At 42.0% G+C, this 202,924-nt stretch overlaps 12 protein-coding genes across 18 annotated transcripts; 6 read left to right on the top strand and 6 right to left on the bottom strand.

The window, feature by feature from the left end:
* Window positions 1–409: 409 nt before the first annotated feature.
* Window positions 410–121,171, top strand: LOC108157220 (putative uncharacterized protein DDB_G0277255). Its single transcript, XM_017289181.2, has 7 exons — window positions 410–1,160; window positions 8,937–9,134; window positions 69,291–69,342; window positions 94,627–94,688; window positions 104,971–105,683; window positions 105,964–107,925; window positions 121,083–121,171. Exons 5-6 carry the CDS (start codon window positions 105,114–105,116, stop codon window positions 107,872–107,874), a joined length of 2,481 nt encoding a protein of 826 aa, XP_017144670.1. The 5' UTR covers window positions 410–1,160; window positions 8,937–9,134; window positions 69,291–69,342; window positions 94,627–94,688; window positions 104,971–105,113; the 3' UTR covers window positions 107,875–107,925; window positions 121,083–121,171.
* Window positions 121,172–125,181: 4,010 nt separating this feature from the next.
* LOC108151737 lies at window positions 125,182–126,058 on the top strand. 2 transcript variants are annotated; one of them, XM_033394833.1, is made up of 3 exons: window positions 125,182–125,443; window positions 125,552–125,680; window positions 125,758–126,058. In XM_033394833.1, the coding sequence occupies exons 1-3, from the start codon at window positions 125,243–125,245 to the stop codon at window positions 126,022–126,024; spliced, it is 597 nt and encodes a 198-aa protein (XP_033250724.1). In that variant the 5' UTR covers window positions 125,182–125,242; the 3' UTR covers window positions 126,025–126,058. The 2 variants fall into 2 exon arrangements, with proteins under 2 accessions (XP_033250724.1, XP_017136033.1); XM_017280544.2 differs by having other exon boundaries at window positions 125,187–125,443; window positions 125,507–125,680.
* A 5,449-nt stretch (window positions 126,059–131,507) lies between these two features.
* Window positions 131,508–133,393, bottom strand: LOC108165065. The gene is made up of 4 exons (XM_017301113.2): window positions 133,292–133,393; window positions 133,143–133,231; window positions 132,437–133,073; window positions 131,508–132,368 (listed from the first exon to the last, which is right to left on the bottom strand). The coding sequence occupies exons 2-4, from the start codon at window positions 133,196–133,198 to the stop codon at window positions 131,718–131,720; spliced, it is 1,344 nt and encodes a 447-aa protein (XP_017156602.1). The 5' UTR covers window positions 133,199–133,231; window positions 133,292–133,393; the 3' UTR covers window positions 131,508–131,717.
* Window positions 133,394–138,419: 5,026 nt separating this feature from the next.
* LOC108151496 lies at window positions 138,420–139,432 on the top strand. Of its 2 annotated transcripts, none has more exons than XM_017280148.2 (3): window positions 138,420–138,537; window positions 138,603–138,886; window positions 138,946–139,432. In XM_017280148.2, exons 2-3 carry the CDS (start codon window positions 138,604–138,606, stop codon window positions 139,362–139,364), a joined length of 702 nt encoding a protein of 233 aa, XP_017135637.1. In that variant the 5' UTR covers window positions 138,420–138,537; window position 138,603; the 3' UTR covers window positions 139,365–139,432. The 2 variants fall into 2 exon arrangements, with proteins under 2 accessions (XP_017135637.1, XP_017135628.1); XM_017280139.2 differs by having other exon boundaries at window positions 138,600–138,886.
* A 20,748-nt stretch (window positions 139,433–160,180) lies between these two features.
* Window positions 160,181–161,191, bottom strand: LOC108155699. Its single transcript, XM_017286720.2, has 2 exons — window positions 160,601–161,191; window positions 160,181–160,541 (listed from the first exon to the last, which is right to left on the bottom strand). The coding sequence occupies exons 1-2, from the start codon at window positions 161,177–161,179 to the stop codon at window positions 160,266–160,268; spliced, it is 855 nt and encodes a 284-aa protein (XP_017142209.2). The 5' UTR covers window positions 161,180–161,191; the 3' UTR covers window positions 160,181–160,265.
* Window positions 161,191–162,497, bottom strand: LOC117194190. Of its 2 annotated transcripts, XM_033398850.1 has the most exons (3): window positions 162,407–162,497; window positions 162,022–162,353; window positions 161,191–161,954 (listed from the first exon to the last, which is right to left on the bottom strand). In XM_033398850.1, the coding sequence occupies exons 2-3, from the start codon at window positions 162,235–162,237 to the stop codon at window positions 161,202–161,204; spliced, it is 969 nt and encodes a 322-aa protein (XP_033254741.1). In that variant the 5' UTR covers window positions 162,238–162,353; window positions 162,407–162,497; the 3' UTR covers window positions 161,191–161,201. The 2 variants fall into 2 exon arrangements, with proteins under 2 accessions (XP_033254741.1, XP_033254738.1); XM_033398847.1 differs by having other exon boundaries at window positions 162,022–162,423.
* Window positions 162,498–163,969: 1,472 nt separating this feature from the next.
* LOC108165013 lies at window positions 163,970–170,549 on the top strand. 3 transcript variants are annotated; one of them, XM_033395198.1, is made up of 5 exons: window positions 163,970–164,248; window positions 164,457–164,604; window positions 165,865–166,036; window positions 168,233–168,767; window positions 168,836–170,549. In XM_033395198.1, the coding sequence occupies exons 4-5, from the start codon at window positions 168,269–168,271 to the stop codon at window positions 170,386–170,388; spliced, it is 2,052 nt and encodes a 683-aa protein (XP_033251089.1). In that variant the 5' UTR covers window positions 163,970–164,248; window positions 164,457–164,604; window positions 165,865–166,036; window positions 168,233–168,268; the 3' UTR covers window positions 170,389–170,549. The 3 variants fall into 3 exon arrangements, with proteins under 3 accessions (XP_033251089.1, XP_017156538.1, XP_017156539.1); XM_017301049.2 differs by having other exon boundaries at window positions 165,856–166,036; XM_017301050.2 differs by lacking the exon at window positions 165,865–166,036.
* Window positions 170,519–171,074, bottom strand: LOC108165014. The gene has a single exon (XM_017301052.2). It carries the CDS (start codon window positions 170,980–170,982, stop codon window positions 170,839–170,841), a length of 144 nt encoding a protein of 47 aa, XP_017156541.1. The 5' UTR covers window positions 170,983–171,074; the 3' UTR covers window positions 170,519–170,838.
* A 7,298-nt stretch (window positions 171,075–178,372) lies between these two features.
* LOC108165532 (myotrophin) lies at window positions 178,373–179,046 on the bottom strand. Its single transcript, XM_017301607.2, has 2 exons — window positions 178,567–179,046; window positions 178,373–178,498 (listed from the first exon to the last, which is right to left on the bottom strand). The coding sequence occupies exons 1-2, from the start codon at window positions 178,942–178,944 to the stop codon at window positions 178,493–178,495; spliced, it is 384 nt and encodes a 127-aa protein (XP_017157096.1). The 5' UTR covers window positions 178,945–179,046; the 3' UTR covers window positions 178,373–178,492.
* A 97-nt stretch (window positions 179,047–179,143) lies between these two features.
* On the top strand, window positions 179,144–180,111 carry LOC108165523. Of its 2 annotated transcripts, none has more exons than XM_017301585.2 (4): window positions 179,144–179,282; window positions 179,352–179,493; window positions 179,556–179,738; window positions 179,799–180,111. In XM_017301585.2, exons 2-4 carry the CDS (start codon window positions 179,375–179,377, stop codon window positions 180,013–180,015), a joined length of 519 nt encoding a protein of 172 aa, XP_017157074.1. In that variant the 5' UTR covers window positions 179,144–179,282; window positions 179,352–179,374; the 3' UTR covers window positions 180,016–180,111. The 2 variants fall into 2 exon arrangements, with proteins under 2 accessions (XP_017157074.1, XP_017157084.1); XM_017301595.2 differs by having other exon boundaries at window positions 179,147–179,282; window positions 179,352–179,481.
* A 12,021-nt stretch (window positions 180,112–192,132) lies between these two features.
* Window positions 192,133–193,056, bottom strand: LOC108151832 (cAMP-regulated phosphoprotein 19-A-like). Its single transcript, XM_017280707.2, has 2 exons — window positions 192,497–193,056; window positions 192,133–192,439 (listed from the first exon to the last, which is right to left on the bottom strand). The coding sequence occupies exon 1, from the start codon at window positions 193,002–193,004 to the stop codon at window positions 192,684–192,686; it is 321 nt and encodes a 106-aa protein (XP_017136196.1). The 5' UTR covers window positions 193,005–193,056; the 3' UTR covers window positions 192,133–192,439; window positions 192,497–192,683.
* A 6,311-nt stretch (window positions 193,057–199,367) lies between these two features.
* On the top strand, window positions 199,368–200,405 carry LOC108151263 (nuclear pore complex protein Nup50-like). The gene is made up of 2 exons (XM_017279787.2): window positions 199,368–199,500; window positions 199,566–200,405. Coding segments are annotated over exons 1-2 (690 nt in total). The 5' UTR covers window positions 199,368–199,498; the 3' UTR covers window positions 200,254–200,405.
* Window positions 200,406–202,924: the final 2,519 nt, after the last annotated feature.

The raw sequence follows: 202,924 nt of genomic DNA, 5'->3' as shown, positions 1-202,924 counted from the left end.
GGGCCCAAAGTTACACATAAATAGCATTGCTATTCTCACATTAATTATGGCAAAAATAGATCGTTCAGGGAAAATTTTTATCAAATTTGGGTTTTAATGCCATTTCTTCCGAAGCAGCTTGGAAAAAATAATTTCCACTTTAGCCATAAAACATAGGGTATGCAAAACCTCATACTTAACACTTATACTCATACTTAATACGCAAGTGTGAGCCTCGACTCGAACTTCTGTGCCTTGGAAAGGTACGGAACGCAGGGTAAAACATGCCCAGCAACATTACACAGGCCCACAAGCCCCACCTCCACGTGTTTGATCAACAATATGCTCTGACTGTTTACAAGCCCTGTAAACAAACACGCTATGTCGACAAATAGGGTGCGAACACCCTAGCAGGCGTTGGTATTTTCTTGTCCGCTTCGCCGCTAGCCATACCCATCTTCTCCCCGGCAACACACGTTTCGTGCCGAGCAACATGTGTCCGAGCGCCAGCAACATCTGAGGGCGGGCGTATTTGAATTGCCGCCCCAATGTGTCTCACAATCTCACAAAAATTTTTCGGCCGCGGATAAGGTAACAACGTAGTGTCGAAATTTTTTCTGAATTCAGAAAACTCGTCGTCGGATGAATTTCTCGTGCTGTTGCTGCCTCTTAGCCGTGTACGTGTACGTGTGCGTGTGCGCGCGTGTGTGTGGTGTGTGTAAAGGAGAAATTATCCAAAAACCGGTTCAGCCGCGACTTCCTTTGAAAATTGTCTGTATTTTTTTGTCGAAAACCCAAATAAAATAAATAATAATTCGAAACGATTGTGCGTTTTTGTCGGGAAGGAAGATAGACCCCTCTCTCAGTCACTCCACTTTCCCATTCGATTCGATCGCTCCGAAATCCGAAACGCCGCGAAAACAACAACAAAATCTAGCATATATTTTTTTCTTGTGCTCCTGCGAAAAAAATCTCCAACAAAAAAAAGTGTTAAAGTGTCCCAAAGAGAAATCTGAGAATAAAGAGAGCAAAAATCCAAAGCCAAGATCAAAGCAAAAAGGAAAAATATTCAAAGTGCAAGAAAGAGTAGAAGCGAAAGAGTAGAAAAAGTGTGCAAGAAATACGAGAAACAAAACAAAAAAGTTGCAAAATTTACCGAAATTTCGAGGAAGGAAGAAAAGGTAGGAGAATACAAAACATGTGAAGAAGTACACATAGAAGGAGAACGAAACAGTAACCGTAATATTGCTTTTGTGTTGTGCTGTGCTGTTTGTGTGTGTGCTTGTGTGTTGTGCCATTCACTTGCATTTTGCGCTAGAGTGCGAGCGAGCGAGAGAGAAACAGATGCAGATCTGCCTGGCCGCTGCGGCTGCTGCTACCTGCTCTATGCCTGTGTGTGTGTGTGTGTTTATGTGCGCATTTGTGTTGTGCAGATCAAGCCGCTGCGGCTGGCTCTCCCTCTCTTTGCACTCCGTTAGGGTACGGTAGCCTTTTGTTTCGTAGGCGAAGGGCACTACGATTTTGATCAGCACAAAATAATGTATTTCGAATGTTTATATTCTTTGGAGTGTAGTCCGTACATTTTCTCATAGGCCTCTGCCGTCATGTGTATTCAAATTGAAATTGCTGTGTTTTTCATAGGGTATCCCGCAAGCCTCTGTTCCTGTTTGTCAGTGTTCTCTCTCTCTCCGTCTCTCCCTCTCTGTCTCGCTTTGGCTGTGAGGCAAATGATTTTAGTTTTAGTTTTAGTTTCTAGCGCGCCAAGTGCCTGACATTTAAATGATGGCGGTGGGGGGGAGGAAGGGGTAGAGGCAGGGGCATGTGGCAGGTTAAGTGCCAGTCAATGTGTTGCATAAGAGAGCCAGCCAGAGGGGGCAACGAGTAGAGGATAATGAGCCACAAACGCCAATTCGAATGCCAATTAAGCGGAAATCTAAAAAATATACATTTATTTTTGTGCCAAAGAAGGACGAAATTTCGCCGTAAAGAAAAGGGCGAATTCCCTTTAGGAAAAAAGGGAACCAGGGGATTCATATCTCTCTCTCTTTCTCTCTCTTTAAGAGCCATTGTTGCAATAATTTATAAAACGCATAAATTTTAGTTGAAAAAAAAGATACTAAACATCCACATTAACCGTAATTATGAAGATGTCGTTCACTCTCCCTCTCCCTCCCTCTCTCCCTCACTCGGTAGGAAACGGAACGGGGAAAAAGGTTCCCAAAGAATGCCGTAAAAACAATAAAAACAAAAACAAAGGAGATATAAACGGAATAAACAAAACGGTAGAACCACAAAAAAAAGAAGAGAAGAGCAGAGCAGAAGCTGTGGGAATTGTAGAGCAAGAGGAGAAGAGCAGAGGGATCTGTGGGAAGAAGAATGTGGATTGTGGATTCCCGGAAGAAATTGGAAATCAGTTTGAGAAAGAGAGGCAGAGATAGAGAGGAAATCTTAGAGATGGAAAGATATGGCATGAAATGATGCGAAGCAGAAGAAGGAAGAGATAGAGAGAGAGAGAGATGTTTCCTCAAGGAGAAATAAATATAAAAAATAAACAAATAAACGCGTACGAATAGTAGGAAACAGTTAAAAATTAGATAAATAAAAGACACTGCTGATAATAAAATTGTAGAAATTTTTTAAATATATTCGAAAGAAAACTTGAGACCATTTAATGCTTAGAGAATCAAGATAAAAACGAGGAAATGGCGATAAAGTGGGAGAAATTTGATAGAAGAAATGCAAAGAATATAGTGCATAAAGATGTGGAAATTCGGAGATGGATATGGAAAGAGTTCTGAAAGGTTAGAAGGAATAAACATGATGGATAGATTGCAGAAAACTTCGAATTTCCATTCGCCAGAGGAAAAAAAGAGGCCTCTGGAAAGCTTTTTTTTGGCCCCTTAGAGAATTCTTCCCCCGAAATATTCTCACGCCGTCGAAAAGAGAAGAGCAGCGAAGTCTCACTCTCAGGCCTGTCTCTCAAAAATGGAAAATTATTTCATCCAGAAAGCTGATTTCCCTGTGACATTTGTGGCTCTGTTTTTCCAGCGTAATTTTCTTCAGTTTTTTGTTTTCAGAGAAAAAGTTGATGACAAGTCTTACGCCCCCTCCCTCTCTGACGGGAAGGGGGGGGGGTGTGTGTGTGGGAGGTCAAGTGGTTTTGACCGTGAATGTGCATAAAACAAAAAAGAGAAAGAAGGGAAGGGAGAGACGACAATTGTCATGTGAGAAAAAAAAACAGAGCCATGACAAAACGATTTTCGAGAATTAATTTGTGGAGAAAAAATGAGTGCCTGGAAAGGAGTGGCAAGGGGGGAAGCCAGCCATTTAGCCAGAATTTTCCTGTATTCGTATTGTATTTTTTTAGTATTTTTTAAACGCTTATCAAACGCCTTGAATCGAGAAATACGAGTTCTCTGCCTCTGCCTCCGCCTCACGTATTTCGATTGAAAAATCATTTCGGAAATATAATATCTCCAAAGTTCTCGCTTTCTTGACGTGTTCTTTTTTCACTCAATTAAAAAGGTAGACATCGAGAGGAAAAATACACGAAATAAATGGGGATAAAAGGGGGATCAAGAGAGAAAAAAGGCCGACAAGAGGAGGCAACAAAATGGAGGAGTAAAGAGTGTGAATAAGTGCGAATAAAAAGAGATTACGGGGATAATTGAGGGGAAAAAAAACCAACAAAAAAATCTGTTCGATCCCATAATATTCGTACTCTCAATTGATGAATCCCTGTCATAATTTTCCCTCATAATTAGCAATAATTCCCCTGACTGATTTCCCTCCCACAATAACATATCCCCCCGCCCGCCCCTCCCAATTGGCAGATGAACAGAAAATACTTGCTTTTTGGATCCCCAAAAAAAATAACTAAAAATGATTTCCTCTGAATGGAAAAATCTCAGCACATATAGAAATAGTTAAACAATTAATAATAATAAAATAATACAAAATTAATAATAATAAAATAATAATAATAAAATAGTTATGATAAACAAATAAAAAATTAATAATAATATATATGTATATATGTATTATTCTAAAAAAATTAGAATAAAATAAAAAACTAATTATAATCAAAAAATAACAATAAAAAACGTAATTATAATAAAATAATATCAATAAAAAATAATAATAAAATAAGATTAAAAAAAAAGAATAATTAAATAATAATAATAAAATAATTATGATAAAAAAATAAAAAATTATAACAATGAAATAATAAAATAATAATAGTAAAATATTAATAATAAAATAATAATAATAATAAAAAAATAAAAATAAATAAGCATCGAATAAGTGAGAAAGCTCTCTAAAAGAATATTCAAAAGATGCGGAAATTCATTGCGATAATAAATACAAAAAATAATAGACAAATGTGCAAAGAAAATGGAGCTTTTTTTGGGAAAGAATGTGTATGGCTTTGAGGTCCTAATTTTATTCCATTTATATTCTTTGTTTAATTGGAAAGATGAAAAACAAGGAAATTAGTGGGAGAAAATATACAACGAAAATAAAGCGTAGGAAAGGAGAAAGAGAGGAAATAAATTAGACATACATATATTTAAATAGAATTGTTGGAATATATTTTGTTGCCTTAATAAATTGCCTCCTAACTGGAAGCTTAACTGTTGGTTAGGCGTGAAATGTATCTTTGAATTCCGGATTCAATTTATTTCTGCCTCAATTTTCCCTTTCTGCCTCGCACTGCATTTTCTCTGAGGAAAAACCCCTCAGGTTCTATTCTCTTCTCTCCTCTTCTCTCCTTTTTTGCTTTATTGTTATTTTAATTTGTATTCTTTATTAGTTTTTATTGCTTTTCTTTTTGCGGTGTCTTGGGGTGAGGGGGTTTCTATTTATGCAACGTTTTGTGGCAGGCGACAAGTGCGAAAACAAAGCGAAATAGTTGTGGGAAAAATCCAAGGAAATTAAATGGTGGAAAACTTCCGTTCTTCCACGTCTCGGGGTCTTACCTTTTGGAATATTTTTGAATGCTGATGAGAGACTTTCCTTCGCAATTTTCCCTAAGTAATACTATTTTTTTTTAAGCAAATGGGGGAAAATTATAAAAATTCAGGAATAAAGTTTTAAGAATTTTCAAAAAAGTCAAAAGCATTTATTAAAAATACAATCTTCTAGTGGAAAAGCCTTGCCTTTTCCTTTTCTTTTTCGAATTGCATTCAAAAAAAAGTTTAAATTAAAAAAAAAACTTTAAACTAAATTTTATTTTTTTTTCGCTCTAGAAACCACAAAAAGTTAAAAAAAAAATTGAATTAAACTAAATTCCAAAATTTTTTAGATATTTCTTCAAAAAACAAAAAAACAAATTTTTAATTCTAGACACCAAAAAAGCATTCAAAAAAAGTTTTAAAAAATTGCCTTCAAACTAAATTCCAAAATTTGTATATATTCAAAAAATAAAAATCCTTCATTCTAGGAATTTAAAAAAGCATTAAAAAAAGTTTAAAAAAACTGAGTCTCCAAACTAATTCTAGGATTATTAAATATTTCTTAAAAAACAAAAACAAAATCTTTCATTGTACGAACCAAAAAAAGCATTCAAAAAAAGTTTAAAAATAAAAAAAAATTGCCTTCAAATTAAAATCCCAAATTTTTAAATATTTCTTCAAAATACAATAAAACAAATTCTTAATCCTAGACACAAAAAAAAGCATTCAAAAAATGTTAAAAAATAAAAAAAAGTCTTAAAACTTAATTCCACATTTTTTAAATAGTTCGTCAAAAAAACAAACAAAAAATCCTTCATTCTAGGCACCAAAAAAAGGCATAAAAAAAGATTTAAAATTAAAAAAAATTGTCTTCAAACTAAATTCCAATAATTTTAAATATTTCTTTAAAAAAACAAAGAAAAAAATCTTTCATTCTAGGCACCAAAAAGTCAATCAAATAAATAATAAAAATCATAAAAAGTTCTCTCATCTTTTCTTTTCTCTTCCCCTTCTTATTCACCTCTGCCCTGCCCCTTAAAAATGAATCAAATCAAAATCACAAATCGATGGCTAAAATGTTTGAATATTTATTGGGTGGTGGGGGGTGGAGAGGAGTCGTCGCTGCCTCTGCGTGACATTTGGCGGCCCAGTTTGCCCCGCCTCCCCCACCACCATGACAGGGCGTAATGTCATTCCATACGAAATCTGAAATCTCAGCGGAAAAAAACAGAACCGAAACAGACAGCAGCAAAAACAAGAGAAGAAGCGACAGAGAATAAAAAAAAAAACAGCAGCAAAAACTTGGCCCTGAGACCAAAAACAAAAAAAAGAAGAAAAATAAGAGACTTGGCAGAAATTTGTGGTAATTCTTGGCGTTTAATCATTTAAAAAGCATCTTTGGTGGAAAAAGGGAGTGGGAAGAGGGGAAAAAAATGATGTTGTTGCGGATAAAACAGTCAAAAGTTGAGGGAAGAGCAGGGAATACTGTATTGGTAATCCTTGAAGAAGGTAAAGGACGTAGAAAGGGGGGGTATATGTGGGATCTACTTGAGGGGGGAAAGGAGCTCTCGCTGGGGGGGTGTAACGCACTTGATGGTGTGGATCATATAAGGCGAATTATTGCGATTTCTGGAGGCAGAAACAAAAAAGAAAGAAATACTTTCTGGTGTCGATGATTTGAAACTCTGTAAAGAAAGACCCTCCTCAGCCATTCCTTTCCTTCACTTCATGGATCCTTTCCTGCAGTCTTTTTCTTTCACCTTTCTGCACCATCTACTTCTCTTTTCCCCACAATCCCCATTTGGTCACGCATTAAACCAAATATTGAGGTCTTATCCCGTCTTATCGACTAAAAAATACCGAATAAAATGATGCGAAAATTCAAGAAAAAAAAGTGTAAATGGGTAATAGGGAAATGGCGAAATGGGGGGTAATCTAAGGCTCAAGATCAAATGATATACCCTGGCAATGCAAGAGAAATGTATCCCATCTTTACGGCCTCTTTATTGCCCTTCTTTACCTCCCTCTCTCCCTCCCTCTCTTTCGCCAGCCTCTGATGCCCTCCTCCTCCTCCTGCGGGGCGTCGGGGCGGCCGAAAAGTTGCAATAACTTTTGCCACAGTTTAAGTTGAAGTTGGCCGCCGTTTTCGTATCTGCATCTTTCGGGCGACGGAGTATCTTTTGCCTTTTGCCTTCTTATATTTTTTGTTTGTTTGCTTTTTGCTTGGGCAAAAGGAGGAGCCGAAGGAGGGGACGGAGGTGTCAGTGTCATTGCTACTCGAATGCATTTTAATTCGATTGAGTATCTTTTGCGCAGTTTTTCTTTGTTTACAGGGTAGCACTTACAGCGAGTGAGGATATAGGCGACTAAATTAGGGCTTTGAAGACATGAAAAATGAGGAAAATGAAGGAAATTTCGAAAAAACATAAGGAAGGAAAATAATGAAATATATTTAAAGTAATTTTGGAGTGACAAAAAGTTAAAAACTTGGAAAAAATAAAAATATCGAAATTTTGTAAAATTTTATATTGGAATAAATTTTAAAAAATTGAAGAAAATTTCCCCAAATAAAGGCGCTTTGAAGGGGCTGGGGTATCAACTGGTGCCATCAATTCTTTGTTGTTATTTCCCCCTATTTTTGTGGAAATTGTAGAATTCAGAATGAACTATTCTAACCCAAAAACAAAAGATAGTTCTCCTTTTTTCCCCCCTAAAACATACTTGAGGCATGGATATTTTTTGGGAATAAAAAAACCCGCTCAAAAGGGAGAAATAAATCTATAAATCTTTGTCCAAGGGTCTGAAATGGAAATGAAAAGGAGATTCGAATGAAGAATGAATGGAGAAATGAGGAGCGAGGACTGAGGACTGGTTTGGCAATCGAAAGAGTGTTTATTTCCAAAGGTTCTATGATGGATATTCATTTGCGGTGGCTGAATCATAGAGTGAATCAGTAAAAAGAGAGCTTCAAAGAGGAGCCAAGAATTGGGTTTCACCACGCCACCACGAGGTCTGGGGAGGTGTTAACCAGCAATGGAGTAAATCGGGTTGAAGATATTTGTACATATATGTATGTATATATATATATGTATATGAGAACTGAGATCTGAGAGGAATTATATGTGAAGTTTATGGTTTTTTTAGGTTTCTGGGGGGAGTAAATTTTTTTTCTGTAAAAAAAGAAGACTGTTAATTTTTAACAAATGTAAGACTGTTTTTGAGGCACTAGCCAGCAAAGAATCTCTTTTTAAAAGATATACAAATATAATATTATTTAAAAAATATTTATATAATAATATTATTATATGGTAACATATAATGCTGAATCCATACACAGATCTAATGCATGAATATATGCACAGATGAAAGCAATACACATGAAAATTGTTTTTCTTCTGTTTCTTTTTTTTTTATTCAGAAATCTCCCTTTGAAAGTTTTTTTTTTCATTTTTAAATTCAAGAAAAATGATTAAACGACAAAAAAGGAAAAACCTCAAAGGAAAGCTCTTGCTTTTTGTTTAATCGAATTTTTACAACAAATTTTCTTGAATTTTTTAATTGTTTTTAAATGAAAGTAATTGGCTTGTATTTTTGGTGGTATTTATTGTATATTACTTTTATTTAATTTTGTTTTATTTTTATTTATTTTTGCTTTGTTTTTATTTATTTTTGTTTTATTTTTCTTTATTTTTGCTTTGTTCTTATTTATTTTTGTATTATTTTTATTTATTTTTGTATTATTTTTATTTATTTTTGTATTCTTTTTATTTATTTTTTTTATATATTAACTATTTTTTTTATATTTATAATTTTTTTTTATTTATTATTTTTATTTATTAATTTGTTTATGTACTTATTTTTTTTATTATTTTTTTTTATTATAATTTATTTTGTATTATTAATATTTATTTATTTGTATTTAATTTTTTGTATATATATGTATATATTTTTTTATTTTGTATAAAAAATTTACTAAAATCCGCGCGGCGTTTCTTTTTTCAGGCAGAACTTTCGAGGTGCAGATACGAAAATATCCATTTGAAAGGATGCGCATCTGTTGGATGCAGCCAGGTCTCTAAAGAAGATTGAAGCGTGAGCAAAGGAGAAGCGAAAGGAAGATAAGCAGATCAGAAACAAAAGGTGCACCGAAAGAGGAGCCGCAGCGAGGAAGCGAAAGGCACAAGAAAAACAGATTTCAAGGTAAGTGGAAGGCCGGGCCCACCTGTTGCCTGCAGAGGAATCTGACGACAACTGCCACCCACCCCCGCCCCGATACAGCACCCTTAAATATTTCTCTCTCTCTCTTTGAAAAGTATCTGTATCTTGGGGGGCAGAAGCCGCTGCTGCTGTCAAAAGTGAGCGCCAAAGTTTACGCTTTCGACTTGTAGATACTTTTGGAATCCCACCCACTGCCACCCCACAGTTACCGATACATCCGAAGCCTATCCACCGTCTGTCTTTTCCTTCCCCCCTCTCTCCCTGCCCTTTCTGTTTTCCCTTTGCTGTTGTTTGGCTTTTCTGTATCTTTAAGATACTTTCTCTCTCTCCCCCTCTCCACTATTTTCTATTGTTCTTTGGGTTTTTTGGGGGGGTTTCCCTTTAGTTTTTCGGGAGTTTTCTTCAGTTTTTGGATGGTTTTTGCTCTGGGTTTTCTTTAGTTTTCTGCAAGGATTCACCTTTCTTGCAATTTTCCAGTTGGAAAAACTTGTGCTTTGGAAAACTCTACCACGTCCACTGTTTCGGTTTTCCTTTCTTTATGTTTTTCCTGTTTTGTGTTTTTGTTGTTGTTTGAATTTCGTACCTTTTTATCTAGAAATTTCCCCCGTTGCTTTTCCTTTAATTAGCATTTACCTGTGGAAAAATACATAGATGTTTGTTTTTCCTCTTGTTATGGGGAAAACCCTTTAGCGTGAAACCAGGGAAAATGCCGAAAGGCTGAAAGTTGAAAAATATTTAATCTATAATTTTTCAAAAAATTTCCATTGATTAAAAACCCAAATTGCATTAAAAAAGAATGTGGAACCTATGTGGAACATATATGGAACGTATACCTTCAATGGCATCCACAGAACGAGCATATTGCTGTGCAATTGTATGCCTATGTTCCACATTCCAAAGTGGAAGCTGCGCTGCGCTGTCCCTCGACGCCCGACGATTGGCAGCGGGAGATCGAGCCGACCGCATCGAACCGAACCGAACCGAACCGGCCCCGACCCTCGGCTACGATCTGCTTATCGCGCGGTGGTTTTTGTTTTCTCGCACGCACGCACTCCGCCCTCTCCAACCTTTTTTCCCCCCTCTCAGCCACACAGTCCGACGGCAAATAGTCATCTCTTCTGCCTCCCATCCCTTTCTTGCTCTCGCTCTCGCTCTTCACCTGCACACACGGCCGACGATTGCCTTTTCTCCTTCCACTTGCCCAGAGAGTCGCCTCTGCCGCCCAACGCTCTACCTAGAATGGCTCTCCCCTCCTTCCCCCCCCACTCGATGGCATCGAAGAACCATTGAAATTTAAATCAATTTGATTCTGATTAGCCACACACGGAGTTTGTTTGTTGTTGTTGTTTTTTTCCACCGCCTCGTTTATTGTTGTTCTTTGAAACCTTTTTTTCTTCTTTTTTTTTCGTTTTGTTTGTTGTACTTCTTCCTACTTCTTCTCCTTTGCCTCCCTCCTACGAAGCACCTCTGCCTGCCCCTCATTAGCAGCACCCCCTCTCCCCGCTCCATAGCAAAAATTCTCACTAGTTTTTTTTTTGCTGCTTGTTGTTGTATTTTGTCGCCATGGATTTTGGAGTATTTTTTTGTGCCCACAAAAAAAAAAAAAAAAAAAACTAGTAAATAAATTAGTATTTTATTATTGAAGAAGAGGCCCAGAAAGCAGAACAGGTTTGCTTTGCCACTTTAAACAGAGACAGAAAGAGAGAGAGAGAGAGAGAAAAACGCGATTCTAAAAAGAGAATTCTTTCGCCCAAAGAAACCTGTTTCGAACTGTGGGAGAGAGAGGGAGAGAGAGGATCGGCATCCCATGCCCCTTCCCAATCCCTGGGTGTCCCTTGTCCGTGTCCCTCTTTTTCTTTTTGTTTTTTTAACACTTTCGTGATTTGAATTTTGTCCGTTTTTTGAGGGGCTACCCTTTAGACCAAAGGGTATGTTGTTTACAGGGCAAAGAAAAAACTGGAAATAAATAAAAATCGTAACGAGGTATTACCCCCGTCTAAACACGCTGTTTTTTGGCTTTAAAATCAATTAAATTGGAGGGTAAATGCCTAATAGACACCTTTTACAACCACCTTGGGCGCTACTCCTACTCCTCCTCCTCCTCTTCTCTCCAGGAACAAATTATGAACAAACAGAAAGGCACCAGAGAAGGAGGAGGAGGAGGAGGAGGAGGAGTACAAGTGCATGAGTGCTGTGCCCCCCATGCCAATGAATATCCAATTTATGAATATGTGTGTGTGTGTCTTCCACTCGTAAAACTACTACGAGAAGCGCCTCAAGTGGGGAGCAGGAGTGGGAGCAGGAGTGGGAGGACTAGAAATAGGAGTAGCAGTTAAGGAATAGGAGAAGGAAAAGGAGTAGTAAGAGGAGTGCTAAGAGGAGTAGGAAGAATACTAAAAGGAGTAGGCAGAGAAGTAGGAAGGAGAGTGCTGAAAGGAGTAGGAAGAGGAGTACTAAAAGGAGTAGGAAGGAGACTACTAAGAGGAGTACTAAAAGGAGTAGGAAGAGGAGTGCTAAGAGGAGTCGGAGTAGAAGAAGTTATACCCCAAAAAAAAACACAAAAATCTCAAGGATCGAATTTGAGTATTATTATTATTCCATGCCATTCCATTCCATTCCATTCCATTCCATTCCATTCCATTCCATTCCACTGCAATGCCATCATCGGATGCGTTGCGCTCTGTTTGCCATACACTTTAATTCTTCTCCCCCTTCCCCCCTCCTCCCCCTTACGCTCCCCCTCCCTCTTTTATTGTTGTGTTTTCTGGCGCTGTTTATGCGCCGTGTCTAATGACAGTTTTTGTGGTCATTATTTGGGAAATGAATATATGTATACTACAAATATCTGCGGGGGCGGTTGCCGGCTTTGGGGAGTGGCACTTTTTTGGCCATCAATTAAATGTGGCACACAGAAAAACAAACAAAATCAAAATAATCAAATAGATTGGCCCATAGGAAAAAAGGAAGCTATTCAAAAAGTGATTCACTGATTCGTGAACCGATTCAAAGTATCCAAACACAAATTACACTCATGAAAGTGGTCGAAATTCTTGAATATTTTTGCCTTTTTCTTACACTTTTGTGGGCAAGAATCTTTGGATTTTTTAGCTCTAGGTAAAACTTAAATTTGGTAGATTTTTTTTGCACTTCTTATATCTTTATTTTTTTAGTTTATTTTTATTTTAATACTTTAATTTTTGTACATTTTTTTTACCATTTATACACGAAGTTTTTTAAATTGTTACTTGTTATACCTTAATTTTTGTATTTTTTTTTTATTATAATACCTTAATTTTTGTAAATTTTTTTATATTTTTTATAACCAAATTTTGTTTTGATTTTTTAAATTTGTTTAACTTCAACTTTTGTAGATTATTTTTTATACCTTAAGTTTTGTATTTTTTGTTTATTTTAATGCCTTAATTTTTGTAATTTTTTTATACTTTTTGTACCCTAATTATTGTAGATTTTTTAATTTTTTATAAATTAATTTCTGTGGATTTTTTTTAAAAATTAATTTGTGTAGATTTTGTATCTTTTTATACCTTAACTTTAGTAGATTTTTTTGTAACTTTTTATAACCTAATTTTTAATATTTTTCGATTTTTCTAGTTTAGTTTTTGTGGATTTTTTACAATTTTTTTTTACCTTTATTCTTGTAGATTTTTAAAAAAACTTGTTAACCTTAATTTCTGTAAATTTTTTTAAAACTTTTTGTACCTTTATTTTAGTAGATGTCTTACTCTTTGGACCTTAATTTTTTTTGATTTGTATTTTATTTTTTATACACTAATTTTTAAGACTTTTCATTTAATTTTGTATACCTCAATTTTTGTATTGCCTTTTTTTTGTAGTTTCCTTTTGACATACCTTAATTTTTTCTGGATTTTTTTTTTTACTTTTTGTACTTTATTATTATTATTATTATTTTTTTTTTGTACTTCTTATAACATAATTTTTAAGATTTTTCGCCTTTTCTACCTTCATTTCTGTAATTTTTTTAAAACATTTTACGCTCGAATTTTTATGGACTTTTGCACTTTTTTTACATCCTGAATTTATAAGATTTTTTCGCGCATATTTTCCTATGAATTTTCCACCTTTGTCCCCCTTTTTCTCCACGGATTTGTTCAACATTTCTCTTCTTGGGTTTCATCTTGGTTCAACTTTTTCGTTGATTCATTTGATTCACGTTTAAGCCCAGAATGGACTTTGTTTTTCCTTTTGGTCCAAAATGTTTATTTTTGTGCTTGCAATTTTCTTGGGAAAAGATTTTTGCGCGCCACTTGATCCATGAGAATCTGAGAATCCGAGAATCCCCAAAGACGAATGTCTAGACGGTCGAACCCCCACCCCTACCCGCCCCCACCCGCATTAATTTCTATGAGTGTCAGTGGTCAGTGAGTGTATCCATGGGTGCCGCATGTAAATCAATGAATTATTTTCCCACGTCCAAAAAAAAAACAACAAAAAAAACTCATTTATCAGCGACTTAGGCGGCGGCGGCAGCATTTCAACAACAAAACAACGCCGGCCCACACACCATTCGTATCCGTATCCGTATCGTATCGATAAGGCGGAGAATGAGAGAGAGATGGAGGGAGAGAGAGAGAGAGAACCAGAAATGAGCAGCATCATCATTTATGCGAACAGGCGACGACGAAAGCCAAAGTCTGGACAAAACAATCGATGGATGGCTGATGGATGATTATGCGAGGGGGGTGGGAGGGGCAGGGGGAGGGGTGCTGCCTGTGCAGGGAGGGGGGGCGGTGGGGTGCCCATTGGAGGCCGCATGGATGCCCAAAGGATGCCCAAAGGATGCCCAATGGATGGCCAGAGGATGCCCCATGGATGCCCCTTGGATTCCCTATGGATGCCCCATGGATGCCCATTGGATGCTCAATGGATGCCCCATGGAAGCCCCTTGGATGCCCCTTGGATGCCCAATGGATGCCCAATGGATGCCCAATGGATGCGCCATGGATGCCCCATGGATGCCCCATGGATGCCCAATGGATACCCTGTAGAGCACATTCCACTCCTACGACTACTCCTCTGGGATCCTATTGCTGGTATTCTCCCAACTCCTTGTGGCTCCTCCTTCTTCCCACCTCCTTCTCCCTCGCTTTGCCCCGAAAAGCCAATGTCTGCTGCCTCCGAGTGTCCTAGTCCGAATCTTCTCCATTGTCCAAACGAATGAATGATACGTTAACCGGCCACGTGGCCATGTGGCAGTGTTCCCTTCCCCCCGCCCTGCCCTAATTCGATATAGATTTCACCTTCTAAACCCCGCCGCCGCCACAGAGAACCCCCCTTTGGACTCCCCTTTGGCCCCTTCTTGGCACTCTTTTTAGCTCCCCTTTATAAAGAATATTTTGTGCTACGTTTTTGGCCACATTTTTGCTTCATTTATCACAAATTCATTTATCATTTGTCCCCCCTCCCCCACACCCACAAATGCACCACAAAAATCCCCCACACCATTGCTTCCTGTTTTCCATGGGCGATTTTTGGTCTGTTTTTCTTTTTGGCGCCCAAAACGAAATTTTTATCGGAGGAGACGACGACGACGACTGTTCCTGGCTCCTGGCTCCCGGGTTTGGGGCGCGCGTCTGTTGCTTTATCATTTTTCTTCGTCTGCTTTCAGTCCTCCCCCCCTCACCATCCCCTCACCCCTTCCTGGAACCTATTTTCTCCAATTTCTAGGTGTATTTTTTTGGTGGAAAAAAGCTTGGGTTCTTGGAGTTCCTTCCGCGATGTCTGTCTGCCAGCTGGAAGCATTTAATACCCTCGAATTTTCATGGAAAGCCATCCATCCTGCCCCTCAGCCGCCGCCCATTGCCTCCTTGCCGCCTCCCATTGCCCCCACTGCAGCCTCGCACCCTTCTGTCGCCACAACAAAAGTCAGACTCCTGGCAGAAGGCAGGGATTTCCGCTTTAGATAAAAGGTCACAGGCAGAAAATACTGCCAAAAATATTCCAAGAAAAAGCATTTGAAAACGAAGTGAAAATCAAATTTCCCACCTAATGATGGAAAATTTCCGGTTTCCATAAGAAAGAAAAACAGCAAACAAAGAGGAGCAGAAGAAAGGGAAGAAGGAGTAGCAGAAGACCACGGATAAACGAAAGAAATCGCCGAAGAAAGAGGATTAGAAGGCGGTGCGAGAAAAACCGCTCAAAAGACGCTGCAAAAAACGCTGGCAAAAAATAAAGAAATTTAGGAAAAAATTAAAAAAAATACGAAAGAGTTAAAAAAAAGCGGAAAAAACAGAGGAGGAGGCAAAACGGAAAAAGCGACAAAAACCGCGCAAAAGACGCTGCAAAAGACGCTGCAAAAGACGCTGGCAAAACGCTTGCAAGCCATAAAGAGATTTTCGAAGTATCAAAAAAAGATACAAAAGAGTTCAAAATAATGCGAAAAAAGCAGAGGAAAAACGGAAGAAAGCGACAAAAACAGCGCAAAAAAACCAAACTCTTGGTGCAGGAAAAACCGCTTGCAAAACGCGCGGAAAACGCTTCGATGGAATTTCGCTTTATTTTTGATGGGAAAAGGATGGAATAAACAAAAGAAGAAAGAGTAGTAGTAAGAGAGACAGAGAGAGCAAGTGAATGAGTGTGGGGCTTCCTGCAGCAGTCAAAAATCAAATTTGATTTTAATGACACATTTCGTAAGACTCGTATCGTGTCTGTCGAGTGACTAACACTCACAACATTCAGAATACACCCACACACACGCCCCCGCCCCCGGTCACACATGCAAGTGCCACACCCACTGACAGACCGCAAGACTCGTTTAACAGTTAATTACCCTCCAGGAGCACACATTTCAAAGGCAACGAAGACTGTGATACCCTGCAAAAGGGCAGCCTTTGCTGCCTGATGGAAAATCCTTCCTTTTTGATGGGGAATTTCAATAAAGTCCATCTACAGGGTAGCAGCAGCCCCACAACATTGCGATTCCGCGATCGATCCCTCAAACAAAAGCAGAACGGAACGGCCGGTGGGGGCGTGGGGGGGGGCAGCCTTTTGTTGCCCATGCGTTAAGCGTTTGCCGGCGTCCAACGGTCGTTAGAGAGGGGGGAAGGGGGGAGAGGATTGTGGAATTTTAAGTGCTTTTTTTTCTCAGGTGTTTTTGGGGCCAAAAACGAAACGAACTTTGGGCCCAACAATTTTAATGGGACGTTAAAGAAGGCGAGAGGGACCCACCCCGCTCCCCCCCTCCCCCTTCCTGCCCTTCATTCGCTTTTTAGCGAAATTAATTTTCGTGGAACTGTCCGGAAGGATCGTATTTCATGGACTGAAACGGACTGGAAATGAGTGCAGGAATTCGTGGAATATCGAGCAGGACATAAATCACATTTTTAAGAAATATTTTTAATGTTTTTCTAATACAGACAAACGACACCGAAAGCCTTTGAATGCCCCCAATGAATGCCGCTAGCTTAGTACCAAGTATTCATAGTTATTCACTTGTATTCACACTTGTTTTTGTCCCTTAATCTAATGCTCCTCACGTTTTCCGCTTTTATTCTTTTGGTATTTAGTTGGTTTTCGGATTTATTCATTCATTATTCGCAATTATTCATTCATTATTCACTTGAATTCTTATTCGTTGAACAACCGTTTCATGAATAAAATAATGAAATAATAATGAAAATAAATAATTAATACCAAATAAATAAAATATTTAATAAACAAGTATTAAATAAAATAATAAAAAAAAAAAATAATAATAATAATAATAATATTAAAAAAATAAATAATAATAATACAAAAAATAAATAATAATAATAATAATAAAAATAACACTAATAAAAAATAAGGAAAATACATATATTTCGTAAGAAAATCGAAAAAAATACCAAAAGTGCTCGAAAAAAAATGCAAAAAATAGGAGGAAGGAAGGGGCGTAGCGTCTACTTAATCCAGGCGCTCCAGAGGGAGCCAGAGACTGGTGGAGGGGGGGCCTCCTTCATGGCAAAGGGAAAGGGGACAAGGAGTACATCGTATGGCGAGGGTCATTCATTTTAATATGCTTTGAGGGGTGCTGGGTGGGCTGAGGGGTTGCTGTCGGGGAGCTACTGCAATTGGCCACCCCTTCAGCCCCCACCATCCCCAATCCCAACCCTAAGCGGCGGCGTCTCTGATTATTTGCATAAATTAATTACATCCAATGTGCGTATCAACCCGAAAAGGGGAAGTAGCGGGGTAAAGGGGGGTGGGGGTGGGCCGGCGTTGCATGGGGCACACGCACATGAGATTTTCCGTAGGTAAAGTTTTTTAATTATGAAAATTAAGTGCAGCGACGACAACGCAAGGGGAGTGGGGAGAAGGGGGGGGGGGGGGTGGTGGCTGCAGAGCACAAAAATGGTGAAAGGAAGTGGGAGGGGGGAATCTTTAAGGGGCGGGGTAACGGGACAAAAGCGCACTAATTGGATCACACAGATTCTTTTTTCGGTGGCAAAAAATTTAATCTTTAAGAAAATACAAAAAATTTTACAAAAAAAAATTAAAAGTAAATTAAACAAAAAAAAAAGATAAGTAAATTAAACAAAAAAATTAATTAACAACAATAAAAATAAAATTAAAAACAATAAAAATAAAATTAAAAAAAAAGAAATTAAAAACATAAAAAAAAAATAAATTAAAAAATGAAAAAATATCAAAAAAAGTTACAAAATTAAAAATAAAACGAATGAAGTGAATCATTCATTAATTGCCAGCAGATGATTCATTAACAGCAACAGACGAATGCGGGTGAATCGAATTTTGGCCATAAATTGATTGATTTGTCCATGGATTACCTTTTGGGGCAGCAAGGGCGATGGCGGGACCCAAAAGACACCTGTTGCCCCACTGTGCCCGTAAAAGTGTGCCCCTAAGTGAAAGGATACATCCATTGAGGAAAATGCTGCCAACAAAAAATTCCACCACGCCCCGCTAGGCCCCCCCCTTTTGGTGTTTTTCGGTCAGGCAAAGATACAATGACTTTTGGTTTTTGCACAGCTCGAAGGACCCCAGCGCGGAAAATGTCAAACAAAAGGCAGTAGCCCCCAGCTCCAGGCAGGGGGCAGGGGGCAGGGGGCAGGGGGCATGGCCTAATGACTTGAGCCGCAGTCACACTGCGAGTCACAGTTTTTCCCCCCATTTGGCGGTGCTGTGCTGCACTCTCCTCTCAATCAAAGCCAGGCCGGGAAAAAACTACCAAAAAAAAATGAAACACTGGGGGAAAACTGCCAGTGAAAAGGGGAGAGAGTGTGCCAGAGAGTTTCGTAGAGAGTTACGACAAAACTGAGCTGAAAGGGGGGGGCAACGAGAGGGAGAGCACCCCACTGCGGTTGTTGGCCCTAGCTAGGGCGGCCCCGCCCCGCCCCCTTTTTAAGCGCGTGAGGGATGGCAGCGACTGCTTTACGACTTTTTCAACCGGCGGCTGGGGAGCAGTTTTCGGCGGCGTTACTTTCAACGGCTGCCCAGGGTTCTCTCTCCCTCTCTCTCTCTCTCTCTCTCTCTCTTTCTCTTTTTGTTTTTTGTTTTGTTTACAGTTCATAGCCGATTCATCATCGAGATGGATATGGAAAAGCTTGCAGAATTTCATTATTTCCAACAGCCCCAAACGACTGTCACTTAGTCGTTTTATAGCCGAGATTCACGACGGTTTCAGGGCCGTTTATTAACTGATTCCATCTCTACTTCAAAGCCTTTTCAAAGGTGATCGAAATAAATGTAAAGGGAGTCATAATTTTAGTATTTTAAACGTTTAAACTCCAGTTCTTAGCCGATTCTTAGCTGATTCAGGCTGAAGCGTTTCGATGGGAATTTATAAACGGTTTGTTATTAATTAAGATATTCAAAGATCTTTAAGATCTTTCCAGGCCGTTTCCAGCCCGTTTCCAGCCCGTTTCCAGCCCGTTTTAAGCCCGTTCCAAGCCCGTTCCAAGCCCGTTTCCATCCACGTTTCCAGCCCGTTTCCAGTCCGTTTCCAGCCCGTTTCAAAACCCACAAAAGAGCATTCGATCTTCAATAAAAACAAAATTTTCCCATCACCCTCGTGCCTCATGACTTTCCTCTGGAGCTGCTCGAGGAGTACCGTGTGGGGGAGGTGGGGGGCGGTGTTGGTGCTACATTTTTGCGCGGTTTTCCCCCTCAGAGCCGAAAAAAAGGGGTTATTGCCCGACACGGAGCTACCCTACAAAACAAATAACAAAAAAAAAAAAAAAACAAAAAACAGCAAGAGGGAAAGCGGGAAAGAGGGAAAGGGGGAAAGGGAGAAAAATAGGGAAAAAGGGGAACAACAGCAGAAGGAAGGAAACTCCAGGCCATGCCGCCTTTTGTGGCATGGCACTGACTCACTTCTCGAGTACTCGAAAGTGTGTTGCACCCGCAAAAAAATACAAAAAAAATACAACAAAAAATTAGAGTATATAAAAAAAAAAGAAGAAGACGGAGGGAAAATCAAGGATGGGGATTAAGTATTAAAGGGAGCAACTAGGGGAGCTGCAGATGCAGCGATACAGTGACTGGAGATACAAAGATACAGTGACTGGCAGATGCAGACCAGAGGTTCAGCCCGTGTTGTTTTTTTTCTGTGCGTCGGGGGGCACTTGGCGTTTCATTTCCGCCTTGGGGCGGAGGCTCAAGAGACAAGACAAAACAGAAAGAGAGAGAGAGCGAGAGAGTATCTCATTCTGCTGCGACAAATGTAATGTATCTTTTGGTCACTTTATTAATGAAAAGATGCAGCTTTTTGGTTCTCGCTTACCAAAAGATGTATCTTTTCATTGGTTCTTAACAAAAGATGTATCTTTTAGCCTTTATCTTACCAAAAGATGTATCTTTTACGCTTTATCCTAGAGAAAGATGTATCTTATGGCCTTTATCCTGACAAAAGATGTATCTTTTACGCTTTATCCTAGCCAAAGATGTAACTTATGGCCTTTATCCTGCCAAAATATGTATATTTTGCTATTTTTCCTCCCAAAATTGGTATCTTTTTCACTTTATCCTCCCCAAAGATGTATCTTTTTGACTCTATTCTCCCCAAAGATGTATCTTTTCAACTCTGTCCTTCCCAAAGATGTATCTTATGGACTTCAATCCAATAAAAATATGTATCTTTTTGACTGATTCGAAACAAAGATGTATTTTTTGTGCGCCTACAAAATATGTATGTATCTTTTGCACTGCATCCTCCCAAAATTGGTATCTTTTTCACTCTATCCTCTTCAAAGATGTATCTTTTGCACTTCATCCTCCCAAAAAATGTATCTTTTTCACTCTACTACCAAAATATGCATCTTTTGCACATCATCCTCCCCAAAAATGTATCTTTTGTGCTGCATCCTCCTCAAAGATGTAGGTTTTGCATTTCATCCCCCCCAAAGTAGTATCTTTTGGACTTCCTCTTCCGAACATAAGTATCTTTTGCACTTTATCCTTCCAAAATTGGTATCTTTTGTACTTCATTCTTTAAAAAAATGTATCCTTTATGCATCCTCCCAAAATATGTATCTTTTTTACCGTACTACCAAAATACGCATCTTTTGCACATCATCCTCCCCAAAAATGTATCTTTTGTGCTGCATCCTCCCAAAATATGTATCTTTTGCACTGCATCCACCCAAAAAATGTATCTTTTGCACTTCATCCTCCAAAAAATTTTGTACTGCATCCTCCTAAAATATGTATCTTTTGCACTGCATACTCTCAAAATATGTATCTTTTGCACTGCATCCTCTCAAACAATGTATCTTTTTCACTCTACTACCAAAATATGAATCTTTTGCACTGCGTCCTCCCCGAAGATGTATCTTTTGCACTGCATCCTCCTCAAAGATGTATTTTTTGCATTTCATCCCCCCCAAAGTAGTATGTTTTGGACTTCCTCTTCCGAAAATAAGTATCTTTTGCACTTTATCCTCCCAAAATTGGTATCTTTTGTATTCCATTCTCCCAAAAAATGTATCTTTTATGCTGCATCCTCCCGAAAAATGTATCTTTCACTTTATCCTCCCGAAATTGGACTCTTTTGCACTCCATTCTCCCAAAAAATGTGTCTTCTATGCTGCATCCTCCCAAAATATCTATCTTTTTTACTCTACTACCAAAATATGCATCTTTTGCACATCATCGTCCCCAAAAATGTACCTTTTGTGCTGCATCCTCTCAAAAAATGTATCTTTTTTACTGCATCCTCCCAAAAAATGTATCTTTTGCACTGCATCCTCCCAAAAAATTTATCTCTTGCACTTCATCTTCGGAAAATAAGTATCTTTTGCACTTCATCTTCCCAAAATTGGTATCTTTTTGACTGATTCGAGACAAAATGTGTATATTCTTCCACTCCCCCCCCGAAAGATGTATACATTTTCTCACATTTTACCCAAAATTGGTATCCTTTATCAGCTTCACATCATCCACTCCTTCCTTGGTGCATCCTTGTGGCATGGCCAAGGCTTCATTAACAATTTGTACATCTAATTTTTCCATGCGGCTGTTTTGGTTTTTCTTGCTTCCTCTGACGAGGGATCGGGACTCTCGGGCGACTACCTGAAACCCCGTTTTAGGCAAAAATATCGAATGACAGTAACCGCTCTAGCGCCCCGCACCGCGCCGCTCTACCACTCAACCGCTTAAGTGGCTCGATGCCTCGATTGAAATTTGAGGCAGAAACCGCGCGCATTACCTCCCGTGGGGCACAAGAAAACAAAAAAAAACATCAAATGTCAACCAGCCGCCAAAAGAAGAAGGAAGGAAAGGAAAGAAAAGAAGAGAAAGGCAAAGGCGACGGGGAAGAGAAGGTAGAACAAAAAAAACACGACACAAAGGGCTCCCTGTAATCAAATATCAATGAAAAGGAGTTGAAATCCTGAGAGCAAGAACGGACTCCTTTCACCTTTCGCGCATTTCATGGGCAAATTCCCTTTCCGGGCTAATTAAGCTTCCTCGGATGGTGGGGAGGGGGAGGGGAAACTAGTGTCGAAAAGCCAAAGACCCCAAAGGGAGTATTGTCTCCAGAAGAGAAGGAGGGGGATGGGGGGCGTCAGGAAACGGATGCTGGCCAATGATTCAATCATTTCGGATTGCCCTTAGTTGGAGGCAGGAACAGAATACGCGCCACAAGAGCCGGATGTGCTCTTCTTTCCTTGTAGAAACGTTCCCATAAGTGAAAGGACACTAGACAAGACTAGAAGGTGTTCCAAATGCCATATGTGTCCAAGAAATGGGGATATTTCTGGAGCTGTTATTCCCAAAAGAGTGAGATTTAGTTTTCAAAAGAAGGGGTTTCAAATTTCATTTCACATTACCCTTTCATAACCGATTCATCACTTCTTTCGGTGCTCAATAAAAGTTTATTTCAAAGGGAAAATATGGAATTTTACATAAACCGTTTCAAAAAGTCTTATAAGCAGTTCAAAACCGTCTTATAACCGTTTAAAACCCGTCTTATAAGCGGTTCAAAACCGTTTCACCACTCCTATATTTATAAATATCTTCAATAAAAGTAAATATTGTACATAACCGGTTCTTGAATTGATAAACACACCATTTTCATATGGAAAAACGCCACAGCTCTAATCTCTCGTTAAGGAACATTCCACATTCCACAATCGTACCCCGTCCCTCCTCTTTTCTCCTTTATGGAGTGTTTATTTTATTGATAACTTCTTCAGGTTCTCGAGCTGCCAGAAGGACACGAAAAAGAACTCCCGCATGTTCTTAGATTATAAAAATAAAAATATACCATATAACCCGAACAAACGCTTTAAATTTTACAAAAACTTTTGCCCCGTCAACAAAAAAAAAAAAATAAAAACGAAAGAAAACGACGGTGGCGCTGTCGAAGAAGCGTCAAGAAAAAATTCCATGAAAATTGTCGTAAAGTTTAATTGTGGCCCAACACAGTGCCGTGACCCGCCCATGCCGCCCATTGGATGGATACCCTCCCCCTCCCCCTCCACCCACACCAGCTGTGGCAACAGAAATATTCACCGCATGTACATAACGTTTCGAAATTATAAGAGAATATGCCATATTTTTAAAGAAAATGTTTCATTTGTTTTATTTTTTAGAGCATATATTTTCAGAATTTTTTTTATATATAAAAAATTGTCTTCCAAAAAAAAAATGTAATTCAATATTTATTCATTGAATTAAATTTTTTTTTAATTTTTAAACAATTTTTTTTTTAGTTTTTAAACAATTTTTTTGTTTATTTTTTTTTTAAATAAGGTTTGTTTATTTTATTTTTTTTAAATTTTGTTTGTTTTTGTTTTATTTTTTATTAAATTTTTTTATTTATTTCTATTGGTTTTTTATTCCTTCATTCATTCAATTTTCATTAATTGAATTACAATTTTTTTAAGACAATTTTTTTTAAATTAAAAAATTTCTTCTAAAAATATATGCTCTAAAACATAAAGCAAAATGAATATTTTCTTTTCTAATACTCAATATGGAATGCAAATTATTATGAAATTATTTTATACAAAAAAAAACCTCATTGATTGATTCAATCCTTTCGAAGTGATGCAAAGGAGAATCCCTCAACATTTTGGTTATCTCTTGGTGTTTTCTATCGATTGCTGGCCATCGCCAATGGTTTTCGATAAGTTTCGTTTGGTAAAATGTGGAAAAATATCATCTCTTAAAAAAAAGTAATTTTTCCCCTTGAGATTCCTCCTTTAAGTGGATTGCAGTCTCATTTTCAGTATCTTTTCCTTAAGATCTTAAACGATAAAAAACCTTAAAATTGTCTCTTAATAGTCGACTATTCGCAAGTGGTTGGTTTTGAAGTCTAAAGTTGGGAAACGCACTGTACAGGCGCTTTTATAAAGAGTAGAAAGAACTGCATCAAATTTACAGCATACAAAAAGTGTTAAAATTTGTGACCCAACTGCATGCAAATTTACACTGAAGGCAGGCACTGAAGAGTGTTGCAAGGTGGCATGGCAGCGGCAGAAGTGCTGCAGCAAATAAACAAGAAGCAGCCTTGCCACCTGGAAGCAGCAGCAAGAAGCAAAGCTGAAACTTCTTCAGAAATCCAATAAAAAACCGTCCAAATAAATATTTTTCAATACCTTTTTTTTTTTTGAGAAAAAACCAAAGGAAGTATGGAAATGCGAGAAGGAAAAAAGAAAAGATGGAAAAACTGAAAAATCCATAAGGAAAATGAATCTTAAATAAGAAATTTGAGATACACTCGAAGATTCATTTTCCAACAACTTGTAGGACAAAATAAAAAATTAAGTTTAATAAAAAAAAATTTTTAAGAAAAAAATTTTACAAATTAAAAAACCTCCCCCCACAAAAAAAAAATTTTAATACAAAAAAAAAACTAAGAAAAAATCATACAAATTAAAAAATAAAACACAAAAAAAAACAAATATAATAAAAATAAAAAATATATAAATTTAAAAATATATAAATTTAAAAATATATAAATTTAAAAATATATAAATTTAAAAATATATAAATTTAAAAATATATATAAAAAAAAATTAAAAATAAAATATAAATTAAAAATAAAATAAAACCATACAAAAATATAATAAAAATCAATTTTAAAAATGAATTAAAAAAATTAAAGACAAATTTGTATTAAAAATATTTATTACAAAATTTAAATAAAATAAAAAAATACCTGTAAAAATTGTAGTTTAATAAATAGTAAAATAAATAGAAAAAATATATGTCTACACTATAATTAAAGCTGCGAATCGGTTGTACATTATAGAAGTAAAAGATTGCCTTAAAAAGCATGGTGCCTTTCGCTTAGGGGAACATTTGTGGTGGGTGTGCTGAAACGGGAATACCCTTCGCCGTAATAGAGTAAAAGTCAGACAAAAAAGTGTCGAACAAGTCAACGATGATGAAATGCCAAAAGAAAAAAGCAGGCGTAGAGGGAAACAGGGGAGGAGGCGTGGCAAGAGGACAGTGGAGGCAGAAGGAGGAAGGGAGAAAGAAGAGTCAAGCATGAAATTGTAGAAGAGAAAGTGCATTCGGGGAGCAAAAAATAAATAAAAAAAAGAGAGACTGCTGGACAGTGCCCCCCACTCTATAGGGGGGGTGTGGAGGAAAGCGGCAGAATTTCCCAGTGACATCAAAATTTACATTTTCCACTGGAGAGAGAGAGAGAGAGTGTGAGAGAGGAGTGCAAAAAAAGAGAGAAAAAAAGAAAGGAAAAGGAAGTTTCACTGGAGGGAAAAGTGAGGATTAGACAGGGGCGGGAGGGGGCGGTGTGGTGTGCAACAGAGTTGGCAATAAAAATGCAACCGAAACGAAGAGCGAAACAGACTTCTTGATAAACGGAGGAGAGAGAGAGGGAGAGAGGGGGCCGGGGAGAGGCAGAAACTAAATCATAAATGTATGATAGTCCTCCCACACGCCAAAAAGGACACCAAAGCGAGAGTCCAAGGCAAAGGCCTGCCGAGGAGTGCCGCAAAAGGAGGGGCAGGCGGGGCACCAGCGGAGTAGACCCACAAAGAGGGGGCGGGGAGAGTCGAAGGGCGGGCAGTACAAAGGGACACTGTGCCAGAAGTAGCATAGGAAATGAGTTTTTCCCCAGTGGACTCTAGCCCCCCCGCAACCCCCTCTCCAGGAGCAGTACAGGACTTCTGTTTAATGGCAAAGCACCGGACAACGCACAGAGATTTCATTTTGAAACTTTTTATTTGTGGTTTAAACACCAACACACACACATCTTTAAAGACATACAGTATATCTAAACGATATACATATTTAAATTTGTTTACAAAATAAAGCACTAATGTATTTAAATAGGATTTTTGAAAGCATTTAATATTCTTTTGTTTTTGGGCTTTTATTTTTATTTATTGTGATTTATTATCTCATTCGAAAGAAATAGATCTTTGTATAGTGTTTTTTAGATCTAGATCTTAACGATAAAATCAAAAAAGATCAGAAAGATACAAAGATAGCTGTGATAATTCGATTTAATAATAAATATCTAACTAATCAAAAATTAATTAATTAATTTAAATTCCATTATTAATAACAAATATATATAGTTTACAATTTTATTATTATTTTATTTTACTCCATTAATGACAAATATATACATATAGTCTACAATTTGTATGTATTTTTATTTAAATACATTTTTTATTTATTTTGATATAAATATATTTTTATAGGAATTTCGTAATTCAAATATTTTATTATGTAATAAATTTTTTATTAAATTTAAATAAATTATTTAGTTATTTTAAAATATTTTATATGAATTTCATAATTGAATAATTTGATTATGTAATAAATTATTAATTAAATATAAATAAATTATCATTTATATACTTAATTAAATTATTTATATATCTAAGTAAATAATTTATTTATCTTAAAATATTTTATATGAATTTCATAATTCAATTATTTTAGAATGCAATAAATAATTTATTTAAATAAATAAATACATTTTTTATTTATTTTAAAATATTTGATACGATTTTCGTAATTCAATTATTTGATTATGTAATACATTTTTTATATATTTAAATAAATATTTATTTAAATAAATTATTTATATATTTAAATAAATTATTTATTTGTTTTAATAAATTATTTATTATTTATTTATTTTAATATATTTTTAAATATATGTATATATTTAATATTTTTTTTTTGTTATAGATTTTTAAATATATGTATATATTTAATATTTTTTTTTTTGTTATAGATTTTATTTAAGTTTTGTTAATACATGTTTTAAGCTTGATTTATTTTTGAAATGTCTTTAAAATATTAAACTGAAATTTTTTCTCTTTGATCTCGCTCTGACTTTACTCTTTGCCCTTTCCCCTCTCCATCTCTCCGTTTCTCCTGCTTCTTCCACTCCCCCTCCCCACCGCCTTTCTCTTCTCTCCGTCTGTCTTGTGTTTCATTTTAATTTCCATTTGCCACTTGCCCCCAATTGAGTCACTTGCCATTCACCCAAAAATAAAAAGACTGGAAAAGACATCGAAAAAAAAAACAAAAAAAAAAACTGTCATGTGTTTTGTGCCTCTGAAGTTGCTGGCTGTCTCTTTGTATCTTTGTATCTGTGTCTGTCTTTTTGTGTATCTGTGCATCTGTGTATCTTTGTATCTGTGTTTTCTTGTGTAGTGTTTGATTTGCGCTTGATTTATGCGCTTTTTAAATGGCAAAGATTAGACATTTGTTTAGCAATTAATTTCGGGATGACACTTGCGGTCCACAAAAATGAGGGTGCCATCAAGAGTGCGTGTGTGTGGGGCAGGGAGGGGGGGAAAGTGATGGAACGAATGGTGGAGCCATGTGGATCATTAAGGCAGCCTCTCGCCTACACGACCTACACGAATGACTCTCGTGGATTGCCTACCCCCATCTCCTCTGCTCCGCTCCGCTCTTTTGCTTCTTCTCCGCCTGTGTCTGCGTTTCTATTTCTTGGCCTCCTCCTGCTACTCCTCCTCCTTCCCCAAAAAACGTAACGAAGCGGCCAGGTGCTAATTAATTATAAACGCTAATCAGAGGGTAGCTGCAGGGCAATATTCGACACGATGGAACGGCTACAAATATTTTCGAAAAAAACCCCTAAAGAAAACGTTGAGCAAATTAATGAAATTCCTTTTGAATTGAAGATTGATTGTAGGACAAAAGTGCTCCCAAGGAGAGTGTTTTTTGGTGGTGAAAAATATGGAAATGGCAAGGGCAATGAAAACCCCCCAAAAAACGGATTTTCTTTCTTTACCGTATATCTTTTTATCATTTTTTTTCCTGCTAAATTCTTTATAGTTATTTTTCATATTTATTAAATATATTTTATAGTTTTTTTGGTAATTTTTAGGGGCTCTGAAATTCGAGTTTGTCTCAGCTGAAATATTCTTTGGGTAAAAATGAATGGAAGGTGAAAGGTGTCTTGGCGGAAGAACAGAAGGAGGCATAGCGAGAGAGAGAGTCGACGTGGTAGTAAGAAAGAGAGAGCTAAAGAGAGACAGGGGAGTGCTGCGACACCCATGGTGGAGGCGTCTCGTCGCGTCTCGTCGCATCGCTTCAAGTGCCGCACCTCATCAATTTTCGGTGTGCGGAAGTTGACTTAATTTTTTTCACTTTTCGACTTTTGGTTTCCATGATGGAATATGCCTCGTGGCAAGTGGCAAGTGTGTGGCAGGTGTGTGGTAGGAGTGGCAGGGGCAGGCGTTGGATGGATTAGTGAAGAGTGGAGAGGGGTGGGGGGCCTTACTTAATTACAGGCGAGTCTGTTGTCTTTGATAAATGAGCCCAAATATGTGCTGGGGATAATTGGCACAGAATTAATGATGATTTCATCGCAATCGAGATTTATCGATTAATCGATATTCGCTTGGAGTTATCGTTATCAATATAAATATCGATTTCTAAATTATAAAGTTAAAAATAAAAAAAAATTAAATTTTAAAATAAAAAATAAACTATAGTTAAAAATAAAAAATAAAATATAGTTAAAAATAAAAAATAAAATAAAGTTAAAAAAAAATAAATAAAAAATAAAATATATAATTGATGAATTCTTCATAATCGATAAATTCTCAAAAGCCGATAAACTCTTGATAATCGATTGATTCTCGGTATTCGGTAAATTCTCGATAAAAGATAAATTCTCGATAATCGATCAGTTCTCGATTGCCGATAAATTCTCAATAATCGACAAATTCTCGATAGCCGATAAGTTCTAGATAAGTGGTAAATTCTCTATAAAAGATACATTCTCGAAAATCGATGAATTCTCGATATTCGGTAATCTAACGATACATTCTCGATAGACCATGCCGAAGCTCTTACTGAAAAGTCTTTTATGGTCACACAATTATATAAAATTTAATCGATATTCCTATCCTACTATCGATGCAAGTGCAGAGCCATCGTTCAACCATCGCTATAGATTTTATTTGTATTTTCCTTGGAATTCTTTTCCCATTTTTGTTCCCTTCCGTCGTCCCAAGAATCTTCCAATTTGTTATTTCAATTTCCCGCAGTTCTTCTTTGTCCCCGCCAATTATATTATCTTTAAGGGTATTTTTGGTCTTTGTGCTTTTGGTTTTTCCAGCCATAAATAATTCATTTCATAAAATAAATTATTTAATTGAAGTTTTTGTGTGACTTTTTAAACAATAAAAATCCAACAGAAAAACGCAACAATTGTTGAAAGTTGTGTTTTTGTTTGTCTTTTTGTTGTGGCAGAGCGGGGGGCAGGGTGGCAAGGGGCGTGGAGGGAGAGTGCACGAAAAGGGAAAATGCTGCGAGGGAAAGGCTTAATAAAAACTTTTGCTATGGAATTTGTAGAGCTCTTAAGCTAATTAGCCAAAAATGGAAGCATTTTAAAATGTTTTTCTTGCTAAAAAAAAGAGCGAAAAAATATAAAATATACATACAAAATACAGTGCGTTTCGTGCGCGTATAAACAGCAGAAAAATATAGATTTTTATCGCAATAGTTTGATTATATTTCCAAAAGAAATACAACTTTATAAATCATCGATAATTATCGATTTATCGTTGTCGATAACTATTGCGATCGATACTTATTGTGTATCGATATTAAAGGATAATTATTAATGATACTTTTTCAAAGAAATGTGTGGACTTTATAAATTATCGATAATTAATGATTTATCGTTATCGATAACTATTGCTATTGCATCTTACTAAGCATCGATGTTATGGGATAAATTTAAAAGATTCTTTTCGGCGTTTATCGATTTTTTGATGTCAATAATTACCGACTATCGGCGGTTATCGATGGTTGATGGAAATACTAAGGGTTCTACGGGTAAGAACAAAATGAGCAGAGTTCTTCTCATTTTTCCTGCACTCCCTTTCCCAGAAGTGTATCTGTGTGTTTCCTTCCTCCTTTCTGGCCCTTGCCCCGCACGCCACACCAAGCCGTACGGCCTTCTGCCGCCCTCCTCATCATTTGTGGATATTTATTTTTAAAGATTTCTGCATTTGCCAAATTGTTGAATTGAGTTGAGATTTTCGTTCATTTTCTTTTGCGGAAAATGGAGTTGTGCCCACCCTTCGCCCTTCTCTTGCTGCCCCTGCCTCTTCCTGTTACTCTGTCTTCTGCCTGCTGCCCCTGCCGCCTCTTTCCCTGGCCTGCCGCTTTGCCGCTTTCTGCCATTTGGGTGTGTGGCCTGTACAATAGTTTATTTATTTCATAGTTTTAGTGCTGCATCATCTTCATTTCCGGCTAAATAGAAAGAAAAGGGAGAACGAGCCAGAGACTTCCTAAACAGCAACAGAAAGAGGGTGAGAGGAAGAGAGAGAGACAGAGAGAGAGAGAGAGAGAGGTAGAGAGAGGTAGAGAGAGGTAGAGAGGTAGAGTGGGAGAAAGACGACCCCCCGCAAAACATTTTGTTTTTATGCGGCACTTGCGTGTGGCAGTTGCATTAAGGAGGCGGTGGCAGAGCCCCCCCTCCACCAAAAAAGAGAAGTCCGGAGAGAGAGGAAGGAGGGGCGGATAGTAAAAGAGAGAGGTACGGGTGACAAACTAGCTGTGAGTATGCCAAAAAAAGAGAGAAAAAATACTAGAAAATGCGAGACCCCTCCCTAGCGGACGCCTACTTAGAGCCTATCCCTACCCCCAGCCCCGCGCTGCTACTACCCCCCCGTGGCCCACTCTATAATCATCATCATCATCATGAGACGTTTAATTGAAATGGCCAAACGCACGCCATGACCATAAAAACCATTTCAAGGTGCCGCATTAGTCGTCAGCCACAACGCCCCATTTGGGGGAAAAAACACGAGAAATTAATGTTTAACCAAAGCCAAAACGAAGTTAACGATACCCTGTTTGGGGCCTCCAAAATGTGTAAGAACACGAAGGAAACAAGAAGGAGTTTATGGGAAAATCTTCTTATGCTAAAACCTTAACAAACCTCTCCATAAATACCATAGGAATATGGGGATCCAATCCGCCGACAATATACCGACTTGTAGAACGTTTGAGCTGTACACAGGCGCTACCCTAAGTGAAAGGACACACACATTCGCTTCAAATGGCATGACCAGTAGACCGGGTCATTCGGAACTTATACGATCAAATAATACAGAATTAAAAATATTACACAAAAAAACTTGAAAAATACTTCAGAAGAGAAAATACTAAAAAAATACTTCAGACAATAAAATAAAAAAACTTCAGACGATAAAATACTAAAAAAAATACTTCAGACAATTAAATACTAAAAAATACTGCAGACAATAAAATACTTAAAAAATACTTCAGACGATAAAATACTAAAAAAAAATACTTCAGACGATAAAATACTACACAACTATTGCAGACAATAAAATACTAAAGAAATTTTTTAGACGATAAAATACTAACAAAATACCTCAGAAGATAAAATACTAACAAAATGCTTCATAAGATAAAATACCACAAAAAATCTTTAAAATATTGGAAAATATTAAAAATACAAAAAAAATATTACTGAATATTTGCAAAAATACTAAATAAATACTAAAAATGCTTAAGTAAAAAGAACAGAAAATGACTAGAAAAATACTAAAGATTTGTAAAATAAATACTTCAAATACTAAAGAAAAACCTTCACAAAATTTCTAGAAAAAAACTGAATAAATACTAGAAACTATAAAAATACCAATACTAAATACTAAAAACTGTTTAAATAAATACTAACTAAATAAACAACAATAATAAATTAAAAAAAAATAAAAAAATAAAATAAAGACTAGAAAATACCAAAAATAAAAGCCATTCATGTTTAAGGATCAATTCTTCCTATCTGGTCAATGGCCAACATATCTTGGAAATCATTATACCCCCATTTAAGGGGTACCCATCCCCAAGCCAATTATGATGATGGGAGAGGAGTGGAGTGATCAAAATGAAGAGCAGCAGAGGAAACAGAAACAAGAGCAGTGGAATCTCCACAAATGATGACAATTATAAACAAATATATACATATTTTTTTTAAATTTGATTAAAACCTTGTAGAGGGGGAAGCCACGTACTATATCATCATAAAAAACAGACATTGAAGGCAGTTTTCAAGGATTTTTTTTTCGTCTGCGTTTAATGACTGAAAATTACGAAAATTATGGAAATTATTACAGGAAAAGTTGCCAAAAAAACAGGAAAATTATAAAAATGAAGTGTAGTGGAGAAAATGGATGATACAATAAGATGCAGAAGGAAATCGTGAAGAAAATTGAAGATTTAATGACTGTATGTGTTTCGAAGGAGGGATATAATAATTCTTATATATGTATTTAAATTTCTTGCCACAGAAATTTCTATGCCCCATAGAAATCCTCTGATTTTGTGGCACATTTATTAACGTTTCAATGATGAAAATCAAGAATGAAATGATCCCATTTCGAAAGTATTGAAAGAAGGTCTCGTCGCCTTTCCACTTCGTTGCTCGGTTCTGTGGCTCCTCTAGTCTCCCCCCTCCTTCAATGATGTTGCAATAAAATGCTGTTGACGCTGCGATGACGATTATGTGGCGCATTCCTTGTGGCTTTCGCATAAAACTTTTCTCGGGTCTGGGGGTCTGGGGGTCTGGGGGTCTGGGATAGTTTGCGGGGATGGAGCACATGCAAAAGTTCGCTTTCAGCATATTTTCCTTTCTTTTTATTTTGTATTCTTTTCGGTTATGCGTGGGTGGAAGGCGAAGGAAAATTCAATTAAACGGCACCAAACGATGACAGAGGGCGGGGGGAGGAGGAGAAGCCAAGGCGTGGAAAGCGCGTCATGCATCAATCAATGGCAATCATCAATCATAAGTCGCCCAAACAATGTACATATACGAAAAATATGATATGGGGTGCCAGATACAGGAGGGGAATGGCAACGAGCTCCACGGATATCTTCTATATGTTTTTGTTGTATATTCATATGGGCCATGGCTGTGGCTATGGCTATGGCAATTGTTGTTCTTCTGGCGAGTCATCGTCATTCCCCTTTCCCCTTTCCCTTTCCCCTTTCCATTCTCGGCTCTGAAGTTCAAAGCAAATTGATTACGAGAACCGCAGACACGGGCCAGGGGCTTGGTTGTTTGCCAGGGAGGAGTTACGGTTGAGGGGTGAGAAATTTCACCACCCATCGTTTCAATATTTCTTGATATTTATTGCATATTTTTGTTGAAACTTTGATAAGAGGCGCTAAGAGGGGTCTAGGGAGAGGTGTTGTGGGGTTAAGAGGTGTCCGTGCAGGGCTTAGAGGGGTTAAAGTAGTCACCAGAGAGTGTATTTAGGGGTTAAGGAGGGGTTAACAGGGAGACAGGCCTTTGTTAGATTAAATGGAATTAATTTTGTAATATTAAATATTTTTCAGACTTTAATTAAATGCACATTTGATGGATTAAAGAGTGGTTTCTAGGGTTAAGAGCTCAGAATATGGCATTGGGAAGGTATCTGCAGCTTGATTTCATCGGTAGATCACAGCCATTATGCGACAGACAATGTGGAAAGGTCATGCCACAAATAGAAGGCTATCTACTGGGGCGTACAAAGGTCATTTCCGCCAGATCAAGGAGGCCTAGTCTACCGCCTGACTCAATGAATAGTTCAATAGTGCATTCCAGAGCCTAAAAAACCTCAAGCACCAACGTTTTTGTCGAGGCACACTTGAAATATATTTATTTTCGGATCTAAATGAAGTAAAAACCAGCCCAAAGATGCATTGCAGCCACAAAAGTCCTTCCCGCCGTCTCTTGTCCACCTTTCCCTGCCCAGAGTATACCCCATTGTGCTGCAGTTTTACAGGGTATTAAAAGAAATCAAATTAATGGCAAAATGTCGTGTGTGCGGTGGGTGGTCAGGGGGTCAAATTAAATTATGCAAATAAAAAAAATTAAAAAAAAAAAAAATGTAAATTTACCCTTTTATTTAATATTTTCATTTCGTATTTCGATTTTCATCAGAGAATGTCACACGGAATGTGGAACAAAGAGCCCACCAGGAGTATTCGGTAGTGCTACAAAAAGTAGAGCCTCTGGTGGATGGGAGAGCTGATGCGCTCAATCTTCAAAGAAAATCCATTTTGAAAATGAATTTTGTAATTTGTATGTGCTTTCCCAAAAGGTTCTCTCATTCTTCGCTACGGCCCGGAAAGAGCATTGTTGGGTTAACCTCAATTATGTACTGATTTTTTTAAGCCCCGCAATCCATCCATCCATCCATCCGTGGGGTTTGGTTTTCTCATTAATGATAATTCATTGATGTGTGTGGATTGGCAAACAAAATTGTTAATTTCTGATGATGATGTGGCCCCTTTTAACGAGAAATTCGTTAATATTACGTGTTGGAAATTTACAATTTGTTTATGCGGCGGTTTTCCCCTACCCTAAAGGGGGGTGGGGGGCGAATGGGGCGGATGGTTAATGAGGCGTAACACACACGGGGCAAACATATAGTTAACATCAACTATAGATTCGGGATGTCTGAATTAATTGTGGAGCTCCACCGCCACCATTCGGTCGGGTCTCTCCACTCGATTTTAATTGCTTTTTCGTAACGAAAATTGACGATTAGCAGCGCCACTGAAACGGAAGCAGTTTTGATAGGAACTCCCCACCCACCGCCACCCCCCACCACTCTTTATGCCCTTCTGTATATATTGGACTATATTTTTATTTGATTTATTAATATTTTATTCTCTTTTTTGGCTCTCTTTTCAGGTAAGAAAAAGCGTCAATGTAAGGTAGGAAATTTGAAATTTTCATATTAAAAATATGCAGAAAATAGGAAATGAAGCGATCTATCAATTAGTTGAGCAAAAGTCCTTTGAAAAGTCACGTTTGAGGTCAGGATTTGTGTTTCATAAATACCAGTGAATGGCGCTCTGTTTTTGAAAGAGTAACAAATTCCAAAAAGTTTTACATTTAAAAATGGTTTTTTGTTTTTTTTTTGTTTTTCCTACAAAAATAAAATATATTGTATTTTGATTAATTTTTAGGAAATTTTCAAAATATTACGCATTTAATTAGTCATAAATTTTGTTTTTATATTCAAAATTTTAGCATTAAATAATGCAAATCTCTTTGTGGCGAGTCCTTTTGCTTAGGGGAACATACGCACAAGACATATGATTGTGTCCTTTCGGTTAGGGGCACATTTTGACAGGCAACAGAGCCGTCCCCTTCAATGGCATCCACTCAATTGTTGTGGAGTCTTAAGTTCCACCTTTAAAGTGGAAGCTAATCAAATGCCGTCCCCCCCTCCATCTCTGGAAATTAGCTTCCACCTAATCGCAGTCTCCGTTACACTATCCTTTCCATGGTGCCTGCACTTTTTCTTTTTCGCACTTCAGCGTTTACTTTTTTTTTTCTTTGTTTTTGTTTGTTGAGTGCCAAAAGCAGCAGCCAGCAGCGGCAGCGGCAGAGGCAGAGGCAGAGCAGGGACTGGCTGCTATCATCAGTGTCCAAACGAGAAAGAAGAACGAGAGAATGAAGGAGAATGAAAAAGACAGCAGCGGCGGCAACGGCAGCGGCAGCAGAAACGCATCTTTGTCGCTGCTTTACACCCATGCACACACGTCTGTGCATGGCTGTGCATGTCTGTGCGTGTCGCTGGGGCCGGGCCAGGTCTACCTCTCCCTGCCCCTCTGCCCCTCTGGCTGGCTTCCTTCTCACATCGTTTAGCTTTTGTTTGTTGGTTTGTTGCCCAGAAACCTCGCGGTTTTAATGTGTTTTTAATGTTATTTCCATGACATGCCGCCAACATTTAAGCCTGGCCCCAAAAGGAAGGGAGGGGGCCCCGGCGAAGAGCGAGTGGGGGGAGCCGCGGTACTAAAGTTGGAGCGAGACAAATGCATAGTTTTGTTGCACGTTTTTCGCATAGCTTTTGACTCCCAAGAAATCGCTCTTTTCATACGGAAATACACTTTCCACAGACCGACGTTGAATTCTTTGTTGAATTCTTTGTACAAATTTGGCATAAACGAAAGGATATACAATCGAAAGGACTGCAAATATTTTTTAATTTTAATGTATTTTTAAATGCATTTCTATAATATCTGAAGAAAAATAAAAAACTAATAAAATCATAAATAATAGATTCTATTATCATATCACATAACTAAAATTGAATATCGGATATAGCCTATAACCCAAGAAATTCTTAGAATTATTTTTGTTTCACAATATCCCCGAAAATTGTATATTTTCATAGATTTTAACTCTTTTATTTATCACAATAAATGATATTTAAGAAGAAATTAAGGAAATGTTTTTGTTCTGTATAAAACTATTATTATGATATATAGTTTCATTGTTTGTATTTTATTTATTTTTTTTATTTTATTTTTTTTTATTTCTTTATTTTTATTTATTTTTTTATTTTTTATTTGATTTTATTTATTTTAATAATTTTTTAATTACTAATTTTTTTTATGTCCCTTTAAATATATTATTTTTGTTTAAATTTGTATTTTTTACTATTTTTAAATTTATTTTTATTTATTATTTATTTTATTTTTTAAAATTTATTACTAATTTTTTTTACTTATTTTCTTACTTTTCTTATTTTTTTTCTTTATTTTTATGCAAATTGCCACAATTGGCGCCATTGGGAGTGTACACCTTTTATTTGTTTTAATCATATATTAATATTATGTGAAATTTGATAGAAAACATTTGTTTATTTTACCATAACTCTTTTGTTTCTCAAGATAAACAAATGCCACTTTATAGCCCAAAAGATATAATGTTTCTCCAGCTATTTGACCATTTTCATAAAAATCTAAGGATTTTTCTTCGATTCTTCTATTTTTTTTTTTTTTTTAGTGTAACTTTTGCTTCGTTTTCCTTGGCCTTAGATTTTCTTTTCTTGGATTTGTGTCGTTTTTTGTGCTGTTCTTGCTGGTCTTTTTTTTTTGTAATGTTCGTAGCCGCTTCCTGGGCTATCTCTCGCCCACATTTTGGCCCCAGCGACGGCGACGACGACGACGATGACGACGTCTGAGTGACGTTGGCTCCAATCCCAGTCCCAGTTCCAGTCCCAGTCCACACCCAGTGCTCTTTCTCTCTCTCTACCTCTCTCTGATGCATTAATGTGATACTAGGAAATATTTTGCATATTTACTTTGAAAAATCTGTGGAAGAAGTAAGTTTTTCGTTTATGCAAAAGCCCTCCCCTCCCCTGCCGTGCCCTCCCCTGCCCACTCTGTCGGCAACAATTTCAATCGAGAAAACCAGAACTGGAAATAGTTACAGATTCGAATTTATTTTCTCTTCGATTTGCTGCCCATTTCCGGTGGAAGATTGTCAAATATTTCCCCATTTTCTCATCGGTGCGTTCTGTGTGGTCGGGCTCCACACATCAAAGGCTCCAAACAGCAAGCAGCAAACAGTAGATGTTTCCATTTTTCATTTTCCATTTTTCATTTTCCAATTTTGTATTTTTGAATTTTCATTTCTCTCTCTCTCTCTCTCTCTGTGTGTGGAAAAATCTGTTTAGCGCTTGCCAATTTTCCAAGGAGAATATAAGGCCCTGGTTTGATTTTCTTTCATTTTCTGAAAGGTGAAAAGTTGTTGCAACAAGCACTTCATTATGGCTTTGTGCCTGAAGGAGGCAGGTGGCAGGTGGCTAGCAGGAGTCGTCTCTGTGTTGCATCATTTTTGAGTAGAAATTAATAAAGATTTTTTGAAAGTATTTTTGTAATCCAATATTCAAATTTCTTTATGGGATTTTGTGGCATTGTATATTTTAGCTCGCCTTATTTTGGGATTTGCAAAAGGACCTTTAAAGGGTCTACATTTTAAGGGATATTTTTGTAGAAAATTTTCCACATTTCCTATACAAAATAATGCATAATGCCGTTTTAATTGGATTGAAGCGCCCGATTGAATGTTGTTCAAGGATATCCTTGTACAAAGTCCCTCAAATCTGGCTTAAAATACATGCAATTATGTTTCAAAATATTTTCACTTGAATTTCGTGTGAGAAACGTCTAAAGGAAGCACCTTTTTCCACGATCCTCTTGTGGCATACTTGAAAAATCGAAAGAGAGAGGCGTGGAGGGCGTTGCCTTTGTTGTGGTTGAAGGAAGGGACAGGAGAGAGAGAGGGAGAGGGAGAGACCAGAGAAGTCCCGTTCCGATCGTTTGATGGATCGAGTGTTTCGCATTTTGCGCAAGTTTCCCTTTTTCCTGTTCCTTTTCCTGTTCATTTTCAAGTGCCTCCTGCCACACATTTGGCTGTTGCGATTTGCCACGCCCCTGCAGGAGGCATCACCCATCATCCTTTTTGCTACTTATTTTTCCCATGATATCTGGCCGCCGTCTCCTATTCCTCTCTGTTCGGACTATCTTTTGGATATGGTGAGCATCCTGTGCGTGCCGCCCTGCCCCGCCCCGCCTCTGGTGCCCGCCTGCTGTTACACCTCCCCACCCCAGACTCCTTGTGTGTTTTGTGTTTTTCGTTTTACGATTTTTATTCTATGTAGTTTTTACCCCCCGATGATGCCGCAACGCACACATGTTGCATGGGGCAGGGGCAGGGGCAGCATCTTGAGGTTCAATTACTTGTAATTTAAGCCGCAACAAAAACAGAGCCACAAGGAAAGGAAAATATCCTTTTGATGCCCTTTTTTTTTAGGGTATATGGGGCATTTTTTTTGGGAAATCTTTTAAATTTTTTTAGGAGTGAAATTTAAAATTTATTTAATTTAATTCCTTAAATCTATTAAAAAAAAATATATATATATTATATAAATAAAATAAAATGAAAGTCTCTGAATCCAATGATTTTCCATAAAGATATATCTCTAACTTTTATGGAACATCTTCAAGGAATCTTTATATGGAAATTGTATAATATTTTATTCTTAATTTTGCTGATATTCGATTGGTCTTTATCCCAAAATTCGCTGGGAATATCTTTGGAAATATAGAGTATATCGATGCTCCACGAGGAACTGCTTTCTTGTATCTTCTTCCGCCCTTTCAGGGGTATCTATAATGAGTATGCAGGACGGTCTCCCATGTGTAAATGATGCTGCCACTCGACGGAGGCAAAAGACAACAAAAAGAACACACAAGAAAGCAATAATAAGTACATATTTCCGCAAAGGTGAAGGTCCGTACAGAAAACAGAAGGGAAAATAAGAAGAAAACAAAAGAAAATAAGAAAACAGAGGGGGAGGAGGAGGGGGAAGGAAAACACACACACACACAAAATATTGAAATTAAATAAAACTGAAACGAAATAAAAACAAAAACAGATTAAGTCAAGAAATGGGGCAAAAAGAGAACAGTCGGGAAAACAGGAAAAAGGATCAACGGAGAAAATAGGAAAACAAGGACGAGCAGGGGCCCAGGGAAAAGGAAAACCCGAGAAACAAAGCTATGCGAAAAAAAACACAAGGAAATGGTTGAGGGGATGCCCGCTCAAAGGTTTTCCCAGTTTTCCATTTCCCTGCAATCTGTATCTTTTTCGTTCACTTTTATAGCGCCTCGAAAACTGTGGAACAAATGTTTCCCTAAGCGAAAGGATACCTCAATTTTGAATGATACAAGTCGAAGACCAATCGTCACCAGAATATTTAAAATAATACCACAAAATATCAAAATAAAACTCGTAAAGTATCGGAATAATAATAGAAAAGCACCTACAAAAATTCTTAAATAATACTAAAACATTACTTTTAAAATATTCGAAAATTAGTCAAATAATACTCAAAAATACTTGAAATAATAATAACAGAAAAATACTTAAATAATACTAGAAAAATACTGAAATAATACCAGAAAGGTACTAAAAATAGTACAAGAAAAATACTAAAGTACCAATAGAAAAATACTAAAATAATCCTAGAAAAATACTAAAAGAGTACCAACATATTCCCAGAAAAATACTAAAATAACTCTAGAAAAATATTTAAATAATACTAGACAAATACTTAAATAATACTAGAAAAATACTACAATAATACTAGAAAAAGATTAGAAAATATTAGCATAATAAAATTCTTGAAAAGTAATCGAAAAATAATGAAATAATACTAGAAAAATTACCAAATAATACAAGAAAAAAAAAACTAAAATAAAAGCAGAAACAAGAGGTTTTCTGTTAAGAGGGAAAAATGGTTTTATACCGAAGATTTTTAAAGATATTCCCAACAGGACTCGAAAAATTTCATATAATTTCGTGATTTTTCTTCTATTAATTTTGAAGAAAGGCAAGAAAACAAAAAATGCAAGTGTGAAGGGTATTCCAACGATAGTCCTTTCTTTTTCATTTTCTTGTTTTTGGTAGAACATCCCTTTTTCCGTATCGTTTTTTTTCCTTTCGTTTTGTATTTTTACGCTCAAATTGTTGTAATTGAAGTGTAAATTTTAACATCTGTTTAATATGCATTAAAGCCAAAGAGGGAACAACAATATAAGCCAGGAATCGATAAAATGATTAACACGGCGGAGGCAGAAGCCAGAGACGTCGACGGTGGCAGAAGGAGAAGCCAGAGGCGGAGGCGGCGACGGAGGCAAAAGAAAACGCGTCTGGGATGTGGAAAAATATGTTGGAATCACACACACTGACTGACTGCCTGCCTGCCTGCCTGCCTGCGTTTTCCTGCGTTTCCCTGCTTTTCCTTCCTTTCATAGGCTGTTTTCATCGTTTAATTTCGTCTCATTATCAAAGCCACCTCTTGGACACCCGCTCTTCTCTCTCCCTCTTTCTCTCTCTCTTTTGTTTTTCTTTTTCTGTTGATTTTTCCGCTGTTTTTCCAGCTGTCGCACACTTGCTCATCCAACACGCAGCAAAATCTACGGCTATATATACGAAAAATGTTTAATTTTGAACTTCTTTCAAAAGTTTGCGAATTTCGAAATATAAAGGTTTTTTAGGGTACATTTATTTTTCTTTTCTTTATGGGAATTTTGGATTTTTTTGTTAGAGTTTTCATGAAAGAAACTGTGATTTCTATTGGATTTAAACTCCTCAAAATCTTTGATAATGGCTTTTATTTCTCAATTATTTCTCCACTGAACAGAAATATATTTTATTTATGGCGACTTTCCATACAAATTTCTGAAAAAATACTGCAAATTTCCATCAAAAGTCGTGAATTTCCTTAAAAAAGTCTCCAATTTCTAGAGGTTTGAAAATCCCCTGAAGACATTTGTTAAGGATTACCCTTAAAAATATATAACCTTCAACATTTTCGAACCAAGAGAAGGTTTCCATTAAATTTGAACTCAATGAAATATTCTTAAAACATCTCCTTGTCAAAGATCTCTTGACTTGGAATCGATGTTGTTTCTTCCAGTGTACAGGGGAGGCCTTGTCCGTGTTCATGTTCATGTGTTTCCCGTCTTTCCTGTCTTCAAGGGGGAGGGGGGGAGGGTGGGGGAATGTCTGTTATTTTGCATTCATCTTGGAAGCAAGTCACGTAACATAAACGATGTATGATGATGGCCCGATGGCCGGTTGGGCAAAGCAAAGGAGGGCTAAGAAGGTGAGAAAACAGGGAATCAGACAAAGAAGAGGAACCAGAAGAAGGAGGAGGCGGAGAGGGAGAGGGAGAAGTACAAACCAAAAAAAAGTAACAACAATCAAAAGAGAGAGGGAGAGAGATATATTGTGCATAAAACTTTTCTAATAATAACGATCGCATGGCACTAGAAGGCGAGGAGTGGGGGTGGGGGCAGGTCTTAAGGGTTCAAGGAGCGGCTGGGGGAGGTCCAAGACAATGCCTAGACCTTATCGAGGGGGGGGGGGGGTGGGTACGGGGGGGTCAGTGTTCAAGGCTATTGTTTCACTCAACAAAACAGGGGGGAAAAAAAAAACTTTGCGTGCAGAAATTAATTGCGTGACCAACAAAACAAAACAAAATACAATGCAAAAAGGAGAGGAGCAAAAGAAACAAAAACAACAAAAAACTGAGGAGAAAAATATACAAATTACAACAAAAAGAGAGAAAAGAATGCAGAGAAAAATAATAATCAAAATCACAGCAAAAAAGAAAAAAAAAAACAAAGAAAAAAAAGTGGAAAAAATATACCAACGAAAATCATAGCGAAAAAATTCCGAAAAATATACAAAAAAAAACCTGAAAAAATATAACAAAAAAAAAGGAATTTAAAAAGGAAGTACTCAAAATCATTACAACAAAAAATACGTAGAAAAAATGCAACAATAACATAAATAAAAATCGCTAGAGCATATTTCAAGAAAAAAAAGAAGGAATACAATTACAAAATCACAACAAACATAAAAACCGCTTAAAAATCACAAGAAAAAAGGAAAGCAATTAATACAATTTTTTCTTAAGTGGTGAAGTGTTGGAGGGGTGGGGGGTCTAGGAAAGGGATAGAAAAGAAGGGGGCAAATGGCAATAATTAACCGTTTAGTTGTAAAACTGTTCATACAAAAATTTTAAGCATAAAGCAGAATAGAATACAAATGGCATAAATATAATACAATTATAAATATTTATTTTTGTATATATTTGTATTAATATTTTTTTTTTTTTTTTTGTAATATTTTGTGTTATATATTTGTTGCATACATTATTTTTATCGATTTTTGTATTGATATTTTTTACATTTTATTTTATTTTTTTATATATTTTTTATTTTTTTATATATTTTTTATTTTTTTATATATTTTTTATTTTTTTATATATTTTTAATTTTTTTATATATTTTTTATTATTTTTATATATTTTTTATTTTTTTATATATTTTTTATTTATTTTTTTAATATATTTTGTAGATATTTTGGGTACATATTTTATATATTTTGTATATATTTTTTTATTATTATTATATTTTATATATTTATAGTACATTTTTTTATATTTTACTTATATGTACATATATAGTTAGTTTATGTATTTCTATTTTTTTTTTTATGTTTTATTCTAGTTTTCCATTGTACCGAAACCATTTTTGTTATTTTCACTAGAGAAAGAATGTAAAAAATATTGAAATCTTTCAAAAAGAAAAAGAAAATTTATAGAACATTTTACTCAAATGTTTGTTTCCTTTGAAGATATAAATTTGTTGTCCAGAATATCCCCATAGAATCTTCCTGAATGCTCCTCAAAATTGTCAAAGCAAAAACATTTAATTCTTCTGTTGTCCTTCTGTCTGTCGGCTGTCTCCTTTCGGAGTAATCCTCTCTCTCAGACAGGCCTTAAATGTTAGATTTTCATTAAGTGCCAGGAGATCCCAGGAAAATTCATTTGTAAAAGAGAATTTTTGGTATTTTTTGTTTGAATTTTTGGTGTTGATTTATAAATTATTTATGACAAAAACAAAGACACAAATTTGAAGAGATTCGGCATTGACAGAGAGTGGCACAAAGATAGAGAGAGAGAGAAAGAGAGGGACAGAGAGAGACATTGTTTTGCAGGCAACACCTTGGATGTGGCTGTGGGTGGGGGGTGGGTGGCACCACCTGTCCTGTAGCCTGTCTCCTGTCTCCACTTCCGATTCCGGTCCTGGGAAATATTTTACGCTCAATTAAATTTTTGACCAGATTTTTCCCTCTTTTATGCATATATTTTTTTTTTCTGCTACCGAGTTTGGGGATAAAATATTTGCGGCCGAATGCTGCGCTGCTGCTGCTGACCCCAATCCCTGGGCTGACCCCCGACCCCCGAACCTCTCTCCCCCCAATCCCAATCCCATCTCTGTGCTCTTTGTGGCAGGGTCCCAGTTGGGGAATTTAATTCACATTGATTGCATTTCGAGCGCCGCATTGCGTTGCATTTTAAATAATGCCAGCGGCTTCTGATTTTCCCTTTTTTTTTGTTTTTGTTTTGCACTCAGAGGCAGCAACCGAATGGCCGCAAGGGACCATGGATCACGAGGGGGCGTGGGGAGCGGGGGGGTCAGGAGAGAGGTCATCACTTTAATTAAACAAATGCCAGGCGAAGGCGTCAGTTTTGTGTATACGCAACTGGAAGGAAAAAAGAAATACCGAAAGGAGGGGAGGAGGGGAGGCTCTGGCACCAATGAGAGGTGCCTCTGTTGGGGAAGGGGGAAGGCCGGGGCGGGCTGGGGGGTGTAATTATGAACTGATGTTCTTTATATAAACCCCCTCTGATACATGCATATATGGCATTGGATCGGCAACAGATGGTGTCGTTTAAACCAAAAGAGTGCCAGACGCAGAGGCAGGGGCAGGGGCAAATGGCAGGTGGCGCTAATAAACCCAAGCGAGCCCAAAATGGGAGCAAATAAAGCCTTAAGAGAGACAGAAGGAGTGTGGGAAATTCTAGGGGAAATTATGTAAAGATGAGCTATGGAGAGAGAGAGAGGGAGACACGCGTCTTGCAACAGATTTTATCGTTTGCAGAGCCATGAATACAAAATACAGAAGGAAAGGAAGGCGGTAGATCCTTGAGATTTTAAAGAACACAATGACAAAAAATACCATAGCAAATGCCAGAGGGTATAGGATTTATGGGAAAACATAGAAAATAACCAAAAATATCGAATTTTGTATAAAATCCAAGCCCAATCGAGTGTTTCCCCGCTCTGTCTATCTTGTCTATTATTATTATTTATTTATTATTATTTATTTAATTATTGTTATTTATTTATTATTATTTATTTATTTATAACTATTATTTATTTATTTAATTATTATTTATTTATTTAATTTTTACTATTTATTTATTTATTATTATTTATTTATTTATTTTTCGCTTAAAGGATTTTTAAGAACTTTCACCATTTACGAGTGAATAATCTTTAATATTTGTTCAATGCAATTCCAAAAAAATGTTTGATTTCCTCTCCCATTCTTTGGTTAATAGAAAATTTACATTTTTTCTATGTGGTCTTTTTTTTTTTCCTTTGAGAGACCAATTAGCAGAGGCATACACAAAAAAAAACACACACACATATGCATAAAACATGATTTTTCATTTCGATAATAAACCACAATTATCTGTAAAATATTTAAGCAAAAAACTAGCCAGCAAATACGTAATAATACCATAATTTTTTTGCCAAACAAAAACAACAAAAAAAAACCCAGCAAAAATCTTATTCGTGAATGTGGGAAAAATATGAACTCTTCTTCTTTTTTGTTTTGTTTTTGTTTTGCATAATTTTTGCACAGTTTCGCATACACTCGACGCTTAACAATCTGGCGTGTATTTCCCTATACTTTCCCTGCACTTTTCCAGCACTTTAGACACCACTTTTGCAGTGTGTTTTATTTTTGTATTTTTATTTATATTTTGTGTTTGCATCAGCCATAAGTTAATAGACTTTTAATCTCGCCAAATGATTATAATGGAAAAAAGTTAAATATTAAAAAAATAAAATATAAAAATTACGGGGGGGCTAAAGTTTCAGGTTGCAAATGGAATTTCAGTGGGGATGGATCGGATTGGCGCATTTGGAGGTCGGAGATTGGAGGTCGGAGGTCGGAAATCGGAAATCGGACGTCGCTTATGGTTCAGATGCAGGCAGGCAGCCATCAGGGCATCCTACCATTCGCTGGGTTTTTAATTATGAACATAATTATTTAATATATACGAGTATGTGTGAATACATTATGTCCACGTCCTCCGCGTCTCTGTGTGAATGAGTGGGCGAGTGTGTGTGTGTGTGTGGGTGTGGGCGAGTGGGCGAGTGGGCGTGTAATTATATGTCCAGACTTCTGGCATTGTAAGCCATCGGTGGTGGAGCGAGGGAGGGGAGCGGTGGGGATTTGGGAAACAAAATCAATTTAATTTCGGTTGGGGAAAATTACAAAAAAAAGAAGGAAAATAAAAATAAAGGCATACTGGCAATAAAATTCATCTTCAGGCAGCACTAATTTTTTATCTTTTCGGGACACTCTTGAAAGGATTCAGATCTGCCGAAATACCTGGTTGGATGGAGGTAGCAATGGTACTCATAAATAGTGTGTGCCAGAAATCAATGGCACTTGAAGAAGTATTTTCACAGTTTTCCCAATTGTAGTGGCTCTTGCAAAGGACTTTATTTGATGTATAAAATGTGTAATAAAATATATAATAAATATTTATTTGGACTCAAAAAACTGTTGTGGTTTCTACACGATTTCAAAAATATATCTTAATATTTTGCTATATATTGCGATAATGATATAGGTGGAAAGAATAACACGTGTGGATTGTAAGAAGGTTGCCACCTAACAGAATGGATTATTCATTTTATGGTAAAGATCTTCATAACATACGGTGTTCATGAGAACTGTATATGTGGTATTTTTGTGTCAGGGGTATTCCTTATTTAGTTATTAGATGTATTATCACATCCAACAATTCTTTTATTGTTATTACTATTATTTTTTCTTTTCTTTTCATTCTCATTTTAAAGGTATTATTTAAAATTTATTTTAGTATTCCTTCAAGGATTATTTGAGATATTTTTCTAGTATGATTTTTTTTTTTAGATTTTTTCTAATATTTTTTTTAAAGATTTTTTCTAGTTTTTTTTATAGATTTTTTTTAGTATTTTTTTTATATGTTCTATTAGTTTTCTTATACTTTCTAGTATTTTTTTATATTTAAAAAATTTTTTTTAACTTTTTATTTAAGTATAGTTCTAGTTCTATTTTGGTATAATTTTAGTATATTTTTTCCACCTCGTAGTTCCATGGTATTTTTGTATTATTTTAAACTTTTTCTGGTATTTTCTAGTATTTTTCCTGAAATTATTTCTAGTATATCTCTAGATTCAAGCACTCTGCTGCACCAATTTGGTCCGTTTTCGCAGAAAAAATTTTGACAACAAAGTACTCTTATTTTATAGGTAAAATCGAACTCTTTTTCAGTCAAATATATGTACATACGTATAGAGCAGATAAACCCTTCTGTTGTCAAGCAAAACACCGCATCCATTGACCGGAATATTGGTATTAAAATTAAACTTTTGGGGATTAAAATACACACACACGAAATATATGAAAATGATGAAAAAGTTTGACCGAAAAAAAAAAATGAAACGCGATTCTATGAATGAATTTCGCATACATTTGCTTGATTGTTCGCTTGTTGCGGAAATTGTTTGATAAGCATTTTGACCATAAACAAAAGCTAAAAACGGCCAAAACCGGCCAGAGAAAATTTATGGCCAAACAAGAGCATTTTGTGTGTGTGTGTGTGTTTTTGCTACACACAAAAATTTATGACCAACATACGAGTATGTATATCAGATATTGCACTTATTGTTTTTATTTATACCAAAAACGGCAGATAAACAATGAAAATTTATGAAAAAAAAAAACATTTTCGGAATTGTCTTGATCGAAACGCACATATTTTCCGCAGATATTTCGTGGTGTTTCCGCGAAATATCGCGGCGCTTCTTCCGTCGAACGATAACAGTGGAATATATAAAGCTAAATATTAAATGAAATTAAATAAAACAAGAAAAAAAGAACCCCTCATCGGGGCCCTCTCGTTGATGTCTGCCTGGATGCTAAATATGTGTAAACACTAATTATGTTAATTATACTCTTTTTTTTTGTTGTTTTGTTTTTTGCGTTTGCTTTTGCTTTTGCCTTCGCCTGGGCCAGCAATTATGCTAATTGTATTTTCAATTATTATATGCTTATTTATTATTATTATTTCTGGGCGAGCGGACGCCCACGCCCACGCCCAGGCCCAGGCCCAGGCCCAGGCCTAGGTCCAGGCTCTCCCACTGTCATTTGCTGTTTCGGGTGATTAAAATTATACAAACGAGGCCTCGATTTATTAAAAATATTGTATGCGTAGCGACCAAAGGGATAACCCAATTCATGCGTTGAGTGATGAGTGAAAGAGTCGTTAGGAATGACGCCACGAGAGTCCGGGTACATCAAATATTTACCAAAATTATCAAAATAGTACTAGAAAAATGCTGAAAAATACTTATATAATATTATAAACAAAACTGTTACTAAAATGCTGATAATAATACTAGAAAATACCAAATGACTACGAGAGAAATATTTAATACGGCCATAAAAAATACCATATACAAAAAACTATAAAAAGTATACCAAAAAATTCTAAAATAATACCATAGAAAAACTAAACAGTTACTATAAAATAAACAAAATCATAATTAGAAATAAAATGATATTGAAAAAAATACTAAAATAATTTTGGAATAATACAAAAATAATTTTGGAATAATAAAAAAATAATATTGAATTAATACTAAAATAATATTTAAAAAATACTACAAAAAGTATTTAAAAATGCTAAAATAATATTGCATAAATACTAAAGTATTATTGGAAAAATACTGACAAATTATTGCAAAAATACTTAAATAATATTGAAAAAATGCTAAAATACTATCGACAAAATAGTAAAATAATATTGAAAAATTACTAAAATGTAGAGTGATGTAAAGTAGCATAATAGTAAAAAAAATACTAGATAAATTAAAAAAAGTACTAAAATAATCACTAGAAAAAAATAACAATAAATTATTACGAAAATGGCTAACGCCCCAACATTCCACCCACTTCTGTGCTGCAACTCTCCTCTAATTGCTTTAAGTATCTCTAAGGGTATTTTAGGGTGTGTTTTTTTTGGTATATTTCCCTTGGAAATCCTCTCTAGGTGGCCTGTGGATTGTGTGATGACAGATTGAACGCATACCGATTGAAATGTTATATCGTTTCTGATTGCATTTCTGTATTGATATGACATTTATCATATTTCGAATATTATTGGTACATAATTTTTGGGTTAATTTGTTTCCTTAAGCATTGCTCAGAGGGAGAGAGAATCCTGTTTTTTATGCCTGGGCATTCCTGGGCATTCGTTTGATGGATGGAATGTTTTGTGACCAAAATTGGGATGCACTTGCCCCCTCCGGCCGCCAGAAAATTCCACAAGAACAGGAGACGCGTCGCGTACGTGAGGAATGAAGCCAAATGAAATGAAACAAAAATGAAATGAAATCAGGCAAATAAAATAAATAAATAAGGAAACGAAACGAAACGAAACGAAGAATAAGAAGTGCAAAAACCAAGAAACTTTTGAATAACAAATGAAGGCTCCGACTGCGATGGAGACTGCGAAGGAGACTGCGGCACAGACAACAGACAAAACCTGAGCGGACTTTTTAAGCAGATTCCAGTAGCAAAGAGTAGCAGCAGATGAAGTTTTTTTCTTTCCTTTTTTTGTTGCTGCATCAGCATCAGGAGATGGGAGGGGAGGAGAGGAGTCGTCACGGCGGCATCAGGAATCAGCTTCCAGCATCCAGCATCAGGCATCAGCATTCTGCCACAGAAGCCGCAGCCAAAAGTCAAAAAGTTAAGCGCCCTTGGTGCCCCTTTTCGCCTTGCCTCTGCCTCTGCCTCAGAGCGAGACGCCGCGGCGTATACGTAATCTGCGGCTGTCTGATCACTCACACGGGGACTATCCCCTGCCCGTCTCTGCCACTGCCTCTGCCTCTGGCTCTGGCTCTCCCATCTGTTTGTTTGTCTGTCTGTCTGTCTGTCTCTGTCTGTCTGTTGGTTTTGTTTGGTGGCATGCCTCAACTGCTGCTGCTTCAGCTTCTGCTGCTGCTACTGCTGCCTTTAGCTTGATACGCCACTGAGTAGCAGATTAGTAGCGCTTATGCTTGCACCTACTACGTGAAACCACCACGGGCCAAGCGGCAAGCGGCAAGCGGCAGACATGTGTGTGTGCGACTAGGAGCAAGCTAAAATGCCAGAGCATGCCCCATGCCCCATGTCCCACACACACACACACACACGCATCGGAGGAGTGGAAAACCCGCGTTACTTGTTCCAGCTCGGGATGCCGCCACTGCTGCTGTCGTGCCCCGTGGGCATATCCATCAGCTTTGCCATAGACTTTGCGAAGGGCAAAGATTTTCCACCGTTTGAAGCTGCCTATCTGGGAAATCAATGAGCGTACGAGAAAGGTGGTCTTTTTTCGAAGGCCTTTTGTGGGTCGCTTTATCGGTTAATGGCACAAAAATACTAGAGTATTACTGTTCAAAATACTAAACAAGAAAGCAGTAAAAATAACACAAAAGCTGGCATAGTGCAGTAAAAGAATCTGAGTTATACCAAAAAAATACTAGAAAATTCTATTAAAAATACCAGATAAATGAGTTGACAACAAAACAGTGTAGAAAAACAGAATAATACTTAAAAATATTAGAAATCATAAAAAAATACTAGAAAATATAGAAAATTACTAGAAAATACAGGAAAAAATTACTTGAAAATATAGAAAAAATCTTAAAAAATTTAGAACAAATTGTAGAAAATATAGAGCAAGTACTAGAAAATATAGAAAGCAAATTACTAGAAAATATAAAGAAATATATATATAAAATACTGGACAAATAACTGTAGCTATTATAAGTCAAAAAAAATACTATAAATATACTGGCAGAATACTATACAAAAATACTAGAACAGTCGTAGAAAAATTATAAAAAAAAATATACAGTAACTCTTTAAAAATACTAGAAAATACCGAAAAAGACTTAAATAATACCGAAAAATACTGAAATAATCGTAAAACTAACAATAGTATAATTATACCAGATGAATATTTCCAGAATAGTTTTTCAAAGAACAAAACCTACTAGAAATACTAGAAATAAACCCAGAAAAATACTAGGTTTTATAGAGCCATGGCATTATATGTTCTCTACAGGGTATTACCACCATTCTATGCCATTATTTCAACATGAAAACAAATATCTTATTAGGGCAAATGCTCTGAAATCTGTTTCATGTAAACAATTTTGATCAATTCCCACAAAATTCCCTTGGCTTTAATCAAAGATAATGTTCTCCAAAATGTGCTCCAAAATGTGTCTTGTTCAATCATTTTTTGCAAGCATTAAAATAATGAATTGCCTGTTTTTGTTTTCTTTTTTTGGATGGAAAAGGGTATTCCCTCAACGTTTTTTAGTGCGTGCCGTTCCACCTTTCGCTGTTGCATTTGCCTTTTCGTTGGGGTTACGGTTTGGGTTTCTTTTTTGTCTGCTGCCTCCTCTCGTCTTGGGCTGGCTGTCATCCGATCTGTGGCGTGGCTAAGTGGCTGCCGCTCCTCTGGCTCTCTCCTGGCTCTTCCTTCTGTCTTTACTGTGGCTCTTTCTCTCGTGTGTCCATCAGTCGGTCGTGGTATCCATCCACCCGCCATGACATGGCCATCGCTTTTGGCCGTTCCGAGCCGGTACGGGCCAGGGCCGTCTCTCCACTTCACTTCACTTCACTTCATGGTTGTCTGCGTGTATGCGTTTGGAATTTTTGATTTTTACCACATTGCAGCAGCCGGCAACAGTCGGGCAGTCCATCGGCAGTCCTTCCGGCTGTCCGTCCGGCTGTCAATATGCAGTCGTATGTACCTTCTTCTCTCCTCCATCTCCAGAGTTTTGTTGGTTTTTCTTCTTCTTCTTCTTTTTTTTTTATTCGCCAAGCAGATTGAATTTTGATTTGGCGGGTAATTGAACTTTTACTACAGGCAGCAGCAGTGGCCAGTGCCTTTCCTCTTCTTCTTCGTTTTATCTGCCACATGCCTCCTTCCCGTCGCTCTGTCTCTGTCTCGCTGGCTGCCTTTTGGCCATGATTAATGGCCAGCAATGCGCAACGCACGATCTACGTTTTTGGCCTCATCATAAATTATTAAACAAGTCCACTTGACACATGCACACATACAGCAGCAGCGGCAGCGGCAGCGGCAGGAGTGGGGATTCCACAATATAAATGACCAGAACAAAACTCTACAAAATGCTCTCCGGGCTCTGGCGGGGGGGCTACAGGGGGCCACAGGGTCTCTCCTCCATCTCCATCTCCATTTCCACAACATTTTTGGCATTCCCCAAGCGACACACCGAAAACGGTAAAAACGAGACATGTTCTCCGTCTCCTCCGATCTTCGATCTTCGTTGCAATGCTTTAAATGATGATATATGTAGTATTTTACTTATAAAGTGATCACTGATCACTGATCCGATCCAATGCGTTTGCTCTTCTTTTTGAAGCAATTCGAAAAAGAAGAAAAGACGAGACCAAAGGCAGAGAAGGATACCCTTGAGTGAAGGTTTATTGAGAGCTTTTGGGAATTTATTTTATGAGGGATTGAGTGAGGATTTTTTGATCATCTTAGATGCTATTCAGATCGAGGTAAATCATAGATGATAGACATATTTGAGAGCTGAGATTATGAGCTATTCAAAGAGGGGAAAAAATGTGAAAAGTGAATACAAATCGAAGGGAGAATAAATCATGTCTCAATCTCTCTTCTGTCTTGAACCTTTTGGCAGCGCCCTTGATAATGCAATTGATAGGTCGGATGCACTCCTTTCGAAGGTGGAAGCATTTATGTAGCAAACACAACAAAACACAACACAACACCACCGATAAGGAACCGAGAAGCAGGGACGAAGGAGCGGAGGAACGATGGAGGTGAGGTGCTAAAGTTGATAGTAAACAACGAAACGAAACGCCTAAAAGGCAGAGTCAGGAGCAGACAGACAGAAAGACAGACAGCGGAACAGGCAACAAAACGCAACCGAAGCGTTGCACAAGTTGCAACGTTTTATTTACACCCCTTGGAAGCCGATGCAACGATGGCGATGGTGCGAACCATCCGATAAGAAGGAGAAGAGAGGAACAGACCTAACCTCAGCCAAGGAGAAGGAAGGGGAAGGGGCAGAGGCAAAGGAAGAGGGACTCCAGAAAGTGCTCTGACGATCTGATGGTCTGATGATCGTCTGATGATGATTTTAGCGACATAAAGATGATATCTGGAAACCAGTTTTCCGCTAAAAGAGTAACTAGCAAATATACTTGCAAAATAATAGTTAAAATACTAGAAGCATGCCAGAAAACTTGTTACACTAAATGAGTGAAAAAGACTAGAAAAATAGCAGATTAATACTAGAAAAATACTAGATTAATACTACATTACTACTAGTAGAATATTAGTTTAATACCAGAAAAATACTAGATTAATACCAGAGAAATACAAGATTAATACTAGAAAAATACTAGGTTAATACTATAAAGGTACTAGAAAATTACTATTTTAATATTAGAAAAATACTTGATTAATACTAGATTAATACCAGAAAAATACTTCAGTTTTCTTAAAACTGACTGGATTGATACTAGGACAAGGACTGTAATTATACCAAAAAAATACTAGAAAAAACCACAACCAAAATACTTGAATAATACTAGGAAATTAGTGAAAAAATATTAGAATAATATCAGAAAAAGGCCCACTACCTACCATTAAAAAAATGTCTAGAATAAAATTTAAAAAAATCAATCATGATAGAATTTTGCTTTTAAACACTACAACAATACCATAATAATACTGAACAATATTCCAAAAATACTAGAATAATACTGAAAAGAAAAGAAGGTTCAAAACCCTTGGGCGAAACGTTTCTCGTTTTAAACAACAAAAGGGTTTATTATTGTGTTTATTCCCTGATGGAATTGCTCCTGCCACCTCCTGCTTTCAACTGATGAAAACAACTTGACATTTTCGAAACCAATTGATAAAATAACAATTACGGCCACGGAACTTCTTCGTTTCTTCGATTTAGTGGATTATTAATTCAGTTGCTTTCGTTTCCGATTGCCGATTGCCTGGCATTTAAGCGATAATTGAACACTTTGCGGAGGAAGATATTATCAACTCTCTGATTGGTAAAAGTTTCTCCTCCACCGACCACCGACCATCCACCTACCACCTACCACCTACCACCTGTCCTCCACTGTCCATCTTGGGCTCTTGCCTCGTACCCGTATTCATACACATATATTGTCATGTGGAATGCCAATTTAAATTGTATACCCAAAGGACATTGCACAGCGCCCAGTGCACATTGCACACACGTCGGGAGACAGGTTCATGAGGCACCGTTTCGTTTCGTTTGTTAGCGCGGGGATACCCTTACTTCGCGAGAGGAGGGAGTATCAATCATTCGACAAAGGAATTATAATAGAGTTTATACTAGAGCCCTAAGTGATATAATTGGGGTAGATATTCGTCTGAAAGATCCGGCAAAGAAGGGTTCTTAAATCAATATGTTCTTGGGTCTATAAGTTATAGATTTCTATAGATATTTCAATGAAACTTTGGATTCCCATAGATGATATGCTTCGCCAATTATTTACCCATTTTCATCGAAATCGAAAAGCATCCAAGTCTCTACAGGGTATTTGTTGTTGCGGTGATTCGAAGCACCAGTTTGTTGTTGTTGTCCTGCCAAGAGATTTGCCATAGTCACCGTCTTTTTAGTTGTTATTTCCTTGGTTCGTTAGTTGTCTAGGTCTTGACAGGAGGCAGCCAAAGCACAGCCAAAGAACCCCCCCACCCCGAACCCACCAACCGAGAATCGAGAACCCAGTGGCAGTGCCAGTGCCAGTGGCAGTGCCAGTGGCAGTGGCAGACCACCTGTCCTCCTCTCTCCTCAACGTAGAACCGTCCGCAGACCTCATGCCCGCCGCCTCTCGCGTCTGTCATTCGCTGTCGTCGTCATTTACCTGGTCGACTCCTGTCGCCTCGGCAGAAGGAGAGGAGTCCAGAGACCCGAGACCAGAGTCGATAGTCCAGAGGTACGGAACGATATAGCGCAAGAGGTAGAAATTTATGGGAAAATAACTTGCTGGGAATTTATGAAAACTACGACGCCATAATAACAATAATCAGACTAAGTAGTGACCGCTGCCAGACATAAACTCTGACCAGAGATAAACGTTACGTTCCTTTACTCTTCGACCTCCCCTTCAGAGTCTCCTCGGTGCCTCTCTCTCCCTCTCTCTCCCTCTCTCTCTCTCTGTCTATATAAAAATGCTAATGTCTGAGAGACATTTTTAATGGTTCAGAAGGAGCTACATGCATACCCCCATCCAAGTCCACAGCTTAATTAGCAAAAATGTCTCTCTCTCTCTCTGTCTCTCGAGCAGGCGCGACTCTCGAGCGAAACGAACGACGGGCCAGCGACGACGACGACGACGACGACGACACATTAAGATAAGAGGTTCGCCTTAAGCTGATTGCCTGGTTTAGTGTTATCTGGACTATTTATAGGGCCACTGGCGACATTCAGACTGCCAAATGGTTGCGCCTCCATCGCGACTCATCGTCCCTTCGCTACGTTCTGATGCCGGCAGGCCCCAAGAGTCCCAAACAGAGATTCATCTCTTGGGAGGCACAAAAAAAAACACTTTTTTTCTCTCTCTCTCTATTTATGATTACATCTGTCATTGCCATGCCCCCCCCAAACGCCCTAAATGCCCCAAAAGCCCCACACTTCAAACCCAAAATATCGTAATTTGTGTTTAAATTTTAGTGGACATTTTTTACACCATTTTCTAGAGTTAATTTCTTTTTAAATTTTGTGTTTTTTGTTCCTAATTTATTTTATTTTTTTAACAATTTTTTTTTAATATACTTTATTTTACTTTTATGTTTCATTTATTTTTTTTTTAACTTTTATTATTTTTAAAAGTACTTTTATTATGTAAAAATTTGCTTAAATTTTTTTTTTGAGCATTTGTTTCTAAATTATTTAATAAGCTTTTGTATTATTACTATTTTATTTTTTTTGTTGAATTTATTTTACTGTTAAGTTTTAGTTTTTTTTATTTAATTTTTTAATTTTTTTATTATATTTTCAAAAGTACTTTTAGTATTTTAATTTTTGTTTGTATATATTATTTGATTAGCTTTTGTACTATTTTTTTCTGTAATTTATTCTACTTTAAAATTTTAATTTTTTTTGAAAATATTTTAAATTTTATTTCTAAAGAACTTCTTTAAACGTTTAACATTTTTGTTATATATTTTTTATGCATTTATTTCTAAATTATTTTATTAGCTTTTGTACTATTATTACTACTTTTTTTTTAAGAAGGTTATTTTACTTTAATGTTTTTTTTTAATCTTTTATTATTTTTAAAAGTACTTAAAGTATTTAAATTTGGTTATACAGAGGTGGTCAAAAGTATTTACACAAAGAGTTTTTTTTCGCAAGTTCAAGTTTAGGAGCTGTTTTTGTTGTTGTTGAAATCAAAATACAAAAAAAAGCTTTACGGGCAAAAAGCTTGATCTACTAGGAATTGGTTGAAAGAAGAATTAGAAAAATAACTGTTAATGGGCTAAAAATAGAAGCATGTGAACTGTTGTCAAAAGTATTTACACAAACTTGCATTGCTTCAGAAGTATTTACACAATGCAAATTAGAGCTTATTCTTAGACTTGGTTTGACTAAGTGCAGTCGTTTTTTCGTTTATTGCAGTTGCAATAAGTAAATTTAATTTAAAATTTAAAATTAACTTAGTAAAATGGTGAAGACAAAGGAGTTGTCTGTTGAAACTCGATCCGAGATCGTTACAAAATTTAAAAGCGGGGTTTCAGCGTCGGAACTGGCCAAAACTTACAAAATTTGTAGAAAAACCGTTTATAATCTGGAAAAGAAAAAGGACACGAATGGAAACTTACAGAATTTAAAAAGAAGTGGAAGGAAACAAGCGATGGATGAACGGGAATGTAGACGTTTAATTGGCATAGTCGATAAAAATCCGTCGATAAGCCCAGTTAAATTGTCTGCAGATTCGCAACAATTGATTGGCAAAAAAGTCTGTGATGCTACAATACGTCGGAGATTGAAGGAGATCGACATACGAACGTATACAGTGCGAAAAATAATAGAAATTTCCGAGGCAAATAAAGCAAAACGCCTCTCATTCGCATTGGAATACGTTAAAAAACCAAAGGAGTTTTGGTACAATGTTTTATGGACAGATGAAGTAGCTTTCCAGTTCCAAGGCTCATTTTGTAAAAGATTTATGCATCTACGACAAGCAAAAAAACAAAGTGCAGTGCAACCATTAAACAGATTTGGTGGAGGCACAGTGATGTTCTGGGGGTGCATGTCTTACTACGGATTTGGAGACTTTGTTCCAATAGAAGGCACTCTGAATCAGACCCGGTATCTCGTTATACTGAATGACCATGCTTTTGTGTCTGGTGACAGGCTATTTCCCATCTCCGACTGGATTTTACAGCAAGACAATGCTCCATGCCACAAGGGATCGGCACCTACAAAATTTTTACGAGATCTCAATGTGGCTCTTCTTCCCTGGCCTGCGCAGAGCCCTGATCTCAATATCATAGAAAATGTTTGGTCGCTTATTAAAGTACAAAGAACAATTGATAAAAACCGAAAACGCGACGCTACCATCGAGGAAGTAAAGGAAATTTGGTCGAAATTGGAACTTGGATATGCTCGCCACTTAGTGGAATCAGTACCAGCCAGGTTGCAAGCAGTTATTGATGCCAAAGGTGGAATTACAAAATATTAATCATTATTATTATTATTCATCCAACAAATTTAAAAAAAAATCATTAAATCATAATAAAAAATTAGCTTAAAGTTTTGTGTAAATACTTCTGCAGCATTAAAAATGTGTGTAAATAATTTTGACAACTGATAAGCATCACTTAATTTGCTTCTCCTTATTCGTACAAACAGTTATCTTTTCCAATTATTCTCTCATTCAATTGCTAGTAGATCAATCTTTTTGGCCTAAAAGTTTTTTTTTTTATTTAGCTTTCAACAACCACAGGAAAAGGTCCTGAAATTTAACATGCAAAAAAAAACTCGTTGTGTAAATACTTTTGACCACCCCTGTATATTTTTTGAGTATTTATTTTTAAAAAATATTTTAATAGCGTTTGTATTTTTTTGTAAATTAATTTTTTTATCACTTCTTAAGCAATTTATCAAGTATTGTTTTTTTTAATGGTTTTTTAGACGACATTTCCTGTCGCTTATGAGAAATTTGTACAGAAAAATAGATATGATAGAAATATGTATCAGACCTTTTTCGGACGTCTTTTTTCCCCCTCCGTATGAAGCAGGTGCATTCACCCCTGCACCCTGCACCATGGCACCCCTATTGCTGCCACTGCCACTGCCATATGCATTTTTCCCTCTTGTTCGCTTCAGTGACTTCCCTAAGCCTTTTGCAGCCATCATCGGGGGCCGGGCCCCTCATGTGCCTCATGTGTCTGATGTGTCTCATGTGTGTAATGACCAAACAGCAAAACAGCAGCGAAAAAAAGACATCAGGGGCAGAGTTGATCCATGGATACGGGGATGCGGGGATACAGGGCTCTGAAAGGGACGAAGGGAACACTTGAAGGAGGGCAAAGGGGAACGAAAACCTAGAGGGACTGAGGTGCAGACTTAGACTGACAAAAATTTGTACTTTTACATAGACTCCTCCTCCCCCCCCCTCCTCCTCCAAAAATATGCAAAAATGGCGACAGGTCGCTGGCCTTCTTCCATAGTTTTTCCTTCCTTCGTTTTTATTTCAACTGCATTTAAGCGCAAATTTTCACTCGTTCTTGACATTCATTTTCCCCAAAAACAGAAACAACAAAAAAATAGCACCAAAAGGGTGGAAGAAGGGGGGGGTGGCGGCTAAGGGTCTAGAGGCGGGGGGCAGCCAAAAGAGTGACTGGCACTTGACATGCAGGCAAACGTGTTGACTTGGTCTAGGGAATTGGTTAGCAGAGAGAATGCGACAGTGGCAGCGACAGTGGCAGTGGCAGAAGCGGAAGGGAGCGGCTGCACAGAGAGAAAAAGTCACAGAGATTTCCCACAGAGAAAAAAAACCAGGGAACGACAAAGATTCTACTGAAAAGACTCTAAAATGGCCCAGCACTTATTACCAATCAAATATATCCTATGAATTTTGCTTTATTTCTCAATTTTAATCTTTCTTTCTCTCTCTTTCATTTTAGGTAAGAATTTGGCATCAACAAAATGCACTTTTCAAGAATTTCGATCGGTAAGAATTGCAATTCTAACGGAACATAAATTCATTTTTTTAGTATTTGAATTGTATAATGGAATTACAATTGAAATTTTTTTTAAATTTAATTATTTATATTAATACTTACACACATCTTAGTTTTTTTTTGTGTATTTTTTTTATTTGTTTCTATTTGTTCGGTATTAAATATTATATATTTTAATTATTTTAATAGTATATATTTTTAATATTAATTTTTTTTAGATTTTTTAGTGTATTTTTTGCATTTTTTTTAAGTTTTTTTTTCGGTATTAAATATTATTTATAGTATATAATAGAATATATTTTTAATATTAATTTCTTTTGATTTTTTGAGTGTATTATTTGCATTTGTTTTTGGTATTAAATTTTATTTATAGTATTTAGTAGTAGTTTTATGATATTTTTTTTTACTATTTTCGTTTCTCTTTTTGTTTAGGACATACATATATTATTTTCATAATTTTTGTTATTTTGCTGTTTACAGATATAATTTGTTGCTATATTTTTTGTATTTTTGGTATGTTAATGTATTTTTTGTAGTGTTTTTGTTTTTATTAATTTTTTAAATTTGTTTTTTTATTCTTAGAGGAAATATGTTTAGACATTTTTTTTACAACTATCTTATTGATTAATAATTTTCGGTATTTTGTGGTTTTTTTTTTTGTATTAAAAGTTTTTTATTTTGTATTATTATTTTCTTTTATTATATATTTTTTACTAATTTGTTTTTTTTTTGTATTATTTTGTTTGTTATGCATCATCCTCTGTCCGTGTCCGTTTGCTTAGGGGAACATTTGCACATTCTGCGTTGCCGCTCCGCCCCTCTTTCTCTCAGTGTATGCATTTGTATGTGTCGCAACTTTTTTAATGAGCGCACAGGCAAATGAAGTAGCAGCAACGGAAGAAGTCAGCGGCAGCGGCAACCGGCGGTGGCAGTGGCAACCACCGGAGGAGGAGGAGGATGATGAGGGAGGAGCAGAAGGTTGCAGGCCCAGGGGCAGGGACAACCGCCAACGTGTCAGGGCCACCATAAAAGTTTTGTGACACTTTTTGTCTGTGTCTGTGTGTGTGCAACTCCTTCCTTCTTTTGCCCCCAAAGTCAAATTCCGCAAGAGAAGAAAGCGGGGAAAAAAACGAAGAATTTTAATAGGAATAAAAAAAAGAAAAGAAAAAAAAAATGAGAAAAGTGCAACTTTTCTGCAGCGTTTCCTCGCCTGCCATGTACGAGTGTGTGTGTGTGTGTGTGTGTGTGGCATGCCACTTGATGTGGCTTCTATTTACCACGCCTTTGCCTTTGCCTTCTTCATTCGCACTCGCAGTCGCAGTTGCCGCCGTCTCTTTATACATTTGTGCCCCCGTCGTCAACACACTCGCAAAATGACAAATTAATGCGACGCCCCCTGCCCCCTGCCCACGGTCTCTGCCCCACCCCTAGCTCTAGCTGCCTCCTTCTGCCTGTCTGGTGTCGCCACTTGGGTGGGCGTTGCGTAAGCGAAAAAATTGTTTACGACATGCCGCTCTGCACTCCCCGCTCCCCGCTCCCGTCCTCCGCCCTCCATAAGTTCTCCCAGCTATAAATACTTTTTAAGATGTTTTGCGGCTGATTCTAGTATATATTTTAGTTACTTTTAGCCCCCCCCCACCCCCCTCCCCACCAAAGGATGCAATATGGAGAATGGAAAATGTATCTTTTATCGATGCTATTATGAGATTTTTTCTCTGGCATTTTGCATTGCATTTGATGTGTTTCGATTGATAATGCCATCATCTTTGGCTCCTCCAAAGTGCCTTCAAGTGTGCCAGCTTTCGTTGCGATCCATAAATCCTAGCCTCATTATGCCGCATGATCCACTTAGGTGCAAGCATTCTGTGGCTGCCATTCATAAGCCATCGAAAGTGAAGCTTAAGCGTCTTTCAAGTGCCACTTTCCGGGGCACTGAGGGACACTTTCAACACCCCACACCACTCCACTGGGAATCAATTTGCTTGGCGGTCGCTCCCCAAAAAAAAAAATATAAGACCGGGCTCAAGCACCCATATATCATAATGATGAGGAGGATCGCTATGTATTCTGATTAAAGCAAATGAAAAATGAATCTCTGTACATGGAATTCTTTCTGTTTCTTTTGGGTCTTTGTTTGGGGTGTCGTCTCGTCTGGATTCCCCATAAAATGTATCCCTCGCTTCGTTCCGTTTCGTTCCGTTCCTCTCTAATTGATTAAGCGTGAAATAATTTCTTTTGATTGACTTCAATTGAAATGAATTATTCTTTAATTGGAGGCGCGCTGTCGAAAGACGAAAAAAAATGTAAAAACTTCTAAGCGCTATGCGTCGGCGCAACTCCCTGCCCCATGCCCCATGCCCCATAGTAGGGGGGCAATGGGAATTTCTGTCTATGCGGCAAATACAACATTCAACAGAAACAGCAGCAGCAACCACTTTGATTTTGATTTGGATTTCGATTTCGATTCCTGCCTCGCATTCCCCCTCTAGAAAATTTGCAAAATTTGCACAAAAAAACAAAACAAAAATATAAATAAATATATACGGGAAATGGAATTTTGTTTGGGGCATAAATTTTTGTGGGCTAAACAAAAATCAAATAAATGATACCCTCTCTTGCCTTTCGGGGGAAATGGATTGGGTCGGGAGGGGTATGACGCTACGGCTGGACATTAAATACTAAAAAAGAACTCAAGAGACCGTACAAAAAATAACAAAAACCAAAAGAACTAAAAAAAACAACAAATATATACTAGAAAAATACTATTAATATAAAAAATACTGAAAAATACTAAAAAACTATTAATGCAAAAAACTTTAAACAAAATTTAAAAATTCCAAATATTACTTAAGAAAAAATGATACAAAAAATACTAAAAAATATTTAAATAATTCTATAAAAAATAATTAATGCCACAAAATAAATTCCAATTGAAAATTTCAAAATATTACTAAAGAAAAAATGCTAAAAAAAATACTAAAAACCATTAAAACTCTTAAAAATAATTCATGTTAAAAAAATACAGTTTCCTGCGTAAAAATACTCAAAATATTGAGTTTAATGAGATTCTTGGAGTTTTCCCGAAAAGCAATGAAATACCATAAAAAAAAAAAAATTAAAAATATACTGGATAAATATACTATTCCAATATAAAAATTCTGAAAATATACTAAAAAAAGTGTAATTTATATAAATACTAAAAATCCTAAAAAACTTTTACTGCAAAAAACTCTAAAAAACAACTAAACTCCAAAAAATATTACTAAAGAAAAAATGCTACAAATAATACATTAAATAAATTCTCTAAAAAAAAAATAATACAATTTCCTATTGATGTTGTGTAAAAATGCTCAAAATATTGAGTGTAATGACATTCTTGGAGCTGTCCCATAGAGCATTTCCATTTGACTAATACACCCCCTCCATGGGGGGCATATCCTGGACATGTTCCATGTCCTTCTGCTTGTCCCCTGCTCGGTTTCGTTCTGTTTCTGTTTCTGTTCCCACTCTGTTGTCGTTGTCAAGAACAAAAATAATAATAAAATTTGCTGTCGCTGCGAATATAAACAGGCAATTTTTGGTATCCTCCCCCCATCCACCCCCCCTGCCCCGCCTACTGCAATATATCCCCTCTTAAGCACATGCCCCACAAAAAAAAAACAAAAAACTGCCTCAACAGCAAAAGCAACAACAAGGAACTCGAGTGTGGGATAGCAACTGTTTTAATACCCTAGAATATGCTTAGAGGGTATACGATTTGGTGTGGGAATATATAGTGTATATATCTTCAGATATAGGGAGAATTTTATGGGATCTTCGAAGGGATTTCCTGGAGAGAGGGGCATCCAGAAGTGGGAAAGTTTTGAACGATTTTCTTGTGTAAACAATACGATTGTTGAACGTTCCATAAAAGCAAGGTTTTGGGCAAAGTTTCAATCAGAAAACTCAGGAAATTCCCATGTAATTCTTTCCCGTGTTACAATTCCATCAGACCCCAGACAAGGGTATCCTTCGAGAGTGTGGCTCTCGAATGTAGACGCGGATGGCAGCTGTTTTTAATGTCTGCACAGCCGCCTAATGGCGCTTAACGGTTGACTGTGAATGAGGACCAGGACCAGGAGCAGCAGCAGTAGCACGAGGAGAGTTTCAGGACTACCGTGGCATGCCCCAAAGTTAGAGCCTGGCGTAGAGAGGGAGACTGGGAAAAAGTTTTGGCCTTGTCTGTGGGCCTCTCTGCCTCTTTCCTGTCCTCCTTTCTGACGCTTCCCTGTGGCCCGCTCTCTCCCCCTTCCCTGTCCTCCTCTGTCTGTCTGAATTTGTGGCAAAAATTGAAAATCATATGCTCATCGTCATTGCGCCCCTGCCCCAGCCCCATCCAGGCCCTTATTGGCGTTTTATGTGCCCGTTAAGTGGCAAACATTTACCCAAAAAAAAAAAAAGAAAAAAGAAAAGAAAAACGTGGCTTTAATTGAGAGGAGGCCACAGCCACTCCCTCTTCCTCTCTAAGCTAGGGCAAAAGGCTTTCCAGAGCAGAGATACATCCTTGGAGGGAAACCTTGAGGGCAGAAATCTTAAACAAAATATTTACTCAAAATTCGATTCGAACAAAATTCAACTTGATTTGACCCAAGCTCAAATTTAGTTCCCCTGCAGCACCAGCACCACCCATCCACAGTCGTTTCCTGTTTTTCTAAAAAAAAAACAACACATAATTTCCTTGGAAAAATTCCAACAAAGGAAGGAAATTTGTTGTTATGTGGAAGCCAGCAAAAAGTTGCACAAAATTGCTAAAGTTTCTCCTCTCTGTCCCTGTGTTTGCTTATGCATTTGCAACACCCACGCACCGCCCCTGCCCCTGCCCCACACCCCACTATCCACCTCTGCTCCCTAATTCGGGGAAGGACACAAAATTATGTCAGCAGGACGATGATTTGGGTGGAGGGGGGGGATGTGGTGGGGTGTGTGTAAATTATTTATGTGCCAACTGTCCTTCCCCCACACTCCTCCCGCTCCTTCTCCTCCTGCCGTTGGCTTGTGGCACGCATAGCCCCTCCCCCCACCCCACTTTGCGGCAGTTTATAAATAAAAATCATTATTAATACCTCCCTACCCCCACCTCACCCCGGCACACGCGTGGTCTGGAGGTTCTCCAGCCTCAAAGCCCAGCGAATGTCAGATCTTTCCCCTTTTGTTTTCCTCCATCGATTGCCTCTCCTTTTTTTTTGATATTTTATTTCGTGGGATCTTTGCCTCGATCATTATTCAATGATAAATAAGATACATTTTCTTAAAATCGATTCGGGTGAAGTTACAATGGATTGAAACCATAATCGCACTTATTATGACTTGAAAATAATTATGATATCTGTAGGCCTGGACCTGCCTATAACTGTTTATTTGAATTTTGAATTTTATTGGAATTCAAAATTTATTTTATTATTTAATTTTTTAGTATTCTCGTTTTATTTAGATTGTATTTTTGCAGGCCTTTTTGTAATCTTGAATTATTTAAAAAAATTTATATTATTTGTTTTTAAACTATTTTTATTTTTATTTAATTTTGTTATTTTTAATTTGAATTTATTTTTTAATTCATCTTTTTTTTAATTGAATATATTTTATTAAACAATTTTTTTTAGTTTAACTTATGTTTTTTTAAAATTATATTATTAATTTTGTTTAATTTATTTTGATTTTTTAATCTATTTTATTTAAAAAAATGTATTTTGTTCTTTATTTTTTATATATGTATGTATGTTTGTATTTTTCAGTAATTAAGTTGCTTATTGCTTTTGGCAAATGGTTTCCTTTTCCATTTAGTTCTAAACCCATGTGTCCATTCGCTTAGGGAAACAAAAGCATCATTCGACGGAGAGTGCACCCAGTGGCAGTGGGATATAGCCCGAAGAAACCTTCCAAAATGTTGCTCTTTCGATTAGGATTTACATCTGTTTCGACTTCTTCGCCTAGAGGGCATCTAAGATTCGTTTCGATCTCTCCTTCATTTCGATTAAATAAATATTGTTTTTTTGGTTTCTCTGAAATTTGTTCCCCCATTCCTGCCTTCACTTTTTTGGTGGTGAAGTTTTCGTTTGAAATTAGTACGCATTGTCCTTAATTGTTGGGGCGTTTTTGTGGATGGAGAAAAGTGGAAGCCCCTCACATTTTATGGGTTCTTTTTAGGGGTTTGTCGAGGAGGGGAGGGGGACGTGTGGGGGTTTATATTTTTTTCGGTGCTTGGCTCTTGGCGCTTTTCTGGTCTCTGGGTTTCAGGCTTTTCTGGCTTTTGGTGGCTTTTGGTGGCTCCCTGCTGCGTGTTTATTTATTTGACTTGTGCATGTCGCTTTTGGGTGTTAACTTAAATAATTAACGGCATTAATTGCCGCATATGTCACATGTTTGCTTTTGTGCCCCACATACGCGTACAGCGACGAGTCGAGTATATCGTATCCTACCCCCTCTGGAGCCGCGGCACAGCCTGCATTTTGTGTCTGCCACGCTCTCGTTTTTATGGTCTCATGCTCTCATATTTAAACGCTTATGTCATTGGATTTTCCCTGCTGCTCTAAACAGTTTTCCTATGCTTTTCCCCTCTAGTTTCCTTGGCCTCGCTGGTCCTCCATGGCTGTTCAATTGCATCATTAATAAAGCGTGATGTTAAACGTGGAAGTTGTGCATTTTGTAGGCCTTTAATTGTCTGTTTGTAAGGCCCTGTTTTAAGGGCGTATTCGTATTGGTATTTCCATGAAAACTCTAAGGAAAAATCTATGTTACGGTCTCCATAGTTCGCCTCCAAAAATGAGAGACGGAATTGAGTTTCTCACAAGATTTATGCGAAAATAGTCGAATTCCAAACACACTTTGTACATTTTATTGTCCAATACACAAGGTTTCAAGCAAATTTCCCATAAGTGAAAGGAAACATTAATTTTCAAAGACCTCTCTCAAAAGAAAAGCCTTGGAAACTTCTGTACTAAAGAATTGTGTGGCAAATTCCCATAAACGAAAGGATACATTACCTCACAATCCCCTGGAACTGTGGAGTGGTTTTCGACCACCCACCGGCAGAAAAACCTTTTCTTTCGATGCTTTTCTTTTTCTGCATTCCATTAATGGAGTTGGAGGTTCATTAGAGAACCGGTAATCCCCCCCATGGCGTCTTGAAAAATGTTTTGTTTATCATTTGAATACGGTTTTGGATTTGATATTTCTTTCTTCTTTTTTTTTGTTTGTGTCTCTCTAATGAGAACTAATGAATGCGTTGGAGGCTTTGGCTTTGGGTTTGGGCTTTGCCACCGGTTTCCCACACACACATGAGCGGAGGAGGTCTCGAAACTGGTCTTTCGATCTGCTCTGATTCGTTTTTTGAATGACAAATGCATTCGAGATTTAGGGTTCCGAGATCTGAGAGATCTTATCGGTCATCTAACTAATGGGCTCTTAAATGTGATGACAATAAATTGATTCCACGATTAGGGGAATGGAATTTTTGTCTTTATAATGCAATTAGAAGTCATTTAGATCGTGAGATACCAAAAAGATGCCAGAAAATTGAGATATTTTAATGAGAGATCAAGATGTTTGTTGTTGGGGGTTCGCTGTTCGGCTGTTCGATGGAATAAGGTGTGATATGGTACAACATTTAGATGGTAAATGGGGAGTTTTCGATATGTTTTATGTGCCAGATGAAGATGTTTAGGAGGAAAATGAATTGAGTCAATTTTTATCTCGTGAAATTGAGGTTTAATAAGATTTATTTTTTTTAATGGAATTAGGGAATATGTGTATAAATATGTAGAAAGGGAGGGTGTCTAAAAGGGTTTTAATTATAGGGTATAATTTTTTTATGTTTATTTCGACTACTTTTTATTATGTTTATATTACAAGTATTTGTTTAATATTTTTTATTTAGTCTATTTTAATGTTTTAGTATTTTTAATAATTTTTGGTATTTATTTAGTAGTTTTAAAGTATTTTTTGGTATTTTTTAGTCTTTTTTAATATTTTGTTTTTATGTTTTTTTTTTTAAATGATGCAGTAATTTTGTTATATAATTTTTTCCAGTAATTTTAAAATTTGTAGTAAAGATTTGTTTAGTATTAATTTAATATTTTTTTGAGTACGTAGTATTGAGTATGTAGTATTTTTTGAATGTTATACAGTATATATTTAGTATTGTTAACTTTTTTTTTTAATAATTGCAATATTTTAGGTATGTATAGTATTTTTGAAAGAATTTTCCAGAATTTTTTTAATATTTAGTAGTTTTGTATACAATTTGTTTTGTATTAATTTAATATTTTGTTGCGTATATATTTAGGAATTTTTTTTAAATTGCATATAGTTTATATAAAGTATTATATAAGGTGTCTTTCAGTATCTTCTGGTATTTTGCCCCCACATTCTCTGGAGCTGGAGCCTGCCTTTTCCTTTAGTCCTCTTTTGAATTTTCCCATTTGTCGCTGGGAAAACTTGCCCGTTTGCTTTTTCTTGTTCTGTTGGCTATTTTTTTCATTCCACATTTTGTGGCTTCTGTAAAGTATTTTCCACCCACAAAGAGAGAGACAGAGAGAGAGAGAGAGAGCGACAGAGAGCGGGAAAACGCTTAAGGCGCTTATGGAAAAGTTCAAAAATCTCATTAAATACAACAATATACTAAATATTTATGTGCCTTGTGTTGTACCCAACAAAAAAAAGTTCATTTTTTTTTTAGTCTGTTGTTTTCGCTTCGTTTCGATTCGATCCATGGCCAGGGCTCTCCTCTCTCCTCTCCCCTCTCCTCCTTCTGCTCATTGCCCTGTTCCATTCTTTGGCTTTTTCCATATAAAAATTGTGTAAAATAATAAAAATAATTTCCAACGACAACACAGGACACACGCATGCAGCAACACATTGTCGCCCCAGACGCCATTTTGCCTTTTGTTGTTGCGTGTAATGGATGTCGCCGTTATGTTCAGAAAAGGTGGGGGACGTGGACGGCGGCGAGGGGCCATAAATGGAAATCTGTATTGGCAGGAGGATTGAGGATTGGCAAGGGGGAGGGCGTGAAACCGTGTTTGGGGGATTCCTCTCCGCTTTTTGCATTACTTCGACTTGAATGCGCTTTGTGTTGCAATGTCCCCGCTCTGTCCCCCCTCTCGGTCTCTGTCTCTCCCATGTGGAATAAATATAATTATTTTGTTATAAAAATGCATTCCAAACCCATAAAAACACAAAGGAGAAAACTATGCGACACTTGTCCTCAAGCATTTCTCGCATTTCTCGCATTTCTCGCATGAGGGAAGCACTAGGCGAAATGTTTATTAACCCAGACACAACCCTTGGTCTGTGGTCCGCCCCTCCCCATGAGGGGCTCTCATAAATATTAGTTGGCTCTGGCCATTGGAATGCATGGCATCGCCTTTTGGATGGAATAAACAAGCGTGAGATCTTCTTTGGAGGGTTTTCTAGAAGTAGATTCCCTAGAACTTGGCTTAAATGAGTCCTAAAAACCTTTAACCAACGTTTTTCCATTTCGTTCCCGTTTCATGAGCGTTTTGGCCCCGTTTCATAGCCGTTTCGTTCCCGTTTCATTAATGTTTCGTAGCCGTTTCACACCTCATTCGTTGCCGTTTTTTATGAGCATTTCGTTGCCGTCTTATGACCATTTCGTTCCCATTTCATGACCGTTTCGTTCTTGTTTCTTGACCGTTTCGTTGAAGTTTTATGAACATATCGTTCCCGTTTCGTGATCGTTTCATAACCGTTTCATTATCGATTCATGACCGATTCGTTGCCGTTTCATAACCGTTTCGTTCCTGTTTCATTATCGTTTTGTCACTGTTTCATAACCGTTTCGTTCCCGTTTCATTAATGTTTCGTTACCGATTCATGATCGTTTCGTTCACGTTTCATGACCATTTCGTTCCCATTTCATTAACTTTTCTTTCCCGTTTAATTAACGTTTCGTTGCGGTTTCAAAACCGTTTCGTTCCAATTCCATAACCGTTTGGTTGCCGTTTCATAACCCTTTTTCTTGCCGTTTCATGACCACATCGTTCCCGATGCATAACCGTTCCATTGCCACTCTGAAAAAGTGTCTTTAAGATTTAATTTTGGATTTCTGTTCTGTGGAACATTCGATTGTTCAACCGTCTCAGTCTTTGTGGCCTCATAAGCGATTCAAAGACTGATTGACCGAGTCACCAGTCGCCAATCGACTTACCCCTTACCCAATAGTCCTGCCTATCCCCCCTCCCCGCAGCCGTAGCCCATAATTGTGGGTCTTGCGGGAATTACTTGAATACCCCTAAGCAGGCAATCTATTCATAACCAATTGAGTACTTTGATTATTCCACCTTATTGATTACGCTCCACCCCGTTCTCGTTGCAGGTTTTTTTAAAGTTTTTTGAGCCAGTCGGTGCCGATTCCTGCTGAATGAAAGGTAAGTTCTATCCCACCCGCTTGTGCTTCCCACCCAAAGGTCTGTTCGGACAGCTGTCATTGGCATTTAGATACGAGGCTCTCCCTCCACCCACTGCCGGGGCGCAGTGGGGGCCAGAAGGACTCCCTGGTGCGGGTCGGGCCTCCCGTTCACGTTTCCAGTCAACTGATTATAATAACACGATTTATCAAATGCACGTAAATTACAATAAATTAAACACGAAATTAATATTAATGACAAAGACAGGCGCATACGCACAAAGAGAAAGGGAGAGAGGAGAGAGGAAGAGAGAGAGAGAGACTTCGGTGGATGTAAGAAACAACTCCTCCCTTTCCATGACCTCTCTCTCTCTGTCTCTGTCGGTCTCTCTCCTTCCGTGTGACCTGCAAATAGACAATTGCCAAATTAAGTGCATGGCCAATTCTGTAGTGCCCCCCACAGCCCCACCCCCTGGCCATCCACTGAGCCTCTCAACCAATTGCCATCTTAAATATGAAAATCGTTCTTTTGATTACACATTCGCTTATTTGCATTGCATTTTCGGAGACCCGCAGTTAATAAGCTTCGGACATAATAGTCTCCACAAACACAGGCGCACAGGCACACCTGCAAACACACACACAGATACAGATACAGATGCAGATGTAGATACAGATACAGATACTTGCAGCCAACAAATGACCAAGCGATTGATCAGGGCAGGCAGGCAGGAAGGCAGGTGCATGGCGGGGCACGGCGAGGGGAGTCACAGCAAACGGTTTATGGCCCTCAAGCGATGACCAGAGATGTCCACACACACATACACACACACACACACACACACTGTCTGTGAATTTCTGTAGTAATTTCGTGAAGGAACAATGGAATGCCAGGCAAAAATTGTGCAGAAAATATTTCATGACTTCGTGGAAAGTGATGGATAACCGTTTCACAAACGATTTCATACAATTTTAAGGGGTGATTTATAACTGGTTCGTTACTGGTTTATAACCGATTCAAAGCTTGTTCATAACCGATTCATTACCGCTTCATAACTGGTTCATAGCTGGTTCGTAGCTGGTTCATAACTGATTCATAACTGGACCACAACTGGGTCAGAACTGAATCATAACCGATTCATAAACGGTTCATATCTGGTTCCTTACCGGTTCATAACTAATTCTTTACCGGTTCATAACTAATTCTTTACCGGTTCATAACTGGTTCCTTACCGGTTCACTACTAGTTCCTTACCGGCTCGTAACTGGTTCAAAACTAGTTCCTTACCGGTTCATAACTGGTTCATAACCGATTCAAAGCTTGTTCATAGCCGATTCATTACCGCTTCATAACTGGTTCGTAGCTGGTTCATAAATAGTTCATAACTGGTCCATAACTGATTCATAATCGATTCATAAACGGTTCATAACTAATTCCTTTCCGGTTCATAACTGGTTCCTTACCGGCTCGTAACTGGTTCATAACTGGTTCATTACCGGTTCATAACTGGTTCATAACCGTTTAGCATCGGTTTCATGTGCTCAACACATAAAGTAAATAAAATTTTAAATTTTTCAAAAAAACTTTCCCACTTTTCAGAAGTTTTTCGATAGTTTTTCAAGAGTTCTTCGAGTTTTTAAAAGTTTCTGTAATCCTTCTATCATTCAACATTTTTTTTAAACATTTATCCGATTTGTATCTTGTATCTTTTGTTTTCCATTCATTTCGAGGCCCAGCATGCCCGCCTCGTGGGCCAGTCACTGTTTTCCTTCGCCAGTCACTGTTTTCATTAGCAGTGTTGTGCCTCCGACAATTGTGGCGCCTCATCCCTAATTGTGATTGTTGCAAGGACTTGCAGAATTTTGCATATTTGATGAGCCTTACCGGCAGGCGGCAGGCGGCAGGCGGCAGGCCTCTCTATGTGTTTGTGTTTGTCCAGGGTCTCAGGGTCCTGGTATCCTGGACTCTCCTCGTCGTCGTACCTGGCTTGTTGAGTTGCAATTTGGCTAACAAATTATGCAAGAGGCAACAGACAGGGACAGAGAGAGAGAGAGAGAGGGAGAGAGAGACAGAGCTGTGCACTACTGACCCAACGAGGCGCCACACCCCCCCTTCCCCCCCGAGATAGGACCGGGAAGCGTTGACTTTACGGCCCTGTTAAATAATTGTAATTTATGGCATTTTACACAAATAAATATATGGAAATCAATAAATTTTCCACACACACACACACACGCACACGCACACACACACGCACACGGGGGAAATCTGCTGCTGCTGCTGCGAGGCTTTTGGTTTTCGGTTTTTGGACTTTTGGTGCATTGCAAATTGCTTTGACTCTGACTCTTGACAACACCCCTTCCCCCTTGCCCATCCACCCCTGCCTGTCCCCTGTCCCCTTTTTCTGTATTGATTTTTATTGCCATTTTTGGACTTTAACAATTATTTTATGCTGTCACAATTTAAAAGGCGATACACTCTTTTTGGTGGGGTGGTAGAGGACCTTTCATTTTCAGACTGAATTCAAAATTAATTTCCATACGCTTTACATTTTGTCCATCATTGGATTTTGACTTTTCCCCCCTCAAAATATTTATATTTATTCGCATGTTTTTTTCAGAGGAGCAGAGGTCTCCATATTTTGCATTTCAATTGCGGTTTTTTCGCTGGCTAACAGACAGGACACACACACACACACACACAGTGTCATGTAGAAAATACTATAATAATTCTGTAAATTGTGAGAGATTTCACGTGTCACGGATTGCAGGATGGATCTCTCTCTCTCTCTCTCTCTCTCTCTCTCTCGTTGCCCCAAGGGTATTCGAATGGGGGTTTCGATTGTGCAATTCTTACGAAAATCCAGCAACAAACGCTTGGGTTTCCTCCACAGAGAAGAGTTTAGGATATTATCGTCTTAAGAGTCGAGTTTTTTTAAGGCGAATCGTTCCTTTCATTTCAAACGATACATAATATATCGAATTACATCGCAAAATATTGGAATATTTCCGATCTAAAGTCTTTTTAAAAACCAAACATATCTTTGCATTATTTTAAACCTATTTGAAATAGTTTTTTAAAAGGATAAATCATTTATGAAGACTCAGTAAAATGACTTTTATTCAACGGACATCAAATGGCTATAAAAGAGCTGATAAAACGGTTAAAAAACTGCTGATGGAAGGGCTTAAAATCAGCTGATGAAACGGTTAAAAAACAGCTGATAAAAGGGTTAAAAAACAGCTGATGAAAGGGTTAAAAAACTGCTTATGAAAGGGTTAAAAAACAGCTGATGAAAGGGTTAATAAACAGCTGATGAAAGGGTTAAAAAACAGCTGATGAAAGGGTTAAAAAACAGCTGATGAAAGGGTTAAAAAACAGCTGATAAAACGGTTAAAAAACTGCTGATGAAAGGGTTTAAAATCAGCTGATGAAACGGTTAAAAAACAGCTGATGAAAGGGTTAAAAAACAGCTGATGAAAGGGTTAAAAAACAGCTGATGAAAGGGTTAAAAAACAGCTGATGAAAGGGTTAAAAAACAGCTGATGAAAGGGTTAAAAAACAGCTGATGAAAGGGTTAAAAAACAGCTGATGAAAGGGTTAAAAAACAGCTGATGAAAGGGTTAAAAAACAGCTGATAAAACGGTTAAAAAACTGCTGATGAAAGGGTTTAAAATCAGCTGATGAAACGGTTAAAAAACAGCTGATGAAAGGGTTAAAAAACTGCTTATGAAAGGGTTAAAAAACAGCTAATGAAAGGGTTAAAAAACGAAACGATCATTTAAGCGGCTATAATTGGCTTATAAAATGGGTTTGAAATGGTAACTAAACGCTTATTAATCGGTTATGAAAAGAGTCAAAAAAACCCCGTCTTGAAAATGTATTCGAACGTCAACCAAGCGGCTCTGAAGCAGTAGTGAATCGGTAATGAAATATTTATGATATGGTGGTGAAATATTTTTACTGAAACGTTTAGGAATCAGAAAATTGTTCTAGAGCAGAAGTGGATGATTCAGGAAGGTTACAGATCAAAACGAGATTGAGTATGTATGGTGCAAAATTCCCCATCAATGAACAACAGAGCAAAGTCTGGATTGAACTGAAAATCCCAAAGAATTATTCTGAAAAGTTGAAATTCGAACCGATTCGATACGAGGGGAAATCAAAACTAATTTTCGATTTGATGGGTTTTGTGAAAAGCTTTCAATTTGTTCGATTCGGAATCATGATGGCAGAATCAATGCTATCCCTTTGCCCCGTCCCCTCCCCCACGCCCTTCCGCTGCTGTTTGCATTTCCCCAAAAACTAATTTTGTAAATTGCCCTCTCGTTGAATTTTAATTCAATTTTGCATATGGAAAATACGGAAAAAGATATATGTATATATATAGATATATCTAGTATATAGAACTTTTGCCCTTTGAAATGTAAACATTTTTTATGTTGTTTTATGTTTTGGCTTTCGTTTATTTGTCGAAAAATCGAAATTAATTAAATTGTGTCAAAGTTATTAAATTTTATTGTCATTTTGTGCCATAAATAAAACGAATGAATGTCGTGCGACATACGGCATGCGGCATGCAACACGACTGGCTGTCTCCTGCTCTAAGCCCATAAGCAGACATCAAAAAGCACAAACACACACGCACACACACACACACACACACGCACACACACACAACAACAACTCTTTCTTTCAATTAGAATTTATAGAAATTTATTGAAATTTATGATTGTTTATTTGTAATACTTGGCGTTTTTTTTTCCCCCACTCTGTTCTGCCGACTGTTGTTTGTCGTGTATAAATATGGGCTTGTTTCCCCCCCTCCCCCCATTCCATTCCATCGGTTTATTTTTTTCTCATCGTTAGTCATTCGTTGGGGTTCGGGTTCGGGTTCACGTTTGCCGCCTGGTGTGAAAAGTAATTATGGAACGCTTTATGACAGGCCGGTCAACTTCATTCAATGTCCATTAATTTGGCCACACTTAACAGGGGGTTTTTTTTTCGTGTACCTCCGCCGCATGCCACAAGCCAGAGGTTGCCGCTGGTGTGGGTACTTTTTTTTTTGATTCGTTTTTCTAGAAATCTGTGTACCCTCTCACGCAGTGGCTTAACCATTCAACCGAGTCCCCCAGCATATTTCAGATTTCCATACCCAAAAAATAAAGGAGTATCCAACCAGAAGGAAAGGACACCATATACATACATAGATACATCGGGACAAAGGCTGGCCATCTGCTAGACCGGAATACACAAAAAACCCCAATATCGTATACTCTCAATGTATTTACACGAATGTCGTGCCTATTGCCCCTTGAATATCGTGACAATATCGTTTTCTTTTAAAACTTGAGCTCCAATATCGTTTTATTTGAATGTCGTATTCTTGAATGTCGTTGATTTGCTTTAAACACGACACCCATATCGGAATATTTGTGATTCGTTGGCTTGAATCTCGTAAAATTGTAATTAGTGGACTCTAGTATCCAATATCGTCGTGCATTCGAATAACGTACATATATGTGCGTATGTGAATATCGTATTTCCTTTAGTTGTTTACTTGAATATTCCAAGAATATCGTAAATGTACTTTTGGTATAATCTAATACTTCGGCATATCGTAATCGGGAATATCGTAAATGCGAATATAGTAAAAGGGAATATCGCGAATGTGAATTACGTAAATGGGAATATCATAAATGGGAATATCGTAAAAAGGAATATCATAAATGGGAATATCGTAAAAGGGAATATCGCGAATGTGAATTTCGTAAATGGGAATACCGTAAATTTGAATATCGTAAATTTGAATATCGTAAATTGGAATATCGTAGCTCGATTCAAACCAGTGGTGGGCATGCTTTTTGAGCCTGGAAGTACTTCAGCAGCAACGGCAGAAAAAAAACGACACACGACATGAATGTTGTTTTTGAATTCTCGCGCCTCCTCACTGGCAACTCTTCTTCTTGCAACTTCTGGTATTAATGGGGCATGGTCTTCAATTGTCTCTCCTTCTCACCCTCCCTCTCTCTTTCTCTCCCCTTCTCTCTCTCTCCCCCTCTCTCTCTCCCTCTCTCCCTCCCGCTTCATCCTGATCTTTTGTTTGCAATTCCCTTGAGAAATGTTGTGTTTCTCTCTCTTGCTGCACTTTGTATCTCTCTCTCTCTCCCTTCCTCTCCCTCTCTTTCTCCACAGCGCTGTTTATTTTCGGTTTTATGTGTTGTCTCAGCTGGACATCAGCGTTATTATTATTGTTTTTTCTTGTGGCCAAAGCCACAAAGAGAAAAGGGGAACACCAAAAATTTTTTGGGGCCGGGGAACGGTGCGGCGCGGCGTGGAGCCAGGGCGCGTCCCGTCGTCGGATGCCGGCATTCCAATGCCGACCGTCCGTCCGGTCACGTATGATGACCCAAAAATGTGTGCCAGACCCAGACCCAGACCCACCGGGGATCCCTCAGCCCTCCGCCCCTCCTCCCCTCTCTCGTTGGCCGCCCTCTCGCCTTTGACTACCTTGAGACTGTCTGTCTGTCTGTCTTCTCCTTCGCGTTTATGCGTTTTGTTTTGTGTATGTTTTTAATAAAATTTATTACACTCTCACATGACAAACATTCTCCATCTTCTGCGGGCTCTATCTCTATCTCTCTCTTTCTCCTTCACCTCTCTCTCCCCCATATTTGTCTAATAGAAAAATTATGGCCCAAAAGCAAACAAACAGAGTCGAAAGGTACAGAGCAGGGCGTTAATTTTTATTAGGCATCGTCTTTCTCTCTCTCTCTCTCTCTCTTCCTCTCTCAGAGAGGCAAAACTCTCTTTCGTTGGCCTATAATTAGAACATAAAAAGTTTTTATTGAAATTTCCGAGGCATTTTCATTACGTTTTTCCTTCCATACCGAAAAAGGGCCAGGGGTCAAGAGTGGCCGCCGCCGGCGAACCGCAATAAAAGTAATAAACATTTATTTTATTAATTTATCATTGCACAAACACAAACACACATACACACACACACACACACCGAAGAGGGGGCATATAAACGAGGCTCCGGATTGAGGTGATGTCATTAAAAATGCATACGGCAATCAGGCTAATTTAATTTACGGTAAATTTTATTACTAAAAACGCCCACACCTCGGCACGAACACAGACACTAAACTACAATTTGACACCGGAATATTTCCAACTAGAAAAATAAAAACAATAGCAACAAAAAACAAAACTAAAACTAAAAAAAAAAACCAAAATTAAAACTAAAAAAAAGCAACGAATATCATGGGGAAATGCTGTGGCTTTTGCGGCTCGAAACTGTTGATACCCTGTGAAATAATGTGCCCATAAGTGAACGGCACGCATTCCCGGCTTGATCCTGCCCCTGCCCCTCCCCCATCTCCCGTACGGGGTATCCAACAAACAATAATTTCACTGTCAAATGGGGAAACGAAAAATGTGAATAAAAATGATTATTTTCATACATTTTTCATTTGGCTCATTTCTTGTTTTTCCGCTTTTCAAACTAATTAAACAGAACACACACAGCACAAAGGAAAATCATGAAAATCGTGGAAATCATAAACCCAAAGCGAAAGCCAAACAAAATACAGGAATATCGATTTAAACACACACAAAAGGAGGTCATCCAATTATTGAATATCCATTTCTTTTGTGGCTAGACGAGTGTTTTTTTTTTAGTGTGTTTCTTACGACACAAAATTATGGAAATTGAAGGATTTGTGCAAGGATTCGGCATTTGTTCTTTAAGAACTTTAATGAATCAAAGGAAAATATTTTTGAGGGAAATAAATGTGGAAAATAATCAAAAATACAACATATATTTTCAAGTAGGGTTCAAAGGAAGGTTTTATTGTAAATAAGTAAATAGAAGAAGTTAAAGCAACAAATAAAACAATTTTTTTAATTTTTTTAAGAAGAACTTTTGGTAAATGTTTCCTTTTTATTTTTCATAAAATAAAAAGTAAAGAAAATAAATATCCTTGGGGTGTTTTTTTTTAATCTTAAATGGAATAAAAAGGCAACAAATAAAATTGCCATAAGTGAGCGGCCCAATTAATTTTATTTTTTTCCTAATATAAATGGCCATAAATAAAAAATAAATACGATAGATACAAAACAAATTGCCCATAAATAAAAGGCTTTATTTGGTGAATTGAAAGAATCACCTTTCACCTCTGCCATAAACAGAATGTTTTCTTAAGTTTCCGTATCTTGTGTCACATTTTTTAGGTGTAAAAATAACTTTAAATTTAATAAACACCTTAGCTGTGATTTAAACACGCAATTAATCAATTAATCAGGCTGTTAGCTGACTGTTCAACTGGTGAATAAATAATAAAATAAATAAAAAACAAATATAAAATAAATAATAAAAAAAATAAAAAAATAAAAATAAATATACAACAAATAATAATAAAATAAATAGAAAAACCAATAATAAATATAGAAAAAAATTATAGATAAATAAAAAAATAATAATAATAATAAATAAATAAAAAAAAGTATATATTAAAAATGAAACAAATAATAAATAAATAAAAGAAAATCAAATAATAAATAAATAAAAAAACATATAATAAATAAATAAAAAACAAATAATAAAAAATAAATATATAAATATAAGACAAGTAATAAATAAATAAAAAACAAATAATAAATATGAAACAAATCATAAATATAAAACAAATAATAAATAAATAAAAAACAAATAATAAATATAAAACAAATAATAAATAAATAAAATAAAAACAAAAAATAAATATAATACAACTAATAAATAAATAAAAATATACATTGTATATGTACGCGTAAATGTGGAATATTTCATGCATTTTTGTATCAGCATTTAATCCTTGAAATTTCCACTTAATTTCGTTATTCCTTGCCTCCTTTGCTGCTGTGATGGCGGGATGGTTGATTGCCAATTGCCATTGGAAATCGCCTTGAAGGGTATTTAGGATCGCATTAGTTGTGCCACTTTAGCCATCCTGTGTTTACGCCACTCTGCCACACTCAGTCTCCCCCTCCCCCCCCCTCTCTCTCCCTCTCTCTCTGGCTAAAATGCATCTTGTGTTGGTCCATCAAATGGCTGCCACGCCAAAGGGGCATTAGCCAATGGGCTCCACTTTATGCCAAAGAGCTCCGCTCCGCTCCACTCCGCTCCACTCCGCTCCACTCGCGTCGTGCTGTCAGAGCCGTTAAGTTTTTTAATGAAATATCGCCAGGGCGTTATTTGTTTAATGCCCTGGCCTGGCTGCATCATCAAAAACCCAGAGAGTGGAAGCGTGTGGCAGCAGTCTGGCAAATGGCTTTTCCTCTCTCTATCTCTCTTCTTTTCTTTGCTTTTGCTTTTTGCCCTCGCCCGTGGCAGGTGCCACACAACAGTGCTTTCAATCGCATTGAAATAAAACGCTGAAAGCGAAACCGCCAACCCGGCGGGGAGGGCAGACGGGAGGGGAGGGGCAGAAACTGTTAATAAATTACCAAACAGAGCAGAGATTATTATTATTATTATGTATTTATGCGTGTGTATGTGTATCCATCCCATCGAGAGCCCCCCAGCGCCCCATCTCTCCCTCTCCCTCTGCCTCTGCCTCTCCCTCTTTCTGGGCTGGTGTCAAGTTCTCTCAGGTTATATTTACATTGTGGGAACTCGCTTCGGCTTCAGTTTCGAACCACTCTCCTTCATGACTCTTTTTTTTCTGACGAGGAAACAATAATTAAAAATCTCACTTTTCATAGCCGCCACAAGCCGCCGCCAAATGTCAGTCGATCGCTGGACATTTACGATTCAAATGGTGCGTGTGCGATGCACTGAGCAAAAAAATAGAGCAACTACGGCAACTACGGCAGTATTTCAATCAAAAGAACATTTTTTAGGCTTTCAAAGTAAATATTTGAGGAGATTTGGTGGAAGGGATCCCTCCATAAAGAGATTTGTGCATCGACAAAAACGTTACAACAAATGACATTGTTATCTGTCAGTCTTAATGCTAACAAAAAACAAAAAAAGTTCTTCGAATGGTGATAGATCTTTGGAGGCTCTAAAAAGGTGCTCCATATATCGCTGTATTATCTTTGAGATGCATTTATGGGGAGTTCTTGATAAAAAAGACTGAGCGAATGCCATTTTAAAATGGAAACCAGTGCATGCCAGGCATACCAGATATACAATATGCCTCGTAAATAATGTTCAAAATTATTAAAAAAAATCATAAAAATAAAAATGTTTAAAAAATTGTAAATGTTAAAAACATTGAAAAAAAAGTTTTAAGATTTAAAAAAATATTTTATAACTGTAGAAATCAGTTTAAAAATATAAAAAATATAAGAAAAACTTAAAAAAAATATAAAAAAATTTAAAAAATGTAGCAAAAACTTAACAAAAATGGAAAAATTTTAAAGAATATCTAAAAACACTTTTAAACTTTTAAAAATATTAAAAAAAGGTTACAAAATCATTACAAAAAAGTTTTAAAATGTTGAAGAATATTTTAAAGTTTAAAAAAAAGTTTAAAAATATAAAAAAGTTTAACAATTAAAAATGAAAAATTTTAAACATATAAAAAATTTAAAAAAATTAACAAGAATGGAGAAATTTAAAACAAATATTTAACAATGTTAAAAATTAAAAAAAAAAAGTTTAAAAATATTAAAAAATGTCAAAAAAATAAAAAAAAAAATGTTTAAAAATATTTAAAAAAGTCCAAAGTTATAAAAAAAGTTTAAAAATATTAAAAAGTATACAACAAATATTTAACAATTTGTATAAATGGTAATATTGGCTCTTGATTAAAAATAAAAATATATTAAATCTAATTAAATATACCATTGAAACCTCCAAAGTACATCATTTGAATACCTTTAAAGAGCATCTGTATATCCTCGATTTCTTATATTGATTGACATCTTTTCTTTATGCGGTGATGGAAGATTATTTGATTTTTCGCTCAGTGTCGATCACAAAATGCAGCTGTGGGCCTCTGACAGCTTCGAAGCCGCTTAAAGTCCGTCCGTCATTTCATTGAATTGAATGTTGAAATGAAATTACAAGACAACGTGCGGCACCAGGAGACATGGGGCATGCCACCACCAGGAACACTTGACAGGGCTCTCGCTGCACCGCTCCACCGCTCTGCCGCCCTTTCGCTCTCTTTGCGAACGCATTTTTCATCTTTAACTGATTTTCCCTCCACCTCTACCCTGTGCCTGGTGCCTTTTCTGTCTGAAGTGATTTCGAAATGATTATTTTTTGACACATGGGGCAACACCTGCGCTGTGTTGCAGCTGCCCGCCCCATAAGCATAATGCATTGCATTTCCCTGGGATACGATCCCTCTTTTCGTGCTCCCCCCTGCCCCCGTTCCGTCTGCCCCACCGTCTTGTGCCTCTCGTTGCTGTTTGTGTATAATTATATAATTTGACTGCTGCAATTATGTTGTTCTCCGTTAATTGAAATGTAAACGTCATCATTATGATAAGACGACGGCGAAGTGGGGGTCAAAGAATGAAGGAAAGAAACGAAACGAAACGAAGTCGGGCAGGCAGGCATTATGGGGGCATGGGGCATGTGGCATGCTCTTGTTGTTGTCGCATTGCGTTCATCTGGCAGTAGAAAAGAGGCATACAGCAGTGTGGCAGGCAGCAGGCAACACAGAACGTGTCAATTCTATTTTTGATGGCTTCACACGCTCCACCAAACGTCGCTGCCGCCGCCGCCCCCACCCCAGACACGACGACTATTAGCGCCCGATTCTTGGGCTTAAGCCCCAAGACTCCTCCTTCTCCTTCCCCTTTCGTTTGGTATTTATGGCAGCATTCCTCATTAAATATTGCCAAGAAGTTGATGCCAAAGATGCAGATGGAAGGATGGGAATAGCTGCTCGGCTACTCCGTGAAAGGGAAGCTGCTCGGCTTGGTGGACAAAAGGGTGATGGATGGATTCGGCAGAGAGTTGTCCTTCGGGCATGTGAGGTGAATGTGTGCCTTTAGGGTTGCCAGCTTCACCTAAGAGTGGAATTTGTAGAGTTGCCAGCTTTTCTTAAGAGTACAGTTTAAAGGGTTGCCAGCTTCGCTTAAGAATCGAGTTTGTAGGATTGCCAGATTCGCTGAAGCTAGCTTTTCAGAAGATTGGAATTTTTATGGTTGCCAGCTTCGCTTAAGAATCGAGTTTGTAGGGTTGCCAGCTTCGCTTAAGAGTCGAGTTTGTAGGGCTGCCAGCTTCGCCTAAGAGTGGAATTTGTAGAGCTGCCAGCTTCGCTTAAGAGTAAAGTTTATAGGATTGCCAGCTTCGCTGAAGAGTGGAATTTGTAGAGTTGCCAGCTTCGCCTAAGAGTGTCACTTATAGAGTTGCCAGCTCTTTCTAAAAATGCTACAGATGCCTCTTCCTTTGGTTTTTTAGGGTTGCCACCTTCACCCAAATAGCTGTAGGGTTGCTTTCTTTGCTTAGTGATGGATTTTCAGAGTTTCCACCTTTAACCTTTCAACTGCGTTGCAAAGTTGTAGAGTTGTCACCTTCGTTGATGAGCTGTAGGGTTTCCACACTCGCTGAAGAGTTTGAAAGTAACTGTAGAGTTGCCACCTTGGCTTAAAAGTTAATCTGTAGAGTTGCTTTTGTCTCTTCTGAGCTGTTTTGTAGAGTTGCCGCCTTCGTTTAAGAGTTGTAGAGTTGCCGCCTTCGTTTAAGAGTTGTAGAGTTGTCGCCTTCCTTTAAGAGCTGTAGAGCTGCCACCTTTGCTAAGAAGTGGACTCTGCCTAGATTCTTATTTAACCTCCTTGCATTTCCATTGCATTTCATTCAAAAATGCCTCATTGCTCTTCGGTTCGTTTTGGTCCAAGTAAAGGTGACCTTTCACTTATGGAAACCCACATCATACAGATGTGTCCTCCCAAGTGGAACAGTGGCTTTTTTGTGGGAATTCCTTCACGGGGTTTTTGCCTTGATTCTATGCCATTTCCGATGCGATTTCTTTAGGCCTCCTCCACTCCCTCTCTTGTTATTTCCTGTGTCTGTGCAACGTGCTGGGGCAAGATGTAAATGTGAGAAAATAACTTAAATATCGATAATACCCCCACAGACGCACACCTTCTTCCGCACATTAAGGCCAACAGAGTTGCAATCTAATTCTATTGAAACGAAAGAGAGGAAGAGATGACAACCCTGGCAGGAAGGGTGCTGTGTGCGAGTGTGCCGTCCGGCTGTCCAGTTTGTTGCATTTGCCTTCGGTATTAAGTTGGCAATTGCATTCATGTGACAGCCACACATATGAGCAAAAGAAGTGGGGAATGCCTCTTGCCTTGCCTTGCCCTGCATCCTTCCTGGCCGTCGCCGTCGCCGCAGCCGCCGCCTGGTGTCTGCGTACGTGACATTTGGCGGCGCCACCGAGAAGCACGTAAAATGAAAATACTCTGTAAATCTGTACGCCATTTCGCCTGGCTTTCTTTGCCTTTGCCATTTTCTTTGCCTTTCCTTTAGTTTTTCCTGCTGCTTCTGCTTCCTTCTTTCCTTTTCCTTTTTGGCGTCTTTGGTCTGGCCGTCTGCTGCTTCCTTTGGGGCTGCCACGGATGCCACGGCTGGCTCTACGGTGATTTTCTTCGTTGTATTTGCTCGTTGTTTACAACTGCGACGCCGACCAAGCGAAAAAGAGTTTGCTGCCCCCAAAAAAAACAAAAAACGAAGAAGGAGGAGCAAGTCCTGCCATAAATTTTGCTTATCTAAACGGAAAAATACAATTTGTAATTGAAAATATTTGTGCACACACTCGCACGGAAAGTTGCTTTTAAGTTCTAGCTACCCCCGCTCCCCTCCCTCCACTGCCCCCCTGCCAAGTAGTTTTTCTCCTTCTTTGTCTGATGGCCACTTGTTGTTGGACATTTCTAATGGCCTGGCACAAAGTTTCGCATTGTTTGCTCGTTTGGCGGTAGGGGTGGGGGTCTCCTCCTTCAAGGACGCACACGAGGCAATCTGCCAGATAGCCAGTTTGCCAGTTTTTTTCCGTTGGAAGCCAGCAGCACCTTCGAATGACATTGAAAGGCTTTGGAAATGTTCCCCTAAGCGAAAGGACACATGCACTTGGAGAGTCATGAGAGATTGAGGGTTATTTTTGATCAAAGTCTAGAAAAGCGGTATTTCTAGGGAAACCTAGGGCATGCCCTATCGAAGGGTGTGGAAATTCGATCCGTGTGCCCCTCAATTTGTTGCAGCTCGAAGGATCTTTCGGGTTGAAATCATCCCATCTCCCTGGATCTCATGGCTCCTGTGCACTCGCCTCTTAATTGCACTTCTCCTATCGCCTGTCTCCTACACATCGTACAAATATATCGCATATACTAGTTGGGAATCATCTTTCGCTTCCCCCCAGGAAATTCCATGCCATATTTTTTGGTCGTGGCCTTTGAGTTTGACTTTCTTTAAATGTGAATGTTTTTCGGTGAAAAGATCTATCAGTTAATCAGCTTAGAGTTCGCTCTGCTATCCGTCACGGGGGGGGTGTGGGGTGGAGGTCACGCAACCGAATTCAATGTTTTGTTAATTGTCTTTCATAATGGCGCTCTCTTCTCTCGCTCTGGCATAATCCTCCCCTCGAACGGAGAGCGCCATATGGCAGCCGCTTATGCCGCTTAATCTGTGCCCCCATTGGGGCTTGGAGCGGGGGGTGTAAGGGACGCGCCCCCCTCTTCCTTTGCTTTGGTTTTGCTTTGATTTGCTTTGCTTCCTGTGTTACGTTGCACACAAATCGTTTTAATGCGTTCTTAATTAGCTCCACGTTGCTGCTGGCGTTTTGTGTGTACATGTGTCCATGTGTGTGTGTGTGTGTGGCACTTGTTCGACATTTTCAATTGGCCACATTACTTAAAGTGCAACGAGAAAGGCAGCCTCCAGAAGCAGCTTCTTCTCCTTGGCAACAGCCAACCGCTTGCCATCTGCCCCTGCCTCCTACCCTGCCTCCTACCCTTCCCTGCCACCTACCCTACCCTTCACCGATGCTGACTCTACGGGGTCTTTGGGGGTCCTTGGGTCCTCTTTCATGCGTTGAGTAACCCTTGAAACCGCAAGTGGAAGTGAGCTCTTGCCACTTGCCAGCAGAGAGTTGCATTTAGTTGCAACATCCACACACGCACGCATGTGTGTGTACCCGTATATATATACTTCCTATAATTCAGATATTCTTGTGGTTTAAATTTCGACAGAAGTTTATTTATGGCTTGCGGTTTTGGGCGTACAGCAAACGTCGGTGTTCTGAAAAGTGGAAACTCCTTCAAAGGGAAACACATTCCACTTCCACGGGCCAATATTTCAAGCCAATGTGCTCCCATGGTTCCACTGGTTCCAGCTTGGTTCCATTTGTTCCAGTTCCAGTAAGTGTTCCATTCCTTGGTTCCAAAAACAAATCAGAAAACTCACGTTTTCACCATTTTGTGGAACTGATTGTGGGCCTAGGTGAGAATTTGGAACATTTCCAATGGTTTTCCCAAGGGATTTTCTCGGGCAACTGAAGCCAGAAGAAAATGCAGCTCTAAATACCAGTACCATACCATTCCACACGTTCCAAGCGTTGAAATCCACTCAAGTGTTCCACATTGCAAGTTCTCAAAATCGGAACCATCGAAATGGCATTCCGAGAACATCCTGCTGGCACGCACACACATCCTCATTGGAGGATTTTAATTGTTTGCTACTTTTGGTGGCAGGAAAGCAGTGGCAGTGGCAGTGCCACCAGTGGCAGGAAGTTGCCACAGCAAATGCGGCAAGTGCAAGTGCAAAAGTCGCTGCTTATGCCACCTGAAGAGCAACAAGTTTTGTTCCACCCACAAGGACTTTTCCTTTTGCTGTTCCCCCTCCTCCCCCAGCTGCTCTTCCCCCTGCTGCTGTGTGTGGCACTAGGATTACTCATATTCATATCCATATCCTTTCTGGCATGGAGCCGCTGCAGCTGCCGCAAATTGCGGCACGACTTGTGGCATGCTCCACTTTTATTAACTTTTTAATGCAGCAATGCCAGTGCCTTGCTGCCTTACCCCCCGCTCTCCCTGTGGCCCACCGCTCTCCCTGTGTCCTCCCTGTGTCCCCCCCTCCCGTCTCTGGGTTTTCGGAGGAGTTTCGCCAGCTTCTATAAGTTTTATGTCGAGCAGCTGTTGGCCTTTCTCTTGTTTGCCCTGCTTCTGGCCCGGGACGGGCCTTCTTTTCTTACCCGATTTTTTGGCTCATGCAAATCCTGGCATCCCCATCCCCATCCCCGTCCCCATCCTCCTGCTGCATCTCCGTCTTCGACTTTTGGTTTATTGGCTTTTGGCTTTTGTGAAGGGAAAAGTTTTTGGCAAATTAATTACATTTTATTGGGCTCGACTCTCGAGTTGCTCGACCCAAGAATCAACTCCCGAGGCACCCATCTTCCATGCCCCGCATAACTCAAGGGTTTAAAAGTTCACAGAGGGAGGGAGAGAGAGGGAGAGGCGATAGAGAGGGGAGTATTAATAATACTATAATACATTAATGCCACGACTCTAATGTCTTGTCTCTGGGATCCGTTCAAGCTGTTGTTGAAATGCATTTTATGACTCGTAAAAATCCCCATAAAACACATCAAAAAAAGGGAGTGGGGGGCGAGAATCTGAGGCTCTTTTTTTATGGCTAATCAAACCTTTGCCGTCGTGGATGCAACATCCCAGTGGAAAGTATATTTTTGTGGCAGATAATCCATATTTCTGTTCTTTCGGTTGATAATAATTTCCCTATTTTGAGTTTTCCAGCAATCAAAACAATTTCAAATCAAACGCTTTGTTTTTTTTAGTTTTTTTTTATGATGATTGAAATTTTTATGGGATTTACGAAGTGATAAGCCCTGAAAATGATATATAAAGAAGACTTAGGTTTCTTAAGAAGAGAGCCAACGATTTGACCCATGATATAAGACGATTCTAAGACGATTAACCCGAAAAAATACACAGATTGCACATCCCTTTAGATGGGATGGGATTTCCACCTGGAAGATCTATGGAATTGAGTGGCCTGCGGTTGGAATTTCCTAGGTCTTCGATGAGGGTCTGGCATAGGGTTTGCCAAGGGACCACAATCCACAGTCTCTCGTCGGGGAATGCTCTTCTGTTGTGGCCTTTCGCTTAGGGGAACAGCGTCTACACCATTTCAATGTCATTGGCAGTCTTCTGGTTGAATCAATTCTTAAAAAAAACTCAAAAATTCCCACTTGAATGGATTTCCCTGAACGGACAAGACGATGGTCGATGTGCCCCCCCACCTGTTGATTAAAGATCGGTGGAGGCATATGGTGCTCTCATTCGTGCCACCGCTGCCACATGTGCTTCTTCTCTTTCTTTAAAGTCCTCCTCGAACCACACACAAAAAAAAGAGAATATGATGATGCCCCCGTCGGCCCCTTATCTGTGTGTGTGTGTGCCCCCTGTCCGTGGCAGAGTGGCAGCTGTGTTTATGATGCGTTTACGACACATGAAGCAGGACACGCACATCACGTGGATAGACATCAGGAGAGGAGGATCGTTAACGGTAGCACCCAGTCCCCCAACCCCACCCCCACCCCCGACCAGCCAGTGTGTGGGGCATCATAAAACTGACACCCCACTCTGCCCCCTCCGCCCCCCTCTGCACCTCTCCTGCATATTTGAAATAGTGTCGGAAACACGCAAAACAAACGGAAAAAATAAACAAAAAATTTGAAATTTTTTGTTGTAAAAAAAAAACCACTCGTTTTTCTATGTGGGGCTCTTGATTTTTGTTGTTGTTGATTTTTTTCGGGCGCCAAACAAAAAAATAAAAAAATAACGAAACAAACGGGAGAAATTTATTTTTATTCTTTCGCTGCTCGTAAAAATCAATGAAAACATTTGTCAGGACAAGCAGTGCCCCACCTTATCGAGGGGGTGGGGGGGGGGGAACTCCTTGGGGGTACGGTGTGGGGTGGGGGGGCGGTACGGTGGAAGTTATTCCAATGAAATGCCTGTGAAAAGTTTTCAGAGAGCCGAGAAGTTTCGCATGAAATTTGTAGCCGAGAAGAGAGCGAGAGAGAGAGCGAGAGAGAGAGAGAGCGAGGCGGAGATGTTTGGGAGAGGGGATAAACGGGGCTTTATAGAGTGAGGATATAAGGTATAAGTTATATGAAGGAGCCAAAAGGATATATGCTGTGGGAGCGGCAGTGGGGGGCGGGGGCGGGGGCGGGGAACTATAAAACTTGAAGTTTGAGTCGAGTTTTCTTTGAAACTGTTTTCATTTCTTTATTCACGAAGCCCCACCGCCACTGCCACATCCTCGACATCCTACGTTTTCCTTCCTTTTGCTGTTGCAAAGGAATGTGTTTGATGCAGGCCAAGTTAATTGGATTAACACTGAGGAGAGGAGGACACGGGGACACGCGGACACCCGGACAGACTCTGTTGCGAAATTCGATTTATGGTCAAAATGATTTAATTGCCAAACATGCCCCCATCCCCCCTGAAACCCACCAGAAAGAGAGAGCAAGAGCGAAAGTGTATTTTTATTTTCTTCTTTTTTGTTGGTTGACTTTTTCGTAGTTTTTCTTGTTGTTTTCATTGGCTAAATGGAATTGGTAATGGAACCACCAAGCTTGACAGAGAGACATAGAGCGAGAGAGAGAGACAAAGAGAGAGAGAATGAGTTCAAAGGGCGCGAAGAAGTGCGAAATGGCTCTGAAGTTTTCGCACAAAAAAAAAAACAAAAAAACTCATTTCAAGTGCGAATCAGACCAGAAGATGGTCTACTAAATGGATTTGTTTTCGACAGCTCTGCAAAATGGAACTAGTTCGCAGTTTTGTAGTTCACCCACACACACACACACACACACACACACACACACACACATACGGTGTATCGGCTGGTTGGATGTACGAGTATCGTTTGCCTTGAGGCAGAGGAAAGATGGGAGCACATCTCGACGCCTCTGTATCTTTTCTTTTTTTTTCCATTGTACTTTTTTTGTGTAGAATTTTGCATTCTTTTTTGTTTATTATTTAGCTCTGACTTGTTTAGTATTTTAATTATTCTGTTTCGTATTTTCAGTACTTTTTTTCAGCATATTGTTTGGTATTTTCCAGTTTTGCATTTTTAGTGTATATTGGCTGGTATTTTTAGTATATTGGTTAGTATATTTTTATTTTATTTTTCAGAATGTTGCTTAGTATTTTGCAGTGTATTGTTTTGTATTTTTCATTATATTTTGTGATATTATCCAGTATATTGTCTGGTCTTTTCCAGCATGGTGTTTGGTATTTTACAGTATATCGTTTAGTATATTTCAGTATATCGTTTGGTATTCTTCAGTATATCGCTTGGTATATTTTTTAGTATATTCTTGTGTGTGTTTTCAGTGTATTGTTTGGTATTTTTCAGTATATCGTTTGGTATATTTCAGTATATAGTTTGGTATTCTTGAGTTTATCGTTTAGTATATTTTTTAGTATATTCTTGTGTGTGTTTTCAGTGTATTATTTTGCATTTTTCAGTATTTTCCCAATACTTTTCTTCTTGTATTTCTTCACTACTTTGTTTAGTATTTAAAAATATTTTTTTACTATTTTTAAAGGATTTAAGATGTTATTTGGTCAAGAGAGGACCAATTGTATATCCTGGACGCATTTCGATTTTCGACCCAAAAAGTGTCTCCAGAAATGGTTGGAAAATATCCAAAATTAGCGCAAACAAAATTCAAAAGTTCTCAACTGTTGGATTATATTTCCGTTCAGTTCCGTTCATTTCCTGTCTCTCTCTTCACTCCTTTTTCTTTTTGGCATCAATTTCAATGGTTTTTTTTGTTGCCCTTTGTGTCTAAAATTTCTCACCGTGTAATTTGGCCTATGGCCGACAGCCCTTTGACCTTCCTACAGCACCCGTACCGCACCCGCACCCGCACCCGCACTGGGCACCGCAAGAAGAAAAGAACTCATTTCATGTAATTAATTAAAGTGACCCCCCCAGGAAAAGGGCAGCACAACAAAAGGCGCCCCAGAGCCGCAGTCCACTACCCCAAATCGAGGGGACAATACTTCGAGTTGGCCATGGACTTGCCCGCTTGCTCCTGGACTCCGTCTCTACTTCTGGACACCTCCTTGACTGCTGGACTTGACTGCTTCTTTGACTACTCTCCCAACACGACAGAACAGGACAGTTGGACAGACGGAGGGGGCGGGGGGAGGGGAGCACGGCTCAAGTGCATCAAAGCGGTAGAACCGTACCGTATTCGGGGGGGGGTCTGGTAATTTGATCAACCATCAGGCAGCCCAGCTCCGAAACGTCGTTTGCCCTTTTGTTTTTAAGGACATAACACATTTTTCCACATTGCTGAGCATTAGCCCCGAAGCCCCAAGAGGAGTGCGGGGAAGCTAATAATTTAGTTAAGTTAGTTAAGGACGACTCCTTCAAAGCGAGAGAGAGAGAGAGAGGAAGGTGTAGCAGTTGTCGGTGGAGTGGGAGGAACGTCAGGTAGGGCTTCCATATGGAAATCGGAATCCCATCAAATGTAACCGTGGGCTCAAGTTGCCCTGCCCCTGTCCTGCCCTGTGGCCTTCTTCTCTCCTCCTCCTCTTTTTTTTTTTTTGAAATTAGCTCAATGAGCATTTGTGCAATCAAGTGATTTTTAAACAACCAAAAAGGTGCACAACCCCTGGAAAAAAAAGAAACCATCAGGAAAAGGGTTGCACACACACACACATACGCGATACGGATACGGGTAGCAGCACTCCTCTTCCCTTGGGGCGAGTTGTGTGGCAAATAAATTTCACACATATTTGCACACTCCTTGCCACACAGGCACATTCAATAATTTGTACGTACAAGGTCGCCCCGCCTCGCCTCGGTTGATTGTACTGGAAAGACGCTGCTTCTTGAGGCATGCCTCATATATATTGTAATCGCAGGCATATGAAAAAATTCCCCCCCATATCCTCGTCGAGTGTGTGCCGTGGTGTGGCATGGGTTTATCTGTATGCAAACACAAGGCCATGTCTCATGACTCATGGCAGAGCAGAACAGGAAAAGTGTAAGAAAAGGGGTTGCAACGGCGTTCCGATGGGAACCCCAGCTGCGGGTCTTCCCGGGGACACTCGAATCAACCCAACGAAGTGGGTCTTCTGTGCCCAAAGGCGAGCGCGGTTCCTTTGACGATTAATTCTGTATTCAGATCATTGATTAACAATTGACTATTGATTGGTAGTACAGCCGGATTAGGGGCCAGTATCTCAGGCATCCCAGCAGAACAAACTTTAACGCAGAACTGCAATACCCCCACGAGTTCTTAGCGGCAAAACGGCAAAAAGGGAAAGTAAGAAAGTAAGTTTGTTGTTCGCTCAAGTTTTTTGTTGCAAAAAATACACATGTTTGGGCAAGGGATTTTATGTGTGAATCTTGCGTATTCCAAAGTTCCATTTCACTGTTCGAGGGGTATTTTGTAGCCAGTGTTCCACATCTGAAAGGCATTTTTTGGCTTTCGATTTATTTTTTTTTTTTTTAGTTTTTTGTTAAGTATCTATTCATTAGCTTGTTTAGTATTTTTTCAGTATTTTTATGGTATTTTTCAGTATTTTTTAGTATCTATGTGTTTATCATTTCATCGTAAACAATCCCGAGTAACGAAAAATAGCATAGTATATTCAGTATTTTTCATAGTATTATTTTTTAACTTTTTTTATTGTTTCTTTTTTGTAGGATTTTTAAGGTACTTCTCAGTATTTATTTATTCTCAAAATATTATTTATAATATTTTTTTTTGCATTTTTCATTATTTTCTGAAAGTATTTTTTAGTATTTAGTATAGATTTAGTATAGAATTTTTGGTATTTTTCATAGTTTTATTTTTAAATTTTTAATAGTATTTTTTAGGCACTTCTCAGTATTTGTATTTTAATTGTTAGGTATTTTTCAAAACTTATTTTTTACATTATTAATAGTATTTTTTTGGTATTTTCCATTATTTTCTTTAATTATTTTTTAGTACTTAGTATAGAATTTTCGGTTTTTTTCATTGTATTTGTTTTAAATTGTTTATAGTATATTTTAGTATCTTTTTCTTAGATACTTCTCGGTATTTGTATATTAATTGTTAAGTATTTTTCAAAACTTATTTTGTATATTATTTATAGTGTTTTGTTTTGGTATTTTTTAGTATTATATGGCTTAAAGTCCCGAATACCGCATTAAAATTGGTCTCCTGTTCGTTGGATTCGAATCAACATACGCTTCATTCGTCGAATGTGCCTGGGGGAAAGGGGTGTTACGTTAAAGTCATATATTCCTTTGCCAGAAAATTCGCCTTAAAGACCCACATAGTATGGTATGTACCTCCATCAACCGTAAACTTTTTACCGACTGGAAAAAAAAGGAGAAAAAATTCAATTTCTGTAGAAATATCAGCACATTCCCCCATGGGATGCCCAGACGAAACGAACTTGAAGCTGACTTTAAAAATGTCAAGAAATTCAGAAACTGGTGGCACAACCCCCTCCCCCCCTCACCACCCTTTGCCCCATTGCTAGGGCGAGGACTATGCCGATGATGATGATGATGATCATTATTGTTATTTCGCACAGGTTACATTCTGTTGCCACTTTCCTTGGCTTTCTTTTTTACATATTATTATTATATATATATTTTTTTTTTTGTCAATTTCGCCGCGAGAACTCGAGTCATTTGCGAGTCGCGCTTGGAGATGGTTGAGAAGGTGTGTGTCACATTTGCCACGACACGATTTCCTTTGACTTTGCCATGCCCCCCCTGCCCCTGCTCCTGCCCCGGTGCCGTCTCCTGCTCAGCAGCCATCCTTCCTTCCTTCCTTCCTGCTCTAACCCCAAACACATCCTTATTTATTTCTATTTTTATGTGTCGCACACGGCAACAACAACCCAAAAATAAAATGAAACGAAACAGCAATAGAAATGGAAATGGAGAAACCAAAGCTTTGGGATACCCTTTTCCATCTCCTAAAAGTGTTAGATTTTTTCAGACGATGAGAGACCATCTATAGCCGATTGTTGGAGCATCGAGTGGCAGAAGGTACAAAATCTATAGAGCGGGGAATGCCTCCTCCCATCCCAGATATATCATCTATGGAGCTGAAAATATCTCTTTATTCCTTCTCAAGTGGGGCGTACCTACCTTTTATATAAAGTGTATCAAAAGCAACAGCAGATGCCAACAAGAATTTATTTTCACTGCGCATTTTCACTCCTTTACTAGACGGGGGGAGGAGCGGTACGGTATCCACAGCCCCACCCACACGACAATCCACTCTTTCGACTCCTCTGCTCTTCAGCCACCAATTGGACTTCCTCTTTTGACATTCATTCGCATTCGCATTCACATTCCTCCCAATTGTGTTATAAATTCAAAAATGAATAACGCACGTTTTCTTGTGGTTTAAAATTCTATTTTATTTGTATTGCCCAGCCCCCAGCCAGCCCCCTCCAGCCCCGTTCCACCAGCATCCCCTTTCGGGGGGGAGGTCCTTTTTTTTTGTCTACTTTCTTTTTCCTGATTTTGGGTTTTTTCCTTTTCTCCTTACTTATGTTTCAAAAACTCCTCCATTAGTCAGGATGGATGGATGCCCCATCCTTGGCGCTCAATTAAAACATTTTTGCAATGACATTTGTGGGGCTTTGTCAGTGGAAAGCCATAGACGACCGCACACTGGACTTTTCCTTGGGCTTTCCCGCTCTTAAGGCTTCAATCCATATTCGGGTTTCTCTCAATTCTTTCTCCCTTTTGGGCAGCTTAAAGAATTGCTTTCCTCCTCTTTTTTTCGCTCTTTTTCCATTGTTCTCATTGTGGTTTTCGTAGTTGGAAAAATTCACGATTACGATTAGGATTCCGCGGAGTTTCTCTGCAGCGAAAAAGTGCTGCGGCTTCTGGTTGATTGACGTCTAAGAGACGAAGGAGAGGCCTAAGCTCTCGCAGAATAAAAGCAAAAAACTACTCTGGGAATAATTTGTGGGTCTAACAATGGGTCAAAATTGAAAACAATTAATTCTTACCTTTTCTTAGAGCTGATTTATTTGAAAAGAAAGTGATCCTTTATTGAAGTTGCCAGAAAAAGTATTTTTATACTTTTTTTTTTCGAAAAATAAGTCTTCAGGAATTTTTTTTTAAGCTGAAAATTTGTTATTTTGCTAATTAATGCTCTAATTAATTTTTAAATAAATAAATAATATGATATCTTAATAAAAAAAAATTACTAAAAATACTATTTTAAAACATACCAAGTACATACTGATAAATAATACCGAATATAAAATCTTTAAAACTAAAGAAAATACCACAAAATACCAAACTATAACATAACAAAAACAGTATAAAAAAGACCTATTAAAATATTAAAAAAATAAATACAAAAAAAAGTATAAATAATTTTTTTGGTATGTTTTTAGTATTTATGAAAAAAAAAAATTGGTAGATTTTACCCAGAACCATCTTCATCTTCCTCAAATGCTAAGCCACACTGGGAGAGAGAGTTAGGGCTCGTGGCTTTTGCTTGATTTGAAGCTTTCTTCTGGCTTTTTATGAATAAAAATCCATTCCACTTGAGTTCGAAAACCAAAACGAACCATCTGGCCATTCATTCATTCAGCAATCAAAGAACAGATCAATCAGGGACCTCGAATCGAACAATTAACCCAAGCAATCACAAGAATTTCAATCAGAGAACCAGAGGATCCGACAAAATACCATCGAGAGGCGAACCGAAAGGCGAACGAACGACGGAAAACCATAGACAAATGGCATCAGAATTTAATTCAATTGTAAATCCCATATCATCCTCCGAGAAAAACACACACAGAAAGTGGAACCGAACGATGAACGATGTTCTAGGAGAAGGATGAACAAAAAAAAAACATTCAATTATGAATTCCGAGAAAAAGCTTTGAACAGAATAAAAAAAAAAAACAAAAAAAACAAAAGCACAAAAGTAAGAGAAAAACTACATACAGGGGACAAAAGAAGTTTTATTTATCCAGCATTTGACTTTGAAATGATGAGAATGCTAAAGCAAAATGTTACAAACAGCAGATGGATGGATGGGAGGTGGGAGTGGGGGGGGAGGGGGCTCCCATTCAGAGAGATACAATTTCATTTTGTCTGACATTCATAAGTCACATGCCCCCGAAACACTGCCGCAGAGGAGACCATTTCTCCGAGTATATTTTTGTACATTTTTTTTTTGCCCTTTTGTTGGGTTGGTTACACAGTTTGTTGCAAAAGTATACGCCTGCTAATTAAATTGTGACTCTGTTCTAATATTTTGTACCATTTCGTTCTCATTGCAGCAACAGCAACAGCATCTGGCAGCCTCAGAGGAACGAAAGTGGAAATATTCTCCAAGAATTTGGTAAGTGCAAACGACGGGGTTTACTCCGAAGAGAGGAAGAGGGATAGAATGTCATATACACATGGAAAGATGGATAGAGGCTAGCAGTCGGAAAGCTTTCTTTCTGGAAATCTTTTTCGAAGAAAATATGAGCTTCCGCCTGGGTAACGCCTGACCCTGGACTCGCTGCAGCTTCTATCTGGGGCGTGAAATATCCAGAAATATTTCACAATACTTCTGATATGCTGTGTACACCAGAGGTTGGGTCTTCTACGGCTGATCCCTGTTCCGCTTGAACTCTGCTTGAAAGATGCGTTTTTGTGCCCTGTAAAATTTTTCCACTAAGCGAACGGATACAGTCGTATTTTTCATGAAGCATTCGTTGGGGGAAAAAATCCACATTAATAAAAGAAATACTAAAAATACTATTTTAAAACATACTAAATACATACTGATATATATACCATAAAATACTGATAAAATACCAAATTTAAAAGCCTTAAAACTAAAGAAAATACCACAAAATTCCAAACAATAACATTGAAAATACTCAAAAATAATTTTAAAAAATACTACTAAGATACTAAAAAAATAAATAAAAATATAAAAAATACAAGAAAAAAAAATTTTAAAAAAAACTTTAAAAATACTTAAAAGATCTTAAAAATTTGAAAAAAACCTTAAAAAAATACTTAAAAGATCTTAAAAAATTGGAAAAAACCTTAAAAAGTACTTAAAATATCCCCAAAAATATTACTCGGTATTTTTTTTTGCAATGAAATATTAAAAAAATAGCAAAAAAAAAATACACCGGGAGAGGGCAAGGAAATCTATTTGTCATCCTGAACCCCTGAATCTCTTATTTTCCTTCGAAAATTCCTTAAAATTCCACAAATACAAATATTGAGCGAGAAGTTATGCAGGAATGCACGAGGCATCCCTTCAAACACATAAGTTGAACTATTAAAGAGACCCTGAAGGTGGGTGGGTAGGTGTACTCGCCCAAGTCCAGTGCGGTTAGGTGAGGTCAGAGGGAACTTTCCACCTGATAATCGTCTCGATATTTCATACGCCCCGTGAACCCAGGAACTCGTCGAATATTTGATTTCCGTGCTCCTTCATCAACGTCTAATCCCCAGTGCCCACTTTAATGCTACTCCACTTGCCCCGCGCACTTGAACCCGAAGCCCAGGGACTCGATTCGCCACCCTCGCCATCGCATCTTGTGCCGCTCCCACCCCCTGTCGACGCTCCTCTGGCAAATCTAACCAAATGCCAACACAAATTTTGTTTGCTTTTTGTATTAGGTTGACAAAAATCAACACCCAGCCAGTCAGGCCAGGCCAGGGATTCCTCTCGCAGGAGATTTATGGGCTAGAGGTGAAGGTGGAGGAGGAGGTGGAGGCCTTCGTCTCTCTTGCTTTTTGAGATGTTTGTCTTTTGCAAATGTTGGGCAATATTTTGCGGTAAAAGGTGAATTTATTAGCACTACTCCTGCTCCTGCTCCTCCTCCTGCTCCTCCTCCTGCTCTTCCTCCTGCTCCTCCTCCTGCTCTTCCTTCTGTCCTACTGGAAAAACTTCTTATCGCCAGCACACATTTTTCATGGACTTAAGATCTTGACAAATCATAAACAAAATGCACACCAAAATGAGTGAGAAATGGATGGAAAGAAGGGGCAGGGGCATCTCTTTCCTTTAATCAAATCCCAAACAAAATGTCAATAAAAAGCCACACAGAACCCATAGACAGACCCGAATAGATGGAGATGCATATCAAAGGTATCGAAAAAGAGGATGGGGCGAGAGACAGTTAGGCACACAAATCTCCACATTCAAAGGCCATTCCACCATTCCAGCATTCGCCCATTCCCATTCCATGGTCCACTTTATGAAATAGAAAATGAAAATCTTCATGGCTTAAGCCTCCACTAACATGGAGATGATAACCGATGGGGGCGGGGGGGACTTTTGGGGGCACCGCAAGATACGCATCTCTTGAGGATTGTGTTGCCTCTTAAAAATTCCGTTTCTTTTCTTCATTCGGTTTTCGGGTTTCCCTTCTGTTAAGCCGATTTCTGGTTGACTTTTTTTGTGTGTCTGTCTTTCTGTCTTTCTGTGTGTCTCTCTGTCTGTCGTGTGTGTTGCGACATAAAACACAATAAAAGTGAAATAAAAAGCACACACAAAATCTTGGCCCTCTTCTGCTTTTAGGCTGCGATGACAGTCAGAGAGAGAGAGGGAGAAGGGGAATGGATGTCAACGCTATCATTTTCGAAATTCCAATAAGTTTCCATTTGCGCGATACATTCGGAAAAAAGGTTCTGTTTGATGAACAGATTGGGAACAGTACAGCTCTCTGCACTCTGGAAAAAGGCAGTTGTTTTTGAGTTCGATTAAAGGATCTATGGATAGACCCTGAAGATGGTCTTGATGCCACACTTCCATTGGCAGCCCATTCACATGAGGCTAATGACGTTGAATGTTCTTTCAAAATGTTCTATTAGCGAATGTGCTTCACATTCCAATTCGCGTGGGATTGTAGTGCCATCCCTCATGGTGATACACGTGTGACTTTCGTTTTTGAAGTATTAAAATACTCGTATCCGAAAATTGCATATTCATATAAATATCTAGTATTTTATTTAGTTTTTCCTTTTTTTTTTTGTATTTAGTTTGTATTATTATTAGTTATTTTGTATGGCATTTTTATAATATTTTATGCAAAAATTGAATTTGGTTTTTTTTAGTAGCTATGTAGTTTTTTGGTACTTTTTTGTAGTATATTAAGTGTTTTTTTCTTCAGAGAAAATGTAGTATTTTTTCAGAATTGATTTAGTATTTTTCAAAGCTAATTTAATATATTTTCAGAATTAATTTAATATTTTTTCTGAAATTATTTAGAATTTTTTCCAAATTTATCTAGTATATTTTCAGAGTAATTTAGTATGTTTTCCAGAATTAATTTAGTATATTTTACCGAATCAATTTAGTTTGTTTCAGAGCTAATTTAGAATTTTTTCAGAATTAATTTAATTGTTTTCTGAAATAATTTAGTATTTTTCAGAGTTAATTTAGTATTTTTCAGAATTAATTTAGTATTAATATCATATACATTTTGGTATTTTTTCAGTATTAATTTAGTTGTTTTGCCATTTCAATTTTTAATTTAATGAAGCGTATTTTCAGTTTAGGCTTAAATGATTTTTGTTAGTATTTATGTAGCAATTTTCAGTATATTTCCTGTATATTCTTCTAGTAATTGTCAGTATTTGTTTGGAATTTTCGCTGTATATTTCTATAGACTCTTTTCAGTACTAAGTATTTATTTAGTATTTCATAGATTTATGGGATTTTTACAGCGAAGCATTATTGCCCCAGAAACAGTTGCCTTTGTGTCATCCCTATATAAGGCTTACCTTCCCTCAAATATCATTGCCAAACGGCTGAAACCATGAATCAAATGAGGGATTCGTTTACTGTGAATGATGACAGGGTTCCATTGTTCCATAAAGCACTGCTTAGACCAGATATTTCCTACATTCAATACACATATTACTAAGCCAAACTCTTCCATTAATCCATTCTTCAGAAGCAATATCTCGCCCCGGAACCTGAACCTTTTCCCCTACGTAATCCCATTCGTCACCCCATCTGCAGGGTATCCACAAGCTTAGGCTCTTATTCTCATCTATTCGTACGCTCCACGTGACCCAATAATTGTCTCCCCTTTCTTTGTGGGCGCATCCTCCCTCCTCTCGCATATTTTCCTTAGTTTTCCAATGAAATTTTCTCATTCATTTGATCAAATATTTGAATACCGAAGAAGTTGAAAGAAAAACAGCTGGCAGAATGCATTTCCCTTTCATTAAGCTTCCAATTGTTGTTGTTGTTTTTAGACACTGCCACTGCGCGGTGTTTTTGTTGCTGTTGTTGTTGTTGTTGCAGCTGCAACATTCGCCACCAAGTTGTGGCCCACATTTTGTGTGTTCGGTTCATTTCGGTTTCTGTTTTTGTTTCTGTAGCGGCAGCCCCCCTTTCTGGCCAAAAAAAAAAGCTTCCACTTGAGCGCTTGTGGCACGAGCTGCTGGCTGCCCGTCGCCCCCACTGCCAAAAGTTTCGTGTATGTATGTTAATTAAAGTCATTACGTGGAGGACGCCACCAACGCCAGGAGTCCCAAAGTCCAAGGGAAACAAAAGGCAAATGTAGTTGCTCGTTCCACTCGCCAGTCCGCCATTCTGCCAATCCGCCACTCTGTGGCTCTGCGGCTCTGCTCCTTTCCGAGATGAGGGGAGCACACGCTCTCTCGGGACCCTGTGCCTCATCCTGTTGCTGGATTCTAGGAGCAGCAGCAGCAGCAACAAAGTGAAGCCAAACGCTTCGCCAAATTGGCCAATTTTCATATGCATGGCAAGCAGGAAAACCAGGAGAAGGACGGACCATCAGCAGCAGCAGCAGTTCAAGGCACAGACCCCTCCTGACGATGGAGGTTGCCTGGGAAAATCTCCTCTTTGGCATTGACATCAATGAATAATTTTGGTTAGGGCGATGGGCGATGGGTGCTGAGAGCGAAGCATGAGGTGTGCGTCGTGGCAAGGGCTCTGAATGGGTGTAGCTAAAGGATCAGGAGGAGGAGGAGAAGGAGGACTGGGTGTAGTGGGAGGAGAGGCGTACAGCGGTGTGGTGGCCTGACTGCAGACGCCACGTGTCAGAAGCATTGTTCAAATAATGAAACATGTGAAATGACTGCACTGATAGAAATCGGATTGGAGTTATGTATGTTTTGATATTTTGAAGTGGGAACAGTTTTGGGTGGGAAGAGTTTTGGGAGGGAAGAGTTTATGACACAAGTTTGTGAGAACAGCAAGTGGCAAAAATTCGAGTGGGAACCAGTTGAAAAATGGATCATTGAGTGGGAACAGCTAATGAGAACAGTTGGAACATTGAGCTAAGTGAATGTTAACAATCATTGGGAACATCTTGTAGTAGCAGTAGGCAGGCGACATGAGTGGGAACAGTTTTATGTATTTACATATATTGATTTTGTAAGTGAGAACAGTTACTCCATAAGTAATACAGTATGGTGCGGAAATTATTAGGATTTATAAAGGTGGGAACAGATTTTGTAAGTAAGAACAGTATATGGGAACAGTTAATCCATTCATCAAAAGCAAAATTAATAGAGTATGGTGGGAAATTATTAGGATTTTTAAAGGTGGGAATAGTATTGCAGAGTGTGAACAGCTAGTAAGAGAGAGAGAGAGAGTGAGTGCGAAGAGAACAGTCAGTGACAACAGTACATGAGAACAGCAAGTAGGAACAGTAAGTGAGAACAGTAAGTAGGAACAGCAAGTAGGAACAGTAAGAGAGAACACTAAGTAGGAACAGTAAGTGAGAACAGTCAGTGAGAAAAGTAAGGGAGAACAGTATATGAGAACCGTAAGTGAGAACAGTAAGTGAGAACACTAAGGGAGAACAGTAAGTGAGAACAGTACATGAGAACCGTAAGTAGGAACAGTAAGGGAGAACAGTAAGGAGGAGCAGAACAGTGACTGAGATCAGTTGCTCCGCAATTACAGAGCGATCTTTGGTACCCAAAAGAGCGACCCTTTAAGGAGGATTTCCCTCCATTAAGAGACTCAATGATGTCGGAGACTGGGGAACAGTTAGCCAGCGGTAGGAACAGTCGTTTAGGGAACAGTCAATGGAAAGGAAACAAATCGACTCGTCTCCTTATAATCGATTCATCGATTTACCCCGGACTTCCACTGGCAAGCCAGACCCCAAAAAAAACCCCGCCCTCATTTCTGGCAGTGTATGAGGGCCATCCTTTTCCTTTCATGTGCCTCCTCTAATGATGCACAACATGCACAAAATGTGTTAATGACAAACCAACTGGCGACGGGACGGGATGGGACAGGACAGCACCATGGTGGGGGCTCATGAGCTCTCCTTTTTTGTGTGCCGAGAGCGCACTCGATGACTGCCTAATGAGTCCATGAGCCCCCGAACCTGTTGCCCTTTTGCCAAGTGCTGCGTGGCGGAGGAGGCGGAGGGGGTGGGGCGAGGCGAGGCGAGGCGAGGCAGGAGTGTAGCAGAAAGAACCTCTTGCCTTGAGATACTTTTGCTTTTCAAATCGAAAACTGTGCTGCCTGCTGCTGTCGGGGCCAAAGTGAAGCAAATTAAATTGCAGCATGAAATCGAATTGCCAGCAGGCAGCTGAGGCATTCAAATACAGAACGTGGATTGGGGCTGCTGGGGATGTATCCATAAGATACATTCAATGCTTTGCTGCTCGGAACTCCTCTCATTCTTGCAGCTGCTGCTGCTGCTGCCCCCCGAGGACGATGGAGGGAAGAGGATGAACCCAAGATTCAGAAGACTTTAAATTGCTTTTGCCAAACGGTGCAGCATCTCGTGCAGCATCGTCCCCACCTGAAGAGCGCAAGGGGGGGGTGGCACACACACACACAGAACGAGTTGGAGAGGGGCGACAGGGAGGCAAAGAGCGACTAAAGGAAAAATAATATAAGAAGAAAAAAAAAAAAAGTAAAGAGAGTTCTCTACAAAGTGTTCGATTAAAATAGATATTTTTATGGCTTTTGCATTCGAGAATTGCATTAGGCGAGTGGTTTTTGGCCAAGGCAAAGCCAGGGGGAAGGTTCGAACATCGATCGGTATTTTATATGGCACTCATGGAGAGGGAGTCGAGAGTAGAAGAGAGTCATGGATACTATCCACATAAATATGTATTTGATATATTTAATCTTCAACGGGAAATTGAGCTTCCAAGGGCTCAAGGACTTAAGGCCTGGCATCAAATGTCTATCCAAAAAAATGAACATAAAATTGAACGAATTATAGTCATATGGAATATGCTCAGGAATATTTACGAAATATTAAAAAAAAAAAATAAAGTGAAATAAAAAATAAAACAATACCAATATTTCTTTTTTTTTACATCATCATAATTTTTCCTGTGACTTCCTGTTGCTCCAAAACAGCAAAACAAAAATTGTATTATTAAAAAAAAATACCAATATCTAACTAAATATTCAGTAAATTTTTATAGAAATTAGCTGAAAATATAAAATAAATATAATAAAAAAATATATAAATTAAATAAAAAATATAAATATATATAATATTTATAAATAAATAAACATAAATATATAAAATAAATACTGTAAAAATAATTTCAAAATGTCATTCCATAAATTTGTAATCAAATTGTTGAAAAAAACTGACAACATGCAAAATAAGTAGTGGAAAATACTAAAAAAAATACTAAACATATATATTGTGTAAGCTTTAAGATTCCCTTTGCTTTTAATTGCAATTTCAATTGCATTTCCCAGCAAAAAAAATACCCACAAAATACCAGCAATCATTTGAAAGTGGCAGTGCCAGAGCAGAGATTCACGGACAAATGTTTTATGAGAATCCCTGCCCAGAAATCTTAATTGAAAAATGCATATCAATTGCGATATTGGTCTGGTGTTTGCGGAGTTTTGCCTTTGGTTTTTAGGCAGAAACGACAAAAGCAACTCAATCAGTGCGAATACTCGTATCAAAATGTTGCACAAATGCAGCAAATAAACGGCATATTGTTGCCATTGTTGTTCTCTGTTATCAGTGTTGTTTCTGCCATTTCTGCTGTTTCTGTTGGCCATTTTTTATTGTTGGCAACGCCTCGACAAGACCACAAACAACTCGTTAGAATTTGCATGCCAAATGCAATTGCCCAAAAACAAAAAAATACGTAACAAAAACTAACAACAAAAAATACTAGAAAAATCCCAGAGAAAAACAGCGAGAGAGAAAGAGAGAAAACAGAACAGAACGGAACAGAAAACAGAAAACAGAAATCCAAACAAAAAGTAGAAGCACAAAAAAAAGGAAAAGCAAATACGCAGAGGCACAAACATTTCCGAGTTTTGTTAAGAGTTTGAACAGAGATGGCGATAGACCAGATAGAGGGCGTCGGAGGGTGATAGAGAGAGGTAGCACGTGGCAGAAGTATCTGCGGGGCAATGGAAATTGGGTATTGCAACAGCAGCAGCAATAGGAGGAGGTGGCGGTGGAGGTGGCGGTGGAGGAACAACCCATCTAAACATTTGACTATATGGCAGCCGGCGGATGGCTATCAATTTGATATATCAATCAGGGGAAAAGCGAGACTAGAGACTGACCAGAGTGATGGAGAGGGGTGGGGCGGGGGGTAAAGTAAAGGAAGCAGAAATTCATTTGGATATTTGAATACCCTGTAGGATGGTACGTGGGGTAATGGCCGTGATGGAAGCAGTCGAATGTGAAGGCTGTAATACTAGGCGCATATCAGATGCGGCTTTCCCATTATATATCGCACTAGATTTTGGTTTAGTATATTCAGTATTTTTTCGGTATTTTCTTGTACTGCTTTTCTTATTGTATCTGTATCTGTTTAGTATTTTTTGTATATATCTAGTATATAGTATTTTTCAGTATATTTTTGGTATTTTTTAAATATTTGTACTTAGTTTTTTTTAGATATTTATTCAAAAATTTCTTGAACATATATGTATATAACATAGTATTTCAGTATTTTTGTAGTAATTTTTTTTTTAAATATGTTTTTAGTATTTTTAAGTATTTATTCAGAAATTTCTTGAACATATGTATATTTCAGTCAACTTATTGTTTCAGTATTTTTTTAGGTAGTTTTTTTTTAAATATATGTATTTAGTATTTTTAGGTATTTATTCAGAAATTTCTTGACCATATGTATATTACAGTCAACATAGTATTTCAGTATTTTTTTTAGGTAGTTTTTTTAAATATATGTATTTAGAATTTTTAGGTATTTATTCAGAAATTTCTTGAACATACATATACATATTTCAGTCAACATAGGATTTCAGTATTTTTTAGGTAGTATTTTTTAAATATACATACATCAGAACGTTCTTGTACGTATATTTCAATCAACATATATTCAGTATTTTCTTACATTATTATTTGTTTTTAGTTTTTTAAAAGTACATATTATTAAAATTCTTCTCTTCTAGAATTTTTTTTTATATAGATATTTGTGTATTATTTATTCAGTATTTATGTAATATTTCATTGCATTTAAAGAGCTCTGAATCCCTCGTTGGAAACGAATGTGGCCGTTCGATTATGGGTAACCAGCTATCAAACACTTTCTCTGAACCCCCTCTGAACATACAAGGGCCATCAGCACTGAGCTCCACTGTATTTCTGGCCAATTACTGCTTTCATGCCCATTCGCGCTAACGTTTCTCTGAGGCAAGCCTTGATGAATCATTGAGATTCGCTGAAGAGATCTTTTACGGCCCCTAAGCCCTCGAAATGTTCCGAGTTCATCATAAAAAAAAATACCATTTCAGGGAGGCTTATATTTTCTTTAATTTCTGTGTTTCCCTTGAAGGCGTTCTAATAACCGATAATAGCCGCCAGAGAGAGAGAGAGAGAGAGAGAGAGAGAGAGAGGAAGACTCGGTTTTTTTTGGTCTTTCGGTGGCTCTGTACTTGCGGCAAGCCACATGTAGCATGTAGCATGTAGCATGTACAGGTTTTTGCCAGTCTGTCGTTCTGTCTTTCTGTCTGCCTTCTAGGATTATCTTGGACACACGCTGGGGGCCAGGGCCAAGGAGAGGGCCCGGGGAGAGGGCGACTCATAAAGGGATCTGACTCTCCCACTGATTGATTTATGTTTCCCCCTGTGGCAGCGGCAGTGGCAGTGGCACTGGCAGGCACCAAGGGGCAGCAGGCACTCGTCACTAAACATTTTTGTTGTTGCTTCTTGGTCCTCCTCCCACGCTTGGGCTTCCTTCTGGCTTTGCCGCCGCCTCTCCTTTGACTGTTAATAGCTTTAATGCTGTTTTATGGCATTTCGTGGAGAGAGCAACAACTGATGGGGCATGTGGCATAGACCGGCATTTGGGAACTGGAACTCTGGTGGCATGCCAGCGCCAAATGTTTTACATGCGTGCTGTTGCTGCTGTTGCTGTTGTGGGTCCGTCCCGGCTTCCTCTTCCTCTTCCTCTGCCACTTATTGTGGCAACAATGTTTTCGCATAAATAAATTGGAATTGACTGTGGGGTGGGGGGGCAGGGGGCCGGGATAGGGGTGTGGGATAGCTCTGGTAAAGCTCATAATTCCAGCTTTTATTTGTGGGATTTTGGCATGGCATGTCAGTCATGCACCGCACCGCTGCCCCATGCCCCATGCCCGCATGCGCATTCGGATGCTTCCATTTGCAACTCTGATTAATGGCCATGTTTTCACTCTACCTCTTCCACAGATGATGCCCCACTACTAGAAGGAAAACCTAAACCCAAATACAGAGAGCAATCTCCCCAGCGAAAGGGAGAGGACACAGAGAGCGACAGAAGGACAGAGAGAGAGAGAGCGATTCCAGATCGAAGATCCCAGTGAAGATTCATCATGTATCCGGCCAGTGCCAGCAGCAGTGCCGCATCTGCAGCATCCAAATTCCAGAATCGCTGCGCATCGCCACAGTTTGCCAGCTTTGCGCCGCCGCCACCGGGCGACTATCCGCATCCGCATCCGCATGCACACTCGCATCAGCATCAGACGACAGCCGCGGCCGTACACAATGCCCCTGGTGGCGGCGGCGGCGGCGGTGGCATTGGCGGCTCGATGCGGCATCCAAGCCAGCGCTCCACCTCGGCCACGGCGGCGCATCAGATGACCCTCAATCATGGCGGCCACGGCGGCCACAATCACGGCCATGGCGGCGGCCTGAGCATGGGCCATGGCACGGCCGCCACACTGGGCCACCATCATCATGTGGGCTCTCATCTGATGTTTCCCGACGACATGGACAGCATCGAGTTCTGCATGCCAGCGGCGCCGTCGTCCTCGTCATCGTCCTCACAGCAGAATGGCGGGGAACAGCTGCTGTTGGGCAGCAGCCATGGGGAGGCCTTTACGGAGCGTCGACGACGCGGACACAGTCGCCGGAGCAACCACAAAATGGACGTAGAACAGCAGGTGAGGATACGTGGCGAGAGCCTTTCACTTGGGGGAACAATACGGCAAGAAAACATGGGGAATTGCTTGGAATATGTTCCCCTAAGTGAGAGGCTGCCTTCCACTTAGGGGACTTTCCATTGAGTTCCATTGTTCCCCTAAGCGAAAGGTATCCTTTCGTATAGAGAGCCTTTCACTTATGGGAATTGAGCTGGAAAATGTGACAAATGTTCCCCCAAGTGAAAGGACACAGTCCTATATCTTTCTATATACTCAACCGATCTCCTCTCTCTCTCTTTAGGTGAAATGGTCCCGCAAGAACATTGCCGCCACAATGGAACGCTTTGAGCCCACAACCAACACACAGTCCTCGTCGTCCACCTCATCGCTGGACTATGGCTTTGCCGCCGGCGTTATGACGCCCAGCAGCAGCAGTGCCACGCCTTCGCATGGCGGTGGCGCCTCTGGTGGCGGCATGTCCTCCACCCCCTCGCTGCATGTGGCCTTCAACGGGGGCGGTGGCGGTGGCGGCGGGTCTGGTGGTGCTGCGGCTGGGGCCAGTGGTGGCGCCGTTGGAGCAGCTGCTGCGGCGGCACCGTTTAATCATGTCTACTCGTACGCCTATTACGAACCAGGGGCGGCCAAGTGCCACACGAATGTACCCGCCCAGGGATCCGCACAGGCCCAGGCCCAGGCTCTGGCCCATGCCCATGCCCAGGCCCAGGCCCAGGGACAGATGCAGATGCAGATGCAGGCGCCGTCGAAGAGTCCGCCGAGGAACTCCATACGCGCTCTGTTGGCCAAGAGCTTCCGCTCGAAATCATCGTCACACAACGGGGGGGGACAGTCCACGTCGTCGTCGCCGAGCGCCGAGGATCGGGACAGGCACACGTACACCACCCGCTACGGCACCACCGAGAATCTGTACGAGGAGGTGAGCGAGCAGAAGATCCGCAAGGTCCTGTCCGACAACCGCATCGCCTCGTCCAGCGTGGGGAACGTCAAGGAGGAGCAGCGCCGCGTCCAGCACAATCATTTCCGTGTGCTCGACGAGCTAAATCTCTCCCTGGAGGCCCTCATCATGCCCCCAACGCCCCCAGATATTAGTCCCAGCCATGCGATAGCCGTCAACGTCGATGAGATGGGAATGGGAATGGGCATGGGGATTGGGATGGGAATGGGGCCCATGAGCTCCGCTGCATCCTCCGGCAGCAGTGGCTTGGGACAGGCACAGGCCTGCTCCTCCTCCTCCTCTGCGGCGGCGGCGGCGGCGGCGGGGGCGGGGGCAGCGGCGGCGCCCCCATCCTCTCTGGTGGCCAGCAGCAGCAGCCAATCGAAGACCGCCCAGAGGCCACGCCGTGGGGGATTGCTGGGCGGTTCGGCGGCCAGCGCCAGCGCCAGCGCCAGTTCGGCCTCGCATGCCAGCCTCGAGAATCTATCGAGCACTCTGAACAGCATGGAGCTGAAGGATCATCACCATCATCACCAGCAGCATCACCAGCAGCAGCACCAGCAGCATCACCAGCAGCATCACCAGCATGGACACACGAGCAGCAGCTGCATCAATCCGGAGTTCGATGAGGGGGATCTGGACAGCGGATTCAGTGGCAGTGGCAGCAGCAGCGGCGCCAGCTACAATGAGAGTCTGCGCTACTACAAGTCAGCCACGCCCACTGGCCACAATCTCAATCTGAACTTGAATCTGAATCTGAATCCCACGCTCCACCACCAGCAACAGCAGCAGCAACAGCAGCATCCCCTGAACAACAACAACAGCAACAGCAACAACAACAACAACACATTGCCCCACAATATTCGCAGCTGCCGCTCATCGACGGCCTCCGGGACATCTACCTCGAAGAGCAGCATGGCCAGCTGTGGCGAGGATCAAGGCATCGCCGGCATGGGAATGATGGTGGGCTCAGGAACTGCTGCCGCTATGGCTGGACCCACTGTGGCTGCTGCTGCCGGAGTGCAGGAGACCAGCCTGGGCTCCCTGTCGCCCTTCCATTATCCACGACGCTGTTCGGCCGATCAACAGCGTGCCTCCGGCCGATCGATTGCCTCCGGATCCGGCATGGTAATGGGTGGCGGAGTGTCCACAGCGGTGGCCATGTCCGGGGCAGGCAGCTACAGCCTCAGCAGCAGCAGCAATGTGGCACTGTCCACCGGAGCGAAACCCAAGAAGAATTTCTGGACCATGAAACCGTGATGCTACAAAAAGGCGCTGCGTCACATATGCAAGAAATGGACTATTGTCATGGTGAGTCACATCTCGATCTATGCATCGTATAGAACCTATTCCCAAGTCTAGATATAGGTTTACCTGTTACGGTATCTTTCCTGAAGAGAGTCGGTGTGGCTCTCCTCCGGCAGACGGCGCTAACATTGAACGACGAAGAGTGCAGAACGTGTCGTCGGGCGTTATCACAGACGTCTCGTTGTCTTTATTCCAGCTCTTATAGTCTCTGAGCTCTAGGCGGACAGACAGACATGGCTCAAACGATTCGGCTATGGATGCTGATCAAGAATATATATACTTCATGGGGTCGGAAAAGCTTCCTTCTGGATGTTACCCACAAATCTAAAATACCCCTTTACTCCTTTTGAGTATCGGATATAAAAAGTGTGCTTGATGGGTCGTAAATATATATTTTTTTGTGTGGCGCAGAATCACAGAATTTCGGTAGGAGTCCTGCTGCTGGAATGATACTTTTTTGAGGGCCTAAAATATTGTTGAATCAAACTTACTTTCTGGGAAGTAAAGCCATAATTTGTACCAAAAAAGTAAACGATTTTCATTCACAGAATGCGTAAAATATTTCGATATCTATATCATAGGAATTGGCACTGAAAACTGGAATAACATTGGGGGTAATAGATATCTTTATAGGCTTCTATACTAATGACTTGTATAACATCATCAGAACTGTATTTCCGAATAATATTTAACAGCCAAAACTGCATAAAAAAAAGCAATGAAAATCTTTTTTCTTACAATGGAAAATAGTACAATATTCATTAGAAATCTCTTTCCCTATGGAATCATAGAATATATACGTGTCTTTTGAGGTTTTTCCCGTAAAAACTTGATATCCTCTGCAGAATAGAGAACTCAGATATGTTACATGATCCCACTGCCCCATCATCCTTTTGTGCTGTGAATCCTTTCTCTGTGTGTGAAATATTCAATGGTTTGTATGGGGACACCGTTTTGTCATTTAAGATCATATTCCATGATTATCTACCCATCAGCCATCAGCCATCATCATCAAACGTGGAATATTCCCACACCCAGCCCCATCCTCGGGCGAGGGGGCTCGGCAATCTATATAGAGCACTGGTTTTTCCGGGCGGCATCAATTTCAACTTTTCAACTTTAATCATAATAAATTTGCGGCCTGTTTTTCGAGAACGTAAGAGAGTCGAGTCGTCCGGGAGTCAGGGCCATTGCCAGGGCTCCGTTTCAAAAGCAATGAGGCACTTCCGTTGGACTCATTCAGGAAGTGGCACAGAGAGAGAGAGAGAGGAAGTTCCAGATAGAAAGAGATGGGCAGCAGCGGCAGCGGCAGCAAATCCACATTCCCAAGATAATAAATTTATTAACTTGCAACGAGAGAGAGCGAGGCCCAACAGCAATCCACACACAGCCCAAAAAAACATCATCATTATGTGGAGGATTTCACCCTCTCTTATAATGCCATCTACCATCTCTATCCGCTCAATCCTCCCTCTCCATCCACTCCAAAAATGAATCAATTAAAACTGATTGAACTCCATAGATTCCCAGCAGCAGAAGCAGCGGCAGCGGCAGCCCCTGAGCCTCAGACTTCGGGCTTTGGGTTTCAGGCTTCATCTTCCATTTCGTAGCCGAAAAATAAGGAAAAATTAATTTATAACCCAAAGAACTGGGGTAATCCGGAGATCGCTCATCAGACACTCGGCTACATATGCCCCCATTTTTATAGCAATGGTCACGGGGATTACCAAAGCAGTGGATGGAATGAGGGCACAAGATGCAGCAGCAGCATCAGCAGAACAGACGACGACCATTAAGGCGCCTGTCGAAAGGCGAGACAAAACCCAAGATACTCCCTCGAACCTCCCCCTACCCATTCACGGGGTGTGTGAATAATATCGTTATTCATTGCATTTTGTTATAAATCTGTCAATTTGCACAATTGTGCGTGCGGAGAGAGAGAGGAGAGAAGGAAACCTGGAATGGCATGGGATTCTCGATGCAATTCGACAGGCAACCGTCTACAAGGGGGTGGGAACACACACACCACAGGAGGAGGGTGGAGGGCGGAGGTTGGAGGGTGGAGGGCAACCACACTTCAGCCCCTGCACAGCATCGCTGCGCGTGTGTGCATGTCCGCAGGGTGCGCTGAGCGCAAGTTTCGGGAACCATAAAAAATCTGTTGCGAAAAATACTCGAAAATGCCACGGCCTGGCCGGAATACACAACAATGTTGTTGTTCCTACTCCCGCATTAATATACGCTATAATGCGCGAGAGGGTATCACGAGTATTGGAAGAGGTATGCTGTCTGATGTTTGAAATTACGAAAAGATACCAGATAGCACCTGAAACGAGTACCCCTGAATCGGATCTCCATATCATATTATTTGCTGGCAAGCAGTGGGAATATCCTTTGGTATTTTTTGTGGAGTTTGTAAAAATTGGTATAAGAAATCTTTGGAAAATCATGGACAGTTAATTGCTGTTGTGTTGGGAGTTCAGTATTTATTTGGTAGTATTGTTCAGTATTTATTTAGAATTTTTTAGTATTTTATTTTGTATTTTTTTAGTATTTAATTTTGTATTTTGTTAGTATTTTTCGGTATTTTTAGTATTTTTTGTAGTATTCATTTATTAATTTTTCCCTATTTTTGTTTAGTATTTTACATTATTTTTGTCAGTATTTTATTGGTATATTTATTATTTATTTAGTATTTTCTATTAAGTTTTTATTTGGTATTTTTTCTAGTATTTTTGAATATTATTTTCAAGTATTTTCAGTAACTCTTCTGTATTTTTTGTGATATTCTTCAGTATTTAACTGGTATTTCATCCCGCCATGTCTCAAATCGCCCTCCTGTTCTTGTCACTCCTGTCCTTTCGCTTAGGGGAACATTTTTCCACCGATTCAAAGGGGAAAAATACGTGTCAGGGTATTAACAGTCTCGTTGCTCCATAGCGACAGCCTCCGTTCTGTGCTGCGTTTGTTGTCCGATGCGTTGATTTATATTCGAAGCTGCGCTGAGGCGCAGCTAATTTGCCTCGGGTGTTAAGTAGCATGTGAAGTAAACGGTGGCAGGGCAGGGCAGGGCGGGGCAGAGCCCAGTGCCGAAAGAGAGAGAGAGTCCCTGGAGAAAGGGATCCGGGCGGGCGATGATATTCATGAGAGCTCTGAAAGGGGAAAACTCAACCGTCCATTCAATGCGCCCCGTTTTGAATGCGCGAATGTGCATGTGTGAATGGTCCATTGAGTGACCAAGTGGCCCGGGGAACACCACTCTCCACACTCGAGGGGGCTGGGCGGCTTGTGGGGGGGAATTCTTAAGTTATTTATGGGATTGGTTTAGTTTTCAGATTCATTCATGCTCATAAATTCATTCAGTTTTGTGTACCATTCAAAGGCAGCACTCACCTTGAATTCATTTAAAGATTTCCCACTAACTTTGGGCCTCTTTAGGGCTTCTGGGGACTATTAACAGAAATCCAAACGAAAATGCCATGGAAAATCTCGGAAAATCTCTTTAAGCCAACATTTTTGTTGATTTTCCTTTATGGACGATACAGAACTAAACGTTTTTCCAAAACGTCTAAATTGTTGGCAACTTTTGTGAGCATTGCCTTTCGGCCTGGGTTATATTTACGTATATATTATTTGCATTTCGCCTCCCAGCCAGAGGGACATTCCTGCTGCATTCACCTTGAACTTACTCACTCGCGCCCAACCCCTGCCGACCCCGACCAATCATTCCTATTCATTCCTGTTCGTTCGTATTCAGTCCCTTCATCGATGCCATTCAATTTCGTCCATTCACAGAGAGGAGTGCACATTTTTGGAGTACTTGCGCTCCTGCCAGACATCACATCGTCATCGTCATCATCATCATCTGGGGAATCGGCATTGGAATAGGATTCCCCCTTTCTCTCATATGTGTTGGTTGGGTGACCGAAACTCTATCTTGAAACGATTTGTGCACACTCGATTTGACAGTCAGTCAGTCAGTGCCCCATGTCCCACTTCCTGGAGGAGTTCGTCCCTTTGAATCGTTTAAATGTAGCCAACAATAATAAAACATTTTAAACTTGCGGCAGCGGCTAATAAAAGGAAGAGAGAGAGAAAAAGTAGAATGGTTCGGGCAAAGCGGAAGGGAAATGGAGAAGGACAGACCCAAGCGAAAGGAAGAGGAAAAGGAACTCCGAAATGAAATCAGAGCCACATCAAAATGGGGAAACGTCTGCTGCTGCTTTTGGCCAAATATGAAAATGTATGTGGGATATGGGAATGTGAATGCGAATGCGAATTCGCCCCAGGACCACGAACAGAACGATGCCGGGCGATTTAGGGATTCCAGAGCTGGACAATGCCGCATATAAGTAATGAAGATAAGGCCAACAAGAAAAAAGAAGAAGGGTGTGGACCCAGAGAGAGGGAGAGAGCCCCCCCCCACATACGAGTATGCAGGGAAATCGGGCATAAACATTCACTTAGCCATAATAAAAGAAGAGCAACGGCAACAGAAGCCAAAATACTCCGCTCGTCGACGTTCTCAAATGAACAACATTTCTATTTAAACAGCCCCCGGAGGCCCCCCCAAAGAAAGGGGAAAGAAGAGAAGAAGAAGGCAGGAAGGAATCAGCCCTTCGCCCAGAGGTGGGGTCACAGCGGATCCTCGGGGGCAAAGCGAAATTTGTCTGAAGTTTCGCTCTTTTGAATGGAGAAGGTCCCCCCCCGTCATTCCAGGGCTCTGATTTTTTTTTTTTCTTTTCTCCATTCCTAGAGCCAGATTTCCTTCGACTGATTAAAAATTGAATGATGTAGGCGGCCCACTATCGCCCGTTGCCGCTTTCCTCCCACAACAAGAAGGAAGGATTTCCAACATAGAAATTTTTATAGGACTGTTGGGTGGAGGGGGGGGGGGGGCTCCAGAAACTACACCGAAAGAGAAAGTTCCAGTTGGAGTTTAAAGACTAGAAGCCCACCATTTCATAGTTTTATTGATGTTCGGCGATTCTGTTCTTATGATTTTCTCCCTTGTTTTCGGTATCTTCTTTTTTGCCAGTTTCTCAACGATGATTTTTCACAGAAATCTTTTGATTTATAACATATTTTCATCACTGCATTTTTAATGATTTTTCGTCTGGTCCATTTGTATTTTTTTTGGTTTGGTATTTTTTTCCCTTAGTATTCTTCGAATTTGTGTGTGCCTTTTTTTTTTTTTTTGTATTTGTTGTATCCTTACTTTATAGATTTTTTTATTGCATTTTTGTATTTTTCAGTATTTCAGTAGTATTTTTGGTATTCTTTGTATCTTAGTCTATTATCTAGTATTTATTTGCTTATTGGTTTCTCCTTGATTTCAGTAATTTTTTGTATTTTTAGTATTTAATCTAGTATTTTCATGGTATTTAGTGATATCAGTAGGACTTTCCAAAATGTGTCTTCCACATGTATTTTTCTGCTATTTGAATGGGTTACATCATGTTTTTCTGTAGTATTTTTAGTATATTTTTCGGTATTATATCCATGAGGCTATTTATTGGCCTTTTTTAAGAACTGTTTAATCCACCGAATAGTAAGAAAATGGCTTACACCCACCCAACCCATCCGTCCAACGTCCACCCATCCCCCGATACTCAGCTACAATGCAAAGGGTTTCGGCCGCATATATTTTTGCGAGTGTATCAAAGTGGAAGAAAAGCGAAAACCTTAACCCGCTGGCGCCAAAGTCTCAGTCGCAGTCGCAGTCGCGTGGGTAACACAATAAATTTGCAAGGACAAGGCCTGGTATCGTACGAGTGCGAGTCTGGGCCTGGGCATGCGGCATGCGGCAGGGGGCATGGGGCATGGGGTCTGGCGGCAAGGCTGGCAAGGCGCCAGGCCGTAGTCCAAGGGAATGGATAAGGCAAGCGACTGGGTGGACGGATGGACACACGAACGGAATGGCGTAACGTAACGTAGCCGAAAGGAGGAGAGACGGAGAGCCGGAGGACCGGAGGACAATGGCAAGCGTTAAGCAATAACACAGCTCTGAGGGTGGCTCAACGGTAGCTGGTGGTGACATTGTCTGGATTCCCTTTTGTACACACACACAGGAGTCAGGAGTGCGAGTATATGTATGTGTGTGTATCCCCCCCGCCCCCGCCCTTCCTGTTACTTTTTTGGGGGTTGTCTAAACCAAAATCACCCACCATTCCGGGCTCTGGCGTTGGCTCTGGCTGTGGCTGTGACTCCCCTTGTTCGGCCAAAGTCCTCGTCGTCTAAGAAGAAAACTGTAGTAAATAATTCTTTAAAGATTTAGAGACACTCCAGCCAGCACAAGTAGAAGCGAAAGGCAGTGGCTGGCACACCCGCACAATTGCAAATTTTTATGAGATATTCACGGGGGAGAATTACTCATTGAGAATGGGGCAAGAGAGGCGAGGGGATTGGGTATGGAGGAATGGGAGTCTGGGGTGTGGCGCGTGCTTGTCGCGGCTTTTTAGCTATTTTCGTCATCGCTCCCAGTCGCAGTCGCAGTCGGAGTCGCAGTCTCGCGTTCATCGTCTCGACATAAGCCGGCCACATATCAAGATTAATTTTTTCCAAGATAATAAATTCAATGCAGATTAAATGGCAGAGACCATTAAATTATCGACTTGAGGTTCGGTTCGGTTGAGTCTTCTCCGCAGCACGCAGCACGCAGCTGGTGCGTGGGATGATGCCCTCGGTATGGATAGAGGGGTTGAGTTTGTGGGATTGGGTTCTGGGTTCTGGGCTCTGGGCTCTGGATTTTGGGACCCTGATGACTGCATTAACTGCCAAACGTGCGTGAAGAGCAATTGATAATAGTACGACCCCTGAGATATGCTTTCCAAATGGTTTTGCGCGAAAGCAAACGAATCACAGCCTCATTGTGTCACTCATTTGAATAATTGGAAAGTGGAGAAAGTGGAAAGGAATCCTCAGGAATCATCTTTAATTTGACATTGAAAACGCGAATGTGTTGAGAGTCGCATAATTTGAGAGTCTTTTGTTCTTTAATTTTGGAAATAACTAGACGATTGACTTTTGATTGATTTTTATTGGATATTTGTCGTAGGTCTTTCAAGATTTTTCGTATGCAGATAAAGGTAGTTGGAATATGTAGATTTGTGGGTGCATTTCCTATTTTGTGGTATTTCTTTGGTATTTTGAGTATTTATTTAATATTTTATGGTATATAGTTGATCTTATCAGTATTTATTTGGTAGTTTTTAGCATTTGTTTATATTCTAGTATTTTTCGGATCAAATATTTACTTATTATTTTGTGCTATATAAAGTATTTATTTGATATATTCTTTTTGATATATGATCAGTATTTATTTGCTAGTTTTGCTAGTGTTTGTATATATTCTATGGTACTTTGTAGTATTTTTCGGATTTAATATTTACTTAGTATTTTGTGGTATTTGTTGTTTGGCATTGCAAGCATTTATTTGATATATTTAAGTATTTAGTGGATCTTATCAGTATTTATTTGGTAGCTTTTAGCATTTGTATATATTCCAGCGTATTTATTATATTTTGTAGTATTTTTCGGTTCCAATATTTATTTATTATTTTGTGGTATTTAAAGTATTTATTTGATGTATTCTAGTATATATTTGATCAGTATTTATTTGCTAGTTTTTAGTATTTTTATATATTCGATGGTATTTTGTATACTTTTTTGTATTTTTCGGATACAATATTTATTTAGTGATTTGTGGTATTTCAATCATTTATTTGGTATATTCTAGTATTTAGTTAATCTGATCAGTATTTATTTGATAGTTTTTAGTATTTTTATATATCTGATGGTATTTTTGATATTTTCTAGTATTTTTTGGTATGCTATAGAAGTTTCTAGTAATTTTTTGACATTTACCACTACTTTTTATATATTCAAGTATTTTATTGGTGCTCCCTTGTATGTTGTTTGGGGTATTCCTATATTAACCCATAAAACTATTTTGAAATTGAACACAAGGCCAAAATACGAGTATAAATATAAGAAGGCCTTTAGATATTCAACTCGTATCTCCATGGAAATCATGGTTTAACTTTCATATTTAAAGTCCATGATAAGATTCCACAATTCTTTTTACGAATCTCAAAAGTCAGCTAAAACACTTGCTGAATCTCTTTCTTAAACTATTTTTCACATTTTCAGCCAAAAAAAAAAAACGTAGAGCAAACGTGAAACATTCTCATAGTTTTTCCGGAACAATATTTGGCGCCTTCAGCGGGAAAAATACTTTTGTTTTGGGTTTATCTTCTCTGGGATCTTCTTTCGCTTGTCCGAAAACCACTATCCTTGGCGCTGGGTCCTTTTGCCAAAGAGAAAGTTATAATAGAGATGTGCAGCTCTTGGACCAATCTCCCATGCTGTCGCTCTCTTCTCTTGTGGAATGAGAAATGGGAAAAAATGGCAGCTGGGCAAGGGGGCGGGGGCAAAACGCAACGCAGACACATCAATTACGAGAGAGAAAAAAACTGAGAGGAGAGAGAAAGAGAGAAAGAGATGTGGAGCAGCTTCAATTGAACGCGATTTCGTTGTCCTTTCTGCCGCTGGCGCTGGCGCTGGAAGAGGAGGAGGAGGGATATCAACTGTTAAATGCAAACGACAGCCCCCTACCCCCCACCAGCCCCCTCCACCTTATCTAAGCCCATCAATCAGGGCACAAAACGAACTAAAAAACAAAACAGCAAACACATACGAGAGGGAGAGGGAGGGAGAGGGAGATCGGGAGAAGAAATAGAATCTCAAAGTCAATTTTTGTTCTTTTTTGGCAAACAAACAAACCGATTGACGTAGGCCTTCCTTCCACTGCCCCTCCCCGCTCCCCCTCTTTCTCTTTTCCCTTTGCTTAATCAATGTGTGGCAAGCAGTGCTGCAGGGGGCATGGGGCAAGAGTGAGCGAAATGTCAAATGCGTTGATTGGAAAGCCGCCAGCGCCAGCGCGACTAAAAACGCCAGCAAAATCGCGGCCTGGCCTGGCCTCGCTTGCTCGTAATGCGAATGAGATTTGTAGAAAATCGCAAGAGGGCAGAGCCCCGAATGAGGAGTGGGCGCCCTGCCAGACCGCACAATCAGTTTCCGTTTCCGGTTGCTGGCCGCACAATTAAGCGCGTCGGCGGCGGCCATTTTGTTGCTGCTGCGAGGACCCCATGGACGTGGCTAATAAACAAACGAGCCAAGAGGTGTGTGCCCTGTGCGGTTGTTTTTTTGATACCCCTTTTCGCGCGGGTTGGGGTATGATGCCCTTCTATACGAACGAGAAAGGGTACTCTCGCCTTCGAAACCTTCGGAAAACCCCTCCTTGAACCCCTCCTTTCTTGTTTTCGCATTGCCGTTGTTTTATCATACTTTGGTTTCGGCCATTCGCTTGTCGTTTGGTCCTTGGGTCGCTTCATTAACTGTACAAAAAATATCTACATATACGCCTCGTATACGGTGTGTGAAAGAAGGAGGCGGCAGCGTGTTGTCGCTCTGTTGGTGCTTCACACCTTTATTTGTGCAAGCGATTTTATTTTAGTGGGGTGGGGGGGAGGGGGCTTGGGGGGAATGCGTTTTCGTTACGGTTTCGGGTTTTGGGCTTTCTGTTTTGGTTTTTCCGTTGTTGAAGAGCCAGCCGACAGCCACAACAACGGGAGTCCCTCCATGGTCATCGGAATATACATATACAGAGGGGGGTATGCATGCATGTACAAACGCTGGAATGTTGTTTGACTTGGGCTCGGGCTTGGGCTCGGGCTTGGGCCCACCAGCAGAGCAACGGATTGCATTCCACCGAAGGTGGGTGGTTTTTTGGAAGGCAGCCCCGCCCGGCGCGGCGCCGGCCCACCCATTGTGCCAATTTATGACCTGTCAGAAATTTCACTGCACAACAACCAGCCCCCGTCCCCAAAACGCCTTGGAACAAAACACACACAACCTTTAAGTGCAGTCGAACGAGGGCCGCCCCAAAAAGCAGGCAATACTTTTGCCACAGCACCGGGCGCTGGAAAGTAGGCAACGATTTCTTGTTGCAAGGCATTTATGACGGCAGGAGGTAGGTGCGGGCTGACCTAATGCCCTACGACCTTAACTAATCTCTGATAAAGTACGGGTATGCGTGTACTTTGGTCGAACTTTGGCCCTTGGCTTGGCTTTAATTTTGCTTAATTTCTAGAGTGTGACCTTTGAACCAAGTGAACTAATTTCTTAAGCTTTTGCGACCCATTCGGAGTCCCAACCAAGCAGGGCTTTACCATTGCCTGCCCCAAACCTCACGAAAGTCTACCTTATAATTATGATAAAACACTGCCCAAGCCACTTGATTAGGCCCTATCTTTAGTCGCTAAATCTAACGTTTTGCCTTCATCCTTTTAGCCCTAAAACTTCTGTTTCCTCTCTCGCTCAAAATGATCCATTATATCCATAGCAGATGTTGTGCCACCAGGAGCCACTCCACTCCAGCTCCCCCCTGGATCAGCCTTCCGCTGACATCCATCCTACATCCAACAGGGACATAATCAGTATTAACTCTGGCCTTCCTGCCTGGGTGGAGGGCGGGGACTGCCGCCTGAATGCTTCTGCTGCTTACGACCCAATTCATGTTTATTGCAGTTTATATAAAAATTGAAACACGCCCATTATACCCCGGAACCAGTGCCGCCCCCCCCCACCCCCTGCCCTGCTCCACAACCCACAGGTGTTGGATATTTTCGAAATATTTTTACTTCCTCGAGTTTTTCTTTCCGTTTTTTTTTTTTTTCGTGAAGCGCAGATTTAATATTTCCGCACTATTGTCGGGGGGTAGGTGTTGCCATGACATTGTCAGAGAGGTGTGGGTGGGGGGGGGGGGGGGGTGGAGGTGCACACATGTCACATGTCCATGCCACGCCTTGCTGCCAAAAAAAAAACGCCCAATATGGAGAGACAGACAGAAAGGCGAGCAAAGAACGCTTTTTATATGAAAGGTGCCAACCCCTGCCCCCTGCCCCCTGCCCCGCGCCCCCGCTCCCCGCTGGTTCAATAACGCTTTTTGACGGCTTTTGACTTTTTGGCATTGTTGTTGTGTGGCTGTGTTGATGGTTTTTATATTTATATTGAAGGTTTTTACACAAAGAGACAGACCCCCTGCATATGCATTTGTCTCTTTCTCTCTCTCTGTCTCTCTCTCTCTGTTGATCTCTGTCTCTTTCTTTTTATGTGGATTTTGATGTCTGTGCAAACGCAACGAGGCACACAATGACCGAAAAGCAACTGACAGCCGCAGCAGCAGCAGCAGACTGTGCCCCTTACACACCTCACCAGCCCCCCCCCCCCGTGCCCCCTTGCCCGCTGCTCTTTGTCCCCTTCATTCTTTCATTCATTCATTCAGTCAATCATGCAGCCATTCAATTTATCGTTGACTTAACTTTTTGATGGTTTGCAAAATGAAATTTATGTGCCCTCAAAAAAGAACCAACTCTCACCTTTGCTCGCTCTCTGTCGCCCTCTTTCTCTCTCTCTCTCCTTTTGGGGAGGGGGGGGGGGACCCTGGACCTTTGGCTGGTCAGAGTCCGAGCCAGAAAGCCATCGAGTGTTATCTTTGCGGTCGCATCTATAATGGGTTTTGTCACGTTGCAGACGAGACTGGCCCCTGCCTCCACATCGTCCCCATGCCCGGCCTCCCCTGCTGTCTGCCGAGGCATGAAAAACTCACGTCGACATCAATAAACTTGCAACAACAACAAAAAATACATAAACGAAGTATATGAAAATGGGAAAAGGCAAAAAAGGGTACAACTGTTGCGTGGCGGGGGTGGCGGGGTAGGTGGATATTAGTGCTCTCTGAATGTTTCACGGGCTATTCCAAAATACATTTGGGCCGTGCCTTTAAGCCGCTTTTAAAACTCCTCGTGTCTGCCTTTTAGCTGAGGCTTAAAATTCCAGCCATCCCCCATTTGTTTTTGCCACCAAATTTGTGTCCTGCCCCTCCCCACTTTTGGGGGGCGACAAGTGCATCAAATTGTCAGCCATTTTCCGGTGTTGACTTTGACCGAACCCCAAAAAACATAATTGTTAAAGTCCAGGCAGTGGAAGAGGCAGAGGCCGAGGGTAGGGCTTCCCAGCAGCAATATTGCGGTCAACAGTTGGGCAGGGTGCCCAAGAGATGGGCACCCAATAAAAGTACATGCATGCAACAATAAATAAATTAGACCAAGGTGCGGTACGACAGCACCCACCCACCCAGCCACCCAGCCCCACTCCGCCACCCAAAAAACCCATCATCCGCCAACACTGAGCAAATAGATGTATGATAACAGGAAGGAAAGTGATGGCGAATGGCCTTCAATCCGCAAGGAACCACAGATACAGATACTTTTGTTTTTAGATTCAAACGGTTACTTTTGTGGATCTTGGGGGACAGAAATCGTATGAGAATCATGCACACGACATGTATTTTTCAGCTGGATAATCTCTGAGTGATGGGAGCTTTAAGGAAAGGGAACAGAATTTCTCTCAGTGTTTCGCTATACAACGAGGCTCACTTAATAACGGGTTAGGCAGGTGGTGGTGTGTGGTGCGGTGCGGTGTGAGGGTGGGCTACGGGGCTACCGTTTTGTTGTCTGCTGCTCCGGCAGTCAGATGCAATTTATTGATAATATGCGAGGAAGAACAGGAAGGAGAGAGAGATGAGGGTGCGGCAGGCAGGCAGGCAGGCAGGAGCAGAGGATACCAACTGGAAGTCAGCGCCAACTTTATGAGAATGCGACCTTTCTGCCATTATGTTGGTTATTTACACACACACACACACACACACACAACACACCCACATGGCCGCATGGACACAGATGTCGAGGCAGTGCGCCAAAAGCGGCAGCAACACACAAAATTTGTTGCCACAATTTGTGCAACAAATTTCAAAGCAGACAATATTCCAGTTGGTGTCAGCAGCAGGGGCAGGGGCAGGGGCAGGTTCAAAATAAAAGAAGAAGCTGCCAAAAGTCAATTGCTTGACTTGACCGAAGGACCCCAGAAGGACCCAGGACTGGTTGAACCATAAAAACCATAAAACAGAAGAACAGTAGGAGATCTACCGATGGAAGATGGATGGATCTTATCATTTCTTTAAAATTTAAACTAATATTTGTATATCCTATGGATTTTGCTAATAATATTCGTTTCACTGTCTTCTGTTCGTTTTCCAGGAATACAATTCAAAGACTGCCTCATGCCATGCCATCCACTATTACCACCAACCCAGCAGCAGCAACAACAGCAACAGCAACAGCATCAGCAGCAGCAGCCGAAGCCAAAGCAGAAGCAGCGGCCAACATCAGCATCAGCCGTTGACATCGTCAGCGTCAACGTCATCGTCCACATCATCATTGCAGCTGGCAGGTAGTCGCTATGCCCTACACAAAGATCCCAAATATCCTTTCGAGCTTGTCGAAAACGAGGCTGACGCTACAGAGGTGGTGGCGGGTGATCACGACGATCCGGAGGGTGGTCGGGAGCTAGTAGAATATCAGAGATATGCCAGAAATCAGAAGCAACGTTACTACGGTCACACTGTCGGCCAGAGGAGTCGTCGACGCTACTACAAATACGATGCCGTCGAGGAGTGTTGCCGCCCGATATTCCAGGATCAGCAATGTGACTCACTCACAGACATGCTATAAGGGGTGGGGGGGGACTCGGGAGGTGGGAGGGGATTGGAATGGAATGGAATGAATGAACGAATGAATGAATGAATGGAACGCAAGGTACCTATAAAACAAAAGTAACTACAGAATGGAAACGCATTGCGTATAGAAAGGAAAGGAAAGGAAAGGAAAGAACAGAAAACTGCCCCCTCCCCGATTGCATGCGATTAAGGATAAGCGATAATAACGATAGCCGATTACGATAACGATGTTGTATGTTGAATAGATGTATATCGATGTTTTTTTCCTGGATATGTGGGGCTAGGTCTGGGGCTGATGAACATTTTAGATCTTTAATCGTTATTAAGCACAGAATTGATCAATATATATATTCAAAATATATGTATTATTAACCATCTGGAAGATCTGGCACCGCTATAAATGTATCTACATAGATTATATATATATACCCATGCACACAAAAACACACACACATACATATATATATATAGATTTATTCATGTAAATATATACAATATATATATATATATATATATATATTAAAAGCCAATTTTTTTTTAAATCGCATCCAACTAAAAATACGAGAAGAATGAGGAGAGAATTTTTTTGAAATGAATGTGGAAACTAGATCTAGAAGATTGCACCACGAAAAGTTGTCTAAAAACATGATCATATAAGCATATATATATATAAGAGTATATATATATATACATATAAACCGTACTATACAGAAAATATATACATTTAACTATATATACGAATCGAGTTTTTTATTTTTTTTATTATTATTTATACGCTAGCAATGCTTGTACATAGAGTAAAAATTGTGGATTATAAACTATGATAATATTATAATTAATAAAACAGAAGAATATTTAATAACAGGTGTTTTTTTTTTGTGGTATGTACTTTTAAGATCTGAGTGTTGAACGAATTGTAAATACATTTGACACATAAACAATTTAATTGAAGCACAAGAAAAACTAAAGAGAACTAAGCTTAGAGTCAAAGAAAGAAACCACAAAATATTTGTCATTAAAGAGTCTTGATTCGAGTACGAAAAAGCAGAAAATGCATATGAAAATACAAAAAGAAAATCGTAAGAAAATGGAAAAAATATAAATGTGTATTTATGTGAATGTAGTTGAAAAGGAAATAGAAAAAAGATACCGAAAGCAAAGCAAAAACCGAAAACAGAAAACAGAAAAAAATACAAAAAAAAAAACAGTTGGCGTTGGATGTTGTTCCACTTACTTATTGAAAAATGTGTCTTAAGAAAATGCATATATGTATGTGACATATGAATAGACATGCCTACATACATCTGTGTGCGTACGATAAATGGGATATATATGTATATACACACAAACATGCCAATAGATAGGGCTACCTACCTACGTATTTAACTATGTATTTCGTTTAGGGAACTACTTGTATTCCTATCCATTTCCAGAAACTTTCAATCACCTTCAATCACTCGCCGCTTCGTCAGCGCACTCGCTGGTTTGCGTTCCCACTCGTTTGTGTCTGTGAAACGGTCACGCTCGTTGGGATGTCGCTCAAATTTAGAGCCTGACTTGGGCTGTCTATCCTCTGTCTCCTCTCTGCCACAATTTTCAATGCCACAGTCTATATTTCCCTTCAAGAATTACAATAAGAATGTAGTAGAAGCAAATACAGAAGATGAATGAGCGATGAAGCACAAAGTAAAGCAAATTTTATGTGAAATTATAGCAAAATGGGGATCCATGAACCCAATAGGGAAACAGTGCAGATCCGAGAGGGGGCACTCTCTTCTCGCCAGAACGACACACGCACACACACGCAAAACACACACACATACATATGCATATACATAGATGGAAACTACAATTTTAAAATTCCAAACTGCACTTTGCAGAGTTTTAAATGTCTAAATAAATATTGAACCAGTAAAGAAAACGAATGAAATGAAATGAAATGAATTGAAAGAACTACGTAAGAGATGATCGTAAAATATTGGAAAAATCGTAAAAATAATGCAAATGTTTTAGCACAAACAGGTCAGATTATATATGTATGTGAAACCAAGAAGAAAAATAGATAAAGAAATATGATAAATATAATGATAATGGTAATGGTAATGGGGAGGCGCCACGGATCAAGCTGCTTGCGTTATTCGGGTCTCTCTCCCTCCGTCGCCAAACATTTGCTTTGCTTGCATCCCCCACTATTCCCCCAGTATATGCTATGCTTTGCCAACAGCCTCCTTGGTTAAGAACTTTTCGTTTTCCTGCTTTAAAAAAAAGCTTAAAATGTGATATTTTATAAAAACTATGAAAACATACTCGTCGTATAAACAAAAGAACGAACGCATCGACGCGGCTCCCTAAAGATGAAAATACAAATAAAAACTATGGAAAACCGAACCGCAAAACCACATTGAAACACACAGAAACACACATTTAGAAAGAGGAGAAAAGAAAAGAATAGAAAAGAAAGAAGCAAAGAAAGAGAGTAAAAAGTTGAGGACAAGTTTACACTTTATTCTGATGATTATTATAATTATTATTATTATGAATTATTATATTAATTTAAGCGAAAACTGTAAGTAACGTTATGCCTATTACGAAAAATTACGATGGAAAAACCCCCGAACCGGAAAACGTTTTAAATCTACGAATAATTTAAACGAACGGAAATCCAAGAAAAGCAACAAAAATAAAACTGAAAAACCGAAAACACAAAAATATTAAATAAAGATTTAATGCAAACACAAAAAAAAGAAACGAACTTCGTTTTCCTTTGAATTTGCCATCCACAATGTGGATGCTAGCTAGCGTGGATTCCAACCTGCTGCCGCTCGAACATGCTGCCTGAACATGTCGAGCCGTTTGGTTCGAACTTCGAAGGGAAGGGTGGCTAACAAAGCTGGCTGCTATGAAGCTGTTGAGGCGGCCGGCAATGTAACTCAGGCTGTTCATTTATTTGTGGCATACTTTTCGGCTGGCTCTGGTAAAAATGAAAATATATAGCATAGCATATTTTCCGGCTACCCAATTGCTATACATGCAACTCACTTGGAAATGGCCGGTGAAGGAATGAGAATGAAAATGGCGATGAGGCTTGACTTTCACTGCAGTACACCCGAATAGTTTGAAAGAGAGTAATATGAAGCTGAATGTCCATAGTGGCCTGATCACAATAGAACATACTGGAGAACGAGGCTCATACTTTTCCGCACGGGGGATAGGATGGTTGAGGGTTTGGTTCGGAACTGAAAGTGCACTGACAGCGGACTGAAGCTATACATCATTCGTATGATCCCACTGCTGCAAGCCGGCTATCTCCACATACTTGACAAAGCGAAGGCATTAGGTATAGGAATTTGTAATCGCAGTCGTAGATGGCATAGTCCTTGATATACCACACAGTCGAACTTCTCTGCTACGAACTTCCGTACAACAAAGTTTTCTAAGTGTAGAATTTATTTCATAAAACGATTTCCATATTACGAATTCCTCTTGAGATTCGCTATGTGGAAATTCGACTGTATATGACATGGGGCAAGCATTCGACTCGAAACCTTTACAGGGCTGCTGGTGCAGCATGAAAAAATTCAAATTAAAATCGGTGAAAGCAGGCCAAGATAAATCAATAATTTGTTGTGCCATATTTTAGTTCAGTTTGCTATAATTCCAATAGAAGCAACCCAAGCTAAAATGAAACAAAAAGAAGGCGAACTCGTCAAGCAATTTTATATTTTATGGCGTAAATATTTCGATTGGGCATACCCGGTGCGCGACCAATATACGATTTGGCAGTTTACATTACCGTCATGGCACGGCGTCAAAGCTGCCTTGGAAGGACTATTGCCGATGATACTGTTTTTCTATGTTCTCGCAGTCGCCATCTCGAACTGGGTGAGTAAAACAATCAACCAATGGTTTGATAAATTCTAAGCTGATTGGGAATCTCGTTTGCAGATACACACCTTGAAGCAGATTAAGTTTGTATTAACAATTCCGCAGCTGTCGGCGATCTCCTGGCCCCAGACAAATTGGATTACCCCGAGCAAGAATATGCTGCATATGTTCTGGGCCGCTAAGGAGTTGGTCATGTTTCTGGCATGGAACTACCTTCTATATGGTCTTGTTTGGGTGAGCATTGAAGATCCCACACATCCGCCCACCTCTGCCAGCCCTGAGTACGCCACGGTTTCTCTATTCTTGTGCAGGACAAGCCGGAGCTCCTCTATCGATGGCAGCTATTGTCCGGAAGTGTGCTTCTTGTCGATATTCTCTTTTTGACCCGTGCTCGCTGGGGACACGGCTATGCCATTTTGACCTGCTATTTGGTGCCACTCTGGAATATCTACTGCGTTAACAGCGTGCGGATTAGCACAGAGCAGTTCATCTATTCAACAACGATGGCACTTAATCGGACACAAGGCTTCTTTGGATTTGAAATTTTTGAGCACCTTTTGTACTTTGTACACACCTAAAATTGTACGTTAAATATAAAGCTGTCGACCAAAATGGTTGTGTGGTCTGGTTCCTCGTTTCATATTGCATACCTCGTTGGAGATGATAAAAAAATACATTTTTATGCCAGAGTTTGTGGTTCAATTCGTCCCAAACGTCTCCTATATACATATTAGTTTTGTGGTGAAAGTGGATGTGTTCAACACCCAAAAGGAGGCCTTAGTTTCCTCTCTACGGCTGTAGTCTTTGGGAGAGTCGGTTGCTTGGAGGTCATTTTGCTTGAGCTTCGATGGAAATGGCTTGTTAGCTCGCCATCGGGGCGATCTTTAAGAGATTCAATTGGATACAAAGAGAAAGGTCTGCTCTGGTCCTGGTTTTCTTTGTCCGCAACTCGAGGGGAGTTACTGTTGTTATCTCTGTTGTGGCGCGGTTCCCTCGATCAGGAGTACAATTTCGTGCGTTAAGAAATGGATTTCGGCCGGATAGGTCTGGTGTAATACAGGCAACTTCACCGACTGCACCGGAGACAAATGTGTCCTTGAGGGATCCACTGCTATCATGGTGCTAAATAGGTTCTATCAATTGCACTTCGGCCTCCACATTACCGAAGCGTAACTTCATCCTTTTGGCTGATGTCGTTCTCCAAGTCATACCTTTCCCGGCAGGACGCCCACTCGATGGACTCGATGGCTCCATGGACTAAGGCACGCAGCTTAAAACAACGAAATGTTTACATATTTGGTTAGAACTGTACATTTGGATCTACTCATATGACTCCTTAGTATCTGAAAACCTTTTGCAAAGCCTAAGATTACAGAAATCACAGTGCTCTATGCGTATCCTGGTGCAAGGCCCACTTTCTCCTGAAATATTTGACTTAATCGGTGGTTCCTATGACTAGAGACTAGAGATGGTCAGTTCTCATTGTTCAGTCGGGATAACGCTACCGTTCGCTGTGCTTGTTTCCAAGAGCTTAAAGAAATTTGTAGCTTAATTTAGCTTCCGCCGAACATTTGGGAAACCTTTTGAAAATAGGCAGGAAAATAGGTAGATGTTTTTGGGATGTATGGAAATGCATGAGCCACCAACAATAGAACAAAAGAACTTTGAAGTGTACTTAGCAGAATGCTAAAAAGCCCTTTATTTCAATCGAAATTGGAGGCAGTTTTGGCAGTATTCCCTCAAATTTCACATTACATATTTTGCATTTACCTCTGGCTCTGGGAATTCCTCTGGTCTGCGTTCATAATCGAAAAATCCAATTGAACAATCGACTCAATCAGCTGCACAATTTTCACAAATTCGAATGCCGAATTATTGGCAATTTGTGCATCATCATTTCGCTGCCGCTGCCGCTGCTGCTGATGCTGATGCTCCTTTGCACATTTGCTTATGCTTATGGCATCTTTTGTTAGTTTTGCAATTATATTGTTTAAAATATTATGATTAAAAATTAGAACGCTTGAATGGACACTTCTTCTCTGCTGGACTCCGGCTACGACTCCGACTCCGACTCCGACTCCGAGTTCTTCGTTGCGTTGCGTTGCGTTGCACAATACTCTTTCCCGTCGGTTGCAGATCTGCCTGCCGCTGCGAAGCTCTCAGCTGGAAAATCCGCTTGGCAATTGGCAAGTGCCGGGGCCATCACTCAGTCGAGTCCTGGCCAAGACAGGCCCCAGGCCAGTCCGTCGTCGTCGTCGTCGTCTCAGGCGAAAGTCAGTCGTATTATGCAACAGCTTGCACTTGGCTGCGACTCTGCGGCATTATCCCTATTACTGGCTCTGGTTTATTGTTATTATTATTGCCAGTTTTTGTGTGCCACTCTTTCCCATACCCATCCCCTCCCCTATACACTGCCACACATCCCCAGTTCCTTCCTTCGACGCGACTCTACTCCGCAGGCAGCTTTTACACTCCAGCTGGTAAGTGTGCTACGAGTACGCCTGTGGCAGCGGATCTGGCTCTGCAACACTTTAAAGCCGTCCATCTAATTTATACGAGTACCCCTGCTCTGCTGGATGTGGGTATTACAAGCAAAAAACGCAGTATGGCAGTGTCTTTAAGGCAGATTGATTGCCGAATAGATGCCACAATTGAGATGACAGTGAGATCTCTCTACATTCTTCAAGAAATGGCATTTGTTTCGATAGAAAAGCCAAAAACTGGGCTATTATGAGATCGATTGACAGACTTCAAACCCGTTTAATTGTTCTTTAACTATCTGTCCGTATCTAGAATGGAGAATATCTGGAGTATCTGTTCTCTAAACGATCGGTCTCCAGGGGTATCCAAGGCTTCGGCGCCTGCAACGATTCTTTGATTGTGATTCTCGTCCTTTTCCCCCGCTGTTGTTGATTTTGTTGTTGTTTTTCGCTGGGGTTTGGCGAGTCGGTTGTTCTGTATCTGTAAAGCAATTAATAATAATTGGCCCTAAAAACCCCCTTTTTTGCACTCCAACGCTGACCGCTGAAAGTGAGCGGCGAGAGGGGCACTAGAGCTGGATGTTGGGACTCGGACTCTGACTCGGACTGGTGCCTGGTGACTGGTGCCTGGTGCAAAGGGTCAGGTCGGGTTGAGTGGTGGGGTCACGGGTCAGGGGCTACTGGCAACTGTGGGAGCGGGCTTCGGTTTGGGAACTGTGACGGCTATTTGCAAATATTTACAACATCCGCTGCCAGGACTACACAAACAAAACCGAACACCAGCACAATTAAGCATACACGCACACATACACAGATGGACACGAGCACGTGTGTGTGTGTGCCACAGAGGGGGAGGCGCAGGGACATGGACATGGACGCACTTGATCCATCTACCCCACACACATGTGACTTCTGTGCGCGCTTTTGGGCAAATAAAAGTTCTGAAATGCGATTATCTTGATGAATTGGAATTTGAATTTTAATTCTCTGCTTTTGACCAACATCAGAGCCGAACGCATGCCCCTGCAACACACAGCCGAGTGGGTGGCTCTGCTGCTGCTGCTGCCGCTGCTCCCAGCCGAGGGCCATCCACTTATTTACCCCTCGAAAAAGTTCTCGCATTACCCGGCAAACAATTTGCCTCCCATCCACATGGTGCTGTTGCTGTTGTGTGTTTGTCGGGGGTCCATTTCAGTTTTACTGGACAGCGAGAGTCGTGTCTCCCCACGGACAGATGAAGTTTTCCCTCAGTGTATTGCTACACTCTATCATCATCATCAGCGGCAGCGGAGGCAGCGGCGGCAGCGGAGGCAGTGGTCATGATGATGATGATCATCATCATCATCATTGGGGGGCAGGCAGAATGCGTCGCATCAAGTGCCTCGTTGGTTTCCTTTTTTTCTTCTTTTTTTTTGTGTTTTTTTTGTACCTGTTGTAATTGCATAACTGTCGAGGGTGTGCGTGTGCGTGTGTGTTCTGCATCTGTGTCTGTGTTTGTATTTGTATCTCTATCTGTGGCCCACTGTTCCCCCTGTCCGTGTGCGTATCTGTGTCTGTGTCACAGGCAATTCTCAAAAGCATAAAAGTCAAATTTGTATTTGTCGCATGGCCCACGGAGACAGCCAGTTTTGTATTTCCCCGAGCAGCCGCAGGCCCAGACAGGAGACATCTCCCGTCCCCGAGTGCCCGAGTGCTGCCCGAGTGCTGCCCGATTGCTACCCGAGTGCTGCCCGATTGCTGGGGCAGACGGGCGGCAGAGGCGGCGGAGAGGAGCGTCAGGTAATTGGCTTTGGTATCCCGTATCTCGGGCATATGGATACATTTAGATACGCACACACGGGGGGCAGCCCGGGTAGTCGCCAGGTGCTACGGATATGGCGTGGATGGAGATGAGAATGGATGGAGGGCAGGGACAGGAACAGGGACAGGGACAGCTCAAGGCAGAACAAACATGGGGCCAGTGGATTGTGGATTGTGGCCGGGATGCGTAACTGGAACTGAATGTGGGATGTGGGATGTGAAAGTGGAAATGAAACCGGGAGCTGGGAGCTGGGAGCTGGGAGCAGGCAGCAGGGAACTGGAGCAGGGATCAGCATTCGGGGACTGGTTGAAGAGGCCATGGGCTTAATGGACACCCGGCCTGGAGTGCAGATAAAGCCAGAGAGGAACTCGCAAATGAACTCCACATTGACAAAGGCCTCGGCCCTGGCCCCGCTCCTGGCCCCGGCCCCGGCCGCCCCCTACTTCAACCACTTAAGGGCAGAGGAATCGCAATGGCAACAGGCGTGGGAGGGAGGCGAGTCTCAAAGCCACACAGAACTGAGTTATGCAGCAATTATTGAGCAAAAGTGCCATTGTCATCGAAAAGAATGGTCCTAGAAAGACGAGCACGAGCCTTAAACGGCGGAATAAAACAGCACTTCTCAGGGAAGAATTCAATAATTTGCAGTATCTTTCGTTGTTGGCCATTTTGAAACATTTTATGGGAAATTTTATGGAATTTTACTGAAAATTTGGCGATAGTAAAATATACAAATTACGAAGCATCTTTTGTGGGTCTGAGCACTGAATGGAGGAGCCAATCGAATGGATAAAACGGTGGGCTTAAGCCTCGAGACGCGTAAGTGAATCAGTATATAATTTTGGATATATTTTAAAATATTTCTTCCTTCACAGAGGACTTCACACCGAGTCAAATCCGATGTCCCCCTCCAGACGGAATCCTATTCAAGCAATCCGAGGCGTACTCGAAACAGAAGCTTAGTATAAATAAATCTATCTTAAACTTAACAGAGATCTATCTAGAGTCTGGTAGCCCGCGTAGCCGCTCCCTTGGTTGCCATAGTCAAAGTCCTTGGTGTCGATGGCCAGGTCGAAGGACGATGATGGCTTGTTAGGTGCGGATCTTGCAGGGGGTGCGCTTTTGTCCTGCTTGAATATATTGCATTACCTGCGGAAGAGGTGCCGACGGCGAGCGGCCTGGAAAGGCGAAGAAAACAGCGTGAGACACAAGGAAGAGGGCCATGGCAGTGGCGGACCCAAAGGTCGCCCACGCCAAAGGCCACAGCATCGCGCGACAGGAACCACATCCCGAGGGGCGCACGGCAACGGAGCCGGCGGTGAATTCGCGATATCAGCCTGTCAGGCGCCTTAAGTGGACAGCCGTCATCGAACGAATACTCGCTCATATGAACCGGATGACCAGAAGGGTGAAGCCTCTGGTAAACGATGATGGGCATATCGGTGTCCGCGGGCACGCAAGAGGAGGGCCACCGGAGGGGCGACCTGCTTAAATGAAAGGAAGAGTTAAATAAAGTAAATGAATAAATAATAACTTATTAACTCTACCTGGCGTGATAAGAGGAGGGGATCGCGGCATAGCAGTTTGTGGCCAGAGAGGGTTTCGGCCGGGAAGACGATGTCGGTAATACAGGCACCTGCGAGGCACGTACATCGTACATCGTAAAAAGTGCAGGTAAATAAATAATGTACTAGCTGACTAAATGGGGAGTCAAATTCAAGTGGGCAGGAATGTATTTTGTGGAAGCATATTCAATCGAATCAAAAGCCCTTGGAATACCAATATCCCATTGATTATTTGACGCTTTATTAGCAATTGAGTTTGAATTTTCATATCGAAGTGGACAATCGGACGACAGATGGTTAATATGATGATATTTGGGAATTATAACAAATAGGTATTTAAAAATATTTAAGGACTATTTTCCTTTTGGTTGTGGCCTTGGGCAAGTCTCCCGTCGAGGGCCCGTCGGTGGTATGCGACGAGCATCCTACTCATCCGAGAAGGACACTTCAGTATCCTCGGTGTAGGTCAGGACGCTCTCCGATGCTGATGATGAGTCCTTGAAGCTGCTTGCCACAATGGTGGTTGGTCCATGGTCCGTGTCCTCCGACAGCAGCGAAAATGTGGAGCTATGGGGCTCCAGCTCTGCAACCGACAGACATATAGGGCGCGCCGGTTCATCCACGCAACGAAACTCGTCGATATTGGTCTTCTCAGTCTGCAGCATAAACATGTAGTTTTTAAACTCCTCCCACGACACAAAGGACATGTTCGGTATGGTCGCGGAGACAGGGCGATGGTACTCGCAGCGCGTATCGATCATCCAGCGGCGAGAGGGAAGAAGCTGTATCCCGGTGGTGGCAAGCCTATCCTTCAAACAGTGCGGCTCCATTACAGTGGTTGCTAGAAGGCTGCTGTAGATCAGGGCATCAGCTAGGATCTTCTTGGACTCGGGTAGCTTTATGAACACATCCAGTATATCTCCGAACGGACCGGTCTGCTGGCGATCCGTCAGCGAGACCTTCTGCAGCATGAGTATGGAGAGAAACCCATAGCGGACGCTATTGAGGACCTTGCCAACGCTGCCACGACGCATGGGCCACTTGTATCCCAGCCAGCACAAGCCACTGTACAAAACCTATTTGGATATGCAATGAATCAAATGTTGAATGTTGTACAAATGGGAACAGATTCTGGGACACTCACTTCAATTTCGGAGTTGACTGCCAAACGATCCGACTTCAGCAGGAGCGACACTTGAGTCTCACTCAGCCGCAAGAACTGCTTGGAGGAGAAGATGACCAGCGTGGACTTGGTAATGCGATCCACCATCATTCCATGCAGCTCCTCGATCTCGTGCACTTTGCGCAACTTGCAGAGCATCTCGAATGCATCGTACTCAATCGGGTTCTTTTTCTCCAGTAGCTTCCACATCTGCTCGAGCAATTCGGGAATGGCCAGGAATCGAGCCCCTCTGAGTACTGCAAGATCGAAGCTCTGCACAACGCTGCACTCCCCATGCATCCAGCGGTATATTTTATCAAATGCACGAGATGCCAGCTCTGGGGTCTCGAAGTACAGGCATCCCTTCCGCATTTGCTCCGTCAAACGTTTCGAAAAAAACGAAAGAACCGCGTCGTGGCACAGGAAGCGCACCCCATCCACGTTCACAATGGTGGAACGGCTACTTTCGATGTGGACCATAGCCACGTCCTCCAAGCGATCTTTGTTCTTTAGTCGGATAAATTTCTTGCAACATGGTCCATTCGCCTTTTCCACCTCGTCGGTGTGTTTCTTGAAAGCCTCCAATTGCTCTGCGATTCTGGTATTGCCAAGGTCAAGACTGAGAGGAAAGGCAGCAATTGAACACGGGCTTGTATTGGCTGTAATCGAGTCGAAGTTGTATACTTACGCGGTAGTTCTGCGTGGTGTTACTTCCCAGTCCATTACTTGCTTTTGCTGAAACATCCTTCTTTCTTTGTATTGCTGAATTCTTTTTCTCTGAAAAGGATTTCAGCTTATAAAATAAAAGCAGCAAGACGTGTGCGATATGTTCAATACCTTTTTGCGAGTGGGTTATGTTGAAAAAGTTTTGGCAGAAAACTAGATTCCGCATTTAGCAAATTTTAGACACTTTTATGGAAAAGAAAGAGTTGCCACCCCTCATTTCACGAAATGCATAGTCGCAACCAACTTAATTTCGTACAAAATCAGCTGGCATCGCCACGAATTTTGCATTTAAGAAAGTGAAAATGCTTGAGTCTTAAAGTAAATAAGAATTACTGTCTATACTGCGTATATTGCTACCTATCAGAGCTGACTGCTAATCAGAAAATATGTACGTTATTTTTTGTAACCTATTGATTGCGAATAAGAGGATTAAGAGTACTAGACCTTAACCCCTTAATGCTTAGGGAAAATGTCTCAAAAAGAAGAAGCCACCAGCCTCCTTTCTCTATAGTCATAGTTCCCGATCAGTCTGGAACTAAGTTCGAGGAATTATCTCTTCAAAATGGTAAACAAAATAATGAAGGAACCATTTCAAACGGTTCCGTAAAATAATTTGTCTTGCCAAGCTGGACTTGTCTTGAAGTGCGAAAAACTCGGAGTATCATTTCGGCAATCTCAAGTAAAAGGTTTTACTCATATACGCTGACCAAATATTTATAAAAATCAAGCAGTTCAGAAGACTGTGTAGAACCCTTAAGAACCATTGTTCTGTAAGAATGTTTGACGCAATTTTGAGCATTTAGTTGCATTTCCTGAAGCTCCATAAAGTTTCCGCTTAAATACTTCTGGATGAGCAAAGGATGTTCTCCAGAGATCCTTTACCCAAGACCCACAACGGAATATGTTCTAATTTTTAATGCCCACCTACACCGCCAGCTCCAGCCCCAGCCCCAGCTCCAGTTGCTAATGAGCTACGATGTCCTGGCCACTCGATGTCCTTTTGCCCAAAGTATTTATGGTTTTTTACAACACTCCATGTGGTAGAAGGGGGAGGTGAGGTGCGCAGTGTGCAGAGGGGCAGGGACAGCGTACGGCGTACAGCGGGGCAGGAAGTGAATGCGGGTGCTAATAGGATTTGTGCTCTGTTTATGTGGATGCTAATTAGAGGGCAAAACACACACATTTTTGCTGCCTTCTGGTTAATTGATGAAATGAAATGAAAAGCGCCAAGGGCCACAAACAACTTTCCACCCGGCGACCGAGGACCGGCACCCGACGCTTTGGAAGCCATAAAAACAGGGCCAACTTATCGGACGAGCGACACGCCTCGCTCGACCCAGTGCGGCCAACCCAGTCTTGACTGTCCTGTCCCGCTCGCCGCTCTCCAGAGTCCGTAGTCCGTAGTCCGTAGTCCGTAGTCCGTAGTCCGCAGTCCGGAGTCCGGACACTCTGTCAAATGCAAATGCAAATGAGCCTAAAAGTAGACAACGATGATAAATATCGCTTTAAATGACAGAAAGCAGAGCGCGGGCCGGAGGACGCAGGACGCAGGAGGCAGGAGGCAGGACGATGGCAGAGGAGTGGTGGGCCATGAAAGCTAATTACCACGAATAAAAGAAACTTTCTGGAACAGTAAATGGATTGGAATGGAGGAAAAAGTTCGGACTGGACTCTCTCTTTATCTCGGAAGAGAGGCTGGCTCTCTGCTGATCCCAAAGGCCTCCGACCAGACTGTTGGACCGACTCTCTCCGTGGTTAGGGTTAGGGTAGGCCACCAGCGAACATGTCCCCTCATTAGCGAAAGACGAGATCCCTCACTCCGTCGCCTCCCAGTCCATCCACTTGACAGTCACCTGATGCCCCCGGCCAGGAAGGGAGACCAGAGCGGAGACCAAAGCGGAGGCCAGAGATGGGATACCAAAGACCAGAGACCAATTCGAGTATGACTTGCAGGCACACTCTCTCCTCTCTCTCCTCTCTGTGTGTGTGTGTGTGTGTCTCCTTTGGGCTGTTGGTCCTTGGTAATTGCTCGCCTAATTGGATGCATCAACATCGATGTTGTCATCTTGGCCAGTGCCTGGCTCTGGCTACGGCTCTCTGACTCCTCTCCCCTTTCTCCTCTCTCCTCTCTCCTGCCCCACGCTCCTCTCTCATGTGTCCTGTTACCAGGCAATGCGAAAAATGTCCGCAAGAATTATCAGCAGTGCTGGAATTGGCACGGCACTGCCATTGGGTGGCAGATGGCCCCATAGCTCTTCGACTGCGGTCAGAAATGGGAAACGACTGCGGTTTCGTCTCTCTCTCTCTCGCTCTCTATTTCTCTATTTCTATGCCCCCTCCTTGGGAGTCCTTTTTGGTCAATTATGAAAGGCAATTAACGCGCCACGATTTGCCTGCCAGCAGTCGTTGCCGTCAGATCACGGTCGTGGCTCAGGTAAGAATGCGAGGCATGCGGTTAATTGGAGAACTTGTTGCTACCGCAATCCCGCATTTCTCAGCTCTCAGCTCTCACTCCTCAACGGGAGACAAGTGCGAGAAAGCCTTTGGCCAATGCCTGGAATTTGATTTGCTTGTGGCATCAGCAGCAGCAGCAGCAGCAGCAGCAGCGTGTTCGATTTGGTTGGAATGTAACAGGGAATTTTCATGGGATATGAGCTCCAAGTGGTTTCCAATTGTCAAATTCCGCAGGAACACCAATGCCTGGGGCTTGACAGCTATCAAATGAATAGCACTTGTGCGGATTATATGCATCCCCAAATGTAGGCACTTTGGATCGAGTATGCCCTCCGGTTAGCTCTTTTTCCTTCTGGGTGCTAATGAAAAGGGGCACGAGTGTATGGCCAAGAGAGGTATTGAGTGGGAAATTCAGTGGGGCATTCAGTCAAGAGAGGTTGGTTCTATTAAGATGGAATTTGAGGGGGAATTTACATGTGACATTAGTTCCAAAACACTTTACAGCTGTGTCAAAGCTCCTTCCCAAACAATTACTCTATTTGATAGCTTCAGAGATCTGGACAAGAACTGGCGACTCAAAAGAAGTTTCGTTGCCCATTTCAGAATTGGCAGAAAACGATGGAACGATGGCAGAATACTGGATGGAATCCTCTGACATTTGCAGAAAGATGTCTACAAAAACAGGTCAATAAAGATGCCAATTGGTGCTTAAATTAAAATCCATCGACTTGTAGCGTTCAGCATCGCTTCCTTGGGCCCGAGGGCAGAAGGATACCTAAGAGCAAAAGGCAGAAGATGGCCTTACAATAGTTTGCCAATCGATGTTTATATACAAAATCATTCCATCCCGTCTCTAGTGTTCGGCATCCATCCCTTCTTTGGGTCTGTTACAGTCCTTGTCCTTGTTCATGTTCTCTCCTTCCGAAGAAACACCATCCAATTATCGAAACAACTACGCCTATAAATTGTCCGTGCTAAAAAAGGTACGCCAACGAAATTTATGATAATTGTAAAATATGTTTTCTAGCTCAAGTGGGGCTTCAGCTTCGGCCTCCAGCCAACAATTTGTTGCCTGGCAGGTGGAAAAACGCTCTTCTTTTTTCTGTTTCTTCTGCAGCAGATGCTGGCAATCACAGTGAAGAGAGAGGAAGAGACGTAGGGAGGTGCAGGTGGAGATGGAGATGCGGATGCGGATGGGGTTAGGGCTGGGGGCAGTGTCGCTGTTGCATTGATTTTTCGCTGCTTCTTCGCTGCTGCTGCTGGTGCTGCTGCTTCTGCTGCTACTTCCAAGCAAATGTCATTGACCACACGACGAACAACAAAGGGGCGTTGCAAAAAGCAGGAGCGGTGTCCGGAAGGGGGTGTGGCAAGTGGGTGGACGCTACTCGCCACAGTCAACAACCACCAAAAGTAATCATCGCAAACGTTGCTTTTGGGGCGGGGATGGTACGGAACGGAATGGAGCAGACCAGACCGATGACGAGGACGAGAACGAGAACGAGCACCATTCCAGGGAAGGAGGAGGCAAAGCCGAGGAGGATTGCTGTAAGGACATCCAGCTGTGTGAGCTGTGAGCGTCAAGGAAAACTAAATATGACGGCCTTTGCTTCTCCAGCACCACCCATCCACATCCTCCCCTCTCGCCAACACTCAACCCAAAAGTCCAAGCCCGAGCCGGAGCCGGACCCGGACCCGGACCCGGAGTCTGTGCTGTCCATCCTGCAGCCCTGCAAGGAGCAATGCGATTAACGTTTCAATATGCGACAGTTGCAGCTCGGCAATGGTCGGCCATGGCCTGACTTTTGTTGGGTGCACCACCACCACCAAGGGGGGTGTCCCTGCTCCTGCTGCCCCAGGAGAGGGTGGTGGGGGGGTGTTAATTTACCATACATGTGGCACGGTCTCGTCTCGTTTTGTGGACCGCCTGTGGTCCAGCGCCGCTTGGCGGTTGCATTCATAGAAAATTACGCGCTAAGCTGCAACAGCGATTCCGAATGGAATCGAGAATGGAATTGGGATGGGGATTGGGTTTTCGGATTGGTTTAGAAAATGGATTTCGGCTGGGGACTGCGCTCTCCCGCTGTCGCCTCTGTCGCTCCTGTCGCTTCTTCGACCTCAGCTCTGTTTGAACCCAGACTCCGGCTGGCTGGACACCAAAAGGTCATTATAACTTTGGCATAGAATTCGTAAAGAACTTTCCAGATACGAGTGTACATAGCCCTACAGTGAGATCTCACTGCGGAGTCTTGGGGATGCATGGTTAGCCTTCCAGACAGTGGCTGTCTGGCAGGAGAGGCTCCACTGTACTTGTACTGGATGCAAACGTAAGCCACTCGTCCTCATCCTCGTCCGCCCTCACAATCGCACCGCACCTCCCACGGTGGAGCGGAAACAAAGTAAGATGGGAAATAGTTTACGACACGGCTTACGTTACGTAATCAGCTGAAAGCGGAATAACAAAATTGCACCTGACGAGGGAAGGGAAGGGATTTCCTTGATTGCCTTGCATAACAACCGGAAGGAGGAGAGAGAGAGAGAGAGCTTTTGAGAGATTGAGAAGTGAGAGAAACAAAGAGAGGGGCAACCCGTAAATGCCCGTGTGCCCCAGGGATGATTAGATCACGTTAAAACCGTTAACAACGTGTTGTTGGTTACGTATTTCAGTGCACTCTTTATGCCAAATGCATCTCTGACTTTTGGCAGCTGGCAAACAAGTTCTTTAATCATTCAATCAAGTAGGCAGAGGCTCCGGTGTCACAATCCACTTGCCGGTCGTGTTCATTCCTCAGTTCTATTGAATTTTTCATATCGCTCACATCGTTCACGTGTAAAATAACTCTTTGAAGTATTTGTTGAAAATTCATAAACCAAATTTGTCGAGCTCAAATTTCTCCAATCACAGTGTACGTTTCGCTACAAAATATAATATTTATATTCACTTACAAACCATTCGTTTGGCTTTCAGTAGAATGAGCTCGGCGGACACAAATCCGGTGGCTATTCCACAGGAGAATCCTTCACCCCCCCCATCGCCCTGTCCCAAAAAGAAGGCCAAACTAGATAATAAAGAGATTGAACAGAAGGGAGACAATGATCAACACGAATTTATCCAGGCCATACAGAATAATGGCCCAGGCCCAGGCAAGACGGCCACTCTTCAGGCTCAAATCGAGAGTTCAGGGGTCGCGGAACCGATGGATATAGATTCAGAGGACGAGACTATCCAGGGCAAGCCTGACAAGGAAACACAGGGCAAGTCTCAGTAGAAATATTTGTATTTTGAATATATTTCAAACCTTAGGTTTCTTTAGGTTTCGAAACTCCGATTTCCACGGACATAAAGAACGTGGGTACACCGCAGAAGATTGATGCGGCTCTTTGGAAAAAAAGACTGCTACAGAAAATGTATTTAAAGGCCAAGGCAAAGAAGCGCAAGGCAAATACTGGTCAAGCTTATTATTGTCAGACAGCAAGCAAGGTCCTCAGCTACAAGGATCTCACGGCCAAGCTGCGCGAGGAGGCCAAGAGGACCGGCATTACGAGTTGGCTGCCCTTCAAGCTTGCCAGCAAGCAAGTCATCTCCACTCTGATCAAATCGCGCCAGACACCCAACCTTGGGCTGTCGGATGTGCACAATGTGATTGCAGGAACTGCCAAACATCTCAAATACAAGACTTTACTTTATATCACCTACGAGAACTACAACGATAATCCGTGGGCTCTGTACTAATCTGTGTGGACTCTTTATGCCATAATAAATGATTGCCAATTCCGATATCGGGAATCACAGAATTCCTTTTGCCAGCAGATGCTAATATTATAGTTTGGAGTCTCTTGGATGACATCTGATATTCCTTTATTCTCGCCAGCCAATACCTATATCATTTCTGGATGTATACAAAACTGTTGTATATTTTCGCCCAGTATCCCACTCCCGTCCCCCCTCCCGCTGCTAATTTCCATCCCTTTGCGAACCCTTTTCGGTGAATGGATTTCGCACATATCTCGAATTTCGCAGCTTGCTCGATGGTCGATGGTGGGTGCCGGTGGGTGCTGGTGGCACTAGCCCCTCGACGTGTTACCTGTCAATTTACATCACACGTTACGTGATGAATTACGTCGTTAGGTGTGTCCTAACGTGTGTGCGAACTGAGTTTTTCAATTAGCTCATTTCTAATAATTCAATATTCAGTATTCAGCATGTTGTACGAACTAGCGGCAGCACAGCCAACAAACAGGGCCCCAAAAAGAAAATAAAAATTAAAAACAGGTGGAGGCCCCTTCACTGCTGTCGGCCATTGTACTCATAGTTCAATGCGGTTGGCTTTTGCAGCAAAAGCCTGGGCACACTTTCCCACGGGGCAAGCCCTGACAGGGCTCCCTTCACAAACACACACACACACACATGCATAGGACCAGCATGCATTACAGGAGAGTGAATAGAGGGGACGAGGACCCTCGTGAGGGCCAATTCACCTGACTAATTAATAACTAATAATGTGCAGTGCGCTTATTAGAGGAGCTTGCATACATTAGTCGGGGACTAATATCATTATACGCCGGCTCTCGGCTCCCGGCTCTCGGCTGTTGCCTGTTCTGACAGGAGAGAGCCAGCGGGGCAGGGCCTTCATCTGCTGCTGCTGCTGCTGTCTGCCATCCTGTCTGACTTTCTGCCATTGTCACGTACACACTGCCAGGCAGGACACCCACTGACACACGAACACAAAGAAATACAATTATGACAATCAAAGTGGACAAATGCAGTTTTAGGCGTACATCCCACTGCCAATACCCACCCCTGGTAGCACTTCCATTTCGATTTCCATTTCCATTCCATCAAAAGGTGGCCTGACAAATGACAGCTGCATTGGGCACTCAAAGTCCGAGTCGGAGTCCCCCCTCAGGGGAATGCATTGATTGGGGTAATCAAGTGGGAATACAACGCCCTCCTCATCTCCCACATGTGCCCAAAAAATACACAACAGAACAGACTGCCTGAGAGAGAGAGGGAGAGAGAGAGAGTGTGTGTATCCCGACCTTTTCCTGGGCCTGGGCCTGGTCCTGGGCCTGGACTTCCCTCCAATTTGCAACTAATTTCGAGTCATTAAAAAGCAACTAACAAAAGCGAGAAAAGGTCGGGACCTGACCCACGCCCCGCACGCCCCGCACGCCCCGCACACCACGCACCACACGCCACACGCCACTCCATCTCTCCATCTCGCATCTCTCTCTGGCAAAAAGGCATTTTAATCTAGCAATTAAGGCATAATGTGCTTTAATTAACCGCCAAAATCTAAAAAGCTCGCATAAATAACCAATTGACAGGCCACGGGCCAGCGTCCAGAGTCCAGAGTCCATAGTCCGGCTTCGGGTACGGCGTACTGCAGCAGTGGGCAAGGGGGCGAGGGTCTGTGCGAGCCCATAAATTGAATTACATTAAGCCCCATGCCACGTCGCAGCCCTTGCCTTGCGTTGCCTTGCCTCCTCCTTGCCAGGGAAACATAATGGTCAAAATAACACGCAATTTGCCACCGAGCCGCAACCCACCCGAGAAATCGCCACCCGTAAACGCTGTGGCAACCCCGAAGGCCGAATCGATGCTCACCTTGGAAGCCCACCCCACACCACCCCACCCCCACGATTGTGTTAATTTTCAGGGAAATCACTTAATCCTTTAAATATCGTTTCGTGCTCTGTGACACCTTAACCCACATTGGCAACAGCGACAGCTACAGCTACAGCTCTGTGGGCTGTGGGCTCTGTGGCTTTCAGTGAGAGTTCGCCAACTGAAATGACGCGCAAATTTACATTGCCGCACCCCTCCTCAATCCCCAATCCACAATCCACAATCCACTCAATATACACTCTTTCTCTCTCTCTCTCCCTCTCTCTCTGCTGGGGTTCAGCTGGGCGAGGGGCGCCACAAAGTCATCGCATTAGTGACGCTCTGAAGATTATTTACCTAGGAATGCGTGTAAAATGACACCAATGTGCTGCGACAGAAGCGGCGTGGAGCGGCTGCACCCTGTGCCAGCCCCAATCGTCGTCCTCCCTTATGACCTGGCAACATGGAGACCCAGTCAATTTGCCACACAGAGCGCCCAATGCCACACGCCGCACGCCGAACGCCGAACGCCGAACGCCGAACGCCCCATGCCCCCCACGCTCTTCTTAACCATCCCACCAAGCGTGTTACTCTATTAAATTTAAATTAAAAATTGATTAAAATGAGCGCCCTGGCAGTCCTTCCTGTCTTACACTCCTGCTCCCTGTGCTGTTCTCTCATCTTTCCCCCCCCCCCCCGGTTTCGGGGTCGCCAAGGCCTCCTCCCTCCGCCCACCGCCTTCGCTGAGGAGGAGCCAAGACGAGGCCCAAGCCCAGGCGCAGCCACTTGCCACGCTGCTGGAGGAGGATACACACAATTAACGTAAGCTTTTCCCCCTTAAATTGTGTGGCCAACAGGGGGCGAGAGGAGCCTGAAGGGGGAATGAACAGAGAGAGAGGGGAGAACAGAGGTCAGCGGGCACTCCGGACCGCACAGAATGCGTTGCGGGTAAGCGCGTTCCGTCGTTGATGTTCCGTGGAGAAAGTTCAGCGGGAGAGCGCAAGCAGAAGAGAAGAAGAGGGTTTAAAGGCAAGAAATAAGGTTAAGATGGGAGAAAAGATGGTGAGGGAAAAAAGTGGTAGCAGGGTAGAAGGGTGGAAGGCGGCCACTGGCAAAACAGCATCTTTTTCTCTGCCGCGTTTTGGTAAATTAAATTTGTGCATTACGCAAATGAGCAGCCGCAACATGAAGGTGATGCGATGATACGATACTCATGAACCCCCCCCAGGCAACAGCCCCCCGACTCCCAGCACCGAATACCCATCCCGCAGCTGAAACCCACACCGTTCCGTAGAAGATGCAGTGCTCAACCCCTTTGCTGAATGTTGCCTAATGATCCCTGGCCAAGAGATTGGATAGCAAGTGGTTTTCCACCGGGAACGGGGGAAACGGGGGATAGGGGATGGGGACTGTTGCTGTTTATGCTCCGCTGATGCGCTGCCATTTGATTGGATTGTTGTGGACCGAAGATGCAAAGCAGAGCAGAGCAAATGGGAGGTGGGATGTGGGAGGTGGGATGTGGGAGGGAACAACAGAACATATCTTATGCAACCTCATAATGGAAGCAATGGATGCAGTACGAGGGTTTTTAATTGAATAAGCTTTTGATAAGTGAGCATCCTCTTTCATGGGTATCTACAATACACTGAAGAAACATTGGAGTCTAGAGGTGCATTGAATATGAAATATTGAATGAAATTTGATTGGGGATTACCTAAATGAGGTGTCTTTTTAAGAACGATTTCTCGTTGAATGCAAACGGAAGCTGCTGCTGCCCTACAGTTGAGCAGTCACTGGACTCAAAGAGCCCTCTGGTAACAGGCTGATTCTTATATTCTTCTTCAAGATAGTTTATCCTTCCCGTTTCCTTCAGTGTACATCAGACCTTACGTCAACTAATTACGTAACGTGGCTTGCCTTACGTGCTGGCTCACGCTAATGCCAGTGGCAGTGGCAGTGGGAAAGGGAAAACTTTAACCATAGCGAAAGTCAGGAGAAGGACACGAGTCGAACCTCATCCATCGAGCCTCTCCCCCCCCCCCCCCCCACTCGCCCATGCAACGTAAGCGAATCTCTCTCCTTACGTTCCGGTTAATGATGCTCTCTCCAGGAAGGAGATGCTACTCGTACCAGGGGGCTACAAGGGGGCCACCAGGAGGGGAGACTTCTTGGTGGTGGAGGTGGAGGTGGAATGGGGGAACGGAAGATGTTCAAGCAAATGCGCTGCGATTTGATTGAATTTTTGTGGTCTTGAGTCCCAAGTCTCATCTCGTCGCGTCTCGTCTCGTCTGGAGTTCAGTTTGCTCATCAGAGTCCTCGAGCCAAAGCCGAAGGACGAGGCCAAAGTCTGGGGAAGATTTTCCATTCCTCGCCCCAGCCACTCGTTTTTACGTTTTAATTAAAAAGTGTCGCTTAGTGCGACTGTCCATTTGAGTGATGGGCGGATGGTGGAATGGTGGAGCGGTGGGGCAGATGGAGCAATTAAGCCGCCGTGTCGCCCCCTGTCGTTCGGCTTAATGAAAACGATTATCGACTCCTGGGTGTCCTGCGTTGGAATAGAACGGTACGGAATGGAACTACGAGACGGAATGGATCTAGGGACAGGACAGGCGACAGCCGACAGCCGACAGACGACAGGAGTGTGGACAGGATGGGATGGGATGGGATAGGAGACAGCATTGAACACCGGATGGGCAATGGGATACAAACTTATTGCTTTACAAATTCTTTAATAAATTAAATGTCCTGCCAGCTTGGATCTTCTCCATGCCCACAATGTGTGGGGAAGGGGGGCGGTGGCTGGATTGGAATGGAATCAATGGGATTGACTGAGCGAATGAATTTTCATGGGGCGTGGCTGTTGGCGCTTGAGTGAGCAACTTCATCATCAGTTATGTGGGCCGTGTCCGCTTGTAGGACACGACAGGACATCACAGGACACAGCCAGCCGACTGATGGATGGCTAAATGCTTCAATGGGCCGCCCCCAGAGCCATCGGAGGAATCGAGAGTGTCAGGTAGATGGAGGACTCGGTCGATAGCTCGCACAAGAACTGCAAGCTGAAACTGAGACTGGAGGTGGGCGATCGGGGAGGGGGGATTTAGGATGGAGCTCGAAATTAAATTAAATGTAATTTGTCCTTGACTGTTTGTGGGCAACTTTTGTCAAATGTTTCCCAGTCGAAGGCTTTACCAGAATTGATTTATCCTCCCTCCACCCCCCCTAGCAACCCTCCCCTTTCCACCTTTTGAAGTGACCGGCGAACCGGGGAGGAGACTGAGGACAGATACTGAAATAGAATCCGAGACGGAATTCGGAACAGCACCCATTCTCGGATGGCTTTCGTCATTTGGCAGTTTGTTATTTTCATTAAGGCAAAGGCAACAACTTAATAAGCTTCCCTTTTGTGCTGCTACCCAATAGTCCTGGTCCTGGTCGTGGTCCTCATCCCACTGCTGCTCCTCTTACTCCTTTCTGCTCCTTTTGAACCGCATACGCAGACCATGATTGGAGAAGGAATTGAACGGGCTACTCTCGACCTGAAGGATATCCCCTTTGGACGGCATACTCCTCTGCGTGTAGGCCATCCTTTCAGTTGGCTGTTTACTGTAAGAGAAAGCTATTCGAAAGACTCTCCGCCACATGCCCTTTCCTACCCTGGAGGGGTATCAGCGAGCAAGAAAAAAAGGGAAAAAAGGAAAGGAAAGTAAGGGAAAGGGGAAATGAAAAGTAAAACGAGCCACTCAATTACGCAAATTAAAACGAGAATGTAGGCGGCGCTAAGGCAAACAAAAACAAACAGCAAAAACAAACAAAAAACAAGAACAAAACGCAAAAAGGCATAAAATATCACCCGGAGAGGAATGCGAACAATGCCGCGCTTCCCTTTTCTTCACGGGCTTTCCCGGGGTTTTCCCTGGTTTTTTCCCAATGTTCTTGTTGTATTTTTTATTTTTATTTTACAAAATAATAAAGTTCGCTGAGGTCGCCGTCATAAAACGCCGCCAATTGACGCGGGTCAACTCGTTCAACCCCCAGCCACGACTCGACCCGACCCGACCCGACCCGACCCGGCACGGACCGGACCGGACCGGCCCGCTTTTACCATGCCCACCCCTGCGCCTGCCTTGCCACGTTCCCTGCCCCTCGGGCCTGGCATGCTGAAGGCCAATAAAATCAAATTAAAAGGCGCCAAAGTGTCACGATTATGAGACTTAAGCGAAATCAATTAAAATGCAAAGAAAGAAGAAAAAAAGCACAGAAAAGAAAAGTGGAAACAAAAAACGTTGATGGCAAAAGTGAAGAAGGAAAAGTGGCACAAGACACACAAAAACACAGGTCATCGGGGTGGTAGATGGTGGGAGGGTGGGGGGTGGAAAGGGGACGGAATGGAGACATTGTCCACGTGTCAAAGTGTCCTCCAGCCACCGCCTGTCAGTGTCCTCCCACTCGCCGTCGCACGTCCAGGACTGGGACGCGCCTGGGACTCACTCGCCCGCTGACTGTCGTTTTTGGGTGCGCCAATGCAAATTACAACGGGATAACAAATAGTTTTCTCTTTAGCTGGAACAGCAGCGGGAGACCATCGCATAACAGGGCCGGGCCGGGCCGGGCCGGGCAGGGCAGGGCGAGAGTCGGAGTTGTAGCAGGGTGTGGGCTAGTCGGTGGAGCAAATTATCGCAACATGCAGAATATAATGCAGCAGGGGGGAGAGGGGAATGGGGGATGGGAATGCGGCGTAGTCAGGTATGCAGAAAGAATGATGAAGAGGCTCCATTTGATGTTAATTGAGAGCGAATTTTTCAATTAGAACAATCCAAAGACCTTTGCAAGTAAACTATTCTGTCTGAACTCTTTCTGTCCTGCAGGAGTAGGGGGTCGATTACACCATCAAAGAATGGCGAAGCGAAAAGGGCTAAGGGCTGGAATTTAGATGGAATGATTCACGACAAATAAATAAGGCTGAAGATTGAGGCATTTTCCTGTTAGATATCGCGCTTTAAAATGGTACTAGAACGGATTATTCAAGAATATTTTTCGAACTAACATTTGCTCTACAAAGTAGGAGTATTTCTTTGTACTATCTTCACGCTTATCATACAATTAAAATCAAAAATAATAGTTTTGATTTTTATTGTATAACTATTATTTTTGATTTTTATTGAATAACTATTATTATAATTGTTATTTTTGATTTTTATTGAATAACTATTATTATAATTGTTATTCTTGATTTTTATTGTATAATTATTAAAAAATTTGTTATTCTTGATTTTTATTGAATAACTATTATTATAATTGTTATTCTTGACTTTTATTGAATAACTATTATTATAATTGTTATTCTTGATTTTTATTGAATAACTATTATTATAATTGTTATTCTTGATTTTTATTGAATAACTATTATTATAATTGTTATTCTTGACTTTTATTGAATAACTATTATTATAATTGTTATTCTTGATTTTTATTGAATAACTATTATTATAATTGTTATTCTTGATTTTTATTGAATAACTATTATTACAATTGTTATTCTTGATTTTTATTGAATAACTATTATTATAATTGTTATTCTTGATTTTTATTGAATAACTATTATTATAATTGTTATTCTTGATTTTTATTGAATAACTATTATTATAATTGTTATTCTTGATTTTTATTGAATAACTATTATTATAATTGTTATTCTTGACTTTTATTGAATAACTATTATTATAATTGTTATTCTTGATTTTTATTGAATAACTATTATTATAATTGTTATTCTTGATTTTTATTGAATAACTATTATTATAATTGTTATTCTTGATTTTTATTGAATAACTATTATTATAATTGTTATTCTTGATTTTTATTGAATAACTATTATTATAATTGTTATTCTTGATTTTTATTGAATAACTATTATTACAATTGTTATTCTTGATTTTTATTGAATAACTATTATTATAATTGTTATTCTTGATTTTTATTGAATAACTATTATTATAATTGTTATTCTTGATTTTTATTGAATAACTATTATTATAATTGTTATTCTTGATTTTTATTGAATAACTATTAGTATAATTGTTATTCTTGATTTTTATTGAATAACTATTAACTTAATTGTTATTCTTGATTTTTATTGAATAACTATTATTATAATTGTTATTCTTGATTTTTATTGAATAACTATTAATTTAATTGTTATCCTTGATTTTTATGGTATAATTATTATTATAATTGTTATTCTTGATTTTGATTGAATAACTATTATTATAATTGTTATTCTTGATTTTTATTAAATAAATATTATTATAATTGTTATTCTTAATTTTTATGGTATAATTATTATTATAATTGTTATTCTTGATTTTTATTAATAACTATTATTATAATTGTTATTCTTGATTTTTATTGAATAACTATTAATTTAATTGTTATTCTTGATTTTTATGGTATAGTTATTATTATAATTGTTATTCTTGATTTTTATTAATAACTATTATTATAATTGTTATTCTTGATTTTAATTGAATAACTATTATTATAATTGTTATTCTTGATTTTTATTCGGCAATCTGATAGATATGGCCATTATCTATGATTCTGCATTTTTAGTTTTCTCGAATCTGTAATATTGTGGATGCAACAGATTTTCGTCTTTTGTGGAGGCGGAAGGGGGTGGGGCGAAATTTTAAGATATACGTTTTGTAGTGAGATCTAACAGGAGTGTGGATACCAAATTTGGTTACTCTAGCGTTAATAGTCTCTGAGATTTGTGGATGCCCCAGATTTTCGTCCTTTGCGGGGGCGGAAGGGGGTGTGGCGAAATTTGGACACGAAACGGTCAAGGTCCGATATCACAGGAGTGTGGATACCAAATTTGGTTGCTCTAGCTTTTATGGGTTCTGAGATCCTTGAGCTCACATGTTGCAATAGGCAAAGCCGACCATGAAACCTGTGTGCTAGAGAGAGACGGACAGACGGACAGGGCTCACTGGACTCGGCTATTGATGGTGATCAAGAATATATATACTTTATGGGGTCGGAAATATCCATTTTCACCACAAATCTAATATACCCCTATACTCATTTTGAGTATCGGGTATAAAAACTGGAGCATTTTCGATGTTGGACGAGCGTTATTTAGTCAACATCGGGAATATTTTTTTGCTTTTTTTCACCCGCTTTCCACTCCATTCATTCATCCTCTTTGAGGTGGTGAAAATAAATGGAAAATCGCATCAAAGCTGAACTGCGTCCCAGGGAAAAGGACGACAGGAAGTCGACGCTGTGCTTCCTTTTTCTTCATTTTTCAGTTTCAGCTTTCGTTTTTTCTTTATTTTGTTGTTGTCGTACAAAGAAATATTAATTTAAGAAAAGATTTTCAGGCAGCTTGTTTTTTTAATAACCCACAACAACAATGGGAAAAGGGGAAGGGGATGGTGGCTGGGGGCTGTAGGGTACACCCGTGTTCAAGTGTGTGTGTTTGTGTGTGTATGTGAGGGGTATGTAAAATTAATAAAAGTTTAAATTGTTGCTAAAGGCAGGCAATGGCAAAGGGAGAGGGAAGAAGAGAGAGCCTGGATGCCTGGGAGGTGGGACATTGGCCATGGGCGCATCGTCGAACAGGAAAAGGAAGTCCAGAACTGAGGAACAGACCGAAACGGAGACTGAGAGTGGAGCAGGAAAGAGCAACAGAGATGCAACAACTGAGAGAGAGAGAGAGAGAGAGAGAGATGCCTTGACAGGGCTGTCTCAGAACCAGTCTCAGGAATGTTTAATGGCCGCATTTCGTTTCATTAAAAATGTATGCGGCCTTAAAAGCTTTTGTTGTTGTTCCCGTTCCTGTTCCTCTTCCTGTTGTTGTTGTTGCTGTTGCTGCTGTTGTTGCTGCTGTTGTATTTCGTTAAGGTGGCCCAATGCTTTGTTGACTGTTCCAAGGGAGCACCAGGAGCTGGAGCTTGCGAAACGATGAAAAAATCGTGTCAGAGCTCAAAGCTGGCAAAAAGCTAAATGAACCATAACCGTTGCAATCAGCTTCTGTCTGTTGAAACAATTGAAATGGGCTGTGGGGGTGGGGGGAGGACGACGACGTAAATAGTTGATCCTTTTCTTATGTCGCATTAGTTGGCAGTGAAATTTATTGTCTCTCGACTACACCGAGCGGCTATTAATCTATTTTTATTTATTTCTACTTAAGCAAGACCCTACCAACCACCCAACCATCCAATCACCCACTGAGAACAAGCAGTCCACAAAAAAAGAAAGATAGAGAATGAGACTCGTGTACGAAATTATAAGCAATTGAAATAAATCAAAGTCCAAAAAAACCTAGAAAAAAATATATGAAATACGATGGAAGAAAAGCCAAAGGCAATGGCTCTGAGGAGAGGACATCCTCATCCTTTACAGCCTACTTGGAGCTGGAAGGGTCAATATGACTATCTCCCTAGGGCCTGCCATCGATTATGATACATACTCGTATTCCCATCCCAAATCCCAGGTTCTGGGTGCAGCTTCCATGAGAAGCGCATAGAAAGGCGCTTGGAAAACACGGATAATGGACACGAAACGGTACGATAGTTTCATTAAAGACCCTCTTCGGGAACTTCGATCCGTTTCAAGCACCTAATACACTAGGGTGTATAACCAATTAATCAGTTTCCAGCCATATACGGCGTACATACATATATGGAATACAATAAAGAAGAGTCCAGATGGATCTGTTAGAGATTATAGCGAATATATCTGCGCACACAAGTTCAAGCTGTTATCTTCGTGATGCTCCCTACCTCCCTGCCGTGCCCCATCTCTATCTCTGCGGCTGTTTGTTCCATTTGAAGTGGCGACACCCGAGCGCAGGCAGCATTCACAATTTATATTGCCATCCGCCCACATTTATTGCGGCAATAATTCATTTAATTTTCCTTGATTTACTTTGTCAAATGTGGGACGGGGACTGCAGTGTCCTGCTGCCACATGCCGTCCCCCCTCTGCCCTCCCCTGCCTTCTCGGCTGCTACGAGCTGTTCCCGGATTCCATGTGAAGTTCTCTGTCGCGCATCATTGGACACCACTTGTTAAGTGGAGATTTCTGTGCTTTCGCTTCTATATTTTTCCCTCGATTTCGGGGGGGTGGTGGTGGCCTAACTAGCCCTTCGCTCAGTGGGTTCTGCAGTGGGTGGTGCAGGGGTGATGCAGGGGTGCGGGTGCTCTGTAATTTATGCCACGTTTGCCACTTTTGTCATTTGGCTTTGCCGCTGCTGTTGTTTCGATTTCCTATTCCACTCGTATTCCTCGTATTCCACCTCCCATTTGTTGGTTTTGTCGCCCTTTTGGGGGGTCTCGGTTTTGTTTGTCTGCTTTTGTTTTATTGACACTTTTGATCTTTTCGAATGCAGGACGATTCGTTCATTTGCTATGTATATGTGTGTCCCGAAGGAGAGAGAATGGGTCCGGGCATTGGGGTCTGGGTGGGGGGCACATCCTTGTGCACACTGATTGATACATAGGCCCAGACACGGGCCACGCCCACGCCCACCTCAAGCGGATGTAGGATGTAATTTGTTGACAAATGAGTTACAATAATGTCACATTATCAGTTCATCACAATAAAATTATACGCCCCGAAGGCTGGCCAAGGCCATTTGGAAGGCCAAGGCATCGTCTCGCATTCCCCACTCTCCATTCACCATTTCTCCATTCTCCGCCTCATCCCGAGCCATCCCCATTCCCATACCCATTCCCGTATCCGTATCCGTATCGAGTGTGTGTATATGGCTTCCCGTAGTCAGTATCGAATGGTTTCTCCTCACAATTGTTTGGCTCTTAATTGGCTCTGGCCAAGAGTTTATGGCATCCACATCCCACATCCTCATCCACTCCAGGCTGCTGGCCGCTTAAGTGCCTCCACAATGGAGAAACCTGTTAATCATGGAGCTGGGAGCTGTGAGCTGGGTGCTGGGTGATGGGAGATGGTCGCCTGCTAATGCTTCGGCATGTCATGGAGCGCATTAGGCCCAGATAAATGACCAGCAGGAAATGGCAATGGCAATGGCAATGGCAATACCCCAAAATCGCACAAATTCAAATGATATGCCAAAAGATTTGGCAGCTCGTCAAGCAGGTCGTCCTCCCTTCTCCCCGTCCTCCGATGCTCCTGCTGCTGCTGCTTATCCTGACGTGACGAAGACGAAAAGCGAAAGGAGCGAATGGCATTGCCTATTGCAACTGTTCCTCGGAGCAGGGCCAAAGTCATTTGACAAATGCCAATTGACAGAATCGAAGACAGGGCTGCAAAACAAAACATACACCGATTGGGCATGGGCATGGGAATGGGAATGGAAACAGAAAGGAACAGAGAACAGAGCTGAAAAAATTCATTTCTGATTGCCAAATGAACGAATGACGAATGGCTGACGATGCTAGGGATGGTCGGGAGAGCGGAGATTGTGGAGATTGGATACAGGAGACAGGAGACAGGAGACAGTTGAGCAGGAGAGTTTGTCAATGTGATAAATGCCAATTTAAGTCTCGCATAATGATGGTTCTCCATCGGTGCTGGGTGCTCCGCATGGATGGGCGGGGCGGGGCCATTAAAAAGCCTCAAAATCTACCGCAGACTTCTACGAAAATCGGGCAACAAATCTGCAACCATATAAATTGATTGAATGTGGCAATTATTCAGACTTTCCCGGACCAAGGAATACGTATTTCCTTTCCATCTTTTACCAGAGAATAATCCATGTCAAGATATCTCATGAAAAAACCATTGAATGTGGGGCAGAAATTTCCATTTTGTCTTTCGCCAATCAGTCTCTTATCAAAGACTAAGAAGAGGTTCCAAACGCCATCTTCCTTCGCGTCTTGGGACATCCCTATGAAAGCCCTTCAATAATCTCTCTATGGACGCAGTCTTTCCCCTCACTAATCCTCCTTCTTCCCGGACAAAGAGTATCACAGACTTCGACTGAAGTTTCTAGCCAAATTTCCATTTCTGTTTTTTCTACACATTTTTAATAAATTCCCATTCAATTGGGGGACACAGTTGCGGGAGAGCTGGGGGAGCTGTGGGAGCCTGGTCAACCATGAGCACATGCCTCGGCGGAGCCTCCCCCTGCCGCCCGGCCCCCTTTGGAGGGCACACAATGCAAGAAATTTGCTATTGACCATCATTCATCATTAAATTGTTTCGCTAACTGTTTTCAACAATATTTTTTTGGAGCTGCGCGTGCTGACAAGCCGCTTCCTGTCCGGGCCCACCCGATCCGATCCGGAAAGTGGATGGGGAGTGATGGGGAGTGGCGGGGAGTGGGTGGTTGTCGCTTTTTTTCTACGCTGCCAAAATTTGATGAATTTCTTTTTTATTCATTTCACTTCGCCCCCGCAGTCCGCGCAGTCCCCAGCCGAATGCCCTGCCCTTCCCTTCCCTGCCCTTTCCAGCCCTTGGAACTTTGCCTTTATTTTCCCCGAATGTTTCGTTTCGTTTCTTTTCATTTCTTTTATTTTGCTTGATTTTTATTTTATTTTATTTCACTTTTTCTCCGCTTCTTCATCGGCCTCGCCCGCTTCTTATGTCTTACAAAATTTTTCTAATCAGTCAGCGTCCACGTCCGTTTCCCATTTTTTTCTTGTCTTTTCCCGAATTCCGTTGTTGTTCTTCGGCTCCTCTGTTGTTCTGTGGGCGCCATTTCGATGCGGGCCACTGATTACGCCCACCGCCCATCGAAATTCTGCAATTGGTATGTGGGCCGGCGGTCCTGTCAAGGTCCTTGGGGGTGGGAGCGAAAGCCTTGCCCCAAGATGGCAGCGAAACCTTGGAAATCTCAGCCCAGACCCCCTGGGAGACTGACGGGCAGGAGGAGAGCCAAAGAGTCTCCTATATTCTGGCTGAAGGATGATTCTTCCAGACACGAAAAGAGGCTGGATTGTTAGTAGTACCTCCAAAGTCTCTCTATAGATGCAATGGATCTTAAGTTCTGATTATCAGCAGTGCTCTTCTTGGCCTTCCTTCCTTTACGAGCGTTTCTTCTCTTGGTGGGATTTCCACTGTGGTACTTCTTCCTTAAGCCATTCCCCGATGGTATCCTTCTGGCTTATTAGGACACCCTGTTCACGGCCGCGTTGCTTTGGAAAATGTCTCGAAGTTTTGCCCAGTGAATGGGTTTTAAGAAGTGCCATAAAACACTGCGAACGAAGCAGAAAGAACTGTGCATCCCATCCGAGGGGGGGCAGTGCGGCAGGGAGGCGACAAAAGTTGGCTTTATGCTGGAGGCATAATCAAGGATCAGCGCGCAGAATGGCTACGTGTCCGTCGCGATGGCAAATAATGAAGGGAGCAGAGTGCAGCGTCTGCCGGCAGAGGGTGTGCCGCGTGCAGCGGGTGCGGGAGGGCCGGGCAAAAGCCCCAGAAAAGAAATGATAATAATGCTCGGGTCAAAACAATATAAATGCAAATGCAGCGACGCTGGCAGAGCCGACGACACGCAGTCGACGGTCCACGGTTTTTATGGTCCTGCAACGCATTTTAATCAGTTGGCAGTCGGACTGCCTCGCTGCCAGATCCCTACAATCCTACAGCTCCAATCCGCACCCGCACCGGGCTCCAGCTCTGGCACTGGCACTGGGTCCTCCTCTGTAAACCATGTCAGCTAGGGGCTTAGGCGTGGCTGGTGGGGAGTGGGGCATGAGGCATGAGGCGTGGCAGGTCTCGTGTCCTGCATGCCAAATGTGACGTCAACGGTCCAGTTTATGAGGCGGACGCAAATGCGAATGCGAACGCGAAAGGCGCGAAAAGTTTACGCCTGCAGCAGCACGAAGGGATGGATTCAATGGTGTGGCAAGAGCAAGAGCAGGAGCAGGGGCAGGGGCAGGAGCAGTCCGTACCGGATGTGGAACGTGTCCAGTTTGGCCAGCATCCTCTGGCATCTCTGGCACCTAACCAGCCTGCCCTCACCTGTTGCCGGCTTATAAATCATAACTCAATTGAGTGGGCTGCATGCGGCTCCCAGCCATTGACAGAGAGACGGAGAGACGGAGAGAGAGAGAGAAAATGGGCCCCAAAGCACCAAACGCAAACTGCAACGAGGCTCCAACGAAAACGGAAATATGCTGGGCAGGGACAGTGGAAGAGGGAATGGGAGGGGGATGTGCAGGGGATTGGCGGGGCAGTTGAATCGGAATTGATTGCGAATATCCCCAAGATTGGAGAAGCTTAAAAAAGCTGACCAGGGCCCAGAGTCCGGGCCCTGGCCGTAAATCAATCGCTGGCTGGATAATTTCCATTTGATGCGATTAGCACCCGACCAAAGTCAACCGATTCAGCCGATAGCTCCTGTTCCGGTTGGCGGCTATAGGTGTTTCAGGCGTGAATCGGTTTACCGAAATGTATCGGACTATCGGAATGCATTGCTGCTTGGGCTCGGGTGTTATCGCTGGCTGAATCATTACCATTACCGGATCGGATAGATCGGATTCCAGCGTAAATCGTTTCACCGTTGCATTTGGTTTGAGGGTTTCTGGAATTTCCGCCTCTCACAGAACACTTTCGGTGTAAATTGTTGGTTCAACGATAAGTTGCATGCTCCCCCTGGCCCAACCAGCAGAAAGCTACGCTCTCATATTACCTAATTAGGGCAGATGCCAGGCCAGATGTTGCCACTTGCCTCCTTTGGTGGCGTGGTGGTGGCAAAGACTGTTCTTTGGGAAGGGGGGTATGTTACGCCTTTGGCCTTCTCTTGTATTGCCAATTTTACGCTTTGGCTTTGTCTTTGCTTTGTGTCTTAGTCGCTGCTGCTGCCTGCTGCCTGCTCCCAGCTCCTTTTCTCCGTCGCTTTTTTCGGTTTTTGGTTGAGGAATTTGCATTTCCATTTGCCTTGCAGCAGCCGCTAGTTGCAGCTGCAGCTGCCTCCAATTCAGCCTCGAATTCTGCCTCCATTCGATGGAGGAAATTTTAATGAATTGCCCAAAATCGCACAAATGCAAGACGAAAATTCAATTTGCGGATATAACAACAAGAAGTAAGAGAGCTTGAAGGAAAGATAACGACTGGGGGATACCTCTACTGATCTGTGTACTATCTGTGGCTTTTTTGGGTCAAATACTTTGAGCTCTTCAATAGACTCCAGTAAAAGATGATAGATCTGAGCAACAGCAACAAATATTGTATTAGAACTTTCAAGGACCCAATTGCCATTGCAATACTCATCAAATAAATATGAATCTATCTCTCCATTCTGGTCACCTTTAAAGGAGAAGGACTTTAATTAAAACTAGTAAAACTCTTTAAATACATCTTTAATGGAGATGCCTGATCCTTCTCTGCACAGTTTTTTGTCTTTAATCGCTTACAATTCATCCAGTAATGCCCTATATCTTGGGGCCCCACTCTTTTGCGGGGTATTGAAACAATTGAAACGGGAGGCAGCTAGAGCTAGGCAGCGGCTGTGGCAACAATAAATAAATTGCACATTTGTGGACGTCGACGTCGACGCCTTTGCAACTTTGCCAGCAAATTGCCGTTGATTGAATTTATGTGTGTCAGAGGGGGCAGAAGGCGTGCCACGCACGCACACACATACACAGACACACACACTCATACGCAAAGGAATCTTACATGCTTCATTATTTCTGGGGCTAAATTAAAGGATAATAGATTTATATGCTTGCCTGGGCCTCGGCTTGGGCCTGGGCCTGGGCCCAAGCAAAAATCCATAAGATACACATACAAACGCGCACACATTCGGTCGCTCGTATCTCGCAGATGCAGATGTATGCACATGCAGGCCAAAAGCCACTCACACACACACACACACACACACACACACCTATCTACTTGGATACTTGGATACACAGATACAAAAGTATCTGCTGAAGTGGAGGGTTGGCTGAGAAACAGAGAAAAGATGGAGCCGGAGAGCAATAATAATAACAAGCCAGGACAAGGCCCAAGAGTATCTCAATCCTGTTGTATCTGCTGCTTCTGCTGCCCCAACGACCTCATGGCCTCGTCCAAGGAATTTTAAATGAAAAATATTTGAAATATCAAAAATGTTTATGTTGATTTTTCCTCCCTCTTCCGCTTGCAGCTCTCCAGCAGCTCCCACCAACCCACGTTTGATTCTTTCTTTTGAAACTGGGTCTTTGACGGGAGGGGAGGGGATTCGGGAAGTTGAACGCCTGAGATGAAAATCAGATCTGGCGAAAGGCACAGAACAAAACTTCAACATAAGCGGCTGAAAATTAATGGAAATCGGTGTGAAAATGGTGTAAAATTCCATCTAATGGGCATCTGGGTTTCTGTGCCGTTAATCTCCAGTCAATAAAGTAGTTTCTTTCATATCTTTCAGGTAGCTCTGGAATACGTTTGCGAAATGATGATACTTTGGGATACTTTGCAGCTCTAAGATTCATTAGAATGGGTTATATATTGCTCTAGGAAGCAGATACTCTCTGAATCGTTGAATCAATTTTGCGTATTTCATAAACCTTTGAATGTAAGAAACAGTTTTACATATTGCAGATACATTAGCATACAGATAAAGATAGTTCAATCTGTATAATTGGGGGCATTTCTGGCAACAGCATGACAGGCTGTTAAATGTTTCAGATCCTTTTGCATAATTCAAATATCTGTTTTTCAATATGGAAGTAAAAGTTGAGAAACTTTTCCAAGTTGAAAATCCTTTTGCATAATCAAGATACTTTTGCATACAAGACATAATTTAACATATTTTAGATACATTTTTATGATTGCTTAAACGTTTTTGAATGTTGATCTTTGGGATCTTCATATGTGATCTTGTTGAATCTTTAAGATGCTTAAGATCCTTAAGTGTGGCGCTGTTCTTTGTCTTGAGATGCTTTGGATCGCACTGAAATATATTAATGGAAAGTACTTGTACTTTTGATTGGCTGTTATGGATTTCCAAATGCTCTTCTATATATTTTAATTACTTTCAAATATTTTATTTCAAATTAGAAAAACAACACCCATAGTACAAATATTTTCAACCACTTAAACCTTGTGCTTGCGGCACGGTTGATTCCTTTGGCTTACCGCCACTCAAGAGTCCAAGTACGAGTACGAGGGCCCATCCACATGGAAGCCATGGAAGTCCTTCTTTAGCCCCCAATTCATTTCAACTTTCACTTAATTTTTGCTAATTTTTGTTGTTGCCTTTCGCCTGCCTTTTGGTCGTTAGGCAAATGATTAAGTAATTGCTCTGGCCCTGGCCTGAAAAGCGGGATGGGACAGCGGACAGCGGAGGGTTCTCTGGCCCATGACCATCAGTGGCTCATTAGCTGGGTGGCCAGAAACGAAACGGAACGAAACGAGACGAAAAAAAAAGGCCGGTCGGCACTTGCTCTAAATGAGCAAAGGAATTATACGGAATGAAGAGTGGCAAATTGAGTGAGAGAACGACTTTAAACCGAGGTCCATAACAGGGACTACAGGATACCCCACTCGCGGACCCCATCCTCACATCAGTTGCTGGTCGGTTGGTGTCGGTGGTCCGTCGGTGGTCCGTCGGTGGCGCGGCCTGCGGTGAAGTTTTATTGCATAAATTAACTTGGCCAAACACAATTTTGCAATTATTCCGCAATTAATAATTTATGTGGCTTCTGTCCGAAGACCGCGGCGAGAGAGCGAGAGGTACAGATACAGAACAGGGCTGAAGTTTTCGGCCCTTTAAATTGCTTTAAGCGAGACATGTATCTTTCGCGAAGTCCCTCTCCGTATCTGTGTATCTGTGAGTCTCCTATCCCCCCACTATCCACCGACTTCACACTTCAGGCTTTGCGGTCGAGTTGTCATCGGCGTAGGCGTCAGCGTCTGCGTCGGCGTCAGCGTCTTCTTCAACTCGTGTTGCCTGTCTGTCACTTCATTACTGTCACACGATAACTGGAAATTGTTGAGCCATGCCCTTGGCTTTAAGTGGCTTTCACCTTGACGCACCCCCGCCTACCCCCTGCCAATACCCCACACCCCAGCCTCCTGGGCGGCTCTATAAAAAGGCGATATGGCCCGGCCTGGCCACAAGGGAACTCATTATGGCAAAGTCCGGCTAACAAGTCGCATCTTTCCGTGGCCGTGGCCCATGTCTACATATGAGTGTGTATGGGTGTCTGTGGGTGGGTGTCCATTCGGTGTACGTTTTATGAGTGACACTCACACACGCCCACAATCCCACTTGATTGTATCGCCATGGGTGTGTGCACTGCCAAAGGTGCACTAGGGGGATACCCTGTTTCGCAGTCTGGCAATGGGCTCCTGCATGGAAGTTGTCTGAAGAATTGTAAAAGAAAAGACTTGAATCACCTCTAAACTATTACTGGAAGCGGTGTCGGCTAAAGATTCAGAGGAGCTTCGAAAGGGACAGTCTCCAAGAGAAAGAGACTTAATATTGTTCTTCTGGCACTCTCGTTATGTTTCCAACACTTTTCAATAGTGTTTAATATGAATGAAAGTCTGCCCACGTGTGTCCATTGATTCCGTTTTGCCTGGGCCACCTCCAAGGGAAATGTCCTGCTGGGTAGCACTGAATCGCATCCGCATCTCGCAGACACATTCTGCACATTATTGGAAATCGTGCGCTTCGTTAGCGGCAAATCTGTTGCAAAGTAGCCCCAGACAAGCGCCGACTCCCACTCCCACTCCCACTTCCACTTCCACTCCAATGCCATCCATGATGCCATTCCCATTCCCTGACCAGACAGGCCGGACCAGACCAGACCAGACCAGACCCAAGTCCAATCCAAGCCTATTCCATCCCTCAATGTGCTGGGTGGGTGCTGCTGCAGCCGGGGTTCGGGGATGCGGGGATCCGGGGTCCGAGGTCCTGGCCAGTGCCTTGTATGTGACATTTTCCTTTCTTTTCTTCGAGCATTTGAGACGTTTTTTGCTTGGCCTTCAGCCCCACACGCACCACCCCCCGCACCACACCATTATGTTTTGCTTTGTGCTCGTGCGTCTTTTGCCTCAGGCTTTGTTGCCTTGAAGCTTATCATTTATTGCTGCTGATTGCTTTGGCTGTCCAACCACTCACCCACTCTCCCACCCACCCACACAGACACCCACCACCCTGTGGAGAGACAGCCCATTGGGGCGTTTCGTTTTTTTTCTTTTTTTTTGCATATGCATATGCGTGGCAAACGAAATGAAACGAATGCAGAAAAAAGTGCCAATAAAGAAATTTAATTTAATTTCCCAACTTTGAGATATGGAAAACCCAATCCCAATCCCACCCCCGCAAACCCCGCACCCTCCGCACCAGCCCTGACCACGCCTCCTCCCATTTGCGGATGGAAATCGAAACGCATTTGTCAGCATTTCGTATTTAAACTTTTCTTATTTCCTTTTTTTTTGCTTTGCTTTAAAAAGAAGGAATTTTGAAACATTATGTGGCAGATCAGAGGAGTGGATGGGAGTGGAGACAGAGTCAGAGACGGAGACGGAGACGGCCAAAGGGTGGGCGGATGGGGGATGAGAATTCGGGGGAGATATTTTTACCATTTACATATGCTTATAATTTTGTACATCGAAAAGCCACTGCGGAGGCGGCAGGGAGTGGGTGTGGGACATGTGGGAAAATATGAATGAATGAACGCAGGGACTGACTGGAGCTGAGCTTTCCTTTTCACCAGGCAGCTAAGCAGCAGGGCAGGTGGCTATTCAGATGGATAATGAGCCTCAGGTGGAGTCTTGAGCTCAGCCAGAGGTACAATGAGTACTTCTCAATGAATCCAACAGCAGAAATAAAATGATTGCGAATTGCGACGGTCCGGACGACAGGAAGACAGCAAAACAGCAGGGTTTCAGCTGCTTTTTTCGCCTTTTTCTTACGTTGCGAAACACTAATTGTGTCTGAAGATACTCCAAGCATTCCTAAAGAGCCTTCGATTCATCAGCCATAAGAATTTCATAAGAAATTCCATTTTGTATTAAATCTATGTGCCTTGTAATTTATCTGCTTTAAATGTATGATCATTCTCTGCTTCTTTTTGGGAACTGGGGGAACACTTCTCTATTTTAATCTACACTTGATTTGCTCCAATTTTCCCTGGATGGGCACAGAGAATCTTTCCTTTCGTCACTCAACACATCAGGCAACGATCGGTAAACCTCCTGGAAGCTGGCGGTACCCTTGGCGTAGCTTTCTTCCTTTGACAGTGGGAGGGAGGGTATCGATGCCTCATTGACAGAACTGAGGAATTGTTTCTGGATCAAATAATGGCAGCTGTTCTTGAGATTCTTCATGTCGATCACCTTGGCACGCTTCGCAAATGGCCCAATCACTTTGCTGACCTGAAAAATAAGTGATATTTTATATACCCTTAGGAATGGTATATCCCTCAAAGACCCACCTGCCTTGGTGCACCCTTAAATTCGGTGGATATCTCCATGATTGTATCCTCACCCTCATGCATGCTTTGGCTTTGATTGGGCATATCCCCACATGAATCCTTATTCATCATGTCCATGGTATCTTCAATGTCCGCTGCCGACATTCGGTTCATGACAGAATCATCTGTGGTGAAATTTTCATTGTCAAAGAGCTCTCTATCGGCATCACCGTGGTGTAAGCCCCTATCCATATCCACATCATTGCCCAGACTCTCAACCAGATCGGCTTCACCAAATCGCTGGCTAACTTGGTAATCCGCTTCATTGTTGGGCTTTCGGGCATCGCATTTCTTTTGATAGTTGACCTTTTGCTGCTTTATGTTGGCATCAAGAGGCTGGAAGAGCTCCTCTTTGCATTTTCCATAGTGCAACTCCTTCATGCGTGGCTTGGCGGCAGCGGCAGCGGTTTTGGTTTTCTTTGGGTTGCCAACAGTCACAGCATCCTTTGGGCCAGTCGTCTGGTCCAGAGTGGTGCGCGGACGAGTGATCCTGAATTTCCAATGCGCAGGAGCCGCACAAAGCTGTGAGATCTGATCCATGGGTCTGTATGAATAGTCCAGCCTAGTGACACCATCCACTGGCGGTGAGCTCCTGCAAATCATTCGATTGTATATCTAAGATAATGGGAGGACCGGCTTCTATATCCGGCATGGGCTCACACTCGGCATTCATGTCAAAGGCCACGGATAGCTCTGTGCGATTCCCACCAATATCGTGCGCATTATCCAGCCCCTCAGCATCGTCATCATATGAAGGGACCGCCTCTGAAATAGATCCCGACTGTGGCTTGGGATTGGGGGTATTGGGATTGGTTATCACATAACCCGTGTAGAGTGGCCGCAGATTTAGATCATCCGTACGGTTGTACAGTTTGTGCAGCCATTCCGCATTGCACAACTCTTCATCGGGCCACTCCTTGGCGCCAGCACTCAGCGTTTCGCTATCCATGAGCTCATCCGTCCCCTCGGTGTCATCAAAGAATTTGTAAGTCGGGCGTAGCCGCATCTCAAAGTCCACGCTGGGCAGAATGTTGTGCATCATTCGATCGGAGGCATCGAGGGAGCCCACCGTCGAATTGAGCTTTGCAAATATAGGGTCCTGCATGGGTACCATATCCAAACGCGCATTCAACTTTTCCTTGTTCTTTGCCAACGTTGATAAATTATTTTCTTCGCCATCACCTGGAGGTCCCTCAGGTAAGCCCGTCAAGGTGCGAGCATTCAAACCCGCCGATATACGACATGCATCGATGTAGATGGAGTCTACACGCAGGCCGTAGACCTTGCACAAGACCTGCAGCAAAGAGCCAGCCATCTGTGAAAGTAGAAAAGTAGGTTAGGAGCTCTCCATATTTGTCGGAGGGTTAAAGAGTTAAACGCACCCTGAAGCTGCTTAGCTTTTTGTGAGGGCTATCCATTAGATTGGCCAGTGTATCAATCAACGATATATCCCAGGCATTGGCTATGCTCAGCTTATTGCAGTTGTACAGATCCAAGGAAGAGCGTACCGTCTCGTTCTCCTCAATGGACTCGAGAGTTGAACTCTTGCGCTTGTTTGCAGATCGACGCACTGGACTCTCCGAGCGTGGCGGCGTCATTACAATGCTGGGGTGTGCGTAACAAACAAATTTTCACCGGATTTTTACTAATTTCGTTTGATTGGGCTGCGTTGGTAATCTGCGAAATCTGGATAACCACACTCACACGCGCAGGGCTGAAAGCGCAATATAAATAAACGAAAATTATAGTTTACAAATGCCACAATACCGGTTTGCACGCTAGGATGTGAAGGTTCAATGATTTTAACAAATATATGAATATCAATGTAAGCTTTTAATAGCACGGTTTTATTATATGTTCTTCTTTCTTGATCGTCGTATTCGAATGAATGTGTGTTGGCATATCGATACTTGTCCTCGACCAGTATCGATATATCGAGTACATTGGTATTTCTTATAATACTATCGATGAGTAAATCTTAAACTAATATTCAAATCTTATAAACTAATATTCATATCTTACATTCGGGCAACCTGACTACAGATCGCCCACGATCTACACACTAAGGCATACAGTTGGTTAAACATTTCTTATTCGGTATTGTCTTACTTAACATACTATTTCATCGATTAACAACATGAGACCATAGTTTTATCCTTGCACTCTACCCAGGGTTTAAGCCTTGCTGGTTCTAATATACTTCGGAATGGCATTTGCGTCAACTGACAGTCCTCAATGTCGACAACCTCATAACGATCATTATCCAATACTCTATTGATCCTGTACGGTCCTCGATACTTTGATGCGAACTTCTTATTGATCCCCGGTGTTGTGTCCACATGCCGGACTGCTACATAGTCACCAGGTTCATACTTTAATGGGGCTCTATTTTTATGGGCATACATCTTCTCATTTCTTTTCTGCGACAACCGTATGTTCTCACTTGCTATTTCTCTTATAGTTTCCAACTCTCTAAGTTCTGACGCAAACTTCTCCTCTAGGTATTCGGTTAATTCATCTACAACGGGTCTTTTCTGGGGCATTCCAAATAACAATGTGCTAGGTGTCTTTTTCGTACTGCTGTTAACGGAGTTATTAATGGCGTGCTCTACCTTGCTCATCAACCTATACCAATCGGCTTGCTCAAGGGGCTCTGACAGTTTTCCTAACATAGGAGTAAGAACACGATTCACCCGCTCCACTTGGCCATTCGCCTGCGGTGCACCTGTAGCTACCTTAATGTGCTCTATCCCTCTCTCCTGCAGAAAACTAGATAACTCTAACGAGGTGAAACAGGTCCCACGATCTGATATTATCCTAGTAGGGCGACTATAGAAATCAAAATATTTACTTAAGGCATCCTTCGCTTCCCGCGTGCTGGTACTATTAACCGGGAACAATTTGACAAACTTAGTGAATGCATCTATTACCACAAGGAGGTGTATGTTGGCATCTTGATCAATATATACGTTTTGCCTACGCAATATGTCGCTAAGTTCACTTTTGGTTTTCGCTCTTGTCTGCATAGTTCATCACAGAGTTTTTTTTTTTGGGCAAACCCCACACCTGATATATAAACTTTTAATAGCACGGTTTTATTATATGTTCTTCTTTCTTGATCGGCGTATTCGAATGAATGTGTGTTGTCGAGGACAAGTATCGATATATCGAGTACATTGGTATTTCTTATAATACTATCGATGAGTAAATCTTAAACTAATATTCAAATCTTATAAACTAATATTCATATCTTACAGTAGGAAGTAGGCCCTGAAAATAAATGTCAATCGGTATTTTCAAACTACTAGAATTAGGACCCCTTTTTCTCATTCTCATTTCTCGAATCGTAGTAATAACATCACCGGCTTAAAAAAAAACGAAAATAACTTTTGTGCTGAGATTTTTATTTGTGAATTTATCGGTGAAAAATTATTTTTTGAGTTATTCGACTAGAACCTTTTGCATTGCAGGATTGGCTGCCCTGAATAGGGAAGTCGCAGATACCGGGTGAAGTGCATCAGAAATAGTGTATAAGTGCCACATTGTGCATGCAACTGTGCACATTTAAGTGCCTCATTGTGAATGCAGCAACAGTGCATCGATTGATTGGTGAGTAGCTCCCACCCACAACACATTCCCTGCTTTGTCGTGGGCCCCCCCACGCTTGACCCATTCGCCCTACTCCTCATCAGAGGGCTCATCGATTTGGGAACCAAATATATTGTATACCTTGAGTTTTGATTCCCTCAACATAAATATTTGTGACATTATACAATAGCCTACTTGATATTTCGCACAAATATTTTTTATATTCCAGCATCGAAACAGTAGGCATAGCCTTAAATACAAGTTGATGTCAAACTAAAATTCCATTTATTTGTGTATGGTTGATATTTTGAGGATTGTGCGGCCAGCAACGAGTCTACTCGTATGAATCATTGGAGTTTCCGACTGCCGTTTGATTGGTGAGTGAAAATCATTTCAAGTTTGTTCGAATTTCGGTGTTTTCGTCACGGCCCCCACACCCCGCACCCTCCAGTCCACCCTCGACAACGCCATCCCTTGCTGTGGTCCGTGCCGTCCCATCCCAGTGGTCCTCTCCTGATTCTGGTCCTGAGTGGCGGGCGCGAAAAAAATTGCTTGCGATTTTTATCATTTTAAATGGAGGAACAACAAGGAGCAAGAAAAAGGAATGAAGGATGGAGCAGAGAGCACAGAGAAAAAGTGTATATATGTGTATCCATAAAAAATGAGGGGGGCGCAGTCAAGTGGCGAGCATTTAATGCCCCGTTTTGTGGTTGTTTTGATCTCAAGCGCGGATTTGCATTATAATTTATTGCATTCCTTGCATACGCTTTGTCCTCTGGACCCCCCACCCGCGCCCGCGCCCCCGCCCCCGCCCGAGACCGCATCCGTGTCCTTCTTCGCACTTTTGGCTTTGGCTAATTTTGATGGCAGCCACCCGATAAGCGGAGCATTTCTTTAAATGAGTTTCCCCCCCACTGCCTCCACCCCTCCAAGATTGGGTGTTTCCCTATTCCCCTTTTTCTTGCGAAGAAAAAAAGGCGTTGAAAATCCTTTGCTTAATCTTTGGCGCCAGCAAACATTTATAAATTATTAATTTCTCTTCCCCCTCTGCCATCCTGCTCCTGCGAGGTGGTGGGCTGTGGATTAGTGGGGTTTATTCATACATATGTGGCTTAGTTCTTCTTCGACCCTTCCCCCTGGGGGGAGGGGGAGCATCAGCAGCAGCAGCAGCAGCCAACAGCCAACAGCCAACAACAAAGAGCACACGGAAAGGCAGCGGCTTAAATTGTCTCGTATTTTTATTAGCCCAAAAGCCGTGGCACTCCTCCTCCCCCGCACATCCGGCGGCAGCAGCAGCAGCAGCAGTACCTGTATCTGCACCTAAAAGGGTGGTGCTGATGCTGAACCACGTAGCTTATTAGCAGCTTCGGAAAAACTTTCATCAGGGAAAACGTTCCAAGACCATAAACATGAGTTTTCAATAGAAAAGCCAGAAATAAGTGGTTCGCTATGGGAGTGGTTGGGAAAACGAAGGTGCAGAATGTCGTAGGGGGAATCATGGCTATCGATAGAACTTAGAGTATCTCTGGGATCTGTCTTTTTATCTAAGAAAATCCTACCCGACTCGTATCCCCCTTTCTTTTGTCAAGGTTTCAGTCTATATTCTAACACTTTAATTCATAATTCAGCATCCACAGCATCTATCATTCTACCTGAATTGGTAGGAGGCAATCGCTAAGGGAACTTCGTGGAAATTCAAGCGCGAATCATTATCCAGCACAATTATATCCAGGTCTAACTTGCCTAAGAATCAACATTGAAGACGCATATCATTATCAAAGGATCTGCTGCAACAATATGTGTGTCCAGGTAATTCCACCGCGCAGGGGTTAGGGGTTAGTGTGCCATCATATATGGTATATATTCCACTGTGTTGATATATTGATCTGTGATTTCTGAGGAAATCGTTTGGCGAGTAAAAATAATGCCAATTCGGTTGCAGGCTTGGGAAGCGCCGTGTATCTCGAGTGCATCTCCTTTCAATGTCCATCGTTTCCATGCAGATGGGAATGAAATTCGAAAGCTCCCCTTCTCTAATCGAGTCTGTAATCATAAAAATTGGACAATTTTCAATGGTATATGTACTTGTGGGCAGCAATCGTGAAATCCAATACTTCGATGGCAGCCACCTGTAGGCAGTGCCTCTTTTCTGCCGGCCCCAGGGGGCACCAGGGTAGGCTCCTGAGGCTCTCCACTCCACTCGCAATCTGCGGTTGATTTGGTTTACGAGCTGCCAACGGGAAATTGTTTAATTATTTAGTAACCTGATGCTTAAAAGCTTAACAAGCAGCCAGCCATCTATGCTAATGAGGATGGCGAAAGGGAACGGGAATGGGAATAGGATTGAAAATTGGAGTAGGAAATGTAGGAGTGAAAGGACGATGTAGCCTAGCGACGGTAGTGCCACAGAGGGAAGGAGGCGGTGGCGGTGGCGGTGGCAATGGCAGTGGCTCCCTTATAATCTTGGCCAGAAATGTTTATGCTGCCATTAAATCAGAGTAACCTTCCGCCCAACCCGTCCCTCCTTTCTGTCATCATTTTGCTGACCACAGCCGCCCTGCACGCCCTCGCCCCTCTCTCCACCCTTCGGGAAAGTGTCAATAAATGCGACAGGGAAGAAGGAGCCGACAGCCCTAGAGCCATAGAGCCATAGAGCCTTAGAGCCGGAGCCACGGCCAAAGCCAGCTGTGTCCTTAGCCTGGCCAAACAATAAAATATTCAAAGTTTATAATGTAAATTAACCCAAAGTTGTCCTGTCTGAGGTCCTCGCTGGCTGGTGCTGGCTGGCACGGGCCCTGGCCCGGCCCGGCCCCCATGAATACACAATACACATGTCTCTGGCCTGGTCCAAGGATTGAGAGGGTAAGGGTTATGGTTGGGGATAGGCACGGGTCTCTTCTCTTGGCTGGCATGAATTTTCATATTCCCCCCAGCCTCTGGGCTTGGTCTAATCAAATTTTATTGGCCAACTCTGAGGACGACAGTCCTGGATTCTCGCGAACGCAGAACGAGAGGAGATTGAACTGTGATCGCAGGTGGTCAGAGGTAGGGGCCTCCTCTAGGTAGGGGCTCTCCCACTCTCTTTGCCAGTAACTAGCCCCATCAAGGCCCCAAGCCTGGAATGATGAATGCTCCGACAAACTGGGGGCAAAATCGGATGAGGAAGTGGATGTGGATATGGATGTGGTAACATGCCAAAGCCTGCTCAAATGCTTTCCCTTCCCCCCACGCACATACACACACACACACACATACACATACACAGAGAATGTCATCTTTCATTAGATTAACGATTGTTCCAGGGAGAGCAGAGAGCAGAAAGAGAGACTAAGACTGGTGGAAAAGCTGCCCCGAAATCAAATCTTGAACAATCTGTTCTGCCAAATGCCTCAACACACGCACAGACACACACACATACAGCGACACGCTGAGGGGGGGGACTAGGGGACAGGGGCCGACTCCGGCATATGGCGACACTCAGCCGGCTCTCGGCTCGGACAAAAGACAAAAGACAAAAAAGTGTCAAATGCGTGAAGACCGGGACCGGGTCGGAGAGAAGGGGAGAGCTGGTTGGGTGGGGTATAGGCCCGCTTCTTCTCGCTCTCGGCCTCGGTGGAACACAGGACCATACCGGACAGGACCACATCAGAGGGAGGGAAAGGACAGCAGAGGGGACGACTGTCAACTTGATCCTGACAAAGTATTTGCGGCTTGCCAGTCATTTTTTGTGCGGCGCCCACAGATTGCGGGCTCTGACAGTGTGGCAGTGTGGGGGGGGGGTGGATTGTGTGTGTGGTTTACGGAGAGGAGAGTGTAGTGGGGCTATGGGGATGGCAGTGGGGGCTGTTGAAGAGTCAGCAGAAATAAAGGCAAATGAGGCCCGAACCAAATTCAAATTAATATGTTTATATGGGAGAATGGGAATGGGGGTTCCTCGACTCTTGCGGGGATACCGGCTATGAGATTCTCTTGTAACCATCATCTTTTTCTTTTTTCCTCCATCAGCGCTGACTCGAGCAGTCGAATAGTTCGCCTAAAGTAATGGAGCCGTCGTCCTACGTTGTAAAGCCCACAAAACCAGAGAAACCGATGGAAAATAAAGGAAAAGAAAAAAAGCAGTCGACTTGGGACGAAGACAGTTTCAGTGCGAAAAGACCCAAGTTGGATGAAGAATATCAATGGAATGATAAAAAACAGGAAGCGATCAAGCCAGTAACGGATTCCAAAGAGACGGTTCAAATAACTTTACACAAATTGAAAGAAATTATGGAAAAACTATCGAAAAGAAAGGTGGAGCTGGGAGAAGACAATGTCCCGTCGAAAAAGCACAAGTCAAAGGATGATCATAATAAAGACCCCAAACGGGAACAGTGCAGCCCAGCACCGGGTGGCTTGGTGTTCGATCGCAGGGACCCCTTCGCGCTGACAGCCGAGGACGAGGACCGTCTACGTGAGCGGCCTTCCATGGGAATTCGGAATTCGCTATTTTATATATCCGCGATCAATATCCCCGAACCAGCGGTGCCCCCAAAGGAGAAAAGTATAAAAAAATCTTTTTCGAAGTGCAACAAACATTCCATGTAACAGAACCTCTTTTCCTTACCACAGATCCCAATTTTCTACATCCCAAAGCTCTATTTCGAGAGAACATTGACCGCATAAAAAAGAAGAAGACATCACCGACTCCATTTGCGTTTCCGTACGGGCAACAGTCCCCAGAACGCAACGTTGTACGCCCCGAGATCAAATTTTGGGAGAGCATTGATCATTGTGATCCCACAGACCCTGCTTTACCCGAAAAACAGATCCACCCTTTGATGCACCCCATTGAAGAGGAGAGCGTCTCACCATATGTGTTTCCGGACATGAAGATGGATCAATACCAAAGTCCAAATGTTGTACGCCCCGACACCCCTCTTTGGGCGGTCACGAACTATTTTGATCCCATAGATCCTGGTGTACCTGACATACGGAAGCACCCCATAAAAGAGGAGAAGACAGCACCGTTTATTGGGTCTCCGGACATGGATCAGTCGCCAGATTCCAATGTTGTCCCCATGACCTTATTTTGGGAGAGCACGAACAATTGTGATCCAATCATAATATCCAGAGATCCTATTTTAGCTGAATTGCCGTTGCCATGGCCTGTGCTGGGGACCATTCCAGAACCCAGGAATGAGAAGCTATCACCGAGTACATTTGCCTTTCCGTACACCCCATTGTGGGAGAACATGGATAATATTAATCCCCGAGAAACACAGAAGTCACCACAGTTTATTGGGTTTCCGGACATGGATCAGTCCCCAGATGCTCAGATGCTCGCCAGATCGCATAATTGGCCTCAGAACATGGACTCCTTCGATCCCAACGAATGTCCCACACCAACAGACAACAGCAACGGAATTTTTCCCCATGTTTGGACCTTCGTAGCGCCTGTGACAGCTGCCGATGATAAAATGAAGAAGGGACCGAGAACATTACGTTATCCCTCCAAGGTCGATTTGTCCAGTCGTTTGCTCGCCAAATTCCCCAAATTGAATAATTCGAACAATGTTCGCACTGAACAGCCTTCTTCAGCGGATGCCACAATTAAGTCTCGTCCTAAAAAGGGACCAAAAATCAAGGAAAAAGCACCAGGGACTTATAAAAAGAGAAAGTATGTCAGAAAACCGAAGCCAGAGCCCGTTTTGGTGGAGGTGCCGAGCGTGGAAATTCAATTTGTGGACTTGTGCGATCCTGCCAGTGCGCCCAACGAACATACTCAGGAGCTGCTGTTCACGACCCCCGATGGCAGCGAACTCCATGTGCGTATCGACAACCTCGAGAATTCTCTGGTACCTTGGGATGGAGAGGCTAAGGTACTCTATATCGAGCCATTTCCAATACAAACGAAGATAAAGCGGCCCAGAGGCCGCCCGCCTAAGCGGACCATAGTACCGTCCGAAAACCCACTCCCACTCCTCGACTGTCCCAAAAGTAAGCGAACAGCTAAAACAAAGCAAGAGCCATTGGACGCCATACCAAAGTTAGGTGCTGAAGAAACAGAGGCACGTCCAAGGATCACTGATGCCGAAGAAGACGCACTCATCGCGGATATGGAAGCTTTACTCGCTGAAGAGTATTTGGGTATTTTGCTCGAAGCAGCAGAAGGTCAAGACTGAAAGCATCAGTCCCTAAAGATGCATCACATATCACACAATATTGATCACAAAAAAAGACTTTAAATTTGTAAAACACTTAAAATCTACATTAATAATACGAAAAACAATCAAAGAGTAAAACATATGTATCTTAATTGTGGGAACAAAAAAAAAAAAAAAAACACACACACTGATGTTGTTCGTGGGGCACTGGACGAAGGAGGAGGAGGAGTGCCAAGGACTAGTTCCGGCTTGTGGCTCTACCATGGGATATGCTAGGAGTGTGTAGGCAGGACACAAGCAGGAGTAGTAGTGCTCATATTCCGAGTACAACTAGCGAGAGGTTCTGGTTCATTGAACCGTCGGCTGTTGCTTGTAGCTTGGATTGAGATCCACTCAAAACTCCAAATTTTAGGGAAGGGCAGGCACTTCCTCCGCTCCGGTCCGTTCCATTCCGTTCTAGAGTTCAGATTACTCCTGCGCCGCATGACGCTTTGCCTTGGGCATGGCCACCTCCAGGGAGCGATCCACATAAGCGAAATTGTCCACCACGCTGGCGGCCAGAGCGCCACCCATCACGAGCAGGGCTCCACTAATGGCAATCTTCGACCACATGCTGTGCTGTGTTGTGTGAGAAGCGACAACTAATACTGAGGGCGACTGAGAGCGACCGAACCTGGAGCCGAGATATTTGCAATATGCGCGGAACGCACGCCCTGCATGGGGCTTTATATAGAGATTGGGGGCCGCAGTGGCCGCATCGGGAAATGACTCCAAAACCCCGGACGCGGTCCCAGAAGCTTTCGCTGTGTTCTATGTGCCGTTGGTCACGTCGACCGACCTCCGCAGCAGAAGCCACAAAAAGCTTTACCCCTAAACACCGACGGACCAATGTGTTCCATCTAAATCCGAACACACATCCCACATATGTATGTATGTATGTATGTATGTTCCTGTGTGTGTACGATAGTAATGCACTTCCTTCACCGCCTCGACCTCGCCTTCATTATCGATCGTTAGATAAGAATTTTTCGCACTTGGGTGGCAAAGAGCTTTCGCGTGTTCGCATATGTATATGTATACATATGTATATAGGCATGTGTGATATTTTTATATGAATATATTCGCAATGTTTCTGTTTGCTCAGTTTTGTTTATCAAGATCTCTTAATCTCTGGCCCATGCAGTGCGTCACTCTGCAAACAACTCGCACGACTCGGACCCACCACTGGTTTCCCTTTCATCCATAGGAAGATACGATATGATATACATATATTTACATTAGCATTGGCACAGACCGCAGAGGTGGGCGGGGATTGCCCCACGATCTGCCGACTAGTGCATGCACATGTGTACCTACTCGTTCAATAATAACAACAGTATTAATACCGGAATGTTATCGCTGACTTGCCAAAAATAAACAAAATAAAAAGAAGCTTAGCCATATACTAATTAAACACAATATCTACGACAAAACAAAACAAAAGTAAAACTCGTTTCCCGCGCTGCCAAGGGGGTGACATGTGGACAGGTGGCGAGGTGGAGGCGGAGATTTACAGTCCCCCGACTGTAATCGCTGAGACTTTCCTCAATAAACTGTGAGTTGAGTGCAACGTGTGTCATTAAAGGCGAAATACTCCTACACCCCTCCCAAATGAGCTGGGGATGGTGTCATCGTGTCATAACAAAAGGTAAAGTACGAATACTATAAGGTTGGGTTCTCCCTGTCATATGTCAAATGAGTTGGCGGTAATTATGATGCGAGTACATTATCTGTGGCAGATTGGAATTGTTTCGCTCTACGAAACCCCACCGTTGCCTGACATATTCCGCTCGAATTTCAACGTTTTGCCGAGTAGTATATAAGGTAATCTGTCAGCTCTTTAACCCATTCCATCCACCGGAATGCACTCTATTCTCTTTAGAGTATATACATAATGCAGAGCGATTCATAATGATTCTCCGTGACTGAATGGGCCAATTTTTCCAGCAAAAACATTTCCGTATCTCTTCTTTGGGCCAACAACACACACATCATCATCATCATCATCATCATTATCATTATCATTATCATTGGCAATGTTTCGTGCATTTGTTGTTTATATTTTCACGAGAGAAAACAACAACTAATAAACTATGTATAAATATAGCTGAAAGAGCAGAGATATCAACAAATTGCCAGAGGAACGAACCTCTTCCGCTGCTGCCCCCTGATTCTGATTCTGCTTCTGCTTCTGCTTCTCGGGTGCTATTTACGCGCAAAATTAATCGAAGCTCATAAAGCAGCGTAAACAAAGACACCCACCAGACAACCCAGAGATCGAAGAGGCAGGGGCAAGGAGAAGTATGAGGAGGTACTTACACGACATCGTCGCATGCAGATAAACAGACATTAATAATAGAAATATTTGGCCATACAAGGCGGGCAACGGCAACGGCAACGGCAACGGGCACCCACATCCACCCACAACCCAACTTGCAAGCGAAATGTTTTGAACCACAACCCATTCCCCATTCCCTAGTCCCCCCCGCATCGAAGAAGAACCCATCCAACAGCCAAACAGATTGCCATCATTTGTATTCCAGCAGCAGCTCACAGGGCAAAACTACCTATGGATCTATGGCGTGGATTGCATGAGGGGATGGCATCTGTGGGTATAAGTACAGCCATGGGTATGGGTATGGGTATGGGTATGGGTGCAGGTGCATACTCGTATGTGTTGTACCGAATCTATTGAATATGCCACCGCCACCCCGTCCGCACTTGGTGGCAGGCGTTGCCAAGGACAAGGACAATGATAAGGACAACCACGACTAAGACAGTGCCAAGGGGTTGCGTCGATAATCGCTGAGGAAAGGCGTGAAAGATTCCAGACTCCATATTTATTTACATTCTTCAATTAAACTTTAGACAGACGTAACATTGCAGCAGTTGAGGACGAACTAGGACGTTCCCTTCGTTCCATGCTGCTCAGAGAGTGGGTCTTGGAACACTGTAAGACAAATGAAGATGCCTGGAATATACCTACCATGAAACAGCAAAAGAATATGCCACATAATGCCATAGCATAAAAATCCCAATGGAATCCCAATCAATCTCGTTTCCTTTCACAATATGGGGGTATTTTTCTAGGGTTATATCATACCCATCTTCCGCCAATCAAGCGGGACAAAACCCTATTATGTTGGGCCTTGCCTTCAGATCTGTGGGCCTGTGTCTTCTGGTGGCAAGTGGCAGCACCATGATTGGTGACAAGTCTGTTGCCAGAAGCGAACCCAATCGAGTTCCGTTTGTGCCAATTTTTGGTCTAACCCAAGACATTCGGCTCTGCATGTGGCACAAGGCCTAACCAGACCTCGGGACCCAACCTCAACTCATCCCCAAAGGTAGGTGTGGGGGTGGGGGAGTGCGAGTACTAGTACAAGTACGAGTATTTGCCTTGCGAGCTCCTCGTATGTTCGCTTGCATTTCCTTCCGGCTGGCCCTCCTGCGCCGATGGGGTATTGGGTGGGTGGAAAACCTCAAGTAAACAGGCAGCAGGCTAAACCATAGCCTAACCCAACAACATGGCGGCACGCCACCCTCCAACCAGCCACTGATCCAACACCATTTTCTTTTCCACAAATTGAATTCTCGCGCGCGCATTTTCATTTGCCACACTCGCTTTCCCATGTGTCTGTGTGTGTGTGTGTGTGTTTGTGTGTGTGTTTGTTTGTTTGTTAATTTTCGCACAGGAAAACTGCATCAACTGACTGAAAGTGGTGGAGTGCAGGGAGCGGAGCGGAGCGGAGGAGGAGGAGGAGGAGCAGCTGCACCGCACTTTTGCCCACTTTTCGAGCTGGCCGCAACAGGAGAGAGATTCGTGTGGCAACTTGCAACGTGTGCCACGTGTGTGATGGAGGAGACTAGTACTCGTAGTCCCCGAAGCCCCGAAAGCAGATCGATAGACAATCAACTAATGATTGCGTGCTGAAAGTTTGCCAGCCAGCACTCTGCTGTCCTGGTTATGGTTGATAATATTTTATTTACAACCCTTTGCAACCTATTGCAGTCCGCAATCCGCAATCCGCACCCCTCAGCCGATTTCTCTTAAATTCTCAATTTCGTTTGCCCCAGATTCAGTTGATTGAGGTGTGGGCTCTCTGGGTCGGGACCTGGCCAAGTCATGGCACGACTCCAACTCCGACTCCACGTCGAAGACGAACTTCCCTTTGAGGAGAGGCTAAGCCCTGGGGCCCTGGGCGAAAGTGCCAGATCAATATACTCTCATCCCTGACATTGGGATTGGGATTGGGAATGCGATTGGGTGCGGTCAGTGCTGCGGCCATCTCCCATTTCAAATGATAATCGCATTTCTTATCCGCATCCCGCCGCCACTGACATGAGGCTTTCAATGGCGCTGGCCGCCACGACACTGTGTTGCTGTGCTGCTGCGTTGCACAGTGATTGCGGTGCAGCAGCAGTGTTGCATTTTAATTTATGAGCAAATTTTGCGTATCTAATGCACTCCGCCGACCGACCGACCGACCGGCACTTTGTGTGCTTTGTGTGTGTGCACAATTAAATTTTCAATGTAATTTCACGCACAAATGCCTCCAATTGCTGGCCGGATGGGGAGGATGATGATGATGATTATGCTGCATGCCTCTCCGCCCCCCACCCAACTAATCCTCTCTCTCTCTCTCTCTCTCTCGCTCTCTACCCCTGGTGCATGCCGCACTACCTCTCAGACTATATCACATGAAGCGACATAATCATCATAATCGCGTTGACACTACAAGCGAACGCCTGTGCAGGGCACACCAGAGATACGCGATAGGCATACCACAAAGAGACACACAGACAGAGACACAGAGACAGAGAGGGTTAAGGGAAGGAGACAGAGTCAGGGGTGGGTGGGGGGTGTGGCTGTTGCTTTTGCTTTTATTTCGGTTTAGAAGCACTCGACTCGTACTGGTAGTAGTAGTACCTATTATACGTACTCCCAGCCGATTAGCGATTGCTTATCAATTAACACAGTTCGCCAGCTATCAAAGTGAGCAGCGCCGGGGTACGCGTGGGTCGCTTCGTCTGTCCGTCTGTCCGTCTGTCCGTCGCCCCATCGATAAGCCGATGGCTGGCTGGCTGGCTGTGTGCTGTGTGCCACCCAAGAGTTGATCGAACCGCAACTTAAAGCTGATTATGGGGTCGTGTCTCCACAAAAAGTAAGTACGAAACGCGTAGGAGAGCGTGTAGTCCATATGGGGTGTCACCTACGCCTCTTTCACGGCACATTAATCAATCACTAATGGCTGTGAATGATGGTATAGATGTAGATATGGATAGACTGCTAATTATTATCATCCAGTGGGATCCAAGGTCAGAGATACATATAATTGGATACATGTTTGCTTAATGTTATATGTTTGAAGAAGTCAATGAACTGTCAATGGAGATATATATTTATAGATATTTATTACGGTTGGGAGGGTCACACTTAATTCCTCAGAAGAGAAACAGGGAATTATCCAAATGTAATGATTACTTTTTGATTTGATTAGAAAATAATGAACTTTCAATGAGGGGAATGAGCAGTGTTCCACTTTTTACTCATTCCATTTGTTTCACAGACTGCTTTCCAGCACTGACACTCGGAAAGTTCCTGTAAATATTAATTCCATCTGCAAAAAATGGTGTGATGTAAGCAAATCTATAAATATTGGACTCAACCCCATCTATCCATCACTGACCTTTCTCTTTTTATACTATTATAATAATAATAAAACCTTAATAGTGCAATTTTTCAGCACTTTTTTTAGGATTAGGTGAACCGCAAAATAAAACAACTCCCAAAAAAGCATTTCTAATATCTTAGATAGTTAATTTTGACTAAAATCAGTCATTCTTTAATGTTTAATCAATTCTTCAAGGCGCTGTCCAACACTGAACTTAACTGGACCCTGGAGAATAGGAATAGATTATGCATTTCCCATTCATAGGATGGAAACAAAGGACTAGGCAAGGCTTTTGTACGAGTAGTCGTTATATTTGTGAAACCCCCACCCCCTCAAACACGCACCCACTCGAGCAGCACCACCCCCTAATCGGGCAGAACCACTGCCCTCACCCGTCACTCCCGCCCCCCCCCCCCCCCCCCCCCCCCCCCCCTCCGCCATCCTAGCCACCACCATCGCCCATTGTGTGCTATGAAGTGTGCGCGTTGTAATGTGCGTTAATAAATTTGATTTTAGATTCTCTCGAACCATCAACTTTAAAGTGTCGCTCTCCAGCCGCCACTCGGCTCTCGGTTCCCGTTTTTATCAGTTTAATGGGCGGGTCGTAATGCAATTTGTGCGACGCCCCGCCACCCGACAACACCCTGTCCCCTGCCTACTGTCTACTGCCTCGTGCCTCCTGCCTCATGCCTCGTGCCACCAGAAAACCCCCTTCCCGCCAAAGATATGCCCGGGCTGCTGTGTAAAGCAATTTTGATAAATTTATGGGGAATACGCTTTCATGATAAGCTAATTAAATTCAATCGCTGTAACCAACTTTGCCAAAAACCGAACCGAAATGCTACTCCTATTCCCATTCCTACTCCCACTCCCAGCCGCTCTTCTGCCTCCACCTCACAGGCCCTCCTCCTGCGTGCCTGCGTGCCTGTGCGCCTACTGCCGCCTGGATGTCGGCTTGGTTTGGTTAAAGCTCAGCGATTGTTTCCATATCGTTGGGCAAACTAAAGTGAAAAAATTAGCGACAAGCGAGTGGCTTTGGTAATGGCAGAAAAAATGAAGAGAAACCCAAACAGAGAGGAAGATATGGTAATAGAGGCAAGCAAAAAAAACTATTCCCTCCAGTCCTCAAATCATTGGTTCTCTGACTAAACAGAAGACAAAGACAAAGTCAATAATGGAAACTAGTTCAAAAATAGAAAAAGAAAAGGCAGTAGTTCAGTAATAAAACGCGTTTTGAATGGACTACAAGAACAATCATTCACTAATTTTTTTCTATAAGAAGAGCATAATTTATTCAAGGCAGTGTCGGTTTAAGGGATCATTGACTGAATGCAAACGAATGGCTTAAACATACATACATATGATAAATATATCAAAGGAAGATGAAAGACTATATAAGGAAGGAATCCATTCTTAAAGACAAGACCAAGTAGCAGCTCCTTTAGGGAATGCCAAATGGCCAATGATTGGTTCTATTTTGAAGTTCTTTCAAACCAAGACGAAATCTTCACTCTTAGGCGGTGACTCTTGGGCGTCATTGTCTCTACTCATATCAATTTTAGGATCTATTTATTTCTTGGGACTTGAGGACCCTCGTCTCTAGTATTGTATGGTAGAAAACAGCAAGAGTTCTACTAAGTATGTGCCTGAAACACTGCTGTGGTATTGGAACAACAAGAACAGAGTTCCAACTGAAGGCTAAACACTGCCAATTAGTTCCAACTAATTTAACCCGATCCAAATATCGGTTGAAATGAAAAACATTCGCTGTCGCGCTGAGCAGCGAATGGTTGCATGTACATGGGGCATAGCCGGGGCATATTCGTTGACGATTTGGATAAGCATTGTGTAAATGTTGTGGAAAACATGCGCCATTAACATAATTATAATTAGGCCTGACAAGCGAATTAAATTCAATTTTCATTATTTTTAATGAAGAATGCAGGAAAAAGCACACAAAACCAGCCAGTGGAGGGCAGCATCACAGCGTCCCTCCCAATAAGGCCCCAAGCTGCCGAGTGGGGCCGGGGCTGGGGCTGGGGCTGGGGCTGGGGCTGGGGCTGGGCCGAGGTATGGGCCATGAAAAACACGACCGCATCAACATATTTATCGCATTTGGTCGGGATTGTGTCTTGTTGCATATGTTTGGGCGTTCATGCGAGAGGCTGATTTGCATATTAAATACCAAACATAAGGATAACGATGATAAATCGATCCTAATGTCGGGGCTACTGGGAGTGGGACTGGGAGAGGAACTGAAACAAATGCCAGAGGCTTACCAGTTGTGACAATTTTTTCGAAATGTTCTTTACAATCAATTTTGCAATATTAAAAACTGTTCAATTTCATAGGAAGAGACAGCGCACTCTGCCGAACTCTGGATCTCTGTGGTACAGTCCTTCTAGAATCTTCTAGAACTAAATATGGGGAGAGAAACATAATTTAAAAAGAAAAGGGCTGTGGCTTGTTTTTTGGCCTTGCGAACCTTTGTAGAGTGATTTAACAACTCCTTGATCTCTTCGATCTCGGCGACTTCCATGTAGCTCTCGCCGGCGGGCGTCAGCTCGGTGGGCTTGGCGCCCATCTGGAGCAGATACTCCACGCAGTTGGTGTGCCCCTCCCAGATGGCGGCCAGCAGCGGTGTGATCCCGTACTTGTCCTTCTGGTCCACCACGGCCCCCATGCGAATGAAGAGCTGCAACAGCTTCAGGTGGCCAAAGTCGGCGGCGTAGTGCATGGGGTAACGCATTCCCATCTGCTCGTTGACGTCGAAGTAGTTGTTCACGAAAAGAGACGCCACCTCCTCGTGGGCGCCGTTCTTGATGGTCCACACGACATCCTCAATATTGAGTTCCTCAGGCATTTCTCGTTAGCTCTCGCTGTTTCGCGTTCTACTCGCTCGTTCCTTTCATTTGTTCGTCTGTTCCGTTTCACTGCGTGTTTCGATGTTAAGGTTCCAGCCTACTCCGCCCTAACTTTAAGAGCATTCCTATCGAACAATTGAAGTTCTCAGCTAACAAAGTTGAAATTTTTTGCATTTTTAGTTTTATATTTTTCGTCATCACATGCACAGCTCCTGGCAAATCAAAAAATTCGAATAACCTTCAAAACCATCACTCCGAATTTTCGATTGTGCAACGAGTGAAAGCTAAATTATATACAATTTGGAAGTGAAAGTAAATTAAAATTTCAGTCATTTGGGTGAGCGGAAAGAAGGCTTTCTGTGCTTTCAGTCCATCCATCTGTACTATTTGATTGTCTTTCCCCCAGCCGAGGCTCCCTACCCTATCAAGATGTCCAAGTCTTTGCAGAACATAATAAATGATCGGGAATTATTTCGGTATCGCATTCACGCGGAATTTGAGCAGATCAAGCTCAATCGTCAAAAAGCCGAAAGGACGTACGTACAGATGTATCTATCGAGACTCCGTCAGTCACCTCAATACCCTCTGATTTCTCAATTTTTGCTTGCAGTAAGGAAAACCTCAAGCAAGAGCTCCTCAACCAGGAGACACTTCGGTGGTATCATTTCAAAAATAAGATTGAAAATCAGCGGGAAATTGCACGCAAGCGGTATGGAAACATTCCACTAGACATGGTCTGCTTTCTAAAACCGAAGGACGAGTATGAGCGTCAGGTGGAGAAAGCTAAGGAGGAGTATGCATCCATAGAACTCGGAATAGAATTCCAACCTAATACACTGCTCCTATCCTTCAGGGCCGAGTTGGCATTGGAGGAGCACCGTCTCTACATGGCTGCGGCTGACCCAGCTCCAGATAAATATGCAGCGATTTCCCTTGAAAGTCCAGCAACATCTCAAAGCAGCGTGATGGAGAGAGAAGCGAGCCATGATCAGTTATTTGTGGCCGGTTCGCGTGCAGATTTGGTCAAACCTCAAGCCTCAAAACAGTATCTTAAAAACTCCAAGAAGTAATATCCATCCATCTCCCAATCAGCTGAAAAATGTACCTGATGAAAAATATTATTAATTAGATTTGCAATTCGATCATTAAAATTCTTAAGTCTTTAATCGTTGCTACAAATTATTTGATTTTGAGGATGTTTTGTGGGGTTCTGAAATGGAATAAAAGGGGAAATTTCGTACCAGGGGATTGACTGGATTAAAGCTCTTCTTTGATGGATTAGATGTGTTCCTGTATAAAAATATGTACCTATCAAAGGGAAAAAACAAATAATCTGTATTGCGTGTAGTCTTTAGGCTGATCGGATCACTCGGAACATATGTACGTTTTTGCTATTTCATTTATCGATGGTAGATGGTAGCCCACAAAATTTGACAGTTGTCAGGTGCGGCTGCTGCTGTGGCTGCTGTTGCTGCTGTTATTTTTTGTGTTGTGTTAACCCTTCGTTAACCCCAAACGCATGTCGGGCCAGCTGGTTCTGTCCTATCCATACGTACACATGTACACAAGCATATAGTACGTATCCCGCCCACCAACCACCGCCCACCGCCCACCGCACGGCCATCGCCCTCGTCCTACGAGCCAGCGTTCCAGCGTCCCAAGCTGCGTCCTACGCGCCAGACGCAATTTGTATGCAAATTTCCATGAGAATCTCAACACATGCAAAAACAACAACCACATAAAGGATACAGGACCACTAGCAGCAGCAGCAGCAGCAGCAGCAGCAGCAACAGCAGCAGCAAAAAATTGACTGAGCGTGAATGTGGGGGCGAGAGATTGGGCAACCAATTGGTTACAAATACATAATAAGAAATGGCCAAGCGTAAAGGGAGGAGAGACAGAGACCCACACCCCAAATGTGGAAACGTAAAGCGTTGTGCAACTCGTGGAAATCGCAGGGCGCCTTAGCTGAACAACTTGAGAGGAGGGGCATTCATATGTGGGGCTTCCACGACCCTAAAGGGCGATTTTCGGTTTTCAAAAACCGTGTTTTATCTACAGGTGAGAGGGCCGAGGAATTTTCCGTGGCATCCCCAAGACCTGTTGCTGCATATCCACCATTCTTTCGATGGTTCGGCTCATGGTTCCTTAATGGTTCCTACCAGTCTCTCCTGCTGCTGCTGATATTGAAATCCCTTTAAATATTTAACGATCAATTAACACTTCTTGTGATTTTCTGGACGTTAGTCACAACATCGAAGTATACGTGGGACTTCGTCCAGGAAAATACCGATTGACGTGCGGTCCGTTCGCCTATGAGTAATTTGTACTGCGCTCAATGGGGGCTGCTGCGTTGTGCTGTCATTGCTTGAAAGACACTTTGGTGGGAAGGCCCTACCGTAGGCGAATTAGCTGGTTAAATAAGAACGGCATTGGTATTGGGCCTTCTAGCCACACAATCCCACATACACAGCACAGCAGACGGCTCATCACATCACATCACAATAAAAATAATGTAAAGGAGCGGAAATAAAAATAAAAATAAAATTAACTTCAATTGTTCTGGCGTCTCGCACTAGAGATAGTGTGGTATTGGATGCTGGAGTGGTTTCAGGGCCTGAGGTTTGGGGTCTTCGTTATGTGGGATACGTGTGCCACCCAAAATGCGGCATGGGGGGGCAGTGAGAAGGGTGGGGGGGGGGCATACCAAAGCCACTTTCTATGCAAATTTTTATGTGTTAAATGCATTTTGTTGGATTTAACATTCTCGCTGATTTTTTGGTTTACATTTTTGCATATAAATGAAGGCAAACTTTGCTTTGGTTTTTGGGCACACAACGAATAAAGGGGGCGTGGCCCGCACAGAGATAGGCAGAGGGGAGAGGAGAGAAAGAGAGCCACACAGACACACAAATTAGAGGATTAAGTAGCCTGAATGCTGGGCTCCTTTCTTGGCTTTGGAGCTCCTTCTCCTTCGGAGCTGCGGATCCATTGTCTCAGAAGTAGTACGCGACGAGGACGAGTGGAAGGAGCAACAGCAGCGGCGAGACAATTACGCTAATTCGCCTGAAATTGTTTTGCATTTTCCCGCCCGCCCACTGCCACCCACCAGCAGCTCCTACCGCCTGCTCTCTCTGGCAATGACAATGACTGCAGTAGCAGCAGGCTCTCACATGTGTGTGTGTGTGCGTGTGTATCTATGAGCAGAGCAGAATCTTTTCATCGCTTGTTTAAACAGTTAAATTTGATTGCGCTGTAAATAAGAGACAGGGAGTGAGAGAGAGAAAGGAACCAGAGCATCGGAGCATCCGAGCATCAGAGCTCCAGAGCACCAGAGAGCCACAGCCACTGACAGCCACTGCCAGAGGGAAATGTCAGCTGAAACCCGTTATTGGACTCACACTAAAGCGAAGCGAAACAAAACGAGTCTTAGACCCAAGTTTACATAATATTGAGACAATTTCCCATCGCACCAGCATCCCATCGCTGCAGCATCCCAGCAAATGTCCAGCAGTAAATCTCGACATTCTGACCAGTCTAATTAAAAGATAAGAAATTGGAGCAAGGCTGAATGCGGAATGAACCATACGGCATGCAGATGAAAATTTAGATGAAGAACATGGACACGGAGGTGGAGATGGAGATGGTGGATGAAAGAATAACAATGGATTGATAAGTAATGTTTAATAGCCTGATTCCTTTAGGATTGAGCCTTAGGATTTTATTCTACTCGAGGAATTCCCCCCCAAGCGATTGGCTACAGGGGAAACAGCTGATCTTCTGGCTCAATATTGGTGTATTTAAAGATAAACTAAATGAATCTCCTATGGTTGGTCGAACCTCTGAACTTTCTTTTGGAGAAGCCTACCTAAGGAGACTCCCAGACGAACCCTGGCATCCCCTTAGTTATTCTCTAGAAATGTACAAAAAAAAAAACGTGGAAAAAAGCCTTCTTAAAAATAACAGACCAATTTCTCTGCCCACCACCCCCCTAATACGTATCCCCCCGCCCCACGCGTTTTGAAGTAAGCGAAAAACAATTCAGAAGAGTGAGAGAGAGAGAGAGAGAGAGAGTTTTCGCCTAAAACAGCGGCTGGGCGGCATTTTCCACTCGACTTTCTCATAAATAAACATCACAATTATCATAGGAAAACAAGAGAATAAATACGGAGCCGGAAAAAGCACACGGAAAATGAAATGAAAAGCAACAATTCAATTTCCATGGCTTTTCATGGTCTCCTGCTTACATGGGACCATACCATAGCCTCCATCCATTAGAAGGTACATACTTTCCACTTTCCACTTCAACTCGAGCTGCCATTCACCATTCACAGAGTATTCATCGAGCGAAAGAGCATTCATTGAGAAGTTTCGTGTCGACAACTTTAAGTTCAGAATGCCCGTTCTCGTTCTCTTGCAGTTGATTGCTTAAAATTCATAATGATAATAATAATAGGAGCAGTAATAGTGCGTTCTGCACTAATTGCACCAGCAACAAACGACAGCAACGACAACAGCGAGAAGAACAACGACAGCAGCAGCGAGAAGGAGCAGGAGCAGGAGCAAGAGCATCCCAAGCACTTGAGTTGTTCACTTGTGCACTCGGCAATTGTTGGGCGAATGGCAGAATGGCAGAAGGAAGGAGCCAGAAAGGACCTCAAACAGTAGCAGGATAAGGGCAGGAACCGGTGCTGGAGCAGGGCGTCACTTAAGTCAAAGTGAGAGAAACTTTTCAGCGCCATTCGAATGGGCAACCAGATAGGAAATACCCGGAGAAACGTGAGTAGAAGGAACGGTACGGGGGCCGCAGGGAGAGGATATGCCCATTCATTCATTCATTCATTCATTCATTCATTCATGCATTCGTTCATTCAACCATTTTGCCGCTTGCATTGAGGCAAAATTGTTCTACAAAGATACGAGTAACGAGAATAGAGTCAACTAGATAGGACGTGGCAAGGATATCGCAAAAGGGGAAGCAGCAGCAGCAGCAGCAGCAATGAAGAGGCAGGCACACACACACACACACACAGACACAAACACAGCGAAAAACACTCTCATACCCATTCACAACCCGAGTGCACTTCATTGCTGTCGCATCTACCCAATCCTCTATCCTCTCTATCTAGCAAGGATGTGCACAGCCAGACAGACAGGATCCATGCCGGTGCCTGGCAGTCCTGGCTGAACGCTGAGCGCCGAGTGCTGCAGGCGCTGCTTAACTTTAACTTGAACTCTAAAATAACAACCTTCCGTTGTTTTTGGCTTGTTCAGTTTTCGTATAATTTCCTTGCAGGTATTTTCATTGCCCACCCCCTACTCCCTCTCCCTCCCCGCCGCCGCTTACACAAAAGCAATGACAGCTGAAGAGGGCAGGAAAATGGGGGCGGAGGACATTGACAACGGTTGACGAGCAACAGCCTAGAAGGCATTCACATTCACATTCACATTTCGGAGGAGTGAATGAGCTAGCTAGCAGACGGCTTGGACCGCCAGATGAGTGGGTGAGTAAGTGAATGAATAAGTGGATCAATGAATGATCAGGGGGGAGGATGAACAAAGAACGGCTGGGGACAGAGTGGGGCAAACGACTGGTCCACTGAGTTTGAGAAACAAATGAATCACTAAGTGGCTGAATAATGGCCCCACAATCATTCCATCTGTGCTGACAAAAAGTCCAGTCATAGAATGTTGAGTGATTCTTGAAATCATACAAATGTTCGAAGGATCTGTTGAGCAACACTCGCGTGAATGTGCATGCATTCCCTTGATTATGTATAATTTACACAACACCCGGCCATTGTATGGCGTTTAATGAATGCATTCAGTGATTTATCCACTGGCAGCCCTCTCAAATGAAGCAACATCCGTTTGAATGCCTCATCAGCGACTGAATGAATGAATGAATGAATGAATGACTGGGTGAATGAATGGTTCCCCATGCACATGCACATGCACATCCACGGCTAATCAGATTTAGGTTAGGTGTAGAGGGGGACCAGGGTATAGGGGTGCAGGGAAAGCAGCCACTCCCACTGATTCGATCAATCAGAGCACTCAATTACTCATTCCCAGGACTCATTACACTTGATGAGTGTTTGGCATTCAGTCGTTTGCTGCCTGCTGCCTGATGCCTGCCGCTTGTGTATCGGGGGCTTTGTGCTTATCTTTCGCTGCTCTCTTCTGCACAGCCCCTGGCCAACTGTTACTTGCCACTTAGGCCCCATGACCCCTAACCCCTAGCCCCCGACCCCTGCTGTTCCGCTCTCTGTCCCCTTCCCCTTCTGTCCGCCTCCTTTCAATGAAAACGAGGAAGGCAAGGAACTGCAAATGCTTCTTCGGTCTCCACTCTACCTCTGTTTGCCCTGCAGCAACTTTTCAGCTGCCATCACCTCCTGCCTGCCTGCCTGCCTGGCTGCCAGCCTGCCAACCTACCGTGCCACCTGTGCTGTAGCACCGCCCCCGTGAGTGCCACGCCTTGGGGCATTATCATCAGACGACGGTGTGCGCTGTAAATGCTGGGAATGCTTCTGCTTCTGCTTCGGCTTCTACTCGTATCTTCTGATGCTGCTGCTGCTGCCAACAGATCCTATGTTGTCATAATAGCATGTGCCACGCCTTCCCAAGCATTTGCCAGGGGCGGTCTATAATAAAAATAACAACTTAACTAAGTAGACAATGCTGTATGTGCTGTCTCTTTTCATCTTTCGCTCTTTCTCTCTCTCTCTTGGTATGTGCAGTCATCAGCCAGTTGTTGTCAAACTGTAAGCAGCTTTTGTGCATCAGAAAAGGCAGAAGCAGAAGAGCAACAGTGAAAATGCAACACAAACAGCAACAGAAACAGAAACAAATCCTTCCATATAGAAGAATGAAGGACGAATCTGGCAAATACCCTGCAGATAAACCAATCGAAGTTTTCGGGAGATTGGATTGGATTGGATTCTCGTCAGCCGAGTTCTATGATTGACAGTTGGGTTCTTAGTCTGATGTTCACATGAACATTTGTTTGCGAACTTCTTATTCTGATATATTGTGTTATTTTACAGATGATGGGTTATTTCCAAAGACTTCTGGCGGTGCTTAACAACGCCTGCGATCACCAGGTACACATCCTTCCAGCCCAGCTTGGGGGCTAAGCGCGATTTGATCAGAGTAGAGATGACTTTTTTGGGCTGCTTCAAGAGCCTCCTTGTCCTCGTTCTTCTTCTCGTTCTTCTTCTGCTGGTTCTTCATGTTGTTGGAAGGCTTCTTTTTTCTGAGCACGGCTTCCATGTCAAGCTTCTCCTGCAGCTCGTTGTTTTTCTGTACAGGCAGCAGAATGGTTGTGTTTGAAGAACTGAAGAATTAATATAAGAAATATTCAAAATAAATAGTTTTCAGTGAAATTTTCACGGCATCCTGCCGCCCTGTACCATCCGAAACACCGTGGATTCGAGGAAGCACACTTATAGTTCGGATCATGTGAAGTAAGAGTTGATTTTAAATTGAAACACCTGCCTATTAGCTTAAATGAGTCTCATGGCCAAGCATTTGGCGGATGGAGGCCTTCTCGGAGGAGCAGATGGACCCTCCTCTAGGGTATTCAAAGAAAAACAACCACAGGTGCATAAAGAAACCCGTTAAGCTGTGCAGTCAGCGGTTGTCGTTGTTGTTTCGGGAACGGAACGCTCGAAACTTTCCTTTTATCTAAGATGAATAATCTAGGAGCGCAGTGTCCACACAGGCTCCTGGCCATCGGATACTGGCCACCACCAGCTCCCCCCCTGCTCCACCTACTCCCCCCCCCAAAGCATTGGATGAGTCCGGCAAACCCTGGGGAGGGATACGGAATGGATGGGGAATGGATGGGAAAACCGCAGCAGCCACAACCGTCGCACCTTTGCATTTTTATTGTGGCTTCTGATATCCCCTGCTGGCTGATGTCCATCCACTGCCAGAACGGGGACTGCTCGACTTGACCGTGATAAGGGCACCCCAGTGACAGGAATTACACTTTTATTTAATGAACTGAGGAACAACAATGCGGGCTCTATGGCTATGCAATACTCGGAATGCGGATTGCTGAAGAAGTAGAGCTGTAATCGAGGAATATAAGAAGGAAGGAAGGCTTTAGTCATATAAGCAATCTGTTCCATCCACTCATCATCTAACATTCTCCGTGAGAAGTAACCCATGGGTCGACTCAACACTCTCTGTGGAGCACAGCTACCCCCCTGCCCCCAGTTCACCCTCACCTGCTTACCCATTACCGATTGTTCTTGCTGTTTTCTGATGTTGTTCTGTTGTGGGTTCTGTTCTACTGTTCTGCAGAGGAGGAGGCGGAGGCGGAGACTGAAGCGATAATCCAGGAGCATCTGTAGCTCTGTAGCTCTGTATCTGCCCCACCGCCTGCCTGCCGCTGGCCAAATGCTTAATCCTTGTGCGGAAATAGCGTTACGCAGCAAAGTTGGGCCTGGCCTCTTTCTCACTCTCCCTCACCCTCTCTCCCGGCCTGTGTGTTATCCTTCTTGTTGCTGTTTAGTTAACTCAATAAACGCAAGTGGCCAGAGGGGTTGGGGTTGGGTGTGGGGGAGAGGGCGCGGGCGCGGGAGCGGGCACGGGCATGGGCAATGGCGGGGCCAGGCGATAAAATAATCTTTTTCTTTCTCTCTCGCTCTCCACCGCTTAGAGAAAGTGCTGACATTTGCGCAAAAATTTTCTCATGCTCATTTACTTGTTTACGTTATATCTCATTGTCGCTGGACTTGGTGGCTCTGCTCCTCATTTTGGGGGCACTCTTCCAGAAGAGCACAACGACTTCGATGTCAGATCGAAAGCCACGCAAAGAGAGAGAGAGAGAGAGAGACAGGACCTATGACCCTCAGCTTTCAACGACTTTCGAGATCAATAGGAGCTAAAATCATTCCATCTTTACTACAAACTCAGACAAAAAATGGACCATACTGTGTACGATCTTCAGATCCTTCTTTCTCCAACTCCAGGCCAATGTATCTTTTATGGCAGCAATGTATCTGCAAGTGTATCTCCTGTGTGGGGGCTGGACTTTCTTCTGTTGTCTTTGGTTTGTTGCTGGCCTTGTTGTTGCTTTTGACAATTACACAAAAAACTGTTAGCATTTACCACAAGCATACGGCCACAGTCAGCAACAACCAGGCAGGGGCTAACCAAGGTTTGAATAAATGGAAATCGTTGGGTAGACCAGATACTGGGGTGGGGAGGCCGGAGACGAGACTGCGAGGAGGAGAGGACAGTTTCATGTCAACAGAAATGATTCTGGGCTCTCGGCTCTGGGCCCTGGCAGCAGTGGCTGTGCCAGTGCCAGGGAAATGGCCAACCAGCTCAGCACTTTTCGCTCGTAAAAGGACAGCCATCCCCCAGCCCCAGTACCAGCCCCATTCCCTATCCCATCAGAATGCCGCCTATCCATTAAAACGTTAAAAGCTTCTTGAGAACGCGTAAAAACTATTTGGCTATATCTGTGGGCTGTGGGACTCCTCTTCGTCTGTTCCCCCATCTGCCCCGGCTGCTGCTGCCTCTTCAACTGCTGCTTGGTGGAGTCGTAGTCCTGTGGCTCCTCTTCTCAGCACTCCACTCCACTCCACTCCACTCCTCTCCCTGATGCTCTCCTGATGCGTAACATCATTAAAACTTGAATAATCAGCCATCTAACCCACTCCACTCCACTCCACTACCCCTAAACTCGTACTGTACACGCTGTCTGTCTTAGCTGTCTCTATAGCTTCTATCCCCCTTCTATCTGCTATCCCCCTCGCCTTCTCTGTCTCCGTCTCTGTCTATATAGAAACAAGCAAAGGAACAACAACAAAGTAATTCACTTTTCCGTTTGCAATTTGGTGCGATTCCTTTTTCTATTTTTTGTTTTGTTTTTGGGAACGGGCGGCGGCGAGGAATGGGGGGGTTTATTTGGTTTCGTGTCTGGGCTGAGGAAACAAGTTGGGAATTGGGTTAGAAGAAGGCGGCAGGCAGCAGCAGACGGAGGAAATGTGAGAGTGAATGGCAATCCAGAAAACGGAATAAACAAGGAAACAGGATAGAAATTGGAACAAAATAGACAAAAGGAAATATGAATTTTGAGTGCCAAAACACAGAAACAACAAGCTACAAATAAAATGGACATCATAAGAGCAAAACAGACAAAGAATAGGAGTGAAAATAGTAATGAGATGATGTCCGAAATCCCCATGTAAATGCATGTATCAATATTGCGTATAATTATTTTATTTATAGGTAATATATTGGTCAATATTCTCAAAAGGTGGCGATGTATTTTTCGACTTGATTTTGCAATTCCATTAAACTGTGGCAAAAACATTGTAGCTCAAGCCCCCATGCCACATGCCCCATGTTCATGGAAAACCAATGCAAAAACTTAATAATTGAATAATTACAAAGTTGGACTCGTGGCAGCAACGAAAGCATGTTTTCGACAGGATAAAAAATACCCAAGCTTGAATGTGAATATTCATCAATGCAAATAAGTGAATATGAATACGAAAACGAATACGAATACGAATACGAATACGTTGTGTGTTTAAGCTAGTGAATCAAATAAAATGTGCCAAAATTTCCATTCGAATAAATTCGATTATTCAATCGTTCCACGAAGGTCGCAAAAAGGGGCAAATTTGAATGCGAATAAATTTGAATGTTCATGGCGATGAAAATGAAATTTTCGAATAACGATAAATGAAATCGATTGGCCATCGATAGACAGGTCTTACCCCGAATCAGCCCCACTCCCTGGCGAGGAGGGGTGAGATATTATTGAGGGGTGGGGAGCGGAAATGAATGCCGAATGGCAAGTAAACAAAATAATTTATCATTTTGGCGGAAGTCCTCGCCTAGAAGAGGAAATGTCTAAGGAGCAAAGTCGCCCTTCCCTTTCACTACGTCACTCAGTCAGACAGAGAGAGAGAGAGAGAGACAGTGATAGAGGCAGAAGGGTGAAGAGACGGCAGTGCAGGCGAAACTTTGGCGCAAACAAAATTAACGGTAATAACTTGGACTTTTGGGCAAAACAAAAAAAAAACAGCACGGTTCCCCTGCATTTGCATGTGTGTGTGTGTGGCCATCCAGGGTTTTCCACGTTTCGCGTTGAGCAAATAACCATAATGAAGTTTGCAAAGTTTTTTGACACATGCAACACTCCACCAAGAAGCAAAAGGCGAGCACAAATTACGAGGAAAGGGAGGCCAAAAAAAAAAAAGGGAAATGGGAATGGGTATGGAGGCGCCCCGTAAGGGTTCTGGGTCTGGTCTTTGGCCTGCCTGGTTTTCGGCCATTGCCAAAGTGTTTTGCCCGCGCGCTTTGGCCAAAACGACAAGCAAATATTTGCCAAGTGGCAAACAAAACTTGGACCAAGGACCCCAGACCACAGATCCCCGGTTCGAGGACTGAGAACCCTGCTGAGCTCAACGATTTTGCAATGGCCCCAGCTTGTTTTTTACCCCCAGCGAAAATATTATTTTTATTAATGCTCGTCTGGACTTTGCTCCTGGATGACGACGACGACGACGACGACGAGGACGAGGACAATGATGACGGCGTCGTCATCTGGGGTGAAAATGTGTTTTATATTTGTCAAATAAACGCAAACCGAAAACGACAACAAAAAAAAGCCATACGAATGGGTGTGTGGGGGTGTGGGGGTGTGGGGGTGTGGGGGATGGGGAGCGAAAAGTATTGGGTGCAAAGTTTTTCTTTCGTTATTCGATTTTGTTGTTGCTGTTGCTGTTTGCCGCTGCCGTCGCCGCAGGAAGCGGAAATCGTGCGTGTAATTGAACGGACATTGAACGAAACTTTCGGCGAAAGGTTGCGACGCCTTGGCCCCAGCCAAGCAGCCTTGGAGTGGCGTCCATAGGTGGTCCACAGATGCTTCACTGATGGGGTGGTGGGGTGGCGGGCGCAAAGTGCTCGGGTCTGGAGAAGGTCACCATTTGTGGTCATTTTTACGGTCGCTGTAAAAACAAAAAGCAGTGAAGAGCATCGACAAATAGCTGCGAAACGAACACAAATAAATATCCCATCCAATGGATAGGCAAAGGAGCGATACAACCGTCACTACTACAGATGCTTGCAGATACATTTTGTACTTTTATGCTGCCATATTTTTTATGACTCGAGGGGCAGGGGTAGGCATTATCCAGAAGTGTCCTGCAGATGGTTCCTTGAGCTCACAAGCTCGCAGATCGCTTTGGGCAGGAGAAGGCCATGACCACATTCGGGAATCCATAGGTTATTTTCGAACATATTTCCTCTAATTCAATTAAGTAAATGCAGAAAAATCAGCCGCCAAACGCATCCCTAACTCTGCTTTGAAGTCCCCTCCAGGAGAGGAGCTGCCCGCCCCACCAGCTGTAAACGCGTTTGGCATTTTAGCAGCATTTCAATAACACTTTCTCCGCTCCAACTGTCAAAGCCAAAAAGCACGTAGCAAAGCGTTTACTCCGCTACCGAAAACCAGTCCAGTATCCAGGATCCAGGATCCATCCATCTGTCAGCTGTTTGGCCGTGGGCGCGACTGCTCAATTAACACAATGACAGCGGCACATGGAGAGGATAGGAGGACGGGCGCCCCGAGGGCATCCGGCACAAGCAACAGAAGCAGAAGCAAAAGGCAAAGCAAATGTCAAAAGTGTTTTCTAATTTGCGCAACACTCAAAATACACACAGAACAAGGGGGAACAAGAGAGGAACAAGAGGGGAACAAGCAAGGAACAAGAGAGGAACAAGGGGCTGGGGAGCACCAAATAAAGCCAAAATGTATTTAACAAAGTGACAACAAAAAAATATATTCACAGCTGAAAGAAAATAAGTTTCCTGCCATCCCGCCCTGCCCCTCTCATCATCCTTCTTATATCCCCCACACCCCACAGCCCGCAGCCCACGCCCCACACCACGCTCGGCTTCTAAGCTTGGCGACTGTACAAAAATGTTTAATTTATCAAATGTCAACGCCTAAAAGACGGCAACATTTGTCGTCGTCAATGACAATGATGATGACTACAGAGCGACAGAGACAGCGACAGAGACAGCGGCAGAGACAGCGGCAGAGACAGCAACAGCGACAGCGACGCTGACGTTGTTAATACCCTGCCCACCCCTTGCTGCCCACCCACAGCTCTGCTGCTGCTGGGCCTGCGGCAATGTTTTTTGAAAAATGAACGTAGATTTCCCCATACGGTATTATTTATTGCAGCCATCTTCCGGCGCCCCCTCATGCGCCTCGCGGCCCGAAAGTTGTACATTTGTATAATGAATTTGACAAGTGAATTGTCCTGGCAGATGTTTTTCGTATATTTGCGGAGTAGAGCACTGGTAGAGGCAAAGAGATCCAAGACATCCATCGGCTGAGAATGCTCCCAGAACAAAAGCCCGAGAGATCTTGGATCAATCTTTGAAGATACTTGTTTTCTTTGGCTGTGGCTTGTTGAAGCCTCTTGTACGTGTAGAGCTGCCTGCAGAAGCAGCATGCTTGAATGAGGTGGAAGATATCATCAATATATCAATGCAGGCATCGTTAATGCTTACCAAATATAACAGAGATCGTGGAAATCCCTGCGTTCGTTGGCTGTGTTCCAGACTGTTGCTGGCTTTCTGTCTTGCATTGGTTCCAGTGTAAAGGTGTGTATAGAATATTTGCAAATGGATCCAGCATCTACGCCATCCTTTCGGGCTGCTGGTCAACAATGGGTGTTGATTCCGATGGGGAGGGAAGTTAGTGTGATTCGTGTTCCCCCACTTCCAGGGCCTCCAGCTTGGTTGAAACCGAAGACAAGGTTGAGTCGGGCTTTGGCTCTACCAGAGGGGACCGTGGCAGCTGCGACTTGTTGGCTGAAATGGCCTCCTGTGTGGGCACCACTGCGCCAGTGATCTGCAAGCCGTCTCCCATGGCTTGCCCCTGCTCCTGGGTCTGGAGGGCCATTTGATAGTCGGCCGAATCGAAGTACTTTTGCTTTTTGGCCAGTTTGTTGATGAACGCCTTATGGCCTTGGCGGGGCGGATACTTATGCGAGAGCTCTTTATTGTTCTGATTCATTGTGATCAACGTGAATTCAGATTTTCAAATGTCGACTAGACAACTTGTAAAGTCTCAAAAACATTCAGGGAAATACTTCTAAATACTTAAATAAAGTAGGCTCTGACGGGGGCAATCGGGTGACTAGATATTCCCACTATTTGGGGATTTATAAATGGTCATTGAGGCATTCCTCTTGCCCTCCGACCGCCATAGCCCAATACCCAATGCCCAGCTGGGAGTATCATAAATATTCCAACTATCACTATGGCTATCGCTATTCCCCAGCGAGGTACTGTTCCAAATTCGCAATCCCAACCCGCCAACCCGCCAACCCGCCAGCCCCCCATCCCTAATCCTCCGATTCCGTCCATTCCCCTTTTCCGCACTTGTTCGAGCAATTAAGCGGCCCTTTCAAAACAAATTGAAATGCAAACGCGCAGCAAATTGACTGACTCTCAGCTCCCAATCAATTGAGCGAGGTTAACACACATTTCAACAAACACGGACACGGACACGGACACTGGCACACACAGCTGGACATCGGCACGTATACGTAATGCAGGTGGCCCACACAATTGTGATGAAGTGCCACTGAACGCTGAACGCTGAACGCTGGACTGGCCCTGGCACTGGCACACCATCGAATAAATGCCCGAAAAACGATGGAGGAGAGCCTGATTGCTTAAAGCCAAATGCCATTCCCACTCAATGCCACTCTGCCTCATTATTGGGGCCGCGGGTGGCTGCCGCGGGCGCCACGGGGCTGCCACGGGGAATACGGTGGGTAAATTGAGGCCAGGCCTAGAGAATAAATCTGATTAATAATTAGAAGCAAACAAGAACAAGGCAACTCCCCCGCTACCGCTCTCCACCGCTCTCTATTTGCTTAAGCCGCAACGCCACTAAATTAAAAATGTCCCTCGGGCAATTTATCTTCGCAGAGGCAGAAAAAAACCAGCCTGAAAAAACATACGGCCGAAGAGCTGTATTCGAAAATACGAACCCAAGATACCTGTTAATCGGGAAAAGACTCTTTTTTAATGTAATTCTCATGAAAGGAATTGAATGGAAAATCACAAGAAGAAAGACACTGTATCCAAAATATAGGCTCCATATCCATCTGGATACGATGGGATTTTCTTCCATTAGCTCTAGCTCTTAGTGTGTCTAAGATTTATGCTCAGGATTCAGGATGCAGATGCATGGCTTGACCCTCCAGAATGAGAGCGAGACACTTCTATCCTTCTATCTGCTACATACACATCAACAAACACAGCATACCCTTTGTAAGCGTATTCTTACCCTGTGTATGTCGCAAAGGAAAAAATTCCCTCCACAGGCGATGATCAATGTGGCATTGTTGAGAGATGGTGGCAAAAGTTTGACCAGCCTCGGCCAGCGGTTTTAACTAAGCAAAAGCCGTGTGGCACGGGGCAAAGGTAAAGAGGGGGAAGCCATGAGAGTCAGCCAGAACAGAGGCCGGCGAAATAAATCCTTGAGCATATTAAAAACCCGAAAGCCCCAAAATGAGTTTGTTTGGTCAAAGGCAGAGCGAACAAAAAACGAGGGGAAAACTGAGGGGAACGGGAACACATTCTGCCCATTCTGCCGCTTCTGCCGCTCTTTTTCTCTGGCGTTGCTCCATTCTTTGTGGACTCTGTGGACGACTCAAACAAATCAAAGCCTTGGTGGATGGTCCTGGGCTTAAGACAACATTAAATATGACAGCTCCAAAAAGCAGAGGCTGGAGTATGGAAAAAGGATGCAAAACCATCCATGGAATGTATGGCATGGCAGGCGGGAGAACGGACATTTATTCCCTTCGCCTGGATCGCACTTAATCAAGGCATTCCGATCAAACCAAGGGCCACAGAAGACTCGTAACACAAATCTGTTTTTCTGTATACAGTTTTAATTGACAAAATGCTTGTGGTAGAACCATGCCATTGAAGGACTCAAAACGGACTCCCCGCAGTAAACAATTTAGTGTAATTTTCCTATGAAATACCCGAAAGCTGATGAATTCCTATTCCCATTTGGTTTATGCATATTTGCAGGGCCGATAGCCCCAAATACGGGCCTGATGAGCCGGCAAACAATCTGATTATCCCATGAGCTGGCCATGGCCAGAGCCCTCTCGTTGCTGGTTCGGATTCAGATACTGTCCTGCTCTCGCGGCTAAGCCTACGAGTTCTCGTCCTATGTGGATGTAAACGTATCCTGACCCAGGCTGAGGGGATTTCTTATGGTTAGCTGTTCTGCGGCTGGGTCCTGTCGAGTCGCGTCGAGTCGAGTCCTTGTCGAGTGTCATGGCCATGTTTGTCCTTGCCGGCTGCGACAATATAAATTGTAATTAATAAATCAAAACAGCAGCAGGCAGCCGGCAACAGAAACAGATACAGATACTCGCACAAATATGCAACTTTATGGGGCAGCAATCAAAGTCAGAGAGATGGAAGGGGGGCAGGGGCAGGGGCAGGGGCAGAATGGGAATATAGACAGAGCTCATGGCTCCATTAGATCTGGCCAAAAGTTTGCATTTGCTTTGGCCGGAAAACTTTCTGGCCCAATAGAAATTATGGCACAACTTTTGGTTTATTTTTCAATTGTTCTCCCTCTCTCTCTCTCTCTCTCTCTTTGTTTTTCTTTTAGCCGCAACTAAATGAAATTGTTTTAAAATTTGGCTAAAGCCCTTGTGCCAACACAACGAAACACACATGGGAGATCGACACACAGGCCGACACTCTTCCGACTCCTGTCTCGTGCCTCGTGTCTCCTGCGCAAGGCGAAAGTTTCGCCTGCTCTAATTAACGCCCTCAAAGTTTCGCCACTGCCCCACTGGTACGTGGGCGTGGCACAAATCAAACGGAAATTAAAAGCAAACTCGGAAAACCGCTTGACACACCCCACAATCTACAATCTGGAATCCACCAACTACACCCCAACAACACCCATTCGCATTCCCGTTCCCATTCCCATTCGCATTCGCATTCCCATTCCCATGGAAAAAGCGCATCCCAGGGATGGCTGAGGCAAGGGCTAAGCTGTCTGAGCATAACGCATCATTACGTTGACAAAAATGGGCAAACCCGGCAAATGGCAGCGAACAAATACTACATCCACAGGGTTGTGGGTGCTATAAGAATTTGAATTTTCATGCAGCCAAAGAAAAGCGAAAGGAAGCAACAGCAGCAGAAGCAGCAGCAGCAGTGAGAGTAACGAGAGGAGGAAAAGCACAGAAAATTGCTAAATGCCGGCATAAAAATGCGCTGCACACTGCTGCTTCGAAGGATGCGAAGAAGGAGGGCATGAGAGCTGGTCATGAGCCAAAGCCGGAGCCAGACAACAAGCGTCTATGGCAACATAAACATTTGCCTTGCCAGGATCTAGCATGCCCCCGGACCCCGGGGCACACACACACACACACACACACACAAGGCACAGGGCACTGGGAAGCGATGCCAGGGAGCGTTCGCTGCTCGACTTGCCCTGGTCTCTGGCACTGGCACTGTCACCGACGTGAACCATTTAGGACTCACACTGCCAAATCTGTTGGCCCCTGGATCTCTGCTCAATAAGGTTCAGATAAAGTACAGGTGATTATAGCACGCTGAGAAGGGTCCCCAAGAAAACCCAAGAAACTGGTGGAATACTGTGCGTCTTTTTGGAAGAAGGAATCTGATGAAGTTTGGAATCACTACTCTTTTCTTCAAACTTTTTAAGATATCCAGTTCTATGATTTATCCGTATAAAAATCTCTCAAGGAAGGCCTGATTGTATTTTTGTTTCCCACCTGCCCTTTTGTTCATTTATTCTAAGCCAATTTTCTTTTCCAACACTTGTGCATTCCACTCTCAAGGGTTGCTTTCATTTCCTCTACAACATCTTGCTTCTTGCAGATTCTTCCTCACGTTTCTCTGCCGTTATCCAGCACTGATTTTCCCGTTTGTTAGATCATTTGTAAGTCGTTGCTCGAGAATCCGGATTCTCCGTGTCCGTGTCTTTTGTCCTTGCTGTATTTTTTGTGTGCCTTCCTCATTTCTATTTTTTTTTTTTTGTTCATTTATTTTTTGTATTTTTGCAGCTTGTTTTGCTTACGACAAGCGACGACGTTGACGATGACGACCATTTTGTTGTTTCCCTGTGAGTTTTTACCACTTGTCTTTCTGCCTGCCACTCTTCTGCTTCCACTATATGGCTGGCCCTTGCTGAGTAACCATCCCCATCCCCATCCCCTACCCGTTCCGTTTTGGCCAGACCAAGCCAGGCCTGGCCCAATCTTGTGTAGTTAATGTGGCGTTCTAAAACGCAGTAGCTCCCCCATCTCTTCTTCTAGCTATAATATATGTATACACTCAACCACACACACACACACCCACGCAGACACACAGAGAGAGTTAGGCGGGCAGAAAGCGAACATCGCTTATTTGTATAGCATACTTTTTTGCGTAGTTTGTCGTTGTTTTCGCATTTGTTTGCCAAAAAAGTGGCTATGTGTGGGTGTCTCTGAGTGTGTGTTAGTAACTTCATTTATTCGTTGTCTGTGCTGGGAAGGGGTGGAGGAGGAGGAGGAGGAGGAGGAGGAGGAGGAGGAGGAGGAGTAGGAGTAGGAGGCGGATTGTGCTCCAACAAGTTTCCGCCCAGCTCCAGGAGCTAATGTAAATGTTTGTCTTCCGCTCTGCTCAAGTGTTAGTTTATGGGGTAGGGTTAGGGGAGTTCCAAGGAATTGCGGAAGACATTCGACTATACTTTCTCCTCTCTATTTGATATCCAGGTTCAGAGGATTACGTACCATACCGACGATCGATCTTCCAGGGTATTCAATGTGTTTCTCCCGTTCTACTTTCCTACCTTCTTTGGGAAGATTTCTTCTTTAAGTTTCCTGCTTTCGAGCAGCTCGGCAAAGGCGTGGGGTGTGGGGTGTGGTGTGGTGAAGGTAGCAACAGCAACAAAAAAGTATCTCAACCACATAGCACGCGCATATATTTCACCGAGTTGCCTCGTTCTTGTGGCTGCTTTTGACAGTTTTGTGTACTGTCAATTTGAGGCAGAAGTGCTGTAAGTCTGGGGGAAACCCTGCTTATATTGTTGCCACCCCTTGACCCGTTACCACACCCCTCCTGGCTGGCTGGAAATATTGTTGTATGTGGTATCGCTGTCTCCGTGTGTTTGGGCATGTGTGTGTGTGTGTTGGCTTTAAAAACATCTTCAATTTTTCTTGCCTGCACATCGAAGGTTTTTTCCTTTCCCTTCCCTTACTTTTCTGCTGGTTTTTTTTTTGTCGCCTGCACTTCAGGATTGTGTGTGTGTGTGTGTGTGGCGGGAGGGGTGTGTGGGGGGTGCTTTGGGCCACGCCAGAAACTTGTATTTGACAGACCCTTGTCTTCATATGTGCCACAACTATCGGCGTTGTTCGGTTGTTCGGTTGTCCTGCCACAGCTCCTCCTCCTACTCCTCCCTCTCCTTGCTCCTGCTCGTTATTACATTCAGTTCTTCGTTGTGTAAAAAATATACTACACATAGTATGGCATACATATATATATATGTGTATGTGTCTGCGTTTATATCATTATATGCGGCATATATGGCGCTTTCGCTTCGCTGGAGCCCCCCCTCCCCCACTACCCTGCATAAATTGTCGCTGCGGGTTAGATGTGAAGAGCATAAAGATGCTTCAGGGCACCCGCCAACCAGCCACCCCCCGGTGTCATCACATTTGCACTGCATGATTGATCGTTTACAAATAAGCGAAAAAAAAAACCCCATCCCCCCTCCACTAAGCAGCTCAAAAGAACGAGCAAAAAAGGGCCCCCAACTCTGAGACCCTGACAGGCGATGGCAGTGCAAATGATAGCTGGCTAATTTGGCGATACCCAAAGTATATATATGTACATATATGGATTGTATGGGATATAAGTTCGGGGTGACTTTTGACGATGAAGGGCAAGGAAAGAACGAAAGCCGTGCAATTAAGCGATAGAGGCTGATCTCTCTCCCTCAGTTGGATTACGAAGAAAGATACACATATTTTCCAGGTATTTTTAAGGTTTATATACCTTTTTTCTCCATATTTCACGGTAAGCAACAGTTATTTATCTGATGATGGCTCACGCGATAGGCAGAACAGAGGTAAAACCCTACCAGACCTCAGCTTTTTACCACCACTAGGCCCCTACGATTTTCCTATGTGAGCTAAACAATATTCCTAGTGCAAATAGGATATTACTTTCTTAATTCTTAATAAATTTTTAATAAAGGTAGAAAAATCTCTGGAGTATGCTTCTCAAAAAAAAATATTTCGAGACAGAGCGAAGGAGAAAGCTAATTAGTTCCGAAATAGTACTCTTTTGTGAAATCTGGCTAGGAATATCATTTGCCTTTGACTTCTCAATCAATTGCTTAGGTATTCAGTTATTAGTAAAATTAGTTACATTTTTAAATTTTCACTTGAAATCAAGGAGGAACTTTTCCTTAAATCCTTCCACATACGAGGCCCTTGCTGATCCACCTTCATGTGAGTACCGCTACGTAAGTGTTTCTTGAGATGCAGTACCTGGATGGTTTCTTCCACGGAAACAGGATCATGTCATTGCCATCGTCAAGTCCACCCAGTGCACGTACAATTCCATTGATTGTCACAGAGTCCGCGGAGTACCGTGAAAATATGGCCGATTTGAACCGTGCCCTGCTGGAGTTCGTGAAAAAGAGCCTGGACAAGAATCCCCACTGCGAACTGACTCCGATATTCCGTAGATATTACGAGCACCTAATAGCTGTGGTTGCAGCTGCAACTGTGGTTGCAGCTGGAGCCGGAGGAGATGCCAAGCACTCAACTAGCTGCCCATTCACCCCGGGATCCACTCGCTTCTCCTTTGGCAACACAGAAGACCAGGATAAAGTGGTCCACGACCAGCCACCGAAGACTGTCGACGAGGAGGCTGTATACACGAAACGCTGCCAGGTGTTTGTAATGAAGGACGCAGAGTTCGCCGATCGCGGCGTGGGCATCTTGCATTTAAAGCCAGTGAAGGACTACGCGAAGGCACAGCTGATTGTTCGGGCCGAAGGCAATATTGGCCAGGTTCTGATCAATCTTATAGTCGGCCAGGGCCACAGCCTGCCCTGCCAGCGTATGAGTGCAAAAACTGTAATGATCACGGGCCTGCCCATGCCGGAGGACAGCAACGTGGTGCCGATTCTACTGCTCGTTAATTCCGTCGAGGAGGCCGATGAGTTAATGGTGAAAATCGAGAACTACACCAAGTGAAGACCGAATTCTCAATAAATCGTGCATTTAATTTCATATTGGATTGTTTAAATCATTTACAAAAGCCACAAGAATGGACTCCCACAATGTATAAAATAGGTCTCCACTTACACATTTTCGATATGTGTGTTACATATATGCTCTTTTATCAAGGCCTACTCTTTGAGCTCTGCTTCTCATAAATCTACCTATTTGTATCTTTATAAAATGGTGTTCTGAGTACCTTCTAGCGTATCCGTTGAACTCCAGAATCAATCTCCTAGAGGCGGGGAAAAATGTTGTAGTTTTACCTCCTAATGATACCCGGATACGATACCCAGCAGCTGTTGGAGATGTCTTCATTTGAGTGCCAAGAATAGAACCTCTCCTTAGCACTCCACTCCGCTTGCAGCCCAGGAAAGTGACTCATCCGGAGGAGGGGAAACTTTGCCACCGAAGATGTCTTCATCCGGGCGCGAGGCAAGGAAGAATGCGGGGCTTAAAATAATTAAATTGTCAGTGGCAACCAAACGGGGGCAAGAGGATGGAAACGGATGGCTGTGTGTGTGAGGGTGTGGGTGTGGGTGTGGGTGGAAGGGGCAGGACAGCGCAGCACTCATTAGATGTCTATGGGCGAACCCTTTGCCCCATCACCCCACGCACTCCGCCCAACCCCCCACCCGCCCACATACAGGGGTTTTTCGGGGGCGCCATCAAAATAAATGCCTGTCATTAAACAAATTGTCGCAATAAATCTGCGCATTTCAAAGTCAGTGGAAAGTAAAAGGAGCCACAGAAACAAAGAAACCAAAAAAAAAGACAAAAACCAAAAAACAACAAGGAGAAAAGAAAAATTGTGGGGTGTAGAAACACATTTCCTTTTAGTACTAGATGTGGTGGGAGTGGGTGGGGGAGGGGGAGTGGGGAGTGGGAGACTGCCGTGGGAATGGTGTGGGTTGTGTGATCATTAGCGCTGTTCAAAGTCAGCCTTCTTATCCATCCTCCCGCCAACCACTTCTTCTCCTTGACTTATAATCCACAGAGGAAAAGGAAAGAGACAGGAACAGAGAGACTATATATATAGGGAATAAATAAATTGGGAAAGATGGAAAAACCTTTTCGTTTCTGCGGTCTTTTTCTTAAAGCAATTTTCTAATCACAATAAATAAACAAAAGTCAATCAGACAGCAAAAGCAATTAGAAAATGGTATCCAAGTTAATTAAGCGCCATAAAAACGACATTTTTCCCAATTCCCTGTCCCCTATCCCCCGCAAAGCGTACCCTCTCCCCAGCCCCTGCGCCTGCTGCTGCTCCTGCTGCTGTTTTCTTGTTCTGCTTAAGTGGAATGTTGTCTCAATCTCAATAGATAGAAATCAACGTTGGTTTGGGCATAAAAAAAAGGGAGAAGCCGAGCATAAATTAAAATACATAAAGGAAAGGCTAAAAAACAAGGCCGGCAGAGGGAGATAGAGTGAGTGGGCACGGAGAGATGGAGATGGGGAAAGCCCCAAAAGCAAATACATCAAGGAGAAGCTGAGGCGGAGACTCAGGCAGAGCCCTGGCGATAAGATGGCATTACAATAAAAAAAAAGCAGGACAAAGAAAGCAGAGGGACAAAAAGTTGGGCAAAAAGAGGAGTCCAACCATTACGACTAGGGAATGACCAGTTTTCAGATGAACAAGGAAATCTTTCGGAATGAGGGAGAGAACTACAAGCAGGGGAATCCCTGGAATCGTCTCAGTCTCAGATGGACATCCATAGATCGATTCCAACTCCCTTGCACGAATACCTGAACGAGTATACCCTGCCCATGTGCATGTACGGAGTATAATAAGTTGCCAGGACATAAAGCAAAACCAACAAGGACAACGAGCAGCGACAACTCTCAAGGCGGTCGGACCATCATTGAAGTTCACTTGCTCCAAGGACAGGGGACTGGGGACAAGTTGGCAACAAATTTATGAGCAAATTAATTGAGATTGGAAACGCAAGAAGGAAAAGCCAGCAGTAGCAAAACCAGCAGCAGAGGCAAGAGAAAAAAAAAACAACGAGCAGGAAAAGGACACGGCTACGCAATGTCACTCCACTCCACTCCACTCCGCTCCCTTGTATGTGTGGGCCTTGTTAGTGTGCGGTTGGTGGGTGTTTCTAACTTAATTGAGAGACAAGTCAATAAACAGGAAGCGAGTGCCGAGCTAAAAGTCAAAGCAACCAAACAGCACACAAGAAAAGAAAAAAAAACTGAACCGAACAGAATAGAACAACAAGAGAATGCCCAGCGAAAGAATACCAAAAAGAAGGTATACCATTCTATACCATCTATATGTGTTTGTGTATCTGTGTGGAATGAGATATGTATGCTCCATCCATCCATTACCAACGACACAAAGAATGAGCTACACTCGGTTATTGGCCATTGAGGCACAGCTGAATATGCAAATGTCTGTAGTGTGTATGGAAGTCGTTCATTGTATGGAAACAACTTGCTGATTGCTGAATATAATTGGGAGCAGTTCTTCGACTTGGACTTTGACTTCTTGGAATGAATATTTTTTTTATTGGCAGCAGCAGGGGCAGGACGTTTTTTTTTTTATATTTTCTGAAATAAAGTTATGCATAATTTAATGGTTGTTTTTTGGGAGCCGGTTTTGGTTTGTTCTGAAATGGGAGAAAACTCGTATTTCGATAAC

Source organism: Drosophila miranda, chromosome XL (assembly GCF_003369915.1).
Source record: "Drosophila miranda strain MSH22 chromosome XL, D.miranda_PacBio2.1, whole genome shotgun sequence".
NCBI lineage: Eukaryota > Metazoa > Arthropoda > Insecta > Diptera > Drosophilidae > Drosophila > Drosophila miranda.
Note: the sequence above shows the minus strand (reverse complement) of the source record. Positions and strands in the feature narration are given on the sequence as shown.

What these genes read in the sequence shown, in the direction of transcription:
- LOC108157220 (XM_017289181.2), top strand. Translation starts at nt 105,114, where the DNA reads ATGTATCCGGCCAGTGCCAGCAGCAGTGCCGCATCTGCAGCATCCAAA. An exon ending in AAATGGACGTAGAACAGCAG is followed by an intron (nt 105,684 to 105,963) that starts GTGAGGATACGT and finishes CTCTCTCTTTAG; the next exon opens with GTGAAATGGTCCCGCAAGAA.
- LOC108151737 (XM_017280544.2), top strand. Translation starts at nt 125,243, where the DNA reads ATGAAACAAAAAGAAGGCGAACTCGTCAAGCAATTTTATATTTTATGG. An exon ending in CAGTCGCCATCTCGAACTGG is followed by an intron (nt 125,444 to 125,506) that starts GTGAGTAAAACA and finishes TCTCGTTTGCAG; the next exon opens with ATACACACCTTGAAGCAGAT. An exon ending in TTCTATATGGTCTTGTTTGG is followed by an intron (nt 125,681 to 125,757) that starts GTGAGCATTGAA and finishes ATTCTTGTGCAG; the next exon opens with GACAAGCCGGAGCTCCTCTA.
- LOC108165065 (XM_017301113.2), bottom strand. Translation starts at nt 133,198, where the DNA reads ATGTTTCAGCAAAAGCAAGTAATGGACTGGGAAGTAACACCACGCAGA. An exon ending in ACACCACGCAGAACTACCGC is followed by an intron (nt 133,074 to 133,142) that starts GTAAGTATACAA and finishes CTTTCCTCTCAG; the next exon opens with TCTTGACCTTGGCAATACCA. An exon ending in CAGTCAACTCCGAAATTGAA is followed by an intron (nt 132,369 to 132,436) that starts GTGAGTGTCCCA and finishes ATATCCAAATAG; the next exon opens with GTTTTGTACAGTGGCTTGTG.
- LOC108151496 (XM_017280148.2), top strand. Translation starts at nt 138,604, where the DNA reads ATGAGCTCGGCGGACACAAATCCGGTGGCTATTCCACAGGAGAATCCT. An exon ending in GCCTGACAAGGAAACACAGG is followed by an intron (nt 138,887 to 138,945) that starts GCAAGTCTCAGT and finishes AGGTTTCTTTAG; the next exon opens with GTTTCGAAACTCCGATTTCC.
- LOC108155699 (XM_017286720.2), bottom strand. Translation starts at nt 161,179, where the DNA reads ATGGATCAGATCTCACAGCTTTGTGCGGCTCCTGCGCATTGGAAATTC. An exon ending in TTAAGGGTGCACCAAGGCAG is followed by an intron (nt 160,542 to 160,600) that starts GTGGGTCTTTGA and finishes CTTATTTTTCAG; the next exon opens with GTCAGCAAAGTGATTGGGCC.
- LOC117194190 (XM_033398850.1), bottom strand. Translation starts at nt 162,237, where the DNA reads ATGACGCCGCCACGCTCGGAGAGTCCAGTGCGTCGATCTGCAAACAAG. An exon ending in AAAAGCTAAGCAGCTTCAGG is followed by an intron (nt 161,955 to 162,021) that starts GTGCGTTTAACT and finishes CTACTTTCACAG; the next exon opens with ATGGCTGGCTCTTTGCTGCA.
- LOC108165013 (XM_017301050.2), top strand. Translation starts at nt 168,269, where the DNA reads ATGGAGCCGTCGTCCTACGTTGTAAAGCCCACAAAACCAGAGAAACCG. An exon ending in GGTGCCCCCAAAGGAGAAAA is followed by an intron (nt 168,768 to 168,835) that starts GTATAAAAAAAT and finishes TCCTTACCACAG; the next exon opens with ATCCCAATTTTCTACATCCC.
- LOC108165014 (XM_017301052.2), bottom strand. Translation starts at nt 170,982, where the DNA reads ATGTGGTCGAAGATTGCCATTAGTGGAGCCCTGCTCGTGATGGGTGGC.
- LOC108165532 (XM_017301607.2), bottom strand. Translation starts at nt 178,944, where the DNA reads ATGCCTGAGGAACTCAATATTGAGGATGTCGTGTGGACCATCAAGAAC.
- LOC108165523 (XM_017301585.2), top strand. Translation starts at nt 179,375, where the DNA reads ATGTCCAAGTCTTTGCAGAACATAATAAATGATCGGGAATTATTTCGG. An exon ending in GAAAGGACGTACGTACAGAT is followed by an intron (nt 179,494 to 179,555) that starts GTATCTATCGAG and finishes TTTTGCTTGCAG; the next exon opens with TAAGGAAAACCTCAAGCAAG. An exon ending in GTGGAGAAAGCTAAGGAGGA is followed by an intron (nt 179,739 to 179,798) that starts GTATGCATCCAT and finishes CCTATCCTTCAG; the next exon opens with GGCCGAGTTGGCATTGGAGG.
- LOC108151832 (XM_017280707.2), bottom strand. Translation starts at nt 193,004, where the DNA reads ATGAATCAGAACAATAAAGAGCTCTCGCATAAGTATCCGCCCCGCCAA.